A 240,005-nucleotide genomic window follows, 5' to 3' on the forward strand; every position below is an offset into this window, starting at 1 on the left:
CGGCATAGCGGTGAATACATAATGAGTGAATTTTCATTTTATGGTGAACTATCCCTTTAAGTAATTGTTTAAAAAAGTGTTACATTCATGGCCCCTTTTTTGGATGTTTGTGAGACGCAAGACAATTTGCAATCAAGAGCAAAACCTCAACTTTAATACTCTCACACACCAGCATATGAATTCAGCCTGGTCCTGAAGCCAGCCGCTGAAGGTGGAGGACGAGTGAGGGGGAGAGAAAGACCTTCAGACTGGCTTCATCTTTCTTTGTCCTTGTGCGTTGAGAATCCCTAAGTATCAACAACAAAAAAGTGTTGCCTGGGAGTGTGTCCTAGGGGTCCGATCAGTTCCATGGACCCCCAGCCCTATCACCGCAATGGCTGTCTAATACTTGAGCCCATTGCTGGAGGGCAGGGGCTCTACCTAGTGTGTCCTGCTTCTATTACGACAGATAACCACCCACACAGAGACTTGTGTACATATATAAAGGCGCCGCTGCTACTTGTGCACATGCATCATGGACCTTGAAGCTGACGTGTAACTAGATACTCTTTTACAGGGTGCGCCATTTCCTCAAGGTCTGAGCAGATGTATTCGTGAGACAATGTGCAAGACAACACAAGAATGGGGGGGAAAAAAGAACGGATATTCTGTTCTGATTTGAAGATAATTGGAAACAAGCCAATGGAAATAAAGCAGAATGCAGAATACTGTATGTTAATTTGACAATAATCCTAATAATTCCACAATGGTCAGCACATGCCACACATGCAGGTATTAGAAGGGTAAATTCCAATGAAAAGGCATTAGAATTAATCCTGTATTTATTTAGCACTTATTGACCACTCAAAATGCTTTACAGTTTAAATCACATTTACACATATAGTCATACTGCTCTTTTCTTTTTTTATCACCCACCATTCATACACTGCCAGAGCAGCGCTCAGGGGCAATTTGCGGCTCAGTATCTTGCCCAAGGACACTTCAGACAGTTGCCGGGGATTAAACCATCAGCCTTCTGGTTAGGGGACAACCCTCTGTATCTCTTCTGCTGCCCATTTAATGTTCCCGTAAACAGTTAAAAAAAGGTCCAGCAAAGTTGGAAAATGGGAAGAGCAATTTATTATCAGACAGTGTTACCTGACTCCCAGTTGGAGGTCTTTTATGGATTGGATCATCATGTAACTCTCCCAGTAGCATAATTAGTATACAAGTTTAACAACATTACAAAAATTTGCACATAAATACTTTGAGATAGAGGTGAACTACAACTTGAAAAGTGCATTTGGGAAAGAAACATCAAACCAATACATTTAAAAACATGTTCTTCTTTTGCACCATTAATTTTGGGCGGCTTAAATCCATTTACTTTTAGTTTCCAGATCGATCTTGGAGGAATTCTGCAAACACTCTGTGAATCTACTGGTTTGCTCCTCTGGTTGGCCTCTTCTCCATTGCACTGTTTTAGTTTACAGAAATGGACGGAGCCTCCTGTACGAACCTTGTGTTCATTTTGACTGTATTTGTGCACAACTTCTGAAAGCTTATGGAAACGGACAAAGCAGATGAAACGGAGCAGTGTCACCCAAATCATGTACTGCAGTATAGCCAAAAGTTTAAGGAAAAAAGGAAAGATACATGTATGTGGGCTGTGATGGCTGCATCGTTTAAAATGGACCTTTTCATATGTAAAGGCGGCATTATGGTGTCGTCCTGCGTACAATAGAAATGTGTTCTGTGGGACAAAACGGATAATATATACTTTGTAAGTGTAATTTAATTCATTTAATTAATTTATTTTAAAATCATTGCTTAGCAAATGTCAAACGGATCCCCATGCTCACTAACGATTACAACAGAGTGCGTCTTCTCATGCTGTTGCTATAGTTACCATCAATCGCCACAGGATCTAAAATGTTTTCCCCCCCGGTCTATCTTTCCCCTGTTTCACACCTCACTAGCAGGACATCACACTGCTAGTTAAATACAACACAAAGAAGCCGCTAAGAGGATATGGAGCATTTTATATATATGTATATAATATAATATTATATAATGAAAACACACCTTGACTCATTCCATTTTATAACTTGACAATAAATATGCAGTACGTTACCAGAACAAAGAACACAATATACATTGTGAGTCATGTTGAATAATAATAATTTGCTGGTGGTTTCTTTGTTTCTTTGTTTCTTTGCATCTGAATAACTATAATTTCACTTCTCACTCAGACAAACAGCATGCAAGTGAATGTTTTGCGAAGTCACAGATGTTGCATAATCTCCATTAGTGTTACGAGACTAAGCTAGTTTGCACTCGGAGCTTGTTAACTGCAAAAAAAAAGCAACATTAGCTTTCAGTAAAACCTCCCACACGATGCCTGTGTACAATTCTACCTGTTATTATGCTCGACATGCTTTTGCCTGAAGACCACAGAGCACCACAGAGAGAATCAAGGACATGTTGCTTAAATGTTTCTATCACATCTTTAGCATAATAGCTTTGTGTTCATAAGGGCACAGCGGTCACAGATAACCCACTGTGCTCAATGTTTGTTTGCTGCCTCATCAAAATGGGACTGGTCTCTCTCACTCCCTCCCCCTGGTGCTCCCCCTTCAGCATAAACAGAAATGTCATAGCTGTTATTGCTGCGGAACATTTACATTAGCTGTGACAACCTGCTCTGAAAAACTACTGTACAATCTGTTATCAATCAGTTAAAGTCAGAGGTGGGATGTAACAAAGTATATGTATCTGTATCAGTGTGTAAGATTTTATGTAAGGGATCTATTGGAAGGAACTTAATGCAGAATACTCCTCATGATGTTTTCACTAGTTCATTTCATCTAAATTGTATGAATTGTAGTTTTATTTAGCCCCATTTACATTTAAATACTTTACAACTGAAGCTACCAGAGGTTATTTTTCATGTTTGGAAGGAGAGGGTGAGGTGAGGGGTGTTCACTAAATTCTACACACTGTACCTTAGGTAAAAAGGCAAAAAGGAAATTGATCCAATCAGAGGATACAGGTGACATTAGACCCCGCCTCCTGCAGCAGCAGCATCACTGGTGAAGAAACACATGAAATAGATTTGGAAGACGCCAATGTTGGCACCCTAAAGCTGCTGTTATTCATTTTGTCTGACCTCACCTTTTGTCCGACCCAACTACAGACATGGAGAAAAGTTTATAGAAACCATAGAAGCCAATTTTCTCCCTGCTTCCTTTTCTGTTGTAGGTCATAAAGAGGCAGCAATATTAAAATCAGACAATTTCATAACCAGTTAAAACTCTTTATATTTAATTAGTACTGAATAAAAAAGAGAAAAATGCTTTACTTTTAAGTGCATTTTTGTCTATTTATTTGTACAAGCAATGGTTGAGTACTTCCTCCAAAGTGTTTTATTAAGATTTTAGGGCTGGATGATTCGGCCAAAATTATACCAAAATAAAATATAAGTTGATATCCATAATCATCATGGTACAGGTCACGTTATTATTAAGTTTAAAGTCTGATCTTGGTCTGATTCTGAGCAAAGGTTGTTGTTTATAACTCTCCTTTATGAGCAGAGATCGATAAACACTTCTCTATTACACACCTCCTCACTGTGCTTCAAATGCATAAGCAATATATTGATATATATTGGACATTGGTTATATTGCTATTCATGGAAATTATTTTGTGATAATTATCGATATTGTTTTATATCCAGGACCTATTTAAAAGTAGGGATGGTAAGTTGTTTCTGAAACTCTTTTTATCTTATTTGTTGAAACCATCTTCATGCACCATCAAAAAGTAATTTGGTCCAAATTAAATCATTAGTCTGTGTACCTGTCTGTCACGAGCCAACCTGCCTGCCTACCCCATGCTTATGCTGCCACTGCAAATAACTGGAGACTTCAGACAGAGAGACTCACTGTACGCCACTGAAGCAGAGACATAGTCAGAAATTATCGAGCGAGTCACAGTAAAGACGGCCTCTAGCAGTCAGTCAGTGCATGTTCATATTTTTGGGGGTGTAGCTTTGATGAGACGGCCGATCAGAGGTGGTAGGATGCATCGGTTGCATGATTTCGTAGTTTAGTCTGCTCTTGCTCACTTTTCCAGGATTACCAACCCTAGTTTTAATGCTTTGCTGTTTGCTCTTTACCGACATCCCTTAAAGTTGGGATTGCAAAAAAATGCATTACCCTTTAGATACATACCCATTAAATTTGCTGTGAATGTTAACATATGCCAGATCACATGTGTTAAAAAAGTTAAATAAAACCTGGGTTGGTTTTACATTTAACATTAATTCACTTTCATCTGGCAAGAAATTTATGGCTCAGGTGAAACAGTAACAGACAACAGTGCTTTTTAAGAGGCTTTTAGGGCATAATGGCTGAGGAGGTAGAGCGGGTCTGTGTTTTATTTCACATCTCCGCAAATTACAAATGCTGAATGTGGTGATTGCGCCTGACAGTTGTGTATGAATGATGTGCGGTAAATAAATAAAAACTGGCCTGTAAAGCTCCTGAGTCGTCATCGAGACCAGAAATGTTTTATATAAATACAGACCGTTTACCTTGGTGCATCTTGTTCCCACAGCGTTGGGCACACATGCCCCTGCTTCCAATCAACTACTAGAAACTCTTCACAGTGTCCACTGGCACCTGCTCTCCAGTGTCTAGCCATGTGAGCGCAAGCAAGGCCACAGAGAGAACAGCCGCTGTGAGCATGAAAGGCAATAAGCACTCCTTCTGCTGTGAATATGACATCACAGCCTTGGAGCCCTGTGTGGATTGCCAGCAGTATGATGGAAATGAAAGAGAAAAATTTACTTTTTAACAGCAAGTTTTTCAATAATTTGCCGAGCAGTGGTTCAGGAAGCAGAGCGGGTCGTCCACCCATCAAAAGGTCGGCGGATGGAACCCCAGGTTCTCCAATCGGCTCATTGAAATGTCTTTGGGCAAGACACTGAACCCCAAATGTTTTTTGACGGCTGTGCAGACGGTGTGTGAATGGGATGTGTGATACAGAAGCGTTGAATGTGACTCATCGTGTTAAGACTTGATAACCCTGAAAACCACAGTTTGAATGCAGTGTGCAATTTAACCTTTACCATTATTAATCCCTATTCTGAGAAAACGGAATGTTATCGCTGTAGTAATATCAGAGTCTGAGGTATTGTGATGTTGCCATGTGTGATTGCGTCACCACCTTTACAATGATCAACACAGTGAACTAAAGGGTCTGAATATAATAATGATAAAGTGTATTAAAATTCAAATCAGCAATGAAATTTCTCTGAGCGATATTGCGGCTTTTGTTTTTTTAGACCAAGGTCTTTTTTTCCCAGTGTTTTGCTTTTAACATCTACACATCTAACCAATCAGAATGTGTGTTGTTGACAATGTCACATTTTGAAACATTAGTAATAGTAGAACAACTTCCTCCTCTTTCCAGTCTGTTTATTTGTCGGTTTATTTCATGTAATTGTCATTTTTGTCTTTAAAAGGATGTGATGTAGCCAACCGGATGCTAGAATCAAGCAACAGGCGAAGACAATCAATGAATGAACCATATGTGTGCCGGGACGGTTTACAAACAAACAGCTGAGACTGTTTACGAACAAACAAGCCGGGACGTTTTGAATTGTGTTAAAATCTGCGTCTGAATTATTCCCTATTTAGTGCGGTTTATTCACATCACCGCTGATGTGCGAGGGCCTAGTTAACAAACCTTTGATGAAAACCAAACTAAAATCCCAAATTAGTTTTCAAACCCTTGACTAGACAATCTGTTCATTTTCATACTGATATTAATCATACAGAATACAGTCATGTAAGTTAAACAGCTGGACTCCATCCATCAGACTGCAAATTCCTCACATCAGACAACTGAGTAATCTACTGACAGTTTAGTGAACATGGAAGTCATAAGTTTTACAAATGACGCCCCTGAGAGAGAAACATCAGATCAGATCACCTCTGGACTTCACTGAAGTTTTTCAATTATCCAAGTCACTCAAGTATTAGGAGAGTACTTCAGTCTTGTAACAGAATACGCCCTGGTAATACATTTGGGGTGTTGTATAATCATATTCAGGGCATGCATTCACATTTATGGTGTTATATATTTGTGTATGGGATGGCTCTGCACCTCCTACACAAGAACATGATCTACCTCTGAGGAGAAGCAGGTGTCGAATCTCCTTTCCATTACAAGACTTTCATTATGAGCTGGTGGGAGGTGCACTGCTTTTGCAGGAGATGAAAAGGCCTGATTTTATTGACCAGCTCCCCACCACCTCTTCTGTTAAAGTACGTTGTAGAGCTTCCTTACATGACCTCACTATAGGTGGTTGTCCGTTGCCTTTGCTCATGAAATCACCAGTGCTTGTTCACGTCCAAATGAGCTTGTAGCTGGTGCTGCCGCCTGTGATACGAGCAGAGCCGGGGTTTTTATCTAATCTTGAATTGATTATTTGCTCCTCCTGTAAAGCTCAGGCTCATCTGCAGAGTCAGAATGTTGTTATATGAAGGCACGTAGATAAGAAAACATACAATAATTAATTCTAGCTCTGCCGCATTACTTCCACTTGAGGGTAAATATGCACTGTATGAGTGATTTGTTCAATATGTGTTTGTCAATAAGTGCTATGCTTTTGTCCTGGCTCTTCCATTATTGATTCCTTTGACCAATATGTGAATATTTAGCGTAATGCTATCAAAATATTGAAGGAAAGCAAACGCAAAGATTTTCCTTTTGACATTTGCAACTTAATCACAACCACGCGGGCCCTAAAAAAAAACAAAGAACAATGGAGAATTGAAAAGGGAGTGTCATTATTTAGTGTCAGCCCCTACATTATTGAATAAATGGCAGGGCTGCAGAGCCTCGAGCATGTTGGACTTGTGTGTTGCTGGTTCAGAAATCCAGGTTTTACTGGATGAAAGTGCAGATAAGTAGCTGTCTGACTCCTATCAACTATTCAAGCAATGCAGTACCTTGAGGAGTTTTCACTATACATTTGTATTCAGCATTACTCACCCAAAACACTATGTATCCTTGAGCCCTGAGAATATGTTGAATGCATTTTCCTATCTTATAAAAGATTTCTTCTCCTCCTTTTTAATATTGGCAGACTTCGTTTTCACCTCTTAGAGCACGTAACCACCAAAGCTACCACCCTCTTCAGTCTGCAAATCTGTATCACATCCCCCTCCTTGCTCATGCACGTACAGTACGGTGTGCGTCTGTGACAGTTTTATTGCAAACAAGAAGATAAATATTAGCTGCCACTGAACTCTAGGATAAAAAAAAATCTTAGCACCCAATGCAGAGCTTTTTAAAATCCTTGAACTGTGCAATATGTGTGCATGGCCAATCAACACTTACAAATACACTTACTCATTTTCTTGCTGAAGGTTAGATGACACGATCAATATTCTCATTATCTGCACTGTAAACGCAGTATGAAGCCACCACCTGTCACAGGAGCTCAAGTAAAACTGCGAGCCATCGCTCATACACTTTTGTACCGATTAAACAAAAGAGATATAGAGTCTTAATGAGTGACCTTTAGAAGTGCTGGTAGGCAGATTCTTTGGCCTTTGGACTAAACCAAGCAAGACGTTTCCCCATGTGTACAGTCTTTGTGCTTCGATGGCAAAGATAGGTTCAGGTTAGGCAACGGAAACACTTGGTAAAGGTATGAGAAGATCATATGGTTACTAGCGAGGTCTGCCTTAAGCTCCAGTCTCCTTAAATGCACTTTTTCCAAATGGCTTTTACTTGATCGTGTTTTGCTATGAATTATGTTACTTTCTTTTAAATTATATTGTGTTATTGTTTTTGCTGTCTTTGATTTTAGATTTTGTATTTTATCATTTGATTCTAAATGACATTGTATTCATTGTCTTCTTGCATTTGATGTTTTGTTGATAACTGTACTCTTCCTGAAGCACTTTGTAACAGCTGTTTTTAAAGGTGCTATATAAATGAGAAATGAGATAGAAAATGAGGAACAAACAATACAAGGAACCTCGACATTCCATCGACATTCAAGGAAAATAATTAAGACCAACAAATAATGACCAAGCTGCTGTCGAGGAACCAGAAATACAATTGGATAAATACAGATAAGGTAAATGAATGAATGGCACTCAGTAAAGCGCACATATTAGCCAAGGCCAAACAATCCTCTGAAGGATTGTCTAGTTCTTAGAAGGTGCTGAATAACCTAAAGTATTTGTTTATTTGTTAACTGAAAGTAAATGAAAAAGAAAACATGGTTCTGCATCTACACCAAAATTTACCGCGTTCTTTCAAGGCCAACTTTGGTGGAAATCATTTTTTGCCTAATCCAAGAAATAAACCAACAAACAGACGTGTGTGAAAACATAACCTCCTTGGCTTTGGTGATTGAAACATCGCTCTACAGTCCCCCTGGTGGGCAAACAATAATCAACGTACCTTTGACCTTCCCTTGCCTCAAGTCTGACTCCCTGGTCACTGTGATTAAGTATGAGGGATGATGCAGCAGAAGACCAGCGAACTCAGCATAACACTGCATGAATTAAAAAACAATACCTTTCTCATAGAGCAGATTAAGCTCACTCATTTCCTCGGTGGAGACTCTGCCAAGTTGTGAGAAGACTGCGAATGATCTTAAAACACACACACATGCTGGCAAAACACAGGGAGTCAAATCTAATGAGTTCTATGCATGATACACACCAAATGTAATATAAAGAAGACAATAAGGTGGATTACCTGTGCTTGTCATTCATTGGTGTTGAGAGCCGAGGCTGCTGAACTATTTTTTTCTGTGTGCTTTAAAACAGATTTGCGTGGGAATCGACTTGTTTTTGCACAGTTTCATTTAGGCATTTTTCATGAACTCAGACTCAGCAGTAAAGACTGCAACGTCTCCTGCCTCACATCGGTGGAATGTGTCTGTATCTGTCTACATGTCACTTTTTTTACGTCAATATTATTTCCTCACATCTGATTTATATTATATATCTATTAGAAGGCGCAAACCATGCTTCTTCACAAATGACTTCATTGTGACTACTTATTTTAATATGTATTTATTTCACCTGCGTAATAAATAATATTTTTATATAAATAAATATATTTTCCAAAAGAAAACCATCCGTCTAGTCACTTATCCTTGAATGTCTTCATTTACCCATTGTTCTCACTTGATTGTTCTTACTTTTATTATTTTCTTTTGCTGTTTCTTTTAAATGGAGTTTCATCTGCTGTCTTTGATTTTAGATGTTTTAATTGTCTTCATTTTGTTTGCCTTCTTTGTGAAGCACTTTGTAACGGCTGTTATGAAAGGTTCTATATAGATAAGGTTATTATAGGTATTATTAGGGGGGGAATCACCTGACATTGGGCAAGAGGTCTAGCTACATCCTGGACATGTCACTGGTCCATCACAAGGCCGACATACAGAGACAAACAACCATGCATCTCAATACAATTAAACAAAGCAAATAAAACAAAGCACGGCTTTATTAATATGACAGATAATGGTTGTTGTAGTTGTCTCCACAACTGGTGATATGTGACCAGACGATTATTGACCAAGCTATCGACAAAGCCAGCAGAAGACAAAGAATTATTGAACACTTCCTCTAAACACACAATAAAAACGGAACAACCATTGTACCTGAATATTGTTTTTCATCTATGACATTTAAGAGATTATGAGCAAATCCCAGTCTTTTGATTTGACATCAAGACAGGAAGAAGTGTCAGAACAAACAATAAACTTGATGGTAAGATGTCACCCACATTCAGAAAGTTACTGTGATATATTTTTCATAAAATAAACATGACAATAATATCACACCACCAGTTTTAATACAATAATAAAGCATAACTGAAACACAGCTGACAGACAAGAGCTCTGTTTCTTCTTTAGAGAGACAGACCGACCACTAAATGGAAAGGGACCAAGTGGCTCATCCTTCCCTCAGGGCCCCGAATTACCTGGAGAGAGATATAAGTTAATGTTTCGACATCATGTGAAGCAACTCAAATCCTGTGTTTCATTAAGTCCACTAGGTTCAATTGTGTTCACTTCATAAATCCAAAATGCTCCTTAAGAGCTGGTTAATCAAATTACCCCCTCTTGGATTGGAGCGCACTCTCATTGCGGATAAATTTGAGAGCGGCAGTCAACCCATGGTTTTTCTCTTTGTAATAGCCTACCTCATAATGGTTTAATCCATGTGTCCCATCCTAATGGAAGCATTGTGCTGAGGGACAGATTTGTTACTATGTACTCAACATTTCCATTTAGATGTGTATGAAGAACAGATATAACTGCAAAAAATGTAACTCTGTTTATTTGTTTTCTAAAGTTTTACTTTTCTTATTTTGTTAGAATTAGAATTAGATTATGCAAAAACTACTGGAAGGATTTCTGAAAAAGGAAATCGTAGTAAAAGGACGCAGTGCGGGTCAGGAAGTAAGTAAATCAATGATTACATCAAGGGACGGATCCAGGAATAGTTTTTTCTTTAATGTTGCATTTTTAAATTTTTTTGTTTAATTTATGGATCTTGATGAAAATAAAAATCAGTCGTATTGGGGGCTGATTTATGAGTGTGTGCAATTTGGTGCAGATCCAAATAAAAATCTGAATCTACTGAATCTGAATTGACTGTTGGGCCTTGTTGGAAGTATCTTGTCAACTGAGTCCCATTCTCGTTGATAATTAGAATTATATCTAATATTATTGTAATCTTCGGAAAAATGTGAATCATTGAAAGAATAGGGTACGCTTAAACAATGAAAATGGGGCTAATGGTTTTAATCCTGGTGAGAAAATAATAAAGAAGCTGAAGGCAAAATGCATTGTTTGATCTTAATTAATAGTCACAGTGAGGTCATTTCAGTGTGCTGTGGTTAATTGTAATTTTCTGTGACCAACCACCACCACCTGATCGCTCTAACACTGGCTGTGCACGGGGACTTCTGCTCATTATTCCCTCTTTAATGAGGGATTTCCTGCACTTAACATGTTTTCAACCATGACATTTTTGACGGAATATGAAAAGTTTTTTGATTGTTGTGATCATCCTTTTATTGTTTTGGATTGCAATGACTTCTTTTTCAATAATGATTTTTTTTTTTTTTGCTATACAGCAACTGCCCTGTTCTGATTCCAGAAATTTTTTCCCTATGGCTTGATTACGAAAGATGCCATTTAAATAATAATAATCCCACACTAATATGAGCCACAACACAACGTCCCGTGATGGATCACTTGCTAATTCCCACGAGGGGACAGTATAACACGGCATGAATTACTATAGAGCTGCCAAGGGGCATTTGCTTCCTCTTATTTCATTGGCAATCACTCGTCTGTTGCTGTTTTATCACATACTTAAACACACGCGGAATCTTTTCCCACAAATCATGCACTTCTGTCATCTCTGGGAGTAATTACAACAGTCAGAGCAACATATGGAAGGTTAAAGAACACAGTTTACCTGCAATCTTGATGTTCTCAAAGCAATGAAACCCATATATTGGTTCAAACAAAGGGAGAGAATCTTCAGTGGGTTTTTTGTTCATGGTCTGTCAGAATAGCCTTAAGGCTGTCCCAAATATTTAATGCAAGGTTTATGGCTGCTTTTAGAAATATTATCAGGTAGTTAACCTTGCCTGACAGCCTGACCCCTGGCTGCAACTCTGGGAAATGAACCACTGAATTTCTGGTCAATAGGATAATTATGTCAGAGAAGGTCAAACTGAAGTGATTTACATAAAAAACAAATACAGTCAGACACTGAATGGTATATTCTAGCTTTTACTGTGGATACATGGATTTTAGAAGGTTGAATCATGTCAATACATGCAGCTGAACAGTAGCTCATTAAATTGAAATGTACTGTAAAAGTACATGAATGTACTCCACAAGGAATATTTACTTTTGACCTCTTTACCCCCACTCTACATTTAATGTCTCAGTGCACTTACTTCATCCCCTTCATCAGCTGCTTCATAAATTACTGGTTACCTTTAAAAATAAAATAAAAACACATATGAGCAATCAATGAAATACCTCGCCTTGATACCCACCTACATACAGAAAGTATATTTACTCATGTATTGTTCTTTGTAATTTTGAGGTATTTGTACCATTTCTGAGTATTTTAATTTGATGCCAAGTTGTACTTTTCACTGCTTTACAGGTTTTGAAAAGTTGTCATGAGATTCATAAATACAATGCATTGTCATGCAGAAAAGGAATCAACCCAGTGATATAAAGAAAAACCTTGAATCCGCTTCTCCTCAGCCAACTCTTACATTTGAATTTAAAAGTTAATGCACTGGAAACATTATTGAGGAATATATTTTTATAATAATACATTTCTCTCAGAGGGTAATTGTCCTGAATACAGTGGGTACTTATATATACATTTCACAGCTCAGCCCACGCACTTTTTGCACTTTTACTGAAGTTCTGAATTTAAGACTTGTGCTGGTAATGGAGCATTTTTATACGCTGCTAAACGAAATAACTAAATGATTGAATTGCGTGTATGAGGCAGCTTTTGATGGGTTGCAACAGGATAGGAAAAGCAGGCAATTGCCTTGGGCTCCGACCTGAGAGGGCTGATGACACAGGAATTTAGTGAGAACTTTAAATTCTGTGATCAGCTGTGCAACGACACAGATCGGAACCCCACCATTGGGGCCCCCTGTCACTAACCTTCTGCCAAAGCTTCATAAATTTAAAATATTCCTTTTTTGAAGGGGGGTTTGGTTGGTTTGATGTAGGGCCCCCAGGTCCATTTTGCCCAAGGCCCCCAAAGTCATTTAAAACTACCCTGGTCTCAGGAACAATGATATAGGCTATTAATGCAATAAGTAAGAATGTAACCATAGGGATCGTTCAATCAGTAGCTTCTTTTAAAACACAATTTGTTTATAATACTACTCTAGTTTTACTTGTGGATCCACATGCTACTTGTATATTCTGAGTACTTCTTCCACTACTGCTCATAAATGTTTTACAGGCTGATCCCTCCAGTATCAACACTCAGATGAATGAAATAATCTGACAGGACATTTGGAAAGCAGTGGTCCAGTTTAGCTGAGATAATGGCTGCTTAATTGGCAGAAGGACACAAATCAGTGGCCATATGCTCACAGACTGCAGCACAGGCGTTTATTAGTTAAAATGACATTTTCCAGACTTTCCTATATTTTCTACTGGCAGGAGCTCCAAGGCAATGCTGTGGAATGACACCATTACGATGAGCACATCGTCATCTGAAGAAAACATGGCCTGGCTGTGGCTGAATATGTGAATTGAAAAAAAAGGGGAAGCAAGGAGAGAAGAGAGTATGGTCATTTAGACATTTCTGGTCAATTTAGGCATGCACACACACACACACACACACACACACACACACACACACACACACACACACACACACACACACACACACACACACACAGCTTGTGTAACTATCCTTATTGGGATTTTGCATTGATGAAAACAAAACCTTATCATCTTCACCTTAACCTAAATATAAACCTAACCTTAACTTAACCTTAACCTAAACCTAAACAAAAGTAACTGCGGCCTAGATAAGGAACATTTTAACACATTCAGTCTCCCTGAGCCGTAAGGTCTTAACACATAAGCTAAGCCTAAATCAAACCTTTAAACATGTCTTCACCTTCAATTTGAATGAGGATCTGTTTACAGATCACACACACACACACACACACACACACACACACACACACACACACACACACACACACACACACACACACCTTACAATTTGTCAACAGGTCCACAGGGTTTACAAACACCCCCCCTCTCTGTTTCTCTCTCCCTCCCTCTCCCTCTCTCTCTCTCTCTCAGACCCTAAAACAGTTGGCTCGCGTGCTCTTGTCTAGTTATAGCTCCTCGCGGAGCAGCCGAAGCCTCCTCAATTCCTTTTCTCCTCCTCTCACCTCCTCCTCCCGCACCTCCGCACTGCGATACCTCGAGGTGACAGCTCCCCCGTCTCTGGAGCCCAACACCCGGAGCTCAGCGTCGGCTGGCCGGTCCGGGGCACGGACACGGAGGCGTGTGTTTTTTGGCGGAGCCTCCTCAAGCCGACAAGCAGATGCACGACACCCGGTCCCGGTGCCCCCACAGCGGACGGGGAGGCCGACGAGCAGCGCAGTAATGGGACAGTTTTCGGGGGGATGCTACTTGACTTTCGCCGCCACCCTCGTGCTCCTCGCTCCGCTCGTCCCGGCCACGCTGGCCAGAGGTAAGCCCGGAGCACGCACTCCGCAGCGGCTTGTTGTTCCGTGTCACTCGTCGGGAGGGAGGAATACAGGTGGTGTGTGTGTTTGTGGGGGAAAAAAAAAAAAAGTGATATTTGAGCAGTTTACGTTCATGAAAAGAAACATTCAACACATTCAGACTGCACCTGAAGTTTTTATTTCTACTGCGCCACTTGGATGAAATGTTTGAGTTGGTTTTCTTTTATTTCTCTCAAATGAAGCTCATTTCAGTGATGGGGTAATGAAATGAGCATCTTCTTTTAAAAACACATTTAGTCGAGGACGCTGCTCGAGATGTGATTCCTTCCACCAGTGCTCGTTTATTACTTCGAGACCACGATGGAGCAGACTGATCCTCACTATGAGGAATGTGGAATATGAATAATTAGGAAAGCTGAGATCTGGTTTAACCAAGACAAGGTTTAAATATGAAGCACACTTTTCTAATCACTGAGCATCATCACATCAGCTGCAGGCTGCTCTGTTGTTCTGTGTCAAAGCCCACTGATAGTGTGGCTGTATCATAACTGCAATGTCTGATCATTCGAAATCCATTTTTGCAATTGTCCTGTCCCCCCCCACCCTCCACAATTTAAACCTGCTCAATCCCTTTGAGCAGATCCTCCTTCATTAGGCTGCATGGATGGTTTTATTGAGAAATTGTCCAGTTTTTAGGAGACACCGTTAAATTGGACAAGCTGCTCCCCGTCTCTTCTGTTCTCTCCTGTGGCCTGAGCTTTTGTTCCACACAGAGTAAAGAATACTCAGTGATGAATGGAGATAATTGCTGAAGAGCTATGTGCTCGCTTTAATTGGTTGTTCTGACAGTTGTGAATTCCTTCTTTAAAACATTAGATGGTGACAAAAGCCTTCAATTTGCCGGTGAATCCGCAAATTGGGTTGTTCTGTGGAGCATAACCCACCACCAGCATTATCAAAATGTGAGTGGTGCTGTTAAATCTCGGTGTCTTCCCCTCTGGTGATGCACAAATGTTTGATTTGTGCATGTGATGACAGTTTGAGAGCCTGAGAGAATACAGAGATGCTAACACCTCTCTGTTTTAAAATGTTTTGGTCAGTGATTTCCTATTTTTTATTCCTCTGGTGAATCCATCCTGACCTGTTGACATCAATTCAGCTCACATGACAGTACAACAAAGATGCATTTGCAATTCAATTAGTTAAGCAGCCCCAAGGTTTTCGCTCCTTTTTGCATCCCGAGTTTTGAAATTAGCTTCAACTTGAAAATTAGCATTCCATAAATATTAGATAGTGCGTGGATATCTTCAGTGCAGCTTTGCATGTCGGGACCAGGAGGGTTTTTTGTCAGTCTTTTAAAGTTGATCTGAAAAGGGTGGTTTAATTTCACCTTTCTACACAGGCTGTGCATTGTATTTACACGAGCAGAGTTTCCACTGTGGCTGCATTTCCGTGTGAAATGTTGCATGATATTCTGAAGGAAAAAAACAATAGTGTCATGAGTGCGTGAAAGTAAAATGTGCCAGTGCGTATAAGATGAAGTTTTCATAAGCTGCATAAATAAATGTTGTAAAAGATGCGTCAGGTTTTAAAGTGGGGTCTGCATTTGTGATGGCTCTCCGACTTGGCTGTTATAAATATTTAGGTTGCAATAATATGGATGTCAACACTCAAATATCTGACTAAATAATTTAACACCTGCAGATGAGGCTAAATTATGGAGCGTGGCTGTTATAAAGATTCAGTCTTCCGGTCACACACGTATGGCATGTTCTACATATTGTAATTTATTTGTTGATTACAAGATAAGCTATAATTCAGGGATGGACATTTATTCTTTGTCTTGCAAGGAGCACCACTCACCTGCAAGCGTGGATTTAAAGCTTAATGCACTGATGGAGTGGAGAGAGCCTGAACTGACGATAACAAACTCACCCTCAAGGAGAAAAACCTCGAATCAGTCCCTTCAGGTGCTTTCAGGGAGGTGACGGGGCTGTCGAAGTGTTGAGCAGCGGCAGTGAATGTAACAGAGGTGTTTGCAGAGGGACCAGTGAGGCAGCAGTGTCGACAGTGACAGAGTGAGCCAGTGCTTCGCAGCCTGGAGACGTTCACATGTGAGCAGAGTGTGTCGCATGTAAGTGGAGCTGCACGACTCGTGTTGTCTGGCTGAGGAAACCATGAGCTGCTTTCGACTTAAAATTGATGCCCAAGTAGAGCTATTCAGGGTTTTTTTTTTTTACAAAATGCAAAGTGACAACTTATTTTAACCAAAGGCAACCACAAAAACATTTCTGGCATCTCATGTTGAGACGTTCCAATACCATTTCCCCTCCATCACTGGACACCTGGAAACCAGCGCATTTAAAAAACATAACTTGTGTAACAATATCAGTTGATAGTTGCAATAATTATTGTCTGGCTCAGTCCTTTGAAAACAAATGCATACAGAGAATGAATAACATAGAGCTATCCATCTAGTTTGACAGTCATAACTAAAAAAGACCACAAATAAATGAATCCAGGAAAACACAATTACCTCATTTTATAAGAATAAGTTTGAACTCAGTAAGGTGTACATCACAGATGGAATTCTTGGCTTTGCCAGCATGAAATATTAATCAATTACTCTGGCTAACACTACACTACCGGAAATTCATTTCTAAAAACAGTGGTTGCCAGTAACCGTACAGCACAACTGCTGTTTTGGAGCGGAAAGTTATTTCCCCCGTAAACAAAATTGCAGTTTTATTTGGGTGAGAGTGAAGAGGTGGTATTTGAAGGGAATGTTCAGATTTGAACTCATGCCCGAGTTGGTATTTTCAATTGGAGGCATTTCTGATGCTGCGTATCATAAACTCCAGTTGCATGTGGATTTTAGTTCAATGGGAAATAAAGAGCCTGCAAAAATTGTCACAAAAACATGGAAGCATGGTAGAGTTGCAGTGTTTCAGATATTAAAGCTTCAACAAATATTCTGTAGATTTTCTTGACTTAACTACATTAATCGTTTAGTCTGGAAAATGTCCAAAAATTGCAGCAAATATTGACAATTTAGATGATGAACCAAGGGAAGATATGGATTTTTCTCAGGAATAATGAATCGATCATCACAATATTTGCTGATGATTTCTCTGTTGATCAATCGACGGATCGATTCAGCTCTAATTATGAGGCACACCCTCCTCCTGCTGCTAATGCATGCTTAGGCACCAAATGTTCATTAATCCATGGTTGAAAATAGTCCCTTAAAAATGCAGTTTCTGCAATTGCTTGAGTAATGTTTCCTAAAAACTACACTGCCCAGCTTTTTAGGTAAACTACTCTGCCCTTTAAAAAAATAAAGCTATATACTGTATTTGTGGCCTATTTTAAAAAAAGATTTACATCCTCAGTGACCTAATAAATCGACTCGGCCCTGAGTGCTACACCCAGGGTAGGGAAGTTGGTAATTATTGAGACATGGATTAACATGTTGGTTTGTAAACAATAATAAAAAAATAATAAAACCATTCTTATCCTTTTTAAGACTGGATGTTTTAACAACTAATGGGATAGACTGCTTGATTTAAAACATGAGTTAGATCCTAATGGGCTATAAGAGGGTGAAATCAATAAATGTAACCCCTTCCGTGACACTGACATGTCAACAGTGTTAAGACATGTAAGTGGTTAGCCTGAAGCAAACGGCCACGCTCTGTCGAAATGCAAGGATGCAGCCGCCTGTCGCACTGACGCCTGATTGACACTAGATCATCACACAGAAGTTTACGAAAGATAACTGACACTTGAGCCTTCCTGCAACCTGAGTGTCATGCAAGACAGAGAAACGCTGCAAAATGCTAACACAAAACATAATTCTATTTCATTTTGTGTGCACAACTTTCCTTTTATTGTCGTAAAATTCGACATGCTCACGGCGGCTGAGGCTTGGAGCTGCAGCTCATTGTACCTCCTGCTGCTGGCTTGAGCTCGGTGTAAGTGAAAAAAACTCAAGAGAGAAACGGAGAGAGAAGGGGGGGGGGGGGATAAAGGGCAATGGAGTCATCTCTGCCATGTTTTATTTATCCCCAAAAAAATGACTGCCAGACTCTTTCTCAAGCTCCAGCTTTGATTTAACTGACATTCCACATGAGCAGAATTCGCGGGGACGTTCGGGCTGGTTTCCACAGTTGTTTCTCTTCCATAGGAGATTGCACGGTGGTCATTGCCCAGCTTCTATCTTGCATTATTCAAAGGGAGTCCATTTCTGTATCCAACTCACCAACCCCCTCCTCTTCTTCTCCACATTCTAAGGGGAACTAAGCTCACCAGCAGCCAAACCAGGGGTATGGGAAACACTGTCTACACTGAGAGCAGTAAGCTTTGCGATCACAAAAGGGGAAAATGATGGGGAATGATGTTCAAGGAAAAAAAATTGCATGGAAGTAAATATGCAAACACTCATTACAAAGATAGGGATGATGAGTGTCTGGGTTGGACAGAGCTTCTGAGTAATCAAATAGCTATTGTTTTTTGTCTCTGGGATATCGAGGCATTGGAATTTGGTCAATAAATAAGCTTTTGTACATGATATTCTCAAGAGAGGCAGAATTGATTGGAAGAGAATCCTTTTGTTTGCTCCCATTAAAAAAAAAAACAAAAAAAAACAAGGCTTTCATTATAAATCTGTTGATGTAACTTAATATTTCTGCTCAATTTCCATTGTGGTTATACTGAATATAGATTCATGGAGGTACTCTCTACTTTGCTGTCAAGTTTAGTCTTTGTTGTATTGTTGAATTCCTTCCTTCCTACATTATTGGATGTGTTTATTTCTCTCAATATATTGTTTGTAATTAGAATTTATTAGGGGTGTCTCAGTGAGGTATTTCAAGTGATCCTTCATATGTCTTTACAGATAAAAACACTTGCAGAACGCAGATGGCACAAAAACCTAACCACAGCCAACTTAGTCTGAAATCAACAACCGTCTCCGACAGTTGGCAGCATGGTAGTACAGTGGTTAGCACTTGCCCCACCGCAAGAATGTTCTTAGTTTAAATCCCAGCTTGGCCGAGGCCCTTTTCTGTTTGAGTGTTCTCCCCGTGTCTTCATGGGTTTACTCCGGATATCTCCCAAAGTCCAAAGACATGCAGATTTGGGATGATGTCACTTGAAGACTGTGAATCATTATTTGATTTATATGCTGGTCCTGCATTATGCTGCCGACCTGTCTAGGACGTACCCCCCCTTTCACCCAGCTGTGATCGGCTTTATCCGCCCCCATGACCATAACAGGATAAGCAGTATAGAAAATGGAAGGATATTGACAGCTGATATTACCTCCTGCCAGCAATATTTTTGTAATTTTAGTAATTTCATGTGAAATCTAATTCAAAATGAGAAGCTGCGAACTGAGTGCTTTTTCACCGCTCTTTCATAATAAGAGTGGTTAGAGCTGCTGGAGCTCAGCAAATCCTTGTGTTTTGCCAATCGGGACAGCCAAACTCTGAGTCTCTTGAACCAGTGTGCCAAAATAATTTATTGCACTTATTACACACACACAGTATGGAGCAAAAATGCTTACACTGCTGTAAAGGAGCCCAACAGTGCAACACAAGCAGGCAAGTGCACAAAATACCGTAGAGCAAACTTAAGACGGATTATCATTCGGTCAGGTTCCTGTTGGCTAATACAGATGCCCAGATTGCCCCCAATATTGGTTATATTGGGTTGGGCATTTATGCTGAGTTATATACTACATAGTGATTATACTTGTATCATTCTGTATAGGTTATATATTTATGTTTGCACAGAGTGTGCTATTTGCAGGCACTGTAATAGTGCATCCTCTCTTTTGTGAGGTGAAATGCTGGGAGAATGACTGCGTGTCAAATGTAGCCTCCTGCAGACATGCCGCTCCGCCTTCGTCTCCACAGCCTTGAAGCTTTTTGTTCGATAAGAGCTAGCATTGCTGCCATGTGTTTTCTCACAACACTGAAAGCGAAGCCTTGGAGATAACTGCCCATCTACAACACACCATTCGATGCCTCACTGGCTAACTCAAGGGCATTGCCAAAAAGGCAAGATGCACACTCCATTCACGTCAGTGCCAAGCACTCTCTCCCTCTCTCAGGCTATTGTATCTCCCGGTCCTATTACTTTACGTGCAGCACTGTTGTTTCCTCTAAAGCACTCTCATTTCATAAATATCCCGGACCTTCGTCCTTTCTTAATGGTCACTCCTCCCCCGCAATTCCTTTTTCGGTGTAATCTAGTTTCAGTGGATTGTTGCTGTGACAAATGTTTTGGTTGTGTTGTCATTTCTCACCAGCACCTGACTGAAGGAGAAAGGAAAGCTGAGCTTGGAGAGGCAGAGTTTGGAGAGGGGAGCGTTGGGAAGAAAGAAAAAAAAAAAAAAAGAAGCGGAGAGAGAAAGACTGATAGCAGGGTTACAGTGCAGAATACCTAAGTATCTCGTATTATCAGTAACTGCCACAGCAGTTTGTCAGTAACAGCGAGCACCTGTCGCTGCTCCCCATGATGAATTAATTTCAAGAGTAATCAAAAACAAATAAATATTTAATGACATTGGATTTTCACCCAACAGTCGTTTAGACATCAACACTAAACACCTCCCTTCCTATTTTATTGGGTTATTGTCTCTTTAAGGATCAGTCAGTTTTGAGTAGACACCCATCTTTCACACACACACACACACACACACACACACACACACACACACACACACACCAGGGTACATGGCAATGCTGATGTGAAATGTATTGGAAACACATCACAAATGTAAGAAATCCATTGAGGTGAACATGGGATTAATTTCCTTGTTTGTGTGCTTCAGAACCAATACACATGTACTTCACAGTACATATGATGTCATGGCTGTGCATACACGAGTCATCAACCATGTTGACATTGTCCTCGTCTAATGCTGTGAGGCCATATTGTGTGACGGTAAATGCAGTTCCGTTCCGTGCTGATTCTGGTTCTTGCTTCGTCTTTGTCCTGTTTCTTTCTCAAGAAAAGAGTGTTGTTGAAAGGTTGGTTAATGGTTTGGGAGCTGGTTTGGTGGCTTATCCCCATTTCTTATATCTAAAAGCTATTTTCTATATCCAAGCGAGGCCAGCTCTCCCCCTCCATCCACAAAAAAAAATTCAGATGACACCCCGAGCTATAGAAAAGGACTATGCCTGGCTATATTTCATGCAGCCCTGTCTATCCTCAACAGCTATTTGGTGCTTTTGTGGGTGTCAGAGATGCTGGATGGGATTTAAGAGTCCCTGTTGGCATATGAAACCTACATAATACCTCTCTGTAGTGATGTGTAACCGTATGTTGTAAAACCAACAAAGCTCTGTCATTCATAAAATAAAACAGAGAGTGGAATTCCATTGCCCTTTGAAGACGCCTTCTGTGCTTTTCATAAGAAATCCTCAGTCCTGCAGACAAAAGGGGGAAGATTCTGAGGCACGGTCTTTGAGAAGTGCTGTGCTGAATCGCATCAAAGTTGAACTCGGAGAGAAAAGGAAATGATGATTTACATTCAGACTTTGTACCACAGTGAACTCTGGGACTATATTAAAGACTGATCCATTTTCATTAATCTGCATTTCATGAATCCTACAATAACGAGTGTTCAAAGAAATTGTCACCTTTGCAGAAATTGCAAATTAAAGGTCCGGTGCGTAAGATTTAGGTGAAAGGGAACTATTGGCTATTTAATGCAGAATAATCCTCATGATGTTTTTACTAGTTCATTTCATCTAAATTGTATGAATTGTAATTTTCTTTACCCCACAAAAGGCCCTTTATATTCAAATACTTCATATTTAAATACTTTATATTTATATCGAGGGGACCCTCTCTACGGAGGCCGCCATGTTTTTTACATTAGCTCAGACTGGACAAACTAAACACCTTCTGAGTTTTTATGACAACTGAAGCTACCACAGTTTCTTTTTCATGTTTGAAAATTCTACACACTGTACCTTTAACCTAAGATACATTTAGAAAAAACTTAAATACAATCTAAATACTGAGTGCTTACCTCCCGAAATGTTCCACCAAAAGCATCCTTCAAGAGAAGAAATATTTTTTTCCTTAAAATCTCAGGTTAATAAACCTGGAAAAAGCCTTTTTTAATTTGATATTAAAATGCATTGTAATAATATACCTCCTGTTTTAACGCATCATAAGTTCTTATTATGTAAAGTGTCTTGTGATAAGATGTTATGATCTGGCAGTATACAAATCCTGTTATATCCAGGGTTTCATTTTTAAAGACTATTGATAAGCTCTGATGTAATTTGTTCAGTTTTTGGTACCAGAGAAATAAGAAAAAATTGATTTCCTATTTGTAATTGCTACATAAACATCATCTTGCATATTTTCTTTCACCAGTCACATTTCCGATGAAGACATTTGTCTATGATGCTGTATTACCAATCCAGACAAGAGTGTTCTGTGCTCTGAGCCGGGGGGGGGGGGGCAGACCTCTGTGACACAATAATTGCAAAAATACACACACGCACTCATACACACACAAAAGCCCCGGTGACGGTGGCAGAGAGAGAATGTTGAAAAGTGTGGTCACACTTCACTGGAGTCAATGCTGACAACACAACTTGTCATTTGAATGTAAAGGCGGACTCCTTGAATGTTACGGGTGCGTTCATAAATTCAATCTGAAATGGTCAGAACATCATCTGAAGAAATACAAATGCAAACCTTTTGGCAAATTGCTGTTTTGAATCCAAAATAGGTCATTTGTGATATTCCGATTGAGTTTTTGAAAGTGTGTGTGTGTGTGTGTGTGAGACCAGCTGTTGCAATGTTATGAAGTCCCTGTTACATGATGCACATACAGAGCTTTTAATTTGAATAGATGCAGCTGAAGGCAAGAGTGAGAGAAACACACTGTAAGGAGTGAATTACAAAAACAGCTATCAAGAAAAACTTTTCTTTCTTAGTTTGATGTCAGCAAACAACAGTAAGAAGCAAATAGAGCTGGACAATAAATCTCTTTGTCGATCTGCGACTTGTTTGCCAGGGCTGTGTTCTGTGACTTGACAAAAGCAAAGGTGAAATACAACTATTCATCAAGTTTGATAAACGCTCACAGGCAACTGTGGTTAGAAACTGCAGCTTGGAGAAGATAACTGTGTCGAACATGACTTCACATTTGTGTAAAAATGAAATACATATATCCACAATATATTTGCATGATGACACTACTCATAGGTGCACGCGATATTAAAACAAGACAATGATTATCTTAGCCAGGATTTAGGCACAACTCAGACTAATGCAAGATAGAAAACATAAATTGAGAATTTACGAATTGAATTTCAATGTGGATAAGCTGGACACACTCGGCAATATGGATGCACATCTCTCTGTAAATAATTCTCCAAGTATTGAGCCAGTCCACAGTAGATATTGTGTTTTATATTTATCAGGTAAGAGGTCATTAAGGACTCAAATGTGAATGAGAGATTTCACTCAGTGATCATTTCACAACTGAAATCACAGCACAGTCGTCGCCTCTCACTTCTGTGCGTGGTGAGTTTGTTAGACGACATTACTTCTGTTGTAAGGATTTTAGCAATGCAAAGCCTAAACAGCTTGTAAATGGCTCGGAAGTGACTGCTTTTTAACACATGGTCTTAATAAGGGACATTATCGTCGTTACTTCAAACTCGTTCCGTTGTCTGACACCAGACAGAGAAAAACCTGTAAATGAGAGCAGCTTTATTATGATGTGTGTGTGTGTGTGAGCACAGAGGGGAGAGCAGCAAACCGACAAGAGCTGGCATCAACGTTTCAAGCAGGTCATAGCTCCTTCTACAGTGGCTGAAGTGCAAATCGCAATGGCAACTAAGAAAACACAACAGCAACTAAAAAAACACTTGCCATTTTGTCTCTCTTGCCATTCTTCCTCCTTCACCTCTTCAACCCTAACAGCAGACACAGGTTAGCTGTCCTTCCTGTTCTCGGCTACCTCTGGTTCAGCTCGCTCGGTGTTAAAATGTCACTTCACACTTCAGTCAGACCTGCCGGGTTTTCTGCTCTTTCCGACGCTCCAGCTCACTGCAGCCCTCCCTCAACCCTGAACACTCAGACCATCGGCTCCGTAACGCCGGTGTCTCTGTTTTTCTAGATGTCAGGCTTTCACCTTCTTGAAGTATGTTCAGCTTTTATTGTTTTCATAGAAAGGGATCTGTCTGAGCTGTTAACTGTTGAAGAGAAGGCATATTTTATTTCTTTTAGCATCTATTCTACATCACATATCATCCTTGCTTGGATTCTTCTTGGCGTATCAATAGCCATGTGACCTTCCAGTGATCTTTGCCTGCTGGTTGCCCACATTTGTTTAATATACTGTCATTTGAATGATGAATGCAAAATTATGTTTGTTTAACTGATTTACATTTAAATGGGAATAAAGTATGCAGTGTATAACAAAAAAAAAAAACATGGCCATTAAAAACATATTTAGATTCTTCCAGGCTTGTATTAAAGTCTTTTCCTCCAGTGTATTGACAATGCTTAATGACTTGGAACAGTTGAATTTAAATGTTTATCCATAGGTACAGTTGTTTGTTTTCTGCTGCATTCTGAGCCATGGTGCAAGGTTATGCATGTGCAACTTTGATGAGGTTCCCCTTGAGCCAAGGACTCCTCTTTGTCATTAAGATAGATAACATCTATTCTGTGCATCGACGTGGCTACATTCATTTAAAGGCTTCTTTTGTTTCACCTCACAGGCAGCAGAATCAATAAAAAGCTTTCCCCATTTCTACTTCATTTCATCTTGACTGCTTTACACCAACTCAGCCACAGAGCTGAAGACAATACACTGAAATAGAAGGCCAGTGCTCCTACAGTACATGTATTATCAAGTAAAAGTAATTCATGCTGGTTTAAACTTTTAATTTTTATCAACCATTTCTGGTAACATGTATATCTGTCTGAACAGCTTTTAAGCCTCCAAGCTCTAGAAGTCCACTGTTAAAAACTGGCTGACATGCTCCTAGCATGGGACTGGTATTGTATTCTAAGGCAATATTTTTTAAAGCAGCCTCTTCGTTTAACAAGCTGAGAGGGATAAATGCAACTGGTCCAGGATGTGGAGAGACTGATGTGGTCTTTCAAAAGAATCTCATTTGAATGACAACAGTATGTGCAGAGATATCCATCAGCGTTGGCTGCCGACCAAACAGCCGACTACTCAATTCAGTCCAGCCTTCTACTTTATCACAGCAGTTATTAATTCTAGCAAAATTGTTTTGATTAACTCATTAAGACAGGTCAGGCAAAATGCTTTGCGGGGAATGTATTTTGTTTGTAAGTGCTCTTAGTCTGCAAAAAAGGTTTTCAAGTAGTGTTTCAGACCGAAGCTGATGATCTAAGTGAGGGGAGTGATGTTGAGGGAGATTACAGCAGTGGGTCATTGATGAAAACAACCATGAAAGTAATGATGACGATTGAGACCCAGCACCCTGCCTTATTTTTACCAGGTTTGGGGAATAGGATATGATTTACAATTAAAATAAAATCTCTATCTGCTTCAGAGGCTGAGAAATAAAAAATAATTGTTGGCATTTCTTTGAGCTTCTTAGAAATCCCTCAGGATTTAGGTGAGTGTTTTCCAACAACACTAAGAGTTTGCGTTTGTTCTCCGCCTTAGGTCTTGAGGGTTAACAATTTGCAAATTGTTTTGCATGTACTTTTTACTAGAGCTCGCTTCAAAACAATGTGAGCATGATGATTGGGAAATGTGCACGTTTCACACAGAATTGGATTCAATCTGTGCAATAGCGACTACTCCCTGCTGAGAAAGACTCACTGTTGTGGAAATGAGCACAGCTAAAGCACGGACTGCTGCTGTTATGCTGAGTTCTGCTCGCCGACTGTGGATGTTAAAAGCTGTACGGACTCTTTGACTGTCCACTGGCTTACAAATGTGGCTGGATTTCTCCTGGTGCTCCCAATGGCCAGTCAGTCTTTGACAGGTGGGACAGTTGGCGGGGAAACACTATTGCTTATCCTTCTGTATTAATCCCACTTCCTCGTGCTCTCCTTGAATATGAGTGTGCGCCTTCTGCTTGAGAGGTTGTGTCGAGTAGAGTGCAGAGAATCATCTGCAGCGTTTCCCAAATATTAGCTAAATAAATGATGACTTAACACATTTGAGAATTGCATAGATTGCACAGACAGGGGACTTCCTTATTAGACGAGATACTTCGCAAAACACTAGTGGCAGCAACTCCACGATTGCACAGTAAGCGTTAAAAAGTCAGCTGAAAGCTCTGCACATTCTATATATGCCACACAAACGCTTATTAGCTTAATGAATGAATGAACAAATTGTATCTTTGTTCACACTGCACTTTTTCAGCAGAGCTATCTCTAAAATGAAATTGCAAATACGCAGTGAAACAGACGTTGGTCCATATCAGATGAGGAAACATTAGCTATACTGTAGTTGTACAGTAAAAACGTCCTACAACACTATAATAAATGATAACAAATGCCCAAATAATTAAACATAATAAATGCCTCATACCATGTTGTAAATATAAAATATGATGATATTTATTTTCCTAGTGTAAAATATAAAACTATATATGGTCGATATTATGTCTCTCCACATTATACACTATATCCATGCATATACATTTTTGGTTATTCTAACAATGAGGAATTTTAATGAGTGAATGTTCGCTCAAATCAGAACTGCTTACCAGCCTGAGAGACTTCTTTCAATTCTCAATTAGATAAAACAATGTTTTAATATCTATCATCATGGCATAAATTGTTACAATCAAGGTGTCAATGAATAGAAAATGATAAATGTGGTCCAAAAAATTCTTTATCACAAAAGCTCTGATCAGTCAGGGATAGATTTTAGATATTTACAGACTGTGTAGGCTAAAGAAGCCATATATCTCTTACAATAATTCACTCCATGTTTAAGATCGGTAGGGATTGAAATATCAGTATGTATGATGGAATAGAGGCATTAAAATGTGTCAGAAGCAACTAAAATCTGAGTTTTACAGCCAAAGGTTTTTTTTCTCTGGGCTAGCTGGGCCCTTTTTTCCCCAGGCAGTAGTTGAGTTTGGTTTAATAAAGGGTAAAACAGAGCAAACATTTTTTTACCTGTCACATCCGCATGTTTTACTTGTAACGTAGGTGCTTGAATAAAGTGCCTGTAAAGTCAGTGAACCTTTAATGCTGAGTGATGTGATGTTTGCCATAAATGGCTTTTGTAACGGCACCACTTCCTTGTCAAAAGTCACTGTATGAAAAGGTGTGAAACACTGCGTATTAAGACGCTTAGAGATCTACAGTTCCTGCCGGATGAGTGCTGCGTGAATTTGTCAGCCTGTCGCCGTCTCAAACCGGAGCATACACATGTACTGACAAAAACCCATATTCAAAGCACTGAATTGTAGAAGCGTCTGAAATTGAAATGTCAGGTTGAAATGAACATGCCTTGAATTAGAATAGAAAATACAAGCTATTGTGCGGCAGCATCTCGCGTTGACATTTTTGTGTGCATTGTGTTTACAGACTGTGTCTAATACCTAGATGTTAGATTTGTCGAGCGGGGGGGGGGGGGAAACAAATTTTCCACAGAGAACGGTCAAGCTTTTCTTCAGTGGAGTATCATAATGAGACTGCAGCAGCGCTCTCACTCTCCCACCTCTAATCAGTTATCTGAAGATCTGCTAAAGTCTAGGTATCCGTTTTCTTTTCCCTGTGTATGTGTGTGTTGTAGAGCTGTAATCCAAAACAAGGCCTGATAAAATGAGAGGATAAAACCCAATTACCCAGTAGGCACTCCTGAGTCATCTCCCATTTGTTCCAGCCATTTTCTCCTCTGTCTACTCCTCTTCATCTCGACTTGTACGGTTTGCTCAAAGACCACCCCAGCTGATTAGAATCTGTAGGTAAAAAGAAATGAGATAAAAAAAAAAAGAAAATGTGAAGAAGAAACTGAAGTGATAGAGTGACCTAATCAATGCCAAGTGGTTTGCACTCAGGGATTCTCTCCAGTATAATGTTCCAATGCGGCTGTGAGGTTCGTGTGCACCGGAGCTTCTGAGGGGACCAATTACAGAGCGGCAGGGCAGGAGCCTGCACCTCTGGCTCTGCTAATAGCTGCAGGCTTGAGAAGTCCTGATCCATAGTCAGTCGATAATTCAGGCCTCCCTGGTCTCAACCAATGAATGTCAACAATCAAACTCAAAATGGCAATGAAAATTAAAGGTCTAAACAGAATATTTTCAACATTTTGTATTTCCTGCCACAAAAGAGAAGCTGTTTTGCACAGCACATCACACAATAGATGTCATTGTTAATGGTGGAAAAACTCATCCCAAGGCAGCTCAGCGCAAGACAGGCCACAGCAGGCTCTTGACCTTCAGAAAGCATTAGAGCGTTTGCAGTCTTCTTGAGCTTTAAGTACAGTGTCAGTGCGAATGTGTGTGTGTGCACGTGTGTTTATTTTCGTCCTTGTCGTCCGCTGAATACAGTATTTGTTTTAGCTCTCATGCTGAGGGAATATTCCGCTGGCATCTGGCACCCTCTGCGCTGACCTACAAGGTGTATGATAACCTACAGGAACCGCAGGTCGGTTTTTCAAAGCACAACACTCTCAGGACGGAGCATAAACCGATAATGTTATAACCATCTCAAATGGTTTGTCTTCGCTCTTTTGTCTTCGCATTTCCCCTAGATGATGCATTCAGGTAATCCATAATGTAATCTGACTGCTTTAATGCAATCAATAGCCATAGATAGAATTTACCAAGTTCTTCAAACACACTATATAGACTCTAAATTACTGGTCAGCATATGTTCCTATGGTGGATGTTCTGTACTACATTACGTGTATGCACTTGGGTAAGTGCATTATATTCTGCTGGAGAAGACTTCAACATTTCTGTAGACATTTCCTGGGCCACCACCTGTGATGCATGATTATTTTTCTTTGTCTCCAAACAAGAACTGATTCACGAGAAGGGCTTAACACTGCTGCACCGATCTTTAATACAGAGGAGAGTACAAAAGAAAAGGTTATCTTTGATAATGACTAAACAATATTGGAAGACATTTATTTTTTAAGTGGAGTTCTTGTTAGGCCTGGTCAAGTGATATTACTCTCTTAGTCCTTTAACTAATTCAGTGCAGAGCAACCATGAGATTATGTTTTCACCCGTCTGTTTGTTTGTTGGTTGGTTTGTCACTGGATGGATTTTGGTACAGATTTTGAACATTCATGAATCTTAATGCAAGAAATCCAACATGTTTAGGGGACTGATTGTGATGAGTGCATGCAATTTGGTGCGGTTCCAAATAAAAATCTGGATAAATTTAATTATGTGGTTTCATTAGGGGATTGTTGGGCCTTGGTGAAGGTATGCACTCTACCATTCTTGAGGTCCTATGTATACATTTTATTATTCAAGCCAACTTGTGATGATGCTGAGTAATATACCTTTCAAGATGAGACAAGACAAAAGCAAGGCCTAAAGCTAATATGGCGATCAAATCTTTTCCCACATTGTCATTGTCATTTGCTGATTGTGACTTCAATATAATATGATATAATATAAGGAAAATTCAGAAGCTCTGATTTCATTTTGTATATGAGAAGCACTGCTTTGACATCCACGTCTGGTTTCATATTACTTCCATCTATCTTTTTTCCTTTTCTTTTCACTGTGATGAATATGGGCACATTTTTGCATGTCCATTCTTCTTCCCACTGTGTCATTTCATTACAGCAGCCCATTAGCTCCTTCGGGGAATAGTGCCTATATCATTATGCTGTTTTGATAACTGGCAGCTCCTTTGTGAGATCCCATGCGAGTTTGAAAGAGAGAGTGACAGATATGTGTGTGTGTTGGTGTTAATGTAGTGCAGAATAAAGAATATAAAGTACTGCAGTGCACAGGTCTTCTTTTTTATGTCTTAAATTAACTTAATTATTGAGGCAAGATAAATTGCTGCTCTGCTGCTGTGGACTTTTGTAGTTGTCGTTATGTCGGTACAACATGTCAATCGCAGCAGCACTATTTAGATTTATTTACATCTGAGAGTTTTAGGCTCTGTGTGTGTAAGTAAATGTGATTTGTTGACTGTTGAACGTGTACTCTATGGAGGCCATGGGATCTCATAAGACGTAATTGGGGTTGTTGGTGCTATTGATTTCCCTGCATCTGTTTGTTATTGTCTTTCCATCGTACATCATCAGCGATTCCTCTTGATTTATGTCTCTTACCCTCATGCATTGGACGGCACAATGGTGCAGAGACAAGCATTGTTGTCTCATAGCAAGAAGGTTCCTACCTGAACCTTGCCGTAACTCTGGGGTTTGCCTCTGCCCCTGTGCCTGTGTACTCCAGGGACTCTGGTCTCCTTTCACAGTTCAGAGAGCTAGAGGATAGGATACTTGGCAACTTGCCCTAAGGTGATAATGTGATTGTGAATGGTTGTCTGTCTCTGTGTCAGCCATGTGATGGACTGGTGACCTAATCAGGGTATAGGCAGCTGATCACAAGAACTTGGGTAATTAAAGGAAGTGTAAATGCCTAAGAAGGTCTTTACTGGGCAAGTGTGAAATGGGAAAAGAGGGAGAGCTTCCCATGTTACTGTGGAAAGACAAGGTGTATAGATCCACACAACATTCTGGTTTACCTCATGTTGTTATTGGTGCTCTCACAGCTATAGGATTGGTAATCCTGGAAAAGATAGCAATAGCAAGCTAATCTTTGAAATTATGCAACTGATGCATCCCACTGCCTCCCATCAGCCCTCTCGTCAAAGCTACGACCCTAAAACACACAAATGCAGTGGCTCACTCGCTAACTACTGGCTATCGTCTCTGCTTCAGCAGTGTATGCGCTGGTCACGTGCAGTCAGAGCAAGGCAGAATGCGTGCAGGCAGCCAGGTTGGTTATTGACAGACTGGTATACCAGCGAATCGTTTTATTGGGTCTGTGTTTATTACAGTCCTGCTTTCTTTTTTTTCAGACAACTTTATTTATTGATGTCTATCAGGATTTGAAGAGGATTTAATCAAAACAAATTGCCAACCCTACCTTGTTAAAATGCAATTAAGATCAGACCAATTTGTATTTGAAGCATTTTACACTGGTTGTATGAAAATGTGAACTCTTTCATTCATGACACCTTTGACCAACATTGTGTTGTATCACTTGCTCCTCTTTACTTCTCCTGTCATTTATCCTTGGTGGCTTTCAAAGAACGGCTAATGATAACACAAAAGCAGTGCAGTTGCTAGAAACTACAAATGGAGCTATTAATGTTAATAAATCATCCAGTGTAAGCAGAACACAAACCTTTGACACATCACAAATTCACATCATCATTCCCTTTACTTCAGGATAAAAAGATAAATGTTTTACTGCTCACCATAAATCTTAAACAAGCATGATTTTTGTAACATCACAAATAATTTGGAGCTCTGCTATCATCCAGTTTGCAACTTAAACAAGTGCTGCTATTAGTGCATGTGCTTTACACTGAAAATTGACAATTCAGTAAAGGAGGATAATTTGTGTCTAGTGGTAATTGAACTTTTATGCTGGAAAAACCATATCTGACCCAAATTATCATTAAAATGTGCATTAAAATATGTCAGGCAATGGAAAATTAAATGGCACATTTATTCAGAGCTCTAATTAGTCTGCCTTTAATTCAGAGCTTTATAGAAATATGTATTTGTTCTTAAACCAATACGTAACTGCAAGTTACAATACAGCAGACCTATCAAGTGCATCATAAAACTGAAACAGTGCAAGAACACAAAAGATTGTGAATATGAATAAGAATGCAATAAAATATTTATCGTCGTCTTTTTCACAAACTGCCAAAACTTTTATGAAGTCATCAGTTATGCCAGGGCAATAAAATGGTAAATAACACTTTGCTGTTTTATTTAGCACTGACAAAATTATGTATCTCCTCATAAATTAGAGACAACTTGCCTGAAAACGTCCTAATTCTCTGTGCGTCTGACTTGAGCTCTCAGCCGCTCACGCAGATGTTGCTGAAGACAGGTGGAAATAGTGTAATGTGAAACTGCAAACCTGTTGTTGCTATCGCTGAAGGTGAGAGCTGCTAGCGAGTCAAAAAGCAAACGTGGTGGCTCAGTCTGGATCTGGATCTTTCCTCATGTAACCTCCTCGATGGAACAGAGCTTTTATGGTGGGATAGCATTGATTTCAAGCAGCATAAAGCCGAGACAAGGCAGTTATCACGTTTGCCTTTTCATCGTTGGACACACCTACTTAGGCATCGATTATGCTTTGATCAGAAATGAAAGAAGGCACTCTGTTAGAAGAAATAGAATGTGTTGCCAGACTTTAATATTTCAGTGCCTGCAAGGTAACTTCAATTCACAAGAGCTGTTCCCATAAATGTTGTACCTCTAATTCATCCTGAAAGAAATAGTATTTGTACATAACATTACTCTCTGTTTGTCCCTATCACTGTCAGTAAACATGAACAACATGAAGTTCCTGAGCTCCTGAGAGGTCATCAAGACCAGAAATGTTCTATTTAGATACAGACCATTTACCTTGGTGCATCTTGTCCCCACAACGTTGGGCACACATGCCCCTGCTTCCCATCAACTGCTAGAAACTCTTCACAGTGTCTTAAACATGCGGACCAGAAACCGGAAGACACTCAACACACCTATGCACAACTATGAATGGCTACAGTATAGCTTAGACACAGTCAGTTTCCAAAACCACACTTACAGATTACTGCTACAGACCTATTGCAGGAGCAGGTGTGCAAGCAGGTGGCTCAGTCTGAAGACCGTCCGGTTGGGAAAACGGGACAGGGGCAACAAGTGGGCAGGTGATGGAATGACAGGCTCCTCTGGGAAAAGAAGACAGCTGAGGAGTCAACATAAACAGCTCTGCGAGATGATGCAGTGCAGGTTATTCAAAGTGAGCTGTCAGTGAATGCAAGGGACATTAAACAAATTAATAATATGTGCAACTATATTAAAAAGGGACCTCAAGGAAATGATCCTACTTTAATTCCGTAGCAGTACACAAGAGTATTTGCGATGAACACCCATTCCTTAAATATTAAAAGGTTAACAGCAGACCAGAGTAAACTTGGTGTATACACATGTCCTAAAGCTGTATAATTGATGAATGGTCTTTGATTGGAGTTACTGTATATTGCATTAGTGATTTAAACTGGGAGTTACACTTTCAATTCTTTGTTTTGAGCAGAGTACAGATTGGGTGCATGTCCTAAAGAAATCTGAGGGTAAGCATTAATGTTAATATGAGACAGTGTGCCTCAGTGTTCACATTCTTTTGTGCTTATTCTGCCAGAGCCAGTCAGGTTAGATCAGATATAATTTTCCAAACATGCTGTATATGAATTTTAAATTCACAGGAATGCATGCATAAAAGCTTTGATCCCCCCCTGCTCTGTTTTCTTCGCTCCCCCTTCTCCTCTGCAGGTAGCGGAGCATTAACCTTTAGCCAGTGCTTCTAAAATGAGGGCTGGGGTGGCGGGAGTCTGGGGCTGTGCTGTAAGTGTACCAGTCTCTAACACCTCAGCTTGTTGCCCCTTTGACCCTCCTCATTCATGTAAAAACAAGACCTTGGTAATAGTGGCTGACTTTGATCAAGAGCCCTCTCTCCTCCTCCTCCTTCATATGCGTTTTATCAGCACAACAAAGAAAGGGAGACCTAAATACTGTGTTAGATGTTACTGTCTGGGATGGCAGTCTGCAAAATTATCTCTCATTTACATAATATCAATAAATTAATCTTCCAAACATTACATTATTGAACCATGACCTTTAGTTTTTGGATCAAGAAGCTCATAAAAAATAAAGCTTGTGAGACTTAAGTCTACAGCTTTGTTATTTATTATTTAATTAACGTAAATTAAGTATGGGATCAGACTCTGTTTGCACTGATACAAAATATAAAAAGATTGGGGCCCAAAAAAACTTCATCAGGACATTACTAGTAATCAGAAATGTTCAATATAAAAAAGTTAATCAGTAAAGAAACACTGACATTGTGTGTGTGGATATTTGGCTTAATTGACCATGCAGACTATGACAATAGTAAACAAGGAAGATGTTGTTTTGGAGTAACCAACATCTGATTTTGATGTCGGATATCATTGATTTATGTTTCCAATCATTAATAGGAGCGTTTGGTAACTTAAACCTAATGTTTATTATTGTCACCTTGAGAACCCAGTGTGTTACCATCATACATTATTTATTTTTTTAGATGTGATTTGTAACAGTTGTGGAAAACTCACAAATCCTGTCATCCTGCCAACAGCGGCATCAAATCACAAAACACTTCTATGTGTTGCTGTAAAGGTCATGGACAAACAACTTTTCTTCTTGTGTATTTGGAGGACTTTTGATCAAGACATTTTCTCTATGTGATGCATTAAACCTCAGTGAAGTAATTCTTTTTTCACAGTTTCTATCTCTGCCTGCCTTGCTTTGTAATTGAGACAGTAATTTTGAAATCTAACAACACACGCATGGCAGTAATGGTAGAGTAAAACCACTTGTTCTTGTTAAGAGTAAGTCAGAGTTGTGTAAATGTCTTGTTGTGGCTGTTTTGCAGTAATGGTCTTTTGGGCTACAGCTGGTGGAGAGAGTGATATGTAACCACTTTATTTATTGCATTTCTGCTTTGGTCATGATTTTATAAACACTGACTGGACCAAACAGTGTGTGTTATAGGATATTTGTCACATGCTAAGAGTGAAACTAATGCTACACTGCATTGTGACTGTCTCTGTAGTTTCCTATCATTGTTATTTACTGGCCACAGGAGACCACATGCTATTTAATGAAAAGTACCATGGTTCAGATTTAGGATGAATGTCCCATCGCTGGATAATTGCCTCTGAAACCCTGATGAACCACCACTGAATTAAATGCAGCTCTAAAGTCTCATTTGGAATAGAAGTGAAGGAAAGTGGGATCATAACTACGTCACAGGCGGATGAGAGCCCACTAATATTTTATCCAAAATAAAAAGAGAATGATGAAATGATGAATCCAGCTCATCAGCCATCTGCTCTCTCTGATTTCATTGTGGGCCAATGGAACTGTATGACACATTAACAAGCTGATGGGTAGTGAGTGTGAGAGCTCAGGCTAACCTTTGGGGAAAGGCTAAGAATAAACACTTCAATAAACCGTTTTTGATGGCTGGTAGGTGTTGCTACCTGGACATTCAGACGGTGCAGCAGCGTGGAAAGGTCACTTGTCCCAAACATATGGGTAATTGGGCCTAAAATACCACCTGGCATGTTTTCTTCCCACAAGGTGTACTGGATTCTGTCAACCTTTACAGACATCCTATTATGTCTTGTACAATATAGAAAGGCAATTATGTTCAGTCGATCCACCGAACAATGGCTCAATTTATGCCTGGCGAGTGCTGATTCGTGTGACTCCAAAAGGCTAACACTTGTATAATTTCTGATTCGAGGTTGTGACTCTGGGAAAAAAAACACAGACGATTTACATTTTACAGACAACGAGAAAGCGCTAAATATTATTGGAAGTTCACTTTAACACATGCAATGACTCACGAGTAATGCTTATATATCTGTTTCTATAAATAGTAAATGAATCAACTTTAAAGTAAATAAATATATATATTTTAGTTTAAATTGTAATGAAAAACATTTTTATTTGTTTTTTTTCCCCATATTCACATACCTTTATTACATGTAATCCAATGACTTGCATTATTAGCAAGAGGCACAATGCACCAAAATGTGCGTTAAGGGATTGTTTTGTGGTTGACTGCGCCCGACAGATGGATTCATGTTGTTTGTCATTGGGCTGGTAGTCATCAATTCCCAGAAAATGTTCTGTAATTTCAGCACATTTACCTCAACAACAGATCATTACCGGGCAGGTTCTTATGTTCGTAGGGTAAATTATTAGTTTTCTTTCATGACCAGAGGAGGCCGTCAACATGTGCGTCATAGCAGTTCTAATGCAAAGAGCCGTATTGTCCTGTTCCATGCATGCTGTGTTTTCTGGGGGGTAAATCAAACTGATGGTGGCTGATTACTACAAAATGTACTGTAATCTACCCTGAAATACATTTGAAGCCATTAGTCAACAAATTACACAAACTGTTTGACCAGCAGCATCTTACTTTCCAATACTGCACAAAGATTCTCATTTGGATCTGCACTCATTTAAATGTCAGTCCTCTAAACAAATTCCTGGATCGTTTCGTGGTAATCCATTATGGAGTTAGATACGTGCATTGAGGTAAGTTGTAAAGAGATAAATATAACTAGATAGCATTATTAGTTAAATTATTTTGATGTGTTTTTTTGCTTTTATCATATCACTAAGCATTCTTACCTGTGCTGTAATTATTCTCTTCAGATTCTCATTTACAACAAATCTTTTCGAGTTCAGATACTTTTGATGTTGTTCGCTTGTGTGAAGGTTGGAAGATACTGTTCAGTCAGAAATGCCAACGCCAATGGGAGTTGTCAGGCTCTGATTTGCGTTAAGGGCAAACATCGATCCGACCTGTGCTTGAGAGTCCCTCTGGACCAACCACACGCAACCCTGCTTCCCACTACTAGCTGATGGGTGTGGGAGACCACGAGGTGCCCTCCTCAGCTCCCTCGCTCTCTTATTCTCCAGTATTTCCAACGACTACTTGTCTAACTGTTGTAAGGATGAGTAAGGGCTCTGTCCTGGAGGCATTTCACTCCTAGCCCCCTACACCTCTCAGCTCGTTCACTCTGCCTGCTTCTTTCGAGCTGTTCCTTTTTTAAAAACTTGCGTGTCAGAGTGCGCAGCTCTCCTCTCTAGACCGGCTTGCACTTTGTCTTAATTTGAGCGCAGCTGTTTTCATCCTACCGTTTGAAGAGCTGCAGAGAGCAAAGAGCATTACACCTACACTGCAGAGCACCTAATTCTTGTTGTTTGAAGTCTTGTTTATTGGTTATAGTTGGTATTGGAACATGTAAAGACAGAAATCGACCTGTGATTGGATGTTGGCAGCTTTGTAGAAATAGAACTGGTGCATTGAAGTATTTGCTTGGTCATTTCAGTACTTGAATACATGGATTTTCATCTTTATTTATGTTCATTAATATTCTGGCTCTATATCAGTAGTCCTGTGGTATTTAAACATGCTGAATAAGACTCCCTTTATGTCTCTAATCATAAAGTTGAATACGATAAGGCCTGTAAAAATAAGTTTCTGTGCGCTTAAGTAACGGATAAAGTGAGAGAAATCAAACTGAGTAACTGCACCGAGTCTGAATACATCATAAATTAGTCTTTCCCACAAGACTCACAGGTGGGTTCCCAAAGATGGAGTGAGTCATTTCACTTTCCTTGTTTACTTCACAATTACAGCCGCAAAATCAGTGACTCATTTGTTTCTCTATGTCCTGAGATACACACTATCTGGTAATTTTGACAATGCTGGATTGATTTACTACAAATGCAAAAATCCGTTAAACGGCATGAATAATTGATGTTAGAAATGTGCAGGCACATCCAATCCAGAAAAAAAGAGCTGAGGCTGAGCCAAAAAATTTGCAAATAAATAAAAACACAGTTTACACACTGCAGGGCTCCAATTTTCACTTATTTATTGTGCCAAAATCCTGGTGACGTTTTGAGCACCACAGCTCTTCACTGTTGAATGCCTGGCCTTGACTTACTTGAAAAGCATCACAAATCCACACAGTGTTATTGTCTGCACTAGAAGTTGAGTACAGAATCCATCCTGAGATGAACTCCTCACCGTGGCAGGTCTTTACCTAAGTCTGAAAATCCGAGTTGCCAATTTTGTCCCAATATCTAACTTCTAATTTGAATTCTGTATTTTATTTTATTTTGCGATGTGCTTATGATTCATGCCTTTTTACGATATCTGCCTTTATTATTTATGAACACATTATTATTGGTGTCCGCCCCCCCCCCCCCCCCCCCCAAAAAAAAATCTATATACTATCTCTATCACTGCCACCACCTAGATGCAGTACAGTCCTTCATCTATAGAGGCCCCATTTTAAACTACATGTGAACTCTTTATGAGATCTTATAAGATGTATTATTGTCTGACCATCATCAGTGGTGTGAAAACACATGGTCAAAGATTTGAAAGCCATGAATCTTGGTCATATGTAATTGACTCAATAAAACCCAAGGAAAACAACAGACATCCCCCTTGTTTTTCATTGTATATTTCAGGGGCCTGCCAATATTCCTGGGGACTTGCAGTTCTTTTCACGAATAACTTTTTGGCATGAAGTAAATTGTATTGGCAGTTTTGGACAGCGTGTGTGTAGAGTAGGAATATTTTTTACCAATTATCAGCTATGCTGCATGTATGTTACATCCTGATAATGACATTGTTTTTGTGTAAGTGTGTCTGGATAGCAATGAACTTATCTTGAATCTAATGAATTCTGTCTTCTTCCTTACAGTGGGATATAATGAGGCTAGCCTGCGTTTCATGAGTTGTTTTTAGCATCATTGTTCCATTTGTAATTTTTAATTTTGGGAACAGTTTGAGCTAAAGCAGAAAACTGCTTCAGTGATGAATGCGGTGCTGGCAGAAGAAAGGAAAAGAGGCCACAGGCTGACAGAGTGACATAATTAACTTTGTGCTCTATTTGCCAGTGGTAACTTGAAAAGAAATGACCGCCCAAAAAATGTTTTGAAGTTGCCATAGAGCTGTATAAGTTTCCTGGAGGAGGAGATTAGTCGAGGGGCAGTTGTAAATGATCTGTATATTTGAAAAAGTTAATCAATTAATATACATTTGTTTTCAAAGAGTACCATTTGAAATATGATATAAAGTTTGACTCTTGAAAAATGTGGCATTTGTGGGCACTATTTTATACATTTTTATTTTCTACGCTCACTTATTTATGAATTAGTTGTGATTTTTGAGGAACTGTTTGCCTGTCTCCAACTGCATATCAAAAGCATCTGGATGTGTGACTTTGCACTGCATGTTGCCTCAGCCGCAGAAAAGTGTATACATCATTCAGGGTAGGTGCAGAGTGTGAAGAGAAGCTGAAGTATTGGAATGTAAGTATTGGAAAATGATTAGTGTCCGGAAGCATTTTTCTTCTTTCCCGATGATCTCACTATCCTCTATATAGTACTCATTATAAAGTGAAGTAGGGAAAAGTTAGTGGGGGTCAATCAAAAGAACAATCAGACATATGTTGAAATTAGGCATATTTCAGCAATCTGACCTCATCTATTGTTTTTGCCAACATATATTTTCATTCACATTTGGCGTGAGGTTGTGCTAATGAAAACCTGCAGGTTCACATTTGTTTCAGATTCACCAAAGAAATGATCATTTTCTTTTGTCCAACAAGGATCCAAACACTCAGATTGAAAAGTGATTTTAAAATGAGACCTTGTGACATATTCATGGTCTAGAGACATGGAAAGAGAAAAACAATCCTGCCTCAAATTTAGAAAAATTGATAACAATTTGTTATGTTGGCTTTTTAAGATTTTGTTTTTTATGTCTAACATAGTGGAGAGAGACGAACTGAGGGAAAGGCAATAATTCATTTGGTGGACAATAACCTCAGTATTATTATTAATCATTAGTTATGTTTATAATCATCAGTAGGATCCGTGCTATTGAAGTATTACTTTTTGGTTAGATTTTGCAATGTCCAAACACTAACCTTTTACACTGTACAGTTTAGTTTTTCTTCTCTTTTTTTTTTTTGCCCATTATTTGCCCAAAGTATAACTCCCTGTCTGGAAAATATGGTTTCCGCCATTCAAACAGTCTCTGGCTCCAGGCACAGCAGGTTTGCCCAGTGATTCAGCAACTGCTCCTTCAAAACCTGAAAAGATGCCAGGAGCAACAATCAAATACTTGACTGTGGATAACCCCCCTGTTATTTTGTTGCTTTTCTGGTAGATGAATTGGAGTATGCTGTAATTACAGTCTATCAGAATAAGGGAAATAAAAATTCAATAACACTGTTGTGCAACCATTAGTTCTGCTCCAAAAAGTCTCTTCGAGTTCACTTAAGTGATTAATTACGACAACAAGAAAGTGCTCAGCCTTGGAAAACACAGGCCTGCAGTGATTATTTTGCACTCACTCAACAAAAACTCAATCGGTCAAAAACTCATTTGGTCAAATCTGCTTATTTTTACGAGTTACACATTGGATGCTGCGTTTAAATCGTCATGTCTATGAGGCTGCTTAACAAGCCCTTCATGTTTTAAGTCTGATGAAATGCTGATCATAGCAGACGCACTTTATGATGGAGAAATAATGCTTTCATTTCCTATTTCAGTAATCATATTAGCCTGGAGGGATCCCAATAAAACCCAGTCTATGGTTTCTGCTGACAGCCAACAAGAACATCCCATCTTAAGATGTCTGATCTTTAACTTTTTAAATGTAAGCTTTAATTTTAAGCTGTTACACTTGATGTTACTGGTTCTTTGAATTACACCATTCTAAAATGTTTGTCCCTCTGTCATAATTTTCACAAACTTAAAAAGATAATAATGCTCCAAATATTGACATTACACTAAAAAAGAAAACATGTGTTACGGCCAAATCTAACATGTCAGTTATCTTGTTTTAGCTGCACATCACATTAGCTCTCCTTGCTCCCAACCCCAGAGGTTCACTCATTTCCTATCCCCAGTAAACATCACAAACTTTACATCAATGGATGGAGATGTGGATTTTGGCATTATGTGCATGCCTTCTTCCTAATGCCGACTTGTTATCCTCATGCCTGTGGGAGTGTCATGGCCTTTCATCATCATGACCACCCACTCTTCCATCTACCAGTCCAACTCTGATATGTATCAGCACGAAAACCTGCTTTTAAATAAATTCTCCCACCCACGTAGGTCACACCTCCTGAACCAGTGCAGATGTTATAATACCCACCGCACCGCAGCTGAAAAGTTTTATGAATTGATTTATTGGATTTGACTTTGGCATTTTCACTAACTTTATTTTAATGGCAGACAATTTCATTTTGTCTTAGTTTTAACAACAGCCATGCTATCAGCTTTTTGAGGCTGTATTTGGGCACAGTTGTGCTCAATGGCTCAATTAAGCCGACATTAAATGCTTGTAAAAAACCAATCTGCCAGTACTCTGTGTTCATTTTGTCTGTTCTTGTGCATATTGTCTGAAAGCATGCGGATGGAGATGAAACAGACAAAACAGAGCAGTACCAGCAGAAATCATAGGGGGCAGTGTGGCCAATATTTCAAGCTACCAACGATCACAAGTCACCAGGTAGAAATTTCAACTGCAGTGAAATGTTTTTAGAGAGATAAGAAGCTGCAGCTGCGTCTATATGATGTTACTTTTAAATGTTTGTTGTTATCAGAACTTTTCAACTCTGTGCTGCCCTCTAGTGGATGTGTTGCAAAACCATGCTAACGTAAAGGAAGTGTGTGGGCAGTGACAGTTCCGGACATGTCTCTTTTTGTATTAGAGTCAACATCTGTATGCTAACATGTGCACAGTAAGGGAGCAATGCACCTCCTCACGAGATCCAATAGAGAAAGAGGTGTAAACACAATGGTTGTGCAATAGTTTGCCGTAACATTACTAATACAAAAGCAGGAGGCTAAACCAGGGGATGAGAAAATGTTTAGGGACACATGTCTAATGCAGGTGGTGATATTTCAGTTGTCAGTTTTAATCTGTCATCAGTAGTGTGCTGACTCGAGCCTCACAGGCTAGAATGTTTACCACTGCTTGGCAACGTCGTCAACTGCTCCGGGACTCTCGTAATCCTCCAGATTTTAAATGCTACGTTTCAAAAATGTTTGATATTATCAGGGGATCCCACGATAAGTCAGGAAGCAGTTTGGCAGGTTTAAGACTGAAAACCCCTCAGATTAACAGACAATCTGGGCCAAACACAGGTGGCGATAAAGACATTTCCGCATGTCTAACCTCTCCATCCCCTGGAAACGATGTTTTAAATGTATTATTCAGTATTATTTTTTGCATTTTGATTAATGTTTATTTGTTTGTGGATCCAATGCACAGTATGCATAAATTATTCACAAAGAACTAACAGCCTTGGCAAGCAGATTATCCTACCTGATGCATGAAGGAGTGATTAGACACCTCCTTACACTCTCAACTGCTGAGCACATTTACTGCCACCAGATCATGGTTAACATCTCCACTGGAGTAATACACAAAACGATACAGAGCGATTGTAAATCTGAGTCGTTATCTGTTACATCAATTCCCAGAAGTTTTGCTTTATTTCAACACAACTTTCCCGGAGAACATCATTAACATGTTAGAAAACAACAAGCAATACGCAGCGAGCACTCCACTCAGTTAAAAGGCAGAGACTTCTATGTTACTTCTTCTCTGTCGCTGCATTGCACCGCCGCACAAACAGAAACAACACACAGAGGGCTTTTCTGAAGCTAAAGAGGGAACGAAGTGTTGTGGCATTAATGCAGTCTGAGTCACATCTTAAGTTTAGGAGAGATAATGGATATCAAAGTGTTGAGAGGGAACTCAACAGAAAGCAAAGGCAGGTCTGTCAGAGAGAAATCAGGTGTTTGAGGTTTTATACGAAGTTTCTTGCTAATTGGGGTGTCGGTACCTAAGGAAAACACATGAAACGCACGCATTTGAGTCTGTTTCTCTCACATCCTTTATTGAAAAGAAAGAAGACAGACCATCAAAACTTAATTACATTTCAGTATCAAAGAGCAGACAGCAGTTAGAGCTTAAAGCCCCAAAAATACTGCCCAACCTCTTCCTCATTACTTCAGAAGACAGGGATGGAAAGGTTCTTCTGTTCATTTAGTGTGTGTGTGTGTGCACACTGTCTGCCTGTGCATTAGTATGTGTTCATGTGTTCCAGGTCGGGAGGCTGAACTGTATATTTGTGTTTGCATATTGTTTGTTGACTTGTCTTTGGCAGGAGCCTTTATGCTTCAGAGAACAAAGGCAATGTTTCCAATTGTGGCTGAATTTCATTTGGTTGATGCATTGTCATGGCTGCGGAGTTGGACAGGTGTTGTTAGTTAAAAACTGTGTGCATTGGCTCCCATGTCTTTTTAAGAGTCTGCGATGGTGGCGGTGAGGAGGAGGGGGGAAGGTGAAGGGATCCTTCGAGGGTTTTACTGGCCGGGGGAGCAGCTGTAGCACTCCGTGCTTTTTATTCATTACACAGAGGAAAAACCATCAGCACTCCGTCCTCTAGAGAGTGTTTTGTTCGGAGCTGCTACGGCCTTCACTGTGTCGAGCGAGTTCGTTTGAATATTAAAGCACTGAGAGAAAATTGTTGTCGCTGATTCTCTGTGATTTAGTGGAGTCAGGTGATGGGTATCAAATGGAAACTAGCATTCTTGGCTTGGGGAAGTGATGACGATGCTAATGATTTAGACAGTGACAATATCGATGCCTGACAGCGGTGATGATAATTAAAGGTATTGATGACCCTGGTGCTAACAATGTAGGTTCTGACGAGACTGATGGGAGCAGTGATGGACGTCACAGGGGCTCATTTTAGCCATATATATAATTTATCATAAGCCCTTGTAGCCTCAGAGGTAAGACAAAGACTTGAAAACTAGATCATCATCATCACGTCCTTCTATATTTGACCACTCGCGTATAGGGGCTCATAACCTTCATTGGTAGCAGCGCTGTTCAAGCAGTGTCAGGGGTAATCAAGCGTTCTATTTTTCCACCCTCATCAGTTACTGAAAGTGGGCCGCCATCTCCCTGACTGGACGGAGCAGACATCTACGCACACACATCACCCTGTATAGTAATCATTACAGTGATAATTAAAAGCATTACTTTAAGTTGCTTCTACCGTCAGTGGTCGTTGAATTGGGAAGTAAAGTTAACGACAGCCCTTGTATGAGACTCATCTTGGAGAATGTATTGCAATAAAAAAGAGGTTAGAATGAATCTAGTAGAACAGTACAGTAAGAACTATGTAAAAGCCTCACTACTACAGTTCAGTTATTATTAGCTGAAAATATAAAAATAAGATATATAAGGGTGGTTTCTGATTAAAGAGTTGTCACTGGTTATGATTGAAAACTACTTGACAAGCCATTAAACTTGGTGGAAGGATGCAGCAGGGGAGAACTGGTTCACATTCAGTTATTTTTTTCACTTTATCATTGCGAGAAAAGGGAACATTTCACATTTCTGTGAATGTGATTAATCATGAGAAATAATGCAGATATTCCTAAATAAAACAGAAGTCAGTACAGTGCGATTATCTCTAAAAAGATAACACAAATATGTTGAGGATCAGCATAATGATGACGTTTTTAAAGGGATGACATTAATTGAGTTACTGTACAGCAAAAAAAAAAATATTTTAACTATGCGATAATGGATATTTTAAATAAACACTTTGCAGAAAATGTCTGTACATATATATGTATCTGATTAAATACATGGATATGCAAATGTTGCAGTTTAGTTTTGCATTGTCAATACACTACAGTAGTACTTTTGTTTTGAAGAGAAATTTTGAGATAGCTCAAAAAACACACAAGAACAAAATCACTTTGTGACAGTAGCGGAGGAACGTACAACAAATTCTCTAGACATTTGAGTTTCAGTTTCTAATCTTTTCTATCCTCTTTTTCCCCCCATCTACTCTGCTTCCTCTCCTTCTATGTTTTGTGCTTAACAAAGACTGGGACTGCTCCCCACGTATCTCCAGGCTTCACATTCCTTTCTTGTGAAAGGGAATACGCAGAATAATGAAATAAATGAAAATGTGCCTTAATGTTTTATGAATGGTTTGCCCACTGCGTCGTGGCAGTGGGGCATACAAGTTCTCCCTTCAACGACTCTTGTTAGAACATGAGGATGGTGAACTGATTGGCAGTAATAACATCAGATAAAACTGCATATAAAAAGTGTACCTGCCTCCTCTCTTTTTTTTTAGGTGTTCTTCTGTGTTTACAAGCTTTGTGCTGTGTGTTCTCTCATTGCGGCAATGTTCTTTGCTTCCCTGCATTTTCTGCCATTATCAGTACCACCCCTCTCTCCATGTTTCCACCATACCACTGCAGTCTATTTAGTAAGCAGAGAATCTCCAGTATTTCAGAAGTGCATTGCTTGCCAATTCCTCTCGTATCAACTGTGAATACTGACCTTGGGAAGGTGCAAAGAATCACCACTCAATCAATGTAATTAATTAATCACATTTCCTGCAGGAGCTCGGTTGTGGACAAAAACACGTTACTGCTTATGTGAACTGCTGCGTTACTGAGCTCTTTGGTTCGTTGGGGTTGAAGATGTATCCTACAGCGCATGAGGCAGCCAGTCATTAATGTCTGACTTTCTGTCGTTGCTCTCTCCCCTCACTCCTGTTGGTCTGCCACTTCTTTCTGATGAGGAAATATTGAGTGGAAAAACCGCAAACCCCAGGGTTGTGTCTCAGCAGCCTGCTGATGTGCTTGAACTGTGAAAACAAGAAAGGAGGGGCAGGGGGAGGAGGGGGTGGTGTTGTGGTAAACGTGGGAGAGGTGGCCATGGAGTTCTCATGCAGGTGGAATTGTTTTCTATCTGCTGAACTGGAAAACATTTCAGAGAAAATGTGTGGGAGGTTTTTTTTTCTTTTAAGAAGAATGCCAAACCACTGAAAGGACTTTGAAATGTGCATTACCTATGGAATTGTATTTTATCAGTTTGTGCAAAGTGTGCATGATGGATACACCAGTGGGACTGCAACTAATGACTGTTTTCATAATTAATATAGCTGCTTTTTTTATATATAAATGAATCATTAGAGCGTAAGGTGGTGTTTGCAGTCTAAAACCCAAAGGTAAACAATACACTGAAGATTACACACAGTTGTTAATAATTCAGTGAAAAATTACAACCAAAAAATAGACCCGACAGCCTTTGTAATGAGGTTTGAAAAAAAGCCGCAAGTGAGGCAGAGTTGTCTTCTTTTGAGACGTATCACATAACTGTGAGTTTAACTGTGAGTATCAAAGTGTGTGAGAACTGTTTCAACATAATACTCCAACCATCCAACACAACACAGGCTTAAAGGAGAAGAAAGTGTCATAATTCACATCAGGCCTCGTGCTCACCCATGAGCTGTATATAAAGATCGTGTCTACACTTCTTCTCACTATCCATAAGCCAACATATCTGAGATACGAACGCCACCATCTTGCACATTTGGAGTCAGAGTCTGCAAGCGGGGGATTGAGCTGCAGTATTGAGGTCGCATCAATGCATTTGCTCAACCTATCACAAGTCAGTATCAGCTGTCAATCATGAAGTTTTACCTTGTTTGTTTAACTTCACATAACTAATTACAACAAAATTACCAAAAAAACCCACTTTGACATTAATCAGTGTGGTGATAACTACTTTAAATGACAGAGAACTGAATTTTAAGTGTGGTCCGTGTCCCTTGGATGGAACATGGAGAAGATGGGTTTTATGACATACACTGCAGCCAGCCACCAGGTAGGTTTCAAGACGCTTTGGCTGCCCTTTCGGGGGGGTTGTCATATCATCCCCCCATAGATTACATGTCACCTCTGACGTCTTCTAAGTTGTGTTACGCTCCACCGCACAGTTTCTGCAGCACGGAAAGAGCTTTAAAAGTGCAGCTCAACATAAACATACAGTAACGTACAACTATATATTGACTTTTGTTTGCTCACACTGTTTTATTTTCTTTTCCCCGTCACTTTCACCTTCTCAGTTTACTTTCTATCTCTGTCTCCAACCACCAACCCCCTTTTTCTTTGTCTGTTTGATGTTTCTCTCGCATGTCAGAGATATTTATTCCTTTGTTCTGTTTGTCTCCTCACCCTGTTTTGACTAATGCAGCACATTGTTGGTAATTAAAGCGCCTTCCAAAGAGCAAGGATTAAGGTGACTTAGTTCAGAACAAAAGACAAAGTTTTAAAATTGGGTTGCAGAAATAGCATTTTCCCTTTGGTCGCCGACGTGTTTTGCACTTTTATTTCTGATGTTTTGTTATGACTTTACTGCAGCACTTACAGTAAACGAGGCCTTACAGCTTGAATGTTGCCAGTATGCCAGAAGTAATTAGCCTCCATGATGGCTGGGCGTTATGGACTACAATTTCCATCACAGAATAATTTGCAGCTTGGACAGCAGCTATATATACTTCACCGTATGTGTTGAAAAATAAATTCCTCTGACGGGGTAAAGCACTGGTAGGTATCCTTCTCCATTGTGTGCAGCAGTGAAGTAGTCGTCACTGTCAGCTTGAACTACGGCATCATGTGACCTATCATGTTATTAAAGTTAAGTTGTTTGCTATGAAATTGGAGGACACTTGCGAGCAAATCCGTGCTGAGCGGACAATTACCACACCAAAGCTTATGAGACGCAGTGTGGAAGTATTATGGGTTTGACACTGGAGAAGCTAAAGTAATAACAAAGATAAGATTGTTTGTGGACTCTACAAAGCAGCAGTTTTACACTACAACAACAACAAATCTGCAGACTCATCTTTGCTACCTGAGGGAGGCAGCGGAGGGATGGCAGATAAGCAGAGTGACGTCAAGTGTACAACCTCGTGAGATGGCCTTAAGCCCTCTTTGCTGTGTTGTGTTGTTGCACTTCCTTTAGGTGGACCTGATGAGGAATGATTGTGAGGTGGAACACCTGGCCACTGTCCTGTACGATTACATGAACCTTTGCCAGGGGTCTTGCTGTGCACTGGCGGGATTGTGGTTGTGTGCAATGACTGTATATAAAGATGGACGACAGCTCCCAAAAGTGAAATCAAAACATCTCGATCGCGGTGGTGGCTGGTTGCAGTATAGGTCATTAACCCATAAACCCTTTGGGTAGTTCTTATCACACTGAAATGTGTTAAGAATCACTTTAATTAGTAATTTGATGTGATAAAAACAGGGTGTAATGTCATGAGTGAGTTACAATTGGTAAATCGGCAGGACCTTGATACGCTGGTTTGATCCCCTGCTCGCTACTGCACAGACTCTGGCTCCAAATTACGTCACTGGTGAAACAAGGCAGTGCCTGTTACCGTGATATTTTGGTTTAATTTTTGTAGAGTGGTAGTAAATGGAAGTGAGTTGTTGTCTGTGGTGTGATGGTGGGGGATTGCAGCATAGTCAAAACACAAAATCTAGAACATTCATGCCAGTGTATTTTCGATACCTTTTATATAATCTAATCTTTGACCCCATCTTTCCACCAAATGAATAGAAGAGTTCTGGATACCAGAGTGTGTATTTTAAAATATAAAGGTGACTAAGCATGGCATGCTTTACCATATGTTTTATGTTGCAACCTAATAGCCATATAATCCTACAGTGTTTATATGTAAGAAATTTCTAAATGTAAGTATTACTTTGAAGTAGGGCTGAGCGATAAAACGATGAAGATAATTATTATAATTATTATTTTGTGCATTTTAAAGTCCGACAAGAAGCAGAGTAGCAGTTTCCCACAAAGACAGGAACTACCACTAATTGTTTTAGTCATCTGAAGCAGAAATGACAGAAATAGTGATTTGATTTATTTCAATCTATATCTACTGATATGAAAAAAATTATCATTCGTTTTTTTTTTCCATGTCGCCCAGCCCTAGTTTGGCCCAGCCCCTAAGTACTGTAACAAGTATTAGTCAGTGTCAGCCTCTGTTGTAGGCCCACACTGTTGCAGGCGTTACTGTATGTGGTTAAAATACTGTGTGTCCACAACAGAGCCGAGCAAACACAGCCCACCACGAAGCCACCGCAGTAAACTGCTGCAGCTGCCCTTGGAGGGAGTCACCTCCAACAACGCGATGGGTGTATTATGCTTTCCAACACTATTTGTATAAACAGCTATTGATCCTACGGGAAGGACTGGCACAAGTCAGCAACTTTATCAACAGCTGAAAAGAAATGAAATTACATTTTTTGATGGATGCTCCTGTCAGACGAAAAAGAAAAACAAATGCCTACAGCACGAGGGGTTGCAGTCCTCGCCATAGATGATTGTGCAGGTAAAGCAGGTTACACTGTAGATAGCTTAAGATCTTTTCAGATCCTGCATGGTTCTTATTATCTATTTATAAGAAGAGAGCAACTCTGACCCTCATGAAGGTTACTAATTTGTCTCTTTTTGCCTGTTGCACCTTCACGTTCCTTTAATGTTGCCTTGTTAACTCCAGCCCCGGTGATAGAAATGTAATTCCCCTGAGCAGAGAGGGCTCGAGCAGCAGCCCTTAGACTGAAGTGCTAATGAGATCCCAGCAAGCTCTTTCATAATGAAACATCTTTGAGGCCAATTGTCCATCACTAATAATCATATGGTAATAACCACTGCAAAAACCTGCAGAGGGATGGAGTTACAGTCATTTACTGTTTTTAAGTGCACGTGCCTCTTCAGTGAGGAAAAGAGGTGAAGAAAAAGGTGATAGAATTTTTAAAAAAGGGTTGAAGATGGGAACAAGGAATGGAGGCGTAAGTGCAAATAAAGAGTTTTTTTTATAGGTGGGAAAATATGGGGGTGGAATGTGATAACAGAGGCGCCCATCCCACATATTGGATTTATCATGAAAAAGTTTAAATGAAAACTATTAATCCTAACATGAATAAGTGATCAATTAAATAAGTTTATCGTGCATGTGTGAATGTGTGTGTTTTTTTTTTGGGGGGGGGGGGGGGGCGTGGACAGTGTTGGCTAATGTTTGTTTAATGTTGTTGCTAGCAAATAGGCCATTCATCATAATGCTCCTTCCTCATTTACAACTGGTGCAGGTTGGCAGAACTGCATTAGCGCCACCACTGGGACTGGCAAGCAGGAAACATAATGGAATCTAAATTGATGCCATCCAAAGCAGCAGCCTGTGCCGGCAGTAATTAGAGATTCAGAGACATGCAGGGAGCAGTTTTGCATGTCATTATCGGTTTGTTCCGCTGAAGTAACAAATACAGTTTTTGAAAAATGGTTAGGTTGTGTTACTTCTTCTTCTGTTTGGTTTATTGGCAGGTGGCAACCAACGTCAAGATGCATTGCCGCCATCTACTGTGTTGGTCCACCCTCCCCATCTGCTTGTTCATTGTTTCGTTTATTGGTAGTTGGCAACCAAAGTGTATTAAACACCCGCAAGAGAATTTTGTCTTCGTAAGATGATGAAAGTCAAAGACAAATATGCAGCCATAGACTGAATATCCTTCTTTGTAAAGAAATAAATAAGTTAAAGAAATATTTATGTCATCTCAATGGTTCCAAGGACAAGCCACATGACTGGTTTTCAAGGCACATCACTCTGATGTCCTCCATGACAGTTTTTCTTTTACTTTTTCATCAGGGTTTAGATTGCTCTGGATTTTTTTTTTAGTCTAATTTTCTCAATAACTTTTCTGTTAATAACACAATGCTGCTGAAAGTGTGGAATCGAATACCTTAGAGGAGGAATGGGTTGGGAATTGGCACGTTAGTGGTATAATTGCAGCTCAGTGGAGATGCATAATCCTCTTTCCAGAAAAGCCATTATCTTTGTAATGTCAGGGAGCGAGGGCCAGTCCACACTGGACGTGGTGATGGGTCAATAAGAGAGAGGAGAGATGAGCCAGGCAAAACAAAGTGCCACCATTCTGATTGGCCTGCCCCTGGTCACACTGGCCTTAAAAGCAAAAACTCACAAAGTCATACACACATATTCTTATTGATAAATAAACGTAGAAATGCTGGACCACCGGACCGTGACAGACTGTTGGTCTGCTACTGCTGAGGTTAGAGTGAAGCAGCAAATAGAAATGGCTTATTGGTCAGCATGCCCAAGTCTCTATGAAACTCCAAACAGTGAGAAAACATTTTTATTTAAAGAAATCTGCCTATTTACCTTCTCCAAGGTGATTATATTTTCGCCCCTGTCTGGTTGTTGGTTGGTTTGTTTGTTTGACAGCAGGATTACACAAAAATAACTGAACTGATTTCCACTGAACTGAAAGAATGGGCCAAGAAAGAATCCATTAAAAGTTTGGTTCAGATTGTAACAAAGAGGCGGAGCTAGGATTTTATTTTCTCATTCTTTAACATTTTGAAATAGGATGTTCTTTTGTGTTTTCACCAATTTCCCAGGGAATAATAAGGCATGAATCTTTATGAAAAGTCACACAGTGCATGTTGTAGATAATTATGTTTTGCCTAAACTGTTTGAGACAAAAGGGAGAACAGGGCAGTGACCAGTTGCTTGTGCGAGACTTTAACAAGAATAACTTGTTTCTTTAAGAAGAATGTTAATGTAATAATCCACCACTGAGTTTAGTGTTATACAATCAAAATAATAAATTCGCACAATAGCACAGGGAATGATTGACAGCTGTTACGGTAAAGCACTTACTCATTTTATGAAAGCAGCAAAGTGCTCAATGTTGCTTTCAAGAGCATTAACCCTGAAGTAACTAAGAGAGAGATAAGTGCCTTCTCTGTTGTATAACTGAATTGTGCAAGTACAAAATATATTTTCAGTTGGCACCTAAATTCCACACCACATCTAAAAGAGTGCTCAGTGAGTGATTGTAAATATTACAAACAGAAAAATAATTATTATGTTTATGAAATAAGTAGACTTTGACCTTATAATATTAATGATTCCTCAGGGTAACATTGACATAGATAGTGGCTTGTATATGCATCTACTATAATCAGTGTTTACATCTCTACCCTGCTTCTCAATTTGCATTTATCAATACAAATCCACACGTAATCAGAATTCTCTAATGCATTACTTCCTGCCTCTGGGTAGTTCCTTCCTGTCCAATGATGTGCAGCAATTATACAGATGCTGTACGTGTTACCTGCTTTAACTAGAAATTACACTATGTAAGAAGTGTAATGTCTGATCACAGTGATCTGTTATGTTTGTTCAAAGTCATCCCAGACAGTTTCAAATTATGGCGTTTGTTTGGCAGACAGGGCTGAAGTCAGATTTTCATCCCTTTTGACAAACAAAGTTCAACTGAGCTGGAGTTTTTCCACATTGATCTTTCTGTCAGAAACAAATGAAAACGGAGGCTTTGCAGCGTCAGACCTTTTTGTTTTATAGACAAATGATGAGGAAAGGTTACAGAAACAAAGACACAAAATTGTTCACAGTGCCAAACACAATGGAAGGACCAGAATTTGTTTACACACATCATGTATATGCAGACACACAATTGTGTTGTAAAAAAAATACTGCTAGTAGTGTATTTAGCTCTCTCAAAGCAAATAAGACCATAACTAGAAAAACTCTGAGTAGAGCACATTTTTGTTCAGCAAGGCACAACAATCAACTTATGAAACTACACTTACATTCAGTCAATGGAAAAACACCCTGTCTCACAATATTAAAGAAAGTTCAACAAAAATCTAGTTCCTCCCTGTCGTTCCTTCCACATCCTTTGTGGTAATCCATCCAGTTGGTTTTTGCAAAATCTTGCTTACTCACAAACCAACCATTAGACAAATGGCCAGGTGAAAACATAGCCCCCTTGGTAGAGGTAGTTATTATAAGCTAACCAATGAATTATTTACTAGATTACCTGAATTTTGTGTTCATTATCCATCCAAATCCATAACGTGGCAGATACCAGTGAAAACAGCATGACAAACGTACATTCCTCCCAATCATCAAAGCATTGATTATCGATCCGGGCAAATTGTTTCACTCATTAAACAAGCAGTACACATTACTCCAGCACCTGGAGAAAGAACTGCTGACCGTGAACCTTGAAGTGTTTTCACTTCACCATCTCCGGGCAATGGCATCCACCGCATCATTAAGATCCAGGGCTGTGACCAGATCTGACTCAGTTGCAATCAGTCCACGGAGAGTGAGGAGCCCTCGGGGTCAGGTTGCTACTCTTAAATGTGGTAAAAGGTCGTCATAGGTTGTCACTGTCAGAACATAGTGTAGTCCTCAGGCAGTGCCTATTCTTAAACAGGCATCATTATGTTTGGCGATACTGTTCCATCACATCTAATCAAATTAGAATTACAGTTTTGAATCAGAGAAACGTTGTTGATCCAAACGAGAAGAAAAAGTAAAACCTACTGTATAATAGTGAAATAATAATCACACAGTGTCACATGATTGAGGTCCGCAGAAGTCACGAAGGAAGCACCAGGATGCAGGTTTCCTGCAGGATTTTTTTCAGCACATATACTGTGGTTCAGTCTGATCAATGTAGATTTTATAGATAAAGAAGCTACAAATTTAGAGATTTTCCAGGAAAAAATGGATATTAGACTTATAATGATTAATTAAGTACATTCGATTTTATTTCTGTAACTTTCCTGGCTGCTCTATATACAGATGCATTTTCAAGCACAGGTTCACATAAAAGTTAAGATAAATTAGCTACAGCAATGTACTACCTCATTACATGTGTTTGGAAAACTGCACTGGCCATTAGCCATCAGTCTGTTCTGTAATCAAACAAAATACAAACTGCACAAGAGATGTTCTTCGCAAAACCACTCTACGATGTTTATTCAAAGATAAATGATCTTGATGTTGACTTCCATGACTTTGAAGGTTGGACTTTGCTTATCTGTATTTTGTTAAACACACACTGTGATTTGCATAGATCTCTATCACCAGTGTGCATCTCACTCAAGGGTGTTTATTTCTGTCCTTGTGTATCTTTAAAGTAGCATTCAACCAGACCAATAAATCCATTTCATTTCATGGAAGCGTTATAACAGGTACATGTGAAGACCAACTCCTCAAAATTTAAAGTGGAAACAAGATGCTGGAACATTGCTTAAGTACATTGATGTTTCAGTTTAGATCACATGGGAATTACACTTGATAATTAAAATAAATTAATGCATTCACACGCCACATGGCACTTATAAAATGTAACTAATAATAACTAACAACAGGTCTCCTTCTAGCTGTTAATCATGATAAACCCATCTTAATTATAAACGCAATATAATATTCACAGACACGCACAGTGAGGGTGCTCTTACAAAGGCCACTGTCATTTAAAAACCTTCAGGCGTGTTTTTATGACTCATATCTGGCTCTGCATCATGTTGTCTATAACCATTTCATTTTTTCCCTCTAAATTCATCAGCGTGGTCTTTCAGTTTGAGAGCAGGACTTGATTTCACATTTAGGTTTTGTGATGCTTTCACTAAAATCCCTGCTCTTGCACTCAAATGGTCCCTGCTTGTGCTTAGATTTGCTCAAACTGTGCAATTGCATTGTGGGTGTGTTAGCTGTGTGTGTAAATAAAGCTGCTGAGGGCCGAGTGCATGAAGCTCGTTAAAGCAACCGTCTGTAGGGGACTGTTAAAGAGGTCAAGCTAATGCAAGCGCAATGAGGGCGGGGCAAGTTCATTCCTCATTACGCCTGGCATTTTATTGGTTGGGGAATTTTGACCAAAAAAAACCAGAATACGAGAAGTGCACTGAGCACAAGCAGAGCAAATCTAAGCACAAGCAGAGGATAGTTGAGTGTGAGCGCAAGGTTTTCAAGAAAGCATTACAAAATCTAAACATCTCTCAAGATAAAAGACCATGCTCTTGAATTAAGAACAAACATACAACTGTCTTCTAGAATACACACTGTCTCTTTTTTATACATGCAGAGTTTATTACTCCCTGCAGCCTGTGTGTTAAAAAGTTGCACACACACATTAACACTGAGGAGAAACACATATACTAACTTTGGCACTGCATCCTAAATGAAAGTAAGCAAGCATACTTATTTGACCAGTTCATTATGATGTGATAATTGGCTTGAAACCATCAGACTGTGAGATGACAGGCTGCAACCTTGTTAATTTGAATTGCACCTCCATTACACTGGTGTGTGTGTGTGTGTATATATGGATGTATGTATAACGCACAGTGAGTGTGTCTCTAATTACTCCAGTGACTTTCATCCCTTCAAGCCAGTAAACTAACCAAGCTCACAGAACACTGCAATAATACTAATAGTGATAATTAAATTACACAATGTAAATTAATTTTGCAATACAGCATATGCAATTAAGAGTATATAGGCTTCCCACATTCACTGTCCAATCGCCAAACTGTCACAAAACTGTTGAGCGACAGGATGCTTCTGCAGCATGCTGGAGGATATTCCACTCCTACTATAGATATTTCTCCTTCTATAGTCTCACTGTATATATGTAACACAAATATAGCACAGGCCTGTGGTTTACCCCATCACGTTGACTGAACTGCCACACACCAGTTGGAAAAGCTGAATAAATAGAATAGATGCAGGCAGGGGTGTTGTGGTCCGAGGTCTGGCAAAACTTCATACAGAGTTCATGATTCAGTGAGTATACCCCCCCCCCCCCCTCCCCGGGCCACAGCAATATGGCAGCTGAGGATTGAGTCAGGGAGGCAGCAGTAATTTTCAATTGCTGTGACCATCACGATGACCGGGTCCAACAGCAATCTTGTTTTGTGAGTGTGGAGATCACGGGTCTCTGGTGCCTGGTCAAAATAACTGTGCGGCTCCGTCATGATGGATACGATGAACTTCTGTCTGATTATCAGATTGATTTTCTATGGAATGCCCTTAACCTAAATCGATTCCATACAAGTTGGCATCAATCTGTTTACATGAAAGATGCTTTAATGATCCCCTCGGTAATAAATGGTGTGGTAGATTAATCTGAAATGATGGTGTCAGCCTTCAAAACTTTGTACTTAACTTTATGAATAATTTCCTCATGAGCAGTCACATATAATCAAATCACAGCTAATGTCACTGTTGTGTTAAACATTACGGTGAAAATGATCCGTCGCTGTCAGATATTATCAGTACTGATTAAATCAATACTTTATCACCTTGTTTCCTTGTTGGTAAATATGCCATTACTTTTCTGAATATACAAGATTAAGCTCTGATATAATGAGTCAATAATCACTGTTTGTCATCTTCCAGTGTTCAAAAAGATAACTTTATTTGGGATTTAATTATCAATATAACTTTTGTTGTGATTCATGTAAAATCTAGTTAGAATTTCTATAGTATAATAATTAAATATGTTATTGAGACTGTTAAAGTAATTTATCCTACGTTGCATAATGCAATCTGTTTGTAGACATTTCAAGGTGCAAGATATTCGTTTACAATATATATATTTTTTGGTTTATACATTGCAATAAGTGTCTTGATGCTGTAATAATTGAAATTAATAGTGAAGGAAGATAAAATAAAAGGGAAGAGAGAAAGTTGGAAACACAGAGGGCAAAAGGGTTATAGATGGGGGCGCAGTTTCAGAATATGAATCAGGGGTCTTGGTGGTGACAGGGCCCCTAAGGCTGCATGACACCTGACATGTTTCATCTTCAGCCATGTCACGTTCCCCTGCCACAGTCCTCGAGCTACGGATGCCGCAGCTACACACAGAAATAGAAATGACAACGTGCGGCAAAGAAAGGAATTATACAGAGTCCTCAACGTGGGCCGCGTGTGAGAGCAGACTGGAAAGCAGCCATTTTGCTTCAGATCTGTCCATATCAGTGATGCAAAGGCAACCTCAAATCCATTACAAGCCAATTATATGAGCTGGGCCAGGGCTGGGGCTGGGCATTCACTCGTGAACTGCAGTGCTTAATCCACAAAGAGGAACTAATAGGAAATTTGAAAATAGAATCCACACTTGAGTAACTTTGGGGGGATTTGGTTGGATTAATGAACTGTCAGGCTCACTGTCAACATGCTGGGTAGAGCAATCCTTTACCATCCTCTGCTAGTCTCTTTCTAGTCTCCGTCTTTCTAGTCTACATTTCTCACTTACACGCAGAGTCTTTAAACTGACATGTGCTCTTCCTCATGAGCAATGAATGAAAATGACTGGTGTACCACCTGTGTATAATCTGTCTGTGCTAATCTTTCCTTGCTTTTAACTGCCTCTACATCTCATCTATCATATGCACTCAGACAAAGGCATGCACACACACACACACAAACATTTATAGGACAGACCACTGCTCCCTGATGAGTGAAAAGACTAAATGAGCTTCCCCTCCTGGAGCAAAGGCAGCGTCTGCTTTAGTCCGAGGGGACACTCGCCGCAATCACAGGAGCCACCAGTCACACTCCACCGGGCTTAAAGACAGCGGAAGAGGAGAGGGAAAGTGGGCTGAAAGGCAAGAGGCGGAGAGGTGAAAGTGATGAAGAGTAGCTCACATTTGGTTGACATCAACACTCACAAACAGATGGGGGGGAGAAACACTTTGAGGCAAGAGGGACTATGCAACAGAGCTGTGTATGAGATCATGACGAGGGTGCACAGTGAAATGATTGAAGCAGTGATACTTATTCAGATACAGAAAATAGCCAATGCAGTACCTCTGCATGTGAATGAGACAGTTTGAAGTTCACATCGTGGTAAAGATGAAAAGATTTGCAGCAGAATTGGCGCCAATTAAACCATTTTAAAATATTTAAAAAGGAAGCACAACAGCAGTACAACAGGTCTCTTTACTTCTGTGTGTCCAGACATCACCACACCATTAATCTCTATAAACACATTCTACATGTGAATTTGCAGCATCTGTAGGCGAGGGACACAATTTGGGACTGGAAGCCTTCTGGTTCCAGTTTCCAGTTTGACCTGTCAAATTTGAGCAGGCTTTGTTTACCCGAAGGTACACAGCCCGAAATGCATCAGCTTCTTAAATGTATCAGTTTCAAATACAGATAGCGTTATACCAAAAAGTGGTCTGAACATCCACAACAAGTAGGAACTGTAAATGGATAGAGAGTCTTCCCTGATATCTGCTGCCTTTACCTGTAGCCCAAAGAACGCAATGCTACTTTCATGACATATATTTCAATGTGCTAACAGTTGGGCTTGTCTGATAAATACCCTACATACTTGGCATTACATTCGCATTTCTCTGTCCTGTTACCGGCTCTGGTGTCTGGAACAACAAGTAGCACAGCCTGGCAGCCGGCTACACCGAGACAACAGCGCTGTGCCCGATTGAATGTTGCACGGCTCGTTTTACTGAAGGAGCTGTCCGGCTGACTGAGAGGAACAGACCGGAGCTCCTGAAAGACAAAAAAAAAAAAACTCTTTGAGACAAAGAAAATACCTTAGTGATGATGGTATTGTCCTTGCCCCTGGGAGCAAACCGCAGTCGTACTGCAAACAAAAGCCCTTTCTCTTTCTGTCTCATTCTGTTGCCAAAACCGTTCAGTGCTCGGGCACAAGAATGCGTGTCACACACACACATACGCACAAATGTAGACACGCACACCAGATAAACAAAAAATAACAACCAATGATGACAGCAACCAGGGAGCAGTATTTTCCTGTGTTTGCCAGTTGGCATGTTGTTTGTAATAAATACCGACTTTTACAGGAGCAGTTGACGCAAATGGAAGCTGGAGGGGAAAAAAAAGGATTTTTCTTAGATATTTCTGACTTCATTTGAATAATTCAGCCTCGGCTGGACATTCACGGTGGAGCTAACCAGCAGTGGAACATTATTTAAATGGATGTGAAGGATGCGGCTCTTCATACAAGGAATGAGCACTCTCGTCACCTCTCCTCTATTATCACTTTTGCCTCCCCCAACACAAAATCCCCCTTCGCTCAATCCAATGTTCTCTCCTCTGTGGAGCTTTTGTTCTTTAGCCAGTCGTCTGTCATCTGCCGCTCGTCTCCTCATCTACATTTTCTCTCTTCATAGCTCCTCAACCTTCATAGTAAAGCTCAGACCCCATAATTACTGTTCCAGCCCACTCTTTTCTTCACACTCTTCTGTTTCTCTTAAAGTCAGTTCACAGCGTGAGTGGGTGTGCAGAAAGCACCCTTGCCCTCTCCGCTCACACTGTTTTGATTGCCTCGCAACTGGACCAAGTTGTATGTGTGTGCTTTAGGCAGTACAGTATGGCTTACATCCAATTGGTCTGTCAATCCATCAGCACGCCTCTAACCAGAGAAAGGGGCAGAAGTAGAAATGGGTTTGGGAGCCATTTCTCTTTCTGAGCGTGTGTGTGTAGCGTGTTTGATACATGTTGGATCATGGCTCTATTAAAGCAATAAGAAATATGTAGCGATAATCTGCCAGCAGAGAATAGGCACAAAGCCCACTGCAGCCACACAACACTGGGCTACATCCTCGTCTTCATTATTGATTTTTCCTCAGACATGATCCATGTTTTTCCATTTACTTGTCAGATTTTATGTTCTCAGACACAATACTGATCTAATAAAAGGCAGTGTCAGATTCATTCTTGTCATTTGCCACCAGCTAACAGAAATGTATCGGGCCATTGACACAGCGAGCAGTGCCGCAGCGTAGCGCACGGCGGCCTTTGGCATTTTGTGCGCATTTGTATGCGTGGGAGAGGGAAGGTGTGGCTCTGGAAGTTGTGTGTGTGTTTGCTTGTGCACGTGAGTGTGCGTGTGGCTCTTTTATTCACCTGTTAACAAAGACAAGTCGCTAAACTTTCCCACTTAAATGAATTTAAATGTGCAAGTGCAACACTTCATTCCTTTGTTAATATCAACCTCCTCCAATTTAGCAGACAAATGAAACTGCACTTAAGTCAATAAGATATCTTTTAAAAGCCTGAGTGAATGCCCTGCAGAACTCTGTGTGTCTGGACAATTCCAAATGTGCGTACTCTGCCAGAACTAGTAGAATGAGGAGGCTGATATTTGCTATGAAATGACACTGGAGAAACAAACAAGTCAATTTGTCTGGGTATTAGTCCAGTACAGGGTAAAGCCTGATTGATGTAGTCATTACTGTCCCTGGGCTGGAAGAAGGGCTTGAAACCTGTTTAATCTTGATCAAATACAATGAAGATGGAGATATTAAAAAACAAAACAAAGGAGATGTCAGGGAACATTATGACTGGTGGCATCAGTTTAGATATAAAGAGTATTATGTCTCCAAATAATAAACTAGTGGATTCATTTCAATATTTTTTTTCTTAATTCTTTAACCTATTTCGACCTGATGTAACATTTGCTTCCATACACCTTTTAAGATAGTGTGTGACGTTTTGCGTGCCTCTCCCTCGACAGCTGATGAGGGTACGATCACAAATATGTAAATGCGAAGTGGATATTGCGGGTTCACCAAAATTGAACTCCACGTGAAGCTAAGCTGCGATTTGCTTTGACACACGAACTAAATGTTTTATTTCTGTATGTGTGACTAAGATATGTGCACACGATATGTTTGAGTAGGAAAAAGGGGGAGTTTGCGAGCTCTATTGTTCTTATTTATTTTTATTTTCATGAACATTAGGGAAAAGGCAATAACTTACGATGACAAATACTTTTGTTAACATTGGGATTTCTGTCAGTCTGTTGTATTCAGCGCCTTCGGTCTTACGTAATATGTAGATTAGTTCGACAAAACTGTACATGTGGTGTATTAGCTGTGTTGCCAGTGCAGTTTAGGAAGTATCCTTCCCCTTTGTTTCTCTGTTTTCCAAGGGAGGATGCATTGCCCTACGCTTGCTGAAGTTTCCTGACATTCCCCCAAAAAGAGATAAATATGAAATATGAGAGCTTTCAGTACTGCTTAGGCCTGCAAAATAAGTCAATTAGTCACGGCAGGCAGCAGTCAAATGGAGATTGTGCATGATGGCCTTAACGAGGGCCGCATAGGACAAGCGTCCGACAGCTCGTTAAATTAATCCTTTGGGTCTGCTGCAAGTAGAATGAGGCATGTGTCTGTGTGACCTGCTTATGTCCTCCACATTACATTACAGGGAAACACACACACACACACACACAGCATAACAGACTTTGAGCTCCAAATGGACTGTAGAAAATATTTGTGATCAAAGTTTCTTTGTGGCCCCATGGTTGCTTAGATTACATGAAAACCCCAGCCAGCGGCAAGCTTGGGAGTCTTTCCTCGTTACTCTCTCACTGTTCCTCTTTCCCAGTTTCCTTTCTTTTCCCCCGTGTTGTTGTATTTTTCCTTATCTCTGGCTCATTACATCCCATGGACATGGCGTCCTGCAAACACATGCGCGCTCATTATGTAGGCTCTAACGAGTATGTTACGTGACAGCTCAATTCAGGGAAGCCTGCGTTTTCTTGCCTGGTTTACGTATGATCCACAAACTGCACCAACTAACTTTCACTGTTTGCAATGTGTGAGTCAGTTATTTAGCATATATGTCCTCTTTCCATTTGTAAATAAGGAAGTAGATCTGTAGTTACATCATGATGCAATATTATATTGATTATTCGGACAATAATACAATATTTGCAGAAATCAGAAAATCTGCAACAATACTATTCAATACGATTCAGGGGCCTGCGATTGATATGAAATGATTTCATGTGCCCATTTTACACAATCAGTTTGTTCTTGACAACACTAGTAGATCTTTTTGCAAATGAAGTCTGGTTAGAGAAATAGCAGATGTGGCTACTTCAATGTTGCTAGCAGCTTTGGGTCAATTATGCATTTCTTTTTAAGATGTGCAACGAGATTAGTGGTATCTATCTCATACTTTTTTTAATCTAAAATATTTCCACACTTTATTATAGGCAGGGGTAATTGTGTTAGCCTGCTAATCGTTAAGGGGAGGTGAAGCACAGGAGCAGCTTCTCGCTATGAAAAAAAGCAGTAATGGTCACAGTGACATGCAGACTATAGGGATTTCACGATACCAAAAATGTTGTAGTCGATACTAATCCCAAGGAATTTACACAATTCCCAATAACCAATTTCATACCACGGGAAAAAACTAAAACGAAACAGTAAATCATGATAACTTCAACACTCCTTTATTATAAACATTTAAACATACAAAAAAACAACAGTGGCTATGTAGCCTTCAAGTAATATATAAAAAGAAAAGAGGTAAACATTAAGATTTCAGTTATCAGGTATAGCTCAAAAAAGCAGAGGCTGCACACACACCTATATAGGGCCACTCGAGTGGATGCAGTAGATTACTACAGCAGTAGTGACAGACCATTAAAACATGCATTTAAAATGCTAAAGTTATCAGTCATCAAACAAAAAGCAAACCCTAAGCACCGCAGAGGTCCCAAGAAGCTCTGACCAGTGACTGTGTCCACTGTCAACCGAAAAGTGAGCCCAGGTCAGCGGGGGAGCGAGGAGGGAGGACATGTGACACGTTAATAGAGCACGACACAAGGACTCCAGATATGCAATGCGCGGCTGCCCTAATCCCAAAGCAGCGGCGCCAACCGGGTACATCAAAAATAAAGGAGAATGAATCGATACATTATATTGTTGCTCACTGGTTCGACATATTGTTTCAAATTTAAGAATCGTTACACCACTATTTGTAACATCTCTCGAGTGAGCACTACTTTCTCTCTCTGTGCCTTCCCTTCCTTGCCCTTTCTCTCTTTTTTCATTTTTGCATTTCCAAAGTTCAAAGTTCCAGTGTCAGGCCGTTTGACAAGCGCACGTCACCGCTCTGTCATGTCACAGATACCATCTGACTCACCGGCTCTCTCAAAACAACCTCATGAATATCAAAGCCATCAACATGCTCTGTATTTGAGAAAGAATATCTCGCTGCCCTGGTCAGGGATCAGCTTTGTCCAATCCATCTCAATCTACCCAGCTGCTCTGAACCTGTTTACCCAAGCAGAGGAGCAGGCTTCGGGTTCGTTCAACAGGATGTGAGGCTTTCTTATCCTCGGACATACCATAAAGCAATTTACTCCTCTGTTCTCATTTCCCAACCATAACAGAGGCTTATAAATTGCCCCAGGGAGCTAGTCTTGACCGCCTCGTGTTTTTCTGCTTTTCGAGGCGCCTCCACCTAAATCACCATCTCACCCTCTTTGACACCTATGTGTCTGTGGCACAGTCTAAACATTCTTAAGGAGGTAAGCATAAAGCAGCTCTGATAACCTCCATACAGGCACACACATATACATCCACTGCACTAGAGGATAGCAGTTTGAACACAATTAGACTTGGTTTAAAATTAGGGAATGCATTTAGAGCGCTATAAGACGATGCAATAATAATGTGCAAGGCACAACTCTGCAAATGAGAGAGTTAGCAAATGAGCAGGATGAAGATATGAGTCTTGCTATTGGAGCTTGCTAGCAACCATCATTTGTTTTTACCAGGGCGAAGAGATTATCTGGTTGAGTGATGGAGGTGGCCTTGATCAGCCCTCTCCCTGCATGTGGCAGTATATCAGATGTCACGCTGCCACAAAACCATCAACCCTTCACTGGGCTGGGATGCACATATTTACCATGGTAAATGGCACCCCCTCCTCAGTAAACACTCCTGTTTTTTCACCAACCATCAGCAAGTGGGATTGGATGATGCATCGCTCGCTGTACATTCTCTGTAATTGCTCGCTGGGTGATATCTGGGGGGAAAAAATTACGAGGAATAGCTCCTTGAATCGAATGTTTTCCGCAGGCGAAGATGGGTTTGAAAAGTCAGTCTCTTTTCTACACTTTTCTTTCCCCCTTTGATTATACCTCGCCCTCATTAAGCTGCCAGCGTTTGAATTGTACAAATCTATCAAGTCAATCAGAATTAGCTGCAGGTCTTATTCTGAGGGGAAAGAAGGAGAAGAGAACTGTCGTGATAGAGGGAATGAATCACTTCACTGAGCAGAGAATGGGCATAGGAGGAGGATTGCAAGGATGGAGGGGAGAAGGAAATATGTTCAGCCATTAATTAATCTAATAGTTTTCATTGGACAAAGAGTGCATATCGCTGCTGCCTGCATAATGAGAGCCTGGAACAAAGTCATTGACTGCATCCCATTTAAAATGATGTGAGTGTGGGGTAAAGATCAGGAGAAGAGGCCGAATACAAAGCTCTGAAAATCCAATGGAGTTACATGCTCTTGATATTGTTTATTTTATCGAATGTTCATTAAATACTTCACATGCTGAATAGCTTAAATAAATATGCTAATTTAGAAATAAACGTGCACATTTACCCTTAAAAAAGATCATACTTTACATCCCTCTACTCATTAATCAGTTATGAGTATTATACATTGGAGATCAGCAGTCATATTTTATCTATTTTAATTGGTTGAAACAGCAGTGAGAGAGTGGGACCAGTGTCTGATCGGAGAGTAGGGCTGATATCACAGCTCACTGGTGCAAGACGGTTTGGGAAACAGCCTGGATCTTATTGAATTTTAATTCAATGGGTCTGTGATGCGTATGATACAGGGGAATGGGAGCAGAAGGCCTTCTGGGCATCGTAATTCACCTTTGCCGTTTTTCTAGAGATTTCATATGATATCAATTTCGTCATGGCTATTTTATTCCACACCCACAATCGCATGCACATAGTGTACAGATTAGTGTCTAGATCCAAATGCACGTGGAAAAGAGCGTTTCTTTTTTTTTTGTAGCTGTGTGGTTTTCCATCTCTGGGGGCTACTTATGAATTTACTGTTGAGTAGAACAGTGTGCATTTACCGCTAGAATGAAAAGGACAGGTCAACAAATTAATGTTTCCTAACAGGTTAAAGGTGATGAGATATTTTATCATTGTACTTCATTCAGACGTTTTCTACATCCACGTAGGAATCCACCCTGAAGTGGGCTCTTGGATCGAGGGATGTACGTCTGGCTGGATGTTTCTGTTTGTCTGATTTTTAGATGGGTAATGCAAAAAAACTACAATATGAGTTACCATGAAACTTGTTGGAAGGATGCCTTAAGGGTCCAAAAAGAACCCGTTAAATGTTGGCGCGTTTAGAATAAATAGGCAGATCCAGGAATTTCCTTTCACTTTCTATAGAATTCATTCAATCTATGGTGGTAGTGGGGGTGCACGCACGCACACACACAACATGGCTCTTATGTGCAACAGATTCCAAATGACTGACAAAAAACAAGTTCTCGCATGAGAGAGAAGTGCATTGAACGCCACTTGTGGGTATGCACTCAACTGCAGTTCAAACTGAGGTTTATAGATGATTGTGCGAGCCAACGTGTGGCAAATTATGCTGCAAATATCTCTGCACACAGCTACAAAATGCAGCAATGGAGAACACCAGGTTAGAAATCTGTTATGTTATTATAAGATGTGTTCATTATGAAAACTGTGGCATGACAAATTAAGTGGTAGGTAGCCCATTAATGGGAAACACTGCACTCTGTACTGTAGTTACTAATAAAGTTAATTTAAATAAATGGTAAATGGTCTGTATTTACATAGAACATGTCTAGTCTTGATGACCACTCAAAGTGCTTTAGTTGAAAAATGGGTTTTAAGAGGTTTGATAGTGAAGAGGGGGGGTTTCCTTAACTAAATCATTCAGCATGGGTCGAAATAGAGAGCGGTCACTCACCCTTCATTGTGATGCTCTCTCAGCCCTCACACCGCTGTCATGAACCCACACACACCTTGTCATCCTCTCAGAGGAGATTCAAGGTGACATCAGGGGATAATAGGCTCTCCAGCAACATCAGGTCCTAAAATCGTTCCTTCGCGATTGTCAGCATTTAACCGCAGGAAATTTCATTTAATGCAGTTTTTAAAGTCCACAAAAAGTATTTTTTATTCTTCTTTTAAAAGCGAGTCATTCAGATTTCTTTCGTTTCTATCAACAGACAGAAATAGCTGTGTGTCATTTGCATGACAATGACAAGTGATGCCATGACTGTGAATATTTTGCCGGCGGGGCCAACACATAAATGGAAAAGAAAACGGGTCGAAGAAGAGAACCTTTCAGTGCCCCACTGGACAAACTCACAGGGGAGGAACTAAAATAACCAATGGATAAAATGACCATAAATTACTTCACACAAATGAAATCGTTGAACATAAACGTAACCCACAATTTTAGAGCCTCCAGCAGAATGCAGTGATTGACTGTTTTAAAAAGGAACACAGACGTATGAAAGAACTTTGCAACATCGGATGATTCAACACTCGGATCAATAATCATGTAAGAAGAGGCTTCATCAGAGCCACTAATTGATGTGAAACATAAGCCATAGAGGATATCTGGACTGAATTAAATACCTTTTGGAGAAGTGTTGTGGGTAGAGCAGAGGAGGAAGGTTTCATTCAGTGTGACCTTTCTGAAAGAGTTGGAGGAGATGGGAGTAAATGAGTAAACAAGTACTTTTGAGAGAGTCTACTCTTGTTGGTGGATTGATCTGCAACCATATTTAGAAAATTCATGAAAGTCTGTCGAGTGGACTTGTCAGTGTAGAAGGGTTTAGGATCTATGGCTCACGCAGCCTTGACTTCCTCAATTAGATCTCTCTCTAAGTCTTGCAGTGCAGTAACTTCTCCACAGCTTGGAGATTTTCTGCCTCTGACAAGCTCTTTCTGAGGCAGAGGTATAATTCAGGGCACGGAGGGAAGGTGCTATTTGTTTTAAAGTAGAAGAACAAGTTTGTTAACCTGACCCACTCTTTTCATTATTGTAGTTGAGTGCTGCTTTTGGATTGCAGAAGAGACTCTGGTGATTAAATAATTAAGTACCATAATTGCAAGTTGTGTAAAATTCTAAATGAAAGAGTTTTATTTAAGCAGAACAGCATTAAAATCAAAATCATCGGAGAGGCACCACATTCTCTGTGTTGTAAGCTGTTCATCAGGTCTCTAATCGTATTGGTGGCAAAACTTCATGCATTATCTCATTGTATGATGTCATTTTCTGGCTTTTTAGTGATGCCATGGCATCGTCATGCCTAATGGACGATCTTAGACAAAAAAAAGTTCCTGTATAAGATTCAGATTTTTTCTAAAATTGGATAGGATGCAGAGATACTTCAAATAAATTCATTTTTACCTTCGCCAAGGAGGTTATGTTGTCACCCCTGTACATTTGTTTCGTTGTAAGTAAGATTACCAATGACTGATTATCACAACAATCAATGGAAGGATGGAGTGAGGGTCAGGAAAGAATCAATGTATTTTGGTGTGAATCTGGATCAGGGTGTGGATTTAAAGAGAATAATTCATGGATCTTGATGAAAACAATCAGGCATGTTTAGGGGACTGATATTCATGAGTCTACAATAGCAAATGGTCCAAATCCCCCAACAATGTTGGGGGATTTGTTTAGTTATATATAAATAATATAAATGTAGATTCGTAACAGGCCATTCACATAATTTTCTGACTTATATCAGATGGGATTGTAAAATGGGAAATATTGTTTTTGTATATTTGCCCAGATAGCTTGGTGTGTTGACCTTGGATTTTGTGCCTGATCAGCTCCAAAACTTAATCATCTGGAGATACCATCCCAAGTAGTAATATCACCAAGTTCAATTATAACAGATTGCACACACACACACACAGACGTTTGTACTGAGGACACTCGTTTGGATAATGCATTCCCCAGCCCCTTACCCTAACCATCCAGACTAAATGCCTAACCCTAACCCTAACCCCTAACCTAAACCTAATTCTAACCCTAACCCTAAAACCAAATCTTGATCCCCAAACAGACCATTAGAAGGAGGTCACAGAGTGAGGACTGGCCAAAATGTCCTCACTCTGTTGGTTAATGGCTAAAACTGGTCCTCACAAATATATCTGTACACACACACACACAAACACACACACACACACACACACACACACACACACACACACACATTAACAAACATTAACACACAGGTTTCCCTTCCTAGAAAGAGACATGCACCAGGATGTGTGGCTGGCTGTCATTCTATTGTTTAGCTCTGGACCTTCTATGTGTGAGCGGGAGCACCTGGCAGGGTTTCATCAGTCGTATTTAAACCTTGGAATAATAGTAAATTCATTAAATTATAATTGCTTTTTAACACGCTCAGTTTTGTTAATTGATTTGGCCAGAGTGCTCATTCCAACAGAGTTAATCATTTAAAAAAACAGATTTGCAGGTTATAATGTTAATGAGCTTGGCCTCCATATGCAATCTGAAATGATCACAACGTGCTCTGTACAGTGTGTGTTCAAGACCAATTAGCCAGCTTTAGTTTTTTTCCTATGTTTGCTTTTTTTTTTAGAAAAGAGCACAGGACATAGCTGGAAAACAGTCAGAAGAGTGTTGCAGCAATACCGACCTTTGTATTGATTATTACATTTGAATCAGAGGAGTGAGCCATGAATAGCATTAAACTTAAATAAAAAGTCAACCAATGTGACACATGGTCATTTCACAAAACAGATTCCTCCATTGTATTTTCATTTTTTCTGCCAGGTGAATATTCTTCTCAGTATCAACAAAGATAATAAGAAGCCATTTTTATTGCACTGTTGATTATACTTGAATTCAGTGTTAAATGTAAAATTACATGCTTCTCTTTGGAATACTATGTTTACACCTTTGAGGCATGTGCTTATGGAGGAGATGATATCCACTGTGGTCATATTTAGTTCATCATGGCTGCAACCTCAAATTCCTCCCCGCTGAAAGAACCACAACAACCCATGTGTTTCACCTGGAATGGAGAAAATAGAGACATTTATCTTGACTGGTCGGCCTCTATCCATCTAGAGGTGGCTTCATGCAGACACATGGTACAGAAGCTCTCAGCGCTCTGGACAGTGCTCAAAGGGACTCGGGCCTTGAGGTTTTCCCGAAGAGGGATGACAAACCTAAAGTGGCACGCTGAAAGTCAATCCATCAGTCTGAATGAATCTCCAGTAGCACTTATGTGGACAGGGGAGATAAACTAGAAAAAAAAATTGTAACATTGGATTGAGGGCAGTTCCACGGAGAACTGCACATCCAAGCATTAAGCCTCAACATAGCAGGATTGCTTGACAACAGGGATTTGTCACAACTCCCCATTTAGGAGCAAACACGAGTTCTTGGATAGATTGCTCTATAATTTCTGAAGGCTGGATTTCAGAAGCTTTTAAAATGGTGAAATGCTTCTATGGAATCAATTAACTCCAGTGGATTTATTTTACAAGTATCCACACACATCGTTTGATGCAGTCCGACAACTCAAGTATAAATATAAGTACTGATTCAACCTCTTTACTCAAGTAAAAGTAGAAAAGTACTCAAAGTATGAGTCAAAAGTTCCCTTCTGAAGGACATTCTACCAGCTGTATCCTTGCAAAGCAAACTGAGACTCATGTCACATTAATTCATCTATTAGTACAACTTAATGTAAATGACTCTTACTTAAAAAAAAATAGAAAAACTAATTGTTAATACTCTGAGAATGAATGATCGAGTAATTGTGTACAGAGTGTATACTTTAATTAAGGGATGGAGAATGGTTTTTTTCATACTATATGTTGGTTAATTCTTCACTTTCTTCAATGTTGTAATGTCTTCTCACAGACATATGCACCTCATCACTTCTCCGCAGTTGAATCTCCCTCTTGTGTGTTTCGTCTTGATACATCTTTTACAATGTTTTGCTTGATATGCACTGACAGATGTACAACAAGGAATTATCTTGTCTGTCGACCTTGTCAGGTTGAAATCTTTCTTGATGCTAGAAATAAAAATAAGAAACTGAAAAATCCCCTCAATTGCATTAAAATGACAGTGACGAGCCTGGTTTGAAAATGTAGAAAGTTCAGATGTTTGTCTTAAAATGTAAAAGTAAATAGTCTTCAGAGAAATAAATAAAAATAAAAAAAGGACAGGAAACAATTGTGCTTCAACAAAGTATTTGTACTTTGTTATTTCCTATTTCTTTCTACAAATTTGTTCCAATAAAATCAAGGAGGATGAATAAACAGTAGCTTTTTCCTTATAGCTCCTTTGTCAGAGAAGTAGAGAGAAAGCTTTTGTGACTTACCTCAACCTTGCCTGGCCGGTTCGTGTTTCAATAGCAGCAACAGCAGTTTTCCAATATGCATCTAGAACCACATATTATAAAAATATGCAGAGATTCGCTTCACTGTGACACTTTCTGGTTTGAAGTCTTAAAACAAGAGTGAAACAAAATTGAAATTTAGGGAACCTGGTATAACCTGTGATGTTTCTTATCTGTTTGTCAGTCTTTGTGTTTACTCCTAAAGAACCATAGTGTTCCGATATTTCTGTTTGTGTTTTGAGGAATATTTGCTCCTGTGAGACAAAGCTTCATTCCACAGTAATCTAAGTTTTACTGTCAGGGCTGTATCTTTCTCATCTGTACTTCGATTCTCAATATTATCGCTCGTTCTTTTCATGCTTGGGTGGATGTGGGGTTTGGAGCACACTGATCCAGAAGCCAGGTAGCGCCCTGCAGAGCCCCTGGAGAAAACCTGCAGAGAGCATGCCCTTTTTCTATTGCTCAGAGGAAAAACTATAACCTTTCCTTCAAGTATCAGCTGGATTGATGATCTCTAAAACTGATCTTTTTTTCTTTATCTTACAGAGAAAATTTCCTGAAATGTCTTTAAATCTGCTGTTGTTTGAGGTAATCTCTGTCAAACAGAGCAGCGTGGGAGCAGTGTTTATTCTCCATCTATGCACACTCCCTGTTTATTTATTTGTCCCGATGCCACATCATTTCCTTATGTCACATTCAGACCTGTTTGAGAAGACGCCGGCTTCTCTCGATAATCTAGATAGGTGTCTGCTGATCCTTTGGTAAACCAGGGGGTAATTGCACTATTTGCAGTATCGACGGACTAACCAACAGTGATTTCACGCACGCACAGGGGTGGGAAGGGGTGCGGTGTGTTAGGGTGACCGCGGTAGAAAAAGAGCTGGAGAAAATAAAGGAAGCTGGAGTGCGGCACAGTGAGCCAGTGGAAAACGGAAGAGTGTGGGAGAAAGAGGAGTGAGTGAGAGGTAATGAATAGCAAATCAGCTCTTTTATAAAACTCCTGCTTTCAGTGTTCAATCAGAGTAGCCCGGATTGGCAATTTTCCTCCAGCACAACAGAGCCGGCCCAAGAGTAGCCTGGCCTCAGTTCAGAGAGTGAGAGAGAGCGAGAGAGAGAGATAAAGACAGAGAGAGAGAGACCCTGCCAGCTCACAATCCCACCAACCCAGTTCTCTGTCAAGTTTTTGGCAGGAACACTACAGACAACAGGAGGTACTCAGTGGTGACTTCCTCTCTGACCACTCGTCTTTCATACATATTCCTCCTCTTTATTGATGTATGAGATAATGAGAGTGGGCCTGCGAGGCAGCGGCAGCAGTGACTTCCCTCACTGCACTCATTTGCATAGAGGAACTCCCCGTTTCCTCCAGTGATAGGAAATAGCTTCAGGGGTGTGGAGAAGCAGGAGGAAGGGAGAGGAAGAGGGAGGAAGATGGAGGCTTCAGAGCGAGAATGACTGACAGAGTGTGCACAGTGTGCTCTCCACTGGGTCACTGGCTCATCTATATTTGCATTTTTAACGGACTGTGTGACCTACCAGTGCAAGTGCACACACGTCTCTTGTCAGTACGACCTTCTGCTGGAAATAGATGCACGGGCAGTCAGACAGATCTCTGATGAGAGTTGATGATTATAATGATCTATGAATAATTGCAAAAAGGAGATTTTACTCTCTTCTAGGGGCGGCACTGTGGTGCAGTGGTCCCCTCACTGCAAGAAGGTTCCATGGTGGGTTTTTTTTCTCCTGGGACTACTTCCTCCCACAGTCCAAAGACCTGCTAGGTTTGAATAATTGGAGACTTGTAACTGTCCAAACTCCACGGAGGCTGGAGTCCTCCTGCAGCTTTTCTTCATGTTTTCCTGATTCTGTCTCTCACCATTTCACACTGCTTTCCATCCTTTCATAAAGGTGAAGTGCTCAAAAAATATCTTCAAAAAAGATCCTGGCGACCTGTCAACGGTTTACTCTGCCTATTGCGCAATGTCAGCTGGGATTGGCTCCACCCCCCTTCCCCCCTCGACCCTCAAAGGACAAGCAGTATTTTGTTTTTAAGTCATGATGCTTGAGCTGTAGTTTATTCAAGATGCCACTGTGTTATGTCCCTTGCTGTAAATGTATATATATAATATATATATAATCTCAGATGGTGGAATAGTCTTAAATACGACAGAAATTGTTTTTTTCGTTAGCTAGCTCAGCAAACAAACCTTAACTTAATTTACTTCTTTTTTTAGAAGTGATGCCTCAATAAAAAAGACGTGATGGTAAATAAATTCACTTTGCCATACAATACGATGGATGGACTCTCATCTACACCCAAAGATAAATGCAGTTAGCTCTCTCTCATTTATTGGATTAGAAATGCTCATTAAAAGTGAATAGAGCATGAAAGGAAAAACTCAAACATTGCTAATTTAGTCCAGCCTAATAAGACCACTTGAGCATTTATGCTGTTAATTTTGCCGGGCACACTTTTTTTTTCCTCCTAGTAAACTGCGGTGGTTACATAACGAGAGGAAACAAAAACATCCTAATCGCCACTATAAATTGAGATGAAGTGTTGCAAAGCAGGCCAAACGGCTGAATGGTTCTGTTCACTCAGGGCAACCTGAAATCAAAAACAAACACACGTGCTTACAAGCACACACACAGAGCGTCTGTGACTTCCAGATACATTCTTTCACCGAGATGAAGCTGTTTTCACACAGATCAGAGGGCACGCTTTGCATGGAAAGCAGCGTGGCAAGCGGTTGAGGCGACTCTCGGGAGAAATAATTACCCTGGACAGTGGTGGGGCTGAATCCAGATGGAGTTGGCAGCGCCATGCAGAAACCTGCTGCCAGTTTACACAACTCATACCTGCGTCACACTGCTCACAGCCAGGCCACCCACCCCTTTAAACATTTTCTCCTCCGCATTGAAGGTCCCATAATGTAGAAAATTAGATTTCCATGTCTGGGTGCTACATATATAGAGATATTCTGACACCTGGACTTTGCATGTCTCCTGATACAGTTTTATGTTCTGATCATTGCTGTATTGGCCTGGCTCAGGTTAAACCCTGGAAAAACAAAAAATATTTATTTTAAATACCTAGAAACTGAAGTATGGGTGAACTAACAGTTTTACTTGTCTTGACTTGAAATATTGTCAATTTGCTGACAAGCTCTAGCTCACGCTACACTACCTTAAATCACTTCTCTTTCACAGCTGTGGAACAGAAAACCATTGTATCTGAGTGGAATTATAAAGACGTGTTGTTGGAGCGGTTCATAGATTCACCTGCTTGCCGATGTCTGACCCTTGCATTTTCAGCGGTTTGGGAGAAATTTTTGATGCTGATATCAGTTTCGGAATATCTCTACTAAATTCTGTGAGATAATCAAAATGCTCCAGAGATAAATAAATGAACACAGTCCATATTCAGACACTGTGCCTTTAAACAAGCTGCCAGCTAATTGGTGAAACAGTCTCCAGGCTCAGCTTTGCTCTCATCCATATCCACGGTCCAACTTTGCAGAACTTCTTGTCTCTAAATGTTTTCCTCAAATCTGCTCTGTTTAGTTTAATTCAGCCTCCTCCATCAATCGTTTTAGCTTTTAATCTTTTTGACAGAATTCTGGAGCTACCGTCCATTACAGGGTTAAAACCCGGCTGACACACTGACCATCGCCGGTACCTTGAGTGCTCTGTAGATTTAAATTAAAACTCTGTTGTTCTTGAACAGCGACACAAACGCTCTTATTTCTTCTCCTTCTGTGTTCGGTCCATTGCCGGGTGGCAACCAACATCAAGTTGCATAACCCTCATCTACTGTGTCTTCTTTTTCTTCTTCTTCCAGAGATATTTCTGTTGAATTTCCTGATTTGTATTTTGTGGAGCTCAGCAGTAAACCCCGGAGCTGAGTCTTTTTGTTGTGTTGTTGTGCCTACGTTTGAACTGGATTGGACTGCGTTGGGTTGGGCTTGTGGGGAAGCCTGGAACAAACTCTCACAGGTTAAACTTTGTGGGATGCACACACCCTCACTTTCCTATTCCTTGGTTGTCGTTTATTGCGGATGAATACACTTTTGATAACCGATTTGAGTTGTGGTCTGTTATTGTTGCATTGCCATGTTTTCCTGTTATTTGCAAAACTATTTTTTCCGTTCATTATTATTTGTCCAACTTGATTCTGCTTGGCACTCCATGTCGTTGAGCTGCGTCAAACCCGCTACAAACTAATTCTATTTTTATACGTGACTTTTCCTAAGTTACAGTAGTAAGCTACAGTCTGTTACCTGTGGTTACATCATTTTAAGTTACCCTTTTTTATAGACTGACGGATACAAAAACGCTCAGCACTAGCTTGTCCTCCACAGAGAAGCAGCAGAAGCAGTTTTTGGTTCCTGAAACCACAAGTCTGTCTGCTTATGGATATCGAAACTTTGTTTTTTACTGAAATTGTTATAGTTATAGTCAGTGCGAGATTCAAGATGTAGCTTGGCTTTAAGCTTTCTTGAAATCTCCTGTCCGTCTAATTTGATATTTACTGCATTACATAAGGCTTTTATTGAATTACTGAGCACTCAAGGACAGAGGGGGCATCTTGGACTTGTTTCTTTGGCAATACTTATTTTAATGGTGTATTTTCAGTGATGCTACAGCACTAATGTGGATTCCTTCTAATAATTATGTTGTGATTCAATATAACACCATGTGATTCTTCTGCTTCTTCCTCTAGTGGACATGTTTAGCCTTAACCAAGAGCTGTGTACTGAAACATAACCATATAAATGCTGCTCCCTCCCAAATGAGTAAATACATAAATTAAATCAGAATATGGCTGGATCATTTTTGATTCAAACTATATTTTCTGTTAAAGGTGCATAGGAATGTAATTACAGTCCCTCTGCAGAGTTTTTAAGGCCTGTAAGGGAAGATGGAAAGTAACACAGCCACATCCAAGGTCAATAAGCAGCATTAAAAAAAATCCATATAGAAAGTCAACTTACAGATACTCACTTCCATTGCCACAGTGATTACAAATATTAAAAATAAGTGGAGCATATGATGAGAACTATGCTGCCAAGTGGTGAACACGGGGGCTTTTCAAAGGAGTCTAGTGAGGCCTTGGCAATAATCATCCGGCTGCGTGAATTACAATCATCCAATTTTTCAACATTTTTTTGAAAGAAAGTATGTTTCAGTTTGTACAGTTCTGAGCTGAAACCCTTTGATCTGTCTCTAAGAATAAAAGAAGGGGAAGATTTGGGAACAGCGTAGGGATGTGAGGTCACGATGACGCTGGGAGTTGTCCTCACACTACCCCAGCTGTGAAAGAGCGAGAGTGAGGAGCGAGCAGAAAACGGCAACACAACAGGAGATTCTTTTGTCTGAGATGAGAGTTTTGAAGGTTACAGAAGCTTTTGTCAGGGCTCCTGGGAAATTATATTTTACTTTGTTCCTACATTAAAGAGTGCCCACTAAGATATGCATAGTTAAGAAAACAGGATCAGGCTCATGTGTAATTTTTTGTTTACCTGTATGGCTATTTTAGGCATGGGAAGGCTAAATGTATCATTTAGAATCGATGTTACGTTGATGCTCAAATCATGAAATGCCTCCAAGACCGATGAGACTGTACCAGAAGTTGTTTTCGAGGGGTTGCATGTGCTGCTCTTCATCTGTCTGTTAGGACTACATAGCACCAGATCATTTTCAAATCTCGATTTATCAGTTTTCTTTCAATAATTATTTATTCTGTGTGAACAAAATGCCTAAGGGTGTATATCCACAGGTGTTATTTTCTTCAAATCCAAAGATTTTTAATTGACAAAGATGTAAGAAAAAGAGAAGCTGTGCAAAGCCAATGTTTTTGTCTGATGGTCGAAGAAAGATCAGCTCGTCAAAGATTTTACACATTCATCAACAAATCAAAAGATACTATGTTTTACAGTCTTTATAGTTCATCAGTCCATCCATCCATCAGTATATTATCACATTCGCTCATCCTCATGACATGCAAAACTGAAAAAACACAACAAACGCAAGTATCTGAGGATGAACGACGCTCGGTGTCGATGTGCTCTAAACACAACCACCAACACGTCATGCAAACTCTATCCAGGTTCCAGCCCTCACCGGAGTGCTCCAAAGATTTCTATGTTGTTGATAACGAGTCTGACCAGAGAATCTAAAGCTGCTTTCTTCAAACGTGAATGGCAACTCTCAGGCAAAGTCTGGACCCCATTGTGCGGACCTCTTCCGGAGTTAATGTCTGAAAACAACCTTACAGAGACAAACAACCATTCATGCTCCCCACATTCACACCTACGATCAATTTAGAGTCTCCAATCGTCCCTCTGCTCAAAGCATGTTTTTATCCAGCTTATCTCACAGCACCTCGAGTCTGTTACTTCTTAACTCGCAGCACTGGCACTTTGTTCATCAGTCTGCCTTTCTGTGCAGTGCGTCCTCCCTTATGTATTGACCACATGTTTTGGCCACATGCAGTTGTCCTCTTTCCGCTATCAGTGGGCCCCATGTGGATCCCTGCAGGACGGACACACAGATGGACACAGTGGGGGATCCACAGCCGGCCTGGCTGACACAACACACCAGCCTCCTGTCTCATCAGGCCCCTCACAGGATGGCAGCACATCACAGACTCACATCAGGAGGATTTCTGATTTATCCATTAGCAATGAAATGATTTAAATGCTAATTTGCCTCAGCCTCATATTTGCTGTGGTTGTGTGCTTTTCAGACTAATTAACATCCAAAGCTGGTTGACTTAGTTACTATTCTCCCGTCGAAGAGGACGCAAGTTATGTTTCTGGAGTGGCACATTAATAATTTAAAAAGCTACATAATAAGGGGGCAATATCATTACTTTCTCATACATCCAGAGGTAGACACTCAATTTATTTGTTGATTTAGTTTCTATTATTCACGATTTATTCATTTTACAGAATATGTCCACAACAGGAGTATTTTTCGCCCTGCAGTGCAGTTTGCGTGGTGAATTATTGAGCCCTCCTGGTTTTGTGTAACACTGTGCCACTGAAAAATTAAAAAGACGGAAGATTAGAAAAGTTGAAAATATATTAAACTTCCAGCTCTTCTGTGGCGATAATAACTATAAGCAATCCAATTTCATCTCAACCAGACTGTTTGAAGATCAAAGCTGTGACTTTATCTCCAGACTAAGTTGAAAGCATTGAAAGAGAGGGCAGGGAAATCCAACAGCGTCTCTACACACGCTCCCTGCTTTTCCAGGCCGACTTCACTTATTCAGCTGGAGGTGAATTCATAGAAGTTATTTGATAACTGTAAGATTAGTTTTGTTTATGATTATGGACATTCACTACAATTAACACAGTGAGATATGTCTGCAGAGTAAATGTTCTCCATTGCCTAGTGCAATGAATAAGCTTTGCTGCCCAGCTTTTGATTTCTCTGTGTATTTGATGTGTCACTTCACAAATTATAGTCTGCACAACAAAAATGCTAGAAGTTAAATTGCACAGGTGGAGCAGAGAAAAGAAAGATGACAAAGTAATTGATTTCTCTATGCAGTGTGATGATAGGGTGGAATAAGAGAAGAACAGAACCCCTAAGTGTTGCATTCACATTCAGACATGTTGATTAATGTGATCACACTGGCTGACATGTGACTCACATAATTCAAGAGTCAATAATGGGCTTAATTAGTATTTTCAAAATATGAACCTTAGATATTTTTACACTGAAGGGAAAACTTGATTAAATGTGTCCAACAGAATATTTTTGTTTTTTGATAAAGCCATATTTGGGTCTGTTAATTTCACTGCCTGGGAGACGCTCCTGTAGTTTCCCATTTAAAAGCTTAGTGAAGTTCTTGATTGAAGCCTGGGGAAGGTAACCAGATGTGCATTTTCTAAACAGTGCATTTCGTCTCTTCTCTTGTAAAACATTCTGTTTAAACACACTTCCAAATAGAATGGCACTCGGCAGAGTGCATACCTCCGCCAAGGAGAATCAATCTGCAACAAATTACACACACTCATAGATATCAGTTCACTGAATATACCTTTTTTTCAAGATCAACTTATCTGTGAGAAATCAGTGGAAAAAAGGTGTTTAAATTAATATTCCTGTATCTAAATCTTCACCAGAATGGGTTATTTTTTGACCTATACCACATCCTTCTACCAAGTGTTCCTTGGAATTTTTGTGGAAAGCTGCTGCAAACAAACAAATGCAGATGGAAACATAAATATCACATAGACATGGTTCATCCATGGACAGGCTTTGTGATTTATGGTTCTGTCATATCACAAACACCACATTGCAAGTTTTGAGATTATTGCATTTTTTAAGCTTTTAACCCTATAATAAACCTAAATATAAAAAACTTTTATGGGTTTTAAATTTCTTTAGGTTTGAAAATCCCTCCCTCCGTTTTGCACGTCATCAATAACAGTGAATGATTAGTATTTGCCAGGTTCACGTTGCCTCACATATACAGGTAGCTATAGCAGCTACTGCGGTTGAGCAGTAAGTCACAGTGGGTGAACAGAAACAAGTTGTGGGAGTGTCTCACAAAAAGACTGTATTCAAGCATCAATCATCATTTTTTAGCTCATCACCTTTAGGACTCTGAATCAAGAGCTGCAGGATCCAGAGCTGTGAAGCTGCTCGTCCTGTCACTCACCGAAACTAATGTTAACGTTTGCTTAAGCGGCTGAAATGCAGAGCTGTCAAATGCATCATTAGTCATCATCAATCAAATCTTGTTGGATGTGACTTACCAGCAGTTTGTTATTATTAGCATTGATGCCCATTCTGACGCATCTAATTCAATTATATAATGCCACATTTGAACGTATTATTATCAAGTGTATCACTAAAAAACTAAACTCCAATAAGAAATGAAATAGATAATAGTCCAAATCACACCGAATATGAAATTGCACTTCCTTTGTGCCTTAAAGGTCCAGTGTGTTAGATCTAGGTAAAGGGATCTATTTCTTTAATTCAATGAATTGTTGTTTTCTTTACCCAAGAATGAGCCGTTTATATTGAAATACTTTTTGTTTACACTGGGAGCTGGTCCTCTCTGCAGAGGCCTCCATGTTTTTAGTCCAAACTGGACAAATGCATGCAACTTAACCACTAGATGGCACTACATTCTACACACTGAACCTTTAACAATACACATGGCAATTGTGAAGCCGATAAGTTTTCGAGATATGCGTTCCACCTACAGACAGAGATTTCTGGAATTAGTAGGTAAACACAGACTGCAAGTTTGTGTTATGCTATATAACAACATTTTAAATTGTGATTAAAAACTACTTACTTTAAAATATCAGAAATGTACTTAAAAGTGTCCTTTTTATCCGTCCACGAGGGATTTCCTTTTTTCACTCTTTCCTTACAATCTTTAGCACATTTATTTAAATGTATCCAATGAGACTCAAGAAGAACAGAGACTTAAAACTATGACTGGATTATTTGTTTCATTAAGTGGCTGAAGTAGTTGTTACCTTAAGGAGGACACATTGTGTGCATGCCCCCCCCCCTCCTTTTCCAGAGCTCATGTTAGTATTGTGATTAAACAGTAGTTGCCTCATGCCATACACCTCCTCTGTGCTTCATTAAGAGTTGCATGTTTCAAGTAAAAAAGCACACTTGAGATTCCTTTTGCGAAATGTTGTGAAACCATAATCATTTATTTATTTTCACGGCCCGAGGCTCCGAATATTCATCAGTGTTTTTGATGCATAGGTGTATTAATTTACTTCAATCTTAATTGCTGGGAGGCCAGACGTTTATGAATATTTTGTGCGCAATTAGCATTCCATGCTGTGTTGATGAAACATTCCACTAAATTACAGAGGATGGATCATGTTTTAATTATCGCTCAATTTATCCAAAGAAAATGCGTCAGAGCTATCGCCTTATTCCGTTCATTATTCGGAAAACACCAGCGGAGACGGATGACTCGTCTATTTGTCCTTCCTCTCGTCTGTCAGCACCTTGGGTGTGTGCGAGATGATGACGACCATCACGTCCACATCGACAGCCTGCTTGATCTACGCACATACAGGTTCACATATTGCAGCTCTTTATCTAAAAAGTGATGATCTCTAGTTGAAGCCTCTGTCCCTGGCGGATGTGATAACAAGGGCAGCGTTCGGCCCTGGAACTGCGCTTTTCCCCTTTAGGAAGGAGAGAAGGGACCAGACCTGTGACTGCCAGGATAATTGGCAAAGGCACCTGGATCACACAGCAGGAATGACAGACTGACATTCATTACCTTTAATAGTATTTCCTCCATCACTCTGTCACTCTCCCTCCCTCACACACACACACACTCGCATTCACAGTCTCACTCTTTTTTCATTTTGTTGGTGTCTCTTCAGCAGTCCCACCCTCACCCCCGTGGGTCACCGTCCAATGTCTCCCTGGTGTTGTTATCCTTGGCACCTGAGAGATAAAGACGCTCCTGGTGACTGATGACCACAGGTCCATGCAGAGATGAGTTGCAATTTGTAATGATACAGATATGCTGTGTGGCTTTTATGCGGTCCTCAAGGCTGTGTCTGTACAGCCGTGTCAGGTCACAGGGCGGATCAGCAGCAGCATTATGAAGCACATCGTAATAGTCCTTGTAAATAAAGCAAATGTTCTTTCAAGCAGCACCCACAGCACGGACCTTGAAATAGCCAAGTCCTTAAGATGAATAAATGGGAGTTTCATCGAGCCTTCTCTTGGACACAGCGGAGGAAACCTGATTGAGCTTTGAGGACCTCTTTTAAGAGCTGTTTATGATTCTGCAGTGACTGGAGCAGATAATGACCAGCTGTGGGCATCACTCAGCGAGCTTCTCCGGGACTTCATTGGCACACTAAAAGATCTCATTATGGCACTTTACAGATGTCACCTCTGCTACTTATGAGGTTTGCCTGTTGGCCTCTCGTGATATGTTGGTCCTGACAATCTGGCCATGGCCAGGCTCTGGTTGCGGACCTGTGGGCTGCCGCGCTGGGGAGGAATAAGGTCGACAGCCAAGTTTATACTGTGTGAATGTGGAGAGGGGATGCTGCTCATATTTTCTCACTGAAATACTCTGCAGCTCTCTTTTGACTTTCCGTTGCCTGAGGTTTTTTTGGGAAAGTACCGGCCATGAAATATGATACTCTGTTAAAAATAGACTTTGAAATAAAACACAAGGCATTATGCATTTCTCAAAGGTGTAAATCACGCACGCACACTGTGTACTGTGCATTGACAGCCATTGTTCAAGTGGTTGTTTTGTTTTGTGCAAATTACGCAACATTAGCTGTGGGTCCTAAACAGACACATTATGTAATAATTTACACAGAAAACGCTTTAGATCAATTTTAATGAGTTTTATCAACACAATATGCTGGGTGGGTGATCTGCCAGCTGTCATTCTTAAGCACATATATCAAAGCATCAATACAAATGAGATGCAGTGATGCATTGTGGGATGTTAGACACAAACCATATAGACTGCCTCTACACTGGATGTATTGTATCCAAAACTGATTCAAGTGTAAATGCAATTGACTCATCACATCACAAAAGTCATATTTAACACCACTCCGATTTATATTCATGTGTAGCACACTCAATGTGCTTTACATTATATATATATATATAAACATCAACAAGTTCCTGCATGTGTCAAGAACAAATGTATTGAACAGAATGTTAAAAAATACACAGTCAACATAAACACACATACAGGCGCAGATGTAGAAAGCACAGACACATTCAAATAGGTATTTATAACATGATTTTACAAGAGCGCAAGTATTTCATATCATTAGTTAAATTGTCTTTATATTTGTTTTTTCATGCCTTCGTACTGGTGATAGCCAGGACACATATTGTTTTTGGGTTGCCTGTCCGTCCAGCTGCATGTCCGTCTTATTCTTATGAACATTTTATGTCAGGGATGTCTGGTGGGCAATTCCTCAAAATTAAGTTCAATGTCAGTGTGACCTCAGACATGTGAATCCATATGATAACTAGAAGGGGAAATTGGGATATTGACTGATTAGGAGAGACAAACAACTTCAAGATGGCAATCCCAGTTAGTGTGGACATTAGTCTGAGATAAGTCATGATTCATAATTCACTGAACGTAAATAAGGTCTGAGACTTGACTATTTGTTGCATTTTGGAGATATGTCAGTGCTGCTGCTTTAACACAATCACTTGACTCCATCTATTACGGTCTTCTAGGACGAGCGATGCTGTAAATGAGAGATAACTGATAAACTACTGGGTTTCTTACAAACTAAAACATTTGTTTGATGATAAGCTTCTGCCGTTAGGTTTTGCTGTTTTCTAAGTTAAGTATTCAGAGTAGCTTTGATTTATTACTTGGATGTAGCCTATTTTATCCATGACTGTTTTTATAACCATGACTTTAAAGGTCTGCTAATCCTTAGGAAGAACCTGTTTTAATCCAAACCGTGATCCTTACCTAAACCTAATCGAGTGGTTTTTGTGACAAACTCTAATTAAACTGTGACCACACCATGACAACACAGGCCTGGTACGTTCCGAGGGGCCGTATCCAAGGGAAGCGACAATCCACTGGGGCCTGACAGATTTATGGGTTGGCCAACATGGGCCTTTCACAGACATATCGTTTATATTTACCGACGTGTACCAACCAGAACTCATTTATTTCGCAGAATAAGCAATGCAGAAAAGATGTAAAGTTATGTTTAAATAATTGGTTATTCTGGGAGTCTGTTTTTTCTTTTTATTTATAGCTATTAATGTTGTAATAAAGTAAAATGTGACAGCCTCGACAGTGCGGTAACTATGATTGTGTAAGTTCACCATTTAAAGATGTGGTATGGTAAATTGCTTTGTCATAAGGATTTGAATCATTAGGAATCGTTGCCAGTTGTTTGTCTGCCTATCAGTCAGGCACTACGACTGACCTGTAGGTTTTAAAGACTTGTCGGATGGAAGTACACCTCATTGCATGTGTTCTGCAGAAAACCAAATATTTAAATGCCAGCAGTAAACAAGGTCGCCGCTAAACTGTAATCACTGCAACACTTCCAACTCACTAATCCTGTTCTGTGTGTGATTGTTTCATCTTTACCACGGCCTGCTCAGCCTCTAACCTGGTGTCAGAGTAACGCTGGGAAGCTTCTCCACAATGTAAGCCTTGTTAAGTGTTTATCTGCGGCCTCATTAGTCACACAAGACAGACACATTAATGCTGGCACTTAATGAACTGCCTCAAGCTTCTAATTCGATTTGACTGCACGTAGAAATGCGCTACTTTTGATCACCACCATGGGGGTAGCATGGATCAACATGATTACATGTTGGACTGCAGCCTGTGAGATAAAATTAAGCCGTTACTTATTACATATAAACTGTTGTGTGTGTGTCCAATGGCCAAAACAGCCACTGTGATATTCAGAGTTAAGTAAGAGCATCGTTTTTCTGTATTAATAATGAAAACAAGCATTTTTTTCTTCCACATGACTAGATCATGTATTTCCCCACTCAGATCAATGCTTCTCTTACATTCCTAAACTAATGACACAATCAGAGTGAAATTAATTGAAGGTTCGAACCTTTCAATTTGCAGTGATATATATAGAAGCTGGGACATACTGTCGCTTTAAAAGCCATTTTCTGACATTTCCAAGAAACTGTTCTCATCTCCCTGACAAACCGTATCGACACGTACGGCGCGCATCAGGAATTCACTTTGTGGTGAAATTAGAAATTATGCATACATTTGCATAAATGTTTTCTTAAAACCCTTTTGTTTTGTGCTTCTCCCTCCAGTGAATGATGGCCTATATTCCTCGTCTGATTGCAATCTGAACTAACTGCTACAGTGAAAATGTTAATGGAGAAGCTTTTAATTCACTCTCTCACTTCAGTCAGGTTTTCATTTGCAAGTGTAAGTGTGGTCGAAGACTAATAAGCATATTAGCTGACGATATTATTGGCGCTATTATTAAAATGTCAATATGCTATGAATATCAATATAGCCTTTAACCACATTAACAAGAGCTGTTCTGTTGAGTGGCAGCCTCTGGCAGAAGGAGAAGCTTAATTCACTTCAGATTGATAAACTGAAGCACACTTTTGTTCAATATTTCACTGTTACCCATCATTCACTATCTTTCAAACCCTTCTCTCAAAAGACTCGTGAATGTATTTTTCTTTGCGCTTGTATCGATTTGGCCCTAACATAATTGATCATCAGGGAGACACTTAAGACTCTGCTGCCTCTATACTTCTATAGGCTGTTCGACTGCATCTCCCCGATTTTTATTCATTACAAACAAGAATCAGCCTCTGGGGATTTTCCATGATCGAGAAACACAGATGGAAAACTAAACGCTGAAATAATGGGCTACACAAAACAGTTGGAAACTTTGATGCAAGGAAAATCAACAGATGAAAGAATTAGTTTGGTACGAAAGCAAGAATGAAATAGGCATGATACATCCATAATGTTCCAGTTGACTTTAATGTGAGTGTGTGAGCATGACAGTTTCAGTTCAGTCACCTGTGGAAAAATGTTGATGTTGTATGATAGTTTTTTCACACTACACACTACAATGATAAAAGGATTTCTGTATTTCTCTGTGCAACACATCGCTCAGATCAGACGCAGCACTGCAATAGAGTGTTACGGTGTGTGTGTGTACTTGTACAGATGTCTTTGTGAGGACCTTTTTGTGCCTACAACCTAGAGTGAGGACATTTGGGGAAAGTGAGCCTTTCATTCAAAGATACTTCAAAACATGTCCACTCTGCTTTTTTCGCTGCCTCCCAGTGGCACCTAGAACCTAGTATATATAATTGCTCAAATAGGTTTTATGTATTTCAACATCTTTTAAAAGATTGACATACCGACAAATGATGATACGATGAGATGGTTCTCATTTGTGCCGGAATCGTACGCTAACTGTAGCTTACAAACAACGCCTCAAATTTTTCAAATGCAAGTTTTTAGATTGCTTAAAGTGTAAAATACTCTTAGCTTCTGATTTGGGTTGTGAACTCTCTCCCGTTCCCACCACATGGTTGTTGTTGACTTGCTCACACACTTGAAACCTGACCATAGTGCATTTTTTCTGCGTACTTATTTATACTTAATGGACTCAGTGCAGCTTTTTTTTGGAGAATAATGTCAAATTCATGTTTTTGTTCCCACTACAACCTTCCTTGTGTGTTTCATTAATTGTTCGAGTGATCAGGGTTGAGAGGAAACAGAGAATCGCGTGATCTTAGCAAGTCTTCTGAAATACAAGATCAGCCTCTCGTAACGTGTTAACCTATCATTTGCGGATTCATCCCTTAAGAGCCTAATGCAGACAGACATCCAAACATGCTCACAAGAAGAAGGCTCAAAGGTCACAACTCTTTTTTTTCCAACTTTGACACCAAACGCAAGTCATCAAAGTGAAGGATGGGTTCCATCTGCTGCTCCTGTGTAAGAATAACATACAGTACATGACCTGTGAGGTCAAGCACTGCTCCCTGGACGCTCTCTGTTAGTTAAAAGGCAGGAATGGGAGACATGGGCTGGGCTTTCACTGCCTCACTGTCTTAATTAAAGTCACCAGCCAGCTAAAGCACATATATATATAACTATATATGTATCTATAGGAGGGGCCCTTAATAGACGGAGCCCTGACATTGTCGATGGAAAAATCTGGTGACCCCTGTGACCTAGAGCGTGTACAAACAGCAGGCCTCCCAGAGGATGAGATGAGGCCAGTGACACAGCCTCGCAGGAGAATTATGATGATGGGAAACTGATGGACTTGAAGTGTTTTAGTTCGGGAGGCTTTAGAGCCAGGGAATAATTATGTGTGCTCTGTCAGTGCATGATAGAGGGGTAAGGGAATGAAGTCAAATGAAAATGGGAGATATCTTCCACCTCTCAAGTAGGAGGGACAGGACAAAAGTGGAACATTACTATTTTTCCCTGTTTTGGAAATGAAAAGAAACAAAGGGTGAGGATTTCCCTTCCTCCCTTTATCTCTGAGCTGCTCTAATCTTTTTCCTCTGCATTGGACTCTTTCTGTCACTTTCATTTCTACTTTGACTTTTCCATCATTCTCTCTAAACACTGGTCTGTCTGCCTTCCTCCCCCCCTCCTCCCTCCAACGCTGTTCCAGGCCACTCAGGGCAATTACAATTTAAAATGACAAAATGGAGATCATCACCATGTCACGAGATCAAGTGAAACGAAATGGCCCGTGAAAAAAGCAAACGTCTGCTCGTGTGCAGCTGTCTGTGTATGCACGTACTGTACATTGTATGTGTGTGTGTGTGGGGGCGTGCATGCTTGTTGCGTGTTTGCTCTACTCTACTTCTAAGTGTCTATGACATCTGCCCGCCACAGTGCGTTCTGTATCGAGTCTCTGAGTGAATCGCCCTCAGATGCAGTCAGGGGTATTGTCGTGTAGTAGAGGGAGGGTCTTTCTTATCATTTTCCCATTGCCATTATGCCCCAATGTTCACTTGCACTCGATATAGCAGCTGCATTCTTCTTTCAGTGATGTCAGCAATTTTTTTCTAAGCCAGTAGAACATATCTAAATCCTGCATGCGGTGCTCCTTGATGGTCATGATCCCAGAGCGGGATTTCATTCTGCATCCCGTCGCACTTTGTCTCTCTTCACAGGCTTTTTTTTTTGGGTAGGAAACAAAATTGGAGCTCGGCATAAAACAAACATTGCAGCAGCTTCAACTTCCCCTCTCCTGAAACAGATGGTCTTATAAACTTTAACACCGCTTCTGAAAAGCAAAAGGAGACATTCGGAGGGCTTGAAATCTAATTTTGCTATTATTTAAAGCTCAGTTTTATGGTGCAGTTTAATGCTGCATGAATATCGCTTGCATTTTGAAAAATGTGTAACCCCCCACTTGACACTAAATGTGGCATTAAAACCTCAAGCGCTCACTTTTCTTCTAACGTACACCAAAGCCCCCGGTTTGATCATGCTGAGCTGCAGCATTTTCTCTGAGCAGGGTACAGCCAGCATTATCAATCCCCTACATCCTTTTGCCTCAGCTTTAATTACACTATAGTCAGACAAGCCATATGGGCAGCCGCCCTCCTCCATTCGCCATGCCGATCAATAAGTGGACGGACTCCAAAGCCAACGGTGCGTGTAAGAAATACGAGCAGGAAGAGGGAAAACCTTGGTGGGAGAAATGTGAGAAAATTGTTATGAAACCCTGTTGCTATGTTAAGAAATGTTCCCTGTATTCATCACTTAATTTGATTCATCACCTTAAAAGTAAATTTGTTCCTAAATCATCTGATCAGAGGATGTGGATTTGTTGTGTTGCTGCAAATTAAAATACATTTTACATTTTTCTTTCAGGATTTGCTATTCACAGCTCATGGGGTTTTGTAAATGTATACATGTCGTTTGTTTATATGCACAGACACAGTGAATAGAGCCTTACTCATCCGAAAGACTGTTTTTCTCTACAGGTTTTCCAGAAATGTATCCCTCATATTCATGTATAAAACCCAGCCACCACTGCACCATTACTGTACCATGTGCTCCGATGTAAAGAGAGAGGCTGGCGGGGGTTAAGAGGGAATGGGATATGAGGTGAGGAGACTGTGGACAGGGCGCTCAGACGGGTAGACTGAAAGATTTGTGGGGATAGAGAGCAATATGGAAGAAGATGATTGAGGACGATGGATAGGAATAGATGAGAAAGGGGGGGGTGATTTAGAGAAAGAGGGAGAGAAAGAAATGGAGCTGAAAAGTGGTGAAAGGGGGGAAAGTGAGCTAAGGAGCTGGCGACAGGAATAGTATAGAGGAGGTGTCACTGTCAAGGGTGTCTCAATGAGATGCCATAAAACACTCTCTTATTCTGCCGACTGTCACAGCATCCAGTCAGCCGCCCACAAATAGAGGTGTGAGGCAAACACACTCTCACGCACACACGGGTACCCAGTCACACCGATACATAAACATCTCACTTGTGTTTATTTGCCAACAATTTCTGCTATGAGCATATTGCGCTGACAATGGTTTTCCTGCATCTCATTTTGTTGGAGCAGGAGGGAGCAGAAAAACAAAATATCTGCTGAGATGTGTGTCCTGAGCAGTTTCCAGTGTCTCTGTTGCGGAGTCTTTTCTCAGGCAGTGCGGAGGGTTTATATGAAATTATTAGAGGGGAAGCAGAGGTCAGGATTGGAGGATTTGTTGAAGGGAGGGTAATGTGACTTTATTAGGAAGAACAGGAGCAGGTCTTTTATTTCCGTATCTGGGATTTTTCTAAATCAGGGGTCACAATTTACACAGGGGGGGGGGCAATTATGTTTCCAACATCCATCACAATTCCTGACTCAGTAAGGTGCACATTGAAGTCCTTCCTTGTTTTCTGTTAGCTCTGTAGCTTTGAGGAAAGCCACACATCACTGAATGTATACTGGAGATTGTTCTGTTCAAGCACATTGTGTACTTCAGTAAAGCGTAAAAAAGAAAAATGAATCACAAATTGTGATATTTATTTTTTGTATTGTTAGCAAGTGGCTAGTTGTGTTATTCGTCTTATTATTTGTAATGTGGGGGTGGGCACAAATAACACAAAACTGCCATCTGCTCACTTCATTTATTCATTGGCAGTAATAATCATTTAGTTTTGTAATCTTTATTAAAAAACAAACAGTTTGTCATTTAGTGTTGTTTGCCAAATTCAATTTGGCAGAATAGTGGCTATAATGGAAATTCTGAATTCTTTATTAAATCAAGGGTTATATTTGGGAAGACTATATTACATTTCTCTTAAGTTAATTATAGTGAGATAGATCGGCCGATTTATGTTTCTTATTTAAGATATTTAGGGTAAGGCATTCATTTGTAAGTGTGTTTAATCACCTGAAAGTCTGAGGTTCATGTCTTTGTTACATTGTTTACATTTGATCGAGTTAGTTTTGGATTCACATTGTAATTTAGAGAGCACACTAAGTTTTTCATGAGATACTTACGTCTTGTCATCATCGCCTATGTGGGCTGCGTCTCACATCAGCATGTTGTGACTTCAGCGGGTAGTAATCGTTGTGTTTTAAAGGTGAAAATAAATGAACCAGTTTTTGTTAATTCCATTGCAACTGTAATATCATCATGGTATTTAAGCCAGAATTATCAAGTGGACGGCTGTGGTTTAGGTGGTGTAATGGGTCGTCCACAAACCATCCCCCATTAGTCTGCATTCTGAAGTGTCCTTGGGCAAGATATTGAACCACAAACTGCCCCTGATGTCTGTACCAACAGTATATGAATGGTGTGACAGAAAAGTTCTGCGTATAGAGGAGCTGTATGAATGTGTGAAAGGGTTAATGTGAGTCGTGCTGTAATGCGTATTGTTTGAAAGCAACAAAAGAATGTACTGGTTATTTAAGCATTATATCATCAAAGGCAAAGACTACAAGCAATTATTCGAGCCTCTGTTTCTTTTTCTTCTTCTATATCATAATGCTGTCTCAACTTTCTGCATTTGGTCCAAAAGTCTGAACTATTCAAAAACATATTTTCACACACAAAGCAAACCCTGGTTTTTGATCCTGACAGAGTTCACCTCTTTAAGTTGGACTAAAGTTTGGCCTGTTGGTCCAGACTGTTGAGGAGCAATTCACACCTGTTGTTTTTTAGTTCAGAATATAATGAAAAGTCCAAAGATGAAGATATACAGGTCTTCTGTAGGGTCAAAATAAAAATATTATAAAGCTTGAGCAGACTTCTCCACAACAATAACTTTCACACAGTCCTTGAGTTCCTTGAGTATATTCTTTTGCAATTTCAATCCATGTTTTGTGTGTTTTATATAAATCATTATATAAATCATGCATAAAACATAAGATTTTTCAAGTATTCACTCTCTTTTTGCTGCCAAATGCTGTATGCATATTCTGAACAAAACCAGACCTGTTTACCTTGTGAATTTAGGTATATTTCCCCCATAAATCAGTCGTTTATGTCGACTGAAGTCATTTCTTTTTCACAAACTGAACACGTGCTGTATAACGTGTAGCTGACGCTGCGATGAATCAGCTGGAATCTACTTTCCTATTATTTTCCAAGTAGAAGCGTCTCAAATGCAACCAGTGAGTGTGTATTGTTTGGTGTCATCCTGTGCTGATTAGCAAAATGGGGAAAAGCTGCTGCTGTATTTGCATGATTGGATTACCTACAGGGTACAACAGGCAGCACTTCAAACAAACACTGGTGCAATTGCCTTTTCTGTGTTATTTCATTTTGGCTGGTGTGAAAACTGTCTATCAAGCTCTGATGCAGACTACAGAGGTGGGCTTAGACCGAATGAAAAGCATAGTCTCACTCACTTCAAGCAACTACAGGGTTTTATGATGATGAAATGTGATTTTTTCAAAAGCTTAACTGATATTAATTTAATCTGCTCATAGTGAGCTGTCGAGAACAAGATCTGAGATAAGCAGCAGGTATATTTGATAACCAAGAGATTTTTGCCTCATCAATCATGAAGTAAGGAATTAAAAGAAAGGTTTGTTGAGCTTGTATGTAAAAGTGCAGAAACGTTGTAAACCTATTTAATTATATGGCACAGGGTTTGTTGTTTTTATCCAGTAGCTGCCAGGGTTATTATTATTTATTTTTTGTCTCAGACGAATCAAAGTGCTGTCAGATGCACATTTTTGACACTTGGACACCAGATTTTCCTCATGTGACTGTCACCACAACCGTCCAATCAATGAGTCACCTTGTCATCTATTTGTCTCCATGTGTACTCCTCCTGGTTTGTTTTTAGAGTCGGTGTAAACACAATCCAGACTAAAACTAATAATCAGTCTCCTTGGTCAGAAGCAAACACGCTGAACTTCAGGTTTGAAAGCCTGTAGCTGTGTGTGCGTGTGTGTGCATGTGTGTGTGCGTGTGAGTGTGTGCGTGTGTGTATGTGTGTATGTACACAAATATATTTCTGATATAGGACACTGGAGCCAAATAGATAAACTTTGTTTTGTTGGTTTGTTCATCTGCAGGATCACACAAAATCTACAGAGGATCCATTAAACTTGAGGGAACGAAAATCAAAAAGCCTTTATTGTCAATTTAAGCACTGCATCCAAAATTAGGAATATTGCATTTAGAGACAAACATTAATTTGAGATTATAATATAATGACCTGCTTTGTTTTTTTTGTCTTAGCTTTAAGGCTTTAATGGATTTCAGGGGACTGTGGGGCCTTGGTGGAGGTATGCGCTCTATTTAGGGATGTTATTTTTGTCTGTGGTGATACTGGCTGCAGTTTTATGAAACTGTAAAAGTGACCTGCAGTAATTACAGATCGACTGCTGGACTCAGTCCACAGAACGCTGAAGCTGCACCACTGCTGCTGCACAAAGAGCTGTTCATTTCATGATTGAGAAGATAACCTATGTAGATGACCTGTTCATTGAAAGTTTAATATTGCATATATCACATATCCAAAATCACTTCAAATTACACACTGTACTTCCTTGGGCCCTTAACAATACACATGCTAGGCATGAACAATGACATATAGATTACATAGAGAGATGGGCAATGTCCTTAGGTTGAATGTGATTGGTCCACAGAAACAGGTACTTGCAGAGTTTGGATCTGTCCTTATGGCATTGACCACATTTGCTTTGTTATCCGTAGTTGGAACTAAGTCATAGGTAGATATGAGGGAACGTTTCCTTGACCACTATCGTGCTGTTTTTTCATGATGTTATGTGAAAAGCTTTTATATTTGTCTTATATCCTGAAGGAGGAAACAACATCAACATAGTTTTGTAAAAGTGACATATCTTTAAAGATGACTTTGAGCCAAACTTACGCCAGTTTTGCCTTATGACTGCACATCTCTGACTGACGAGTCCAGGATTATATTTTTTCTAGAACAGAACTGGTGGTGATGCTTCAGCTGGAGGGGGTCACGATGCTGGATGCCCGGCTCAGTGTTGTCAATGAAGATGACTGTCAGCCACCGGCAATCGGGCCAACCCCAATATGACATACTCTGTGTGTCTATACTGTTCAGAGTAGGAAATTCTGCTCTACTATTGTGGATTCAAAAGAGAAACAAAAAATGTGAGACCCAAAGACATGTTTAATGTATGTCATTTAAAAAGTCAGCAGTCTCCCTGCTGATGCTGATGAAAGGATTTCAAGAACATGTTGTTCAGTAGATTCTCATCAGAAATAAACCACCAACAGCAAAATGACCAATGTTTCCTCAAACATGTCTACCTCAGCTTTGACCATTAGTCTGCTGCTACATCGAGGGGACATTGTTCACAGGCATGTAAGGTATGAGCGTCATATCTTTTCACAGAAGGTAAAGAATACACCCAAAAGATACAGAGGTATTTACTAGAACATCAGTAAGATGAGACTGAGGCAGTTGGGAGGAAGCGAGCTGCGGACACCTGTGGACTAAAATCATCACACAGAACAGAGAGAATATAAAATATCTAAAGATCAAAAGTTGAATATGAGACAAGATTACAGAATATGAGCTTTTATTTTCAGGTATTTACATTTAATGAGTTAAACAACACAGAACCCAGCATCTTTGATTTGAATCCACTGATTCTTCAGGGTAGCAAAAAATACTGGAACATGTGATGACTTCTTTGTTGTTGTCCAGGTATTGGCTTTTACGATTGATTGTTTGAACACTAAACAGCTCAGAATGTCTCTCTTGGTTTCGGGGCTTGGGTTTCACCCGTGAAGACAGCATTTCTTGTTTAAAAGGAAAAACCAACATGAGGTCCAGAGAGCTGCCTATGGGGGAAATCAGGAGATTTTGAGGCTGAGAAAAGAGGGAAAATCGATCAGAGCCATTGCACAAGCATTGGGCACAGCCAACACAGCAATTCTGAATTTCCTGAGAAAGAAAGACACTAACTCATGTACGAGTAATAAACATTGAACAGGTTGGCCGAGGTAAACAACCGTAGTTGAACGTAGAGAGAGCTGTGAAGAAAAACCCTAAACATTAGTAGATTACATCACCACCAACCTCCACAGGGGGCAGGCTAATGTTTCACAATCCACTGTTCAAAGACGACTTTGAGAGCAGGAATATAAAGAGGCAAGATGCAAACTTCTCATCAGCAGTTAGAATCATGATGTCAGGCATCATTGACCAGGCATCCGTAATATCCCGAACACTGTATGTCTACTTACCATTGACAGTAATTAAAGATGGAGGACATGACTGCTTCCCAAAAGTGATGTCAAAGTGTCTTGATCTCGTGACTGGCTAGAGAATTAGTCAGAAATATTGCCTCTTCCATGTTAGTGGATGGGAAAAGGACCAAGCTAGACTTAAGTACAGATCGAATATTTGTTTTTTTTCAAAGATGGCTTCTGTCATTCTAGGTCATTTTTATCACTCTGATGTTTGTTCAAGTTCCAGTAAGTTTAAATTATTTTGGAACTAGCCAATAAAGCAATATGAATAATTATCTCAATATGATTTTCATTTCAGTACATCAATATATAATGCTAATGCAATGTGTGAGCAGAGTGAGGCGATATAACAAATGATCTGTTTACCTCAGATGTCTATCAAGTGTTTGCCACTCTTATAAGATAAATAATAATTTGGCATTTATTGTTATGACTATCATTTGTATGAAAATGAAATGGTATGATAATTATATTTTAATTGTTTTAACATATCATCCAGCCTATTTAGGTATGTGATGCTATAAGATACTTTTGCTCCCTCACGTTGTCCCATCTTTATAAACGGTAGATGGTCTGTACTGCTCACACTCTGGTGTAGGAAACAGCTGTTAAACAGATTCCCATTAAAAAGAAACAGCCAGCAGCAAAACAACTGCTCAAACATTTCACCTCAGCTTTGACCATTAGTCTGCTCCTACAACAAAGGTACATTGTTCACAGGCATGTCAGGTTTATGAGCCTCATGTCTTTTCACAGAAGGCTGCTCTGTATCTTCTGGCTTTATATACTACAACATCAGTGAGAATGAGGCTGTTAAGAAGATGTGAGCTGCTGACACCTGCGGACTAAAAACATCACACAGAACAGAAAAGTGCACATATACTGTCGATAAGCTACATACACTCTAAATAGAGATGGTGAAACGAAAAACCGAAACGTCTCAATTCCACCACTTGGCCAGCTGCGTTATTAGTCATAAATCCTGCCTCCACCATGTTAGTGGCTTGAACATGGACCAAACTAAAAAGTAATTTAGTAAATCACTATCACACTGATGTCAAGTGCTATCTTTTCATGTTTGGTTTTAATTATTTATTTGATTGATTAATCCTGTGTTTCTGTGAGACTTTGCTGTCATTGCTCTATTCACTAATTACTTCTGCTCAGACACTGCCTCCAAACATGCAAGATGGCAGTGTGGGTCTCTGTGATATGTTGGCTTCTTTTCTGGATAGTAGGAGGTAGTGCAGATGCACGGTCCATCTTTACATGCAGCATGAGACCAATCATTCTTTCAAACTTCTCTTTCAAACAGTTTAGCATCCCCACAGGCTTATGACATACATGCCACCATTTTTTAATACTTCGATGCCTTGAACCTTAAAAGAATTTGTGTCCTGTCTTTTCAACTGTAGCAAAATTCCGTCACTTAACCAGCAAGGAAGGAGGCAGAAGGTAGGCTTGGTAAGTGGATTGGAGTCACCCTAAAGCCAATTTATCTGATAGATGTTTGGACCTGGTCTGTCAGGCTGACCTCTGGGGCAAACTGTAAATTAGATTTTTTTTTCTTCAGCAGAGATTGTGTTGCTATGTCACCTCTGTTTGTCATCCTTCCACCACCGTCAGCAAAGGAGCCACTCGGTATACAGATATTATGAACTCTGCAACGGCGAGTGTCTCCCGTCTCCTGAGACCAGCAGGCATCGTCGTGGATGGCGTGAATGCATCAAGCAGAAGAGGATGATTGAGACAATAGAGGAGGACTGTTTGGGCCATGAGTGATAGATGGCACGCTTAGGAAAATGGTCTGGAAGAAAATGCTTCGTCAAGCAGTCAACTGGCCAGGCATCGATTTAATCTTGTGCACTCTCCTGATTTGACCGTGTCACAGTGAGATTGAAAAGCCTAAGTGGATGTGGGGCCTATGTTCGCTCACCTGAGCACTCCACGCTGATAATCCTGCAATGAACCCAAAAGTGGGCTGATACACTGGACAAAATAGAACATCACATGACACAGGATAGGACAACTGTTTCAGGTCTGCTAACAAGCAGCTAAATCCACTGAAGGGGTTGGTCTATTGATTTAACCTGGGTCAGGGTAAGTCACACAGCTCATGCAATTGTATCCTTTGCACCCAATGGATTGTGACTCAGATATCTGCAGAGATGCCTTCCCCTCTAATACCATCGATTGAGCCCAAGAGATTTTTATGTAATAAATATTCTAATTACTGTCATATGACACAGGGATGGTTAACTATGTGAAAAATGTGTTTGAATAGATTTGATAGATTCTGATGAAGCACAAGGATTAAGCTGTGGTCTGATGTTTATGTAGAGTGGAAAGAAACTAATATTGATCCTGAGGCCATCCTGGTTTCTGTATTACTCATCACTCCCTGTCTCACCTTTCCTGCCCCTGTGCAGTCTACTGCACAAATGTCACAAAATAATAATGTCCAGATTTAATTTGAATTATCGCATTTTGACATTTTATCCCGCTCACATTGCATTGTGGGATCAGTCGATGCCTAGGATTAGTCATAATCCTGGGTGTTTGGTGAATACATTCATTAATGGCAAAACGTGTGCAGACAAGTATTTACTTTTTTCGCTGACACACTTCCCACTCACAGTTACTTTCCTGCACATTATGCACTGATGCACAGAGGCATATATGTGCACACTTGACAAGCTGCATGAAAAAGAACCTGTGTTATTTAAGATTAAGTGGCAGCCTCACCTTGACCTCCTGTGACCTCACTGTTATTATGTATGCCACCATTGCACTCAGGGTTCCCATTACATAGATTGTCTGGGACAATCAAATCATCATTAATTCTACTGCTGTGTTTGCGATCATAACGGGCTTCAATTTTGCCGTAGATAACTGCTGCCACATTTGATCATGATCACGTACTGCTCAGCTTCAACAAACCATTTCTCATCAAATCCATTAGCAGATAAAATAGTTCCATTCCTGACAACTCAATCGTTGCACAATGTCAAACCGCTAAACCACAATGCCAGTTGCACAGCCAAAAGCTTGTTTAACTGCATCTTTGCTGCCTCTTACAAATCAGTTTCAGAATTCTAAATTAGGTATTATCTGTGATGAGGTAGGATTTGCAAGCTTGCATCACATTATCCAGACCATCGCTTAAGCATTGATTTATTCAGTGGAAGGAGACAACCATCACTACTTCACATTCATGGAGACACACACATACAAGTACACACAATCTTGTACTCACTTGGCAATATTGCATTCCCTGGCGTCTTACCCTGACCTTAACCATCTAAACTAAATACCTAACCCTTACCGTAACCCTTACCCTGAACCTAATTATAATTCTAAACCTAGAAGAAAGTCTTAACCCTCAAACAGGACTTTGAAAATGTCAGGACTGGCCAAAATGTCCTCACATTGCAAAATCTCCTCAGTACAAATGGTTTATGCTCAATCTTGTCCTCACAAAGATACGAGTACAAGTGCACACACACATGCATGGACGCACACGTGCACATGCAGTACAATTTTGTCTTTGCTGTCCATTGAGCAGAATATCCAGTTGGGGGGGTTTTGTGTTTTTAGCCCAAAGTTAACAGAGCAGACACATCAGTGAGGTATGTGTGTGAATGTGTTACAGAGAGAGTGACACATGGTGGATTTAACAGAGGGGTTCAAGCTGCTGGCTGTCAGGGTCTTCTAATTGAGACGTTATTGCCTCTGATGGTGGGCTCTACCAGCAGCTTTATAGTCGTCTTAACCTGTTAATTAAAGTCCAATAGGATTCCTAATGAGGAGAGAGATGGCTGTCTGCCTGAGGCTCTAGGTTCACGACATTAAAACCAGTTACAGGTTTAATGTTGTGGCTTTTCGCTGTAATCCTCATGACGTCCATATATGGACAGCTGATGGCACTGTCACGTTCAGGCTGCGCTGACTTTACTCAGCATTCCCTTTCTCAGTTTTTTTTTTTTTTTTACACATTCTCGTGCTGAGATCGCAAAACCTTCACAATGCGTAGCCCCTGCTCAGCTGAGGAGCATGCAGTACCTGAGACACTGAGCAATGAATGTGCCTTCTTACGGGGGTATTTGTATGGTGTGCACAAATAATTAGGTTATGTAACAGGGAATCTGGGACACCGTGCAGAGGATGTGCCACAAGGTGTTGAGCACGACCCGCTTACCCGCTCACGTGTGCTTTGTTATTTGAAATGAGGCATCATTTGTATACAACAGTGCGAAACTGTGTCGACGTACCTTTGCCATGTCCATCTAAGCTTGACAAATGAGGGTATTCAGCCTGAAAAGATCTTAATTCCTGTTGTTTTGCTGCTTTTTTCTGTTTCTTTAAAGATTCATTAGGAATCCCTGGCACACCACAGTGGGACTCTTAACTTATTAAGGAGCAAAATGGGAAATTGTTCATTAGTAATGTATTGCACAGTGAAGCGTTACTTCCATGCGCTCTGCTCGTCAGAAATTACACAGTATATAACCATCTGTCGCTGTATTAGTGATATTTTTAATATTTCTTTTCCTATTAAAACATTTGTGGATTGCATGCTCTGCATAACACTTTATTCTCTGTTTTAAATACAACCTTTACCTCAACTTTGTTGCCTTGTTTATTATTAATATAATCTTGATCACATGCCATTTACTATAGTGCTTTTTGGATGGATCATATAGTCGCCATCCACTCAGATTGCATTACCTGGGCAGTTAAAGGTATCCTTTGAAGACCTCCGCTGGGACATAAAATGCAGGGCAGACCGGTCTCTGATGCTGTGCTTTGAACCACTGGCTCAGTGGAAAAAAAGAGGTGAGAGAATAGTGCTTGGTGAGAGAAGAGCTGCAGGATAAAGTTACTTTCTTGCATTTTTCAGAGGGCCATTAGAGATCTTTCCCTTTTGATACATGCAAGGAGGCTGGGGGACATGGAAAAGCACTGCACTGGTGTTTGATTGTCATTAATTTTAAATGTCAGTAGGCCATTCACTGCTTTCTTGATGGACTTTTGGCCAAACCTCCATTACCTTCTACCCTATAGAGACAAACCATGCTGTCATTGCTTGTATTTTATTTTTTTCAATTTTGCCATATGTTCAGGAATAATATCATGAATAAGTCATTGCTGGATAGTGGAGCTTTATGTGGACCATCCTTTCTGCTGCATGCTCTTAATTCTTCAGAGGGAAAAGGAAAATGAAACTCATGTAGCTGAATGAGCTGCACTGATATTGGCAAAAGTTAACACCTTCCTGTATAACAGACAGATTTTTAAATCTAAGATAAGCCTTTGATGAAATGTTCAGGGCTTTCATGAAGCCCTGAAGCTGAACTGTAAACCTCATATAGCTCTTAATCTCTACTGTAAACGCGGGAGTTCGACTGTGGAGTATAATGTGCTGCTGCCGGTGTCACAGGTTGAACAATGATAATTTCTTACACTGAACATTTCACTGTGAGTTTTGTTTTGAATGTTCCAGTTTGATGGCTGACATGATGTGCTCACTCATCAGTAACAGAATATCCAGTGGACAGCATGTACTGCCTGAGCTGAGAAAATACAAAATAAACCAAGAGAATGCACTACCATATTATTATAAAGTAGTTCCACCATAAGAGTATGTTAATTTTACTTAAAGTATACATACTAGTACAGTTTGATAGATATTATACATAGATTTGATACTGAATCATGAAAATTACAAAATAATCAGCAATCCCTATTAGGTCCTTGCAGTGGTTGCTGCTCTGCCCCTAATAAAGGAAGGTACAAGCTCTATCTTTAGATCAATGTTTGCTACCTAGCCCTTCTTATATATGCCATTATTTTCATATAGTTATTTATACCTATTACATCACATCAACAATAAAAACATGCCTAGGCCTTTCAGCCATTAAAGCTTTCATCAGTGCTGGGACAAAGTGACCTTTGTTGAGCAGTTTTATACCAAGTAGTCATATGTACAATGAAGACAGTCCAAGTCACATGACAGATTATATGCAAAACTGAAAAGATGTATATTAAAAGATCAGATGTCTAAATAAAGAATTACAGAAACAAAGATGAATCAAGTGATAGAGATATTTTCTCAGAACCACAGATGTTGATATGGTAGTGTTAAAGTAATTAGGATATTTGTTAGTAAGACATGACAGTCTGCATATTTGGTGCGAGTCTATAGAAATCCTGACAACTTTCATTAGATACGTAAAAACTTGTTGGTAGCACTCATAGACTGTATGGTAGCACTAGATACAAATTTCCCAAGAAAATTTTTTTTTTTTTTAGAACAGCAATTAATGTAATCGGTTTCAAAGATGTTTTCCTAACATCAAAACTATCATTCTCGTGGTGGCGCAATTCAGGGGATCACAAGAGTCTGTAGCCTTCATCCTCTGGGGACCAGTAATATGTGAAATGAATTTGATCACAATCCATCCAGAAGTTGTCGTAATATTTCACAATGACCTAAATTGGTGGACCAACCAGCTGACACTTCCATTCATACAGCCACAGTACGAGCTTGGCCCAAAAGTCAAAGCAATAAAGATTGAGAGTTTCAGACTCGAAGAGCGTGGGGTACATCAATCTCCAAAACACTGGATCCTACACTCCTGATATCACTCATGCTGGATAAAAACCTGTTTTAAAAAGCACCTTTATGTTACAGAAATTGAAGCCAAGTCTTGGCTGGGACTTCTGAGAAATCATTTCAGACTTAAGAAAAGCAGAGCTACAGAAGACGCTGTTCACCTGTATCCACGGGCTAAGTGGTGCTGCCTGTGCTGCCTTAACTGATCTTCATTTGTAAAGTGCCTTTAACATGATCAGTTTAAATGAAGCGCTTTGGAAAATGCCAACTGAAAAGGCTGGTGATGAATTCAATGTATCAAGTGCACCCTCTTAAGCTTCCTCTTTACACCCTGGATGGATAATACAACTCAACTAATAGACAGTGGGCTACAAAGGCTTGATGATAGCGAGTGTAGTGCTAATGGAATAACAACACATCTTTTACTGCCGTTACATATGATGACACATTTAAATACCAGACCTTGGGATTTAAAGATTATTAATCAAAATCTTTAAACATGACTAGACTGCTAAATTTTTTGTTAATCAGGTACTAGCATTATTCAAAATGTTTCCAACAATGTTCAAACCCAGAGAAATCCCGAACTTTATTCAAGATAACAGGACTTCTTATTTTGGTCGCCTTCACCCATAGCTTTCCCTATGTCTTCTATAACTTCTAGGGCAAACAATGTAAGATGAAGGAAAGGCTAAGTTATAGTATTTCTTGGAGTTAACTTTGCATACGTATTCACAAGTTAATATTAAACTCGGACAGACTGCACTGACGTAAATGTTCTTTTGATGTCTAAATGTATTTTCAGAGGGGTGCTGAGTCTCAGTGACACTTAATTTATCTGAAATAACAGATATCAGGAGCTCAAATTGCTGGTTTATAGACAAGTCACACACTTAATGTGTTTTTACTGCCAGCTATATCACCACTCTGTGTCACCAGCCATTTATGCTGTTGATATAGCTCTGGAACTTGAGGTTGAAGTCTTTTGGTGGGAAAATGTTTTGTAAAAGCGAATTCTTCATTAGACAGAATGAAACCAGTGACGTGCAGTCAAGACGAGAAAAAACTCCTCATGATTATCACGTTGTACATAACGAGAGATGATTAATGACATTAATACAGGAGCCATGCACTGAGTCATTTGCAGGATATTAACTTTTTCTTTATTGCATTTCATTTTCCCCTGCCAAACATTGAATAAACTGACAAAACAGCACTCTATAAAATAAACTTGGGTGCTCTGAAGCTTTTTTTCCCCATATGGCCGCACAGCAGTAATTTATTCATAAATTCATTCAATAATAAAATCCCACTTTCATTCTTGGTGTTAAAGTTCTGTGGAAGAAGCGGAGGGAAAAATGTGTGAAAAAAGTGGAGCATTTTTTTTTTTTTTTCTAGGGTTTAACTTATTTATCGAGCCCCTTTTACCAAGTACACACACATTAGAGTGAGCTGTCAGGTTGCCAGCGTGATTGTGGCCAGGACTGTGTCGCGAACACAATGACTTTGATTATGTCACTGTCTCTTTTCTGTCAGAAAAGACAAAATGGATCATAGGCTATATCAGAAAAGCGTAAGCAAGCAATTATCTTCTTTTGTCTGAGATCACTGTCAGTCAACAGAGGATGGCTTTCTAAAGGACACCAGAGCCAAGGCAGAGAACTGAATGCTGGTAGATGATGTAATATGAATGGTGCCGCATATGACATGTTAATGAAGGCACACCATGCCGGCATCGTTTCTCAAAGGTTGAGACTTGATTGGTCATGCGATGGGGACAAACTCAAAACATTCAAATGATGTAATGGTCTGGAGGGTATCAGTTATTACACACACTCCACAGAGGTGCAGATGATTAAACTAATTCAATGCAGAGCAGCAGGAGAACACGTACAAATAATCATATTGTTGCCCTCAGGTTTATATGGTTACACAGAGGTTTTTTTAGTCTCCTTTGAGTGGGGAAAAATGTTTCTGGGATAAAGACATTGACTATGTAGAAAAGGAATCCTTAGTGTTGTGAAAAATTAAAGACACCCCAAGCTAGAATGACACTCAGTAGAGTGCACCCCTCCACCTAGGCTCAACGGTCCCCTTGTGAAACCACATTTATATTCAGGATTTTTATTTGGATCTGAGTTGAATTGCACACACTCATGAATATGATCCTGGATTTGCCAACCGATCTGGATCCCCACCAAAATTGAATGGGCTCTTGGGTCATACCCCGCCCCTCCACGAAATTTCCTGGAAATCGGTGGATTAGTACTTGTGTAATCTTGCTGACACAGAAAGAAACCAGGGGCTGAGCTAGAATTTTTCTAAATCAGGGGCCATAAGTGGGGCAGAATTTATCCATGCTCAATTAATTCCTGATTCAGTGATGTGCACTTCTAGGTCATTCTTTATTGACCGTCAGCTTTGAGCAAAGCCTCACATCATTGAATGTATTTTGAAAATTGTCCCTTGTTCAAACACATTGTGCACAAATTATTAACAGAAGGTCATATCTATTGTTAAAATTGTTAGTTAAGGTCTAGTTTATTAAAATGAAAAGACTCCAGAGACATCAGGCCCCCCCCCCCCCAGAATCTACCACAGTATCACCACTGCCCTCCACATATTGAATAAATCTATGATTGCTGGTTGTAACAAGACGTGAGATATAATACTACCAGTATTTAATGTTGGGGGCATTGTGGTGAACAAGCTCATGTTATTTGAACAAAGACATTTCTCTGTAATCGACCTTTTCCCATCGGATTTCATGCTATACATTACATAACTAGTTTTCCACACAACAAGCAGAGCACAAAGAGTTGTTTCCCTCACTGAGGTCAATGGTGTACAATCTGTCGCTTGCCACTCCTCCTGTAACAGCTCATGTTAGCTGCTGCATCCTGCTTCATTACTTCCCTGCGATATTTAAAACTGATCCGCTGTCAAAAAAAAAGAAGATGTAGAAGAGAAAGCAGCAAATGTCTTGTTTTCTGCATTTTTGATGAACATTTGCTTTCGGGATCAGCCTCGGCCGTGACAAAAATACTGAATGTTCGGTGATTGCGTCACAATGTTTCACCAGTTGAATGATTTTAATGTGAACAAGCAGCGGCAAGAAATGTTCAGTTTGCACTTGCAGTAATTTGATACAGCTCTGGTGTGACTGCAGGAAAGTGAGGCGGATATTAATGAGATATAATTATAAGCGGTGATGTTGTTACTGTTGTAATGAGTACACACATTCTTAACTTCCTGTGTATCAGTACTGCACAGGAGTACAGGAATGATGGATTGAACAATCAGAACTACTAGAGGTGAAATGTAAATACCTTGATCAACTGCATTGTTGACACTGGTGCAATGTTGACATGTGATACGTTAAATATTAATACATTTTGATTATGACAACAGGGCATTCACAACAACTGATTCTCCAGTTCTGGGTTCTGCAGAATGATTCCCATAGTAAGTCTCTACTTTCTACGGCTCAATTACTGCAGGTCACTTTTACAGTTTCACAAAGAAAGCTGCAACCAGCATCCCCACTGGACAAGTATGTCCAGGCTGTTTGGGCACGGCAATAGTTTATATGTAGTAAATGCCCACCACAGTTTGAGAACTACAACCTTTTGGTATGTGAGCTCTATCCTCTATCTCTATCATTGCAGATTTATAATATTGTTTTTCACCCATTTGATGCTGTGTTGAATCAGATACGATAAAACAGTGTTTTCTGGTGCGAGTTTCATTTTAACAGATATTGAATAGATTCATTTTCACAATGTTAACAACATAATTCTCATCCTCATCCTTCCTACATGAACACGCACATAACAGTATGTGTGAATGCCACATCTATTTCGTGTTGCATGCAATAATAATGTAAGATTATGTAAATTGTCCTAGTTATTTTGGTATATGTTACCCGCCTGAGTAAGAAATCTGAAAACCTTTAACATTACTTTTAATTGTATGTATTCTGCTGTGAAATACATGTTAAAGGTAAGACTTCTAACACTGCATTCAAAGCAAGTAAGTGATATGTGGTTCATTATTGGCAAGTATAAGAAAAAATGTATAAGAAAAGTAAAAGAAAATACTTTTTATTATTCAAATCAAATATTGAAAGAAAACTGTCACATGGTGTCATCCATCACTGATGCCCGGTCACTAAAGAGCGTCACGAGTTGGAGTGGATTTTCTAGGATTATCCCTCCTCTCTGTACTGATACACATGAGTCTAAAGCTTATTTGTCATATTTTTAGTTTAGACTCCTCATTCCTTTGGTGGAGGAAAAAGTCTTCTTGTGAATTATTTGACGTTCTGATTACAAAGCTATTATTTAGAAGTTTTGTGTTAAGTTTTGTTTCCCTCCTAATATTAAAGTGTATGAGTAAAATCCTAAGCAGACACAGTTGATGGGGTAGAGATCGGAGCCTGTTTTGTCAGTTTGACATCCAGGTAACCCACTTTTGCTTCAGCATGTTTACTCTTTGATTTCAGGGAGAGCTGAGGGAAGCACTATCTCCCTCCTGCCAAAACAAGGCTGGCAAGCTGTCACAACACTGATGAAGACACATATACCACCTGGGTGATGGCGGGTGACACTCATTCACACAAACTGTACACACACACACACACACACACACTCTGGTTTGTGCACATGTTAAAATACACATACTTCTTAAAAAAGTATTGTTTTCACAACAAAAATACATTCCGCTAATATTTTTAGAAACAGAAAAACCCTGTGAATCTGAAGGCGGTAAGGAGATAACAAAACTCCACACCACAGCACCTCCACCAAATTACCAAAGTTGCTGGAATTGCTATAAAACGCTCCCGATCAGAAATATTTATAACTGAGCAAATTGAATATGTATGAGGACGTATTGTACATCTTCGCTGCACCTTCACTGTCTTTTTTTAAACCTGAAAAAAGTACAGGAGCAGGAAATACTGTCATCTTCCTCCCAGCATCCTCTGCACAACAAACTCCGCCAAGAAGATGAGTGTTGCCTCAGAGACCAAACCCAGGGCAAAAAATGTCTAGAAATTCCTAGTTACTGCTGATGACCCTGTGGCAGTAGTGGAGGAAGTACTCAAACATGTTACTTAAGTAAAAGTACCTAATTTACACTTGAGTTGAAGTAAGTAGTTGCTTTTAAATATACTTAAAGTTTTCGGAGTAAAAGCACTTAGTAACCTTTTCTGTAATGCAACAGTCTACTGCATCATTAATAGCCTCTTCTGTATTTTTAGTTTAATAGAAGAAAAATACAGACTCTGTCATACTAATAAAGAATGCTGCAGATGATGATACTGAAAACAAGTTGCATCGCCATAGCAATGAATGGCTGAGTCTCTGCCATCATCCAAAATCCTTATATTTGCAGAGTATCTACTTCAGCACAGTACACATGCACTAAAATCTACTTAAATATAGTTAAAAAACAATGTACTTTGTTACATCCCACCAATGGCCTGTGTGACCAACCCAGATCTTCTCTATGACGCGATCCCAAAAGTGTGGTAGCGTGAATTGATATAATAATATGTGATGTTGTTTGCATCCTAACAATACTCTCACTGTGCCCCTCCTCACACATGCAGGATAAATATTGACAGAGAGGTTTATGGCAAGTGTTTGTCCTTCCTTTCCACACCCAGGCGTCCTTAACCAAGGCTCCTAACCCCCCACTACCTCAGCGAGACTGCTGTGCAAGAGTTTTCTCATACCGAGCGGCTCCTGTGTGTGAGAGTGAATTTGAAGCCAGCCGTTACCGAAGAGAGAAAGAGAAGCTAGACTTCGAAAGATATTTTTGTGCTTTGTTTGACTACAAGGTCACTGCTCAGAGTGCATGGTTCAGAAAGGTTTTACCTAGTCTATCAATTAATCATGGCAGTGTTTTTGGCGTAAAAGCCAGGTGTGCTTGCACCTCGGTGGATTTGCATGGTACTAAAAAAGAAAAGTTCTCCGTGATGCGCCCGCCTTACCATCTTAATAGTTACCCCCTAGAATCACAGTCAAATACTGCGCTGCTGTCGTCAGACAGATTACAAGCGCGGCGCTTACCGTATGCCACCAATCCACCTGCCACACCTCATCTTAACAGGCCCACGGGCGCTCAGAAGGGCATTTTCTGTTTAACAATGATGGAGCTGGATGGGAACATTATAAATGTGTCTGAAACTAACAAAGACACTTGCACTTGTGCTTTGAGTCTGAGCGTAAGATATCTGATAGTCTGAAAAATGTGCTCGTCAGAGTGTGAAATAGTCCATCAGAGCAAAAAAGTCAACATTCGCCTGTTCTTGTTTTGATTGGACAACATCTGGAAAACTGTCTTTGCCTCGGAGTGCTTTAGTTATGAAATCACGCCGGGTGTGTGTGTGTGTGTGTGTGTGTGTGTGTCCTGAGATGACAGATGAGAGGTTTGCATCAATATTTGAACAAAGCGCTCTGGCTTCTCTTTCTGTTGAGGCCACGCTGTTTTTAAGAGACAGAGAGGCACAGCAGAAATGTATTTCTTCTGTGACTCCTGTTGAAAAAGAAGTTACAAATTATTGTAATTTCTTTTCGAGCTGCAGGCGTTTCCGCTGTGAGACTCGCCCGAGGACAGGGCGGGGAAAACAGTGCAATGATTCTGGTTATTGCCTGGTAACCACTTTAAGTTTAGTCCTTCTTCAGTTTAAGCAAGATGCGAGACTATCACGCTAACCTCGCCGCACTTCAACTAGACAGTGAAGTCAAATTTTCCGAGCAGCACCCGTGTGCTTCCAGCTGGTGTGCATAAGGCATGGTTGCTGAGCAGTTCATTTCCTGTCAGCTTGTCAGAGGGACACCTCTCGCTGTAGGCTGATGTGTTTTGATGTGGTTCAATCATGAGTAGTGTCTGAAAAACACTGAACACAATCAGGCTTTTCACGTGTTACTGCATTTCTCAACCCGTTTGCTGTTGTGCCGGGAGATCAAGAAATCCCAACGTTGCCTGTCTATCTTTTCCCTGTGGTGCACCTGTCATTCAGGAATCTCTGCCGAGTGCGAGGAAGTGGGTGTGGGGGCTGTGCGGAAGACGAAGGTTGAGATCCTCCATTGCGCCAAATTTGGCTGAGTAGCAAGAAGTGTCTTTTATTGCAGGTTTATAAGCATTTCCTAGATAAAATTTTTGTTTTCCTGCCGTGCACTTGGATGATCTGAACAGATGCTCCCCCTGTGCTTCTCACTATCGTCAACACCCACCTATCATCTGCTTCACCAATCTCCCACCACCCCCATCTCCTCTGCTAGCTTCACCTCTGATCCTCAGTCTCGACCATCCATCTGCTGCACGGATCTGCGTCAGTGCTGCCTGTGAAGACACCTCACATCGGGCTTAGATAATTAGTCCAGCATTGACCATTGCCAAGCTGTATTTATTCATGTTTTTACACATTAGCCTGAAAGACCGTGTCGACAAAAAAGCGGAGACGCATAGCAGCAAATAAAATCTGGAAAATATCCCCGTTCACAAACTAAATGTGCACCTTATTTACTGAAATGTCAACATGGTGAAGTAATTAAAAAATAATCATGCCACCGACTCAAAATTAATAAGCGAATAATTAATTACTAGATTCATTTAGTAATTCTTGGCAAAGCAGCTGCTTCCTTCTGAAATTAAAGAATATTTTCTAATGAGTTAAAGCAGATGACAAACTTCCCGGTGCTTCTGCCCACTTTTTTCTTCTACTTCTTAAGCATCTTAGTAAAACTGCACTGGAGATGTGAGGCATCTGCTGGTTGGTAATAATGTAAAAGTGCAGCACTTTCTGGAGGATACCCTTGTCCCTCGCATGTAAGAATAATTCTGAAAATGAGATGTTACTGTGAAGTGCTTTCGGCTTCGAGCCACTGATTATTGGATAACACATTAAGGCAGTGTTGCATTTTATTAAAGCCATATATTCTCCTCCACTCGCTATTCTGCTTCCTTTCGTTCACGCAAACACAAACAGATGCTGACAAGTCTCCATTTTGCTCTGTGTTTGTGTTCATTTGCATTCACTGTTAGTGGGATATTAGTTTTCTGGTGCCTCTCACCTGTTGGGGTTTGAAATCACAGATCACTGCTGCCATTGTGACCATATCCATTTAAATTCAGTTTTGTTCAATGAATGCCTTTCATGAGGCCAATGGATATGTCTGGCACAAAAGGAACACAAACGAGTAATCTTGTATTAAAAACCAGCAAAGCGTGGATAGTGGTGGTATTGTGTTTACTGAGCTTGCGAGGTCATGAACATCCATCATATCTCATGTTTCTTTTAAATGTATCAATACAAATTATCAGATTTACTCAAACCTGCCACCAACCAGGTTTAATGCGCTCTGCAGAGAAGTATCTCTGGTGAAAAATTAAGCCTAAAATCTTCAACTACAGCAACAATGTCTAATAATACTGAAACCTGACAACACTGTTCAGGCAGTGACGTGAAGCTGCATTTGAGAAGCATGTCTTGCTCAGAGAGTCACCCGTATTAACCTAACACTTTCTGTTTTGCACAAATTGTCCAGGGCCATCAGATTGAACCTGTGTCCCATGTCATACAAGCAGTTTGCGTGTTAAAGAGCTACTATAATTGCTTCCTGTAGTGCAGCGGGGTAACAAGTGAGATGTTGTACGAAGAGCGTCCTCCTGCAATCAGTTCTGCATCCCGGGAAGTGGAACCGCTCTCTATACAGGAGTAGTTCAGAGTCAGTGTACAGGGTGTGGGATGCGTCATCTTGGATTGCACTGCCTGGTTTGTCGTTTGTGGATTTTGTAGACTGAGACTTTAGGAGGTGGATGGGTAGGGGTTACACTTTTAGACTTTAAATAAATAGGGTTAGCCTGTATTCTCTCAGACCAGCAGAGGGCGACTTCACTGGTTGCAAAAATAAGTCAGTTTAAAGGTCCAGTGTGTAAGATTTAGGTGAAAGGGAACTATTGGCAGAAATTTAATGTAGAATAATCCTCATGATGTTTTCACTAGTTTATTTCATCTAAATTGTATGAATTGTAGTTTTCTTTACCCCAGAAAAGACCCTTTATATTCAAATACTTAAATATTTACACGAGGGGACCCTCTCTATGGAGGCCGCCATGTTTTTTACATTAGTCCAGACTGGACAAACTAAACACCTTTTGAGTTTTTATGACAACTGAAGCTACCAGAGGTTCTTTGTCATGTTTGGAAGGAGAGGGTGAGGTGAGGGGTGTTCAGCTGCAACATGCAATTTCAACACTACATATCACAAAATTCTACACACTGTACCTTTAAATAACACAATGAAACTGTTTCGCACTTAATTAAAAACGTCAGGTTCATTCAAGCTCTCATACTGGTATGCCTTGCGTTAACGCTTCATGGTGGGTGTGTCTGAAGCTTTGTGTCAGCGCAATCGTCATAACAACAGCAATCATAGTAAAAGCTTGGAACATGCAGAGCCTGCTTTCATGTTAATGTGCCATGTTAGCTATCAATATAAGGTCAGGTTCAAACCCTGATCCTCCAAATACGGTTACTTATAGTTAGCAGATGGAAGAAATCTTAACTTTGTATCAGTTATATTTTCTTCCATGTTCCAGTTCACTCTCAAATTGTCTTTGGTGGTTCTTTATCTTAGTGTTTGACATCAAGCTTAGCTCGTTTTCAAAGACACTACCCACAAAACTCTTGCTCTCTTGTTTCTTCACTTGCTGTGAATGAATGTGACACTTTGTACATCTTGTTGTCTTGTGATTCCATCACCATGTCTATGTTTTTGTGGTATTGTGATCCAAGCAGGAGTTGTTGCGTCACTGGATGAACTCCATAATCTTGAGTCTGAGCTCTGAGGCGGGCAAGACATTCCATGTCATCTGCAAATTTCATGACATGCAGGGTTGGTGTACAAACACCTCAGGGTGCTTATGTAAGGAACAAAATGCAGCGGGCTGAGAACTCCTGCCTTTTAGGGCCCGGTGTTTGTAGGGAGGCAGTTGCTTTGACCTCACTTCGACCCCGATCCTCACCAATGCATGTGTCAAGAAGTCGACAATCTTTCGGATCAGCTGGTGTTTGAGATGGAAATGCGGCAGCAGAATCTTTGCCAGGAAACAAGGTTTCTGTGTGCCAAATGTGGAGGAGAATTTGGCAAACATCAGCCCGGCTGCTGCTTTCAGTCTCTCCAAATCAGTGCGAGTGTGCTGGAGCAGCAGTCGTCTTCCTCTGTGTGAGGTAGCCTGGGTTTTACTAAATTAGACCAGCCAGCTAGGGGCTTTTTCCCCCTCATTTCTTTTAGATTTTCACTAAAAGCTATGAATACATTGAACTGACATAAGAGACCGCACTTACCAGTTGCTTTTAAATTTGCATGCGAATAGATGGAGCGTTTGCTTCACTTGAAATGTTCTCACAGTGGATGTAGTATTAGCAGAGTGCATGTGTTTTCCAAGACAAAAGTTTGTTATGTGTGGGAGTCGGAGAGAGAAAGTGAGACAGAAAGAAAGAGGGAGGGAGTGTGATGGAGCCATCATTCAGCCCTTTGGCAGTGATATCTTGTTTTCCTATCAGACTGGGCTCAATGTGTCTGTGCCCCTTATGTGTTATTGCCAGGCTGGAGCATTGGTTGTAGATCACTGTTGGAAATGTGATGCACAGGGCATAGCAGTCCCCCTGGATGATAGAGGGGAGTCATTTTTACCAAAGATGTTGGTCTCAGGCTTGTGCTGGTAACATGCAGATGAACCAGTTCCGACCCTGCACAGGCCACAGGATGTAGATGAGAGGAGGATGTTAGACTGCATCCATACTACCACGTTTTCATTTGAAAACAGTATTTTCAGATTGAAATGATCTCTGTCCACACCAGCGTTTCGGCTCAACCAGTTGTAATCCCTGTCCATATTAACACATCTGAAACCACATATCATGTGACTACTCATGTATACTGGGCATGTGTTTCCAAACATCTCAATTTCTGCCCATCCAGACTAAAACGCGTAGAGTTTTCAGATTAAAACGGCGCCGGGAGTGTTTCCAAACTGTTTAAGCGGCTGTAGAACTCCGGAGTAGTCCGGACACATTTGCACATCTGTAGCAGAGTTGTAAACGTAGTAGCGTAGCCTAAGAATCTCAAAACAGAGCCTCAGCAACACCAGCACATCCTGCAGCCCCATCTCACTTGAAAACAACACAAGTTATCTCATTGCCATGTGTGTGTGTGTATACCTACTATGAGGTGTAGCACCGGAGGGGCACCCTATAGTATATATGCTCAGCGATGCACTTTGTGATCTATATTCAGCAATTTCAGGAGCAAAGACGATGCTAAGATAAGATAAGTTAAGTGCTTGCACTTTCCCCCAGGGTCGCGTCTCCCACCACCAGCCTGAGGTTAAATCACACCAGAGCTTCCTCTCCTGTGTCTCTCCTAATCTGTCTGCTGCAGTGCTATCCCATCTGCTAAATAAAAAATGAAACGTGAATAGACAACTACCTCTGAAATAAGGCCTGTAATCCTTTACTAAACCTTACTGATGTTGATATTTGAGGTGTTATTTGCAGGTAATATTTACACTCTGTGTTGGCACAGGCATTAGTATAATACCTGATCTATTAAGAAATGAATCATCATGTGGGAGGCTGGCTTTTTTTTGACAGCTGCATATTCATGTTCCCATCCATCATTGTCTCTATTCGTACTCACGTCTATGTTTTGCATCTATCCAAACACAAACACACCATGTCAATGCTCCATGCGCAAAACAAATTGGAGCACTCTGTACAAGAAAAAGCTTGCCCCGGGGCTAGTCATTTTGAAATTAAAGGCATGTCTCTTTGTTCAGCCGCGGTTCCAGGAACGAGGAGGAGAATGTGGATGTGTCGCACAGAGGGGAGATGAACAGTGAGCGGGCGCTGTGATTTTCACAGCCAGAGAATCACACAGAGTCTTTTATCTATTTCCCTCAATCAGGAGACATCCGGCAGGAGCGGTAGGAGGATTAGATTAGCTCAAGAGAGAGAGAGGGAGGGAGAGAAAGGAAGAGTGGCTTCTCTAATCCTGATGGGGTTTTCAGAGGTATTCCCATCACTGTGGAGAAACATGCGGTGGGGAGCTGGGATTGGGAGAGAGGCGGGTGCGGGACAGTTTGCCTCACTAAACCCTCCACACTTGCATTAAAGAGGTTCCAGCAAACTTGGGGATTAGTCAGAGTGTAATTACACATGCGGGGCCTCAGATGTAGCGAAGCGTGCCCCGATTGGAACACACCTGAGACGGGCTGAGGAGGAAAGGAGTAATGGCTGATAATGTGGTGTCTGTGATCACCTGTCTTTAGAGAGCGCAAACAAGAAGATCTGCCACAGCACTCTTAGATTTCTTTATTTTGTTCAGTGTAGTGTATATTCAAGTCATTTATACTAACTACTTTTTCTATTGTGTTAGAATTATAACTAATAACTGACTTAATATATTACGTTATATAGTACCTTTCAATCAAGGTACCCATGGCTGCTTTTCAGAGTCAGGAAATGAGAATAAAACAAAAGGAAATGCTAGGAGGGATTAAAGAATTGGAGAACGTGTGTGTTTTAATGAGTGTTTCTGGATTCAAAAGCTCACGTGCACGCAGGCACTGGGACTGAAACCACATGAAACCAAAATGTTACTCCTGAGTCGTGGTAAGAAGGTGCTCATTTACATGCGTCCGCTCTCACAAAGTTGTGCTACTCTCAGCTAACGTAGGGGAAAAAAACTTCATAACTAGGAGACACAGTTATTCTGACATTTCACAATTTTCAAATGTTTAAATTTCAACCTCGGATTGAAAAGCGGCGACATGCCCGCTGACGTCTTCTCACATTTTGGTTAGAGTTTTGGGGGAAGGAGGCTTATGGATTCAGTTTGTTTGACGTTTTTAACAAGCACTTATCCTGCTGTGTCTAACCTCTCTAATAAACACTGGTTGTCAAAAGGCATAATTATTGCTTTTGTTGAATTGTATTAAGATAAAAACCTATTTCAGCTTCTGTCCGACTGCTCAGTCAGTTCATAAAATCAGTACTTTTCTCATTACTCCCTATCTTGCAAAGCTGTATTTCTACTGTGGAGAGTAAAAACCAAACAAAAGGGCAAGAAAATAATGTAGCACACAAAACCACTCATGATGCCAATCTGATAATCCTGCCCCCTTTTTAGGGTGTCGCACTTGGACTCTGTGGTTATTTCCTGTTTTATTCAGCAATCACATAGCATTTTCAGTTCATTGCTGTTTTACTTCCTGCTCTTATCTATGTTTTATATATTCCTGTCACTTTTCTATGTCACCAGGGGCCTGTACTGTGAAGCAGGATTTGTGGTTATCAGGGTAACTTCAGGTTTATTTCCGACATAGTTTTATAGTTTCATCCTTTATATTCAGTCAAGTAGGGGGTGAATATTGAGTATTTTGTCAGTTGGTGTTACTATTTCTTTGGCGAATGGACTATGGGGATGAGGGGATGTTCTCTTCTTGTTATTACTCACACCAGTCTCCTAAATGATATTTTTGAGGGAGACATCACTGGAAGGGAGAACAGCTACTAGTTGAGTTTGTTTGTAGTGTGTGTGTAGGTTGCGAAAGCTAAATGATTTATTTTTCTACTCCTTTTTCATCATTCAGGTGCCCGAGGTGAAGCCCTGCAGCATGGCCAGTCCGGGACACTGCCCCGCTTCCTGGAGGAGCCCGTCGACGCTTACATCGTCAAGAGCAACCCCATCAAGCTCCAGTGTCAAGCTCGGCCCGCTCTACAAATCTTCTTCAAGTGCAACGGTGAATGGGTCCACCAGAGCCAGCACATGTCTCAGGAGCACACCGACCTGGGGACAGGTAAGACACACGCTGATATCAAATCAAATTTTATTGGCATGGGCCCATATTCACATCCTATAACCCCTCGACTAAAAGCTAACAAAAAACCATTTTAACAGAGAAAAGAAAACACTGAACCCTCAGAGAGAGTCACATGTGAAGGATCCTTCTCCCAGAATGGACAGGAGTACAATAGATGCAACTTATAACAGCGCACAGCAACAAAATAACAATATTTACAAAATTGATGAGAGACGACAGTGTCTAACAAAAATGGTGAGAGGCGCATCAAAGTATTTAGACAAAAGAAAATGAGAGATGAAGGGAGTAATGACAGTAATGATTGGGGTATAGTAATGGTGGTATATGTGACCAGACAGAGGTGGTAAAAGTACTCACATTCACAGACACTAAAAGGGGGTTCAAGCAAAGAAGATTTGTGCGCATGAGGAGGAAATGTGTACAATGTATTGAATGAAATATTCTTAATTTTAATAGGGACGGGGATGGAAAATGTGTGGCTCGGCTCCGTTGCAGGTGTTATCAGCATTATCACTAACGCTGCTCAATTCTCTTTACCATGTTGTCACGGACACTCTCGCTGCACCCCTTCTCTGCGCTCCTTCTCTTCTGTTTCATTTTTATTTGATTTTTTTTTTGGTTCACAAATAGACAAGGCAAAGAAGAGATAGAAATATCACGACTATACAACACAAAGACAGCAGGCCAAAGGTTACAGGCAAAATATATATGGTAAAATAAAACATAGTTACTTGCTTAGAGATCACTGCATCAATCAGTCCTTCATAACAGAGCTTCTTTGCTCTGTCTACACGGTTTTATATCTATTCGATTTATAATCTAAATAAAACAGAGCCCTATACTAAATGTCTCTTATTGATGTATTCTTTTATAAGTGTCCACGGCCCCTTACAAATCACTGTCTGTGTAATGCTGCTGCGTGGCTGAGGCTGCATGTTCCATGATAATCAGTTCTATGAAGACCTTCAGCCAGCCATTTATACAAAAACTATTATCATATAAACAACATTATCAAACATTGTGTTCCTGCAGATTTAAGTCAATACATTTTATATCCTAACAAGCATACTTCCAGGGATACTGATAAATCGTCATTCTTTATAGAGCTCAACATGTTTCTAACTCCATCCCAGAATTTCCTTACATCTGGCTAGTGCCATAACATATCATTGATCCTTTTTTACCTCCACCGTGCCAACATAAATTCATTTTGTTAAATTTCTGTGGGATTATTTAGGTTCAGCATAAAATCTTCAATTGTGTAAGTTTGTAGCTAAAACATTTTGAAAGATAATTTATCATGGTGTCCCATTGTTCCAGTGATAGGTGTTTCCGCAGATCATCTTCCCGTGGGAATTTGGTTTGATTTATGTCATTGCAAAAGATATAAGTTTATAAAGTTTGGATACTGTACCTCTATTTGTTACAGTCTCTTTTGATTTATTATCTGTATCTTTATCTGTGTCCATGAAAGAACCCTCTGATCTAAATGTCTGGATAGATTTAAATTGTAAACTCATAAAAAACAGATCATTTAGGTTGTATTTAGCTTAATCTCATTTAATAATGTCATTCTCTGCTGCTTAATGATGTGTCCTAAATATTTAACATTATTCCTTTTCCATTCCTTATTAGTAAGTCTAACCTCCAGTAGTGATCAATGTCCATATTGGACACAATCTTAACCCATGTAATATACATGTAATGTATAATATTTATTATTTCACATGAGAAGCTATAGATTGAATTGTTATTTGTGTTGACTTTTGGACAGCACCATAAGTAGGTGAGGGATATTTGTTTTTTACTGTTCGCAACAATTTTTTGTTCCAACCAGATCCACCTACCGACCTCATACTGTTTGTGATCTGCCCATAGCAAGGGATATTTGCCGTTAAAGGCCAAGTACTATGTGTATTTGTCTGGTATCCCTAGACCCTCTTCTATTTGCGTTTTACTAGTTTGTTGAGACCAATTCCTGTTTTTTTATTCAACCAAAGAAACATAAAAAAAAAGTTGTTTTAATTGTTTTGAACCAATTCAGGAAATTGAAGTGGGAAGGAAGACATCATGAAAGACAATCTGGGGAAAACAGTCATTTTGATTATCTCTGCTATTCTCTCCCCATCTGGGGTCAGGTCTTCTCTTCTACTTTTAATCAATTTAGGTCCATATATTTGAAATATCTTGATGAATTTGCATGTTTTATTAATACACTCCCTCTTTCTTCCAAACTATCTGAGTTGTGCCAAGATGTATTGGAGAAGTCATGCAGTTAAGGTTCTTGTTCCAATTGATTTTATATCTTGAAAGAGTTAACAATATGTCATCTGTCAATACATGTATTTTAAAGTCATACCCACACAAATGTATACTACTAATTTGGTGGTTTGCTCTGATGGCACTTACCAGAGGTTCCAATGCTTATATTATTACTGGAGACACAGGACATCCTTGTCTCGCTGATCTTGTTAATTCAAATTTGGAGGAGACCGGCAAGTGGTTTCTCTCTAGTGCTCCCCAACCCACTGCACACAGATCCAAGGCCATATCTTTCCAAGGTATGAAATAAATTAGGCCGTTTGATCCTATCAAATGCTTTTTCATCATTGAGCGATTGCATGACTGCTGGATGCTGAAATGATACAGCATATGAAAGAGCTTCTCATGTTGTTAGAGGCATGACGGCCTCTTACAAATGCTACTTGACCAAGATGTACCAATGAGGGAACCACGTATTCAAGACGCATCGCCAGTATTTTAGTAAATAGGTTGTAATCGTCGTTAAGCAGGCTGAGAGTCCTATAGTTATTCATTTGCATTGAATCTTAACCCGGTTATGGCAATGTTGATATAACAGCTGTTCTCATGCTGGCAGGCACTGACTGAGACATTATAATGTGACTGAAGAACATTGTAAGAAATGAGGCCAAAACATCCTGAAAACATTTATAAAACTCACTACAGCAGCAGCCTTTAGTTCTTTCTCTGGAACATATTCCTCTTATCACTTGTGTCTGCTTCTTTATTTAAGTGTGTAGGTATAACTTGCAAAAAATAATTGTTGGCCTAATTTAAATCAAAATGAGTGATTTATATAATTTCTTATAGTATGATTTAACAGTGGTTCATATGTTTTGGATTTTGTATAAGTCGTCCATTACTATTATATATGTTGAAATTGAGTGTTAAGTCTCTATTGCTCTCTTTGTTTTAGTCATTGCCATCTTTTTACCTGCCCTATCACCAGACCCCAAGAAAATGTCTTTTAAGTTTAAACAATGCAAATACTGTTTTATTTCCTGCAGTTGTGCTCTGCAAAGTTTCACTGAGTCCTGATTATCGTGTTCCCTCGTGTGTCTTTTTTCAAGGTTCTTAAGTTTAGAGAGGTTTTTTTTATTGCAGTTGAGTAACTAATTGTCCATCCCCTGCATGTGGTTTTAAATGCTTCCCATATCATCTGATATAAAGATACTGAATTCTTATGTGGAGTAAAAATATTCATTTATTATTGATGAGATAAATACTTCATCTCTTTGAAGGTAGAATTATTCAGCCTCCATTTGGTTTTATTTAATTCAAAGATAAAATAAAAGCTAACAGAAACAGGGGCGTGTCCTGAAATGACTATAGAATGAATTTCAGAGTTATTAACACTTTCAACCAGTTGATGGATAATCATAGATTCCAAGAATATGAGTTACTTCCTCCCTCTGAGAGTAGGCCGATTGTTTATCGGCGCAATCTAGTTTATATTTGAATCCACGATCGGCTGCCACCAAAATGTAGTACCACATTATGGATCTGGCTCTGATGTATATATGGAGACTGTACACTCCCATGATGAACAAACATACACACTCTGCAACCTCAGCTAAATTCTCCACCCGTCAAGCCTCTCCCCTGTCACTTTAACTTATAATGATAGCATTCATGTCTCCGTTAGCGAGGGCTGAAGTCTTCAGAGCAAACTTCCCAAATGGGGCTTTATGACAACGCCTACGGCCGCGTCCAACCCTGTGAATAATATTTGCCTCTCTTCTTGAGCGCACACTGCATGTCACATTTGATCTAAACTGAAATGACAACTGTTAGACCATGAAAGGCACCAACTTGTTCAATTTTAGGATTTGACTTTGAACTACAAATGGTCTTTTACTGATGCAACTCGCAGAAACGCGCTTGTTGTTTTAACTTCAAAATGAAGCCATTCAAAAATTCCCCCCACAGTTTTTTCCCCTTTTTATGTCCAAAGGCTCCTGTTTTTATTGCATCATCTCAACAATGGGGCACTAATATCGCAATAGTTCACTTGTGTTTATGCAGCAAACTGTAGCAGTAATAAAAACTGAATTATTCTTTACATTTTCCCTGAAACATATTTGTACTTTTAGTCATGAGGATGATTTTTAAATGGGGGGAAGTTAGACAATTAAGGAGCTCGTCAGATTATTTTCTAAATAAGGTTTTTTTGTTTTTTATTGAGTGGACATCTTATATAGATTGATTCAAGGGCAACTACTTGGTTTTAGGCTTTTATAAACACTTGTAAAAAAGGGAATTGACTCCTTTCCAATTGCTAGAAGAGGGGTTTGCCCTTCAGTTTCCCCCCAGTGAGTCTGAAAGCTGTGAAGAAAACAAGTTGCTCTTCCATCTTGTACCTAAATGTATAAAACATTACACAAACAATTCTAGTTATTTAAAGTTCAATGTCCGTCAGAACATCGCCCCAGAAAAGGTCCATTGTAAACGTCTGTCAAAATAATGAAGAGGAAGAAATAAGCGCTCTCATATGGGTGTCCTGTTTCCTTCCCTGCCAATCAGAACCATTAAAAGCCAGTATCTACTCCGACGAGACCCACGTATTTAACCTCTGTGGGGTGTTGTCAAGGCCATTAATGTCACTTTGTTCCTTAGTGCTTCTGGATTGTCTTGTCATTACAACAACCAAGGGCTCTAACGCAACAAGCACCAGTCTGTCTGAACTGAGGAAGATTATCGGATGAGAGATGACACCTCAACTTGCCCTCGATCTAACCCTTCTTGGATAACCATGACCTGGATGACTGAGACATTTTTAATCAATGTGAGCAGGAAAAAAAATTGTCACGTTAATATTCAGGCACTTAATAATATTATTAATAGGTAAGTGGACCGCAGTGAATTTCTACTGCCTCTAGTCCGGATTCATAGCTCTGCTCCCACCTGGCTCCTTATCACCGTTCATATCTGTCTCTATTGGGACAGACAAGAGGAAGGGAAGGCACAGAAGGGAAAGAACCGAGGCAGAGAGAGGAGAGGCTTGAAAGGAGAACGTCTTATAATTCACATTCACGCTGCTATCTCAGAAAGTAGACGGCTCTGTCTGGAACTGAACACAGTCAGCATGTGTCCTCTTAACTTTAATCTGTTGGAAGATGTTATAATACAGTGTGTGCAATTGTATTAATCTATATTGTAACCTTGACCGTATTTAAAATGTTGGAGCATCCCAGATTTAGAATTTAGAAATAAATTGATTTAAAAAATGAAAACGCCCCTTAGAAAGAGCACAATAGCTGTTTTTAATTATTCCCATATATGAGTGAATGTAATGTACCTGAACACTTCTGTGTTTTAATTGCTGCAGAAGTTCTCAGTAGGTTTTGTGTTGCTATTCTGAGGGCTGTTTCCTGTCTGTCACCACTCCAGGCTGATGTTACAGCACCAGTTGTCAGAGGTGAGGTAACACGCATGTGACAAAGTTTAAAAAAATAAAAAAATAGTCATGCTGTGTGTGAGGAGACTAATCATGACTTCATCTTCCTGCCAACAACTTATTTTTACTTTTCTAATAGACATACTGCTTACAGTGTAGCAATATTTAAAGTAACCATTATAATAATCTTTTTTTAACCTTAATTCAAGTGGTTTTTGTCGATTAAAGGAGCTATAATCAATATATTTGTCATAACAGTCCTTCATGTGAAAAGAGTTGTTCATAGTCACAAACCCACAGGCAATCGTCACCTCATCCTGCATTTCCTCTCAGCTATGAGGTTGTTAAGAGCGCCTCACAGTTATATACAAATTATATCTTCACTGTAAAACAGTTAGAATGAGCACAGTACATTTTATTACCTGAGCCCAGTAGTTAGTTGTGTTTTGTCATAGTGGTGTCAGGTCAGCGAAGTCTTTTAGATTTAGACTTGTTTAGATGTACAGGCATGTTAGGAATATGTTGGCAGTTATATGTTGCACACTGAACTGAAAACGATTCTCATTTAACTAAACCTAAGGAGACATTGTCACAAAAGTGATTGGTCCATAATTAAAAATGTAATTTATGGTTTGTAACTTAGTGGGATGTAGTTGTAAACTCACATGTGTAACAACCACATTATTACACCATTGATTAAATGGTTATTATTATTACTTTTTGTTACTATTTTACTGTAACATTACTGTTATTATGCTTTTTATGGACACTAAATATAGATGCTTAGACTGAAGTAAGTATTTCAATCTTTACCTCGACCAAGAAGGATATGTTTTCATCTGCCTGGGCAATATCAAAAAATATATATTTTTTCACATCAGTCGATATCGATTTATATCAATGATATAAATCAAATAAGCGCCACTGCACTGAGGCTTTACTCTGTGCAGGTCAACAAGTGACTCTGCTCCTCTGATGTTTTCTAATCACTCACACTTAGAACTGATCCTCATAAAAAACCTTAATTTATATCTATGTTGCTGGATGAACGGGGCGTCGCTTCTTCTGCAACAATAAAGTTAAAACACAGCGTTGCATTAGAATCTGCAGAAAGAACTGTAGGAGAGAGTGTGTGCGTGTGCTGTTCAGACGTCATGTTACGTCTTGTGTTGTGTGGCAGGTTTAAACCATAGACTGTATATAAAGAGGTTTAAACATGTGTCTCATAAACTCTGCAGCGTAAGATATGAGGCTTTGTTTTCAACATGTTCCTTGATTTCTCAGTAACTTGTGGATCTTAATGAAAAAATCATGAATGTTTAAAGAAGTGATCTTTATGAGTAAATCAAAATCTGGATCTGGTAGATCTTGTAGTTTCTGTTTAGTTAGTAACTGTAACAGCCCTCTTGTCAAAACTTCTCTTTGAATATTCATCAGTTCAATAGGATATTTGTCTCTAACCCTTTAAATCACACCTTATGATCAGACACAAGAGGGAGCAACCTGAAAAAGACCCTCTGGCGTGACAATAAAATATCTGAAAACTGTAAGAGGATGGTGCCACAAAATGAAAAATAAGTGGAAAACAAAATGTCCCTGAATGAAAGCCACTATCAGTTAATTCTTCAGAACACTAGACCTGGCCATCTCTCACAGCCCACACTTGGATGAGACTCCACACTCCCTCTGAAATGTGGTAATTAAATACAAATGTTGAAACCATCATTGCTTATCACATCGTGTTCACACAGTGGAGACGTCCTGTTAAAACGTGGCACGATTCGAAGCCTCAAACCAGACATTTTAACATGCCTCATTTCAATCTAAGATTAAATGAGTACGTTCACAGCTTTTGCTTTCAAATGTTTCTCCATTATGTATTTGTTTGTTTTGTTCAGGTAAATTGTAATAGCTTTCAAAGGTAAAATGGGAAAAATAATAGTCAGGAGGCATTGTCAAACAAGAGTAATTCAAAACTCACATTATGCTAAAAGTTTAATAATGTGCATTTTTTCATTATTTGATTCATTTTCAGAAAAGCATGTTCGTATATAGAATGCTAAAATCCCACTCGTTGCTTCGGGTGAAATAAAAAAACGTCTACGTTCAACATTTATTACCTCTGCGTGGAGGTTATGTTTTCTTTTTGGTTGTTTGTCTGTAAAGCAGGATTAAGCTATAACTACTGAAAAGATTATCATCTTAGGTTCTTTCCTGACCCATAACAGATTCTTCTATGAAGTTTTGGCGTGAGGCGCATCCAGGAAATATATTTCACTTTTTTAACATTCAACATTTTCACTGACCTCATCAGGAATCTTTTATGGATCTTAATGAAAAATCAGGCATAAGGGAACTGATCTATGAGTGAGTGCCGCTTAATTGAATTTAAGGACACCCTTGGTGAAGGTATGTACTTTACCGAACTATTATTAGTTTTATTATTTGATAACTCCCTGACTTTTCATAGAGGGTTCATCAGATATTACCCTTGTACAGTGAAGTTGGAGGAACTGGTTCCAAAGTTGTGGCCATAGTTCAAAGATGGTGAATTCTTTTGACTTTTGAGATCCCTTAAACTTCCCTCTAGCATCAGTAAGTTCGATTGAACGTGTCACAAATATTGGATGGAGTCCCACTGATTCCACAATGACCCTCACTTTTACTGGTAAAAATCAAAGGTTGAAATGGAAGCTTTACCTTAAATGATTCTCAGCTGCTGGCACACTTGCTCCACGAAGAGAAACACATTTTTTCCTCAGACTCTCCTTTTTTCTTCCCCTTTACACCCTCTGTTGCTTCCAGTCTTTTCTTCCTCCCTTTTCTCTTTCCACTTGCGCCCAACCAAAAACTCCAAGCTCTAATGCATCTACTTGTGTTATAATACTGGGTTTTTCTGGTTGGAAGAAAACCCTCTAGAAGGACGCCCTGCATGTTAATGTGCTGCTCTGCTGCTTGGGCACGTTTCAGTATTCACAGTTGTGGGAAGCAGAGGTTTCCTCAGAACCTGACCAGGAATTTAGTGAGTATTTCTAAGCTGTTTGTTGATAACCGTATGTGTGACTCCATTTACGCTTACCAGATACTGATGTGATTTACACTAATTAAAGATCTGATCGCTCTGTTCATCTCATGTCACATCCTCCTATTGTTTGTTTCCAAACTACAAAAGAAGATGTAGAACAGGAGAAAAGGGTAGCGTACATGAAGTTATTACTGTTTTTGATTATTTTCTTTTTGATTAATCTTCACTCCAACAACAAATGTCTTTAATACCACTGATAATTGAAAACTGAGGAGCAGGGCTGAATTTCAGGAGTTTAAAGAAAAATCAATACTATTTGCTGTAATCACTATTTGAATGTGTATCCTCATTTATTCTGTAAATGTGTTGACTCTTCAGCTTGGCCTTCTTGCCCCGGCCTACCTGGGTGTGAAATGTGTGTTTGCATTACCTGACGGCTGTATTGCTGATGCGCATGTGTTGTCCACACAGGGACCATATGCCTACTGTGGCGCTGCTGGTGCTGCCAGCCCTGTGTGTTCACCCTTGTTCCCGAGAAAGAGAGAATCACACAAAGAGGAAAAGAGAGCGTGCACCAGACAGAACTGCCCTTCAGTTGATGTTTTCATGTCTCTGTTTCATATTCTACAGATAGAGACATTACAGTCCAGACCAGGGAGTAATTTGAGAAAAATGGCAATTAAATCGGAATATATTACAATATCCAAAATATAGGAATGAAATTAAAATAGGTTTGTAGCAGGAGATTGAGAGCCAGGAGAGTATTGCCTCGTGTTTACTGGCTAATGGCTGCTAGCTGCTAGTTCACCGTCGGGCACAATTACATTTTTCCACCCACATGCAGTAGTTGACAAGGCCATTGCATTTACACTTAGTGGTCAATGTGGTAACAATGTCTCACTGACCACCTCCAGGTGGTTTGGCCGATCAGATCACAATCCATTCCCAATGCATCTTGGGTGTACTTACACCTGTACTTTCGTGTGGTCGAGCGCTATTAGTCTGCAATCCGATCTCCGAAAGTGCATTTTAGCGCACAGTGGAAAAAGGGTGTCTGTTACCGTGCAGGCAGAGGTGGGCCGACATGCCGCACGTTGAGAAAATGAACATCTCGCCTCATGTGAGACACTTCTGGCTACGCAGCTTCATCTGTAGGAGGCAGTTGAACAGCTGTATTTCAGTACAAGCTATTATAGTCTGACTCAGGTGGTGGAATGGCCCCTGGGTCCAGCGGGGAGCAGGGGGATGGAGCTATTAAAGCAGTAAGCTGTGAATTAAATGCACACAGACTCGACAACACATGCCCTAACATTGTTTGACCATGGGGTTAGAGGCAGAGGACAGATACTGTGTCGGTCCAGCGGCAGCTAAGTCAGCTAGGGAGATAAATTTGTGTTGTTTTTCCCAGATTCAGTCTTCGAATGTGCCTCTTGGCAGAGAAGGAGAGGAAATGTAGCATTGGAAAGTATAAATTATCCATTACAACCATTGCTTCAGCTGCTGTTGCGTTGAGCATAAGAAAAATATACGGTCTACTCCAAGTAGATGAATCGTGTTGTGTTTCTCAATCTTTCAGATGTGTAACGTGGTAGAAAGAGATTTTCTTTTAACACTATGTAATGGCTAAATATTTCATACCTACAACTCATTTTGAGCTAATCCTGACAGCTCAACTTTCCGTGACAATGAGCAAACGTGAGTTGCATTTATGTTTTGACTTCCTGAAATTTAACATTGTAGAAAATGAGAGCACTCTCCAGAAATGTCAAATACACTTCTTGGCAGAGCTGCATTTATTTTGAGTAGGAGGCCACTGTGCATGTAACTCAACCCTTGTCGATTTTCCTGAGACAACATCAACCACAGTGTCAGATGTTGGAAGAATGGTGTTTTCTTGACTTTGTGGTTTATGTCTTTCATGCTAGAATTAAAGGGATAGTTCCCTGAAAAATAAAAATTCACTCATAATCTACTCACCACTATGCCGATGGAGGGGTGGGTAAAGTGTTTGAGTCCACAAAACAATTCTGGAGTCTCAGGGGTAATCTTTGCTGCAGCCGAATCTGATACAATTGAATTAACCAGCAACTTATACTTCAGACATAATAAAACAGAAAATAACATAGCATGCCTCCATACTGCTCCTGTGGTGTCATCCATGTGTCCTTAAGCCCTGACACTCATATTCGACTCGAAACGGTGTCATTTACACCATGTTTTTAGCTCAAATGTCTGCTGATATCTTCCTACTAGGTTCTCTGACCCTAAGTTAGCCACTTCCAGTGGACCATTAGACTTAAAACACGGTGTAAATGACCTCATTTTGTGTTGAATATGAATGTCGGGGCTTGCAGATACTTGGATGACACCACACGAGCATTATGGAGCCATGTTATATTTTTTGCATTGTTTTATTACATCTAAAGTATAATTTGCCAGTTATTTAATTTCATCAGATTCGGCTGCAACAAAGTTTACCCCTGAGAGTCCAGAAGTGTTTTGTGGACTCGAACACTTCACCCTTTCCTCCTTTGGCATAGTGGTGAGTAAATGATGAGTGAATTTTAATTTTTCTGTGAACTATCCCTTGAAGCTACTGTGTTCTCTGTGTGGTTTTTAGTTGTTTAAATATAATGTTTATCCTCTGAGACAAGATAATCATCCTTTTTCTTTGTTGAAATACCTCTTCATGACTATTCAGTCAGTCAGGGTTCAAGAGGACAAAGAGATGACACTACCATTTCTTTTCAGAAGGTTTGAACCAGACACTGTTGACATGTATCGCTGCAGGATATAGTGTTTGTGATAGAATCTCTAATGAATGCCCATTTATAGTTATCATGAATATTTACACTGTTGTGCTATTCAAACCATTAACTCAGCAATCGTGTGCCGTCAACCTGAAACACTTTGCCTCTGTCAATAAAGGATTGTTTCGTGAGATAAAAGAGGACACCAAATGTTGGTAATCAAAACCGTTTCTCTCACTTTGTTTTAGATTTGCTTGAGGCTTTTACTTTTGTCGTTTTTTAGGGGGTTTTTTCAGTCTTTTTTCAGCGGTTTAGAAGTCGTGCAGCTTCTGTTAAGAGCAGAAGGGCGATGTCTAGTGAGTGCCATGTCCAGTGAAGACGGTAGATGTATCCAAATTCAGGGGCGGCCGGAGGAGGACGTGGGCTACACAACACACAAGGGAAGTGACCTTTGTGGGCCGCATAGACCTTGAACGTCAAACTGTAATAAGACAGTCTTTTGAGATGTCCCATAGTTCAGGTCATCTGTGTGTTTTGTAACCTTTGGCCTGTAGTCTAAGTCTTAGTTCCAGTATTCAATCTTTTTTTTCAAATGAAAAAAGTCCCTTTGACATTAAATTTACATTCTCTGTTAGGCCGACATCCATCTGGGGCCTCAAATGAACTTTCCTCTTAAAGGTCCAGTGTGTAAGGTTTAGGTGAAAGGGATCCATTGGCAGAAATTGAATATAAAATAATACTACTGACGATTTCATTAGTAACTTGTATGAATTGTTATTTTTTTAACCCTATAATGGTTATTTATATTTAAATGCTTTATATTTATGGGAGCGGGTCCTCTCTATGGAGGCTGCCATGTTATTTACAGGGTCCTAACTGGACAAACTAAACCTTTTGAGTTTTTATGACAACTGAAGCTACCATAGGTCCTCTTTCGTGTTTGGAAGGGAAGGGTGAGGCGAGGGGTATTCAGCTGCAACATGCAACTTCACCACTAGATGTCACTAAACTCTACACACTGATCCTTTAAATGCACAGATTATGGATCTTTTGTTAAAAAAAACGCAGGCTCACGAGAAGCCCAGTTGAGTGTTGTTGGGCGACAGAAAGAACCTTCTGATGGAATAATCAAGATTAAGAAATACTGAGGTAAGAACAAAGCCACACAATGAGACGTTGAGCTGCAGTGATTAACATTCAATATCTTAGCAAGTCTCATTGCTGTTCTCATAACCTTTTGAACAGCGATGGCATTTTGAAAATAGCTTACTAAGAGGAGAGGAGAGAGTTTCTCAAAGTAGAATAATAATGTTTGGATGATGCAGAGTTTGTTGACGTGAATATAATAAGGCACAACAAATTTTCAGCTAAAGCCAAAGGAAATTGCAGAGGTGGAGTTAATGTCATGTTATGATATGTTGATATCGCCCAGTAATATTTTTTAGTGATCCACTAAACATAACCTGTGCCCACCACTCCATGCATGAATAAGATTTGTGCAGTCCCAACAGAAATAAATAATAGTGTAATAGTTTGTTCAAGTCATTTATGTAATATGATTGGATCAATGAAAAATTACATTTGCAACTCATCAGATCACAAGGAAAATAAAGCATTTGAAGAATTAAAAATGGGGATGCCACTTTAGTCAGACAAAAAAGGAGGCCATGACATATGGGAATATTCCCTGCTGTTAATCCGCTGTTTATGGATTAGAGAAATTAAAGGAAAGGAGACAGAGGGAGAGCAAGAATGAGTGGTAACTTTAATTGTCTCTGTGTTTTTCACTGTGAACAGTTTGTGTCTGGTGCATCCACAGCATTTCACATAAATTGGCAGAAAGGCAAAAATCTAACTGACCAGTCGGATGTGTGCATTTGTCAGTCTGTTATTCTGCAGCAAACAGCTTCTGTTTACACTGGATTTAATCAATGTAAACACAGTGAATCACTGTGTGAGATGGCTCTGCCCAGTACACTACTTTTAAAATGCTGGAGATGTATCCCATATATCTCATCCAGTGCATTCAAATGGCTGTAGGTGTTTGATTAAAGTATCTGAAGAATAAGGGTTTCATATTTTCAGTATGAAATACATGAAACAGATGACCGGTACTCATTTATTAATCCTTGAATCATAGCACATTTCCTCCTTTAGTATGAACCCATTAGGCTCCTTAATGTTGCTTTTACATACGAAAAAAGTTGCGTCCATTTCAAACGATGTAACCGTCAGCCAGGGTCTTGCCTATTTTTGTATTGTGTATGAATTTCAATGTCGATCTTCCGATTATGTCATCAACATTAATATTTGCACACTTCCAGTACCAAAGTAAAATCAACGTTTACGTTGACTGAATCCATTAATTTGATTTAACAAGGTTTTTAATCGTTATTATTGTTGGATCGAAAGATGCACGGCTTCATGCAGTACAGTCCTGTCATTTAATTGAGTGCATACGCTACTTTTCTTCCAGGAAATAGAGTAATCATATCAGGGCAGTTCCGCTGCAGGCACACACTGGAACTGCTCCATATGTGAACAACAGACGTTTGTGAGACGCAGCAAGTCAGTGGCAGAACACATGGCTGCGTGTGCAGGCGTTATGGTTGTCTTGGATGAATGTATGAATGAGAATTTGCAGAGTTACAGAATCACCACCATACCAGCTGAGTGAAGCTGTTCCAAAACAAACAAACACCCTTTGTCTATTGTCAGCTTTTCTACAGTATGAATAACCTTTCTCCAAAACACTTTTCCTGGTGCTGCTATTGAATGAAACTGCCAACTGCGTGTGCGTCTCCTCATACCTTTGTGACAAACTGTATCAGTTGATATTTCCATACCAACAGCAAAACACCAACATTGCGTCTGTTGCCTTTTTGCTGTGATGAAAATCAAAGATGTTGGTTGTTCAGCAAAACTAATATGTTCAATATATGAATACGTAAGACAACAAACGCATTGTGCTGGGGGGCTCAGGGTTGGAGCAGCTCACCCACTGTTTAGAGGGTGGGTGTTTTGATCCCTGCTCCTTTAGTCCACATGTCTGTCCTTTGGCAAGAAGCTCAGCCCTGAAATGCCCCGGATGGTTGCGTGGGCAATGAGAGAGTGGGACGCTTGATAGAACGTCCCTATAAATAGAAGATCTGTATGTGTGTGTGAAAGTGAGACTTGTAGTGTGAAAGTACTTTGAGTGGTCGTTAAGATAACTAATAACTAAATTCAGTCCATTTACTAAGCACTTGTCTGTGAGTCCAAACAACTGTTTCTTAATCTGCTGAATGCAGACATCATCTTGATCCTGAGCGTCTGGATGAAAATCTGTCTCTTGAGGTCAGTGGCAGATTTAGAAATGGGCAACATGAGCAGTCACCCAGAATAAGAGCTCAGGTCTTTCCACTGAGGCACGGGAAGCAGGGGAATCTGTTGCACCTCATTTTATACAATAACCTACTAATTAAATAAATAAAATCCATCCATCAGTGTTAACCATTCAATTATATGTACACTCATTGATGACTGTACTTAATGAAGGCAAGAAAGGTCAGGAATAGCATGGAATTTGTGCACTTTAGTCTGTGTGTGTTATGGCCACATATAGAGCATTAAAAAATTTTAATTGTAATAAATACTTGTGTTGGTATCAGTCTCAGTGGTTCTTACCCTGATACTACTGGGAAATCTATCAAAACCAAAGTTTGTGGGTGTGTGAGTTTTTTTTTTTATGAGCTAGCCCTACTTCTGGGGTAATTTGTTGCAGGTTCATTGAGGGTTCAGGATCATTATAAGGCTTGAGCAGTTTTGATGGAATAAAGTCAGTGATGCGTGTGAACACCTGAGGGGATTTTATTTAGGTACATCTTCACCTTGCAAGTACCTTTCTCATTCTCAACTAAAGTTTGAAATTTTTTGTGCTTTCTAGCCTCTTCCACAGCCTGATCGAGGCTGGAATGTTGCTTATTTCCACCTGTAGGGGGAGGCACTGTCGTTCTGCCTTCGTGTCGGCAGGTGAGGTAGTCACAGTGCCAGATCCACATCTAAGTCAACAAGACAGACAGAAAGGTGTAACAGAGGCTGTGCCAAATCACACAGTTACTGCAATATGCCGGCTTGTTCAGTTCCCTGCGTTAAACGTGCCGGCAAAAAGGAGATCACAAGGACGAGTGGGAGGCTTGTTGTTGCAGTCCACATTATGTTGAGTGAGAGTGGAAAGTTCATTAATTAAATGGAATATAGTAAATAGAGCAACCACCAGAAAGCGTGGGAGCTGCCCTCTAGTGGACGTATTGCTTCACAACCATGCCAGTGTAATGGATGCATGGAAGAATGTGGGCAGCGATGATTCCATCGTTTTAAATGGAGGTATATTTTCATACTCAAAAGCAGCATGAATGAGCCTTTAGAAGCAATGCTGAGCACCACTTGTCGGGTGCTAGTTTTCTTATGCAAACCTGCGTTGAGTGCACATTAAGTTTTTAAGTCATCTCAAGTGGATCTTGTGATGTTGAGCAGACATAGCTTCTGGCTTTACAAGCACCAAAAGGTAACTGGCCTAACCTGAAAGAAGAAACAGGCTGACCGCAATGGCGGTCTTATATAAACACAAATGTCCTTTTCAACATTTTCAAGTCCAAGTACTTATGCAGTTGCTGTGAAGGGTTTTCCAGCTTAATGCAAGTCAACACCTGAAATTGTGTCCTCAGACTTAAGGTGAAATGCATCATGGGGGAGCAAAAATGAATGAGACATGCTTAATTATAACACAGAAAGTTTAAACATCCTAAATCCATTTAACTACATTATGTCACACATCTGAAATCCAATACTGAATATTTCTCTGCAAATTCAGTATGAAGATAATCTGTCATGCCCAACTTCGGATTTTGCCATTTTCCTGGACAACATGATTATTGCTGCACACAGTGCATCTTCAAATTCAGTGCAACAGTGTTTATTTCCTTATCCCTTTGCTATTGCTAAGCCATTTGATAAACCACAGGCAGACAAGGCTCAGCTGGATATTCCATGTAATCATTGCAACCCAGATTTTAACCTCCCTTCAGGAAAACAGCTCACACTGATAAACTCCTTGGAATGATTTAAGGAAGCAGTATCGAATCCTTACAGACTCTAAATAAGAGTTTTTAGCTTTCCTTAAAATCCAAAGTCAAAATAAAAGGAGGGTTGCTGCAAACAAAACACAGATTCCATTGCAGCACACAGTGACCTATCATGGAGGACAACTTTATTTTTGCCTCGGTTGAAATGCTGTAGGAGATGGAAATGAGTGATAGAACTCAAGAGATTGTTGAAGGACGGAGTGAAAGAAGAGGAGAGAGGAAGGTGGGACAGAAGGATATCCGTGCCCATAGACTTTAGCTGAAAGGATGATACCCTGATGAAGAGATAAGAGAAAGAGTGGATAAGGGAGAAAGAGGACACTGGAAACGGAGAGGGGCGATGGGAGGGTGGAAGAGAGGCTGAAAACGGATACCGCTTTGGTTGTCTCAAAGGAGAGGATAGCAGCTCTTGCAGATTCAGAGATGAAAAGATAGCAGTTGAGGGAAAGCGCATGAATGAAGGGTGGATAGGGGAGGTATGCATTTCTATTCCTGTTGATGCTCTGTCAAAGACCAACTCCAGTGTTCTGTATTATGATCCTAGATGATAGCATCAACTAGGAACTCCAGGAAAAAGAACGAATGGTGGCAACTGGTAAGGGGGAGTGAGATGCCTCAAACTCCCTGTGCCACAAACTATTAGTTAGAGAAATGGAAGTGAAACAAATGAAGTGGCTCACACGGCGAAAACTACTTGTGTATGCAAAACTGGCTCCCAATGAGCAGACATGCACTTTTTGGATAAACATAAACAAGGCGACTGGGGAATGACACAAATAAGGACTCACAGCATTTTAATGGCTGAATTATCACATTTTTTTTCATGCATGAAGTAATGTGTCCCTTTGGTTCCAGGATTAAGTATGACACACACAGCTGGGACCAGACTGAAGATGTTGCTGGGAGCATGTTCCGCTTGTCTAGCAGCGTACGTCTGTGTCTGGCCCTCAGCCAGCCCTCTCAGCCCCCACATGCTGAGCTGCATGCCGCAGTGTCACATCACACAAACATTTTCCTAAAGCTGGATTCACATCAGACAGACAATCTCTTAAAGCTGTATCCATCCACCTCAACCACCACTACGTACACAGCTGCCTCACAAGGATCCCTGAGATGGATCCAATTCTGAAAATCGACAGAAGCATCCTTGGCCCGTTGTGAGCTGAGCCGGACAAGTCGAGTTCTGCTGAGCTGATCAGGAGCCACTTGTAGCTGGCGCAGCCTGGATCCCTCAGGGTCTTTTCGTAAACCAAGCCAAGGTGAAACAATGGACCAAAGCTGGGAGAAATCACACCACACGGCCTGGTGCCAGACAGGCCAAAAAAAGACGGAGAAAAGGAGAACAGCATGGGATGATAAGTGAGCATCGGCTTTGTTATATATCTTCCTAACTCTTTTATAGAGGCTACATTACAGACAGATTAAGGGGCATGATTGAAATGGAAAGTGGAAACTGCTCCACCTTGAGGTCTGCTGTCGGGGCTTTGTGGCGTTTTGTCAACAGCCACTGGCATGCGCCTGAAGGGAAAGCAGTGGGAGCGCAGCACAAAGAAAAGAAACAGAGGGGCCTGTGGAAGGAGCTAAATGGATGTTTGTATTCCTGAATGCAGAGAAGAGGCCGCATGTCATCAACATGACTGAATGGTTATTGGATAATTTCTCCTACACACAGTCACTGCAGTCATCTCAGGATACTTGGAAAAGGGACTAAGCTCTGTGATATCTGCCAAATGTGCAGGAACCTGAGTGTCTCTCTGATTCCTCCCCTTTGTTTATCAGGCCTTCAGCAGAAACTCCATGGCCCTCACTCAAACACAGTGTAGTCACCCTTCACTGTGGGAGTGTATTTATTACTAGCATTTTAAACCTGTGTGTTTTTATAAGCATGTGTAAGGACATTTAAAGAGATACTGCACTTGTTCTTTTGAGCTATAAACTGAATAACAGGACTGTACTGTAGTGAAACACATTAATGTTGGTTTTAATATCACATTTCATGCCAAATAAAAAATGTAAAAAAGTTGAACATGGCTCATAAAGGCTTCCTAGCGCTTTAAACCATCTAGGACCTTGCAGAGTCAATGCTGAAAGAGTCTGATATTATAAGTATCTTCGTTATGAGCTTTATATTGAAGTTAATGCCCTTGTGAATGATGTTTACAGACAAACTGTGGTCTGGTCTTATTCCAGTAGCGTAGCGTTACCTTTGGCACCTCTCTGCAACACATGTTCTCTGAAGGAGACGGGCAACTGCAGTGCCCACACACAAAAAGGTAAAGGACATTATTGGAAGGGTTAGCCGAGGTGGCAAAACTACTCACAACCTTTACTTAAGTAAAAGTACAGATACTTGTGTAAAAAAGACTCTGATAAAAATACAAGCACTGATTCAACTCCTTTACTCAAGTAAAGACAATTGTCCTCTTTTGTTTACAACCTGCACAGAGCTGGTACAGAGAAAAAAATCACTAAACACAGTTTAGTTTTGCTGCCAAATTTCAGACGGAATAATAAAGACTGAACTGAACCGAGGTCCTGTATGAGCACCTGGATAATGTTTTACAGGGAATAAATGGATGGGGAATGTGCCGCCTTGATTAAGTTCCTGTCCTCTGTACACACCGCCCGTCGCTACGATTGGATGGTTTAGTGAAGTCCTCAGATCGGCCCTGCCAGAGTCGGTCACGGCCCTGGTGATGCGATTAAACTTGACCATCTATCTAGAGGAAGTAAAAGTCGGAACAAGGTTTCCGTAGGTCAACCTGAGGAAGGATCATTACAGGTACAGTCACTCGAACTCGGTCGGCCACGGCAGCCTGACCAACCTCCGGACACTTAGGGTCTTGCGCTGCCCCCCCGAAGACGCACATGCTGCTGGGGTCTGTGCGTCTCGTACTTTGTTACTTCCCACCTCTGGTTAGCAGTGTGTCACTCTTGATTTATTTGACATCTTGTGTAGCAGCTTTACAACTTTTTTGAATGTTCGCTAACATTAGCTCTAAGTAACGTTGTGTTACCCACCTGCCCCCTCCCTCTCTCGCAATTGCATTGCCCTATAGAGCTCCACCTTGGGTGGAACTGAGCTGGAACCAACTGCTTTAACTGATGTGTTCTGGGACCACCATGTACCTCCCCCACACTAATGCCCACATCAGAGGATTCTGGAGGGAAAAGTCCTCCACTTCTAAAAAGCCCTACATGGTAGACGTTCCTTACTATTGTGTGTCACTCTCCATTTTTAATGGCCTGAAAAAGTCACCACTGTGAAACAGGCCCTGTCTCCCTCGCCCCTTAATCCCCTGCCCAGTTTTATCAGTGGGTTGAGTAAGTTACACTTTAGACATACTGAAATTATTTTTCCATTTCCCTTTTGCACCATGTTTTGAAGTGGGCTGACATGGAAAGCGTCACTTTTTGTTTTCTTATGCTGTTTTCTTTAGCGCTCCCAAACATTCTCACTGTGTGCCAGAAAAACAGTTTTGAGTGACTCTGCAGCGCTGGAGCTTCCTCCACCCTCTTTCAGCATAAAACATTGCATCAGCAACAGCCTACTGTTGTCATATTAATTAGTTTCTCTTTTCTCTCTTTCTTCTCACTGTTTTTCTCATCATTAATGAAGAAGAGGAGTACAGGTTGTGAAGAAACTAGGATGTAAGAGACAACAAGCCTAAACCCAGTCCTTAATCTTCTTAGTGCTTTAGGCTGTTGTCACAATACCCACAAGATGTCCAACTTAAAGGATCCTAAATTAGAGATTAATAATGACAGTGCCTCCATTCATGGGGTATGAAATTATATATAAATAATATAATCGTATGCTATGGCCTTCAAAGTCGCCCTCAGCCCAGTTGAACACCTATGGGAGACTTTCATAAGAGTGTTGGGAAGCACTGACATTCAAATTCGACTTGAAACAAGGTTATTTCCACTGTTTTTTAAGCCTTAAAAGTCCACCAAAAGTGACTGAGCTAGTGGACATTAGCATTTCCGACTGTCCCTGAAGTGGACTCAAACACTTCACCCACCCCTCTATCAGCATAGGGGTGAGATGATAATGAGTGAATTTTCAGTTTTGGGTGAACTATTTATTTAAGGTTAAAGGACCTTCATTACAATGGTTACAATTATAAACTGTGGAGTGTAATAAGCTGCTTCCACAGACAGGGCTTGTTTATTAGTTTTTTTCAGCAGGATCGTCACCACAGTCTATTAATGAAATTATTCAAATATACAGACCAAAGACAGATGTGACAAATATAAACAGTGTGCTGATGCTCTGAATACAAACTCACTGTGCTTCCATCAAATAATATCACCTTTTAGTCAGTCTAAAAGATAACTGCACACTATTATATGCGCATGTCATTTCATCACACTAGGGTTGGTAATCCTGGAAACCTTGGAAGAGCAGGCATCATATTAAAATATATTTAATGATGCATCTCACCTCCTCCTATCAGCCCTCTCATCAAAGCTACTACGGAAAAACATGAGAACACTTAACTGCCTGACAACTGCCAGAGGCCGACTTTTCTGCGACTCGCTCGTTAACTCCTGACTCCTCAGACTATCGCCTCTGCTTCGGTGGTGTATGTCTCCCTGACTTGCGAACACTCAGCAGGAGCACTGGCAGGGTGCACACAGGCAGGGAGGTAGGCCAACCAATCATTTCATTCGGACTGAATGAAAAAATTATTGTGTTCATTTAAGTCCTGCGAGTCGTTTTCAGATGACTTTATTTATTGATGGCTATCAGGACTTGGATTCCAACAAATAAGAATAAAAAATGTTTCAGAACTGACTTGCTAACCCTGCCTTTAATTTTGCCTTCTAAACTGGCCTCTTAAGATCCGTTAAATGTCTGTAATGATTCCTGGTGCACTGCCCACAAACTACAAACATGTCTTTTCACACTGTAGCTACAGAGGACATAAAATACAGGGTTGACATTTAGAGTGACATTTTTATCTCTGGTTCTGCTCAGTGAATTCTGGATGACCACCTGATGTATAGTCATTTTAACAACTGATTATAGTAATAATCTGTCCATGTAAAAAGTTCAGGAAAAGATCGAGGGAAGCGGGAGCAGCAGTGTAGCAGAGCTGTGAAGGGAGTGTGTGTTTGTCAGGTATCGGTGGTTGTGTGGAAAGTCTGGGAATTAATGCTTTTAATTTAATTTGTTTAGGGAGTGTTCAGGGAGTGACGCTGAATTGGGTCGAAATAATGTTATTGGGCTGAAGAGGAGAAAATTCATCCATCATTGACGCACGAGCTACTACCTCTGTCTACACTGGCTTCCCATTGCTGCTCAATTCACATTCAAGCAATTTCTGCGTTTCAGTCATGCTGACACATGACTCATCTCATGCACTCCTCCAAGGAACATGGTCTGGCGTTGCCATTTCTGCACACAAGGGAATCAGACCGTGGTTGTTTGTGTTTCCCCTGTAGTGGAACAAGCTATGCTATCAGAGCATATTATTTTCTATAACATATTCCTAGAGGCGGTCACTGTGAATAAAAGCATCTGCCAAATGAGTAAATACAATTGTGCAACCGACCATGACTTGATCTTGGCATTGGTTTCATTTTACATATTAACAAATAGATTTTAGACAGAGAAACGCCAAACAACACAACAGCAGCTCACTGCTGTCCCCTCATCCTTCTCTACTCCAGCTCCTGGCGTCTGTCTTCTGACAGATTCATATTAGATGAGTCCCACTCCTGGTACCATGAAGCCCAGGAACATCAGAAATGATCAATGACAACCTGTGGCTGTGAAAGATGTAGACAGATGTAAGTGGGTGGGGTTCAGCATGACGCAACATTGCTTCATGTTCTGTGTTAAATGATTCCATCCATACACCTCATGTTCACAGTATATATATAATTTGAGCTGCACAGAAAAAAACATAATATTAAGCATATACAACTTCAATAATAACATAATTTTTTTGGATTTTCTTTATTCCATTTATTTCATCCCCCCAGAAACGGACAGTACAAAGAGACAAGTCACAAATGCCTTGAGCTTTGTTGAATGTTATTATGGTCTGATTTGAAATTCTACAGTTCCCATGTCAATCAGATGAGGGTCAGTTGATCAGGGGAACAAATATTTCTGCAGATTAAATTGTTCATATCCAAATAATGTATTTTTATGAATTTAAATCCCTACTACACTGAGCCCAAAAAACTTGAACTGACACAACATAAAATTTCTCATGATGTGATAAAATATTTGCCTCAAACTTGTGCTTACTTTTCCTATAGATCTGTGTCGCATCCCCTTAATCAGGCTGATTAACTCTGGAATTTGTAGCAGTGGAAAGGAGGTGTGCGTGTGTGCATACGTGCGTGTTTTGTTGCACACATGTTGTCAAGACCAGTAGAACTCATTAGTGCTGATGAGGCAACGTGTCGTTCCGGGGTCCTGGTTAAGGTTAGGGGTTAAGTTGTGAATTATGGTCAGGTTAGGGTTAGGCATGGATTGGTCGTGGTTGAGGTTAAGGATAAGGTTTTGTTGATGAATGAATGGCATTCTTTGCAAAGTCCTAATAGGGATAGCTGTGCAAACCTGTGTGTGTATGTGTATTATGCATAATATCATTCAGTCACTGTAGAGGATCACAGTGTCTTCAGACAACACGTCTGTTTTACATTCCTCCATTACACCTCCTTTTATTTCACATTATTAGTTTTCATTTAATCCCAGCCCATGTCTAAGCTGCTGTCTGCCACGTGCAGCGTGATGGCAAAAGCCTGTGGAGAGACAACTCCTCTACAAGTGTAGGGCTGCGTAATTAAGCAATAAGCCACGAGAGGCTAAGCTTTACACTGATTTCTGAACAGCTGCTGTGAGATGCGTAGTTAGGCACAACTTGTTAGCGCTTCTAAAAAACAACACAAAGGACAATTTTTATTAACTTCCTGCCTTCAAGAATTTGTACAAAATTTCTATACGGTTCTACACATCATAGATTTATCAGTAAAGAATAGACATTCTTTCATACTCTCCTGTATCAAAGCTGTGTCAAATGATGAATGTGAATGAAGACCTATCATTTCCTACTGCCACACAATAAAAGCTTTTAAGTGCTACAACTACAGCTTTTACAGCACTCCCAGGCTATACAATGTATTTGTCACTGACAGTTGCACTGACTGCAATTGCTCATGACCATAAAGGCTTAATATGGAGGGGAAAGCCTGATTATTGTAGGGCTGCAATGTAAACGTATACACCCCACTTTCCACTTGGCTGTATTTGAAATAGAAACTGTACAAGTGACCTGCACGAATTGAGCAGCAGCAAGTGAAGACTCCACAGAAACCTGAAGCTGCACAAAGAGGTGCTCACCTGTTTATTCAAAATTCAGTGAGGCGCGACTCAGTTGGCAGAATCCTGACCGGGAGGATCAGTTGTTGTAAACACGCTCTAAGGTTGATGAGTCCCAGCCACCTCTTCTACAGAGCGCTGGTTCTCTGTTTATTTATATTGAACTTATCTCATGTCCAAATCGCTGCAAATTTAACACTGGACTTCCTCTGGCCAGTAACAATACACATGGAAACTGTGAACAGTTGTCGAGATATGCGAGCCACATACACACAGACAGAGATGTCTGGAGTTACTAGATAAAGCTGCTCAAGGACTGTTTTCTGTTGTTTTGAACCAATAATGCTGTTACCATCAGTAACCACTGTGTTGCCAAATCAGCTATAACTCCTCCATCCACTAGATGACACACTTAGAGCTGTCCACTTAATCTAAGGTCCTCCAAGACACATGTGAATTCCAGGTATGAAGGTATTTGGAAGAGACTTTAGATGCATGGGTCAAAAATAAAACCCAGGAAGTGCAACCAGTCACAGAACATGTGAGCTCAATGAAGGCTAACATCTAAATCACAGGAGCACTAACACTAGCAAGCCAATTGGCCTAAATACACAGAGACTGCATCCACACTGAGTTAAGAACAAAAAACAATGATCTCAGCTCAGACAAGTGTTTTTAGCCGTGTATTAGAAGCACTTGACATTCACATGCCCACAGGAGGTGTCACAGATTGCTTGAATGCTCACCTCCTGCACATACAGGTAATTGCAGAATTATAGATGAAGGATAGATCTGCGGCTGCTAACAAAGAAGACAAGGTAAGAATCAAGGCTGGGGAGGTTTTCTATCAGAGGAGGGTCAAGCAGTAGGAGTGTGACACATCAGGAAAGGCTACATTGAGACTGTAAAGACCCAATGCTGGAGTGAACGTGGGTGTCTGCATTGTTATTTCCCAAATCTTCTATTTCTGCCCCTCCAGGCAAAATTCTGACCTTGGAGTTTCAAACTGAAATGGGGCCATCAGACTTTCCAAAAGTCATCATTTGGAATGATGTGGACACCAGGCAAAAACATAAAACATGACACGAGCTAGAGGTTAAATGCTGGGACTCCTCGACAATCTGTCAGAAGTGAAGACGCCTGTATGCTGCAGGAAGCACACCATTGGAGACTAAACATAACTAGTTTAAATGGTGTATTCACATATTAATAAATCTGTATAGGGTTCGCTGTCTGAAATTTCATTCCTGCAGGAGACACATTAGATACTTGAAAGCTGCAATTTCCTAGACACCCAATTAAGCCACCCTATTATGTATTAATGGTTTGAGGCTGTCATCTTTTTGTGCATAGTCTGGCATAATTGAAATACCGCGCTTTTAAATTCACATCAGATGTCCCCGAAAACGCTCGTCTCACGCCTGACTCATTATGGGTCTGCGTCACAGACGACATACAGATATGCACAAATGACCTGCCTGACATTAACTCAGAGTTGCACTGCAGGAATGGATGATTTGATTGTCAGGGAAAGCATCGGTGTTCCAGATGCAGCATTTAATTGCACTGTATTGCAATCTTTTTAAATTACAGCCTCTTCAAATGTTTTCAAAGAAGAGAAATTAGTCCTCCCGCTCTCCCTTAAAACAATATGTGGCTCATGTGTCCCTCCTCTCGGTTACTACCTCCATTGAAAAGCATTTAGTGTCACTTCTCTATAAATGGATTATGGTTCGATGCTGAAAGAGAATATAAGGGCTTTACTAAAAATGTCTATTTTGCATTTTACGATCAGCATTACACATTGCCTTCTGCAAAACTCAAGCATAAAAGACCAGTATAAACCCTCAGTAGTCACAGATCAGGCCAGCGTGATCCAATCACGTGACTGGTTCAAGACATTGCATCTTTAACATAGAGCCTGCAGCACTGGTTTCAGGTTTCAACTTCAGTCCAATGTGCTTTCTTTTTGTGTTGATGGCCAAGAGAAAAACTGAGATATGATCTTTGACATGTGAGTAAAAGTATGCAAGATAAGATGATGGCAGCGTTGCATTTATTCAAGTCATTTTTTGGCATATTGGGAAATTTAAAAGAATTCGTTAAGCTGCTGATTCTGCTCTACAGGCTGAATATACTGGGGGCAGGGGAGGAGGGAGAGAAGAGGGTAGAGATTATGATATGTTGTGTTTTCAGAAATTCAAAAAAAGATACCACACAATGGAATGGTCAACATTTTGTGATATATAAGGGCAATTTGAAAGGCATTAAAAAATACAACAACAAAATAGCCTAGGACTCCTAATGGTTAAGAGTGACATGATCAGCTCTGTGTGTGTGAACCGTTTAGAAACAAACTCCCGACAAGCGACCCCTGAAATGTGGTTGAAATGTGCTGTGGTTTTTGATGAGCAGTCTCCCTGTGTCCGCTCCCGGCAAACGGTAGATCTGTTTACTGCTGATAATCTTATCAGATTCAAATTCCACTCATCATCCTGTCCCTGCGATTCTTCATCTCTTTGATTAATCACCCCTTCATCTAAATGAAAGCTAATCTAAGCCATCAACCCTCTCGTTTGCAGGGCTGAAGATCCGCGAGGTGATGATCAACGTGTCCCGTCAGCAGGTGGAGGACTTCCATGGGCCGGAGGATTACTGGTGCCTGTGTGTCGCCTGGAGTCACCTGGGAACCTCCAAGAGCCGCAAGGCAGCCGTCCGCATCGCCTGTAAGCAACACTGTGTCATTTTGATACCAGGCTGACCTTATTGTCTCTGAAAAGGTTATTCCTCTTCAAACCGGTGATGTGATTTTCTTTCTTTATGTCCATGCATGTTTGCGTGTGGAGAAAAGGTCACACATGAAACAAATGTGCAGGCTTATGTGTTCCTCCGTGCTGTTGTGGTCGTGCTTTAATGCAGGCTGTTTATTCTCCTCCGCAGACCTGAGGAAGAACTTTGAGCAGGACCCCCAAGGCACTGAGGTGCCTATGAATGGCATGATTGTGTTGCACTGCCGTCCCCCAGAGGGAGTGCCCGTGGCTGAGGTGAGGGCTTCTCACATTTCAAACAAGTAACATTTTCTCCTGTGTTGCCTGGAGAGGAGCAGTCATCTGTCTGCCACACTGACAGAACAACTCGGTTTTCGTGACACAATGTTTTGCTTCTCTCCAGCCACTGCAAATCAAAGAAGTGCATGCACTTCTCTCTCCAGTCTAGAGCTGCAGTTGATGAGCTGAAGACACCGTTCATTTGAAGTCTCGGGTTTATTCCGTTTAAGTTAGAGTGATCATTAATTTACTGGCCACAATAACTTTCCATGTGCATGGCTGTTTTCTATGTTCTTAGCTAAAAGGATGTACGGCTATGACTTATTAAGATGTAATGTATTCATTTCATTCTTGCTATCATTCCTCCTCTCTCTCATCTGAGTCCTCTGTGTGTAGGTCTGTGTGTGTGTGCCTGTGTCTAAAAGACATACCATTTTAATTTTTACTATGAATATAAAATGAGGCTCTCCCGGACAGCGCAGTTGAGTGGTGTGTGTGTTGCGCTCTGATGTTGTGTGCCTTCATGTGGAGGCTCAGAAGGAAGATATGTCAATACCAAAGCCTGTGTGCCCAAGTATCTGGAGCTTTGCGTTTACTTAAAGGCACAGTCCGTGATGTATTGCTTAAACAAAACAGCCACCCAACCAGCAAATGTCAAAGCACAGGACCAGAACTCTGCTGCTGCTGCTGCTGCTGCTGGTGGTGGTCGTGGTCTTAAAGTTGATTGACAGGTCCTTAAACTCACAGTCTAATACGTTATTGAATTTAGTTTATGGTTAAAAACAGATATGTATGTATCGTATATTTTTAAATCTGGTCGGTTGAGAAAAACATATTGAATTCAAATCCTTTAAGTCAGATTCCTTTGCTGCAGTCTGAACAGACTTACTGGGACTGTGACCCATTTTCCTCCAGTCTGGCTCTTTACCAGCATATTGGATATGAAGTGAAACAATGACCGTGGTTGAAGAGCTAATGTTAAACTTTAGGCCCACTTTTCAGCGTTTTGGAAGACTTTAAAATATTCTGTCTTTTCACTAATTTAGGACCAGTTCCCATTGTCTTTGCTTTCACCCCTATACTCTCTCTAACCCAATCCCGACTATAGGTTTAGATTCCACCATGCCTGCACTAGTTTAAAGCTTCTAACTTAATACTTGTTTACTCAGCTGGTTGTTGGTGATATGTTTTATTATTTGTTGTGGTGACATACGTTAATATGGCTCTTTTGTTTGAAGGGTAATTTACAAAACACAGGCCAAATGTGACGACCGTGTGTGTGTGTGTGTGTGTGTGTGTGTGTGTGTGATGAATGATTCAGCTCACACAAATGGAGCATCGGTGTACCACTGGGCTCCCCCATGCATTGTGGTCATCAAATAGGCAACTCCTCCTCATGAATTAATTAATGCGACTCGGGATAACAAAGAGAATGGTAATAGTAAATAATGCAGGGACAAGTCCAGCTCCCTCTAGTATGACTTGCACGGGGGAAGAAAAAATACCCACGTCCAGAGCTGGAGATGGCGGCTGCACTTTTCTCTTCTCGTGACTTTAGGCATCGCTGAGAGGTTAAAGCCTTTTTTTTGTCACCAGCACTGTGAAATTTGTCTGGGAGAGAAGGCTCAGCTCAGCTGCAGTTTTAAGGAATTTAAGGAATTGAGGTCATGATGCAAAGAGATGTCTTGAACTCTATTTGTATTCCAAGGCACATTTATTTTGGTCATGACATTTATTTGAAACTTCCATAGTACTGCGATTTGCTGCAGATCCTGATGGAAATTAATACTCGCGATGTAGGCAAGAGGCAGTTAATTTTTGGGAGGTGACAGTAAAATGTTCAGTTGACAACATGCAAATTGGAACGAGTTCCAACTTTGCACGCCGGGTAAAGACATAAACACTGTGCAGCTGACTTTACAGCTTGAAATCCACTTATGTTGCTGCTCTGCTCGTGTTCTCAGAGCAAGCGGGAACAGTGAGAGAGAGAGGAAAGAACTTTATCCGCATCTCGCTGTAACTAAGCCACCCGGGAGTTTACTGGGCTGCTGTGTAGGATGTTAATGAAAATCAGAGAATGCCATATTATCTATCCCTGTAGTGATAGCGGCAATAATCTGAGCACATTGTAAACCACACCACAGAGCAAAACAGCTTAAGCCTGCTGCAGTTTATTGGGTCGTACATTGAGATGGCAAAATCTCCTCAGTTGCCTCCACTTTTTATAAACAGAGAGAGCAGGTTAACGCTTGCATTGTAATGTTAATGTTGTTACATTATGGGCTGCGACTGAAGCAGGAAAACATACATGTCCTCTCCTTTAAAACATTTGCATATAAAATAATCGACACGCTGCAAATGAAAAACCACTGGAGGAGAAAGAGCATGGCTATAATAATGAATTCATAATGAAGGCAGCTCTAAGAAAACAACAAGAGAGCCATCAGGAATTAAGAGACATGGCTATCTCAAAGAAATCAATCTCCTGAGGATCTCGAGCAGCAAAAAGGATCATAGGGACTTTAAAGATACAGAAAGAGCATGAGCCTGACACCATGTAATGTGTGGAGTCGCTTTTCAAAATGTCTTGTATATGTTGCAGTTTTCTGTGTGTTTCATCTATTTGAGTATCTGCAGGATCGAAAGGCAGCCCTAGGAAAACAAGAGCATACAGACAGCTCCCCGAGAAGCTCTCAATAATGCATGTGCTTTGACCAGAAGGTTATTATAATGACCTCCAGTTTGTAGTCAACTGTAGACAACTTTTGATATTTCGCTCTCAATTTAAATATGTAGGCAAGATATACAAGATACAGCACAATCTCTAATCATAACCAAGAGGAAACAGCACAGGAACTCTTAAAGATAAAGATAAAAAATAAAGATTAAACTGTTCTTCATCTAAAAACAACTAGACCTATGTTATATATTTTGTTGGTTTGTGATCTTTTATCATTCAGAGTGTTTCCAACAATGTTCAAGCCCAGAGAAATCTGCAATTTTATTTTAAGGTAACAAGACATTTCATATTGGTTGCCCTTTTAATTGCGTCATATCAGCTTTACCTGTCTCTGCTGTAAAATCCAGGACAAATGACGAAGGAAAAACACAAAGCTGGCCAGTTACCCAAATGGCTGTTTTTACCTTCCACTGTTTATTGGTAGCTTGTAATGGATCACGATTACTCCTCACCGTTTGCTGAGTGTTCTGTTGCCCAGGAAATCGCAAATGCACAGCGGAACCAAGCAAGAAATGATGTCTGCCTCCCGATGTCCTCAATCGAGGTCTTTAGTTCTTGCTGTAATTGAGAGACCCCTAGTGGCCAATGTTACATGTATGTTTGATAAAAATGGCTGTTTTGTTTTTTTATTACAAACAAAAGGGGTGTTTTAAATATCAAGTGAAACTATTATGATGTTGATTGAATACATGATTTAGGCCCAGGCAGTGACTGCTTCACCCGGCTATAGAAAGAGTTTCAGGATTAAAGCCTGAGCCTTCCATTGTCCAGCCAACTTAAAATATCATCCAAGCAAATGCCTATTGAACTTTGCCGGCTCTCAATGAGTGAAGTGAAAACTGTGGCTGGCTTTGTGAAGCTAAATAGTGGGGAGAATAAAAGCTCTCCTATATCTTCAATGGTTTTTACAATCATTAGCTCCATATTAACTGCCCAAGTATTCTTTACCAAGTCTAATTAATCATCGGGCCTCTCATCCAAAGTCATTTGAAGTGCTTAAAATGTAATTATTCAGTGATAAACATAACATTTCCAGAGACGGCGTGGAGATAAACCAAGGACACGACAAGGGTTTTAGCCGCCCCCGCCTCTAGAATATGCTGCTGTCAGGATGGAGGGCTCATTTGTTTAATGTGATTTCATGAAAGTCATTGTTGCATTGAGAAAAGGCCACACATGGCTGGGGGAAGGCGGAGAGGCTACAGGCACATGGGGTGATGAGGGGGGGGCTCAAAACTCAACTTTAATTGAATCAGATGGAACAAAACCTACTGCAATGCTTTATAATCGTCTTCATGTCGCTTTCACTTGCTGTTTGAATTATTGTAAATGTAGGTCATTACCACTCCTTTCAGAATAATTGAGTGTATAGGTGATGCATGGAGGAACTGGGATGACTTGAGAAGAACATCCTTTTTGTGTGTGTGTGTGTGTGTTAAGTTTAAGATACCTTTCCACTAATAAACACACAGTCCACCAGGCCTGTCGGCTCTTTCATCTCACCGTCTTCAAACAGCTTGAAGCTATCAGAAAGATGAAACTGCTGCGTGGTACGCCGCTACCCTGCTGAACATTTGATGCCGCTTTCAGTATATCATGACTTCGTTTTATTTGCTCTCCTTCCTCTGGCTAGAAATTGAACTGTTACAAAACAAGACAGGGTTACAAGGAAGACGTTCAGAGGGACACAGCATGGGGTGCAGACTTTTCTTTAGCTGCCGTTTCATGGTAAACATTGCAACCTTGACACCACATAACCCCACCACACCGCCCGGGACGCCTGACCAGCAGGGTTAGGTGTGGTGTTGTTCACCACTGGTTGCTGCTATCTAAGTGGAACAAATTTGCCAATTAAGCAAAACCGTCTCCTGTCCTCCCCAGGCGCTGGCTTATCAGGCTCATTTGAGTCTGTCCTGTCCCTGCCTTCTCATCAGCATGTGCATCTCTCTATCGCTTTCCCCCAAAGGGCAGACTCTTGGCCCAACGCAGTATGCAAATCACACTCAGGGTTTACACACTTCCTGCAGCAAGAAGGATAAGAGTGAAACAAGATTAATCAAAGCAAAATCATGAATCTGAAAAACCGACCACAGTAGAAGAAGATTATTTTGATTTGCTTTAGTGTAAGAATTCCCTGAGATGAAGGCCACAAAAAAATGTTAACTCACCAAAGGTAGTTAAAATATATTGTACTCCTGCAAGACAATATTTTAATGAAATTACACAGTTTCTTCTTCTGATGTCTATTACTTTTGCTTTTAGCAAACTGAGCTCATATTCCCTTTACATCCATGTGTTTAATTCCCTGATGAAAGAACCGATGAAATTAAGTTTAACAGACAAGTTCACATGAGTTTCCAGTTATCAATTCTAGTTTGAAAACCTTTGTGTAATCTTGAGTTTCTGAGGTTACACAGAAGAAAGTCTGTTATATTGTTAACATTTGATCTGGGTAGTTTTGGTTTAACATTGTAATTTAGGGTTTGGACTCAAGACTCATGACACACGTACATCCTGTTGTCGTCACCTACATGTGCTGAGTCTGTAGTTGACAATGGTTTGTAGACAAGTGCGAGTCTGAAATCAGCATGTTGGCAAATTGGCTATTGTGATATGTGCGTTTTTTGAATGAAGTGCATAAATGGAATTAACCCTCTGTTTGAATAGAGAACATGACTAAACCAGTTCCCTTTGTTCATTTTGTTAAATCTGAAAAAGCTAGATGTGTTTTAAAATGTGTGCAAAAGCTCCTCATCCGCAGACACACACCACAAACACATGTGATTGCAAACTACTTGTGCAACAATGTATCATTATTCTTTTTTTACTGAACACACTTTTAAAAAAGAATACAACAATACACTCAAAGTAATTAGAAGAATAAAGCTATATGCATGAAGGAATCCATCAAACAGGCACAGAGCCAGCACTGGCAGCCTTTTCTTATTCATGTAGCAAACAACTCTGCAACAGCTTTGCAAAGAGGGTGAGTGAATAATCCTTAGTGAAGGGCAGATCGATGCCACACTCACTGATACTCCAGCACTCGAACTCACTTATTATCAATACCAACTAAAAAGGATTGATTAGAAAATAGTTGTCTTTTTAACTCTGAAAAACACTAAGTTTGGGCCACTGAGATACCCAGCTCTCCTCTGTCCACTGTCCTCATTTATAAAACTGTCAAGTTGCAGTTTTGAGTTCAGACGGATCTGTGCTATTTCATAACAAGTGCTTTAAAAGATATTAACTATCACTTCAAACTCCCATTACAGAATAATACAAAAAAAATAATTTCTTTTCATAAATTCTGCGGATTGTCAACTACACCTAATGACAATGGTTCAATGTATTTGTTGACATATCTCCTAACTCTCTGGGCGCAAGAGATAATATTCTAATTTTAGTCATATGAACTGAAAATGAGCTCTCTGATAAAGGGGGTGAGTCTGAAATGAGGGCAGATACTGACCTTAGTGTTGTAGTGTCAGATTGGATACCACGATGTGATTGATCTGAGATACATTAAATAAAACAAAGTGTCTCTGCCAGTGTCAATGTCAGTGAAAGCATTAGTCTCTCCACTATTAGTAGTGACATTCATTCAATCACGGCAAGCCACCAACTCAGTTCTTTGCCCCACATCAATTCTTAACCTCATATTACCTTAAAACAATCCCAGTGAGTTCCAGGCAGTGAGTAAGTGCTCTTTATAAACAAAACTTTGTGTTCATCACACCTGGTTAATCTGCGATGAAGATTTTATAGTCTTTTATAGACTATTTCAGAGGTCTGTTAAGAAATTAACACAATCTTCTGACCCAAGTTCACAACTTTTTTAAGTAGAAGCTCTGAGCATTGCAGCATCAAAACCAATGTGCTGTTTGACCGAGGGTTTGACCCAGTTGCCAGAGTTGCTGTAGATTATTCGAGGATGTAGAAGAAGACATGTTCAACTCGGTCCAAAGACCCACCCCCCCTGACTGATCACCTGTTTATTCAAAGTTTATTAATATTGAACATATTGTGTGTCCAAATCGCATTAAAATGCAGCATGCAGGAATTTAGATCAAATTAAATCTATTCAGGTCAGTTCATCGTACGTATCCTGATAATTAATTATGTACAGCCCAAACTCCATACTGGTGCTAAGATTACATCCCACCACAGTCTTTATGTCCAGTATTTCACCCTTCCTTTCATACCCACTTCCCTGTGGTCCGTGTTCCAGAAATAGAATGTTTCGCTCACTCTCCTTGTAAAAAGATAGAGTAATCACTTCCTTGACCCTGATTCTAGACATCTAATTTTACAGATATCTAAGTTTAGTTTTTCTTTTATTGTATTGTATAATTTATTATCTCATAGACAGTGGACACCTACAATATAATTGAATGTCATTCAATTCCTCCTCAATAACCACTTTCATGATTTTATTAATATTCAGTATTCTTCTTTGGATCTTGCCAGACAGCTCTTGATTGAATTCAAGAGTAATAATCTAACATTGTTATAGTGTAAGGTGTCATTATTATGTCCAGCGCATTTCTCATACAGGTCTGTAAGTCACTGTGGTGATTTGGCTCTGTCGTGGTGGAACGCTGCAGATGAGGAAACATTCCCTGCATTGCTTTAATGATGGATGTAATCATTGCAGATGAGTAGACAGCAGTTGCATATTTATCCAGCAAATGTTTTGACTGGCTACACTGTGATAGAAACCAGATTTGTAGCCCATCTTTGGTTTTTGCTGAAGGCAATACATGTAGTTTTACTCCGTTTTTTTCCCCTTGAACTATTATCCACTCTAAGTGGAAATTTACTTAATTTTAACAACATAATAGTTAAACCTCTGTACCTTTTAAGTTCAATTTTCGTGCAACTCTATAAATATGCGTCCCATCTTAATATATGCCCGGGAGAGAACAATGGTTCAGGGGTTAATTTTCAGTTCAGTGAATTCCTCACATAATATTACTATCTATTACATTTGTAAAGGGCCACCTGCAGGACATTTTTTTTTTGTTTTAATTAAAAACACACTGAAGTAGTGGAAATGAGCTAACTTGTTAATAAAACTTACTGTACAACATGGAAAGTGTTCTTCTGAGATAACTTAGTAATTAAAGTGACCTTTGCTCACATAAAAACAGGCAGTGAACTGAGAACAGCCTGCATTTTATTTAGAGTGATGATAGTAGTACAGCAATAAGACTGCTGGAGCTACAGCATGAATCTTCCTCCAAATGTAATTTGTTACTTTTATTAGACTGCAACTTGTCAGTGGGTTCAAAAAGTCAACTCTCAGTTCATTACCGGCACAACATCTAAAGGCTATGTGTCTTGGTGACGTTAGAGATGCCGGTGAGGTGGAATCATTACAAATAATAGACTATGTATGACCCTGGTAAAACTAAAACTGAGCTCGCCTCTGTCATTCTTTTCCCAGAAGTGGCTGCAGAATGTGTAGAGAGGGTGATAAAGCACAAACCTGCTACTCGTCAAGGTTAATGCCCTACTTCACAGAAAGTAGACAGGGCCGCAGTCTGATGGAGCGGGTAAACTTTGTATAGAGCCACACCTTACGCTCCATTTAAAAGAACACAGGAGCCAGATGGATATTACTGAAACCAAGTACAAAATTATAATTTAATCCAAAGAACCTCCAGCTAGTGTAAATAAGTGCAGCGTCTTGAGCTTAACACTGTCATCTATCTGATTGCAAACCACACTATTTAGAAAATAACTTTAAAAATAAACTCAATTGAATTTGGTAAAACTTGATCAAATATTGGGCTACTCATATTTGTACAGCCACAACAACAATAAAGCAATGGTAGGTGGTGCATACGTCCATGATATGATCTATCTGTCTGTTTGAATGTGGCTCACAATTCTTGAGAACCATTCATCTAATTGGCATCACACTTGGCATTTTTATTGTTTTTGACCCAAGGAAGTGCAGAATCAGATTCAGATTCTGTGTGATTGGGACATGCAACGTGTTCAATAACAATAAACTCTGAAAAAAAGCGCTCTGTAGGAGTGACTGCTGATCACAAGAAGAGCAACAGGCAGGTTCACAACAAGAGCAACACCAGTTGATTCTCCAGCTTCGGGGTTCTGCATACTAAGAAGAGCTTCAACCAACTTTGAATAAACAGGTCACCAACTTAAGGGTTCATTCCTAACAAGCAGATTTAGAACAGACACTGCATTAGTCCTTTAAAAGACATAAAATCATATGTCAATAGGTGTGATAAAACATAAGTTAAAATGTGCACCATTGTTTCACTGTGTAAGGTTGGAACCTCTATTACATAGCAGATTGATGCTAGTAGCTCTGGAGACTATAATACATCATTGATGGCAACACAAGGGTTGATTAGACATTGAAGGTGTGAAATGGTGAAAGGGGAAATTAAATGAAAAGGATTGATAGAACGGCCAATGCAGCCCTTCAGTGTGGTTGGTCGGTCTGTCTTTAAAGCTGCGGAGCAGCTGATGAAAAAAGTTAAATTAAAGGCGCATGATGAAAGACTTCTTGAGCCATCAAATGGAGAAAAAAAGAAAAGGTTGTGACAACATGACTCCTGATTTATTGATTTTTTTTTTCATCCAGGGTGGTTCGAAAGAGCAAAGCAATCTCTGAGTTTGTTGGCTGTTGTTACATTCCCTTGGCAAATGGACATGCCACACAAACACACACATGCACACACACACATGCTGGAGTACAAACATATGGAGCTCCCAGTGGGGCGGAGTTTTTAATCCTCGAATACACTGCCATAAATCAAACCCCACTCCCTCATGCCCCAGATCGTCTCTCTCAATGAAAAGCTCAAGCCAGTGGCACATTAATAGCAATTTACAGGTCCAGTCATGCGAGTAGAGAAGCATCAACAGAGCGTCCTTTATTTTGTAATTCCTTATTACTTTCACTCACTACACAGCCACTGGATTGGCACCAATGGAGTATGTGGCCTACCTACTGCATTACTCTCTCCAAGTGGATGTCACTCATTTTGTGCTTGTCCCACCAATCTTGCAATGAGAGGTGCCCCTTCACTAACCTTCACAATACTGGCTGGTGTATTCTTTTATTTTGTCCACTCAACTAATATCAAGGGGGGTGTTTGCTAATGTTGCATTCATGTGCTCCTTGGATGGTCCCATTTCCCAGAGTTGGGAAGTCATTCGATCGACTCTCATTTGTTTTTGTAGGCGGTAATGCAGTTTATGAAGGCAGCATTGCACCTTGATGATGGACCCTCGGAAGAAGAAGAGAGAAAAAAGGAAGAGATTATAGTAGATGGCAGTAATGCACCTTGACATGATTGGTTGCCAACCACCAATAAACCATATAAAGAAATACGAGTTTAGACATTAGGCAAACTATTTTAGGGAAGCGAAAAAGTCAACATTACTGTCTTTGAAAAATATTTCATCCTCATATTTCAGTACATTCCCTGAAACACCAAAACTATTACTGCCCCTACCCTCTTTACTGCTAATAAAAAACCTATTTATAACAAATGCGGTTCACTCTAGGTATGTGGATAGCAACAAATGTTTACAGCCTAATACCATGATGAAAGTCATATTCGTCTTCTTTTGTTTGGTTTATTGGTGGCTGGCAACCAACGGCAAGCTTTATTATCGTCGCCTACTGTGTTGAAGCACCTTTCTTGGAAGTACTGCATTACCAGATCTGAGGCTTGGATTTCCTTAAAGTCATATGTTAGCAAAACAAGTTGATATGCAAAATGTGAATTTTACCTATTTGACAATAGTTTGAGCAACAATCAAAGTATATTTTATCCACCTTTTTTGCATGAATGACATCAACAATTTGACCTAATGCCCCCAAAAGTTTCTGTGTGTGTTGAAAAATAATGTTGCCTTTTATATTTGTGAAGTAAAATGTTGCTTTTATTGCATCATGAGGTAACAAAGGTAGTAAAAAAAACTGTTAATCACTGATGTACAGGAAGTATGTTATACATGTATACATACAGACTACAGATGTCAGTAAATCATCATTACCTGAAAAAAACATTATTTAGTGATACATGGTCTGACAAACCCGGCTGAACCTGACAAAAAAAATCACCAAGCCTAACCCAAACGTGAAAGGCATTCTGTTTTTATTGTTTTTTTTCTACAAGCACGTACAATGTAAAAAATAACGTCGATAGCCTAGCAAATGTGACCTGAACCTGAATATCATTTCCAAATTTAATTTTGCCTGGTTCGGCTGGGTATCCACTCTGTGCTTCGCATGTGTTAATGTCCATATATAAATCTTCTGAGTCACTGATAAAAAGTTTTTCTGTTTTCAGGTGGAATGGCTGAAAAACGAAGAGCCTCTAAGCTCTGATGGTGTTATCGATACAAGAGGCGACCATAATCTCATCATTTCAGATGCTCGCCTTTCTGATTCGGGAAACTATACCTGCATTGCCAGCAACATTGTGGCCAAAAGACGCAGTGCCACAGCTGCTGTTGTAGTCTATGGTAAGAAAGAAAGAAAAATGCAGAAAGAATTCATCCAAGGGTAGCTTCCGTCTCAGCCAAAAAATGCACGAGAGATGAATGCTTTGGGTTTGCAGTACCGATGATGAAAACCGTGTCAAACAGCTCTCTTGCCTGCATCAAAATATCAGCTTTCACTACAGACGTTAGCTGTCGAAGTGGCCCCTCAAGTAAATTCCCCAAAGTCATTAATATAAAAAGCACTGCTCAACCACAGCGTGTGGCCTTTTCTCACTCAAGAGCCTAATGAGCAGGTAATGGGCAAGTGATCCCTCATGTGTAAAGACAAGGAGACACAGGCACAATATTTACAAGACCTCAATTATTAATGATGGAAAGGCAGTGACGTGGGCTGTCACAACGCCCCGGCTTTTATCTGCCAGCACTAAACACCTTGTGTAAAATGCTTTGTATGGTTGCGAGCCAGCAGACACAAGCAAGCATTTTTTAGCCCTGTAGAGAACTCTGCTGAGACAGAGGAGAATAAGTGAAATTGTAATGTCATACTAGCACTACCTCCTCTAACACCTTGTCAGTTGGGGTGTTCTGATAATCGGTCTGATGACCTTTCACCCTGTTTAATTTTTTCACGAAGGGCATTTATCTTTTGTAGAAATATATCTGATTCTTTCTGACAGTTAGTTCAAGAGGCCCATCAATCATTAATTTCTTTAATGGTAATGAAGTCTCTGACAGGCTTACTCATCCCTTTAGCTTCAGACAGATGTACAATAGTGGAATACTATTATTTCTTGCTTTCCTGTGACAGCAGATGGGCTGAGTAGTCCATCATCTCACAATATCAAAGGCTACATATCTGAGGAAGACATATATGGAAGGAAAGACTTAATTGATCCTCTTTTTTTCACCTCTGATGAAACTGTTGTGACGCAGACACCCTCTTGCTGTATGTCATTAGAGTAAATATACTGTTATCCACAAGTGTAAAAGTAGAGCACTATTACTAAATATTAATCTCTTTCCCTTCATCTTGGGCACACACAGTGAACGGAGGGTGGTCATCATGGACAGACTGGTCCCCATGTAATGTTCGCTGCGGTCGCGGTGTGCAAAAACGTTCCCGCACTTGCACTAACCCAGCTCCGCTCAACGGGGGAGCCTTTTGCGAGGGCATGTCAGTTCAGAAAAGCACCTGTAACACATTGTGTCCAGGTAAGCACAAGGACGTAAGTCTTTATGTTATTGTTTTTGCATCTGCATCTGCATCTATGGAGCATCCAAAAATGTCCTCCAAACTCACAGGCTCCAGTTAATAGAAGTTAGTTACTTCAAGTAGTGCATTCAGATACAAAAATACCTACTTTTGATGTGTCCATACTTTGTAAAACAAAAAGTTAAAAGTTATACTTTTGAACATCTGTAAAATGTTTTATTTAGGTGAACCGGAGGACCCGGAGAAAACCTATAGCATTCCATGACATAGCATAGCATGAGCACCCCCACCAAAAAAAAAAAAAGAAGAAAAACTTATGCACTTGTATGTTCGTATGATTAGGACTTAAATCATAGCACTTATGCACTTAAAGAATATTTCACAAAGAGCAGTTGCGATCCTTAGATGAGGGTGTGGAGGTTAAGGGGCTGGGGGAGCACCTTCACCTGCACCACAGAGGATCAGTCAGCGCATGTGAGAGCTGTTAGCTGATTGACCCTCATGCTTGGAAAGGCAGCAGCGGAGCTGCCTCAAACACACACTGGGGAAGAGACTGAGCAAAGCTCCCAGAGACACGCTGGAGCTTATGTTGGTGTTTATGTGTACTGGGTGACTAAATAAAGATGTTGCTGAGCCACAAATGGTGTGACTGGTTAGTCTCTGGCTGTCGTGGTGAGAGCCCTGTGGCATGGTCTACTGCCACACTGGTGCCTGAACAGGGACGTCACACAGCCAGAGACATGGACTGTTTAACACCATTCGGGAAGTGGATGGATAAGGAACTTCTGGTCCTGTATGAAGATCAGACGGCAGAGGGCAGAAGGCAGAAGGCAGATGGAGGCGCACCAGAGGCAGACGGAGAGGATGACGCTTGGGCATCTCACCTGCGGTACAGAGCTGGAGAGGGCGGGGAGCGCGGCTCCAAGGTCGGCCATGAAGCTGATGGGTCCGTCTCCAGGGTCAGCGGGGAAGCTGACACCTCTGGTTCCAACGCTTAGGTCGGTGGGGAAGCCAAGACCTCCGGTTCCATTGCCTAGGTCGGTGGGGAAGCTGACACCTCCGGAGACTCAGAGCAATGAAGAAACTAGCCACGCACCATGCTTGTTGAAAGTGTTTTTTGTGGGATTGGCAGACATGCTGCTCCTTCAGTCCTGACGAGCTGTTGAACTGTTTTACCCTTTTTGTGACATGATACCTTTCATTTGCAAGTCGTAATGGCAAAGGCACCTATGACTAAGACTGCCAACAAACCTGCTCCCTGATACCTGTTTAGACACCAAAAAAGGATCTCTCATGGCAATTTGAGATTTGAAGTCGTTGCCCGGCCTGTAGCTCCTGTTGTGCATATTATGTCCAAGTTGACAGCAAGGGGACAACCAGGCACACAAACTACTTGAGAAAGCTCTGGGTCCCCGGTCGGCGGATACGCCTACGCCTGCCACCCCTGCTTCTATGGGTAGGTCCCCTGGACGGCGGCGCACTCCTGCTCCTGGGTCCAAGGTGCCCGAGCGGCGGTGCCCACCTTCCAGGCCTCCCTGCCTCAAACACACACTTGGTAGGAGACTGAGCAAAGCTCTCGGAGACATGCTGGAGCTTATGTTGGAGTTTATGTGTACCAGGTGAGTAAATAAAGATGTTGCTGAGCCACAAATGGTGTGACTGGTTCGTCTCTGGCTGTCGTGACGAGAGCCCCGTGGCATGGTCTACTGCCACACTGGTGCCTCAACAAGGACCTCACACAGCCAGAGATGTGGACTGGTTAACACCGTTCGGGAAGTGGACGGATAAGGAACTTCTGGTCCTGTATGAAGATCAGACGGCCGAGGGCAGAAGGCAGATGGAGGAGCTCCAGAGGCAGACGGAGAGGATGACGCTTGGGCATCTCACCTGCGGCACAGAGCTGGAGAGGGCGGGGAGCGTGGCTCCAAGGTCGGCCATGAAGCTGGTGGGTCCGTCTCCAGGGTCAGCGGGAAGCTGACACCTCTGGTTCCAACGCTTAGGTCGGTGGGGAAGCCAAGACCTCCGGGTCCATTGCCTAGGTCGGCGGGGAAGCTGACACCTCCGGAAACTCAGAGCAATGAAGATACTAGCCACGCACCATGCTTGTTGAAAGTGTTTTCTGTGGGATTGGCAGACATGCTGCTCCTTCAGTCCTGACGAGCTGTTGAACTGTTTTACCCTTTTTGTGACATGATACCTTTCATTTGCAAGTCGTAATGGCAATATGACTAAGACTACTAACAAACCTGCTCCTTGATACCTGTTTAGGCACCAAAAAAGGATCTCTCATGGCAGTTTGAGATTTAAAGTCGTTGCCCGGCCTGTAGCTCCTGTTGTGCATATTATGTCCAAGTTGACAGCAAGAGGACAACGAGGCACACACACTACTTGAGAAACGCTGGCTATCTCTGTCCACGGGGACCAAATCTGCGCTGCTTTCCGTGACCTCTTCGGCATCATGCCAGGGCCCAACGTCATCAAAAGGCTTTGGTAATTGATGTACCTGCCCATGTCTTACCAGAGGCTGAAGTTGTCCATCGTAAATGTACCCTCCTTTTGGTTTGTACTTTTTTTTGGGGGGCTCTACAGATGACTGAGGTATTTTCTTTGTTACACTGGCACCAGCAGCGAGAGCCTTATTTTTTGATACTTTCTGTGGTGTGGGTTTTGGTTTGATTAGTTTTGTTCTGTAAGGGGCAAATGACTGCCGCTTACTCCTTTTTCTAGATGATGCAGTGGAGAATGTTGAGGGTGTAGTGGGAATGTGGGGCAAAAGTATTGGTGTTTCCTCTGGAACTCTTGGATTCTTTTTACCCCACTGCCGAAAAAAATTTTTCTCTGCAAAAAAACATTAAATTAAATAAGTAATAATTCAATTCATACATTGGTTATATTAGAAAGATCCCACTTTAAAATTTTAAAAAATGTGGACATGATTGATCCCTAGACATTATTATCTCATTTTAAACCACCTAACTAAGACAACCACATTGACCGACTGAGAAAAGAGGATGTATATTCGTGATGTCAGGAATCTGTGCTCAAGTAACTTCATCCCGAACTGCTACCTACTGTATATGAAAAATTAAGTTAATAATGAATTAATAATATATATAAATTATTCAGTAACCATATGTCATGTATATTTGTATTGAGTAGGGGAAGGGGGATTCCCCTAATATAATATCACTAATATCAGCTTAAATCTTTCAGTTTACTGCATATTTATACTTAAACAATTCTACCTATTGATAGTAAAATCTATATTAAATGCTGACATACCCCACTGCTCCTCAAAGCAATAGGCCAGTTCTTTGGGGTCTGCAGAGTCATTATGACTGAAATCAAACATTTCCTTCACATGTTCAGAGAGAAATGCCTGGATGTCATTTGATTTTTCTAGCAGAGCTGCCCTGTTCAAACACTCCACCGAACTTATCAGTCCGTATGGTACCGTAGATTTGTAACTCATCTTCAGTTCTTAAGTGTCCTGGGCTCCCTTCAGAGGATGTGAGGATATGATTTGCAAATATTGCGTCGGTTCACAGACCGTCATTGAGGTGCAGCACTGCCATCTACTGCATTTTGGGGTTAGCCCCTTTTTGTTTGGTTCAAAGGCTTTAACATTTAAGGTGTTGTTGCATATAGAATTTATCTTGATGCACGTTTTACTTTACAGACATCAAAGGCAACATCATCATCATCATCATGTGTTTAGCACTCTTTTGGAGACATTAAACTTGCTTTCATTTCCTTTAGACTTATCAAAGGTTCAAAGGTTCAAAGGTTTTATTGTCATCTGCACAACAAATACAGCGTACATGTTTGCAATGAAAATCTTAAATCTCAGACACCTCAAGCAACTCTACATTCAAGTGTCATAAAATAAAATAGATAAGAGTAACTAAAAATACAATAACATACACTAGTGCAAATGTCAGTACTAGTGCAAAAAAAGTTAAGTAAGGATTGTAAGGTGCAAAAAAATAAAATAAACATAAAAATTATAATAAAATAATAAAACATTTTAAGGTGCTAAATGAGATATGTACATGTCAGACTTAATTTAGCAGCAGTTATGGGGAGGAACGGATAGATAAGAATTATTGCACTCTTTATATTTTTATATTGATAGGAAATATGATGAATAGAAACGCAGTGACAGAATGAGAATTATTGTAAACTAAATAAATAAATATCAATTATTGCTAATGAATATTATAATGTGAAAATAACTATGTTGTGAAAAGAACTATGTTGTTTTAAAAGGATGTAGTGACTTCCACAGAGCTCAGGAGTTTAGCAGTCTTACAGCCTGTGGGATAAAACTGTCCCTGAGTCTTGTGGTCTTGGTCCGGATGCTGCGGTACCGTCTGCCAGACGGCAGCAGAGAGAAGAGTTTGTTGCTGGGGTGATGGGGGTCTTTCAGTATCCTGTAAGCCTTCTTCCTACAACGCTGGGTGTAGAGGCCCTCCATGGATGGTAGCTCCGTCCTGGTGATGTGCTGAGCAGTTTTCACCACCCTCTGTAGAGTCTTACGGTTGAGGGCGGTGCAACTGCCATACCAGGCCGTGATGCATCCGGTCAGGATACTCTCGATGGTGCATCTGTAGAAGTTGCAGAGTATCCTGGAGTCCATGTTCAACCTCCGCAGCCTGCGGAGGAAGAAGAGTCGCTGACGAGCTGTCTTTGTGATGACTCTGGTGTGATGAGTCCATGTCAGGTCCTCAGTGATGTGAACCCCGAGGAACCTGAAGCTGCTGACTCTCTCCACAGGAGTCCTGTCGATGGTGATGGGGGCGTGTCCGTCTCTCTGCTTCTTCCTGTAGTCCACAATCAGCTCCTTGGTTTTGCTGACGTTGAGATGGAGGTTGTTGTCCTGGCACCAAGATGTCAGGGCTCTGACCTCCTCTCTGTAGGCCGTCTCGTCGCCTCTGAGATCAGGCCGATGACGGTGATGTCGTCAGCAAACTTGATGATGGTGTTGGAGCTGTATGTGGCCACGCAGTCGTGCGTGAACAGGGAGTAGAGGAGAGGGCTGAGCACGCAACCCTGGGGGGCTCCGGTGTTGAGGGTCCGGCTGGAGGATGAGATGTTCCCCATCCGCACTTTTTGGCATCTGCCCGTCAGGAAGTTCAGGATCCAGTCACAGAGGGCGCTGTTGAGCCCGAGGTCCCTGAGCTTGATGACGAGCTTGGGGGGCACAATAGTGTTGAATGCTGAACTGTAGTCAATGAACAGCATCCTCACATACATGTTCCTCTGGTCCAGGTGGGAGAGGGCAGTGTGGAGGGTGAGGGTGATGGCGTCGGCTGTGGACCTGTTCTCCCTGTAAGCAAACTGCAGGGGGTCCAGGGACTTGGGGAGGGAGGAGGTGATGAACTGTTTGACTAGCCGCTCAAAGCACTTCATGATGATGGGGGTGAGTGCAACTGGGCGGTAGTCGTTGAGGCAGATGGGTTTTGTCTTTTTAGGGACTGGAATGATGGTGGACTCTTTGAGACAAGTGGGGACTAAAGACTGGAGCAGTGACTTATTGAAGATGCATGTGAACACCTCTGCCAGCTGAACTGCACACACCTTGAGAGCACGGCCAGGGATGCCGTAAGGCCCAGGAGCCCTATGTGTGTTGATCTTTTTTAGGGATCTGCACACATCTGCACTGGTTAGAACCAGGGGGCAGGGGCAGGGATCCTGAGCCTTCTGTACCTCCAAAGCCGGGGGTCTCTCAAAGCGTGCTTAAAACGTGTTCAGTTCATCTGGGAGAGATGCACACACTTCCTCGGCACCACTTGTTGTTCTTTTATAGTCTGTTATAGTTTTTAGTCCAGACCACATGTTTCTAGCGTTGGAGCCCTTGTAGTCAGACTCCACTTTGTTCTTGTATTGTCTTTTAGCACTGCTAATAGCTCTCCGGAGCGCATACCTGGAGTTCCTGTATTCATCCAAATCACCGGCGCTGTGCGCAACAGCCCGAGCTTTGAGTTTGGCTCGGACCTCGCCATTTATCCAGGGCTTCTGATTTGGGAATGTTCGTACAGTAATCCGCGGCACGACGTCATCGATGCATTTGCCGATGTAGCAAATGACCGCGTCTGTGTGTGTGTTGATGTCCTCCTCAAACACACAACAATCTCTGGTGCTGAAGCAGTGTTGGAGAGCAGAGTCTGACTGCTCGGTCCAGCGCTGGACTGTCCGTGTCACAGGTCGGTCTCTTTTCAGTCTCTGCCGGTAAACGGGGAGCAGGAGAAGAGATACGTGGTCCGACTTGCCAAAGGGGGGGCGGGGGAGGGCTCTGTATCCATTGCGAAAGGGAGTGTAAACATGGTCCAGCGTATTTCCACCGCGTGTGGGACAGCTGACGTGCTGATAGTATTTCGGCAGGACTTTCTTCATGTTGGCGCTGTTAAAATCCCCGGCCACAATAAAGGCAGCCTCCGGCCTTGAAGTCTCTGTCCTGTCGATAACTCCGTACAGCTCCTCCAGCGCTGTGTTGTTGTCAGTGTGCGGCGGCACATACACTGCTGTTAGGACCACAGATGTAAACTCCCTCGGCAGGTAAAAAGGCCGGCATCTGATCATGATGTGCTCTAAGCTGGGAGAACAGTCCGAAGAAATTATCTCCACATCTGAGCACCAGTTGTTGTTGATCATAAAGCAGACACCTCCTCCCTTACTCTTCCCTGAGTTTATTGTCCGGTCCTGGCGATGAATGGAGAATCCGTGCGGGACAATGGCGGCGTCCTGGATCGAGGGGTCAAGCCAAGTCTCCGTGAAAACCATAACGTTACAGTTCTTAATGTCCCGTTGAAATGCCATCCTGCTTCGGAGTTCATCCAGCTTATTATCCAGGGATTAGACATTTGCCAGAAGTAAGCTCGGTAGAGGAGGCCGGTTTTCGCGTTTTCCCAGCCTGACTAGGACCCCGGCCCGGGATCCTCGCCGTCTTTGTCTCCTGCACCCCCCAGGTGAAGCGCCAACAGGTAACCACGGAAACTCGCCTTTGTTATTGTTTGCTGGTCGCGGTGGTTTTTTGCTGTTTGCCAGGGACCTGATGAGTAGAAGTTGTTCTCTATCATATTGAATGATAGGGCTCGCTTGGGCGGTTTGCATGCTTCAAAAAAGTTAAAAATAGACTGAAAAAGTACAACATAAAGACACTAGAAATGAGGAGTTGGTGAGGAGCTCGAGACACAGCAGCCATCCACGGCGCCAGTTACAAGCAATCCAATAATTACCTATATCTAATATATCTAACATCACAATTTACAACTGAAACAACAAACACTTCTCAAGTATGTGCAAAGGTGTTTCATATTCACACCACTTTTGCCATAAGAAAAGTATTTCTTTTTTGGAGAAGCTGATTCAGATGGTATTACAATGACTGGTTGGAACACCCAACTTCAATAAAATGGACCAATATAAGGTTTGTCAGGAGTGTTTTTGTTTGAATGTGTCTATTTTTATTCACCCTGGGACTACAGATCTTAGAATATTTCCTATTAAGTTCCAATGAGCCTAATCCTTTGCCACTGTTTTTTATGCATGCAGTTTTTCTGTTTTATTTGTTGATAAGTTGATATGTTGAATTATTCCTGCTATTTGACAGGAATAGTGCATTGTTGTGGAAAAGTTTCTCTCTCTTCTCAAATGTGCATTATCACACAATAATAATGTAAAAGAACATTAGCTGATTCTGAAGTAGGGACCATCTAGAAGGAAGGAAACAAGTCTAAATGTTAAGAGGGGCTGTTGGACAGGTGAACCTAGGTGCAAACACAGGAGAAGGTGTAAGGTATTTATTGCCAGGCTGCAGTTTAGGGAGAGCTGGAGCTGGTAGTGGGGAGCCAGGAGCTTTAGGCTGAGGCAGGAGCGATGATGGTAGGGGTGACAGGTCCAGAAGGTTATCCAAGGACAAAAAGTTTGTAACCAGGTAATTGACTTTGAGCAGGGACCGTAGCCAGAACAGGAGGAGCTGGAAGGGAAATGGAGAAAAGAGTGAGGTTCAGGAAACAAGGGCTAAATGCTAAATAGCAAACACAAGTAACACTAAATGGGTTGAAGTGTAGCAACACTAACTGGTAGCAGAGACTACGATCTGACAGCATGGAGGTGGACAGGCTTTGTAGTTTGCTATAGTCTCCTTTGATCCACTAGAATTTTACCATTGTGCATCACATGATTCCACTGTGATAGTAATTTGTATCTGATGTCTAATGCAGTAGAAATGTATGGAAAATGGAGAGAAGGGTAAAACCAACAGTGAGAGACAAACAGGTTTTGAGAGGAAAAGCATAGCAGCAGTTACATCAGAACTGCTGTTTAATCTGCTCTGCCCGTGTTCTATTTTTCGACAGAAGACCAAATTTATGATTTCAATCACCACAACCGTACAAAGAAGAATGCTCATCAGGTTTTCAAATAAAAACTAATCAGGGGAAGGCAGTGCATCCCTGCAAACATTATCTCCTCTTTGCCAACAGCCTTCTTCTGAAGGATACTTTTTTCCGCATCCGTGTTTGAAAATAAACAGACTGCATTTGCGTTGGAAATAGCAGGAAGAAGACAACTTTGAGAGCATTAGGAGGTGGAAAGGAGACTTGACGGAGTATGGAAGAAGCAGGGTGTTCTTTATGTCTCCAAGTCAGCAGGGCGGCACAAGATTTTGTCTCCCAGAGGAAGGAATTCTTTTTGGAAATCTAATTTACTTTGCTTACCTTGACAGTGTTTTTCACAGTTTCACAGACCTATTGGATGAATCAGCTTTTGTTGGATATTTTGCATTTTTATTTTTTATAAAAGTTAGGTTTTTACCCATGTTATTCTGCAACTTTATTCTTTTGTTTGAATAGGTTTGTTCATGCTTAGTCCAGAGCTGTCCTCAAGGAAATGTGTCAAAGAAGTGTGTGTGTGTGTGCGTGCGTGTAAATTGGTGTATGAGCAAACAAAGTCCATTTGCCATTTGCATCGTGCTTAAATCTGTTTACATCCTCCAGTTCCTAATAGTTTATTATTATGTCTGATCCCACAGTTGATGGCAGCTGGGGAGAGTGGAGCGAATGGTCACTGTGTAGTTCAAGCTGCGAAAGGCAACGCAGCAGAGAGTGTACGGCCCCGGAGCCCAAACACGGAGGACGGCTGTGTGACGGGGTGGCGCTGGCTACAGACAACTGCACTGGCGGCCTTTGCACACAGAGTGGGTAACATCACCACCTCTCTCCATGGTTAAGAATTGGAAAAACGTTGTTAAGGATCATTTATGTGCACGAGGGGCTGCTTCATTATAGATTTACTGTTCATAATTTCTGGCATTGTGGGCTAGATCATGATGGCCATTATGATTGCACTCACTACCAGAAGTCTCATTCATCTTCATTCCTTTATTCCCCTCCACATACATAACAAACAGTACGTACAGACTATAAAATATATAAGTAAATATTAATATGATAAGCAAACGCATGTATTAATTAAAATGGTCATGGAGAAACTGTCAAATTTTGATATTTCTGTCTTTGCAGATCGAAAGTTGCTACATGATGCAAAGCCACAAGGTGAGTTTCTCTTCAGCTTCCATTTCTTATCTTCTTGTTGGGATGAAGGGGGAGGGTTAAATGTTAGCTAAGCTATACAGCCCTCGAAAATGAGATTTGCTAGACCCACACTTTACACGGAGGGCTATGAGAATTTCCCAGAATGCCTTGCGAATCATCAGCAAGATGGGAGAGAAATCCACAAATTTAGTATTTTTCCATTACTAAGGATTTAAATATAACGACAATGATTGTAATATCTTTCAATGTATCATGGCAATTTTTTTCAGAAGAACCTTAAAAAACTGTTAGTATGCTAACGTTACATCTTTATCGCATGATAATCCCTTATTTTGACCTAATTCCATGTCGCACTCCTCCTCTCTGAAGATACACGGTGCACTTAATAATGTATAGCAGTGATGTTACTGAACTTAACTGCTCCTTAATGCATCCTGAGGGGGTTGCCTACAGACCACTGCTAGCAGCAGCTTTGAGCTTTTGATATATACGTGAAATAATACAGAGCATCCAAGCATTTCAATTTCCATTGGATGAATGGCAAAAGTCATTGATTTGCCTGCATTAGCACAGATGTTATTAGGATATCATATACTTGTCAAGTAACTGCAAGCAAAAGGATTGTTGTATTTAAGATCTCAACAATGTTATTACAATGACATCCCTAGAAAAACTTTTTGTCGCATCTGTTTACATCATTATGTCATTTTCGTGACCACTTCGAATGACGTAACAGCTTCTTGAACTGCTGTCCCAATTCGCAGGGGAAGATTTCCACCCCTTGTAACTACGTTTCAAGGGGGTGGGGTTAGGGGTAAGGAGAAGGGGTGAAATTGGATTGGTCCTTAATTTTCTGTTCTTCTCTTTCGATTGCTGTATGGCCTCTTAGCTTGAAAACCAGCTATATGTGTCCTAAGCATTAAATGATCTTGCTAGCATCATTTAGTCTTTGTGAACACAAACCTGATTATTTGTGAAAGGGCAGGAAAGTCAGAGGTCACAAGTGATACCAAATGACGCATTTTATTATTTATAGGTGTGAACACACGTACTTATGTCTGTCTACCAGTGATCAGATCTATCAGGGCGCATGTAAATACAAGGACTAAACAGGGCTTAAGATAAAGTCCATGTCTGACAAGGGTAGACCCTGTACAATATTTGAATTTATAGGCCTGACACGCTAAACCTAGCACACTAAGTGTGACAGTAGCCATTTGGGCTAGTTTAGCACAGTGAACTGGCAGCTTATCCTAGGAAATCATTCTAATAATTGTACCCTAAGAATAAACAATCCTTTTTAATTATAATGATTATAATGCTTAGCAAGTAGCTGTGGTGTTAAGAGGAACAAATTGCTGTGACAGGTGTTGTCCTGGAAAAATGACTCTCTTCATGACTCATTGTGAATTTGCCCAGACTTAAAATAGACATTCTGTAGTTGTAGATGTCCCGCAGGTAAAATTCATCATGCATGAATAATGAGTGGAAAATACAGGTAGTATTTCAGTTAATTGCTGGAATGTATTTTAGCAGGATAATAAGAGACATGAATTTCTATTAAAAGCATCCAATTTCCAAGCTGGTTATGATTTTGGTGACAGAGAGTAGACGTTTCTCACTTAACTGCCACTGAAACATTTAGGCAGGAGCCTGTGATGGTTAATGAGTGTTTTCTTCCAACATCGGCATTCACTCCCTATTCACCCTATTTAGTGCTTTTAATGGTCTTTAAAGTGTAAATCCACCCCTATGTTTGACTACCTCTAGAATTCCATCTCTCTCTGCCCCTCACACTCTTTGAAACACCAAGCGGTGTTATGAGCTATACATTTGGCAATTAATGCAATATTTAGGCATCACTGTATTTCATCATAGAACAATCATATAATCTAGTTTACAGCTCAAAAACATTGTTCTGTAAGAGTAACTGAAGCAAAATAACAATTAAAGTTCATGAATTGTTATGTAATCTTCACCATCATTACTTCAGTTTTTCTTCTGTGCCAGTGCACATCACATTTCTATATTAATATTATTATATGTGATATATCTAGTAAAGAATTTCAAGCCAAGCAGCCTGTGGTTTACCACTATATATTCATCTCTTTTGTATAATTGCTGTGTAGGCTAATGGGCCATTTATGTGTTGATTACTGCTGCATAGTTTGTGCAGTGAAAAATCAATTTTCTACCTACCAAGCCACAGGCGCATGTTTCTCCTTACTTGTCCTTTAACACAATTGTGTTTTTTGGTTTGTCAGAAATGGGAGAAAATAATCCAGCCAGGCAGCCAAAACTTCCCAAGCCCTCAATTAACCCTCTACTGTAGCTGTTAATGCCACTTTGCATATTTTGTCAATTTCTTCTAATTTGATCTTCAGGTTACTTAGAGGATTTCTCAGCATGTCCTGTTTCAGCATAGATCTCATTATCTTTCAAGAACAAGCTAGCAGTCTCTTTATTTCCCACTCATTCTTTTTCTGCGTGGAGTCGGACGCGGCAGCACTGGTGGGACCAGATAGTGCATAATCATCGCCAATGAGCTAATTTAATGAATTGGTTTTGTCACATTATCCCAGTGGAACACTGAACGCCTCCAACACCAGAGCCAAACAGTGTGTTTGAAATGACAGTCAGGTGCTGGGTTGATTATATCGCCTTCCTTCCGAGGTTCCTCATTAGTTGCTTTAACGCTGGAGGATGGAACAATGAAGCTGTGTATCAGGAGGCAGGGCAGATATGGTACAGAAAATAAAAAGGCGCTAAACAAAAGTTTGAAACAAAGATACAAAAGTTTGAAATAAAGATAGACTCCCCTCCTATGAAAGACTCTCTCGACTTTAACTCAGCTGATTTACCGCAGCAACACAGATTTTATTTTGGGGAGGAAATGCTTATTAAGCAGACCTCGAAAGCTGGAGACAAAAAGTCAGTGAAAATGTGCTTCTCTCTCACTCACTTTTGACTCTCCAAGGTGTGGAGAACAGCAGTGATGTGGCCTTGTATTCGGGCCTGGCAGCGGGCGTGGTGACGGTGGTGCTGCTTATCGTCGCTGTCACGCTTTATCGAAGAAGCCAGAGCGAGTACGGTGTTGACGTCATCGACTCATCCGCCCTCACCGGAGGCTTTCAGTCGTTCAGCTTTAAGACTTCTCGCCAAGGTGAGCTCATGACTTGTCTTTGTCTTATGAATCATAAAATGTCCTATCTCACTGTGAACATTAGGCTTCCCATAAAATATTTCTAACTATACTATATCCAAGACTATACTAAATACTACACAAACGCTCCTATTTCCAAACTGGATTGTAACATAAGACGAGGGGCAAAAGAAAGAACAATAATACAAATTAGTATAAATAGAATGACTTATAGGGCAGCACCAAGTGTAAAGTATAAATTGCTCTCAAACTTCTGTAAATATAAGTATCTCGCACAAAATAGTTGAAAGAACAGAGTTCAGATGAATTCTGCATCCACACCTTCAGAAACAAAAGTTTTGTTTGTCTAACCCTATAATAAAATGATAATAATGGAAGCTTTGGTTCCAAAATCAGACACCAATCATTTATTAAGCCAGCTCCCAATATTCTGATGGAGGACACATCCTGAGGGAGGACATCTTCCATTTTCCACAGTTTTTTATTCAGAATATGCAGATTAGTTTACCAGTGTGGCGTGTAGAAAAGCAAGTTGTGTTGTTAATTTGCTGGAGTCTGCTGTCATTTTGGATGATTTAATTAATTGATTATGAAATGCATGCTGGTTAACGCGTGCATAATTACACCCCATAAATTAGAAAGTGGAGTTGAAATACAATTATCGTTTCTGCCGCTATGTGATAGCTATGTAACCACAGGTATTTCTGTAATACCACCTGTGATTCAACACAGACTTTTGCATCGTCTCACTTACATACGCTTTTTAAACATTGTCAAGTTAATATCCGATTTTGAGGATGTCTGTTTTTGCACCCTCACCATCTAGAGCTGTATATATGAAAAATGTCTGCACTTGACTTTGCAACAAGAGGTTTGTTCAAGAGCTTTTTAAAATGAGGACCAAAATTGCACCACCTAATTTGCATGAATAAGGCCTCAGCTGCGGCACCACACTCACCTTTCAACGGATGTGTTTATTTTAGCGTCTAAAAAAAAAAAGTTGATACCAATAACAAGAACTGTGATTTAGAATCCAGAAAATTACAAGTATATTCACTGAGGTGATTGCCGCATTTATTAACTTGTATGATGTGAACGTTGTATAAAAAGTGATGAGTTTATTTTACAATGCACAGCTGCTTAGCAAAACCAGATTTAGCCATAAGCTCATTTTAAAATATAACATTAAAACACAGCAGCTGAAAAACAATAGAATACAGTGGGACAGCAGAAAATCACAATAAAGCCACAACATTAGGTCACCACTAAAACAACAACAGGATTTCACAACATTAGGATCAACTGTCTGAGTTTATGTTGATTATTTCAATCTTTTGAAATTGCTTTAAGACTGAAATTGCAATCATGCAATTTCATTAGTTTGACACTTGAGCATCAATAGACAAAGCAAATTCACAATCTACATTCTACATATTTTATACAGAAACACACTCAAATACTTGATTACCACCTGCAGCATGGATTGAGCAGGATGCCACAATAAACAACATGTGGCTCTGGTTTTATGCACTTTATTCAAATACTGTAAATGTACTCAAATATTAATATCACTGTGTAGCCTTTAAACTCCACAACATGCAAGTTTTGTACTTGTATGTATTTTTGTATATATATAAATTATGCATACATTTCTTCGTATTGTGATATAGCTGCATCAATTATTAAAATGCTTTAGGGGCCAGGATGACTGGTTTCAATTTCTCAATTTGTTTGCCTTCTGGAGATTTGTGCTGCCTGGGCTTGTTGTAGTGCGCTAACTGTCCAATAACATACAGTATAAAGCGTCATCTGGAAAGCACACTGTGTATTTATCGCTCTATTGCAAACATTTGTTTGCCCAAAGCAATAAACAGGCACTGAAAAGAAATATGGTAACAAAGACTGTTTCCATTATAAACAAATTCACAATTGAACTCATCTGTTATTACTGGGACCTTCTTTAGTAGTGTCGTAAAGCAAAACCGGCCGAACAACCTCCTCAGGGCAGTGTGTCACTTTGTGGTTTGGGTTTTATTCTATAGTACATACAGCAAATATTCAATCAATGATTCATGATACCAAAATGAAAAACTGGAGTTTAATTCTGTTTTCATTTATTTTCAACCCAAATGGAGCGGCTACGGTCCTTTTTTTTTCTCCAGACACCGAAACATCAGAGCTGGGAAATGTGTAGTGGATTGCCCAGCATATTTGTGACGAGGCTGGCATTACAGGTCGCCACAGCAACAGATCTCAGCAGGGCATAATAAAAAATAATTTTGATAACACAGCAGGAGGAAGAGAAAGCTTTAATCTTTGTCCCTGTTCTCCTTGATAGAGAGACTAAAAGAGCTAAACCTCCCAGCTATAGCTACAGCAACATATCCCTTAAGCTGGATATATGGATGTGAAGAAAACCGTAAATATTCATATCATGTGAAGTAAATAAATACATCCTGAAATTCAATAACAAATTTAAACCAGTGTGACATGAAATTGAAGAATATCACTTCATTGACATTAGCCATTCTCTCACTTATTTTCAACTGAGACATTGGAACAGTAAGGTATGCCATCCTTGTTTCCATGGTGAAGCAATTACAGCAGGTGGATAAAGACTAATTGTCGTGAAATACCCTTTAAATTCTTAATTGTTGTCATTAGTGGCAGTTTAGTTTAAATTGTCACAATCCAGAAATATAATTGTTTCTTAAAGATGTCTAATTGACAGTATGCTTTTCCTCTGTGTGTTTTCCAGCAAACCCCCTGCTGATTAATTCATCCCTGCAACCTGACCTGACAGTGTCGCGCACCTACACCAGCCCCATGTGTTTCCAGGACTCCATCGACAAGGAGCTGATGGCCGAGCGCTCGCTCCTCGACCCGTTACCAGATCTCAAGGTCAAAGGTCAGAAAATAAAACTGTTATGAAAGCCTGTCTCTGTGGTTGTCAGCTACTTGTGGACTTACAGAGATGTGTACAGCTCTGCAGTTGCAGTCAGAGGGATAAGCCGTTTGGATTTAACCTGTTTTCCTCCCAAGGCAATCTCTAAGAAAGAGCTCAGACAAAGAAAAATAACAGTCATGACCTTGGAGGGCATCACAAATTGACCATTTGCTAAGCCACATCCCGCTTGGTTACTGTTGCTTCATCTGTAAAGCTCTTTACTGTGACATGGCACATGTTCACTTTGCAACGACAACAGTGGCAGAGTTTCTACTCAACCATTTATGGTAATTTTAGAAACAATGGATCATCGAATTCAGAGACAGACAAAAAGAAGTCTTCTCACTTTGAGATAGTGACCTTCCATTTCTGTAGACAGCACAGTAAGTTGCTGTCAGCTTAATGAATTGGTTTCAAAAGCTCTGGCAGACTTTCTAGTGTTTCCTGCCAACGCGTTGGAAAACAGCAGTTCTGTGAAAAGTAGCCTTGATATCATGTTAAAAGACATGGGGACACAGAGAAAAAGAAACTGATGGTTAAAAACAGAAATCATCAAGATCTCGCAAAAAGTTTTGCGACGTGGACTGCGTGGACAGTCACTAAGTAAACTTCTGCATGTCCCTTTCAAGGCTCCGTAAAAGACTGAGGCTAAAGCAAAGTTAGCATCTTCACCAGTTGATGATCCATGTGGGAAAAATGTTAATAGAGAAACAGCATTTCCTTGTATTGCCCGTAGCCTGTAAATAAAAATGAGCAACACACTTCCACTTCCTCTCACAATGCAGAAATGAAGCCAAAATATCAAGAATATGACAGTGGATGGAGCCGCGGTATCTAGGTCTCCCTGATACACACGCTTTACAAATCAAGAATTATTTTGAGCTGTCAATCGTGACATATACAACCCTGCTTTCATAGCATCAAATAACTAATTAAAACCAAACTTATTAGACAATGAACAGTTGAACATGCATCAGTGTGATGAGAGCAGAAACCATCTCTAAGAGAAAGATATATTTTGACTTTTTAATTTGTTCCAAGTCCCATTCACTAACATGGAGAAGGCAGGGTTTAGGATTTATACTGGATCCAGCACTGAGAGGCTTAGAAAGGCTGTGGCTTCACTTTTGGGGACCTGTTGTGTCGTCTGTATATACATTATATACAGTCTATGGTACTGCCATGTAGGTAGATAAGAAAATGCTTATAGATTGTTTTTTCAACATGTATTTTTCACATCTCTTCTCTTTGTTAAGGAGTTTACATAGTATTTTATCTCTGATCTCAAGTTCGTGATTTGAGTTTGTTTAACTGTGAGTCACAGCTGTCTCACTGTTTCTCCAGGGGTGGCAGAGAGGGCAGAGTACCACGTCATGTCCCACCCTCAGACATTTCCACGGGGCCTGGCTCCAGACTACAGAGGAGTTGCAGTGGGGACGACGCTGGGCAGGAGAAGCAAAAACCTCTTCACTCCGCAGGTCTCTCTGACTCCCAGCAGGCCTCTCCACAAAGCTACAGCAGTGTTTGGCCACACTGGAGGCAGGCTGGTGGTTCCTAACACAGGTGGGCCTGCTGCAGGGGCAATGTTCTTTCAATATGTTCCTGAACAAGCGCTGAAATCTCTACCGTGAAAAAGAAAAAGCTTTAAAACAGCAGCAGAGATGACACAGAGCATCTGTTATTGCATTTTGAAGTTGTTTGACCTTGTCAGGGTTGGTCTGGAGCGAAAATGTGAAAATGTCATCGATCGCCCGAGTAACACGATTATTTACTGCAGTTAGACAGCATTGGCATTTTCTCACCGACCGATGAGTCCTGACAAACCCAATCTGCAGAGCATGGAAAGTGTTTCTAACCGCACAAGATACATAAATGGGAATGTTTGACAAGATGAATTAATTTTAAGCAGCATCGTTTTTAACATTTTAAAACCCTACTGTATAATATGAAGAAAACATTAGCAGGTTATGTAAAGTAAACCTGTGATGCTCAGTCTACCACATTATTCAGCTGCCGCTTTCCCGTGGCCTACATTCATCATCCTGTCCCTTGAGGGGCTTTATCTACTGCAGCGTAGATTGACAGTAATTGTTCATCATACAGTAGAATATTTTGTGTATGTATGCGCCTGTGTGTTTGTGTGTTGTGACAAAGAGACTGTTGGCAGCATTGATTCACAAGGCCTTTGGGACTTGCTTCCATCACCTTTTTCTGGGGCCATCACCTCTCTGGTTGTCACCCTCAGTAGAGAGACCTGACAGCCAAGCAGGTGTGTGTGTGTGCATGTGTGGGTGTGAGCTTTGTGTTGATCACTTTTTGCATACCACCTTCTCTGCAGGCATCAGTCTGCTGGTGCCTCATGGGGGGATCGCAGAAGACACTACCTGGGAAATGTACATGATCATCAACCAGGAGGACAGCAGGTGAGAGATTCTCACAGAGATGGTTCAATCGGTTTCTAACGCTGCTCCCTTTTAATCTTCAAACCCGCTCTCATCCCCCTACCTGCCACATCTTCTCCTCCTCTCCCGACCGAACATGCGCCGCGAACATGCACGCAGGCCCTCACATATGGCGAGTACGCGGATACATGTGCGTATACGCGAATACAGATTCAGACATATTCCCGCCCAGCATGGGGCTCTTGCGCATCTTGCAGAGACTACAGGGGAGGACATGTGTCTCAAACACATCGGCAGCTGCAGACAGATAGCATTATTGCCTTAAGCAACCATCTCAGCAGAGGAAGATGCACTCCATGACTCTGGTGGCCTGTTTTGTGTTTGTAGACATAACTGACAATATCTCCCTGCATCCTGACTGGTTAGAGAGGGGGAATTGTGAGCTTTGTCAACTCCTGATGATGGGTGATTCTGATTTGGGCTTTGGTTTGATGGGATGGTGCAGTCTGCTGGGTGACTGTTGCCTGCCAGCAGGAATCTACTTCTTTCTTAGCAATCAAGATTTTCACAGAGCTGTTAGTCAAGGAGAAAATGGAATAGATAAGAACTGTTTGAAAAGGAGTCTAATACCTTGAGTTCTTTTGCAGCAGAGCCTCAAAAGCTATCTCACATCAAGAAATCAATTTTGGGACATGTTAGTGATTCATGGTCGACAGTATCAGATTATCAGCATGTTTGTGTGAATCCTTGCTACCAAGGTATATAGCTAACAACACTGTCTGCAGGTCTCCAGAAAAACCAGCAGAGCTCCAGTACAATAGTCCTGTAAAACTACAACATGTCTATTTAGCAGCACCTCTCATTAGTCTGGTGTGCTGCTCTTGGATGGACACAGTATTAGAGGCAAATAAGAAATATATTAAAAACTGGTATTTTAATGAGCAATAAACACTCATTGATGATTGTTTTTGCTATTATTAGAATTTGAATTATTTCACAATTAGAATTTATTTCAGGGACCTCCTGAGACATGGAAATTGTTTCAAAGCTCCCCCTACAGGCTCTCAGGGGAGTTCATAACCTTTTGAGGGAAGCCGACCTCCCCTTAGCTTCCCCGTAACCATGATTATTGTATTTTATTTGTTTTTCACTCTCATGTATTTATGTCTTTATTTTACTTGTGTCAACTCGTGTTATGTTTTGTGTTCACGCTGTGCACATAGTTTTTCTGGCCTTAACTTCTGTCATAACTCACGTTTTCTGCATTCACATTGTGCCAATTCAAATAAAATGTGCTATTTAAAAAACATTTGCTATCATGGCTAACTACCTCTTGATGAAATTCAATCTCATCATCCAGGAGAGCATCAAAAAGGACATTTAGTGCCATCTGAAATTCATCTGTCATGTCAACTCCATTAGGTGCCACAGTCATTTGGGTGAAGCTACAGGTCATAGGTTCACAGCTCAGTTAGCAGGCTGGTTGTACACTCCCCTGCCCAGAGTATCCTCATTTCAGCCAAGCTGCTGCTCTGCAGGCTCCTGCTTTGCTCTGATAAGCCTGATGCTGTTTACTTCTCCGGCTGTCGTTTAAGAAGCTGCAGGAGCCGTGCACCACTGAGCTGTCAGTCAAAGCCTATCTTCTGACAGCCGCCAAGTCCAGAGGAGAAATTGGATCCTTTCTTCCCATTCAAACCTCAGCCATCTACATAAGACGTTGCTTTCCTCTGCAAAGAATAGGAATCGATCGGCTCTGGCTCAGTTTCAGGTGTTCACAAGGGCTTTCGTCCATCCAATGGACTTTACAAGATTATTTTGTGTGTGATCTCTCCCAGCTCAGTGGGGGACAGTGGGTAGTCCAAGGACAGAGATGTAGTGTGTAACAAATTTGCCCGAAATGATGCGACTCACACAAGGTTGAGTGAAGGTGCTCAGCAGGCGACTTTTGGGTCTTCTTTTCAAGGAGGCCCTTCTATAACTTATTCAGTTATTTTCTGCTGGTTTTACCTGTGTTGACCAACTCTACCTTGTTCAGATACTTTTAAAGATCCCCATGAATTCACTTTCAAGGCTGTCTTAATTTTTTGGCCACTAGGGGAGAGTTCAATAATTCATGAAAACCTGTTAACTGTGGACTCTGGTTAGAATTCTGTCTGGGCTCATCACTGAGTGACACCCTTACACCACAGATGACTGATGAATAATCATAACAGATTTATTTAGCACCTAGAAAAATGAGAGTGAAGATAAAACAAATCCAGGATAGAAAATAATAGTAGAAAATGAAGCTGGTTAATGAAAACAGGAGGTCGAAAGCCTTTGTGAACAGGTGGGATTTTAGGCTGGGTTTAGGTATCCTGGGGAATTGACACATGTATGTATTTCATTGAAGCCATCCACTGGTTATATTGAGTGGTATATGGAAAACAAGTGAGCTCACATTATTTTACACTTCAAAGTCTGTTTACAAGTCCGGGGGGGGGGCTTTATAAAACCAGAGGGTAGTGTGTGAAATCAGAAATGTCCTCAGGTGAAGTCACTTTTTATTGGCTACCTGCCTAGCATAAGATACTTACACAAAGTATGTATAGTCTGAGTATAATCAATTAATAATTCAGTACTGAATGAAAGGGATCTTCATCGGTAGAAATGACTGCAACAATGTTTGATTTGTGTTCTTTGGATTATATCCAGACTCACAGAGACTGTGTTTCATTGTTTTGAAATTCCATCTACTGATGATACGCATGTCTCAGTAACACTAGTTCATCGCTTGTTTATTTGTGAGATGGAGAACTGGTCCTTTAACTAAAAATATTAAATATTCCTCTTCTAAAGCTTATAGTTCTGTAGCTATTTTTCTCAATACAGCTGTGACAGACTGTCAAACACTGATGAGGCTTTGCCAAAATGTTAATTTTTAATTGTGGTCTGAGGATCCATGACAGTCACGCTTGAAAGTGATAAAGTGAAAGAAGCATGTTTTCGCACAGCACAAATGGGACTGAGTTAACTAATATCCCCGTCTACCACCTACTCTTTAATCACCATCCTGGAGTCATGTTTCTTTGTTCTCACACGCACAGTTAGAGATGCTAAATAACCATCTTTAAGCTTTGCTCATGGGCAATGTGGCTAATTAGCATAGTCTGAGCAGCAGGTAACCTTGGTTTCCTCTGAGCCTGGGGCTGATTAGCACTAAAGTGCAGCTGCAGGGGCACAGTGCTGTCTGATATGCGATTTCAATTTTAGACAGCGGATCATAACCTCTTTTAATTTTTCAGTGTTGATTGGTAGCAGCATAACGGAAAAAAATGTCTTCCACACCAGTCGCCAGCAGAAACTGTTAAATCAGCATCATCCACAGTGTGCTGCATGGGAACGCTACCCACACACCCCCAACTGTGTCTTATTCATAAAACATGTCATGGCATGTAGAATAGACTAGTATAGAATGGAATAGAAATAGAAAGTACTTCACCAGTGTTGTTATGTTTACATCTTTCGTGAAATAAAATAATGGAAGTATCCCAAATTTAACTACCCCAACCCCTTGCCAATTGAATGCTGCATAGAACATACTGATTACCTTCATAGTCTCATTAGTTTGTCACATATCAGGATTATGCAAAAACTACTCATTTTGTGGCAGGCTGGGGCATGACCCATTTAATTTAGTTGTGGATCCAGGATTTCTTTTTTCTTTTTCTTTAACATTGTTTTTAAACCTTCTTTTTGATTTCTCAGAGAATAATTCATGGATTGATGAAAAAAAAAATCTGATGTGTGTGCAGTTCGGTGCAGATCCAGATCTGATCTAGTGAATAATATAATTGTTGATGAAGTGATGAGTTGATTAAAAAAAAAAGAATTCTGGCAATTATTGTGATAATAATTGTTTCAATGGCCGAGCTGGTTTCTCTCTAATGTCCATCTATTTTCTGAATATCTTTGTTTTACATACTGTCATTGTGTGTTTTAAGATTTGTCACTTTTCCAAACTACAAATTAAACCTGCTTATGAATTTATATGGAAATTGGACACAGCTATTGAATTGTTTATGTACGAAGTGGTACAGAGTATGTGTCAACATAAAAAATGTAGCCTATTGAAATTATACCTGCACTGTCTAATTCATTCTCACTCTGTTTGACTTTATATTCCTACATACGTGTGGGTGCATGCACATGACTTAATATTCCTACATTATTGTGGGTGCATGCACACTTTACACATTCATGAAACATCTGTGTTCAATCAATGATGCTGAGATATATCCATGCTGCTCCAGTGACAACAGCAGCTTTCTCTTGTCCTGTGCATGTGAGGTGTCCAGCCAGGCCAGATTCATGACTGATGGTGGTCCCATCGATTGCTCTCGGTCCTCACGGCTCCCCGCCAAAATTAGGCCCCTGGCCAAGAGCAGCTTGGCCCAGCTAATCTGTCACCGGGCCGGCCAGAGCAGGCTTCATAAGCTCCATCGACCCACAAAGCTTACACGCTGTGTGCTAAAGCCTGTCCTCCCCAGCCCCACTGTCCATTAGTCTTGGTGCTTTAATCTTCCTCTATCTGTGAGTGTGTGTCAGCTAGTCAGGGGTTGATTCATTATGAGTGTCCAAGGATTTGAGTTTACTTTGTTCAGAGGCAGGGGTCACACTCTGCTATCTGAATGTTTGATTAAGCAGTGATTAATTATTCGTGAGAGTCTTATTCTTGTGTTCCTACAAAGATTTTAATGAGAAATGAAACAGACGTGTTTGTGTTATTATGACATTTGCGATAATATTTGCTGTTAATATGTGATTTCCCTCCGTGTGCAGTACCTTGTTCGAGGACGGGCCCGAGATCTTTTTGAGCCCTGCAGTCACGTATGGACCACCAGGCCTCGACCTGTCCTGTCCCATAGCCATGACCATAGCCCACTGTGGGGAGGTTGCCGCTGACAACTGGACCATTCGGCTAAAGAGACAAATGCAGGACAACAAGTGGGAGGTGAGCGTTTTCTCCTAAACTTCAGCTGCTGTGCAAATTGTGTGGTAACGTCCATGCAGAATGTTAACACATGTGGAAATGCACAACTTTCACCAGCACCAGGAATATCAATATGATCTGATAACCTGCGACGACTCATTTCGATGAAAATTTTCATCCTGCAATGTAGTCATGCGAACACGGAGCCGATTTCAGGGTTGCCAGCTCGGATTCATCATCCTGCATAAAAATTCAGCCTTTCAAGCGCAACCTCATGCTGTCGTACATCCAAAAGTAATGTCAGAGCGAAGGCAAATGACAGCTATTAGTCACTGAGACATTCATTTCTTTTCCAGTTTAATTATAATTGTAGTTTAAATTGCTTTTCATTTCATAAAATTCTTTTCATAAATATGTGGATTCTGAATTGTAGCTGCTCCTAAATATTGAGCATAAAAAGCTACATTGCAAGGATTAACACACACAATCACATATATACTTTGTATATATGTCTTTTTCATTTTGTTTTTGGTATAATAGCAAACATAAATCAGAAAATTAACAATTTAATACATCATCAACATCATAGTCTGTTTAAACATGGAACACAACTTCAATGCAGTAAATGAGTGAGGCTTCACTCCGAGAAATCTCAGATCTTTACCCAGTAAATGCTGCATAGACACTGAGTCATCTTGTCCTGTTAAATGACCGGTGTTTATTGCCCACTGGGAAAATGTCCACAACCTTTTGATACTTTTGGATTATTTATATAAGTAGCACTCAGAGCGGCTTTATTATCACCATGACATAGAAATCTCTCTCTGCAGTATGGGACCTTTAAACCATTTAACACTATTCGTCTAAATGTTTCATAGATCTGTGTTTACTGCGGGGAGGTTTTTGTTTTTACCTCTTTCGGTAAATTAACACTTGTGAAAAGTCCCTCAACTGTGCCCTGTAAGAGCTACTTTACTCTCACAGAGGACTTGTTCAGACATCTCACTTCAATCCAAACACCCTCTATCCATTTTTCCTTTTCAATCTTGGCAGAGTACACATATTTAGGATGCTCCTTTAATGTTAAAGTAACCTCATCGAAAAGTGTTGGGGACCACTTCAAGGCAGACTGACCCCGGCGCCACTATGTGTGCCTGACCTTGGAAGGCCAGTGGCTCTCTTCGAGCCTGGCCGTTTCTCTCTGCGTGGCATTTGCACAGATGTAATTTGCCAGCAGACATGCTGGACAAAGGGGAGCTATCAAAAGAGCCATCACTGATGGGAGTTATATGCCATCGGAAAGGAGAGAATAGCAGAGGGAGTCAGCGGAGGGGACAGACAGAGAGATACAGACAGACTGTTAAAGAAGAAATGTGCTCCATGAAAATGCAACGGCGTGACCCGTCTCTGTCACTGTGAAATAATGAGCCCTTTATCTCAGGAAGGATGCTTACTCAAACCCTAATCTCTGGAATTAGTGATATAATGGAAGATGGAGGTCTGCCTTCCTCTCTTTCCTTCTCACTCCCCTTTTCTTTCACTCCGTCTGCCTCTCAGTGCCATTTCCATTAAAGCTTGTACTTTTGTACTGCAAGAGTTCGACTCCATCATTTCTCCGTGGCTGCCTGGCGGGGATGAGCTATGTCATGGAGATCCTTCATGTCTGCTGGTGCACTAATGGGGCAGGTTAACGAAGCTGCTGGCCACTAAATTACCCTGCGTTGTTTTATATATATTCAACCAGGCCATATGCAGCGGGGACCTGTGGGTCACAGTTTTGTTTCAAAAGAGATTTAGGGAGCATGAGCTGACGAGCAATCTGCCACTGGACACAACTGCACCCTGCTAATTCATTTTGTCAGCCTAACTGTATCCCCATCTGTTTAGTGAGGTGGGTCATGATTCATTGGACCCTCGTTCTATTCAGTTCTGTCCCTCATCCACTCTGGGTCTGCAGAAAATGTCCATTTTACTATGAAGTTTTCACAGCATCCCTAAAAAAACAAGTCACTTAAAATTTCAAATCCTGGATCCATGGCATTCATTATTTTAGTTGTGTGCTTGCTTGTTTATAACTGTAGCTATTTAGATATGTTTTTAAAGATCTAATTAAAATTTGTGTTGTGGGATTAATGACATTTGAAAAGAAAAGCAATACTCACAGATCATAGGCTGAGTAAGTTTTAATCCTGTTTGCTTGACTCCAATTGAATTGTTAATTTCATGAATCAGCAGTCTTAGCTCCACTATATTTACAGTAGGTGGGTGTTGAATCCTCCAAATCAAAAATCATCAGCAACACAGTGTTCTATTGTTGAACTGCTCTCACAATCAAACCTAAAATCAAAAAGAAATAACTCTGGTCTCCCCGGATATTTCCCTCCCTCCAAAGGAAGTGATGTCCGTGGATGAGGAGAGCACATCCTGCTACTGTCTGCTGGAGGCCCAGAGGTGCCACGTGTTGTTGGAGCATCCAGGCCGCTACGCCCTGGTGGGGGAGCCACTGAACCAGGAGGTGGCCAAGCGGCTGAGGCTGGCTGTGTTTGGAAGTCTGGATACGAGCAACTCTCTGGGCTTCACCCTCAGGGTTTACTGTGTGGACGACACGCCCCATGCTTTTCAGGTACGAGGTAGAGAGAAATGGTAAAGAACCAGGAATGACTTGATGAAAATGTTACTTAGTTGCTTCCAAATTAGGTTTTGTCTTGTTAAATCTACAGAGCCATTGCATTTATTTTTCTTGAAACCTTTTTACCTAAGGGGTCACGAAACATCTATATAAAAGGGTAAAAAGCACAAAAAGAAGTTTTTAATACTAAGAAATACAATCCACCATGGCCATCTTGTGCTTTCGGATCCAGAGTCTGACTAGTGACCATGGAGTGGAGCTTCAGTACTGATATCCCACTGAGACACAAGCTTGACCACTCGTCGGTCAGTCTCAGCTGTCAATCTTCAGGTTCCACCCTGTTTTCAAAGCATCAAATAAAACATTTAAACCAAAATTTACCAGAAAAAATTTCCCCTTGACAATACATCAATGTGAACTGCCTGAAATGACAGATACCATCTTTGAGAAAAATGTATGTGACATGTACTTTGACCTTATAGTTTGGTCAATGGGCCACCCACTAACATGGAGAAGATGGGGTTTATGACCAATACTGCAGCCAGCCACCAGGGGGCGAATCAAGATTGTTTGGCTTCACTTCTTAAAATACAGTCTAATGCCTGTAAATTGGTACAGCATTGTGGCGTCATGCCGATATTTAGTTGGTAACATTTACTATTATCACTATCCTAGCTTAAAAATATATGCAATTAGCACTAAACACAAAGTGCAGCTGGTTGTCAATGTTAATGCAGGTATTTGGTCACAAATTTGTGACATTTTAATCAAATCTACAAAATATCAACCTCCTTGCGGCATAACTTAGAGGTAAAATCAGTTGGATGTATCATCTGGGAACCATGAATGTCTGTATGAAATGAATCAATGGAAATCCATGTCTCACTTGTTGAGATATTTCAGTCTGGGCAAACATGCTGGTCAGACCAACGCACCAGTATGACCAACCACATAGCCACACTGAGAGGAGATCATTATTAAACTCTGTCTGACTGAGTGATTTTTATTTGTGTATTACTGATAACAGCAACAGTTACTTTTATATTAATACTAACAATAATACATAATAGTTAGCAGTTCATTTTATAGTAGTAATAATAATAATAAGAAGAAGAAGAATACATAATAGTTGTCGTCTTGATCCTGCAGCTCTGGAGTCAGATCCCTGCAGGATATGAGAGAGACAACCACTAATGAGGCTCAAATGTACATATATTCAACAGAGTTCTTGTGACACATAGTGATTGGTCAGCGTTGCTTGTGAAGAGCTGCAGTCTGAGTGTTTTCGTGCTCCACTGAAGATGCCTGTTCACTAACATTGCCATTGGGAGATGCTTGATGACTTGGAGACAATGAGGGACTTTTAATTACAAAGACAACAGATGCTCCGAGGTTGCTCCTCTGCCCTTTCTTTGTGTAATTTAATTTGCTCTCTGCTAATTAAACGTGTTTCGGGATTGCTTTCCATGCAACAAGTATGTGAAGACATTCAAATGTTTCTCAGTTGCAGCGCCACTTCATCTCCGTGCTCCTCTGCAGTGTTTAGTGAATGGTTTGCCCTTCTGCTTTCAGTGTGGGCTCACACACCCACACTAGTACACACAGTAATACACACACATCTTTTTGTTCAAAGGCTCTGGAGCCAAAAAAGTACAAACTTTTTGCAAGAGTAATTTCTTTCCTTTCTTAATTAAACACTTTTAGTAGTGGTAGTGCTGCTAGTTTTCCCACAAAAACACAGTCCTGCTCCACTTGAGCCTTCATTCAAAATGTAGAGTTGCAAGTGAACAAAGAGAAATTGGATGGTGGTGCCAAGAGCCAATTCACTTCAGCTCTCCATCAGTCAGACGTGGTTATTTGTTCATTTGTTCTTTTTTTTGTTGGCTTTTGTTTGGGCTTCATACGACAATTAATTTCCCCTGTGAGCTTGAAGCAGGAATCGATCAGGTTGGAGCCAGCCTGTACTTTGCATTTCCCTCCTCTGTGTGCTGCGTGACTGATAAGCACCACTCACGCAGGACTCACAGCCACAGCCCTCGATCCTGTATCCCCAAGATACAGAGGATCTAAACACAATCGTGCACGTACATACAGACGCGAACATACATACATGCATGTGTTTTTCTTCTCCAAAGATCTGGAACATTTACTTCACTAGGCAGGAAGACAGAAACCACAACAAGATAGATTTTCTTTGTTTATGCCTCCTCTTAGTGCCGAAACAATATTTTCTCTCCTCATCTTATTGTCAGGCTCTAGCTGTGTCGGTTTGTCGCTAATGTGTCGGTTTTTGATGTGTGGCTGGTTACCTGTTGTGAGCAGCAGCGACTCTGTGGGGGGGGGTGATTCAACTTTTAAGGCACAATCACTGTGGGTGTATTTCTTGAAAGCTTAAAGGTCCAGTGTGTAAGATTTAGGTGAAAGGGAACTATTGGCAGAAATTTAATGTAGAATAATCCTCATGATGTTTTCACTAGTTCGTTTCATCTAAATTGTATAAATTGTAGTTTTCTTTACCACAGAAAAGACCCTTTATATTTAAATACTTTATATTTAGATCTAGGGACCCTCTCTACGGAGGCCGCCATGTTTTTTACATTAGTCCAGACTGGACAAACTAAACACCTTTTGAGTTTTTATGACAACTGAAGTTCACCACAGGATCTTTTTCATGTTTGGAAGGAGAGGGAGAGGTGAGGGGTGTTCAGCTGCAACATGCAACTTCAACACTAGATATCACTAAATTCTACACACTGTACCTTTAAAGATGCACAGCACACAACACAGCTGTTCTTTTTTTGTGTTTACCTTATTTATTTATTTACATCATTCACGTCACAGTACAGGATTGAAAAATTGAGGTTTCCAAGGTGCACACCAAACATGCAGATCTTTTAAAAGCCAAAAAAACATTTCTCTAAAAGCCCATGAGATTGGCGTATTATCTTAAATTAATTGCTGTTTATGAGTATGTGTCTTTCATTTTTCCCAGTAATATGGACACATTTCTGACATGAAAATGGGGAACAGTACTTGCTGAGTATAGCCTATTCCCTTAAGCAACAATCTTTGACATCATTATGGCAGAGTCTCAGTGTTTCTCTCATTGAAGGAGGCTCTGATTGGATCAGTGGACCTACTCTCCCTATTAAATACTTGTAAAAATATGAAAAACAATCTGAACATGTGACAATGATGCATTGTAAAAATGTAGTGGAGTAGAAAGTATAGATTTTATATCTGCTGATATATGTAGTGGAGTGAAAAGTACCCAAAAATAAATCTACTTATGTAAAGTGCAGATGCATGAAAAATGTACTTAAGTACTTTTACAAAGTAAATGTACTTTGTCTACATCCCACCTCTGGAAATCACATCACAAACTCCTACAGCCTGGGATGCATGTTCTGCAGTAAATGCTCATTTGGTCCAGACCATCAGTCTGACTGACCCACAGAGATTCAGAGAAGAAGCTTTCAATGATTAAAAGATATTAGCTGTATTTATTGTTTGAATTATTTTTTTAAATGGGCTGTCACCACGTTATCTAATGAAATTGTTCAGCTCTTCTGTCATCTGTGTTTGTTTGTGAGTGACGAATCAATAGAAACATTTTGCTGTCCATGAACTACTTGTTTGCTGTAGTTCCAGCCTGGTACAGTGAGTTTAAATCATCCTCTGCTTCCCTAACACCCCCCGGGTCCCGCCTCCCTGGATAAAAAAACCAACCAACACCTTTCTTTAACAGGAGGTGGTGGTGGGTGAGCGCAGCAGGGGCGGGCGACTACTGGAGGAGCCGAAAATGATGCTGTTCAGGGGGAACACTTTCAGCCTCCAGGTTTCCATCCAGGACGTCCCACAGTTACTCTGGAGCATCAAACCTTTCACCACCTGCCAGGTAGGCGACTCCTAGCTGTGAGTTTTTGTCATTTTGAGTTAAGCAATGGAAAGCGGCACATGGGTTTACTGCACGCGCATCATCGTTCTCATTTAAACCGAGCAGCGCTTGGTTGGGGATCACACAGCAGTGCACCTTCATCTGCTCTGTCTGTTCCTCTTTTAGATCCTGTCTCCTCCACCAGTTTCCCCGTCTCTCACTTGGTCGTATCAAAGCCAGAGGACAGCAGCAAGGGCACAGCATGATATCACTAAGACTAGCTATCTCACCCACACACACGCCCATACAAATTTAATTATGACTGCCAGGCAGGCACACACATGCACATCTTATAGTTATCGTCCTAGGGGTCTACATGCTGCATGTTCTGCCCTGTGATGTTTATCCCACCAGTGACATCCTATTAGCAGAATTAACCCACTGTAGTGCCTCTAGAATACCAACAAGGTTTCCTTGTGGAGGGGGAGAGTTGATGTACGAGGGTCCTACAGGGAAGATGACTATAGGTTTCATTCAGACACTGCTCTCGCTGGAAGGAGGCTCTTTCCATGCCACCATTCTCCTGTCTGATGGCTGAGGAGAGGGGATGATTCATCTGTAAAACAGTGTTTTTGACCCGCTCTCTCTGCAGCACAGTGCGGGTCACACAGTAGTTAGTAAATGGATGTCAAAATTGCCCCTTTTCAAATTCCGCTTGCTCCAAGGCTCTGTTACTTTTTTGAGTTTCTCAGTTGTCACATTTGGAAATATGGAGATGGAGTGCAAACTGGGTAACTGTAGTCGTCTCTGCCCCAGTTCCATAATCACATTACAGCTCCTGATCTAACAGATTGACATTTCCAATCTCCATGTTATCAGAATATGGAAAAAAGACAAGCAGTAAATATGTCTTGGAGAGTTGGACTTTAAATCTGTGGGTTTTACTTTCGCTCAAATAATCCTCTGATTATTTTATATCAGTGCACAGCCTATTGTTGCTAATAATGTGGGTCTGTTATAAAAATAGATCTAATGATTGCATGTAAAATTAACCACACTAACTTCATTTTCCCGAGCAGCAGTGGGTAAAATAACATGTAATTAATTAAATTTGTGCACAGATGACTCTTCCAGAACACGATACGTTTCTGTCCCAAAGGACTCTAACGGCTGCTGGTGTTCTCTCTGACGGGGAAACCGCTTGATTAGGCGAGATCATTGATTGGCTAAAGAGGCCACTCATTCGCTCTTAATTAATCATGTACACAGCAAAGTGGGCGGCGAAGCAGGATTTAAATAACGAACGTCTTTAGCAGGGATTTAATGAGTTTGTTGTCTCCTCTGTCTAATGCTTTCATCGCTCTCCCTGTTCGTCCCCGCACGCTCCCCCCTCTCCCTCTCTCTCTGTCTCTCTCTCTCTCTCGTCGCCCTGCAGGAGTTCTCCTTTTCTCAGGTGTGGGCCAGTAACCAGCGTCCCCTGCAGTGTGCCTTCTCTTTGGAGCGATACAGCCACTCCACGTCCCAGCTCTCCTGCAAGATCAGCGTGCGACAGGTCAAAGGTGAAGAGCAGATACTCCAGGTCTACACGTCTGTGGTGGAGGTGAGTGTGAAGCACTCGTGGAGACGGCATGTGCTCGTTGTGTGGGCAGTCGTGCGGCTTGTTAATAGGCTCTTTTATCGGACTGGATAACTCTTGATTTGATTTAAGGACTTGCTTAATGAGCCTCTCAGGGAACTTTTCATGTATAGATTGCAAATTGTCTTGATAAGTCCTTGTCCTTGTCTTCATATTGAGGTGCGGGGAATTTGAGCTGCAGTATCAGTATCACCCTGACACCTTGTTCTTTCTTTCTGTCTGCGCTACCAGAATGAGAAGGGAGTGGTTCCCTTCTTCACTCAGTCAGACTGCACCATCACCTCTCAGACAGGGTCAAGGGCCTTTAAAATCCCCCCGTCGATCCGTCAGCGGATCAGTGCCACCTTTGACACCGCTAATGCCAAGGGGAAGGACTGGCAGCTCTTGGCTCAGAAGCTCCACATAGACAGGTATGAGTTATAGCACTCTGAGACCTCCACACCTATTGCTCACTTTCTCATTGTGTGGTTGCCATCAGGGTTGGGTACGAGGTGAGGTTCTTACCAAGTGGGGCCTACACATAGATTCTGGTGCCTGAGCTATGTTGCCCTGTTTACAGGCAAATATCACGTGCCTAGTTCACATGCACTTAACTAAGGTGGCAGCACACTCTCTACATGGTGCCGGCAGCACATGACATTAGCCTACAGTTAGATTGTAGCTACCTCAAACTTGGGTCGACACAACAACAACATTTTTCCGGCAGCTGGGCGTGCATTCAATGTCTAAGCAATGGCTGAGAGCCAAGGTAGCAACGGCTTGTTGAGTTGGTTGCAGTCTGCACCTCATTGTTTACGATCCGCCGGTAAACTGAGAGAAAGAAGAAGGAAGAGAGGAACACAACAAACGTAATGAAGCACCTGGTGACACACAGTTGCATGTTAAGGAGGGGGATCCACCGTGTTTGACTGCTTACATGAGCCCATGTCAAGCAAATGAGCCGGCGGTGTGGGCATCGCTGCCCCCGGTGGTGAGGAGATGATTAATGAGGAGTTTGGAGCTAGAGTATTTGACTGTATGAATCTCTGCAACTGGTATTTAGTGTTAAATAATTGTAAATGTGTTTATTCATTATGTGATGTTGTCATATAAATGTATTAAGAGTTTTGCACTCATTTAGACATTAAACTTAAGTCTACTTATAGTAAAAATAAAAGTTTCCTTTGTCGTTAAACCAACCCAACCCCAGTTTACTGCCGAATCATGTATGCATTGCACAATGATTCAGCTCATGTGTTTTGTTCAGGTGTTAATACAGAATCAGTGAATGACTGGAAAGAATAAATTCTGCACTCTCTGCTCTCCCTCCGCTGTGTAAACGCTGTTCCCACTTTGAATACTATTTTTAATCTGGAATTTTGGGGCCGTGTCGGCCTTAATCTTCCATCAGCAAGCAGCCTTCAGTAACCCGCCACGTTGCTGATTTCATTATAGATCTAGAAACACATGCAGAGGGAGGGAGGAAGGGAGGGAGGGAGGAAGGGACCGACTAACTGCAGAGAAGAGGCTGTGTTTTTGCTCAAATCTGAAGGAGGGTCTCAGACCGCTGACAGGTCAGCCTCTGGCCAGAAACCGTGTTCATGTTAGCGCTCCTCATTAGCAGTAGATCTGCATGTGCTCCATCCTCTGACTAAACCCTGCAGAGGTTCAGCCAGGTCAGTGTTTGCATAGGCTGCTGGAGGATTTTAGTTGTTTGGTGATGGCCTGATCTCTATTTGAGCTTGAGAGGGGAAGTCAATAATCAAGTGCTCATAGCAGTACGTCTTCTCTCTGCCTTACGAGGGAAAAGTTTCCCAAGAAACTGTGACAGAAACTGTGATAAAAAAGACAAACACTGGTGACTGAGGAGTGGGAGGGGATTTAAGATCTTTTCAGCCTAATAGAAAACACACCTGGAAAACATTTTTGTACTTAGTTGAGCTGATTTGTGAAATTATGTCTCTGAATGTGTGGGAACACGGAGGAGGGATCCAAAAGGAAAAGTGAGTCGAGGGCAACAAAGAAAATCCCCATTTTAATGAAACACTGCACTCTGTTGGTTAGGACTAATAACAACAGCAGAGGAAAATCTCACCACAGACTGTAACTGAATGTGATTGGACCATTACTGTCAGCCTAGAGACATTTCTCTGTAGTTTTATATTTTAGTTTTATTTCTTTAGATTTTATTTTGTACTTTCACTTGCTCTCTTGTCTACCTTGTTTTTAACTGTGCTGCTGTGACAAGTACATTTCCCTGACATGGAATGAATGAATCTTATCTTATATGAGTTCTAGTTACAAAATGAATTACTTTTAAATATTTTGCATTTTTTGAAATGTAGTTTTTGCACAGCTGTGTTCAGGCATTGAAATGAACAGTTTTATACAAGTTTTGTATTTGCATCTTTTCACAGTGGCCAACATGTGACAGACATTATTATGGAGCAAGGAAAATTCATATCTACAAATTTTATTTTTGCACGGCAATACAACTATTGCTCAGGCTCATTCTTTATTAGGACATCTGCATAGTAAAGCATGATATAAAGCATTTAATCAAAGTCCTTTCACCGTGCAGAGTGCGCCTAAATCTAACCTTAAGCTGTGTACATACAAGCAAGATCATTTCTGATTCGCAAGTTGTTTTAAACCTCTGAGTGCAGAGCGGTAGAAGTGTCTGTCAAGTCAGGTGAATCTTTCATCTGGCAGTGAAACATATTTTGCATATTCATTTTCATACATTGGTATAGCATAATAAACTGTTATTCCAAGAGAGACAAACATTTACATATCCAGGAGATATTTGATATTATTTATTTGAATTGTCAAGGAGACAAGTAACCTGAACATGTATTAATTAAAAGTATTTTAAGGTCAGGTTACGTGTAAACTGACAGCAACCACTACATTTAAAGTTCAGTTTACTTCGATCAGGAGAGAATTCCGTTGAAGAATGAACAAAATGTATTTTCATATCCTGTAAGAGATGAAAGTGATGTTATATAAATGAGTCAATACGCACTAAGACCCTTTATGATGTCATCAAGGTAGTAAGGGGTGTGGCTACATGAAATAGTAAACCCCTTGGGGTCTAGACACTGGTGGCTGATGGGATCTAGAGAATGTTGAGGATCTAAATGAGATGAATGGAGGCTGGGTGTGACTGGGGAGGGGGGAGGGAATCACTGAGACAACAGCTGACAGCAAGAGAGACGAGAACAGATTTAGACTTTGACAGCAATGATATGATTGGCTGATTGACGTCATGGTAAAATCTGATTGTCTTACACCCAACGGAGAGTGATTGAGAATTGTGAATGAACAAGACATAGAGAAAGTGAATCCTTCTTTTGTCTCGAGGAGAAAATGAGAATAACTGTATGATGTATTTTGGTCTCAGCAGTTCCTCCATGTCATCAACTCTAATATTCTTTTTTTATCCTGTGGCATAGGAACCTGTGCTACTTTGCTTGTCAGGAGAGTCCCTCATCTGTGATTCTGAGTCTTTGGGAAGCTCAGCACCAGGACTCAGGGGATCTGGACTCTCTGGCCAGCGCCCTGGAGGAAATTGGCAAGGTCCAGTCCCCCACGTCCGCTACACTTGGCTGCAGCAGAGACGAGCGGGACTCTGGATTCACGAAACTTGGGTAGGGCAGGTCTACAGCAGGTTGAATCTTGATGAACCTGTACTGCATGAACACTGATGATCGGGTGTGTTAGCTAACACACAGAGGTGAGGTGGAGGAAAGAGGACAGCAGGGAAACTCAGTTTTTTAGACTGTTACTAAAGGGACATTTCTGAAATGGCACATACAGACACACAGGAAACGTGGATCAACAGTGGGGGAGTGTTTGAGTTATCGAGAGGCACCAACAAAAACTTTCTGGATAGGATGGAAGTATCCCACACCCGTCTTTGATTGAAAACTGTCAGCTCCTCGACACTTCGTTCAATAACCTCTATTAAAGGATTATGGGTATCTGTGTGAGGTGAACTCTCCATGTGGGATGGAGCGTGTTGTAGACAGACTGCCAATCAGTCTGGTGTTATGACCTTCCCAGGAGCAGATGTGTTGACACCTGCCGTCAAACAGTCTTCTGGGCTGTCAAAATGTTTAGTGTAACGTCGTTATGTTGTCATTCATTTTATAGATCTCCTCTTGCTTCGTTTTCTTTTCTGCGCTGTCTCTGCTGGAGTTAGGTGGAAAAAAAAAATCGTATCCAAACTATAGGGTCAGAGACACTGATAGTGATGGTCCACACTGATCAGGATTTAAATGATCTGATGATGTCCACAAGCTAATAAACAGGCACAATGACGTATAAGAAATTACTTTTAAAGGTTTCCCACATTGACATGAATCACACAAACAATTCAGCAAACATCCTCATGCGCACGGAAGAACATTTTCAACCCCATCAACATAACACGTAAAGGCTACAGAGGAGAATAACTCTTTTAGACATGCACTGAACTCCAGATAATCTCCAGACATTCTCCAGAGGAGCTGTATGTGTGGAGGCAAATGTCCATGTTTCTCCAGCCAGCCCCCTGGTAAAAACTGAGAATGTTTGAAAGAGCCGATGCAGGAGCTTCTCTGCGGAATTCCCCCGTGAGCGAGTGGGTTTACTGATGATGCTTTTGACACGTAACTGGCACAAAACAACAAAATGAATTAATAAATATCTCAGGAGGACTAGACACTGCAGACACTGATGAAGACGTCAAGAGAGTTTTTGGGGATAAGGGCTGATTCCGGTCTTTTTGTCACCTCAACAAAAACGTGATTTCCACAGCTGAATTTATATTGTACATCCCGCTCTGCCACATCTGAGCGGAGAATCTCCTGCTGTGTTGTTCATGTGTGAAAGACAAACTATGGAGAAAGTCCGGACGCAGTTCTCTGCACATCTTCCAGAGTTCATGTCTGAAAATGGCTTTAACCCGCTGATCTGTTCTGCGTATAGCAACACAGACAACTTCTGGTTCTTTTTTAAGGAAATTAGTTAATGAGTCGATCTAATTCTTTGGTTTACCTTTATTTTTTGATCTAAATCCTGACTTGTAATATTCTGTGGCTTAACTGGAGCTGACATTTCTGGATCGCAGCTCGGCACAAATACTCAGACATTGTTTGAAGACACTTCACAAGCGGAGGGTGTTAGACGACCGAGGAGAGGGAGAGAGAGTTGAAGAAATCCTAAAATACAGGAGGATCCCCACGTTCAGTCGCTCCATGCGCCCTAATCTTAATAAAGTGACTTTGTGTTGAACTCTGTGTTGGCTCTCTCTTTTCCTCTCCCTAATGAATTCAAGTCTTGAAAGGCCCAAGATCAGCCACAGCAAAAACAGTTTTCATCAAAGAGATGAAACAGAGACCCATGCAAAGTCCAATTTTCAGAAAGATGTAACAGTTCAAGTCTGAGTTGGCTTTACCAATTGACCGTGTTGATGTTGCAGTTTTGCGTGTCTAAGAAGCTTCTTTCCAATGTGCCTGAGAGTCTGTTCGTGTCAACCCTTGAAATTGGATTAAATCAGTCACCAATGTGAAACAATGTCACTGTCATTCCTTCCTCAGATTTATTATTAAAGGCTTATTTTGACATTTTGGGAAATAGAGCTATTTGTTTTAGTGCTTATAGAGTTAGATGACGATGCTACATGTTAGCTTAGCATAAAGACAACTGGGGGAGCAGTGGTGCCTGGTCCAACGGTCCAAATCTCCCTGAAGTTAAACTAACTGATTAACATGTGGAACCTAATTTGTTTAATCCATATAAAACTAGTGTGTAACTAGAATGTCTCAGTAGACTAATACCGCCAAGGCCCAACTGTCCCCTCATGGAGCTACATTTAACTTCTCTAGCTCCAGATTTGTATCAAATTTTATCAGTTTTATCAAAATCCAGGGATTATTCCCTGAGAAATAAATGAAAATGTTGAAAAACGTCCCATTGCACAATTTCAAAGAAAGTACAAAATAAAATCTGGGCCCGCCCCCTGATCTGAATCTGCACCAAAATGATATCTGTTCATCCGTTCATCAAACTTTTTACCTAATCCCTAACAGCTAACAGTAAACAGACGCATATGAACACATAGCCTCTTTGGCTGAGGCAGAAAAAACTATTTGCAACAACTTGGGGTTACGCATGCAACTGTTTCTTAGGCGGGTGCTAGGTCTCGCTTAGGAGAAGCTTAGGATGAGATGCATTCAAACCTGGAACATACTGAATCACATGTTATTGTCACATGCATGACATGACAAATGCCCTGACAGTGATTCCAACCAGTATGTTTTGTTACCCCTGCAACTTTTCCTTAAGAAAATGCATAATTCCCCAGCTGAAATCTGATTGGCCCCTGAAGTGCCCCTGTCTCGTCAGTAATCACTTACTAACAATACTGACTAATATGGTGATTTATACATTTAAATTTTCTAACCTTTTTAGAGTTCCACAATGACCTTGAACAACGAACAAGCTCTGTCTCAAAGCTATAGAGCTAACAGTAAACAAGACATGACTTAGAGGTTGGACATATAATTAGCCCCTCCTTGTAAATTGTGGCCCCTTGAGCCACCTAATTCAGACAAATCCTAGATCAGCCACTGTTCATCACAGACTTAACGATATCACCCTGTGTGGTAAATCAGCTCTGGTATCATCAGATTTTCTCTATACTTTCCGATGTGTTTACAGATGTAGCTGAGCTTCAGATGGTATCAGTCAGGTTTCCTGAAGGGAGACAACACTTCATTCCAGCTGTGTGCACAGACCTTTTAGAGGCAGGCAGAGGGAGTAACAAAGAACTGAAGCTAGCACACTGAATTAATCAGAAGCGAAGCCAAAGATGGGACTCTCCTTGGAGCGGGCACTCAGACGGGTGCTGTTCACGCCTTCATACACGGTACAGGAAAATATCAAAACCCCTTTCAACAACTTAGAAGTTATTCTAGTCGACAGAGAGCTCAAGAAGGAAATTCATCCTGACAACCGCCCTGTTGAGCGTCTCAACAAGGATCAGAACGCTGCAGGAGATGTTTGAAAGCTGATGGTCTACTGAGAAACCAAACTACCATTACATATAAAGAACTGGACTCTGAGACATGATGGAAATATCGTCCTGAAGAGAGTGGGCGTAGCCGAGGCTTTATGGCACCACATCACTCCAGACCACCTCGGTGCCAGTGGACGGCAGCCGTTTTTTCCGCATAATAGTATATAACATGCTGCTCTGCACATATGATCAGTGTTACACCCCGTACTCTAATTTACAGTGATTTCCATTCAGGGGAGGAACCACACTTTGCTATGCAGCTTGAAACAAACAGTTATGATGTTTTGATTTACGCCGCCTCGTAAAGACTTCATGGAGCCCATTATAGAGTCGACGATTTCATGTAGATTTTTTATTTTAAGGCCCTGAAATTGGCTTTTTGGCTCAAGGCTTGGACAGAAAAGACATATGGTGCCAAAATTCAGTTTTCTGTTCCCAAGGAGTCCAGCTAAAATCTCACATGCCTTGAATGCTATTTCTTTTCTTGCATTTATTGAACATTTTTATTTTGTAAATTAGATTTTGTTTTCCCCTTTACACTGCTGTGTCATTTCCCTGCCCTCTCATTCACGTACATACAGAAGCAACATTTTAGAAGGAACTGATTTATTGTGTTCTACATCACAAAAAATCACAGTTTTCTAACTAATTATGCCTCTCTGTGGGTTTTGTGTCATCAGAAAGTCTGACCAGAATGTTTTTTTGATTATTATATACTATTTTAAATAAAACAATATGCTATAGAGTTCATCACCACAAACGGCGCCCAACTTGTAAACACTGCAGATGTGTTTCCTAACAAATCTGAAGCATTTAAACCTGTTGTCTCTGATGCTATGAAAATTATCTCATTTGATCATCTGTCACCTGAGGATGCTCAGTGTTTCCGTCTGCGTCCTTTACTCCTAGTGTGTGTGTGTGTGTGTGTGTGTGTGTGTGTGTGTGTGTGTGTGTGTGTGTGTGTGTGTGTGTGTGTGTGTGTGTGTGTGTGTGTGTGTGTGTGTGTGTGAGAGAGTGCGAGAAGGAAAGTTGTGTTTAACTTTTCAAAAGCCCTGTCACATGTCCTTGAAAAATCCGGCCTACAGTAGTGCTACTATTTGTAGTACACTACTGTACTATTATTCAGATGTGTGATGTAATGAATTTTTTTTTTTTCCTGATGCTAATTTCTGAAGATCTGCATTGCTTTGGAGGAAATAGAAAACAATGCTCACCTAAGTAAAAATGTCACAAGTTTTATTTTTTAACCTTTATTTTTTTAGTTGCCATTCCCACTTGTGTTTTTCTTTCCAGGAAGGAAAGAACTTGCCTTCATGTGACGCTAAAAAAACGAAACCGCTGGAAAAGTTGAGAATTGTTTTATTCTTTAGATAATTGTGTATACTGTGTGACACGTTTATGTATGTTTGATTTGAAACATCTGGTTGCATTCTCTGTACTCAACATTTGATTGAAGTGTTATATGAATGTTTGTGTTAAGAAGGTAAAACGTGACAGCCATACTGCTCATCATTGGTGACGTTCTCTTATACAGTCAAGTTCTTTTTCTTTTCTTTTTCAAAGGTTTGCTATTTTGAAAATGTACATATACTGTATTGTGTTGAAATAAATATGCAGTGAAAACATATGATTTACACTTTCGCTGTGGTTTATACGTCACACTTTCCATCCAGATTATATTTATTCTTTTTTACGTAGCGCTCTGCACAGTGGGTGTAACCAGGATTGACTTTCACTAATTCTGGCCAACTGCAGAATAAACTCTTCTTCTCGTTCTCCAGCATTTAAGGTGTGGACTTTCATAAATCTCCATTTTGAAGATTTAATTTATGTGATATATGAGGCATTTATCACGAAAAAAAACCTGGAGTCTGCAGCCATGCAGTCCTGATTCTTTGAGGTACAGTGATGCCAGCAGTAAAAAACTGTATCCATCCCTCCATCCATTCATCTTCTGTACCGCTTGTCCTTCAACGGTCGCAGCGGGGGAGGGGGGGGGGCTGGCATTGGGCAAGAGGTGGGTTTCGCCCTGGACATGTTGAGGTTACAATTCTTTAAAATAGGACAAATGGAACAATATAAGCACATGAGAGTCCCATTCCAGTATCGTAATTCCATACACCCGTGCTTGATAAAAGTGTCAAATACAATGAGATCTAAATCAAATATACTGTTTATGTCATGATAAGTCCACTAAGATCTAACAGGTTGAGAGCTTGTAGTGCCTTTCGTGCAAAGTTGGAACACCATGCACTTAACAGTCAAAATACAATACAACAGAGGAAATGCAACACCACAGCAGTAAAGTGAGTGATTGTCTTAATAAAATAAAGTAAAAATACATAGATAAGATTAATTTCAAATACAAGAAGTTATTAAAATGCTATGATGTTGTAGATTCAATTTTAAATGTGTAGGATTGCCTTTATTGACCCATAATCTTCACTCAATAGTGAAATTCTTCTTGTTTACATTCAGACATTTGTAGCTGTGACACTCTATGTTCAGGTGAATCTGCTTTGCTTTAATGATCCTTGAGACGTTCCTACAACTTTGATCCGAGTCCACCCAAGGAGGACTGAATTGATTGGACTGAAGCTGTGTCTCAATTCAGACTGATTGCATCATAGCATCCGGCTAAACTGTCCCAATTTGAAGGCTCCGACAAATGCATCCTTCCTTCCCCCGAGCGATGGATGTCACACCAGGTGGATCCTTTCTGCCCAACCTATCCCAGGATTCATTGCGCTTCAATGAAAAATGCTTTTCAGAGAGGTTATGGTGGCAGCAAGTGAGACGTCGGACTTTAGCTTATTATCTTAAAAACAAATTCCTTATGTTTTAAGAGATGATGTCACTGCTCCATGATTTCTTGCATTTCCACCATTCCATGTATATTTATAAATCTTGTTTCTCTCTTTTTTAAATCTAAGATCGTAACTTCTGCCTTTTATTTTGTATTCGTGTTCCATATTGTCCTTTGTACTGTTATGTTTCCCTCGAAAATGAGATAATACATTTCAAGAAGTTTATCCTATGACAATACATTCCTAAATTTAAACTTACTCTGAGAACATAAGGGAAAAGATTCTCTTATTGAATGAGGCAAAAACTTCACCCTTCAGGCATCAGTCCAAACACAATATATCTGACAAACAACAGGCGCCGCTCAGGGCCTGAGGAATGCCATCCCACAGTGAAGCATGGTGGAGGCTATTGTGATGCTTCACATAAGCAGATATAGGGAGAGGGTAGGATGAATGCAGCCAAATACAGAGAGGTCTTTGAATTAAACCTGCTCCAGAGTGTGACCTGGGACTGGAGGCGCTGTTCAACCTTCAGCACGACAAACACCCCGAAGCATACAACCAAGACGGCGCTGGGGACAATCCCGTGACTGTGCTTGAATGGCACATTCAAAAATTGAAGTTATCTACTATGCCGATGGAGGGGTGGGTGAAGTGTTTGAGTCCACAAAACACTTTTGGAGTCTCAGGGGTACAGTGTTGAAGCCAAATCCAAAAAACCACAGGAAAAAATGTTAAAACCCTCCATACTACTCCTGTGGTGTCATTAAAGTCTCCATAAGCCCCAACATTCATATTCAACTCGACATGGCGTCATTTACACCATGTTTTTAGTTTAAATGTCCTCTGATATCCTCCTCGGGTGCACGTTCACCCATGGACACACCGGAAAACCGCACACACTCTCACCCAAGGACACACGCTACGTCCACTAGCATCGCTGCTTCCGGTTGTGGACTTTTACTAATGTCAGGGCTTCCAGACACTTGGATGACACCACAGGAGCAGTTGTTTTATTACATTTAAAGAATTGCTCACCAGTTACTTCAATTGTATTGGATTTGACTGCAACCCTGTTTACCCCTGAAACTCCAAAAGTGTTTTGTGGACTCTAACAGTTCACCCACCCCTCCATCGGGGTGAGAAGATAATAAGTACATTTATATTCTTTGGTGGACTACCCCTTAAATGTACATGTATGATAAAAATCCACCAGCCTCATTAATAACTGGTTAATATTTTCCAGACGTTAGCAACAATTAAATCTCAAACAGCAGATGGCACTGTGTGCTTTCTTCTTAGTATAGGTTATCTTATAGGCATGTCTAGACATTCTCTGTGTGTGTGTGTGTGTGTGTGTGTGTGTGTGTGTGCGTGCGTGCGTGCGTGTGTGTGTGTGTGTGTGTGCACGCACATTTGTGCATCTGTGGGTTGTTTCCATGGCATGAGGTAGTCACTCAGACTTGCATGTGTGCCCTTTCACAGTTTGGGTAGGGTCCAGTCAGGCCTGGCACTCAGCAGCCAGCTACACCCCGTCTGACAACGCCAAATGTAAGACTCTCATTCCAGTTCTGCCACAGTGTGCAACACAAGCGAAGTTTGATTAAAGCAAATGACAGATATAATATACTAACTTTATACATACTACCTTTCCCAAGGTAGAGCATGAATAGTTAAGTTAATGTTTAACTATTCTACCTTCTGTAGATTAGTATGGTCACTCATCCATGCAAACCATGCCAGGCCGGATGTCATCTGTCCCAGAAAGGCAAACAGGCAGGTTACAGTCTGTTTCAGTAGATCTCCCTCTCTCTCTCTCTCTCTCTCTCTCTCTCTCTCTCTCTCTCTCTCTTCCCCTTCAGACGCTACACACACATCCCTGGCACAACCAGAGCCCTCTCACCCAGTCCCACACGCCCCACCCTGCGCTCGCCTCTGGACAACTGCTCTGACTCAAATGGATTAAAGATGACTCTCTTCTCTCACTCTCATGTTTTCAGTTTTTTTCACCCTCGCTCTTGACTTCTCCTTTTCTTTCCATGCCGGATGAAAGGCCTCCCAGACACCCACTCCATGCACATACCATTCAGGCCAGGACACACAGGAAGTCTATGTGCTGCGCGGAGAGGAGAAGGGCGGGGAGAGAGAGAGAGAGAGAGAGAGAGACAGAGTGGGGTGGGAAGTGGCGGAGGAAAGGAGAGGACGGTTGGGTAGGAGGGGGGGTTGTTTGGCACAGAGGGAGAAAGGGGGGAATGGGGGGGTAGAGTAGGGGTGGTGAAAAAAGGACTAAACACAAGTCATGTGAAGCTCATGAGAACTAACCTACAAAAAGCTGGAATCTTGTTTTCCTTCCACTAACTGTTTACTGTTTTCCTTTTGTCTCATCTCTCCATCTTTATACTCTTAATCTTGAGTATATTTCTTTGCTGTTACCTTGGCAACTTAGCATTTTATTTTATTTAAAAAAATCTTCCTAGATGTTGAGAACAAAATGCGCCTCTGTGCCGAGGGTTCTGTAACAGAAGCTCAGTTATGTCGCGGCCAAACACTAATTGATTGAGGCTATAAATCCTATTTGCTCACCACCGACTGTAAGTGCATTACGATAATTGCATACTAACTGTGTTGACCTCTTTTTTTCTCGTAAACTTTGGATGCAGTGGAGCTGAGCCCCTGACACCAGCGCGTTGAATTCCTCTCAGTTGTTTGGAAGATTTGGTTCTTGCAAGAGGCGCCATGCCATTTAGCTATGAGATTAGCTTCAGCTCAAATTTGCTATGGAACTGTGGATGATTGTGTCACGTGGAATGGAGCGCTGAGTGCATTTGTTACTTTTACAGGGAATATTGCCTCAGTGCATGTGTGTGTGTGTGTGTGTGTGTGTGCGTGGGTGGGTGGGTGAGTGAGTGGTGAGGGGGTTTTGACTGCAGCCCCAGCCCGCGGGGGAAAGGCGTCACGTCGCATGCTTTGAATTACTGTACATTTGTAGCTGGTAGACAGTGTGCTGCCAACTGTCTCTCAGTGGATCAGACAGCTAACATCAGCACTGTGGGTTCTGCCACGAGCCCTTTAATTCCCACTCGCTGTCTTTTTCCCCAACACACTTTTCTTCCTCTTCAACTTCTTTCAACACTGTCTCCCACTTTATATCCACACACACACAAATAATCCCTGTCTCTACTTTTACTCTCTTTAACTTGGGTGTATGTCTGATTATTTATTCATTATTCATCTTCTCTCCTAAATCACACAGTATATACAATGGCACACAGACACCGACACCCACACACATTCCTGTGCGCTGCTCACACAAACACACAGATTTGCCAGTGTTTATACAGTTCACCGGGTAGTTAATCTGCGCAGCACTGCTGACTGAGGCCTGTCTTTTGTGAAAAACCTTTTTAAAAAAACAAGCATCAGGTGACTAATCAGGCCACATTACAACATTGATCCAGGCTTTAAAAGCCTGCCTGGCCCCTCCCATGACTCCTGCCCAGGTGGTGCCAGGGAAAGTACTGATGACATCACTACAAAGGTCTCAACAAAGACGAACATTCCTCACTAGATTGCAGTCCAACGTGTTAATATGCAGCCTGGCCTCAACCAGACCAAACCAGTCAAGAGGCCTATATCTCGCCGCTCGCTCTGTTTCATCAACCTCACATTTAACCCATTATTTCAACTCACAGGCAAACACCTTCAGTTGATTCACACAGTTCCTCCGACTGTGTGTGTAAGGAAACATTACCTGGTTTGACAATGAGACTTTTGACAAAATAGTTCCAGTATGTTTTGCCAGGAACAATCGGTCTTCTGCTTTTGTCAACTTCAGGAAACCATTGTTACTAAGAAGTCATTGTCAAGGGTGCTCTTCAAGAGGCCTATTGTCATTTATTTTGAAAATCCTCCGGGATTTCAAGCAATTGTATTACGTTTTAAAGGTACAGTGTGTAGAATTTTGTGATATCTAGTGTTGAAGTTGCATGTTGCAGCTGAACACCCCTCACCTCACCCTCTCCTTCCAAACATGAAAAAGAAACTGTGGAAGTCTGGACTAATGCAAAAAACATGACGGCCTCCATAGAGAGGACCCCCTCGATGTAAATATAAAGTATTTAAATATAAAGGGCCTTTTCTGGGGTAAAGAAAACTACAATTCATACAATTTAAATGAAACGAACTAGTGAAAACATCATGAGGATTATTCTACATTAAATTTCTGCCAATAGATCCCTTTCACCTAAATCTTACACACTGGACCTTTAAAGTTGATGCAGAAAACTTTTGTCGACAGACTCATTGAACTAATTCTTACTTGAACAAATCGAACTCTCACATGATTTCATCAAACTGTACTGGTTGTTGTAGAGTTTTCTTCTTGCTATTTTCAGCCCATAGATTGTTAGCGGGAGCCCGCTAGCATGTTGATGTTATCATTTAGCTCAAAGCACACATAGAGCTGAGCGTGGCGGTTGGCTCTTGACATCTACAGTGAATGGGAAACTGGTCTCAGACTTCTACTACTAGACTTCTGTGTTTTCTATCTTGAGTTAAAACAGTGACTTTGGGGCAGCACACATTTTGTCTGGCCCAAACTTGTTTCATTCATTTGGAGTCGTGTTTGGCCACCTGCCTTTAGAATGCTGTCTATGAGGAGAACTCTAGAGTTGGGTGATTATTATTCTTTTTTGTTTCAGGTTTTGTTTGTTTGTTTGATAATTATGAGGATTACACATTAACTACTGAACGACTTCTACCAAACTAAGTGGAAGGATGTGGTATGGGTCAGGAAGGAACCCATGCAATTTCATTGTAGAATCTGGATTCAGGATTTTTTTTAAATGTCTTTAATATTATGAGATAGGAGAAAAGTCACTACACCCTAATAAAAGGTTCCAAACATCACCCACATTATTGCCATTTGTGGTTTTTTACTTTGGCCAAGGAGGTCATGTTTTTGTTCAGCAGGACTGCGCAGAAACTACTCAGCTGATTTGCATGAGATTTTGCAGAGAGGTGGAACTTGACCCCTTTTTCAACATTTTCATTGATTTCTCAGAGAATGATTCATGGATCTTGATGGAAAATCAGGAACATTTAGGAGACTGATATTTATGAGAGTGTGCAATTTTGTGCAGATTCAAATAGAAATCTGGATCTGGTGTATTAAGGTAAGGTTTCACAAGGGGACTGTAAGGCCTCAGCAGAGGTATGCACTCTATTGAGTGCCCATTTAGTTTTCTATGCATTTGTTACTGCAAGAAACTCTGTTTGTCAGCCTTTGTTAAGATACATAATATTGATTAGTGCTGCTTTTAAATCCCTTCATTTGTTGGAGTTTTTGTGATTTATAACACACACCATGTTGTGTTTTTCCCTCCACTCTGTATGCTTGAGAGCGAGGAGGAGGGGTGTACTGGGTGAATGTCTGTCCTCCACAGAGAGAAACATAAACAATATCATCAACTACTGTGTCAGGCTATGGCCTCTCATCTCAGCACAACATTTACACTGTGGCCTTTCTCCTCAGGCTGTAAACAGGCTGCGATGACGTTGTGGTTCTTGTTATTATTGTGCATTCTCACAGAAACTGGTGTCCAGAGGGGCTGTGGTCATATTTAACCCCATTAGCAAATATTAACAATTATCTTTATTCAATCGATATGGCAGTTGTTGGGAGGACAGATAAATTATTGCTTTTTGAGTTGAGCGCAAAACTAAGTTTGATGCCCCGACACATGAAATGAAGAGGTCGAGGGGATGCAAGGCCCCCGTCTTGTCGCGTCCCAGCTGTTGGAATGTGAATCCATTTTTTAAACAATGTTCTGTCCTGTTTCCTGAATACAGGCATAAAGTCGGTGGTGAGCGTTTTTCTTTTAATTCTATAACAAAATTGAATCAAAACCAATTACAGGAAGTACACAACAGTGAGGCTGCAGTGAAATAATACAAGATTGGGGGACTTTTTGGTTTTGTGGTGTATCCAACTAACAAGAAATAATGTAATGCCTTATTCCGAACACTTTTTGAGCTCCTTGTCATTTTTTTTCCTCTCTTCCTAAACAGCAAGTGAAACAATATGCAGGAGGCATCACAAGATTAAGGCTGACGCTCAGGAAGGTTTCCCTTCCTTTTATTTTTTTTTCCCTTTTCCTCCGCAGGTCACGTCTGTGAAAAAAAGCCCTTCAACACGTTGCCATCTGCTGCACACACACGCCTTCATATACAAATATACAAATACACTCACAGGCCACCACACTGCTCCCACACAGGATATGTAAATTCCTCCCACAGCAAACTTCCTTCACTGTAAAAGTCAAACGTTCCCCCTCACACTACAAATGACGAATTGCAGTATTTTCTGTGATAATTGTTTTTCTAAAATTCTTCTATTTGAACTAATCAACCCAATGGCCATAAATACAGACTTGTTCAGGATAGGCCTGCAAATAACTCAATCGTCCACTTCCTGTTTTTGAGCACGTAGTCAGCGACCTCAGGAGGAGGAGCACAGGATGTGTTCCAAGTGGAACATACAGATAGAGATTTCCTAGATAGTTTCAAGTGAAACACGTTTGACTTTAGCAGGAGAGAATGGAACGCATCTGCTGTGCAACTCGAGAACTGAAATGATGGGTGTTAAGTCTGATCATTTCTTTAATATTCATTTTATCTACCACTTCTTTTTAGCCCTTAAACACCCTCACAACTTTTCTGTCTCTCTCTCTCTTCCCAAGTTTGATGGCCTCGCTCCAATCAGCAGTGGACTGTGAGCAAACAGCATAAGAGAACTGTCAGAATTTGTTTTCTCAGAGGTTTCGCCAGGCAACAGAGGTCGTCTCTTATTTTCAGGCGCTGTATAATAACCGGCATCTCAGATTTGATCAGATCACACAGTTTTCATCAGCGTCAAGCTCACCCAGGCAATTTTACTCTAATTGACACATAAATTATAATGTAACCTCCCCCTGCATCCCCTACCCCTCTGTAATATCACTATCATGCCTTTGGTCACAAGATATTTGGCTAATCATCCTAATATTTCACAACACAGTGTCTTCAGTGGAATGGTGAATGAGAAGTGAGACATGTGCCAGACAGCTTTGACGCTAATTGCGTCTAGATGTTGCTCAATCCATTTGTGTTCACGCTGCTGTCTGAGTGGCAGGCCTGGGATTTATTTGTACTGGTTGTTTGGCCATGTATGTTTATTTATTTGTTTATTTTGTAAATTACCCTGGCGTGGTCTTATTGGAGTCTCGCCCAAATATCTTCCGCCTTTCCCTCCCCAGACAGACAGACCACAGAGCCACTTAAGATAAGATTTTGTCAGCAGGAACCACATTTGAGAGGATGTTTGTTTGATGTGACTTCGTGCAAATAGTTGTTAAAGAGGAGTTGGCTTCCCTTTATGCACAGCTGTGTTCTTAAAGTGCAAAAACTTGGTGTGTGGAAAAAACTCGATGGGTCAAAATCAAGTGAGAGTAAAAACCAGCAAGGGTCTGTATTGGCTGGTGTTTATGTCAAACTATTCCACTGGATCATTCATTCACTTCAACTCCTGGCACTTTAGTCTGGTCTGTTATTACTAGTTAGTTACATATTAAATAGTCTGGTTAATGTAAATGGAGTGAGTAACCCATGAGTGAGTGAGGATCAAAGCAAGAGGTTGAATCATAAAACCTCAGTGATGACAGAAGGAGTCTGCAAACATTCCAGTAATAGTTAAATTAAGGCCTGAATTCAGAGCACTGAACATATGAACACCTTCAGATAAAGGACGTCCTCCACATTAACATTGTCTTATTGCGTGAAGTTACTATTACAGATGCATTAGTGTGCTTTTCACTGGTTTAGGTGAGAGTATATACCTCTATATAGGCTTTATATACAGTGAAGCTAGTAGTAAGTACTTTTTTTATACAGTAAGGCTAGTTCTTAGAACTGTATAAATCTGCTGATCAATGGTCAACTCATCAATGAAGAAAGCGTTCAGGAGTCCTTTGACGTCTTATGCTGAAAAAATTATTGAAGCTTGGCCAAGGAGAAAATCAGAATTCATCCATATGATATCTGTGCATGATGCTCTCTCATATTCTGAAGTCCACTTTCCTGCAGTCACACTTTAAACCCCAACAGATCATTGAATCTATGGGTGTGCTTGTTCCTAAACAATCAAATGTATTTTCTAGTTATAGAGACAGTATTGCCTGCTTACGCAGTCTCATATCTGTGATGTCTAGGGAGTGAAGGCTTTGACCTTCGCCAAGCTCTCGCACTTCCCAAACACAACAGCCTGTTGCACTATGCCCCAGAGAGAACAAGAGACAGTGTCTATGAAAATTCCATAACATAAAGTGAATCTAGTTCTTAGGACTTCATATACAGTGTTGTGTGATGTTTCAAGGGGCAATGTACCTCTAGCCTACCCACATATACTATACTGATCATACCTCATTATAATTCTCTTAAATACTTTAAACATTGACACACCTCTTCATTTTTGTTTGACACAGTCTTTTCTTATTTATGTTTTAAATATTGTTATTTTGTTGATGTCTGCACTTCTGTCCATCCTGAGAGAGGGATCCTTCACACACTCAATGAGGTTTCTGCATATCCTTTTTGTTTTTTCTCCCTGTTCCAATGAGACAAACAATCTTAACATGATTTTCTTGTGATTCTGAGCTGGTATCTTCTCCCCCCCTATATTGTATAAGAATGAAATGCTTTTTAGTTTGACAATATGTTGTTGGATCAAAAATCTTCTCAGTAGATAGATCTGTGATTTAATGAACTTGTATATTCAAGTAAGGACAACTGAGGCTCATCAAGTAAAGTGTTTAATTTACCACCGTGAACACCAATCCAGAAATTCAGCCACCTTTCAACAAATATTTATGTTTAATTTCATTATGTTTTCATATGCTTTTTAATATGAAATCTGTTAATTTAGTGTAACTACATTTTTATTCGGTGCTGTTTTTAAGGGGAAGTATTTAATTGTGGCTATTTGCGTTTTTTATTCGATGTCGTGTTTATAGCTTGACACCACCACGTTGAGGCTTGATATTTTACAGTTTAACATAAAATATCTAAAATAACTATAATAGATTCAATACAAATATGACTTTATTAAATAAAGAAAGATATTTTCATTGTAAAATGATAATGCACTAATCTTTCCCATTGTTTATTCTGTAAAATAAGTTTTTATATCTGCACAGATGCTTTGACACCAATATGTTTGTGAAGACTATATTGGTTTTGCTCGGATGGAATAATCACTTGTTTATTTTTGTATCGGCCATAGTCTTTTAATCAAGGGTTTGTTGTAAAGTTAGTTTGGAGACTTTTCATTCATTAAAATGTCAATGCAAATGTCAGTAGCATGATCTTCATTATTCTTTATTTATCTGTGTTATTAAACATAATATAAAGTATGCACAGTTAATGTAGTCAACCAGTGCATTATGGAATAGGCCACGCTCAGCAAGCACTTTTACTTTTGAAGTAAAGTACTTGCTTTTACTCAAGTAGTAAAGTTAATGTGGTAGTTTTACTTGAGTACACTTGTCTGTTTGAAACTTTTACTTAACTAATATGTGAGTACTTCCTTCAATGCTGCAAATGCATAAGAAAAAGAACTATTTGCCAGGTAATTATAGTTAAGTCAAACATTTTTGTGGAAACAATTTTTTGAATTAAATATTTAAAATATTACATTTGTAGCTCAGTACAACGCTGCTGTTGATTGGCTGCGGGCGGCCTGACGTCAGTGGAGGTGGAGACAAGTTCACTTGAGTCTCGGACAGAGTCTGTGTCCTCTCCCGGGAAAGCGCAGTGAAAGTTGGATGTCAGAGGAGAGAAACTCATGTAAGACACCGGATGAAGGACAGTTTTAAAGCGGGACTCGTGCGGCTGCTTTCTTCTTCGCTGTAGCACTTTTATTTTTCCACACACGTTTAGGTTCTGGTGGCTTTTTAACGCGAGGTCCGCGGGATTGAGACTCATCTCGAAGCTTCCAAGATGAACTTCGATCCGGTGCTCGGGAAACTTTCTGTAAGTAAACACGACGAGGAGCTCTCTGCCTGCTCGCCTGTGATGAATGTATATGAGTCTGTGTCACTTATTGAATCTCCATTAATGGTCAAAGTATGCTGGGAACCCCGCGGCTCCTCGCGGCGTGTGCGCGCTCTGTGCGCCGCGGCGGGCACAGTCCTGTTAATGCTGGGGAAACATGGAGCTCCACACACACACACACACACACACACACACACACACACACACACACACACACACACAGCCGTGTCTCCATGACTTCAGAGGACATTACATTGATTTACAGTGATCTCCTGGAGACTTATTCTAACCTTAACCAGAGTTACTAATTGCCTAACCCGAGCTAATACCTAACCCTAACCATTGGTCTAACCTGACTAACTCTAGCCTAAACCTACCTATTACTACAGTTTCTACTTGACTAACCCTAACCTATACCAAGCCTATCCTTAATCCAACTTTAACCATACTTACTATTAGCCTAACCCTAAACTATACCTTAAAACATGTCTTGATCCTTAAATGTAATGATTCACATTATGGGGACTACCCTTTTGTCTCCTTAAAGAAGACAAGTCTCCATAATGTCCCTACAGTATATTTAATACCTTAACCACACACAGTCACATGCACACACACACACACACTTTGACTGATTTGTGGACAAGCTGTGCTGTGACAAGGGAGCTGAGATCACGATCAGGCCTGTGAACTTCAGTGAGTAGATGAAACAAGCCTGTTCATTGTCCCCAGTGGAAGACCTACACACACAGGAAGACAACACTGTGTTTGTTGTTGTTGTTGTTGACCGAAGTTGTTTATTTCTGTCCAGCAGCGGCCCTCACCTGAAGCTCATTGGCTCCCGCCTCTGCTCTCTTGTGCTCAGTACAGTACATGTGCTGTATCATTCACTCAGCCCCCTCCTCCTCCCCTCCACCATTAATGCCACCATCTGTGTTGGACATCATGTGGTCGTAATGTGCAGACATTGAGCGTATGATGGCTCTCGGTCTGTCACAGCGGATGTAGCCGGGCCCTTATAGGCACTATTAATAGTGCGGCGCAGCTTCGGCCTGCATGTGGAGTGCACTTCTGCTCCGAAAAAACCTTAAATCGCAGTGTGAGAACCACGGGGTTTTGCGACATGTCTGAGACCATAATCAGTTTGACCTCTGAAAAGCCAAGAAATCAACTTGCCAGTTAGTCAATTAAAGCCACCGTCTCGCAAAAGTTTTTCCATGCAAGATTATTCCACTCTGGAGCCTTCACAGAGACGTCTTTTCATTCCTCTGCTGTTGTTTTTTCCAGCTGCGCAGCACTAAAGCCTGACACCAGGAACACTGTAAGCTCACTGTAAGGCCTCGAAGTGTGACTATTTATTAATAGTCTTCTGGACTAATAAAAAAAAAAACAACTTATGATTGACTCTCACATCCCCTTAAACACTTCCGTTTACTGGTTGACATATTTTAGGAATAGATGCAGAAAAATAATCAGGGTTCTTAGTGATGCAACAAAGGAAGTTTTGCTTTTTTTAACCCTAGCTGGTAAGAGCAACGGTGTAAGTCATCAAACTGTAACATGGTATTTCATCACATCACACTACTGTAGCTCTGCTCGCTGTAAATGCTGCAGTTAAAGTAGATGTAACCTCTGCCGGTGTGCCCTGGAGCATTAGTGTTTGTTTTCTGCGTTGTCGGAGCCGTGTTTTAAGTCATGCAGTGTTCCATTACTGAAATCAGATTTACTTCTCCGGGTGGCAAAGTCAATGTTTATCTCTTCTGTAAACCACAGTACATTCTGGAGGCCTCGCCAGCAGGCCCTGTTGCTAAGGGACTACCAGGAAAACTTCACCCCCCCCAACATTCACCCGCCATCCCTCTCCCCCTTTGCCCCTCTCTCTAATCCCCCACCCCCCCTCAAATTGCCTTGAGTGTACGTGCCTGGCTCTCCAGTAAACTTCCTGTCTAGAGTACACAGATATACTGATATTAGTAGCATCAGTTTACTTCTTAGTATTGTCATGCCCATGCAAATGTACACTAGATTATTATCTGTGATTGCAGTTTACTGTGGGTCTGGGTGTGGGTTCACACAGGAAATATTCCCCCCCTCTCTCTGTGGACAACACAGTCGAGGGCAGGATTGACATCTGGGACAAGCCGAGGCCAAACTGAGTCGCTGGGGACACAGTGACAGTAGTTGTCAACAAATGGGCCACTCTGTAGCTTTCCCTGATAGTGTAACGGCTGCTCTGACCATGTGAACGGTTTACAGCGAGCCTGTGGCTTAGAGAAGCTACAGTACATGGACACTGAGTGATGCAATGCAGTGCAACTCACTCACTGTCAGACACCAAGTGGTTGTTTGCCTTTTTGTATTTGCATGACAACATCCTTCACAGGATGAATAAGATACCTTTTTTATTTTTAAATGCGGATAAACCCACAAAATAAAGGTCACTGACTCCTTTCCGACTGCCAGTGGAAGAGTTGCTTATTCTGTTGTTTCCACCCGATGGGTTACGAATATGCCTTAAACTCAAAGCTCTCTCACTTTAGCTTGCCAGTGTTGCTTTTTGCATGAATCGAAAAGAAAAACAAATTCACTGTGGCCTGTTGATAGATAGATAGATTACTTTATTCATCCCCAAAGGGAAATTAGGTCGTCATAGCAGTTCGGTATTTGGATACAATAAAAATACAATAGAATAAGATACTGAGGTACAATAAGTACAGTAACACGCCAAATGCCTGGAAGTTCAACAAGCATCGTAACGTTGTGCAGAAAAGGGGCATTATCAGTTTCTAGACTGTAAAAATTAAAGAAGAAATTAGCTCATTCACCCAGTTGTCACGTTTCCATCAATGCCGATCGGAGCCAGAGCCGATAAAAACCTGTGTCCACTACAGAGTCATTTGACCCGGGAGTGAATCTATTACCATTGCAGACAAAAGCTAGATGTGAGTGAGTATTTGGGGTTTTTTGAATAGTGAAAAAAGGGTTATGGTTTCAAGTTTTTACAGGAAACTATGAGGGTAGAGAGTCTGATTTATTGATAGAGAGGGTTATTGCGTAACCTGCTTTTGTCGTTGTCAAGGTGAATAACTCTGGATATCAAGCTCATTCAGGGAGTGCCACCTGGTCAGGTGATGTGTACTCACGTAATGCATACCATTGGAGGCAAGTCAGCGCTCACGTGAACGGTCCAGAGATAAGCTGAGGTTTACTGCAAGTCAGACATCACCTGATAAACAGAACTGCCTTCATTTTTCTTCAGCTCACTATTTGGTCCTGGCTGTGATTTTAATGAGGTGCCACTCCTTTGTGTTGTTAGACATGCGAGCAGAGGGGATTTCACTCGATGTAATGTTCACATATTTTGTAGTTCTTGCTGTAGTTGTTCCTCTGGTGGGACAAATGAAATTGAACTCACTTAACTCACATTATCAGGAATTTGCAAACAACTGTATCACACACGCGCAGCTCTACCATGTGTTCAGAATCATGTGATGGGTCAGATCACATGAGTCACAGGTATGCTGTTCCTCTTTAATGACGTTACACCAGAGTTGGACACTGGCTGCCAAAGGGTGCAAACCTACTGTCAGCTTTGTGTTTTATTTTGTTTGTGCTCATTTCTATGACAATTTACAAACTTTCAAGAAGAAGGTGTAATGTGTTGTCAGAGAGTGATTTGAAGACATGAGAAGAAAGCCTGATGTGACCATTTCATTCCAATGCTTAGAGCTTTATTAATTGTTGATTATCAATTGATTATTTCAATAATTCTTCAAACAAAAATGCCAATTATTCTCTGATCCCAGGAAATCCAACATAAGGACCTGCTTTTTCCTCCCTCACAAAACTTGGAACTAATGTCTTTGGAAAATGGTCTGTTAGTTTTACAAAAATCTCACTGGTCTGTCAGGAATTGGGACGATTTCTTAGCCTTTGACCAGACAAAATGATTGAGTAATCCAAAAAATGGAATTATTTATTAATCTAATTAATTGCTGGTTGCAACCATAGTAGGTTTAATATGAAAGATGTATTCCATACTGTGTATAATGAGGAGTAGTCTAAATCATTGGATGTGGCAAATTTCTGCAAACATTTAGGTTGTGCAGTCACACAGCTGACACTTTTTTTACTGTTTTTATCTGGTATTTTCTTTAAAATTACTCAAATTGAGGACAGTAAACATCTACCTATCCTACTTTGAACAATTTCTGCTTCCTGGGCCCCATGCTACCAGAGTTGATTGTGATTTGTTAAAAAGCTACAAACCAGAGTGCTTTTCTCCAGCCACAGCACTGTAGAATTAGGTCTGGCAATACGAGAATAAATCAGGGGGAAACTATTAAGTAGAAAAATAGTTAGTATTAGAATGCCATCATGCTCTGTGTCACTGCAGCAAATGTGGAGATTTCAGCAATCGATTTGTCAATCAGCAAATTTACCAATAACTTTATTAATCAATTCAAATATTTTTCATACAAAAAATATCACAAAGTCGTTGTTGACACTCATAAATTCAGAGGATTTACTACTTTTTCTTGTGTTATGTGATCACGAACTAAATCACATCAGAAATATGAACATGAGACCAGACATAAGGTATAAGACATAAGGTTTGGATCAGCGTTCCATCCTCTGGCTTCCTGCTCTCCTGGATAAATGACCTGATTATAACAGTAGTGGTTAGGCTCAGAAACAAACTCAACCTTTGTCCAGAGAATAGACATCTGTTTATAAAGACATAAATCCAACATAAATTCCAGCTATTGATGGTCCTTGTTGACCTGCTTCAGCAGTCACATATTCCAAATTTTTTCTTGTGATGTGTTTATAGGAGGCTGTAAACTGCCGGCGCTTCACATACTTTTTTTCCACTTTCACACAAAGACAAGCTTTAATGGAGCTAATGTGATTGTCTCTAGAGTGAGCGGATGGATTCCTGCACATACTTGAATCTATTAGTCACCCTTTCTTGCTCTTTTCATTCTCTCCCTCCTGGAGTTGTCTTGTGAGTCGCCACTCTGCCTCTCCGTGAAGGGCCTAATCAGAATTTGAAAAGCCTAAGTTAAAAGCCTCCCTGCACGCAAATCTTGAAATTCAATCTGTGAATGTTGCTAACGCTCAAATTCGATGTCCTTGCTTATCCCTCAAACCACGTGAGTCACAATTTTGTTGCGTAGAAACATGAGCAAGCGCCCTTTAGAAACCACAGAGACCACTTCAACCTCACCGTGTGCGTCATTCTGCACCTGCTTACAACTCTTCAAGCTTTCACACATTCAGCAGACGTCTGTCTTTCATGAGAACAACAAACCAATGTCAGGGTGTCAAGTAATTCCACCAACTTGTGGTTGGTGGGGCTACTGCCAGTAAATTCATTAAAACTGACGTCAGCACAGTTTGTTTTTGTTGTTTCTCTTTTTGCTCTGGTATGAAGGTGAATGTTACCTAACCTGCTCATCTAATCGGTGAAGCATACCTCCCGAGGAAACTCAAGAATTTGTGTCGTGGAGCGGCTGCTTCCTCGAGTTATAAATATCCAGCCTAGCGGATATGTTGTGGGTCTAATCGGGTGCTGGGCCTGCTCTGTGGCCGGCTGTGGAGGGAACAGTTTGGAGCTGAACCCTGCATGAAGCCTCTGTATTGTCTCGAGCTTCCTGTGCTCCCTGAGAGGAGGGGGCTGCCGCTTTTCACACGCTCCCACACATACACTGTATGTGTGATTGTGTACTCTATTGTACGTGTGTGTGTGTGTAGCCAGTACGGGCTTCTTCAAGCTGGCACTGGGTGTCATTCTCTTCATTTCATTTCATCCAGCTTTATAATGATGAATGTACCCAAGCTTGGCTGAATTCTGGATTTATTTACAGCTTGTAGCAAGTGTCAGCCTTCTCTCACTTGACATGAGCTGGGTTGTACTTGTCTTCATCATCTAACACAAAATGTCAGTGTAATTTATCACTAAAGAAGAGCCGCATGGGCACCTCCCCGTGCTCTCAGCGAAGGCCAGGATTTATCTGCAAAGCAGAGCTCGCGGCGCGCTCACTGTCCTCTCTGTCTTGTCAAGGTCAACGCAGAGGAATCAGAATGCTGCCACTGCATATTGAATTTAGTGTCGCCTAGGACAAATTGTACTTGATCTGTCATCTTGAATAACAAGAGTTGGGGGATGTTGGTTAAATTGGATTTACATTTAAAAAAGACAAACTTGGGCATTATTCTTGACTGTTAAACTAATTACAATAGACAACTGTTGTATTACATTTCTGTTCTGGTTGGTATAGTGCTGTAAACCTCTGATAAATATTTTGTTTCATTATTTGAGTTTCTTTAGGCTAAAGAGCCAGATGAATACTTCATAGCTACATAGATTGGACCATTGAGAAGTTTAAAGTAGTTCATGGTGAATAACAGTAATATCAAACAGATACAAAAAAATTTTGCCTTAAAAGACAGAGCAGAAATCATGGAATTAACCGTAAATGATCTAAATTGTTAGTTGGTTAATCAATTATTGGATTAGTTGATCAACACAAAAAAATGTACTGCTCCTATTAAGATGATCAATTAGGGCTGGGCAATGAAACAATATTATATAACAAAGGTTCGATATATATTAATAAATTGATTATGCATTGTGTACATTGAGGAGGTATAAAACATAATTGATCTACCTCAGATTTGTTAAATGTTTGTTCGTCATTCTCTGCTCATGAATTATTATAAAGCCACAACCTTCACTCAGGAACAAAAATCACTCTTTAAACTGCAAAGAATAATAATAATGTGGCATTTACTGTCATAATAATCTATATTGACTTATATGAAAATGTCTATCTTGATTAAAATAAAAAATTAACCCAGCCCTTTTTATTGTTGGCTCAGCTTCTCAATCTTGCTTCTTTTCTTTTCCAAATATTATTGTTAACAGAATAATTAGGGGTTTTAGAAAACTTTTTAAGGCTCTAGTAAGTTGTGGAATTTGCAGCCCTTCCTGTGCCTACAGCACAACACATGACATTAGATATTATTTATTCAGTTAGATAAGACAATTAGAGAATTAGTTGCAATGAAAAAAAAAAATGCGGAAGAAAATATCGGGACAATGTTCGACACCAAGAGAGGACTTGATTTGTGGGATTGTTCCATAAACTCTGACATTAAATGAACTTCTCAGTAGCAGCAGCTGTAATACAGACGCTGTACTGTCTCTAGTTCAGAGGTGGAGGAGGGTTTCTCTCCCTCTCTTTAGTGGCTGCGGGAGGCCGTGGTATTTGATAAAGACGTGACTTGGGATGAGGTCAGAGGAAGGCACATGTCGCTGGCATTTGAACTGAAGTAAACGTTTCATGTTGAAGTTATGATGCGTTGCAAATCAGCAGCTGCAGTGAAACATGTTCTGAGCTACAGTGCTGATATATCATCGGGGAAAGTAGCTACATTCTTGAGTGTAGCATGAAAATGAAAATAGTAATAGTCTCTAATCAGTGTTGGTTTACGTGTTTGTTGACTCAGACACTACAGCTGATGACCGTCTTTAATCCAATACACTGATTAAGTTGTTAGATCACTGGGCACTTAAGGTTCAATTCAAAAACTGGATTAAATTGATTGCATAAAAAAGTAAAAAGTGGCAATTTCAGCTTTTTAACTGGTTTTGTGGTGAGTGAGTTGAGAAAAGTCACATGTGAGTACGTCAAAACGGTTCATGAGAGGTCTTTTGATATTTTGAATCTAAATTTCTCAGTAGCTCTTATCTCGCTGCTTTCTTGTCTGGGAGTGTGGCTGTATAATATTGTAACTGTCACAAGTCAACAACAGTTGATGGAAGAAAAAGATTGGCTAATAAGAAAAGCATGATACGAAGAATCAGGTCCCACTCCGGATACAGGAGCATAATGTGGTGCATCATGTCTGTCCTTATCAGTGGGCTATGATTGAAATCATCTGTCCAATATGAAATGAAGAATCTCCCTTGGGTCATTTGCGTCTGTGTCTTGTGTGAGTTCATTGCATTTTCTGCTTCTGCCCTCTTTTTGATTTCTCTATATAATGGAGGTCAGTGTGATTTCCTCGGGAATATGGAGTGATCACAGCCCCCTTAAATGGCCCACTGATAACCTGGGTCAACTGAGAGGATGTCCTGTCATTTAGTCACAAATGCATTCTCAGTGTACACAGCATTTTGTGCCAAGGCCGTTCGTCCATTTGGAAGAAACGCGGGGTGTTTATAGAGGAAGTGGAGGGAAGCTACTGTTGTCAGAAAAACAGGAGGTCTCTCATTATTTTATTGTGACTTTTATTAGTTTAACTTGCATCCACACACACACACACACGCGCACACACACACACACACACACAGTACTAACCCATCATACATGCAGACTGAAAGCGTGACAATGGGACACTGTTCTTCCAAATGATCTGCAGTCCGGCCCACTCATTGTACAGAGGATGGAGAAAGGCTGTGAAGTGGAACCACTTCAGCCGAGGTTTGGACAGTTTCCAGGGATTGTGGGTTTGGAGGGCTTTCTACACTGAGGTTACGGTCAGTCAGTCTTCCTCCGCGCTCGGTTATAGAGGTAAAACTAAGCCACATTGTGGCTGCCCATAGCGTTTATGTATACAGAGCACTTGTGCCCATGTAGTTTAGCAGCCTTAGGATATTAGTGTGAACACATGTTAAAGGCCTTGTTCGTTTTCCCTGAGTCCAAACAGGCTGTGTCTGAAAAATGCCACAAACCAGGATTCCGGCTGACAAAGTTGACCGTGTTTATTACACAATAAAAGCTGGAAGCTTGTTTTGGATTCTCATACTAGCACACAGAGGATAGAATCTCTTCTGTCAAATAAAAAATCTCTTAAACCATCAGCATCAAATGATCTTTTTCTCTTTTAAGCTGAAACTATTAATCACCTCTTCAGAGGAGGTTGTGCGATTGTTAGTTATTCGATTGGTTGGTTTGCAGGAATATGCAAAAACGACTCACTACGCTGGGACATCCCAAGGAAGAACCAATCAATTTTGAGACAGGGCATTTTTCCACATTTTAGCTGTTTTATCAGCAAACAGTTAAAATGTATCTTGATGAAAACAAATCATATAAATTATGGGGTATTTACAATATATAAATTGGAGGTCTGTATATGTATGTGCTTGGTGCAGATCCTAATTAAAATCTGGATCTGGTGATTTGAATGTGGTTTCATCAGTAAACATTTGGGCCTTGGAGGAGATATGCACTCTACTGAATGCTATGCTAGTTAATGAAGTGAAAGGTTGATCAAAAAAAGTAAGACAATTATTTTTGATTATCAATTAATCCTTTAAGTCATTTTATAAGATCCAAGCAGGACTTCATTGCAGCTACTTTAGTGTAAGGACGTGCTGCTCTTCTCTTTTTTACGTCAAGGTAAATCAAACATCTATGGGTTTCTGGACTGGCTGGAAAAAACAATATGAATACATCATCTCGGACACGATTAACCATTTTCTCCCAGTTTATAGATCCAAAAGGTAAATCATGGAGAAAATGATTGTCAGATGAACCTAAAATTAATACAATTCACAGTTACAGCTGCTGTATTTCCCTTTTATAAAACACAACTGTGTCTGTGCACCAACCTTGAACTGCAGAGCATACCAGGTTAGCTACCGGGATTGGATACACCTGAGAATGTTTTGAATAATGGGCCCCGAAATGAACAAATGTGAAATGATGTAATCCTTCTGCAGCTTGTGCATGTTCACTGTCAAATAGACACTTGAGTTTTGACCTCTGATTGGCAGTAGTGATTTATTAGCTACTCCCGGATAAAACTTTTTTTTGGGGGGGCACCGATTAAAACTGAATGTTCTCCTTCTGCTCTGCAGAGGTGTAGGATTACCTTCAACGCAGCAGCTCATTCTTTCCCACTTGTCTTTTTTCCCCCCATCTTTTCTTTCCACTGCTACATGTGCTTATATTCGCATTTTTCTCTCTCGGCTTTTCACACGGCCTTCTACTTACTCCTTCCCCATGTCCCTCTACTCCCCCCCACCCCACCAGCAGTCACACACATAGTGTATTCAAGTCTAAAGACTCACCCTGTGTCATGCAAGCTGTTATCCCTCCCCCCGTCCTCTCCCATCCTCTCTCATTTTATCTCCCTCCCCCTTTCCGTCTCTCTTCAGCCTCCCCACTCCCTAGAATGTTTGGATAGATCTAAATGGTGTGATTGTGACTGCTCTGCCGGTTGTCTGCCCCTGCACGTCTGCCTTTTAGCGTCTTTGGAAAGTCTGACGTGAGCAGAGGGAAGGGAAAAGTCAGAGAGCGAGAGTGTGAGAGAGAGAGAGAGAGAGAGAGAGAGGGGAAAGTTCCTTTAAGCAACAAGGCATGGCGGCCCTCCAGAGAGCCAAGTCTAGCGTCAGGAGCTGGTCTCAGCCCCAGCCTGTCCCTCTTTTCTCTATGTCTGTCTCTGTGCTCTCCAGCCTTTCTTCCCCTCATTCTCCCACACTGTCTTTTTAAGACTCTGTATTCCCACTAGAACATCCCATCTTCAAACCGTTGTCTACATTGTCTCACTTTTTTATTGACCCTCCTCCGTCTCTTTCTCCCTCTCAACCTGGCCCGCTCCACCCTAACCTGTTCTTTTCTGCTGGAGACGGGGCGAGGGGGGGGGAGAGAGAGACAAAACCTCCAAATCTAGGCCTCTCATTTACCCAGGAGGTGTCTCGTTGCGTTTGAGGTGCTTCGTTGCGGTGTCGCATGTCGCGGCATTCAAAGAGCCGGGGTTTAAGAATGTGGGTCATTTGAAGTAGAGGCACTAAAGTGTGTTGTTTGCCAATGAATGGAGCCTTCTCACATTGACATGGTGAAAAGCGTGTGAATAAACACCAGCGCCTGGGGGCCACACTAAAGTGTTCGGCCATATTCTTCTCAGTACCCCACCTACACAGGCCTGTTATTATCTGCGACATGAATGGGGTTTCTGGAATCACATTTGATATGGGCACCGTGCTGGCGTTAGCTGAGATACCTTATCAAAAACCCTTTCTGGTACACCCACAATGGTGGAAGCAGACTCTTTTACTAAGGCGTTTTACTAAAACTAGATCATGGAATAATTAAGTTAGGCTGCCTGTTGCATTGCAGGTAGTTGGTGTGCAGTTCTGGATCGTGCACACAAGGGATTGTTTTGCCTCTACTTCTGACCAGCTGCATGTCTCCCGTAATTGCTTTCCCACAGCAGATGTTCAAATCAGATGGTTCAAATTAAGCCATAGATTGCTCACACAAGGTTTCCTATGAAGATAGATTCTCCTCTTTACTGTCCTTTATCTAATGAGTCTGTAAATTAAGGAAACACATGATAAAGCAAAGTTTTTGTCTTTTTTCCCCCCCACTCCCTTCTGTCTCTTCTTGTCCACCTTCCTCTTTTTCTCCCTGACCTTGATGATTCAGGTGATGGTGGCCACACTCCTCATTGCTGGGCTGGTGTGTCACTCAGCGGACCTCCCGGCATCGCAGTGGTCCGGCGAGGAATACAGAAACCTCACGCTGCGACAACACAGAACCTGCGTGGAGAACGAGCAGTACCTCCACCAGAGACTCTGCTGCCTTAACTGCCATGCAGGTGAGAAGGAACACTTTGAGTACAATGTACAGTCATCTTACAGCTGCCAGGGGATCACACCGGTCGACCTATGAGCACTTGGATTCTTACATTATTACATGAGCACTCAGTCCAAACGGAATGATCCCACCTTCAAAGAGAGCCTTCAGATCTCGACTACACTTCCGGAAAGTTTGATGTTAGTGTGGCGATGAGATCTGACAGACAAACACACACACACACTAGGGTTGGGCAAATATATTATCTATCTGTGATTGGCAGAGTTGTTTTTTTTTGAGGGGGGGTTTGTGAATTTATTTGGCTTAAATAATGGTCTGCCTTCGAGAATCCATTCAACTTTCTAAATAAACCCACAGACTTTCATCATATATATAATATTATTAATTTATATGTTGTATAACACACACACTATGGACCATACTTGCATTTGCCGATACTGGCGTGAGCCTCTGCGCATTACTGCACATATCGCCACAACGGCTGTTGTTAGGCTGACATTGGCCCACTGGAAACACTCACTCAGAAATAAGATGTAAATAAACAATTCAAGCCCCACTACCATGGCTGGTAGCATTGATCTGTGTCTTCTAATATAAAAGAGCTGACATTAACTAAAGCAAAACCTGAACTGTATCACAAACTAGTTTTGCAAATATTCCTTTCCTGGTCTGGAAAGAATGTGCGATGTCTAGGAGCTGCGCCATCTCCAACTCATCAAATCAGAGTGAAGCACCAAGTGAAGGGAAAAATACAGCATATAAACCTGAGGATATTTTTAAATTCCAGTTTTTAGAAGTACCAAATATTTATTTATTATGTAAATAATTTGGTAAAGGCCTTAACTTATTTAGCCAAGATGCAATTATCTAATGCTGCTGCTAGGCTAATGCAATTATTGAATTTACCATTGAATACTGAGAAATCCTGTTTTTTATTGAATCAACTCAGGTTTTGTATTTCAGTTTTTTTTCCTATTAAATAAAACTTCATACAGACACATTGAGCAGTTCCTAATGTTATTAACTAATGTGTCATTTCTAAAACACATGCTCCTTTATCAAATAATGTCTGCATGAACACATTTAATAGGAGTTTAAAACCTTGTGTTTACTTTCATTGCATAGTTCTGTGTCTCGTTGACGTTACAGATTCAGTGACGGCTCCGTGTAACAACTAATCAACTTAATTTCTTATATTGAAAAACTGCCTAATCAGTGTCCACAGAGCCAACAGTACAAAATAAAGTGTGTGTGTGTTGGGATTCAGTTTTCTTGCCAGTTGGTCAGTTTTGACACATATTCAAAAACCACTTTGACCACTTAATTAATTAAATGTGTTTGCTTCTACTCATCAGTATGATCTTATTTAATCACCCCTTATGTTTTTGGCCTGGATGAACTTTGAAAACCAGTTTTTACCCCTGTACTTTACCAGTACTCTATTTTTAGGCCCTCTAAACTTTTCATCCCCAGACGCCCAAAATAACGGTGCCTTGCGACCCCCATTATCCCTAGAGTTTGATTTCAAATTTTATGTAATTTCTGGAAATCATCACACAAACCCCCCATTGATGTCTCATGACCCCCCCAAGGGGGTCCTTCCGCCTAGTGTGTGAACGATTCCCCTATTTTACTGAATATTCACTGAGCTCAACCTTAGATGTCTTTGCAGCCGTTCTGTTGTTGTTGTTTTTCATTTGTGCATCAGATAAATCCTGAAGACACATGAGAATCAAGTGGTTTTATTCCCGGCATGCATGAACTCAGTATAAAAATTCAAAGTATGACAATCTACCATTGGACGAGGTCAAATTGCTGTGTTGCTCAGTAAATTGGTTCCTTTCCCTCCAGTCACCAAGAAATGTGGACTTCTTCATGGAAAACTGTCATCTTATGTCAAACTGTGAATAATGTACAAGCCACGAAAACATTTTACTTAAATGTGAAACTGCATGTCCACCCCCTCAACTGAAATCCTCTTGGATTCCGGTTCAGAGGCCCTGCAAATGGTGCCATCCCTCACTATGGTGTGTCCTTCCCCAACATCCTGTTTCAGCAGGAAATGCATCACATTGGTGACGTCAGGATGTGGCTGTACAAATGAGTGTAAACATTAATCACTTGAGTTGTTGTCTGAGTGTTCTCTTGTTTTGTTTGCAGGATCCTTTGTGCAGAAGGCCTGTGAGAGAGACCAAGAGCAAGGGACGTGTCTTCCCTGTGAGCACGGACAGACATACACTGCACACTCCAACGGGATGAACCGCTGTCTGCCGTGCACACACTGCCGTTTAGGTAACTTTCATCTTGACTGAGGTTTTTCCTATGATCATGTAAAAGTTTGATTGAAGAGTTAATATACTATCTAGTTTGTTTTATACAACCTTATCTTGTTTTGTTTAGTTTTTATTCACCTGAAAGATGCAACTTCACCACTAGATGTCACTAAATTCTACACACTGAACCTTTAACCTTTTCAGAAAAGTGGAAAACCTTAAAATATTCACATCTTAGAAGCAGAAAAGTAAATATTTGCCATTTTGTGTGACATGTATATTTTATGATTTCTCTATGGACAGCTACAGTTAGTTTATCATGTCAGGTTGAACCAGGAAACGGCTTTGTCGTATCTTAATGCAGAAAATAAGTGCAAGGCTTAAAGATTTTTTTTTTTTAAATAACACTGAACTAAATATAAAAACCTTTTTAAAAACACTACATAAAAGTAGTTCCCTGTAATCCAGCTTGTCAAAGATATTACATTGTTTTGGAAAGTTAACACCTTATTGTCTGCGGCACTCCCTGCTTTTCACATCAAATGTAATTTTCTGATGTTACAGGGAGCAGTAGGGCGTGTCTTTGTTGTTTTGTTCCGTACACTGAATGTGAGCATGTTACCTGTCTCGGGAGACTTGCTTGTGTGGGTGTCTGCCCTACCTGGGTGAACTGGGTGTGGCTGTGTCCCATTGTCTCCCACACTGGGCGTCTTTGTGTCCATGAAAGGCTGCAGCTACAGAAAAGAGACTAATGTTACATAGGATGTGTTTTGTGCTCATTCATTGCACTTTTTAAAATGGAGCTTTGTATGTTTTTTTGCTCTAGTTTAAATTTATTTGTAACATAAAAATAGGTCAAAATAAATATCTTACATTGACGAGGCTACTGTTGATTGGATGAATCTTTTCTGGTGTCGGATGCAGCCGTGGTTGTGGTCTCTTTAAAGCATTGCCTGAAGCTGCTTACAAACATTCACTGAACTCCGGATATTCTCCTGAAATTCTCTACAGGGGTTGAATGTGGGAACACAAATGTCCAAGTCAGTAGTTGCGGACACTCTGCAGAGACTTTCCTTCCAGCTCCATCATAAAAACTGCAGGGAAGCGCATGTGAGAACACAGCAGGATTATATCCAGATAATTCTGCAAGGGGGCAAGTTAATGACAATTCTAACACAATATGGACGCAAAACTGAAAATACAAAAAGAATAAAAATATCTCTGGATGAAAAAGAGGAGGCATACATGTACATCTCAATTTGTAAAGACGAGTTTCGAAACCTTTTGGTCTTAATTATTATTTTTATATTGATTTGAACGGCCAACAACATTTTACGCCCGTTTCATTACATTTTACACAACAACAGACATCACACACTTAACATAATTAACAGCCTAGGATCAACTTTAGCTATGGACAGTTCACAGTCAGAATCTCGGTTTCTTCCTATTCATCTGTGAACTCCAGGAAGTGTCTGGACTTGATTGTGCGGACGTTCTCCAGAGTTAATGTGGAAAATATTTCGTCGGTGATGTGGTTTTCAATCAGAACATTTATAAATGGCTTACATTAGACAGGAAGTAAACAGAAAAATCTCTTCGTGCTCAGTTCGGACTAAACAGACGCTTCGCTGCCTCATCGTCTACACCCACAACAATCAGACTTGTGCAAAGCACCTGCCAATGTGATAAAATAACAGAATCAAGAAAGTATAGTGTTTTCTTCAAACACCAGCTGCCTCCTGGTAGCTCAATATCGACTTGTTGCCAACTGGTTTGTTAAATGGAGGTTTGTTTTCACTCTGACTCACATCCTCTTTAAGGCTTTGTTGCTCTCTTCCTTGTGTTACATTGCAGTCAACGCCAAGCATAAATGTGTAACTGACCTACAATAGTGCTTTCCTCAGGCACCAGTCACAGTGTGTGTCCAACACGGCATATCTCGGATTGAAATGAGCTTCTGTGGCGCAGCATGAAGGGAGCAGAGAGTGCTGCGGTGACAACAGTGTGTAAAATGGCTCCACTGGGGAGAAGAACAACAACAACTTGATTTTTAGTGGACTGAATTAATAGAATGATTAACAAGGTCAGCTTTGTTTAACTACTTTTGATTTGCCTCTGTGTGCAAATTCTCTTCTCAAAGATTTTAATTTTTTTTGCAGGGACCTTTTTTGAAATCAATAGTATCATTGTCAGAAGTTTAATTTTCACATTTTTATAATCTGATATTTTATTATATTTCAATCAGCTGTTATTTGTTATGGTCCAACATTTGGGTGATCTATCTGAGGTGCTGGTCATGCTGAAGGCTGAGTGTTTATCTAACGGCTAACTGTTATGCAAGAAATGTAATTGCCCCACCAGAGTGTTTACACACTGTCTTTTGGAAAAAATTAGGCAAGCCCCACGGGAAATAGTTTTATATTGGAAAATAGTTATTTGATTATGATTATTATGTCATGAATATGATAACAACCAAACCCATTGTCCTCATTGGCATGAAAACATTTGTTAACTGCCTTTCTAAACTCAGTAATCCACTGTAGCTCAAAAAAAAAAGAATCACGAGTTGGTCTCAGCTGTCTATCAAGCTGATTTTGAATGCATCAAATAACTAATAAAAACCAAACTTGTAGCAATGGGATTTGCAGCTATGATATATACAAGAGAGTCAGTGTGGAGGGACACGATACTTTAATTTAAACTCTGTGTTTATTGTGTTGATTTATCTTAACGAAATATTCAACCTCAGATGTACACAGAGGTACAAAAAAACAATGTCTCCCCATATAATACACACATCATTTCCATTTCATCAACATAATGCTTTATCACTCCTCATTAATTCCCAGATGAAGGTAATACAGTGTTTACTGTAGACTACAGAGCGTGAACTTTGTATCTTTGGCAAAGTTATTCTCAGCTTCGGAAAAGTTGACGCAACACATTCAGGTTAATTTCGTCATAGATTTTTATTAGTAATCAATATGTGAAAAGCTTCTTGACGAAGTTTTTTAATACTATGAACTTTGTTACTGAAAGTGCTCATGTAATTGTTTGTAAGTGCTTAATTGGCGAGCACGAACCTCAGGTTTCTAGAAAAGGTCGACCTGTGGAGGTGGACTACTGGCTTGTGATTAATTCTGATTGTGTCTGGCTGCTGTCTTTAAATCTCAATTTGATAAATGAACTGTGCCAGATTCTCCATCCCTCATTATGCTGTTAAAATGAGGACACAGGAAGACAAAATGAGAATTTTTTTTCTTCAAACGATACCACGTAATTGCAAACAGCCTCCAAATGAGCTGAAAGTCCACTATGTTCTCTCTTATTCAGCACTGTGACCAGTCTTGGGTTTAATGAATGTGATTATTAAAGACTAGCCACACTTCTCAAAGTGAGATGAAGTTGTAAACTCCTCACTCACTCTAGGTTGGCCAGTTAATTTGTACGACTCTTGTACTCTTCACATAAAATTGGATGTGATAACAGATGTGTGTGGAACACTGCTTTACATTTTACTGTGTAGGAATGCAGGGGCTTGTATGTTATGGTTGAAAGTCGGCTCTCTGCCAGTGTTCCTGCTGTTTAAAGCACATAACGCCGCCTGGGTATCATTTGCTCAAGAAAATCATTTCATCAAATCACATGGCTTCATATCTGTCTGTGTATACCTGTTTGATTATATTTATATCCCTGGCCCTTATGATATTTATTTCTGATATGCCTGCTGTTGCACCTTTCTCACACAACTTTCTCAACTTTATTCACAGATGAGATTGAAACTGTGCCGTGCAGCACAACAACGGACACCAAGTGCCAGTGCAAGCAGGGGACCTTCTGCGTGCCAGAACAGGCCTGTGAAGTCTGCAAACGTTGTGCCAAGTACGTCTGATTTACTTCTCTTTAAGATAACTATTTTTTTTAACTTTGCAATGACTTAAAGGAAAAACTGATTTTGCACAACAAAGTTTGTTTTCAGGTCTTGGGAGTTACTGTTGCATGTGTGACAGAGATGATAAAAACTTCTTGTAGCTACAGAGGGAGCTGGAAGTTTGATAGAGTGATAAATGCTTGTTCAGGCTGCGAGCTTATATCCCCCAACAGAGTTGAAATCAGAAGCACAAAAGGGCGTGCTGCTTTTTGTATGTTTTAATACCACTTGAAAATGAATTTGTCGCACTAAATTGCAGGTGTAAACCAGGGGAGGAGGAGGTGAAGAAGTGCACCCCCACTTCTAACACAGTGTGTCGAAAACGGGATCCGTCCCCGACCGAAACCTCCCCAGCCCTTCCTACTCCGACCCCTTCAGCCGCAGCCGACAAAGGTGACTTCACAGTTCCATGCTGCTGAAAATTGTAGATTGTTGTATCTAAAATTTTATTGTACTGATACATTTTCTTGTTTTTTTTTTTTTGCAGTTGTTCCTTTAATATTGTATATTTTACTGACCATCTTCCTGATATTATCTATTGGACTGGCTGTGTGGTGGTTCGTGTTCAAGCAACATTCATGTGAAATACCATGTGAGTTGACATCATGCACTGGACCTTTGTGATGAAGTTTTTCTTAATTAGGATGTATCCCTAATTATGTTTCTTCTTTCAAACAGGCACAAAGAGCCATTGTGATTCCAGTGAAATTGTGAAGATTCCTATTGTAAGTTAACTTATTTCACGATGTCTACCTCTCCATGATTGTTGTTGTTCTTGTGTGCCAGCAGTCACTATTGGGGAATTTGCTGTTAATTTCCATTTTCTATGCTTATTAATTAGCATGTTGTCCTCTTTCTACCATGCAGGACGAGAGTGGAGCCACAGCAGAGGAGAGGCAGAATAATCAGAATGCCGGTCTGGAAGGTGAGGAGTCCCGTCCGGAGTCTCGTCCCCTGCTGCAGGAGACCCAGGTAGGGATAACCAAGTCACCTCCGCTGGAGGACGAGGACCGTGGACTAGGGGACAGCCTTCCTAACACAACCAGCTCGTCTCAAACCAGCCTGTCAGCCCTCCCCACAGCAGCTTCCTCTGGCAACACTCCACACCAAAGCCCCACTGCCTTCAGACTGCCCCCTGCAGACATGGTGAGGGGAGAAGATAAGAAGCACCAGAAAGATTCAGTTGATTTCTGTTTAAATCAGATTTTTCATTTTCATATGTTTCCCAATTTATATTTGGATTTTCTTTCATGTTATAGGACAATCCTCTGCAGCATCGACTAGTGCCACTACAAGGTGAGATTCCTGCTGGTGGCATTTCCACTTCCAGAAACAAATATTTTTTGTTGTTCCGTGCTCATCTCATGAAGCTGTTTTTCTTGCCACTTGATTTGGCCTAAAAGGCAACTCGCTGTACACAGAAAACCACACAGTTTATTGCAGTTCATGTCAGTCCACAGGGAAGTCAAATAAACAGTATCTCCTCAAGATCTCACATTAGCTGCTTGATAGATTAATAATCTCATGACGGTCAGGCCATATCCTTCAGGGGTTTGGAGCATGCAGTGTTATTTGGCGTTGTTTTTTTCTCATGCTAAATTAAACAAGACATGGCTTAACAGATTTGTTTGATCCTTTGATTTTTTTTTCTTGTACACATCCCCAGAAGGGAAATGTACTGAAATGTACCGATTGTTTCCAAACCCGTATAGAAACAATGCCTGCACTGTTGCCACATTTATTATAAGTTTAACAATCCACTATAGATTCATTGTGAGAAAATACATATAGATATGACATTTCCAAATATCTTTCTTTTAGATTTTATAGTATATTATTATGGGAATGTTGCATTTGTGTATAAGGTTTTAATTTGTTTTATTTTTATTTCATTCATTTTAATTTTATTCTTTGGCTCTTATGTGGCCAATGTCCTTTTAGTTAACTGCCTTGGCTGGTTTAAAATGTTTATTTATTTATTTTTTTGTTTTACTTCTTGTTAAGATTTTTGTAACATGATGTATGAATAAAGTGTGTCATTATTATTATTCTCACAATTAACTTTCTCTATTTATTTCTGTTTTTAAAGGGTCAGAAAAATCCCTAAAGAAGAGCTTTGATTTGTTTGACGAGTACCTGGACGTGCGGATCCACAACAAGTTCTTCCGATTGATCGGAGTCAGCGACAACCACATTCGGATCGCGGAAAACGGCCCCGCCGGCGACAAAGTTTATGACCTACTGAAGAACTGGATGCAGAGGCAGGGACTAAAAGCCGACATCAACAACCTGCTAGACGCTCTGCTAAGCATGGACCAGCGGCGCTCGGCAGAGAGCATCGCCTCCATGGCGCTGCAGAGAGGCTACTATAAGCACGCAGACACGCCCTGAAGGCGGACGCAACAGGGGACATCAAGTGAAGAAGACACTAAATACAAGACAAAATAAAAAGCACACAGAAACTGTCGGTGGATGTTGTGTCTCACGAACAGGCTTACCTCTTTGTGGCGGCCCGGCCATGTATTCAGAAGCCAGTAGTTTTGAAAAGAAAAAAAACACAAAAAGGGGAAGGTCGAGTCATACTGATGAGCGCTCCGAGGATGTCGACCATCTGCCAAACACTGATGTGTTATAATGAACACGAAGAAGAAGGAGGTTTGTGGTCACGTTCAATAGCTAACCCAGCGACCCAAACACAAAAAGAGCAGAAAAAAAACATGAAGGCGTCATCTTCAAACCGCTGCGTGTTTCCAGACCGTTGCGAAGCAACACGCGGTCAAATACTGAAAGTCTCTGGGTGTTTGTGTGTGTGTCGCTCTTCTGGTCCCCCACCCAGATCACAGCACACGACCTGGGGACAAGCATATACACTGGTTTGTAGAAGTGGCATTACCTATGTCACTTATACTGTGCCTCACTGATGCACTGACCTCTGGCACATGTAGGATTAAAAACTACAATAATGCTATGTTTTTATTTTCGTTTGTTTGTTGTGTCCACAAGCATTTTGTCCGTTCATTCTGCCAACCGTTAACATGCAGTCTCGCTAATCATAAAATGTACCTCTTCAGTGCCGTTTGATAATCTAAATATAGTGAGGTTTCATCCTTTTTATAATTATGATACCATTCATACAGCATTGGTGAGTCAGAAATGTTCGTACAATCACGGCACATCGTAGAAACCTCTTCGTCCGGTCTTTTACGTCTTCAGTGTTACTACTCAGACATGACGTTAGTGAAGGACTGTCACACAGGCTGTTTCTGTTAGAACACCTTTGGATAGTTTAGTTTAAAAGATGTTTCCATGATATTTTCAAGTAACTTAGAACATTTCAGAGGTCGTTTTTATTTATTGATATATTTATTGTATTGAATAATAATTATATTTTATTATTTATACCATTGGCAAAAGCGACCCTGAAAAACAAGCACACTGTCTGTTTATGTTGTTATGATGTCTAGCTACAGGGCAAAAATTACTGACTTCACATTTTTCAAGGTGTGATTGAAACTTTGATCAAACCCCCGTTTCTCGTTATGTCGATATTGAGTGTGCCATTTCCTCACGAATGACTTTCCATTCGCAGCACGTGCACATCAGTGTGGAAGCTTACTTGATGCCGAAAAGTAGAACGTGTCAAATTTGAAGGTTTAAAATGACGCCTGGTTTGAGCCCAGCTTTGTAAGTTAACCGTCTGACCGGATAGTCCGACCACACACGTCAGCGGTGACTCGTGGTGCAGGTACGGATTGTTTAGACTCAGAGGAAGATGAAGGAAAACTTTTCTGGATTCAAAAAAGAAGCTCAAATGTGTTTCCCCGATTCTGTCCAGTGTACATAAGAATGTCTGAAGAGCGTTGAATCCTCACTAAAAGCATATGCACATGCTCTATAATCCAAAATGAAGATAGTGAGGTATGAAGTTATTGAAGAAATGCAAACCAGAGTAGGTGCAGTTCAGGTTGTGACCCCTGAAACCATTTTTTCTGCCGTCTCGTGTATAAAGAGTTACAGAGTTATATATTGTTGCTGAGAGTCATTCTACAGTGCTGGCACTGCCATCTATTGACAGACAATGAAAATACAGCCTGCATCAATTTCTATGGGGACCCTACACACACTGCTTTCTCACCTAACACTTTACTTTAAGCATCTTTTTTAACTCCTCCATTTTTCCTCTCAGCCTTTTTGAAGTAGCATAGCAGTGAATAGGCTTCAGCGCATGTTCAAGTGAGTGTATGTCTCTTTTTTTACATATATACTCTGTTTTTTTACATATTTCATTGCAAGTCCTGAGCTGTTCAATCAACTTCCCTCGTGTAACAACCTTCTGTCCAGCCATTTAAAATAATTTCCTCACCCTTAGTTATTGTTTGCTTGTCATGGATTTCAGATTTACATTATGCAAATATGTCAAAAAGCTGTTTTTTGTCAATTTTAAATAAATGTTTTGTACAGATACTTTAGTGTGAAGTGACTGATGTTTTCATTGTTGTACACCAGTGTCAAGCATTAATCAAGTATTTTTAATTTGAACCACTGTGCTGCCAGATTGTGAAATGTTTAAACATCCCAATATGGAAGTTCAATTTATTTTTGTAACACACAACTTATTAAAGTAAGAATGATCACAAATTATATAAATCTTTTGATTTCAAGAGTGATCATGTTACCTAATTGTTTAAGGTCAATGCTACATGATGCAACATAGCTAGCTTTCCAAACCCTTCTGTGTTTTGTCTGGAGGTTTGTATGTTCTCAGCTTGTTCACCAGTTATTCATCTGCATTTCTCCAGTGTTGAGTTGATAATAATGTGATGTGGCTGACTCAACCGTCTAACAGGACATTGTACTTCATATACTGGCCAGTAGGAGATGGTATTGTTAGTGACCAATTATTGTTAATTGTTATTCTTAACGCAAACATTTCCAATCAGATTTCTACGAAATGTTGTGGAAGTGAGTCGACAAAGAATCTGTAACATTTCTGTAAAGATCCAGGAATTTTTTATCACTTTCTTTAACATCAGACAATCATTTATTGATCTTATGTAATCATGCAATCCTCTTATTTATGAACTTTGGGGCAGATTCAGATAAAAGTTTGGATGTAGATGATTGAAATGTGGTGTTATAACAGGACCTTTGAGTCGTGACACTAGTATTTGCTCTGTGTGTCATTCTAATCATCTCTGCCAAGGTCAAGGAGGTTGTGTTTGTTTGTTTGGATTACGCAACAAAGAGCTGAACTGATTTGATCCAAAGGATTAGAGGCCATGCAGGGAAACTGTTCAATCTCAATTTTTCAGGAAATCATTTATGAATATTTGTGTAAAATTAATCCGATGTTGAGAATTACATTTTAGGAGCTAGACATACGCATAGGATTGGCTTCGGTGGACGTACAGTATGTGCCATTGATTTCCCTGCAGTTATAAAGATTACCTTCAGTCTCCATCAGGACATGATCAGCTGATAATGTATTTTTTACAAAGTTCAAATCCTTTACTCACTCTGTGCATTTTAATTAGTTTCAGGATTTAGTCTGTTCCTCTCTGTACATCACGGTCATTGAGACGTTGGATATAACTGAGAAGATTTTCACTCTTTCCTCTCACAGAGGGAGTAACTCTATTCTCTGAGTTGTCGTGGCTTCTTTTTCTTCTTCTTAGAATATTGCGGTGGGTGTGGAAAGTATTTTTACCCCTTTTGAATACTCCATCAAAATGGTAGAAATGATTGAATTCATCATCATTAAGCCGGTTATCATCGTGGTCACTGACAGATGCGCGTTCTGTCACCGGTTCTCCTGTTCCCTTCAATGCAGCTGTAGGTTCCCTTGAGGAAATCGTCTTTGATCTCATTGCTGTAAATCTCTCCATGCAGTGTTTCCACCCGGCCTCGGTGCGATGGATTAAACCTCTGCAGAGCGGCACCGTGTTGTCTGTCGACTGTGGAGGAAAACTTTCATCAGTTTTCATGCTTCACTATGTTATACTTAGTGGAAATTCATCATTTTTACTTTCAAGAATCTGTTTACTGATTGTTCTTCAAATTTCTATCCTACTTGCAGCACTATCAGTTGACCTCCTTTTGTATTCTCCCATCTTGCTGGATATTTATTTCAATCTTTGAGAAAAACTTTGACAAAATCCGTCAACTTGCTTTTCAGCAGTGAGAAGAACACACGGACACCACAAATACCAACATTCAGCGGCTAGCCATGTAGCTCAGCTTAGCACAAAGACTATAAAAGGGCAGTGGTGGGTCTAGGATTTTTCATAATCAGGGGCCATTAAGTTTCCACAGAGGGGCCGATTGTATCACCAACATCCATGAACCATTCTGATTCAGTGAGGTGCTCATTTAGGTCATTGCTTGTTTGCTGTTTGCTCTACGGCTTTGAGAAAAGACACACATCCTTAAATATACTCTGAAAAAGAATTCTTTTTGAGGCACATTGTGTATTTCAAAAAGGCTTAGAAAATAAAATGTCTTAACAAATTGTTAAATTCATTGATTGTTTGTATGGTTAGCGTGCAACTTTGAGACCACATAAGCCTCTTCCATGAACTCCAAAGGATGTCCACAGAATTGGTTCAGACTTTCTCTGGAGTTTGCCTTTCACACATGAGCAACGCAACAGGAGTTCAGCGTTCAGGTGAGGTGGGTGTGCCATAGAAATTGGCAGGATGTGACATATTAATTTTGCGGTGGAGATTTTGTCATCTGTGTTTGTGGCTCCGATTTTCATCCTAAGATATTTTACTTTTTCATTTTTGCTTTGTCAACACACCCACTGGCTCACTGTGAATCCTGCGGAGGATCTCCTGCTGTGTTCTCACATCGTCTCCATCGGACATTCTGCAGAGATCAGTAGAGGACACAGTAAACTTTTATTAGACTAGGATGTTCGGTACCACTGTCTGGTACCACAACTTCACTTACTTTTGGGAGATTTGTCATGTACTTGAAGATTGTTTTGAACATTTTTGAAAACGAGGTCCCTCCTGGATCATTTTCCTCCCTTCCAGTTTTTGGCCTGTTTATCATATCATCTTTTTTCTCCTCGGTGCCTCCATGAGCTGCTGGAGCGTCTTCTCTCATCCTGAGGCCTGAGAATATCCTGTCGGTCGTGGATTCTGTAATCGTTGTTTTATATTTGATAAATCTGGGCCCTGGACTTGGCGCAGATGTCTGGGTCTCCTCTGTACTCGGCAGTCCGTCGGTTGTCTTTGTGCTGTTTTGATCAAGGACATCTGGACTTGCCGTTGTCTGCTTTATCTCCATGTTTATTGTTGTTGTCTGTGCTGTGTACTCTGTTATTGTCTTTTCTGTTCCCATCATTCTGTGTGAGGGAGGTGACGGTAAAACTGATACTTCTGGTGCGTCTCCCGATTGTTTTGTACGATTTACGCTCATATTTTCATACGGTACTACTTCTTCTGTCCTTTCATTGACCGTATATCCAGACACTGTAGTTACCTTCCATGCAGGTTTCATATCTATTCTCTTTCTTCTATGTATTGCATAGATGCCAAATGGAAATACAGCTTCTGTCAAGCATGTACACTTTGAGTTATCTCCTTCTGTTATGAAGCCTTTCTTGGGTGGGGGGTCACCCGGCTCCTTTAAGGGTATATTTACTGTTTTCCATCCAGTGTCTGCTTTCAGAGTGACTTTTATTTCTGTTTGCATCTCTGCATCTGGAAGGAGCAGCATGATTAAGGCGTCTTCACCCACCTTAGTAAGCACACGTTTGTGATCGGCATCATTATCCTCCATTTTATATGTGGAATCTGTTTGTGAGGTGTATGCTAATCTTTCCCGGTTCTCATTTTCAACTGTATTTGTGCGCGATCCTTCACTTTCTCTTTCTACCTCTGAGCGCCGAAGCTCTGCCGCTTGTTTTGTGATTATGTTCCCATTGAAATCTCCTTTATTATCATCCTGAGTGGCCCTGAGCTCACACCGCGGTCTATTTCTAGACTCTTTATTCTTGCCGGAGACTGACAAGATTTGCCTCTTAACGGCGAATCCGTTGTCATTGGCAGCTTTTAAAGAAAGTAGTTTCTGAAGACTTTTGTCCAAGTTGAAATGTTCATTTTTCCTCATGATACAGGCTGCACTTCTCTGTATCCTTAATTGTGATGTATCTGAGTTTTTCACTGAAGAGCTGCCAGAGTGCAGAGAGGACGTTTGGAAAATATCACGTTGACCGACTGAAGCTTTTAAAGACTGTTGTCTGTCATACTGCCGGAGAACTTTGAAGCCTGTCGCCTGCTGCGTGCCCTCTTTTTGGGGTTCTGCTACGTGTTTGGACATTTTTTTTATTTTCATTGCTGGTCTTGTTTCACCATCTTTAAGATAACAGTAGATAACCTCAGACATGGCAGCTGGTGCCCAGCTCTTGGGTATCTTCTTTGAGAAAGCCTGTGAATTGTGGCCTGAGGCTGCTGTGCAATGATACAGGAGCCATGTTGGCCCTGATTTAGGCCGATCTTTGATTACATCCATGGAAATATCAGCACCAGTCAGTGTGCCTCTGCTGTCAATGTCCATCACTGGAAGGCTTCTTCCCTCTTCAGGAAAAAGAGAAACAACCTGAGGTGGCAAGAGCAGAGGATAAAATAACATTAAAGAACAATTACTAAGCAAATACATGAGTCAAAATTGAAAACAACTGCTGTAGCCACTTCTATGTGCCTTATGTTATATTGATGTAGGTGGTATGTTACTCTAATGTTGCTGCTGCTAGGTCCGATGTGGTATTCCCTATAGCCACATGTCGACTATATTTGGGATTCACAGGTGAACAGCTATAGGGAATTACAATCAGGGGAAGCTGCATCGTTTTTCTTCCATGTGTGAGCGTCTGCAGTTTTGTCTTGGTAGATTCTTAGAAGTTCACAAGCTCCTTTAAATTATTGCAGTGCACTCTGCTTTTTGTTGGTGTTTATGCACTGCTACGCATTGGGAAGGACTTTAGATTCCCTCAAGTTTAATTGTTTGGCTGCCACGACCACAACAATTCCAAAGACACAAGTCATCGTTCATGTAAAAAATCTGCCATGTTGGTAGCATGGCTCTAGGGATAGCAGTCCTTGAGCGGTTGGTCCACTTCCTGGTTCCACCCCTGGACTTTTCTTCTTATACCACCATGAGGTTGATAATTCTTGTTTTTAGTGCTATATCTCTGCAACGAAATGTCTCCTCCTTTGCATGAACTGGTCACTCCAACATTTCATTATCAGGTCACATTCTAAAATTTAAACTAATAACATTTCCGTCAGCAGTACTCTGTGTGCAGTGCTACTTATGATAACATGCAAAACTAAGACAGTGGCCACACTAAACATGGTACTTGCGAAACATCTATATATATGCATGTTTGTCATTATATTATTTAGCTTTGTGTGGCCTCATGGAGCACCAAACATGGCTGTAGAGTTTAGATTTTTAAAGCAGGAAGTGAGATTTGTTAATGATTCTTTCCCTCCATGCTCAGTTTTCCTAACAATTAGGGCACCGTTCTCTGAGCCCATGAATACACTAGACACACACTGTTGACCCAGAGCGTCGCTATCTGTGCAAATAGAGAGGAGATCAGTTTCTCAAACAGATTAATTCACATTCCGCAACGGTTGCACTCAACTCCATTTTCGACATGTCAGTTTAGGCATGAAGAAATATTACAATGCGTTTCATTGTTAGTAATCTGCCTGGCAGGTTCCGACAGGAGCGGGAGTTTCACAAGTTATGAGTTAAAAGCGTTACTGTGACTGCAAACAGCTTGAAAATGATTTTTACTTCCAAACAGGTGCAAAAATATGCTGCACGTCAAATTTTCAGTGCGAAATTAGAAGGAAAATAAACCTGCTTGTTACTGCTTGCATCATTGGCTTCATGTTCGCGTGATTTCGAAGACTGCAGCAATCCCACCTGGTGAGCTGATAATTCATGCAAACACAAGAGCAGCAACACTGAAATATGTTGTGGATGGAAATAACTGTGTGTTGATAGATTAAAACAGCTCGTGAAGGGTATGGATTACAGTGGCAAGAGAGAACAAGACATGAGTAAGCACAGAAAGTCATTTAGTGGATTAATTGATCAAATATTTCACACAATATTTCAATGTTTCACACCGATATTGACAGAAATAGACATACCAGTGCTGGAACATGACTCCAATGAATTATCTCTGTCAAATGGCGATGAGTCAAACTATTCCTGTGATCATCATGTGCTGCGTATGCCAAGTAAAAAGGGAAGGTTCTTTGTTTGTGCTGCATACAAACATACACGCGGCTTCTCCGGATGCACATACAGTGACACTCAGGTTGTGTCCTTGGTCCTTTGGAAGTCACCCGTCCATTGAGGAGAAGTTTTCCGTAATAATCAGTGACCTTGTCCCCATCTCCGCTAAGAGACAGGTCAGAGACGAGCAGGGACATCAGCATCAGCCACATCCTCATTGTGCTGAGGATACATGTTAGAAGGCCTCATCAGCCCAAACGCCTCTTATCGTTATTACATTTCCACTTTGTATATGTAAAACCATGCAGCTCTGTCTAACAAGGTGCTGCAATTACAAGGAAGCAGCTCTTCATCACTCTCACAGTGGTAAAACCTTGAAAGAATGATATTATGTGATGAGGTGGGAATCTTCTGTATTTTTTATTCATCTGATTGCATATGTCATGATTCTGTCCTGGACTTCAGATTTTCTGTTTCTGTTTTCTATGATGTTTTCTATTGTGTTCTGTGTTTGGTTGTTTGAGCTCAGAGTTCTTCGTTTTCTGCTCTACCTTTAAACTTCTTTGATTGTGTCTCTCTTGCTTTACTTCACCTTTGTCCTGTTTCCTGCCCTTGCACATGTCCTGGCGTGTTCATCCTGAGTATATAGTCTGTGTTCCTGTTTTGTCTGTGGCTTTTCCTCATGACTCAGTTGGATTTTTTATTCGCTCAACCCATGTTTCTGTTTGCCTGTCACTGGAGACCATAAGCCTGTTTTGTGTCACCTTCACCAGTTAAAACTTCTGCGTTTGGGTCCTCAGCAAAACTTGACAATATATCAAATTACATTAGAGCATAACCCAACTCTATAACACTATGCACACATTGAAAACATATTTCATAAAATGTATATACACAACATAATAAATATGCTGTAAATAGTACAATAAACATTGACAATTAAATTGTTTCAGTAATATCTACACATCTAGAATAGTTGCTTTAATTTCTTATTTCTAAGGACTCGGCAAAATGACCCATGGATGTGGTTTGCTCTTATCAAGCATCGACATACAGTTTATTTCCCTGTGCTGGCTTTGCTCAGATTTTTGCATATTACCAGACCTACACTCCTTAGATGAGAAAGAGAGTCACAGAGCGTTACCGTCACCTGATTAAGTTTGTTGCTCCTTCGCCGCATCACCAGGTGAGAATTTATCCAAAAGAAGAAGATATTTGCATGGCGAGTAACTGTAGTTTTATTATCTGATCATTGTTATAATGAATCGTGCATTTTGCTGTGTGGTGAGAAAAGAGTTGTGAATGAATGTATGTGCTTTGAAAGTTAAAAAAATAATAAGAAAAAGCAGACTGATTAACACGGGAAGATATAATACTGAAGTATAGCCAATGTCAGTTACGTTTATATACTTTATATACTGAAGTGGGTGGTGAGATGTATTAACTATATGTAAAACACATTTTTAAGCTTAATAATTTCTTTTCAAAAGTGTGTAAAAGTTATATTTGTATTAATTATAACATCTTTTTTGTCAAATGTTTGTTCAGTATGTGGATCAGAAGCAGGATGACATTCTCTTGAGGCTCATGTGCAACAAATGAATGCAAAAAAATCTAGAATAAAAAATCTAGATATGTTCTAAAGATATTTTTTTTAATATAACAAAATATATCTGTGCACATATTTGAATCCAGGTTATGCAGAGTATCACTGTTTATTTTTAGATTACAGCCTCCAGCAAGCCCTGCAGTCCTGACCGATCCCACCCATCACATCAGAGACTGCAAAATGGGAAATGTCCACACTGAATTGCAAATGAGCAACTACAGCAAAAGGAATATACGTGTTTTCATCACGGAAAAAGCTCTGGAGGTGAATGGCTTCATCTCCTCCGAGCCCGGAGGTGGTGATAAGATCTCGTCTCCACTTCCCCAGGACGAGAAGTTCAGCTTCAGGAAAGACATAGACTGCGTCCGCGTGCTGGCCTCTGAGACTCGGGATGTGCCCTGGGAGAGTCATCACTTTGTGTCCGTGTTTGTGGAGGAAGACGACGATGAGAACATTTGTTCCAGACACCTCATACTTAACATGGCTCTGAGTGCTCCAGTTACTGTGCTTCTATATGATGTGTAGCTGTTCATTAGTCACACACACACACACACACACACACACACACACACACGGAGGCCAATCATAAAGTGAAATATTGTCTGTAATAAGAGTTGATGGAATTGTCACTGCTGTTAACAGAGGAATAAAATTGCCACTCAGATCCACGCTCCTCCAGCCTTCATGTTTCGTCATTACAAAGTAAGATTAGACGTCTCCTCTCTCTCTCTCTCTCTCTCTCTCTCTCTCTCTCTCTCTCTCTCTCTCTCTCTCTCTCTCTCTCTCTCTCTCTCTCTCTCTCTCTCTCTCTCTTTGCATGACTGACCCTATGTGATCATCATCTGCTTCTGTTCACATGTCAGGGTAGTCGCTTCACTGTGGAAGCTTTATTCATTCTGGAGGTATGTGTGTTAAATTAGATGACATGGCAAGAGGTCTCACATGGTTGCTTAGAGAAACTTGCCATCACACCTTTGTGTCGTAAAGAAGTTCATACACAAAAAGAAATGCAAGCCATCCAGCAGCTTGCGGGTTAGCTGGAAAAGATGATACATAGAGCGTGTTTCTTTATGTTTGCTACACTTCTCATATTAATTAAAAAATGTTTACACTACTTTTCATGAAAATAGATTAGATGGAATGATCACTTATCCAACCTAAAGTCAAGGCATGAAATAAAGTAAAGTTTTATGTCTTATTTTGAATCACGTCATCCTCAGTGTGTTTTGTAACAATATGAAAAGTGCATGACACACCAACATGACTAAGTGAATTATGTTACAAAACCTTGTTTTGATGCACAGCAATGACTAATGATTAACACATGAATGCATTATTTCACCCAGCAGGATAATGCATAATTGCCTCCGTGTCCCATCCCTTAAAAGTAGTCTCCCCCCCTACACCCCCACTTTTACCACCAGACTTATTCAACCATCCGACACAATTTTCATGCCGGATGCTAAGCTCATTTGAGTTGACGTAACATAGAAAGCAGAACTGCTCGGTCACTGTCTGAGACAATCTTAAGGTGGTGAAGAGAAAGAAGTGGAAGGATTCACCTGAAGGAGAGAAGCAATCGTTAGGTGAGTAAAAATCCTCTGATATTTATTTTCTTTGAAATCAGATTTTTAAAAAATATTGTATTTGTTTTATAAGTTTTATCTGCTGCCACATTTTAAAACGTGTGTGTAAATTAAAAATGTGTGTGTGTGTGTGTGTGTGACACACTACTACAGTACCTTTATTTTTTCTAAATTAGCTTAAACTATATAAATACAAATATTCATGTAAAAGTATTTATGTAGTAAAATATGATCTTTGTTTCCCTTTGTTTGTTTGTCTGTTGTCCCTGTTATCATTTCACTTATATCACTTAATAATACTGCTGTAGTTTTATAAATACATGTAAACTTTGTATTATTACGTTTACATCAGGAACTTCTTTTACCTCTGGTATTTTAGCTCAGTTCAGAAGACAAACTATGTTCTGCTTATGATATAATACATATACTTACCCTCCCTCCTTTCAAAGCCACAGATATGAGGTCGTCTGTGTTTCTCTACGCCACCTACTCGCTGTGTGTGGGTTTGGGCCTGCTCTGTGTGCTGTTTGTGACCTACTGGAGCTCACACTGGAATGGGGGCTTCGCCTGGGATCATTCTGCCCTGCAGTTCAACTGGCACCCTGTGCTCATGGTGTTGGGGCTGGTGGTTGTGTACGGCAACGGTGAGATGTTGTGACTGAGTTACAGGTTCAGATACACTCTCGCTAAAATGAATAAGGATGTAGTTTGTGGTGCTGTTGTGGTGCATTATACAGACAGGTCTTTCTGTGATTTAGTCAATCTCCACTGATATAAATGGGGTTGAAGACGTGTAACCTCATTGTTCCTCTAGTAAAACACAAGCAGGCCCTTTAACAATGATTCTACCGAAATATCTCTGAAAGGAAAATTGGGGGTTTCCATTATTGGCGGAACATATGCCACTCGATAACAAAGTACCAGCCCTAAATTGGGGAACCCTCCAATTTTACACATGACTTGTCATTATCGTGTCACAAGGAGTGACACTCCGCAGCCTGTGGAAGACGTGGCTGTATGTGCTCTGTGGTTCTAAGAGGAGCTCTGCCAGTCTGAGAGGATAACCACGTTCACGTTGATGTGGTGATGTCTTTTTTTAAGAGATGTGGGCTTTTATGGGAGAGTCAAACAAAAGATGCTACTCTGTTGCATTATGGGATTTGTAGGAAGCAGTGTTTGTGGAGCTTGTCCCATATTAAGGATCAGCCTCTGCTGCATAGATGTTTTTACCATTTACACTGGAGGAATATTCCGGGGGAATTTAACTCATCAAATTTTACCTGTTATATTTCAGGACATTTTATCTGAACAATTTTAACTCTCTGGTTGAAAATGGGTACCAGCAATTGATCTGGGCTTCATTCAGTAATTTCTCATAGATGTTTTTTTGGATCAGGGTTTCAGGGTTTTGTTGTGATTTTAATTAGACGTCAGGATCCCTGGAAAGTCATTGAATGTGTCCATACAGACACTGAAACTCTTTGTTTGCACTGGATGAATGGGAAATAAAATCCAACTTCTTGATTTGATCCTTAAGAGAAAATCGCAATGATATGTAATTAATCATCTATTTGGATTAAAAGCAGAACAAAGCCAATTACCGCAGATATAATAAAAGCCCTGTCCCTTCATCCTTGTCTGTGTTTCTGCAGCTGCTGTTTTGTATCGTCTCCCGTTCACCTGGAAACAGAACAAACTCACCTGGAAGCTGGTGCACGCTGGACTGATGCTTCTTGCTTTGCTGCTGTCTGTGGTGGGCCTGTATACTGTGTTCGATAACCACACAACCATAAACATCCCCAACCTGTACTCTCTGCACAGCTGGGTGGGCATCTGTACTGTGGCATTGTTTGCACTTCAGGTGAGTTGACAAATATTTACACATTTTAGTCTGTGTCTGTGGGTTATTGAATCCCTCTTGTCATTTTACCTGATGCTGATGGAAAGTGGATCCTCGGCTTGGCTGGTTTCTTGTTTCCTTGTTCTCCACTGTGGTTCCGAGGATCCCTGAAACCTGTTCACGTCTGGCTGGGAAAAATGATCCTGATCCTCGGTCTGAGCTCCTGCATCAGCGGCATCAATGAGAAACTGCTGTTCACGCAGTAAGTTCACTGTCAGACATTTCATTGTATTTTTGCAGAAACTTACCGGCAACACTATTGCCAGGAGGTTACTGTAATTATTGGTTTACAGTACCTTTATTGTTATGAGGTTTTACAGTAAAACAACTTTACTTTAAATGTATATTACAGTATATCTGGTCTACTGTGATTGTGTTTCACAGTATATATCTATATATTTGCCGTCTAAATACCAAAATATATTTTAATATACACATTAATTTTACAAAATTTGTACTAGTCCAAGTATATTGCATAAAACTGTATTAATCACATTTATTGTCAACAGACATTACATTTTAAATCCATCAAGGTGTCCAAATAATCCAACTAGTGAAAACTCACTCCTTCTTTATTTAATTATAATAATAACTTTATTTATAGAGGACTTTCAAGACAAAGTACAAAGAGCTGCACAATATAAAATCCTTAAAATACAGAAGGAAGTACATAAGTGATTTTAATAGGAATGATAAAGATAAAGGACCAAAAATAGCCTGGTACATTAAATTCAGGAATATGATCTCCAAAAAAAGCTAATTTATAGTTTTATTCATTAGCTGAGATTTAAAAGAAGACATCGCCTCGGACAGCCTTATTTCCTCAGGCAATCCATTTCAGAGTGTTAAGGCTCTGATAGCAAATGCTCTGCTGCCCTAGTTTTCAGCCCAGATCCTCGAAGTGAAAGCAGACCCTTCCCAAAAGATTACAAGCCGCACACATGTAAGTAGGGGATCGACTAATCAGAGATAAAGCCCCTACAGAGCAGGCAGAGCCTTAAAACCAATCAATAAAAAAATCTGAAAATCAATTTTTAAACAAACTGCGAGCCAAAAACAAAAGAAACTGTTGTGAGGTGATCGTGGCCCTCGTGGCCTGACTATTGGATTTTTGTACAGAAAACTGTTTCAACTGGAAAACACATCATCTCACATATCATGAACAAAGTAATGCTCACGTAATAGAAATCATTCCCAGACTATATTTCTCCATCTGCCTCAGTAATGAAAGCAGTGCGGAGCCGTACAGCACGCTGCCCGTGGAAGCAAAGTTTGCAAATTTCCTCGGCATCCTCCTCGTGGCCTTTGGATTGGTCGTCTTTGGAATCTTATCCAAAAATAAATGGCAGAGACCAGAACCAGACGTGGAAAGTGTTCGAGTGAGTATGGGGAAGTGATGTAAAAGTGGTCATGATATTATTGTTAATCAGCACCACCTAAAGATAGAAAATAGAATTATTTTGGTTCAGATATAGATTCTTTTTCAATATGTTTGCAGTTTTCATGACTGGTTCATTTTTTTTTTTACGGATGGGATGATAATTGAAATGTCATTTGAATTGCAGCTTCTGCAAACTGACAACAACACGAGGATATGATGGAGGCACCTAAAGTGCCACCCAACCAATAGTACACAGGTTCTCATTCATTTGATGACTTGTCATGTTTGGTTGAAGTTGTTCAAAGATTTGTTGATGTGTGTGGTGAATAACCATTTTCTGTAATTCTAACTGAGTGTAAAATAAAATCTTAAAAGTTTGCAGGATTGTAGATGTTTTCTTATATTGTCTCTTCTTTAATACTGCCTCGTATACATCATGATGTTAATTTAACACTTTATGGTGTAATAAATATATTTTAAAAAATATATAACAATAAATCATGTTAAAATTTACTCTGGAGAGTTAATTTCATTTCTGTCACTGGCATCCAGAAGAGGACAATTACTTCATATAATTGATTAATTGGGTAGAAATGTACTTAATTAACAATGCATTAGTGTTTTGAAGTCTCAGTAAGGTCATTGTAGTTTGTCATAATTAATAATATCAGTCACATTTGTTGTCACACAAATAAACGAGTGCTATTGTTTGTTTTACACTAGTGTAATACAGACATGGACCATTAGATATCAGTGTAGTGCAACATCTAAAATCAGATGGGGTGAGTGGGGTGTGCAGATTGAATAAACAAGAGTAACAAATGAAATTCCAACAATAATGAGGGTCACTACGAAATATACTAAGAACACTTTGATTTACTAGACCATTATGATCATACCTTTGCTTCACCTGCTCTTTTTATAGTGTGATGAGTTGACATGTTCTCATCAACTCAACTCAACAAATACGGAGTCACCAAAAATATTGAAATTGTTTTTTTTTCAAGTTTTTGTATCACAACTTTGGCTTTCGTGATGTATCAAGTGTACGTGTTAA

At 40.5% G+C, this 240,005-nt stretch overlaps 3 protein-coding genes and 1 long non-coding RNA gene across 5 annotated transcripts; 3 read left to right on the forward strand and 1 right to left on the reverse strand.

The window, feature by feature from the left end:
• Nucleotides 1-13,178: 13,178 nt before the first annotated feature.
• LOC109626351 (uncharacterized) lies at nucleotides 13,179-14,133 on the reverse strand. Its single transcript, XR_002202530.2, has 2 exons — nucleotides 13,993-14,133; nucleotides 13,179-13,322 (listed from the first exon to the last, which is right to left on the reverse strand). It is a non-coding gene; the product is annotated as an uncharacterized lncRNA (long non-coding RNA).
• Nucleotides 13,908-193,121, forward strand: LOC109626350 (netrin receptor UNC5D-like). The gene is made up of 18 exons (XM_020082229.2): nucleotides 13,908-14,297; nucleotides 113,605-113,811; nucleotides 140,356-140,499; nucleotides 140,714-140,817; nucleotides 151,903-152,077; nucleotides 153,101-153,268; nucleotides 162,304-162,468; nucleotides 162,794-162,826; nucleotides 165,804-165,989; nucleotides 168,748-168,897; nucleotides 170,281-170,499; nucleotides 171,275-171,359; nucleotides 176,160-176,331; nucleotides 178,703-178,933; nucleotides 182,688-182,837; nucleotides 184,252-184,416; nucleotides 184,684-184,862; nucleotides 187,887-193,121. The coding sequence occupies exons 1-18, from the start codon at nucleotides 14,210-14,212 to the stop codon at nucleotides 188,083-188,085; spliced, it is 2,820 nt and encodes a 939-aa protein (XP_019937788.1). The 5' UTR covers nucleotides 13,908-14,209; the 3' UTR covers nucleotides 188,086-193,121.
• A 10,948-nt stretch (nucleotides 193,122-204,069) lies between these two features.
• Nucleotides 204,070-226,673, forward strand: LOC109626051 (tumor necrosis factor receptor superfamily member 10B-like). The gene is made up of 10 exons (XM_069513783.1): nucleotides 204,070-204,366; nucleotides 215,832-216,003; nucleotides 218,163-218,294; nucleotides 222,049-222,160; nucleotides 222,469-222,602; nucleotides 222,697-222,801; nucleotides 222,888-222,934; nucleotides 223,077-223,355; nucleotides 223,469-223,505; nucleotides 224,299-226,673. Exons 1-10 carry the CDS (start codon nucleotides 204,334-204,336, stop codon nucleotides 224,598-224,600), a joined length of 1,353 nt encoding a protein of 450 aa, XP_069369884.1. The 5' UTR covers nucleotides 204,070-204,333; the 3' UTR covers nucleotides 224,601-226,673.
• Nucleotides 226,674-235,526: 8,853 nt separating this feature from the next.
• Nucleotides 235,527-239,327, forward strand: LOC109626167 (lysosomal membrane ascorbate-dependent ferrireductase CYB561A3-like). 2 transcript variants are annotated; one of them, XM_069513780.1, is made up of 6 exons: nucleotides 235,527-235,667; nucleotides 236,117-236,311; nucleotides 237,320-237,528; nucleotides 237,615-237,769; nucleotides 238,790-238,946; nucleotides 239,133-239,327. In XM_069513780.1, the coding sequence occupies exons 2-6, from the start codon at nucleotides 236,125-236,127 to the stop codon at nucleotides 239,163-239,165; spliced, it is 741 nt and encodes a 246-aa protein (XP_069369881.1). In that variant the 5' UTR covers nucleotides 235,527-235,667; nucleotides 236,117-236,124; the 3' UTR covers nucleotides 239,166-239,327. The 2 variants fall into 2 exon arrangements, with proteins under 2 accessions (XP_069369881.1, XP_069369882.1); XM_069513781.1 differs by having other exon boundaries at nucleotides 235,538-235,667; nucleotides 236,123-236,311.
• The last annotated feature ends 678 nt before the right edge of the window (nucleotides 239,328-240,005 follow it).

The sequence above is a fragment of the Paralichthys olivaceus genome, chromosome 18 (genome assembly GCF_024713975.1).
Source record: "Paralichthys olivaceus isolate ysfri-2021 chromosome 18, ASM2471397v2, whole genome shotgun sequence".
NCBI lineage: Eukaryota > Metazoa > Chordata > Actinopteri > Pleuronectiformes > Paralichthyidae > Paralichthys > Paralichthys olivaceus.

Coding starts and splice junctions, on each gene's coding strand:
- LOC109626051 (XM_069513783.1), top strand. CDS start 204,334: ATGAACTTCGATCCGGTGCTCGGGAAACTTTCT. Junction 216,004..218,162: donor CTGCCTTAACTGCCATGCAG/GTGAGAAGGAAC, acceptor TTTTGTTTGCAG/GATCCTTTGTGCAGAAGGCC. Junction 223,506..224,298: donor TCGACTAGTGCCACTACAAG/GTGAGATTCCTG, acceptor CTGTTTTTAAAG/GGTCAGAAAAATCCCTAAAG.
- LOC109626350 (XM_020082229.2), top strand. CDS start 14,210: ATGGGACAGTTTTCGGGGGGATGCTACTTGACTTTCGCCGCCACCCTC. Junction 140,500..140,713: donor GGCAGCCGTCCGCATCGCCT/GTAAGCAACACT, acceptor TCTCCTCCGCAG/ACCTGAGGAAGAACTTTGAG. Junction 170,500..171,274: donor GCTGGTGGTTCCTAACACAG/GTGGGCCTGCTG, acceptor CCTTCTCTGCAG/GCATCAGTCTGCTGGTGCCT.
- LOC109626167 (XM_069513780.1), top strand. CDS start 236,125: ATGAGGTCGTCTGTGTTTCTCTACGCCACCTACTCGCTGTGTGTGGGT. Junction 236,312..237,319: donor GGTGGTTGTGTACGGCAACG/GTGAGATGTTGT, acceptor GTGTTTCTGCAG/CTGCTGTTTTGTATCGTCTC. Junction 237,770..238,789: donor GAGAAACTGCTGTTCACGCA/GTAAGTTCACTG, acceptor CATCTGCCTCAG/TAATGAAAGCAGTGCGGAGC.